Source organism: Pagrus major, chromosome 22 (genome assembly GCF_040436345.1).
Source record: "Pagrus major chromosome 22, Pma_NU_1.0".
Lineage (NCBI taxonomy): Eukaryota > Metazoa > Chordata > Actinopteri > Spariformes > Sparidae > Pagrus > Pagrus major.
Window position 1 is genome coordinate 1,125,063 of NC_133236.1, and position 288,358 is coordinate 1,413,420.

The following is a 288,358-nucleotide window of genomic DNA, read 5'->3' on the forward strand; positions in this document are numbered from 1 at the left end:
TATAAAGCACTGGTCCCTGTGTATCTATAAAGCACTGGTACACGTGTATCTATAAAGCACTGGTACCCGTGTATCTATAAAGCACTGGTACACGTGTATCTATAAAGCACTGGTCCCTGTGCATCTATAAAGCACTGGTCCCTGTGTATCTATAAAGCACTGGTACACGTGTATCTATAAAGCACTGGTACACGTGTATCTATAAAGCACTGGTCCACGTGTATCTATAAAGCACTGGTCCCTGTGTATCTATAAAGCACTGGTCCCTGTGTATCTATAAAGCACTGGTACACGTGTATCTATAAAGCACTGGTCCACGTGTATCTATAAAGCACTGGTCCCTGTGTATCTATAAAGCACTGGTCCACGTGTATCTATAAAGCACTGGTCCCTGTGTATCTATAAAGCACTGGTCCCTGTGTATCTATAAAGCACTGGTCCCTGTGTATCTATAAAGCACTGGTCCCTGTGTATCTATAAAGCACTGGTACACGTGTATCTATAAAGCACTGGTCCCTGTGTATCTATAAAGCACTGGTACCCGTGTATCTATAAAGCACTGGTACCCGTGTATCTATAAAGCACTGGTCCCTGTGTATCTATAAAGCACTGGTACCCGTGTATCTATAAAGCACTGGTCCCTGTGTATCTATAAAGCACTGGTCCCTGTGTATCTATAAAGCACTGGTCCCTGTGTATCTATAAAGCACTGGTACACGTGTATCTATAAAGCACTGGTCCCTGTGTATCTATAAAGCACTGGTACCCGTGTATCTATAAAGCACTGGTACACGTGTATCTATAAAGCACTGGTACATGTGTATCTATAAAGCACTGGTCCCTGTGTATCTATAAAGCACTGGTACACGTGTATCTATAAAGCACTGGTCCCTGTGTATCTATAAAGCACTGGTCCCTGTGTATCTATAAAGCACTGGTCCCTGTGTATCTATAAAGCACTGGTCCCTGTGTATCTATAAAACACTGGTCCCTGTGTACCTATAAAACACTGGTCCCTGTGTATCTATAAAGCCCTAGATGGAAAACTACCGTCATAAATCACATCTGTGTTGCATTGGAACTCTGGTCCACTTTAACTTGTTGAGTGACTGGCTAGTTTTTCAAGCCCCTTGTGCCAGAACTGATCTTGGAAAGATTGCTTTAAGTATTAGTGCAGCAGTCTCATGGAATCACTTTACAATTGTTAAAAACTGAAAAACTCTTCCACCTCTACACTTTAGACACATCCTTAGGAACTGTCCATCTTGTAATTGCTTCAAATGAGTTTGTTGATGTGATTTGATGGTTACATGTGATAACACATGATGACTATTTTCACTGAATCGGTTTGATTATATGTATATTTGTGGGTTTTTTTTTACCATGGTATAGTGTAGTGTTGGTTAACACTAGCTAACATTAGCTATGATGAGCTACCAGACCAAGTAAGGCTGGAAACTTGGTTTCACAGTGGCCCTAAGACTGAGGCAAAAGACTTCAGTGTACTGAATTCAGCAAGGGTGTGTTTAATTGCTTTTAAATCAACCTGCCATGTTAGTCTTGCTTGACTGATGGTGAGATCATCAATATATCCACTGTTTGGATAAAAGTACTATAAAGAAAAAGTAGGCTAGTATTGAGTCTTCAAAAGAAAACCATTCTTTGTAAAGGGTTCCCAATGTGGCAGTAACATACATTTGGCTTACCATGGCTTTCATAAAACATTTAGTGCTTCTTTGTCCTGATATTCTTACCTCTTTCCGGATCATTAATGTTTTGCTCCTCAGCAAAATCAGAAAAGAGGGAAATGGTCTGGTTCTGGCAGACAAAATAAAAAAATGTTTTTTTATAAAGTGTTTAATGTATTAAACACCTGGAAGTATATGAAATTCCCAGACCAGCACTGGGAACCATGTTTAAAGATATCTGAACCTGAACTATATGTTGTCAGAATGATCAATATCCTAGCAGGTAAACTTGAGCTGGTGGATTTCTCACGTTTTTTAACAGAAACTGCTATAATCCGGAGCCTGACATGTGACTGCACCATGTGCTGTGTGGAGGCAGACACACTGTCTGCATCCTGGCAGAAGAAGAGGCTGGCGAGGAGAAAATGCATGCGTGAGGTCATCATACACACAAGCACATGCTCCACATTGCCATGGAAACAAGCATCTCCTTGCAGAGAGCTGGATTTTTCTTTGTTTTTGCTTTCTGTTTTCCACTGAGGCCTTTGGCAAGTGAGAGATATCAAATGAGGAATTTCATTCTAAAAGGACAGATTAAAAACAGAACCTCCTACTCTCAGAATATGATTCATACCAAACCATACCATACAAAACACTGATGTCAAATTTAAACCCCACCAATCCCTTAAGACTACAGAAAAATACACTCACGGATACCATACATATTTCCATTTTACTTTTACAAAGTAGCATATGCATACATAGTGCATGCAGTGTTATAATCTGTACTTAATCAAAGACAGCTGTATCTCAATAGACCCTCCAAATATTATCAAACCATACATGTGAAGCTAATATGTCTTTAGTTACTTAGTGTTACATAATGTTTTTTTTGCCATTTAAAAAAAATGTATCTCCATAGTGGGCAGGTGTCCTTGGCTGTAGCTAGCTGCTTTTAGCTAATTAGTTCATGGCACATTTAGTCATGGAACCAGTGGCTGCAAAGTTTGCCGGGGCTAAGAGCTTGGATCACTGGGGAGAGAGCACAGCCTGAGAGTGAACATGTATGGATACCGAACTGGAACTGAACGCAGCCTCTGAGGTCAGTTTGAAGACAGGTATGGAGGTGATTTACAGGCTGTGATTAGAACTATGACTATGAGAAGACACGTCAGGCAGGGACAGGAGAGGCATGAAGAGGCAGAGGAGAGAGACAGTCGGACATCAGCAGCGGTCCGAAATATTTCAATTTTTTTACTCTTTGCAAGGTCATAACTTCTTTCACAAACAACCCGTCAGTATATCGGTTTAAGGGACAGTCCACCCAAATTAAAAAAAGGTTTAAAAGTAAATCAATGATTTTTGCATTGACCACAATACAGTGGAGAGTAATGGAATCTCGTTTACTTGTATTGCTCACACCAATGAAAAATGACATGATGAACCAATTAACCAAAGAAAGATGGTATTTTTTGTATTAAAAAAAATGCATATTAATCTCATTTGACATTCATTTAAAATTAATTAATTAATAGCCACAGCCAAAATAATCTTGAATCAAGGTCAACTTAAATAGCTTCATCAAGAGCCTTCAACCTGTCAGTCCGCTCCTAGGATCTGAGGGTTGTAATGATATGTATAGGTTGAGAGTCGACGGCAGAAAAATGGCAAAACACATTATGTTTGCAAATAACCTGGCCAAGAGGCGGCATCAACATAAAAAAGTAGAAGGGGACAAAAAACAGAGCCTTGAGGGACACCACAAGTCAGCTGAGCTGTTGAAGAAGTAGAGTTTCCTAGGGCGACAGAGGGTGATTCCTGTTGGAGAGATAGAAGCATAATATATCATACTTATATATATCGACCTGTGCCTATAGAATACAGAATACACCAGACTGGTACTTTAGATCCCCAACATGCAAATATTCAAATACAAAATGGAAACATAAAAATCAGATGCAATCCAGGTATTCCAAATATAAGATAATGTATTAAACAAGGTACAAAATATTAAAACACAAACAAACAATGTTGTTTGGAGCCCTGATAAAGACCTGGTGGTTGAAACATGTTGGCTTTTTAATGATTGGTCTTTAAATGCTTTATCCACAATAATAAAGGATTTTCAATATTTCCCTCCTCATTAGATACATATTCTTATATTTGGGGTGCCTGCATTGCCTCTGGTTTATGAAGTACTTGTTTTTCAACAGCACCTTATACATCTACATTGTATTACATAGAGCAACTATTCATTTCCTTTTCCTAAAATACCATTAGGGGAGAACTGTAGTTTAGTGGACTACTTGAGTAAATCCATAATTAATAAATTCCATAATTTGAATATTTCACTAGGGCAACAAGACAATACCTCTTTAAACTGAAAGTATGTATACTCAAAGGCATCTACATTTCATGGAGTAAGGACACGAGCCCACACAGATGATTTAAGATTCGCAGAAGATACACTCAGCGTTACCCAGAAATCCATGTGCTTGTAGAACAGCACCTTCACATTACGATGGTGTGAAAGCAACAATCAGCTGCTTTTTTTGAGACATCGCAGCCTCAGAAAACAGCACACTTACCTCCTGTTAAAGTGGTTGAAGTGGCTGTGAGATGACGGGAAAAAGAAACATGGCTGTTAGTCTCAAGATGTCAACAGTGTAGTTTCCTGTGAAATCAGTTCCCTTCATTTAACTTGAATGGGATGAAAATATATGAAATATTTTAATATGTAATATATGTGTCCATTAGAAAACTGTTGGTTGGTTGTTGGTTAGTTGGTTGGTTAGTTGGTTGGTTGGTTGGTTGGTTGGTCAGCAGGATTACACAAAATTACAGAACATATTTCCATGAAACTTGGATGGAGGATGGGTCTTGGCCCAGAATAGACCCCATGTACTTCTGGTGTGGGTCCAGATAAAGGGAGGGATTCATGAATTTTTTTCTCACTTTCTTTAACATTGCGAGAGAGCGTGCTCTCCACTGAGTGCAATTCTAGTTTTAATTGTGGAGCTCCTGTCTGTTACTATTCAACCACTGGCCCAACAAAATCCAACCCCTATGGAGGCTACTAAATGCTAAAATGTAATATTATTATTTTTTTAACTATAAATCACTCAGCATTTTATATTTTATTTTGATATATTTGATAAGCATGTATTAAAATACTGTCAAAATGACCGGAGAAGTGGTTGATAGTGATGTAATAAATCACTGTTATGGTCCTGGTCATACATTTTATTGATCATTTGCTTTCCTCTGAAGCCAGAAAGTTAAAATTAATTTAAATTAAATTAACAGAACAATGGAGAAAACTTTTGGTTGAGATGGGCGGGGATTTGTTCATGCTCCAAATCAACAATCATGGACTGTAAAACTGAGATGTACTCAAATGAAACAATAGCAGAGTGATGCACACACAAGTGCCTCTTTAGGTTTATCTTCTGTCCTCAGGTGAACATCACTTCATCCACCGTCACCATGCATCCTCCTGAGACATCTGCAAGTTCCTGTTGCTTAGTAATAGTCTTCAGTGCTATGATTAAAGTGAGCTTCAAAGCTCTGGGCACGCTCATTACTCACTGCTGGCTGCATAATGAATCCCAGGGAGGATGCTGATTAAGAACGCCATCTTTCATTATCACACGTCTGGAGTGAATCAAACTCATCTCGTCTCAGTGCTCATTGGAAGGGTCTGTAACTGACCAGCTGCAAAGGGCCACAGAGGTCACTGGAGGTCTCGCTGGTCTCATATCTGCTTGAGAAACAACCTGCAGACCTTTGGGGGGCGGGCGGTGTTTTCCACAGCTACGAGCTGCCAGCAACCTCATTTGCTCCGCTTTCATGTCTCAGTCCACACAGATTAACTTCTCTTTGATGTGTCTCTTGGACTGACATTAAAGGTGGGCAGCTTTGAAAGGCATTCTGTTTCAAATTAAATATTGACTTACAATCGTTTTCATTACGCAAGCAACAGGAGATGGGCAGGTAGTTGTGCTCCCATAGTTTAAATTTAGCTGTTAAAGGAACAGTTCACCCACAAATTTTGAGTCCACAAAAAATGTCTTGAGCTTCACAGCAAAACAATGTTGCAGCATTCTCCAAAACAACTAAAGTAGATGGGAACTTGTTTTTAAATGTAAAAAAACAATCGAAATACAATGAACGTAAAATGGCTCCATACAGCTCATCTGGCATAATCCAAGTCTCTGGAAGCCCCAAGAAAAGAAACTGATTCTAATAAATGTTATTCACACCCTTTTTTAATGCAAAATCTTTACTGTAGCCGCTAAGTGTTCATTTAAGAGTTCTCCTCCCAACTTTTTGCCTGTTTCTTGAATCTGGTTCTTGGACCAACTGGAGCTTTGTAGGTGAGATAAAAAAAATGGCTGTGTTGGTGGGCGTTGGGGTCCTGCCCAGACATTTGCACAGAGAGCACACGCCCCTTCAGTCAGGTTGTGGGTTGCCAGGTTGCGGTGACAGATGTAGGCCTATGTATGTGGACAAACATACAAAACTTAAAGATTGATGCCTATTCTTGTCATCAAATGGCAACTCACCTCATGCATCACATTGCTTACGGTGTACCAAGACAATAGCTCAATTCCACTATTGAAGTACCTGCCAAGTTGGGGAAAAATGTTGCACCATGCTAAAGGCTGGTGTCAACAGTAGTCATGAACATTAGATATGTAAGTTGTGTTGGCATTTCTCATGATCAAGTTGCAAATGCATGGACATTTTATTCCCAAATGTGTTGCAGTTATGGAATGACATAGCAGAGATTTGGTTGAACTGCATTTCATTAATCCCTGACAGACAAATTGTATATTACACTTGCAGCCAAATACTAGTCTCAATACACATTAATATACTGAGACAGTGTTGTTCTGTTTTTCTAGAAATATCAGTGTATACAGGTTATCATATTTGCCTCCTGAACCTTTCTAACGGATTGGAGGTTTGCTAATTAAAATGCTCTTCTCATAAAAATAAAAATTAGAGTGTGGTTTAACAGACAGATTCATCACAACCTGGTCAAATAAACCATCTGCATTGTTGGATACCAAGAGGGGTATGTGACTGTTTTATTTTTCATGATTACAAGGGAATTCCCGTTTAAATCTTGCTGAATTGATTTTGAAGAACTGGGGACTCATTTATAAAACTGACAATAAATCAATAAAGCTGCATATTTGGCTTTGTTTGTCAAGCCACTATTTAGTCTACCGAAAATGACATATTATACCATTGGTGTGAGCTTGTCTTCCCAAAGAGAAAAACCCATTGGTGCTGGCATTATACACTGCCCAATAAAAGAGAAAAAAACAGAAAAGATTTTGTTGGACCACCTTCAGCTTTGATTGCAGTGTATAAGGGGACATCACAAGGCAGGTGTCTTCAATTTAAGTTGTTTTGAGATTTACAGATCACAGCTACGTAAGTTACAAATTGTTTCTAAGAACCTGCTTAAGCAAGGTATTTTATGGTCAGCATCTTTAATGAATCAAATAGAATATAAGCACACCGTTGGAAATGATCTTAAAACAAAGTTCAAGTATTAATCTAAGAACATTTTTTAGAAATGACGCCCCAGACACTGAAACCCATCGAGTTCCACAAGCAGAATTTGAATTATGGTACTTCGGGTTTATTTCATTTTATTTTGTGTATTCTAACTCGATCTGAATTATTTAAATAAAATACAGACATTCAGAGACTGCTGTAACATATGAGCATTTTCATATAGTGAAAAATTACACAGCCCATCTACTTACCGGCCCAATATACACTTAACTATTTCATAAATGTATTATCTATTATCTATTATCTACTTCTTAAGCAAACTTAAGAAGGTTTCATTCCGGGGCCAAGTTCTCATCATCTTTTTCAGAGGAGTATTAAAAAGCATTCCGACTGGAAACATTACAAACTGGTATGGTTTGTGCATGTCCCAGGACAGGAAGGCTCTGCACCGACTGGTTAAAACCGCCAAGAACATCATTGGTACCCATCTCTCGAGCATCAGTGATATTATTGAAGTGAGGGGCCTGCACAGAGCCCAAATGATACTAAAAGACAACACCTTTCTCCTCTCTTTGTTATTTTATATTTTCAAGGCAAGTTGGGCAAAGTGAGCAACTGCCCATGGGCCCTAGACCTCCTGCCCCCTGCAGAAAATGCAAAGTACACATTCACTTTGCTCAAACTCTAACTTGACATCTGTGGTGTAAGCAACTGTAAGCAGAAATCCGAGCTAACGCTTTCTTGACAACAAACAGCTGTGAGACTGCAAACAGACTCGTGGCTGGTTATCAGGCACGGCAGCTAATACAGCTCCCTGGCACTTCTATTATCAGCTGCACAACACGCAGTCGACTCAACTGTGAAACGTATGACAAGCAGATCTGGTCAAAGTCAAAGCAGGCTTAGGGAAAATCATCATGTGGAGGAGTGATGCATGAATGCACAGAGGGTATATGTCGCCCTCGCGAAAGCACTCAGCAGAGACGATGACAGGAAGTGGAGTCCCTGGGTGGAAAGAGGAGACACAGGTGATGCATTGGGAATAGGATAATTAACGCAGAGCTTGCACGGAGGCATCACACTGGGCTCCCAAACATGACACCTTACATATGAAACATAATGTACTGTATGTATTTACATGCACATTTGCTATTATACCCCAAACACAAATAAATCATAAGTTTGATTCAGAGTTAATGGATTACATTGGATACAAGATTACTTGGGAACTTAAACTCATCATACATATAATATGGATCCAACAGCCTTTTGACTACTGCACTTACACATTAGTGCCTGAAGTTTGAGGTGTAACACAAATATGAATCATAAACAGGATGAAATGTTTACATGCCTTAGTATCCCAGCGTATAGGAGCAGGAGTTTACCCTCATATTTCGGTATCCTGAACAATGAGATCTTTACATTCAGGTAAGCATGTTGCCATTTGCCAGTAGCATGGGTCTACAGGTTCTAATACTAACTGCAAGTAGACATTCTTAGCTATATAATTCACCCAAACAGCCAACACTTCACTCTTGTAAGCTTTAATAGAAAAACAAAAAGCCTCTTTCACAACATAAACTAGGAGAGAAAAAACATCAGTATATATAATTTCATACATATTATCACATTTTTCTGGAGATGCACCTTTTTCCCAATAGACAAATAATATAATGATCAAATGAATGATGGCTGAATTCCATTTAGCTGCTTCAGTTTCAGGGTCCTTTCATATACCAAAGCCATTGTTAATGCAGTAACACGTGTGATTTTCGTACTATTACAGATCAAAATCTTTGCTATGAAAAATACCTATTCAAAACTGTTGAAAGATATAAAAAAAAAACATGTTAAATTGTCTGTGTTTGCCTAGTGCAGTGAATTAAATGCCTGAAAGGATCAGATTGCAAAAATTGCACCCAAAAACCTATATTTCTTTAGGTATTGAGTTATCTGTGCCTTTGTAAATCCTGTCTGAGTGAAAACATGAATAGTGACTAAACTGTTGGGTTAGGGTTAGGGTTAGGGTTAGGGTTAGGGTTAGGGTTAGTAAATGAGAAGGAGGTGGAAGATGATGCTTTTATTATTATTAAAGCTTAATTAAGAGAAATACTGTGCAGGATTTGTAGGTCGACGTTTATCTAAATACTATTAGAAGTTGGCACCTAATCCCCACCTCAGCGACGGAGACAGGGAGAGAGACAGATCAGCAGTGGCTGAGCGAGCTACAGAGTGAATGAAGAGAGTAAGCGGCAGTATCGCCAAGACGCAGTTAATAAGAGAAATTAAACGTTATTTTCTGATTACATTGTCCAAAGTCCAGTTAGAAAGGTAAAATGAATAAAATTAAAAAGATTATTATTTTACGACACAACTAGGAAGAATCAGGTCAGAAAAATATTTAAAAAGAAAAAGTAATAAAATGATAATCATAAGTAAAATTTAAAATGCAAAGGTTGAAAAGGAAATGCTCAAACTGAAAGTATTTGTAAAGATGAAATTGGAAATGGTAATGGAAACAAGGGCAATCAAATGTGTAACTCAGAATGGGGATTGGTAACTACACATAAAATATACATATACAATACATATTGTTTCTGCTACAGCTGTCTTAATCATGAGTAAAATATAGGCTACATTAAAAAGAAATCTATGAATGTAACTTGAGAATGTAGTTAGAACTCAACTCATTCCTACCTAAGGAACATTCTGCCGTTATTTTGCACGAGCATTTCATATCTTAGAGTTCACATTGTATTGTACTTGACTACCCCAGTAAGGGGTTGGCCACATTTTCGCCCCTTAACCAGACACGGTCCGGCCATATACTAGGTTTTGACCAAGTCTTGTTTTTGTGTGTGAAAATGTTGTTTTCTTAATATATTTTAGAATATTGTGACCTTTTTGTTGCTACCTATGAGCCGGTTTGTAACAATATGGATAGTAAACCTCACAAAAATGTGATCAAAGGTACCCATGTATGAGAATTTGAATTAATGTAGCGAGTGGAACAGCAGCTTGCCCAGAGGTGACATTTGAACACAAGCAAAAAAAAGTCCATTGAACATAGTTTAACAAGGTAAGAAATGCCTATTTCTTTATTTTATTCAACAGTACAATACACTGAAATTGCACATTTTCACCAGATATAGCAGCATTCTGACTGGCAAATAGACTAATCAATAGGCACATCCAAAACATTTAAATAGAAATACACACCTTCAAATGTTGTGGCCGCTTTCCGACCACATTCAAATTCCATTTAAGCTGTTAATTTACATGCCTCATAAAACAAATTCTACGCAGCTAAAACACACTATCCTTTCCCCACAACTTGTGATTCCAGTGGCAAGAAAAGACATATGGTCAAGTCAAACCCAGCAGCGCCTTCTTAGTACAATATAGAAGGAAAAATTGACCCGTTATATGCTCTCACACAATATGTGCCATTCAGTGCATTCCAAGAGTTATAAAGTGTTGATTTTCTTTTATAGTTTCCTTCAGCCAACTACTTCACTTAAAAGGTTTATATTACCCAGAATCACATTGTATCACCCTCAGAGAACTATAAACAGCACTTTTATTCAATGGTTGTACTCTTTGCAGGAAATGTCTTGTTGCTGCACTGCATTCTGGTATACCGATTAGAGCTAGGTATCAAATTTAAAAACCTGTTGTACTAAAAATCAATGTGTTGAAAGTATTAAAAACTGTAAAGTAGGGTTGATCCAAAGGTTGATGCCAACATTTAATGCCTTTGGCTGACAGTCATCGACTACGGAGCTCTGTACCACTGTAAAATCGGAATTTATAAGGCCCCCCAGCAGAAAGCACAACAAATTAATGTGTTACCTCAGAGTGGCTGTAAGGCAGTAGTTGTTGGTGTTTGTGACATGTGGGAGAGAAAGAGAACATTTGTGGTGGCTCAATGCACTAAAGTTTCATCTCCATGTCCCATTTATCATTTTTCTTATGAAACCTGCCAAGTTAGGAGAACCCAAGACACCTGGTTACATTAGTGGCAGAGGTGTGTCTTTTCTGCAGACCGCTGTTAGCGTTTCTCAGAATCATGCCCTTGTTATTTGCCTTTTCTGAGCTTGGCTTCCTCAGTATAGCTAGCCAGCTAACTTTGTTTTCAAGCTTCTGAGGCTGGACACAGCTAAGTTACGGACATGTGGTGCAGACACAAACACTCTGGCACAGGGATGCATGTAGGATGCTCGCCAGGCAGGCATGTGTGAGTTGATCTAACTGTCTTCACTGGTGAGGGGGAACAGTTTTTTTTCTGCTGGGTGAGACAGTTGGAGGTTGCAGTCAAAGCGACAGTGGGAAACAATGGTGTGCAAATGAGCAACTCCAGCCTTATGACAACTCTGAAGAACAAACTACCCTCAATTCATAATCCAGTGCAACGTTTCACTGTGGACATCATCATATGACAATTCAGTAGACATTGCCCAACCCTACTGTTAAGTATCAAAGGCTGGCATCAAATATGTGGACTGTTTTGTTGTCTAGTTGACCATGACAAAACCATGCCCTCACAAAAAAAAGTCACGTGATTTTGACATGTGGTTTTCATGCTGGTTGTCCCACATGTGAACTGCCAGTACATGTGATTATTTCACATGTGAACACAATAAAACCCCACATGTATAAAATATATTTGATATTTTTTTCTCTCCAAATGTTATTTATATGTTTTTCTCACATCTGTTTTCCACATGAGAAAAGGCTAATTCTACATGTTCTACACGAAATTTTCATAAAAGTGACTTAAACAATAATTCTGCCAATTTGACTGTATTTATGTAAAACTCTTGTATAGTTGCTCGTCTTAGACAACAAATAACATGGGAGAACTTTGGTACTGGGAAGAAAAAGAAAAAAATGCTGGTATAGGTACCAAGACTCAGGTAATGTATCAGCACTGGTATCAACAGTTTTTAAACGATACTTGGTTCCTCTACTGAAACTGCTGCCAGTGGAGTGTCTTCACTTCTTCTATAAAGGATAATCCCCGGTACGGTTGTTTATATACACAAACTAAATCAGAGACGTAGAGATGTACCTGTTGTTTTGTCTGCTATTCCAGAAACTTCTTAATAAACCATGACCTGAATGAAATAATCTTCACAGACTTGTTAAGGGGTTTCAAAGCAAAGGGCTTCAGCAAGGAAATGCAAGGTTACCCTGCTAAAAGATTTACTTTTGCCACAATGCAGCATCATCAAGCAAATAACTGGCCTATCAAAAAATGTAGCACACACTGGTGGATTATTCTGTGATGAAAACAGCTCAGTTCTACTGTGTACATCGCAATGGTCAAGACAGAGGAGAAAATGACTGCTGTGATAACTTTCCAGAGTAGAGCTGGGGATCAATACCCTTAGGTGCTGACTTTATCGTTTCTGTAGCACCATTATTAAGATCTGTCAAGTACCAGAAGCTGACCTCAAAGGTCTGGTCAGATCCATATTGTTGTTTACTAATTCTTTGATCAAATAGTAGCATCAGTATGGAGATTACATATTGTGATATAGCATTCTAAACTCAAGGTTACCTTACTAGCTATTTCTTGACCTTTCGCTTGTATTCCAAAGCCTGAACAGTAACAGGGGTACCAATCTCACTATATACAACCACTTGTTATATGACAGAGGTTTCATGTATAGCTCACACCTGAGCAAGTTCCATTCTTAAAGACCATGGCATACTGTCAAAAACCCAAAAAGAAATCTAGTAAATGGACCTTGAGTTTAGAATATTTTATCACCAACATATAGTATTTGTTTTATACAAAAATATGGCTAGTTTTATGATGCATTTTATTTAGGCAAAGTTCTTGAATTGTGGGTTGTATTTAAACAAGTTTGGCTTCTTTTGTGAAATCAAACAAAGGTTTTGTAGAAAATAGTGTTTATTCTATGACTACTTTTTTTGCCATTGAAACTTAGGTATAGTATCAGAACTTGTATCAAAAACTTTCAGACAATACCCAGCTCCATTCCAAAGTTGAAAATCTTGGTAAATGGTATTATAACCCATGGTATGCAGCCTTAGAATTCATTAATGTTTGACAAAAATTGAACTTCCTGGATTGTATTTCATTTTCTCACTGGTACCTGCAGCAACATACCCCCATGAATGCAGCCTCCAGCCTTTATAATGTAGTGCTGATTTATTTTCAACATATGCTAAGAGTAGTATACCACTAAACAGCAAAACAGGCCCGGAACAGTAGGATACATTATATAAAGATGTTTTTTTTGACAGTGTTGTTAAAGTGATAGAGGGTGGATTTTTTCTTTATACCACAGAGCGATGTTCACCACACACATACACTGCGCTCGGCTGTATGCGCCTCTTGGTGTTGCCTGGCAGCTGAGGAAGAAACTTGAAGTACTTGGGCATCAGATCAAGGCAGGCGTCGCGGAACTTCTTGATCCGCCAGTAGTATATAAGAGGGTTGAGGGCTGACTTGAGGTAGCACAACCACAGGACCCATGTGCTGATTTGAAAAAAGCTGTCTTTATGGTAGAAGCCATCACTGAAGGTGGCTACCAAACTATAGGCAGTGAATGGTGCCCAGCACACTGTAAACACGGAGAAGAGGATGAGGATGGTGGTGAAGGCACGGGTCTTGAAGCTCATGTCTATGTTCATTTGGAAGGGCCTCTGGAGACTAAGCAGGCCCAGTTTGCTGGCCTGGCTCAGACAGATGCTGTCTGGGTGGCTGTGGATGCGGATGGCGTTGTGGCGGATAGTGTTCAGGATCCCCATAAATGTGTACAGCATGACCATGAAAGGTATGAAGAAGAAGACGAGCATTAGTATCAATACATAGGCATGGTAACCAGGCTTTACGCTGTAGCCAAATACACATTGGGGGGCTCTTGGAGGGATCTGTAGGGGAGGGGAGCCAACAGCTAAGGGGAAAGAGAAAATTAAACTGAGTCCCCATGTGACCACTATGAGCACTTTAGCTCTCTGTGGGCTCAGCTTATCTTGCTTCTGGACAATAATAAGAAAACGATCTATGCTTATTATAAGCAGTATAGCCACTCCTTCCATCACAAAGAACCAAAAGAGCATGGCTGAAACTCGACAGAAAATGTCTCCGAAAATCCACTTGGTGGTCACGACAGTAACCAGAGCAAAGGGCATGTTCAGGATGGCCAGCATCATGTCTGCAAATGCCAGGCTCGCCAAGAGGATGTTGATGGCCGAGCGCATGGCAGATCTCTGGTACACCATAAGGCACACCACTACGTTTCCCAACAGAGCCAAAATCAGGATGGCGACCATGATGAAGCAGAAGAAAACCTGCAGAGGTAGGCTGACACCTGGCAAGCTCTCAAACGCCTCCGCTGTTGGTGTGACCGGCTCTGGAGGCACCCGGGAGCCCAGGGAAACGTTCGCCATGGAGATGTTCTCCATCGACTGCCTCTTGGAAAGGTTCAGCAGCACCGTAACGAGGCAGCAGAGACTGGTGTTAATGTCCCCTGCCTTTGGAAGGGGAACAGTAGTTGAGTGAACCATTCTTCCCCAGGGTGAGCAGGCATCGTTGCTGGTAAGCTCACGCTTAACATGGCGCCGTACATGAAGATATTCCAACTTCAATGCAATATGGCTGCGTCTTCATGGCTGCAAGATCCTAAGATGTACATAAAAAAGTAGTGAGTGCCAAGTAAATCAAAAGGGGCATGTGAAAGAGCATTATGAAACCAGATTAAACAAGCATCATTTCCATCAAATTTCCCTGTGGAGCTGTGTTACTGAGTTACTTGACAGTGACAGTGGGTCTGGAACCCACTCAGGGATGTGCCTGCATTTCTCCAATAAATTAACACCTCCATTATCTCTCTCAAACCTGCAGTCTATCAGAATGTGACTAATTATTAGTACTGACACCAAGAAGTCTTTGGTCTGCAGTCCTTAGATGTTAAAATGGTTTCAAAGTGTGTGAACTTGCACTGCAGACATTTCAAATTTATTAAACATGCAAAATACTTCCTTTCCTTTAGCAGACTCATAATTTGTTCAAGTTGGAGCTACAATCAAAGCATGACAGATTCAATTTCAGCATTATGGTTGCAAGCCATGACAGAGTCAGCTGGCAATGTTTTCATCATGTGGGTGTGTTTGTGTCATCATGATAAAATGTGCTTCTGGAGACAGCTTTTGTAGGGGGAACTAACAGAGAAGCAGTTTTGAGTATCAAAGAAGGCCAAGTTCAAATATGGTTGTGGTTTAATGCAATAATGTTTTAATGACTTCTGAGTTGAAGGGCGTAGTGGCTGTTGTGATCCCATCGCAAGATGGTCTCTATTTACACATTTCAACAGATCATCCACTGGCTTGTTTAGGCAACAGAATGAGACAGGGAAGGTTTCAATTTTCACGTCGTGTTACAATCTGCTCACATATGGTAAGAAGTGATAAATACATGTAAATCGATACAAATTTGAAGGTTGCCAGGTTTAGCGGTGCTTCCATTGCATGGCACGGTACGTCTCCTCTTGACTCGACCTGCTTTTAGTACCGGGCACCAGAGATGCTCACAAGTCCCAAGTCTCTGAGCATGAGTCCAAGTCAAGTCTCAAGTCTCTTATGGTTGTAATGAGCGTTCTATCATCTGCTGCATGGCATCCGGTCTGCATAGTTATATCTTAGGAATTCAAAGCATGTCCTGTATTATCATTGCTCCTTTATCTATAAGCATAGAGTATTATCAGCACTGACTTTTATTCCTGAAATGTTTGTGTTTTGTAATTAAACTCATCAAAACCACACTTTTCTCTAAGATTTTTTGCTTGCCATCAGTTCTAGGTTTACATGAAAGTAGCACACTGTACTAAACGTGTGTAGCAGACGCTGGGGTAACTTTCACCTTACCAAGTGACTGACCTATCCTGGTGTGTTTTCAGGTGCCTGATTAAGTTTGATGTGGTTGATCCAGCAACCTTTATATTCATTCTGCAAACATTGCATTTGCCGATTCTTTTGTTTGCACCTTGTGTGTAATTCCTACAGGCAAACCTCCTGTCAAACGAGTCACAAGTCCCAAATCTTGAGTCCAAGCCGAGTCTCAAGTCTTTTGAGGGAGAGTCCCAAGTCAAGTCTCAAGTCACTGAGTGGACTCGACTTAAGTGCGAGTCAAGTCCAAGTCGCAAACTCGAGTTCCCATCTCTGCCAGGCCCCCCATCTTTATTTCGTTATCCACTGCAGCTGGTACCCTCACAATAAAGACAGGATTCTATCGCTGGTCATAGGGTTTTAAATTGTATCATTTTTTAGGAGAGTAGAGAGTAATTTTCTTCATCACAGAGGTCGGTTAAGTTCAGACCTGCAAAACCTTTTTTACTACAAATAAAGCCTTATTGAAGATGAAATAATAGATAACTCCAGCATGTGTGCACTGTAGAATGTCCGGGTGCCACAATGCCTCATGGTTCTGCACTTCACCTTTTAGTATCGCACCTACCACAGGTTAGAAAGAACATGTTGTCGTTTTTACAGTCTGATTCATGTAAGGATTTAACAAACAAGATACAACAGGTTTATTAGTGAGCTTTGGAGTTTTGTTGGTAGACATACTTTTGAACTTTGGACAGAGCCAGGCCTTCCTCCAGTCTCCAGGCAAAGCTAGGCTAGTCTTATCCTGGCAACAGCTCAGTACTTAATACACAGATCTTTTTATTTCATCTCAGGAATAAAAATAAGTATACTTCTCAAAACCCTACATTTACAATATAAATGAAAGAATACAACCATGCCCGCAACTGGAAAACATTTGTAAAACATTTTTTTTTTTTTTTAAAATCTCTTCTGTTTGCCTAAAATGTGATAAGAAATCCTGTTAAAGTGCTTTTCCTAATCACAGCCAGTAACCAACAGCCAGTGTTCAACTGGGTACAAGTCAAATACTGCAATAAAAACCCTTATCACATGTGTAAACACTGGACACTGTTATTTTAGACTGCCTGGTATCCTTTACAATGGCTAAGCAGCAAAGGTCAAATAATAAATGTGCTTTGAAAAGAGTCCATCTGTAAGTACTTAAAATGATTAATTTTCACATAAATGAAGCCATTTCATTATTTTTTTGTCCGGTGTGGGTGTAAAAATCAAGCAAATATAATTATAGGCAATTATTATGAGAACCGGTGCATGTAAGCCTTTTATGTGTCCATGTTAAAACACAGGCTGGATGCTGCTTTGATACCTGCATACAGTATGTAACCATTCGACAGATAGTGTTATCACACATCACCGAGGCAGTCAAGAGAGAAAAGGCTGTTGTAAGGAGATAAACAGACTGGCCGCAGTGAAGCTGGGAAGACTTTGCTTTATTCATATAATGATGACAAGCGTATTGTCTGCTGCAATTACCCACTGCTTCATCACAATGGAGACCTGCTGAATGAGAGCAAATAAGAAACTGGTTTAATCTTGGCCTACTTCCTGCTCCATTCACTTTACACTCATACACTACATTTTCTAAGGACATGGGCTTTGTGGATCACAAAACTGAACCTACTGGGAAAGGTAATGCTACATCTCTTTTCCTTCCTTTAGGGGCGGTGTGACCTCAAATGTTAAAATAGCAACTTTAGCCTCCAAATAAACCTGCAGTAAAAATGGATGAACGGGTACTTAAGTGTTTGAAAAGACTGGGAATTGTTCAAATACGCTTTGTCACAACACAATTATGCAACAGAGAAAATGCAGAGAGCTTTTGAGCCAAATCTTGTAACCTTGAATCCTTAGGAAGTATACTTAAGAGACAAAAGGTGTGCTGGAAACCTATCTAGAACCTTCAAAATGATGAGATTTACTAGTTTATGGCAACAACAACCTGTCAGAGTGTACCTTATTTATGTCAGGTGCTATTATTAAACACTGGTGATGTGTCTGTGAGAGAAATACCCCACATATTAGGGTAAGTTAAGATTTGATGGAGATGTAGTAGTTACAGGAGATTCTATAATATAGTATCTGTGGAAATAACAGCATTTGTAAAATGTAACACACAGAAGGTTAAAACTGGATTAGGTTCAGTTTGAATCTACAGAGGTATCGAAGAACCTTGTGAACCTAAAAATGTCTCTGTGTTTAAAGTTTGGAGTATTGTGCAAAATGTGAAAAAAAAACAACATTCTAATAGTGAATTCCAAATTCACAGTTTATAAGTGCAACATGGGATGGGTTGTGAGAGGTGTCCCTGTTACCTTTTCAGTACACTAGCTTATTGTTGTTCTCTTTGCTAATGCAAAATGAACAAATCTAAAAGCTGCGCTGAACGAATAATCGTAAGTCTGGTGACTCTTTAAAAAGTCTTAAAGCCTGGGTCTCACACAGGGGGTCCATGACCATTGGGGGTCCTCAGAGGTGCTGCAGGGGGCCACCAAGTTATTATCTGATGTATATATTATTAACATGATATTGTTTAAATAATGATAATGCCATTATGAAAGTTTTTGTTTTTCAAAAATGCAAATGTGTATGTAAACACACATTAACACAAATTTATTTTTTTACTTTGGCCCTCCGAGCTAAATTTCAGCATTTTAGTGACTTGTAGGTGTATTCTAAACCTCACCAATTGCTTAGTTTTCACTGGACTGGGTGGAAATTTGTCCTGAACATCCAAGAGACCCTAAGGAAACTTGGCACCATGTATTCATTTAAATAGAAGTCTTTTTTCCATCTTTTTAACCAAAATGAAGAATCTGTCATTTTTTAAAAATAATTTCTCCACTAGTTTTTATTTTCTTGCAACCAAATTTTGGTTCTGTGGAGTATTAATGTCATTCTATCACATACATTTCAAACTCTCTGAGCTAATTTCCGACATAACCAAGTTGCACTGAAACAATACAGCAAGTCTGCAATAATCCCACCTGAATCAGGTTTGGGTGGATTACTGCTAAATGGATTGCAATATAACCAGAATTATTAAGTGCAATCATAATTTATTCCAAGACAGCCTATGGAGAAGTAGATTTTTTTAAAGTTTGGCTGAGTTGTTGATGTCAGAAATTAGCTCAGAGAGTTTGAAATTGTGAAATAATATACAGTTGCAATCAAAATTATTCAACCCCCATTGCATTTTAGGTTCACTGGCAAAATTTAAATTTTTTCAGGTGTTTGCAATAAACAAAGTACACAAGAACAGTTTAAATAGTTAAATAAAACTAATATTACAAGGATTTTATCCAAATTCAACACTAAATCCTACTTTCAATGACTACTGCAGTCTCAAAAATATTCAACCCCCTGAATAGAATTCCTCATGAGAGCACACATTTGCAAATCAGGTGTGGTCTCAAGCACACCTGATGCAACCAATCAAGGGCTTCATTAGTTGCATCAGGTGGGCTTGAGATGGAACACCTCAAATACCTGGACTGTTGACGGTGACGTTTCATTGCATGTTAGAAATATGGCTAAGTCAAGAGAATTGTCCAAAACGTTCAGAGAAGAGATCACTGCCTTGCACAAACAAGGAAAAGGATACAAAAAGCTAGCAAAGGCACTGAATGTTCCTAGAGATACAGTTGGAAGCATAGTTCGCAAGTTTAAAGTTAAAGGAACAGTGGCTACACTACCTGGACGTGGAAGAAAGAGGAAGCTATCAACAGCTGCCACCAGAGTCCTGAGGAGGCAGGTGGTCAAAAACCGTTGACTGACTGCAAAAGACCTGCAGCAAGAGTTGGTGGCAGCAGGCACTGAGGTTTCAGTTTCCACAGTACGGCGCATACTAAACACTGAAGGGCTCCATGCCCGAACTCCAAGACATACACCACTACTGACCCAAAAGCACAAGAAAAGTCGGCTCCAATTTGCTCAAAACTATATAAATAAGCCAAAGAGGTTTTTGGATTCTGTTCTGTGGAGCGATGAAACAAAACTGGTAACTTTTCGGGCCTATGGATCAGCAGTATGTCTGGAGGAGGAAGAATGAAGAATGAAGCATAAGCTGAAAAGAACACCCTGCCTACAGTGAAGCATGGCAGTGGCTCAGTGATGCTCTGGGGCTGCTTCGCTTCCTCTGGCACTGGAAACCTGCAGCGTGTGGAGGGCAAGATGGATTCAATCAAGTATCAGGAAATCCTGGGAGAAAATGTCATGCCGTCTGTGAGGAAGCTGAAGCTTGGGCGTCATTGGACCTTCCAACAGGACAATGATCCCAAGCATACCTCAAAGTCCACCAAGGCTTGGTTTCAGAAGAAGTCCTGGATGATACTAGAGTGGCCGTCACAGTCGCCTGACTTGAACCCATTTGAAAATCTCTGGTGGGATTTGAAAAAGGCGGTTGCAGCACGCAAACCCAAGAATATTAGTGAACTGAAGGCCTTTGCCCATGAGGAATGGGCTAAGATTCCTCAGGAACGCTGCCAGAAGCTGGTGTCTGGCTATGCATCACGTTTGCAGCAGGTCATAACAGCAAAAGGGTGCTCTACTAAGTACTAAAGATGCTTGTCATGAAGGGGTTGAATAATTTTGAGTAGTCATTAAAAGTGGCATTTTGTGTTGAATTTGGAGAAACCACTTGTAATATCAGTTGTGTTGAGCGATTTAAATTGTTCTTGTTTGATTTGTTTATTGCAAACAGCTGCTAGTTTGTACATTTTGCCAATAAACCTAATTTGTAGTGGGGGTTGAATAATTTTGGTTGCAACTGTATGTGTATTGAAAATACACTTCCATCTTCCAATTGGTCAGCTCACACAGGCCTGAGTCAGCACCACCCACCCTGTCTCTGGTCAGCTCTGTCGTGTTTTCAGCTTACAGTTAGCTTCACTTCTACCGTGAATAAAGGTGTAATTTAGTGACATAGCGTTTTGTCAAGAAGTCACAGAATTAAAGGTGGGACTGCTGATGAGGCATTTCAGTTACAGTTTTGTGGATTGGAGAAGCTCCCGTTTTGGCCTTTTTAACTTTCAAGATCTTTAAAATGCAATGCAAGAACCTATATAGCACACTGAAGGAAAGGAAAAAAAACGAAAAACCATAACAGATCTCCTTTTAGAAAAAGGGGCAATTACAAGTCTGGCCATAGTGAGAGTTAGTCAGTTTGTGAGCTAGCTAATACATATATAGGACTCTACAAGGTTTTAGTTATGAGTTTTAGTGAGTGGTAAACGAGATGATGTCACTTACGTGACTGTTGGTTGTGTGGTCTTTCTAATTACATTATTTCCCAGTCTTATACTTGAATAGCTTTTGACAAACTGCAACTATCTCAAGTTGAAAAATGATCTTTGAAAATTGACAAACACCATATGTGTAATGCATGGCACAGTTCAAACAGTATCAAAAAAGAATTGTCTTTTGGCATTCACTACCCTACATATTACAAATAATCACGTTCTGGGTTTCCCAAATTGAGAAAAACTGATGCTTTGGGATGTAGGACAGGTCGGCCGGCCATTTTTGACGAGTTGGGATTGAGACTCAAAAATCAACTTTTCTTACAAATAGCACCTTTAATGGAGGATTTTTAGATCCAACATTTCAATTTCAGTAACTGAAGCATTGAATTGTGGGCCTGCTTCAAGTACTTATAATCATGATTTTGAAATTGCAACTTACCTTAAATGTCAAAGAGAATAACCCAAACCACACAGGCCTACAATTTGTTTTTTCAAAGTAGAAAATGTCAATGCTATGGATTCAGTGGCAAATGAATCTCAGCATTTAGCATTCAGAGATTTAATTAGATTTTCAGTTGCACATCAGAGCACTTCAACAAGAGATGATCCATCTGTGAGAGGAGCTTTGAGGTGTCCTGAAAATTGACCCACATGTAAATAAAATCAGTGGGTAATAGAATTACACCTCATTCACACTTTCACTCCATCGCCCTCAATTAAGAGCAATTCAGGCCAATTCCAGCAGTTCACTGGCTGCCGTTTAGTATGAAAGTGAAATAGGTTGATCTGAAACGATCCACTGATTCTACATCCTGGACTGTAGCGCTGATATGTCACCAAAATGGTTGAGACGACAAACAGAGTGATTCATGGAGAGTTACATCTCTGTAGACGACGAGAGCAGTGGGTGTTAGTAACAGGGAGCCTACATTTACGCCTTCGTTTCGGTATTCAGCCAACATACACTGGAAATAATATATGAATTGTCTTGTTCAGACGGTTTCCACTGATATTACCTGCTTCATTCTCCCATGTTGAAGCTCAGGGGCGGCTGAGCTGCTGAGGCTCACTCCTCCAAATGGTGCATCTCGCCGCCCAAAACGCTTTCTCGTCCTCGGTGTAGTCGAAACAGTTCTTCCACCAAACAAGTAGGCCAGTGATGCTTTTTCAGAAAGCTTTCAGGCCCTCTGCAGGGTCATTTTAATCAACAGTACAACATCCGGTGATGCCAGTACCTACACAACTGGACCCGTGGATGAAGTAAAATCCGCATTTTGTAAGTGTCGTTGTGTTCCCAGAGGAGAGCAGAGAGGCCGGCGCTGCTTCTCTCTGTTCTCTCGTGTTTCACCGCTGTGCTTCATACAGCTGGGAGCTGTGAGCTGTGAGCGGCCGTCCTCCAGCACCAGGTCTACCAGGATCGTTCTGTATGTATGTGGCCCAAATTAACACTACACTGTTACAAACTACACTCAGTGTGGGCTGGCCGTGGCAAGGCGGCGACACTAAACAAATACCACTTCCTATCCGGGCTTTCAAAATAAAATCGAGCAAAATTGAGCAGGCGGTAGAAGAAGTACATTTATGTGTGAGATTGCTCTTTTATAAAAACTTACTACACTACGTTAGGCTAAATGGACATTTTAACAACAACAACAACAACATACCTAGTACTAGGGGGACGAAACAGGGCCATAGCTACTGAGACGGGCCAATTTTTAACTGCAAAAATCTCTACTTGAGGGGTAAAAGTTTTAAGATGATACTTCTGACTATACTAGTAATCGTGCAAGTTAAGAGAATAGAATACTAAAGAATTTGTGCGTCAGAAAGGGCTCAATTCCAGCTATTATTTTTAAAAATATATTCCTTTTAACACATACCTACGTTCTTTTTCTATAGCCTAGCTGCAGTGTATTTTTTGTATTAACTGCCATGATTACGCAGAGCACATTAGTATTACTTCAGATTTCTGAACAAAGATCTTCCCTCTATAACGTGGCCGTCTTATTTTGAAGGCAGGACAGCAGCGCCTCAGACAGCACGCTGCTCTCTGCTTATGTGACGCAGCTTTGTCCTCAGTGATAACTGACACCTATAGAAGCCAGTTGCATGAGAAAAAGTGGACTTTTTTGTGGGGTACGCCCCATTTTCACCACCGTCCAATAGAAACGACAGCTCTGCGCAAATGGGCGTGGTCTCGGTTGGAGGAAGTGCTGCTTATGGGCACGTGCGGATGCGTGAGGAAATTATTATTATTATTATGATTATGTTATTGCAGAAGTTATCAAAATATTATTTACTGTGTTTTGGTCTGGTTTGGCTGTAGAAATTATTTTAATATCATTTCAACACAATGTTTTTGTTTACTGGTTACAGTACTGACATACTTACATGTGGGACTCTTGGTTGAGAGTCCCATAAGTTTCTGGTGAAACAGTGCTTGTTCACACAACCCAGAAAAGTACTCTAAATTAAGGAATGCAACGCCCAAAATAACACAAGTCTTATATTTTCAAGTGTGCATATGTTCATTGAATAAGTGCCACAAGATCATTCTTATCATTCACAAGAATATTTCATGTTTCATTTCAAGTTTTCTTCAAACTCCAGCTATTCCAGCTTTTTGAACGCATATGAATAAATGCATAAAATCAAGAAAGAGCTCCACTCACATGAGCTACTTCAGTTGTTTGGAAAAACAGAGGCTCCAAAATGTTTGAAAGAACATTATATTTAACTTTAAAGTAAGAATGAAGACAGAATGATCATGGGTTGATCATAAGCTGAGTGATTAAAGGTGACTGTATTCCTCCTTAGTGGATTTCCCTCTTTGTAAACTGTATGTGCTATGATTCACAATGCTTTTTCACCAGGCTTTTCAATTTATGCAGAAAACAATGTGTTTCACATTTGTTCAATATAAATTACAATGATTGTGCATTGAGGCTGATATAGATATTGATATTTGAGTTTTAAAAAATAATTTAAAGAAAAACGTATATAAAGAGAAGAGGATCAGAGCCACTGTGAATAATTCTTAAAAAGCCAAGAGAAAGTTCAGAAATGATTTTTACAGTGGCCCTCATCCTTTTCCGTATACATGTCCTTCTGATAAGGACCCTTTAAATTTGTTGTGACTAAGATGTGCTGGGCAGGACATTGTACACTTGTCTGTAGGGCTTGGTATCAAACTTTGATACTTTATGGCACACAACCAGCTTGCCTTGATACTACCAAGTATCAAAAAATGTCTTGTCATTCGATACCAAATTTCAATACCTAAGGAGTTAATCTCATCAGCGTCAATGAGCCAATAAGCTTGTTGTGCCAAGATCTAATAGTGCTGGTGATTGGCCATCTCAAGGCATGCAAGACAAACATTAGGTTACACCCAGAGACAGGGTTCACCACGTGTATCTGTAGTGTAATCTTTTGTTAAAATAGGATTGTCCAGGAACCGGTATCGATATCTATATTTTTTGAGATACCCAGCCCTACTTGTTGGCACTCTGTGAGAGAAACTATGCAACAGATTTTTTCCCCCAGATGACATTTTGATATTTCACAGTACGAAAAGCACAGGTTTAAATAATAAAAAGAATGATGGCTGAATTCTGTTAGCTGCTTCAGTTTCAGGGTCCGGAAACTGTTCATGCAGGCTCACTGTCCGGTTTACTGGGTCACTTGATTCTATGCCCCTGTGTCTGAATGGTGCTGTATAAACATGTCTTGCCTTGCCGTAAATAGAACTGAGTCATTGTTAATATTTTGAGCAACACCTGTGATTTTCCTACTAAGTCAAGTCAAAATGTTTGTGTGAGCTTTGTATCTGCTTCACTGTTAGCTTTGGTAGTTTTATGACTAATCATCAAAGTCAAGGAGCCAAATCGTTTTTGCTGGCAGTCTCGATTTCACCCAAAGACCACTATTTACCATCCCCCCCACCACAGTGCCATCTATAACAGAAAAGCAATCATGTCTTTGTTAGCTACAGACCTTACGTTGTTTCTTTATCCAAAACCCAGCACAGAATATCAATCAGAAATCTGCCATTGGAACCCTGAGTGAAGCAACAAAAACATCTTGTTAGCCTCCAAAATATGTCACTGCTAGACTGCTGTGTGAAGAACAGACGACAACTACCTTTCTGAAATATTTCTCTCCTCTGTTGAATGCTAATATTTGCCTTGTGAGCGAGACGTGCCCGGTTTTTAAGCTAACAGCCCTACACACACACAGATGTCAAACAACAATATTAAAATGGAGTGGGAATGTGACAAACCTCTACCACACAAAAAAAGACTGCTCAGTTGACCCGACTGATAAACAGCATGCTAATGCAAACAGCTTTAAACTAAGAATCTTTCACATCATCAAATCATATTGAAAGAAAGAGCTGTGGAGAGTACAACAAGAACAAGAACAGAAGCAGGGAGAGACTGATAGCCTGGTTCTGTCCAAAGTTAATAAATACACCGACCAACACCTCTAAAGCTCACTAATTAACAGCCCTCATTAATTTAATCTGTATACAAACAGGGCTGGGGGGTAAATCATTTGTTGTTTTAGAGGAAGTTACGTGCTGGACTATTTCTTCCTTCCAGTCTTTATGCTAAGCTAGGCTAACCTTATCCTTATTGAAGTGTCATACGTGAATACACGAGACTGGTATGTATCTTTTCAACTCAGTCTCAAAGCTAATAGCTCTCCCAAAATGTTCAACTATTCATTTGAAGCAACATTATGCAACTTTTTTACCTTAAAATAACAGCTTCAAAATAATTTCTGCCCCATCGCTCGTTTCTGCACTGTGTGACTTCAGTGAGAGGGTAGGATCACAGTGTTACATACATGTTTACTTCAAGATACAAGTTTTCAAGACATAACATTGTTATGACATAATGAGTTTTGTTTGTAGTTTGCACCTACGTCTGACAAATTACAGACCTGGGATTTGTATTTACGACAAAAAGTGAATCAGAATCAGAAATACTCAAACTGTGGTGATTTCTGCCAAAAAGCTAATTTCTACATAATGTTGCTTTAAACCAGGGTTTCTCAACCATTCTGGACCATTGGCCACGTTTTAAGAACCCAAAAATGATCATTTGAGTATGTAATACTTTGGTATTCAATTAAATATTATAGGAATCTTCAGTCTATAAAGACACAATTCTTAAGATTAATATCTGAACTGATTTATTCATTTCAATTTTTCAATACATTAAGATTAATGATATCCCATGATTCCATCTACATAAACAGCCCCACATAAGGTCCAAACCCCAGGCTTGAGAAACTCTGCCTTATAAGTTCCATCTGGTCACTCTCCAAATGCATTTTATTGACATACATGAATACATTAGGTCATATTTTGTCTATCGTCTATCATTTTCCAACAAACCAGTCCTAAGAAGCCTTGATCTGCTTGGCATTTTCAGTCTTGGGTGGTATGATCTGAATCTGGAAGGGGACGAAGAACTCCAGAAGAGCTTTTGTGTCTTTCAAGTCCAGAGAATAATCCTGAGCGATCTTTTCTGGCGTCCACGTCTGAGGCTGCTGCTGGTGACTGCTCAGGGCCTTCAGAGCCTCAGTGATGGTCAGTTTGCCTTTAGGAACGTCTGTGAGCTCCACCAGGCCATACCGGTCCAATGGTAAACTATATTTCAACGGCCGTCGCTCCATTTCTTTACTCACCATCACTATCTTTGATGCCTGTTGGAAGATTAAGCAGAAGGAATAAAGACTGAGAAAACCCTACTGTTTTGTAATATTCACACTTGGCTGTGTGTCATAATGACTAAGTGGTAAAAGGGAAGTATTAGAACAAGTAGAACAGTCTAGTAAGTTCAAAAAATGATATAATTTTACTGTAATGCAGCCAGGGAAAGACTAAAGTTATATCAAACATAATAATATCCAAAAAAGACCACATGTAGTCTCCTATCACAATAATGATATAATAGTGATATATTGTCTTATTGTTATAAGCTGAAGAGACACATATTTTCCATGGGGTTGGTGGAGCCCCAACAGAGCTAAAAGGAGAAAGAATATTGGACTTTGATTCATCTGGTGTAAGTTAGTAAATGTTTTAAAACCCTTAACCTGTCTACATTGATCCGTAGTGTCTGTCCTTTAGTCAGTTATTCGTTTGTTGGACAGGCAAACTGACAAAAGTTTGGAGAGGAGGAACTTTTGGAACTGATAAACTTCATCCATCAGTAAACTTGTTGTTCCTGCAAACACAAGATTAGGGCCCGGCTACATTACAGGTTTCAATTTTAAAAACAAACTTTTCAGACAGAAATACCTTTCATCTGTGCTCTCTGTTTTGTGATGGATCAATGTAGCCCCCTGTTGGCTGATTAACTGAAATAAGGTCAGAGACACTGGAGTACATAGGAGTTTTTAGAATATTTCATGTTATAGTAAGAGATAATCTTAAGTGAATTATTAACTAAATAGAAACTAGAGCAATATCTGTTCTGTTAAAATATATATAACATTTCCCTTTCATTTTCAGTGCATGGCTCAGGCTGCATTCCCAATGTACATTTATTTTTGATTTATTTTTTTAAATTCAAATCCAAATTCATAAATCGCTTTATTGGCATGATGTAACACATACATATTCCCAAAGCAAGCGCATAAATAATGAGTACTAGTCTTTACTGCTGTAAAGACTAGTACTGTCATCAAATATAACATATAACAACTCTCAGGTGACTGTCCCTCAGTTTGTGGCAAGCAGTACATAGACTGCTACTAGATCACAGCTCTTTGGGTTCTCCCCTAGTTAATTTTTCTTCTTCTTCCTTCGTAATTCTTTTTATCCGATTTGTCATAAAAATAATCAACCAATTAATCGATTATGAAAATAGTCGTTAGTTGCAGCACTACATATATGTACTGTGTACATTATTAAAAAGTTGTGTTGAAAACAAGATAAGGTGTATCAAGTTGACACAAGTTCAACAAAAAGGCTATGGAAATATATGTCATTATCCTATCTATACATGTATTTACTAGAACTTAGTTATCCTCATTAGGATATGACTAAAATATGGTGAATCAACATTTTAAGTTGTTTCAGTATAAATAAGGTGTGGTATTAAGTACAGTTACATGGTAAAAACAGTACACTCAGGTCTTCTTGGCAGGGAGGAAGAGAGACAAGTGAAGAAAAAGCTAAAAGACAAAGCACAAGGCTAGTTTGTGCTGTGTATTTGTCTACAGGTTCACAAAGTTATATTTTATTTTTGATAATGTACTGTATCCTGTTACAAGGGGCTATTTTAGGACCAGGATGAATGAACTATTTAGGGATTATTGCTTCCCATGATGGCACTCAAAAGATTTGAGGCATTGAACTGGGAACAGATTTCCAAAATTTGGGATATACAGAATTTAATATTCTCTAACATATCTGTCATTCTATAGCTGCTTTTTCCTACACCATTGCTGCCTCTCAACAGTGTAACCTTGTTACCCCATTTGAAACAGCAGCTCTATGCAGCATAACAGCAGTGACTCAGCTACAAACTCAATACTCTCTTGTTTCACTCTGCTGTTAGTCCGGGGCAAATGTGCCAAATTTGTGGTGAATCGCAAAAACTCCTCATGGCGTCCAAGGCAGCCCCTTTACTTTCTGCCATAGCCTAACTGAACTATGTACCCGTTGAACGCATGTAAAAGGTACAGTCATTAATGCTAATCCATACACTTCTTGTCGAGAGGTCTCCCTCACCTGTTGTGTGTATTCTCTTCATGTCTGTGACATATTCTACATTCAAGTACTGACTACTCAGTCATCATGATTGCTTTTCACCCGGATTTCGTGGGAAATATGAACAGCCTTCACAATGCGACTATAGCCTATTAACAACCATATAACGCGATTAATCTCTAATTGGAGTCGAAATGTTGCACCATCATCAGACTCATTGATGCAGATGGACTCAGTCCGTGTCCCAGACTGACCTCTGCTGCTGCCGCTGCTGCTGCCGCTGCTGGGTCTGTAGACTCCACGTACACAGACTGGAGGTTTGTCAGCAGAGGGACGTTCTTCTGGTTCACTGTCTCCCCTTCTGAAACACACAACGTGCTCGTTAACAGGGAGACTGTGTCCAAGTTTCACTGAAAACTTCACTCGTAGCCCTGAGGCAGATGAATCGCTCTGACATGACCCTCGAGGAGACAGTTACACAAGTTAGCAGGTTTACATTCTCTCACCTTCAGAGCTGCTGCCGGCGGACGGCAGAGCGGTGGCCGCGTGTCGGGGTGCTGCTCGGGGCTTCTCCTTGGAGATTTCTCGGTGTACTCTGTTTTCTAGGTTGAAATTTCTGAACAGACGTGCAACCCGTGCCCCCATGTTCGAAAGGATAGCAAGTACTACTGACAATAAAGTTTATTCAAATTGTCGACGGTGAGCGAGCAGGTTCATTCCGCAGTAAAAAGGCGAATATAAAATTAGCAGCGACACCATGTGGTTGGAAGAATGAACATTCCTCAATTCTTTGCTTTAATAATACACGATCACAGAACAACCTGTTTCTGTTTGTCTCTGATGGAAACACATTTCATTTATGGAAACAAATTATGAGGAAACTAGTTACTATTGATTAGTTCCTTTATGAGAAGTGTCATCATTTTATGGGCACTTTACTTAATAAAATATAATTTATGCCATAAATCTAAATTAATAACTTGTAGTTCTATCTATCTATCTATCTATCTATCTATCTATCTATCTATCTATCTATCTATCAGTAAGGCCTTCTATATACAGTAGGTGTAATCAGATGTCCTGTTTTTTTTAGTTGCTTTGTTTTTTGTTTTATTTTGCATGTATTATGAATGTAATAATAATGATAATATTTTGTCATTACAAATGATATATCATCTTAACAATTTGAGTGACTGTCTTTCCTTGACAGCATGCGCAAACTGTAACCCTAAACCCCTGGTGTCTAGCCATGATTTGACACTGAGAAAGGCCCTATTTGCTTACAATAATAACAAAAGAAGAACAATAATCTAATAAACTAAATTCTCAAAATTTCAGATTTTTTCCAGGTTTACGTGACAATATTTGAGCTTTTCAATGTAGTCTCAGACTTTTGGACCCCACTGTCCGGATAATAGATGACTCTTTACACAAGTGAAACGCATACATTCTTACAATCTTCAGTGTATGAACAGTCTCATGGCCAGCCAGCAGAGGACAGCATTTTATATCAAATTCAAAAAGGCCTCATCATTAAAAAATGGTTGGCCTCTTTTTGAGGTTCATGTTTTATCAGTGTTGGTTTCATACACAAACGCAAACTGAGCATCCGCCTGTTTGTCACAGTGAGGTTTCTTAATGAGACAACCTCCATGAATTCGTTATCACTCCCATCCATCTTCAAGTGTTTTGACCAGGCCAGACAACAGGTAACTTTTAATATAAGGGAAGCCATATGGAGCACATCTGGAGGTGATTATCTGCTCAATCATAACAAAACAACCCACAGCATTTTTGTGAGGAGAGGAATGGAAAGATCTTCTTCTCATTTCACTCACTCCCTGGTGCACTGACTCTGGAGTGAGGAGCTGGTAAAATTCACAAAGTCAACAAAAGGCCAGAGGTTCTCAGCCAATGATGCTTCTCAGTTACAACAGGACTCTGGACACAGTAGGGCTGCCTCAGTTAAAAAAAACAAACCAAACATAAAAAACCCTCACCAACAAGACCAAACAGTGGTAGACATGAATTATGTTTCTTTCAAATCAAAAGAAAAAGTGAAGAAACAGAAAACACCAAATTGCTGTGAAAATGAATTTATTCTGCTGGTGATAAAATACAGATCCCTGATTGGTTGTTTGCATGGGAGTGTTTTTGATTACTGTTTATGATTTCAATCCAATGTTATTTACTGCCTGGAGAAACACTTAAATAAGACAGCTCCAAGGCACGTTTCTGCATGTGAGGCTTGAAGGGCGAGGGCGAGTCCACTGTCTAGACTGTGTTGACTTGCAGAGTTACAACAGATGTGTATCAACATTGTCATTAAATAAAAAAAAATGTGTTCTGTTCAGGAATCCATCTCTGCTTAGACAGGCTTAATGAATTTCCCAAGAAAATCTGTTTGTCTGCAAACACATTTTGAACATTTGAACAATGTGTTTATTGTAATGCAGCACTGATTCCACCAGTAAGTTGTGTAGGTGTTTAACAAACAAAGTTAGGGGTGTGTTTATAGAGGATGCAACAGTAGTTGAAAGCCAGTATGACTCTAAATGACCTCTGAGCTGTCTTTCATAACCATTAGCTTATGGCTACGTCTTAAAAGTATGGTAGCCACGAGAGCTCAACACACTGCAAAAGACACATTTGGTGATAGTCTATAATTTTCAACAACCACCAATGAATGCATCTACTAACAAATATTGTGCGTGCTTTAAAGCCTGATATAGCCTATCTTCTCCATCTGTGCCACAGAGCTCCATTGTTGTCCAAAACTATTAAAAACACATTAATGAGCCACACTGTTGCACTAGGTGACATTTTCCATCCTTTCCATTTACACACATACTGCAGTTCATTTTGACTTAACCCCACATACGCCATCGTCTTGACAACATCAGTCAACACCTTGAGTTCAGAACAACAGGCCAAAGGTGACCATTTTGTACCTGCCCTGATGAAGGCCTCAATGGCTGAAATGCATAGGCATGTTTTAACTGCTGTTAGGATCAAAGCCATGAGATATAAAAGGCTTTTTCTTGAGTTCCTCAGACCTGTTCATTTATTCAGGAGTAGTAGGATTCCCAAACTGAAGAGCACCAGGGACACCATTTTCATTTTGTTCACCATACTCTTCGCTGTGGCTACTTTTGGCTGTGGCTACTGTTAGCAAGTAGCTCAGTTAACTGTGGAGCTAAGTGGCTCTATTAGCTGACGGGAGTCTGTTGTACCACAACCTCAGATGACAGGGGGAGGGACTCACCACGGGCAACGGGGTCAGGGTCAACTGGGCTCAACCACCTTCCAGTGAACATGGCTGAACACAGCCTCTGAGACTAACAGATGCCAGTTTGAAGACAGAGGATACAGTAGAGAGGTGATTTACAGCAGCTCTGATCAGGACTATGACTCCGGGGATGAGAAGACACAGCAGGTGGAGACAGGAGAGGCAGGAAGTGCGAGCAGGAGTCCAGCACCAGCAGCGGGGGAAGATGGTCTGTAGAGCTGGAATATTTTTACATCTTACTCTGTGAATTGAGGATTTATTTCAGCCAAACCAGAGGTGATTGTGAAAAGACAAACCAGGACTGTTTTAAGGTAAGTTTTACCTCATTTACGTTTGAATTGTGTGTTTTACGATGAGTTAATGCATCACTTGTCTAATTTGGTAAGAGAGAGAAACTTGAATTCAGAGTATGGTTGTATTTTTCTTTTTGATGTGGAAAATAGGTGTAACTATCTCCTTTCTTGACAATTTGTGAGTTTATTTTGTTTACTTATTAGAATAAGTAGCGAACTTGCTGCATTTACATCTCCCAACTGAAACTACTGGGCTATCAGGCTAATAGCTCTTGAGGTACAAAGTAGTATTATGGGACAGGACAGGTATAACGTCAACATTGTTGTTTTCCTCACTCTCTGTTGATAATGTTTGTTCTTTTTTTGAATGTTTGAACTAAAATTATGGTCATATATTACACATAAAGGAGGACAGATGAGCATGCTAGTAATTATGGGGGGACAGCCTTCCATTCTGAAACACCTCCATTGCGAAACCCCTCCATTCCGAAACACCCCCACTCCGAAACACCGCTGTTCCGACCCTCCCCCAAAAACACAGCTGTTCTGACTTTCAAGTTCAAATTACTTCCCAATAGGGTTAGGGTTAGGGTTAGGGTTTCCCCAATAGCCTTTTCGGAATAGCGGGGTCTTTAGAAAAAATGGGAAACCCCGCCATTACGAAGAATGGAAGTCTATTTTCGGAACAGCGGGGTTTCGGTGTAACCTAATTATGGTAAAGGCTAGTGCTAGGTGCTTTTTCACAGCAGACATTTTGACTATTCATAGTAGGAAAGTACTGGTGTAACAGAGTGGCTCTTTTCTCTTCAAGCTGTGACAGTGAGCCAGTACAAACAACATCAGGACCCTCAGACAGAAGCAGGTAAATGGAATACAGCCATCAATCCTAATATTTACAGCTGTCCTTTTGGTCCTGACAAACTTGAAAATGTCTTGTGTGAAAAGGGTCCATGAATTTACAGTATTTGTCAGATACTCCCCCATAATTTTAACCTTGTGTATAACCTAAATGCTGAATGAACTGTATGTGTTGTCGAAGTGGTGAAGATCTCTTCTTAATTTGTTGGTTTTAGTTTAAGTTGCAGTGTGTAGATTTGTCTTGGCCATTGCATTATAAATATATTTTCCTTTATTTTTCAGTTCACACATTCACTTGACACATCACACAATGGATACATATCTATGCATGTAGTAAATTTATTTACAAATGGTAAAAAAAAAGAGACCATAAAAATATATCTTGCTTTCACATATATACATTTAAATGTATTTCTAAGAACTATGTAGACAAGACAAATCTCAAGTACAGATGAGGCAACTGTATTATAGTGGCTAACCTTGAGATCTTTGATACAAGGCATGACCTCTGAAAACTACAAAGAACAAACTTCACACAGACTCAGTTCTCAAGCTCCACAGAAGCTTATTACATCAGAGGAGGTCTGGTTTCATCTCTGCAATTCATCAATTCCTATTTGGAATCAGTTGTTTTTCCTGAACACCCATTAGGATCTTAATAGATATTATGAGTATTAGGGTCACTGTTAGAAAAAAAATCTGATATTTAAAGAATGAAGTCGTAATATAAAAATAGAGAGGCACTCCATCCCCTTCAACTGTGCCCAATGGGACCTTATAGCAGAAAAAAAAAGTACAGTAGTCAATGGATGGAGACATGGACCACTGTACTGTACTGTACATTTTTGATTCCATGTGAATTACACATATGTTTGCCAATTTAAAGATAATGTTGCAAGTCAAGAAAGTCGCTGTCATTGAGTTAATAAAATACCATTTAGTTAAGTGTAAAACCTCTCAGTGAACTACACTGTCTGGCTCAATAAATATATATAATATACGGTAATACCAACACGAACATGGCCACCATCTTAGTACAGAAAAAGTATTGATAAAGGTGAAAATCTGAAAAAGTCTGGCCTTACTGACAGCTGCAGTTATTCAAAAGGAGAGGTAGTCAGTTCTGTGAGCTAGCTAATGTACAGGACCGACTCTACAAGGTTTAGTTATGATTTTTTGTTTTGTGAGTGTCAAATGAAATGATGTCTCATACACGACTGTTGGTCGTGTAGTCTTTATGATTCTGTATTTTCACAGTCTTAAACTTGATTCGTTTTAAGACAAACTGCGACTTTCTGAAGTTGAAAAATTATCTTTTACATTGAAAAACACATTTGTAATTTATTGAACAATTCAAACAGGATCAAAAAATTGTCTGTCTTCATTCACTACCATACATATTTTTTCTGAAGTAAGGTCCCATGGTGATCCACCAGAAGGGGAAAGACTTTGCCTTGATAAAAGACACAATATTATGAGTATTTAGTCATACTGTACTTTCAAGAAAAAGTCAGAATATTAAAATAAAAACTTTCTTAAAAAATACAAAAATTGAGAATATAAAGAAAAATTAATATTATGAAATATAATGAATTCTATTATCAGTAAAGGGCAATAATTTCAGGGAAAAAGTCATAATACTACAGGATAAAATTCAAAATATATAAATATTTACAGAGATTACAATTTTACAGACAACAAAGTATTAAACATTTGAAGAAGCATCTCTAACATTAAGACTTCTTATTGTGAGTTTTTTCTTGTATGATTATGACTTAATCTCCTAACATTTAAACTTCTTTCTGGAAAATGTACAGCTTATTTCTCAAAATATCACAACTTGTGACAACTTTTTCGAAATATCAGATTTTTTTTTCTTCCTAAAAGCAACCCAAATATATTGTCATAAGATCTGGCTCAGACTGAGGTGTGGGGTGCATTTACAACATTAACAACAGCTCATTCGATCTTTAGAGAGACAGCCCCTCACAAGCTCATGATGTTAACACTGTGTGTGAGAGCAGGAGGAGTAGAGGTACAGTAAGATGAAGCAGTCGATCAGAAGGATGGTGTAGAAACACCTCTGCGTATGCAGGCTTCGACCCCTCTGAAAGCGAGTCAGTATCACAGCCAGCAGCAGAAAGAAGGTGGCAGTGTTCAGGAGGAGAAACAGCCTAATGTAGGAGGCTGTGCTAGAGAGACCCTCGCTCCCTGCCGTTGCCACCATGTGAACCTCCTTGAATTTGCGGCCCTTCACAAATGCCCCCTTCCTGTTTTTGCGGCCATCTGTGTAATCTATAAAGGCCCTTGACTCTGCATCTCCCTCCTCTGGACTGTCCTCATATGTACGCTTTGAAGTCCTCTGTCTCTCCTTCTTCTCATTCAGCTCAATCTGTGCAAAAATGTCAGGTAGACTCTCAGAAAGCTTTTCTCCAAGGTTCACTTTCTTCCCCCCTTTACTCTTGCCCTGTTTCTTGGACATAGCAAACATCTTCTCAATGACCTCCTCCGTCTTCTTTTTGTCGGAGAACTGAAGGAGGCGCTCTGCAGTCTTACGGAAGCTGGCATTGTTGAGAACTCGCCCAAGGATGTGTCTCTCCATCTGCTGGAAGACAGGCTTGACGTGTTGGAGGTTATCCTCCATCACGTTGACGTATTCCTCTACTTCCTCAGGCGAGCTGTCCATCACAGCCGCTGCCTTCTCAAAAACAATCTTCTTGTTGTCCAGCAGCACCATGGCAAACAGAGGCTTGCTGGTGGCCTCTCCGGTCAGCAGGTAGATGGTGTAGGTGTGATCCTTGGTGGCCAGATAAATATCCACTCTCGTGTCATCGCCACGCAGGCTGAAGCTCTGTATATCCACGCCTGGTCCAAAGAAAATGTAGGCCACCCTTGTGTGAGGGTATCTCAGTGGCATTGTGACGTTCACATAGTTTGAGCCATTGTACGGGTACCCTCGAGGGTAATTCCAGTAACCTACCAATCCCTTGTTACTGTAGCCTGTGTCATCCATCCAGAACATCTTATACTTATCCTCCCTGTGTGATACAAATGCTCCATGAACACCATCTATCTTTGTACCCTGGAATGGAAGTTCTGTGTTGTGAAAGAAGGCACTCATTGCCCTTGTTGGGCTGTCTGGATCCAGGTGGATGTGGTCCACGAGGAGCAGGAGCTGTGGATGAAGAAGGAGTAAATTTCTTTGGAAGTTCCTGATCTTCAGCTCTGGATTATAAGCCGAATGTCCCTCACCACGGATGAAGACCATTCCCTGTCTCTCCATAGCAGCTTCTACTCTACCCTGGGTATCAGCAGCCAGCCCCACCTTGTATTTCAACCACTTGGAATCACAGGCTTCCGTAACTTGTCCAGCCCATGGTTTAAAGCAACTCCCTGACATGGCCGAGCTAAACAAAACTGCATTATTCAACAAAGTGTACTTGGGTCCGTACAGTGCCTCAGTGATAAATGGGACACCGTTAGGTGCAAAAGTGAAAGTGTTCTGATCAGGGTGCTCATGCCCAGCATTGAAGTTCCTCCACCCTTTGATCCACTCTTTGTACTTGTTCCTGTGAACGATGTCAAAGATGGCGCGTCCCCCCAGCTTCCCTGACTTGAAGGAGAGAAAGGTGTGGTTGGCGCCTGTAGGTAAAGCACTGCCATATGTCACCACGCCCCAGTCCTCAAAGTAGTGGAGTTGGGATGTCCCAAAATCTGATGGAGGCTTGGGAAACAGGCTTGGGTCATACCTGCAGAATACCATAAGAGAACAGATATCGAATGGATTAGATGGTTTTCTTTATTGGTGTTCCCACATTTTAATAACCTGCCCCATTTACATCTAACATAGTTATGTGATTCCTTATGTTTTCCCAGAATGCTTTTTGAAAACCCAGAGAGAGCAGCTGTATCATTGCTACTTTAAAGTTTCAATAGTACAGGTTAAGATCAATACTTCTCTTATGTCTGCAGCACAAGGTAATTTGGCTGATGATATGATATGATGGCCAATGTAGGGGCCATCAGTGAGTCCTAGTTTCTGCCCTGCACCGTTGACACGAGTCTGCCTTTGTGTGCAGCTTTTTGGGAGACTGAGCATGTAGAATCTATGGCGGAGCCAGTCGCTGAGAGAAATCATTCTGATTGGCTGTTCAGCTAAGAAAATCAGTGCACAAGAAGAGAAACGAACAAGGGAAAGCCCTTTCAACCTGTCAGTGTAGTGTCCATGATTGTGTGTGATTGATATGTGTGTTGTTTTTCCACCTCAACCTCTTCACCAGTGCCATTTGAAAGTTTTTAGACATGTTCTTGATTAGAAGTGGCTACATTAGCAAGAGGATAGGGCTGGGCAGTATATAATATATATCTTTATTGTGATATGAGACTATATATTGTCTTAGACTTTGAATATTGTTATATGTTGATTTGACATCAGTGTTGTCTTTTACTGGTTTTAAAGGCTGCATTACAATAAAGTGATGTTTTTTTTCTGAACTTCCTAGACTGTTCTAGTTGTTCTAATACTTGCCTTTACCCACTTAGTCATTATATCCACATTACTGACGATTATTCATCAAAAATATCGTTGTGTTAATATTTCGTTAAAGTACCAATAGTCATCCATACAATATTGTTGCAATATTGACAATGAGGTATTTGGTCAAAAATGTTGTGATATTTGATTTTGTCATGCAGTCCTAGCATTAATGAAGGGCTTTTTGAGGTACAAGTTGTGTATCACGATATAGCCTAAAAATGTTGTAGTATTTTAGGGCAATATTGCCCAGCCCTACAAGAGTGGTGTATAAATGATTGGATAAAAGTGGCTTTATCATAACAGCAGTTTGTGTTTCTTTAGTCCTGCAGACTTTTATCATACCAGCATTTCTATATCCAAGTCTTACAGTTTCCCTTTTTGAATGATGATTACAGACTACCACCACCTGGTGGTATGGACAGTTATTTCCTCTCATACAGGTGCAGAACATTTGAGTTTGTTGGCCGTCAGCTGTAGTCTTTGCAGTGTGTTCAAGTGCAGCTTTTTGGCTGAGACAAAGGTGACATGAGCTGATGCAATAGTCGGGCTTCATTTCTGCTAGATCGTTGATGTTGGTTTGGTGTATCTGGGACCAAAGCCTGGAAGCAAAGGAAAGAGCTACCCTGTCTGCACAAAAACCAAAAGATTAAAACAGCAACTGGCTTCACCACTACATGTCATTTTTCCAGTTTCCATTTTAATTAAACGAACAAGATACGTGTAAATTTGTGAGATTCAGAAAATATTGATAGATGGATTTTTAAAACTTTGAACCAAGTCAGGCTTGCTGTTTCTTTTTGCTTCCAGTCTGTATGCTAAGCTATGCAAATTCCTTGCTGGCTCTATCTTCATATTTACAGATATAAGACTGATATAGACTGATGGTACTTTCCCAAGAGATAGAAAAGCTTTTGGTTATTTCCATTTTTATAACAGCTGTAAACAGAAAAAAAACAAAAACTGTTGTCAGTCATTTCTTATGACACATTATCAAACCAAATTGAGAAGCTCACCAGATGAACTCTGTGTGGAGAGTACACCATCGCTGGCCTTTTCCAGCCTGCCCTGGCCCTTCCATCACCCTGTTTTGATGAATCAGGTCTGCCAGCCAGTTTCCACTGCCATTACGCAACACATAACGGTCCAAAAAGACCAGCTGGCTCTCCGGCCCATAGAACCAGTTGTAGTTGGAATCTGCAATGGCTACAGTGCGCTGAAATCCTGGTGAGACAGTGAAAACACAGAGAGGACAACTTCAGTGGTGATCAGCTGTCATCCAGAAATATCTGAATATTGTAAATAATGGTCACACAAATAAATTGCTCATGTGCTCATGTATTTAACCAATATGTGAATTCTTTGTTAAGTCCTACACAATACCAAATGCCACAAAACGTGGCCCCCACCTACATAAACCTCAGTCCCCTCTGCTGTGACCCAGCTCAGTCCCAAACCATGCGCAAATTGTTCACACTATTCACTCTCGTCTGTAATTATGTAAGAAAACATTTCACTCTGGTGGTGTGAGGGTTCTTAGAAACTACAGTATGCAATTGCAGTCACACATTGGTCAACATTCAAAACTGACAACAGACACACTGGCTAAACAATGAACAAACTCTTCGATAAATTAATTACAGAAAGGAAGGTAATGCTATAGCAGGTTAAGCACAGGTTATTTGCAATGTTGAAAGACAAAATGAGCAGTGCTTCCAACATTCAGTGATGGAATGTAACCAAACACATTTACTCAAGTACTGTACTTAAAGGTCATATTGATAACATTTTTATGTAGACAAACCATTTTTCAAAAATAATACATCTACAGAGCTTGCAGAGTAAAAGTATCTCTTTTCCCAAAATTTTTTTTATGATTGTGAGTCAATAATTTAAAAAATGTGTCTGGTCCAAAATGAAAAAAAAATTTCCGACTTTAAGTATGTGCCCATCATACTGTACTGTACCAGTGACATTCATGTTAGCTAGTATTAGCAACGTTAATGTACATGGCAGAGTTGTGTCACTGCCACGATCAGCAAGAAAATGCAAACTATCACCTGCTGCTGAGAGAAAACTGGTCAGTAGGTCAAGAGTCAACCAAAAACCACCAAAAAGCAAGTCTGCATTGAATTAGAAGCTGCTGGAAGACAAGTGTCAGTGTGCATAGTCAAGTGTGTTTTACATCAACATGAGCTGAGAGGCTGCTGTGCTGATCACATGGACAAATAAAAATCCTCCTGGAGGAAAACTCTGTGGTCAGAGGAAACAAAAATTGAGTTGCTTGACCATAATGAGCAGCAATATGTTTGGAGGAGAGAAGGTGAGGCCTTTAACCCCAACAACACCACACCTACTGTCCAGCATGGTGCTGGTAGTATTATGATGTGGGGCGGCTCTGCTGCCTGTGGATCTGCTGCTCTAAAGAAAGTAAATGGAATAATGAAGAAGGAGGATTATCTCCAAATTCTTCAGGAAAACCTAAAATCATCAGCAGAACATTGGTTCTTGGATGCAGTTGGGTGTTCCAACAGGACAATGATCCAAACACACATCAGAAGTGGTAAAGGAACAGAACAATCAGGCTAGAACTGAGGTTTTGGAATGGCCTTCCCAAAGTCTTGACTTGAACCCCATTGAGAACATGTGGACTGTGCTGAAGAAACAAGTCTGTGCCAGGAAGCAACAAATTTAGTTGAACTTCACTGATTCTGTCATGAGGAGGGGTTAAAAATTCAGCCAGAGGCCTGCCAGGAGCTTGTGGATGGCTATCAAAAGCATTTACTGAGGTTAAAATTGCCAAGGGACATATTAGAATTACTGTATGTACAGTGTTTGACCCAGCAGATTTGGTCACATTTGTATTATTGAAACAAACTTCATTAATGTTTTGTGACAAAGTAGTGTGTGTTCCACTCATTCCATCACAGAAAAATGAGAGTTATAGAAATCATTGGAACTCAAGACAGCATGATATACATTTTCTTTACAAGTTTATGAAAACTTTTGACCATGAAGGTATATATCTGTTAGCGGCATCAGAGCCAAAGCATTTTCAATTGATTAATCTTATTGACAATTGATTCAAAAAACACTGACTTCAACTGACATTGGACCTAACAGCAATTTCTTTCAGCATTCCCAATTCCTACCCCTTTAACACTTTAACTTACACTTGTTACTCACACAGACATTTAAACTTTTTAGTTGTTTCAACTGCAATGTTTTAGCAAAGGAGAGCACACATTATTTTTCTAAAGAAAATGTAATCTTTTCTAGTGTGGCTTATTCTATGATCACCATTTGCTTTCTGTCAACTGTCTGCAATCACAGACAGGGGGGTAGAAAGCTGCTATTGCGGCTCCAGAATCATGGCTCTCCTGGGTGATGTAATTAGAGGTGTTTTCTGAGTGCAGCAGTGCTGCCCAGCCACAATTCAGAACTGTTGGCAGGGGGCTGTGAAATGTCCAAGCCTGACCTCGGGGCCCCTCCTCCACTGCTGCTCTCCCCCTGATCCCCACCCCCTGCAGGTCTCAGCTCAGCTTTGAAAGGCATCCAGGAAGGTAATGACTACACGCATGCATACCCCATATCAGTGCCAATGTGGCAGCCTAAGGTTATTTTCACATCTAATCTAATGTATCCAACTTTTGGACTAGCTGGATGAGTCAGCCATTCATAGTTAAGTAAACACTTATGCACAGATCGTTGACCTGCTCTGTATTTGGCTGCCTAAATACTGTATATCAATGCAGAAAAATGGATCACATAAACTTCACCGCTTCTAAAAAGTGAACATGTGTGTAAGCCACAGCAGATGACGTGATAGTTACCGGGCAGGATCGTCCTGTACAGGAAAGCAAAGTGTTTAAGGAGCCAGGGGTGGTCAAAGTGGCTGATAGCGAAGTGGCGCTGCACCAGGAACATATACTGAAACAGAGAGCGGGTGGTGTAAGTCCCGTAGGCCACTCCTTCATACAGCGAGCCATCAGTCACATCCTGCAGAAGGACCATGGACTTCTCCATGATGGACAAGACCTGCTTGGTCCACAGGTAGGCCTCCTGGAGGTAACCTGCAACACAGGAAGTTGAAATGGTTTCAGTTTGAACACAGTCTGAGATTGGCAGGTCCCAAGTTCTTGTCAACTTTTACAGTGGAGCAGTAGAAAGCATTCTGACTGGTAACATTACAAACTGGCATGGTTAGTTCCAGGACTGGAAGGCTCTATAGTCCATGATTAAAACCGCCCAGAACATCATTGGTACCATCTACAGAGCATCAGTGATATCGGTGAGATGTCTGCACATAGCCCAAGGATGCTAGAACACAACACCCACCCCAGCCACAGTCTATTCACCCTGCTGCCATGGCAACACATACAGAGATATCCGCTGCCGTACCACCAGACAGAGCAGCTTCTTTCCTCAGGCCTGAAACTACATCTTCAACACACCCTGATGGCAGATTCTCACTAATCTAAATAATCAGTATAAGATCCACATTTGTATATAATTTGGTCCAGACAGACCTTTGGTAATATTGTGGAAGTAATACTGAAATATGATTGGCTGACAGATGTCAAAATCCTTACAGATTAAATATCAAATAGCTGAAACGCATCAGACTTTAGGCACATAGTCATGTAAGATTATGATGCTGCCATAGCCCCAATTATAGCAGCATAACTAACTAACAAGGTGGACAAACTCTCGGCCCTGTCAGTGGACAGCATGAGTACTGGGAGTGCAGTATGTTATGCCTGATGGAGACATGGCTGAACACACCAGTTGGGGTAGACAGAGACAAACAGAGTGGTAAGAAGTTGAGTGTGTGTGGGGGATATCTTAGATATCTTGTATTATAATTGTAAGAAAGAGAAGAAAAAACTCTGTCAGTATAGCTATAGTATAGCTTTAATTACAATAGTCATTTACTCTGTTCAAGCCATGGAAAATGTCCATGCTGGAGAGGACATTTTGTGAAAATCAGAAAACTTACAGACAGAAAGTTGTATACAGCACAGTACTGTTTTTCTTTCCAAGCAGGGTCTGTAAAACAGTTGAGCTTATGGAGAATCATTTCGCACCTAAAATGAGAGACCAGAGGACTGTACTATGAAGCAGGTAATTTGTGTTGCAGCTGAAATAATAAGGCTAAACCTGTCATACACACCATCAGAATATATCTAAGCAACATCTTATTTTAATGGAATACACAAATGTAATTATAGTCAGGTCTACTTGTGGCCTTATGATGGGCCAGTTATATTATAAGCCTTTTAATTTATGTATTCACACTGTGATTTTTTTGTCAGTTGTCCTTCCTGCATTTGCCAGCTGTAACTCTGTGTTTTTAGCCTGGATTATGTGTTTGAATGTCATCATCTTTTTGTCTAATAATTTGTTTGCCCTTGTTTTATGACATATTCCACTCTGCTGGCATATGTCCTGATTCCTTTTTTTAAGTGAATGTGTTATGTCACTGATGGAATGAATGAAAAACAGCATCACAGCAAACAAGGTCATCTAAGCCTGTTACCTAAAGAAACCTTCCACACACAACATTTAGCTTTAACTACGGAAAGCATGACACCACTATGGCACACTGCACCATACACCCTCTCTGACACACACACTGGATCGCACACATAGAGTTTACTATGTGAACAAGTGACCACATAAACACTACAGCCACAGTTCTTTGAGGAATCCCGGGACCATCAGTGGTAACTGGCCAGCACCCGCCCAGCTTACAGAGTCCACCCACTGGAGCAGTCCCTAACAGTGTTTGGTTTGGGCTTGGGGGACCACTGGCCTACACAGAGCAGGTATTTACCATCAAACAGGAACTCTCAGCACACACAAAGACCATATTTACACAAACAGAGCTTCACCAGCACTCACTCAGTCCAATACACTTCAGAGCACTACAGGCCTTGAGACTCTTCAGTCATTTCCCTCAAAAGTAAAAACATTTTATGAACTTTTAAATGAATTAAATTACCAAAGCCTGAGAAATGCTCAACAATCTGGTCAAGTAAGTTAAATCATTGATTTACAGCTGTATTTATTAGTTTGTTGTCCACATGCAAACAGATGAACGAGTCTAAATAACAAAATATGGCATTTTATTCTCCCTGTTTCTGGCTAACACTAACTGTGTTAAACTGTAACACTAGCTAGTGATGCTACAAACTGCTCTATTCATTTTAAGCTATACCTTCATTACAATAATAAAGCTACACTACAATGCACATAGAAAAAGTTGCTTAACACACCAACATATTTCACACTAAGAATAAATGCACTCATTAGTATGCATAACTAAATTAATTTATTCTGCTTGTCAGCACTCAGCAGTTGGGTAACAATGTAGCTGTAGGTATGGTAGGCTATTGCTACTAGCAAACGGTTGCCTACTTTTTCCCATCTAGTAAACCAAAACTATCATTAATTTGAAGCCCTAGCCACATTATGAATCTAATTTTAATACTCTTTTATACTATACTTTTATATAAAGCTAAAATACAAATTTTTAGCTTTGTTTGATGCTCCACCAACCTCCAAACATCTAGCTTTTTAGCTATATATTATAAATATTTTGCTTCACTAGCTAGTTGCTAACCTTGTCTGCTGTTTGACAAGTAGTTTAAAGTTGGTTTATAAGATCTTTTTTTTTTTTTTTTAAATTACGTATATTTTTGCTGGGATACATCAGGTACATTGACAATGATTATATTATACATGTTATATTTCCAGTAGTAGCATCAGCAGCTTGTTAGCAACAAAAAAGAACCATTCTATCACCATGAAGGAACAAAGAAAAAGACCAATGTCATCAAAACCCAAGGGATGTGGCGACACAGGGCTGAACATACAATTAGACTACACCAACACAATCACTTTAATACCAAATATGCAACAAAAAAGGGAAACAAAAGGAGAATCATCAGCCACGTCAAAAGGAACACATACCAGACCAACTACATCACATGCATGTAATGTACAGTAACTCTCTAGTTTCAGCTGAGTCTGATAATGTGGCTAGTTTGCTTTTTTCCCTAATAGCATGCAGGCTTAGGCCTTAGGCCCATCTTTGGTCCCATGCTGTTAAGCCAGGGTTTTGGGTCTGAACAACCAGATTCTTCCATCTAAAGAGTTGAGAAGTGAGCCTGTCTTAATCATTAGCGCACCATCACCCTGCAGTTCAGAAAACTGTGAAAGGTCAAGGGATGTGTTTTCTCTAATTACGCTATTTGACTCGCCCATCAGTTTGTCACATCACACATGGTTGGTGAAATTCAACTGCAAGGATCTTGTACATAACTGACCGTGGAGCTGCTAATTATTTTCTAATTTATCTAATTATAAGAGGATCACCAACCTGCTGTCCTACTTACCGTTACATTTAAATAATGAAATTACCATCACTAAATTCTTATGAACCTTTTCACAGTGTCCATGTTTTATTATTGTTTGTCTTGTCAGTTTGAGTTTCCATAGGTCCCCATGGTCTCAAGTGACAATTATAGAATGTCTGTAAATGCTTATAGGTAGAGAGGGGTCACAAAGTCAGCAAAATAAGTTTGGGGTGTCTCTTACGTACCAATAGCCATACCATCACCCATGATCGTGTCCCTAGTAACCTCAGTCAGGAAACTTGCGGAAACTGGTCATAGTTCTTCAGGACATGACAAGGGCGTGTGTCTAACTGTAGCAATGACACTGTTAAATATTGTGTACAGTTAGTAAATCATGAAATTCTTGCTCCAGGAAAGAACAAGGAGCAGCTCTGGCTTCTACCCATATGAGGAAATGACCAGGCCTGCAGAGCTGGAAGATCCTGCTGCATCAAGCTTTGGACCGAGCGACAGTGACTAGTTAAGTCTAAAGTGGCTGAAGATCTCAGTTAGTTGTTACTTTGTAAACTGTGTGCCCTGTGAAAACCATGTGGCTGTCTGATGAACACGTTTCTTATCTACAGTCCATTTTTCCACTATGTGACAATATAAAATCATTAGTTTTGTACACAACTGTTCCTTACTTTCTTCCTGAAAGAGGGCAGATGGTACTGTGATTTATGTATAATGAGTGCTGTCATCATCAGAGTGAAATAATGAATAAATCCTGTTTGTAATATTAAAATTAAAGATTCTACTAATCATATCACACATGTACAGAAGGCTTTACAAAAAATATTCAAAACAATGTGGCATTGTAACATGTTGTAATAAAAACAAGGTGTTGGAACTAAACTAATTGCCCTGCCACATCTTTGTCTTTTTAGGCCTAAAATTCCAGTCCAGCCACCCCCAGTGGTGAATTACCACCCTGCCCTTCATACTCATCTGCAGCTGGTCTCATCAACAAGGCCCCCCCAGTGGGCATTTGTCTCCATACATTACATCAGCTGACATCTTTGACCATCATCCCATGACATATATTCTCTACACTGTGAGCTTTTGCACATCCCATGATGAAGAGGTTTACACAAAACTTTGTTTACAGCTTTGTGAGTCTAATGCAAACATAATTGCTATACTATTTGTTATACTATTGATGTTTTTATTGTAAATGTTATATTTTATATTTATGTTTGTGACTGTTGCAGTAATTAGCCTTTATTTTTCATTCACCAAACAACAAAGCAATGAATGAAAGGCTTTTTGTGTTGACAGTAACTGAAATCAAACATTACAACCTGCTGGGAAGGCTTTTGTGCTGGCTTTACTCAAATGTGGGTTACAAGGGTTGCTTAGTATGCCTGCTTACACAGACCTGTGTTTGTTACACTAATAGGATGAGCTGTCTTAGAATTTAGTATCAATGTTTACCTCCAAAAGTTTTATTTAGTATTTACTGTGTAGCAAAAAAATGCAACTGCAACTGAAGATTGTTGAATATGTAGGTAAATACATACATACCATAGTAGTCATTATTTCAGTCTTTACAATTTTAAACACTTGCAACAATGAATTTGCAAAGAAACAAATGAAAAATGACCTAAACACTGAGACGGGGGGGAAATACTGCCCCCTATTCATTTGAAGCGGTGGCTGGGAATTACAAATAGGTCCTTTAAATGGCTTATTAAATCAAGGATTTAATGAAAAGGAAAATGAGTTTGATTTGGATAGCTGTAGTTAACTAGCTAGTTTTAAGTTTTTGTTAGCTCTGAGAGAAAATAAAATGTAGAGCATTTACTCATGCTATGCATCAACAACTCAAATATAGCTTGCTACTGGAAACATAATTACATAATTTTGGAAGTAGCAATGCTTCAATGCTAATGGAAGGGTAGCTAAACTACTAGTGTTGCTACACGTAGCACTGCATGAGCAAATAGGAGCTTCACCGCTGTTAAACTTTGATATTAAGATATATTCTTAGTCTTAAATTCAATTACAAATGTGGAATGTGGGACTTAAGATTATAGCATCATTACTTGACTTTCCACTTTTCTAAACAGGATGGCGAGCTGTTTCATCACAAGCACCTGAGCCCACAGCATTGACATTGACATTCTTAGTAAGTCATGCATCACTCTGGCAGACATCATACTGTGTGTGGCCAGTGAGAGCGATATGTGACAGACAGAGGAGATGACAGATGTTCACCATAGATGAACTATGCACAGTTCTGTTCAATCAAACATTTAGCCTCAAGGCACCAACAAGCAAACACATGTATCTGGAATTCACTTCTCTAAGCTGCTGCTGCCTTCTTATCTGGCTATCTAAACCATGTCTGTCAGAATGTCCCAGGAGCCAAACTCATATAGATAGTACGCATATTTCTTATTTCAGTGAGTGGCTTGTTCAGAGCATGTTATTATTGGGCACAAAGTAATGAAAAACTAACTACTACTTTGTCGAAAAAATGTCAGCACTGGGCTTCATGTTTGTGTCGATGAAGAAGACAGTGTTTGTTCTTCATTTCTGGCTGTGCTTATTGGAAACTTTCCATTGATCACAGCCATCTTGACAGAATAATATTTGAACGTTATGTCATCCCTTTGCACAGGAAATGAATGACGCATATATGAAAATGGAATGCAGTCAGGCTTCTGCACAGTATAACACGTGACACCCGAGAGAGGCTGCAGCTAAAATGAGAGTGGCTTTTTTATCATTGCAAATACATCATGTGTTAGCAGTCTTTCAAGAGGCTATTTTCTCACTCCAGATAGGTATGGACTATCATCTTGCACAGGGCCGGCTGTAAAGCAGTCTTTAAACAAATACAATCAGTCATAAACAAAGCAACCAAGCAGTGCCTGAGCACAATCTCTTCCCAAGGCAACACGGAGCTGGAGGAAACTCACTTTTCCCTTGGATCAACACAAAATGAAACAAAGCAAAAATAGGTCAGGCTATAACTCTCCAGAATGTTCACAGAGCTTTGTGTCTGTTGTTGTCCTACCAAAAAAACCTCAAATAAAACCACTGTGACTACTTTGGTTCTCTGTAAGCCAGCTGCCATTTAGTTCACATCAGGACTGGATCTTTTGTACCAGAAATCAAATCCCAATCCGAAGCAAAGCAAGCTGTACTGCAGGCTTTTCAAGTTCTGATGGCCTTTCTCTGCTGCTGCACACATTATTTAGTGCAGGATGTTGCAGCTTCAAGAAACTTTATGCAGTGAATAAGGTTTCACAAGGAAAATGCTAGTGAAGATAAGGACCAAACCATAATACAGAATGTGTGTGAGTTATGTGGAGAACTTCATCTGGAGAACAATTACAAAGAGTTTAGAGTAGCAATTAACCTCAGGCAGACTACACTGAAATTCCAATCAAAGTTTCTCTCTTGAGCAAATCTCACCGTGCAAACCAGTTTCAGTCATAAATTAGGGGACAAAACATCAAAATACGTTAAACATAATGTAACAAAAGAAAAAAGAGAAATAAGTAATACACACATTTCTGATACATTAATTTTAACGGAAGGCCAAGATTTAACGTGATTCTGTAGAAAGATTACATTTTCTATAAAACATTATACTAAACTGGAAATTAGTGTTGCAATTAACAACTATTTGCATGATTAATTAATCTGCAGATGTTTCTGGAACTAATTAATAATTTCAACAGGAAATAGTGTCAAATAGCCTGACGGATACCAGAGGAAATTCAGCATCTTTGCATTATATAACAGTCTACAAAATCGTTCCTCTGGGGATGTCCTTTGGTGTCTGGCACTGGGACGTTTGTAGTGAATCCTTTGGGTCCTGTATGTTGCAGGGTGGGGCCTCCATGGATCAAAATTGTTCCAGCATGTCCCACAGATGGTCAATCGGATTGGGATGTGGGGAATTTGGAGGGGCCTTGGGCTCTTTTTCATGTCCCTCCAGCCATTCCTGAGCAGTTTGCAGGGGATGTACTTGGTCCACAACAATGTTTGAATGGGTGGTGTGTGTCAAGGCATCCACACAGATGCCAGGACCCAAGGATTCTCAGAAGAACATGGCATTGTTACGAGATGATCAATGTTATTCACGTCACCTGTCAGTGGTTTTAATGTTGTGGCTGATCGGTGATACATGGTTTAAGGACTTAAATTATTTTCACAAAGTGAAGTCAAACTAACCTTTAGATCTGTTAGTAATCAACAGACAATTAACAAACAACTATTCTGAAAAATGATGAATCATTTTAGTAATTTTTCTTTTTTTAAAAAAAAAAAAAAGAAAAGAAAAATGACTAAAATGATTTTTTCATTTTTTTTTTAAATGAATTTTTCAAGTAAAAATAACAACTATTCACAGGCTCCAGCATCACAATGTTTCATAACATTCTATACTGAAAATCTTTGGGCTGTGGAGTGTTGAACATTGGTTGAAATTTTCTGAAAGAGCCCATTATTGATTTGAAAAAGACAGGAATGTCACTTGGAGCCAGTTCATAGCAGTTACAGGTCCAAAGATCAACTGTACAGACAACTGTTTGCAGGTATAAAGTACATGGTACACTTGTGTCACTGCCACAAAACACAAACATCACCTGCTGCTGAGAGAAAACTGGTCAGGATGTAAAGAGTCAACCAAAAACCACCAAAAAGCAAGTCTGCAATGAATTAGAAGCTGCTGGAAGACAGGTGTCAGTGTCCACAGTCAAGTGTGTTTTACATCACCATGAGCTGAGAGGCTGCTGTGTAAGATTATAATAGAAGTTCAAATATTCAGCTTTCATGATGGCTGGGCTTTGCCGATTGTTCTGCGGGGAGGGCCAGGTGGAGCGAGGAGCAGGGCCATTGTTAAGAGTCGGCCAGTTCTAGAGGAAAGAGTCGGATGCAGAGCCAGAGCTTCTGGAGGAATAAACACCTGGGCTCACACTGGATTCTTCTCTGATCCAGAGCTGTTTTACAACGAGAGTAGTGCTCGGAGATAACTTTTAATATTCTGGGATTAAAAAGTGGATTCATCCTCACTCCTGTTTATCAACCTGACTGCAGTAGCAGTCTGTGGAGTTGGCCTGTCAGGTGTACTGTAATGTTGACTGCGGACTGAAGCTGGAGGGGAAATGTACTCAATGTCAATGAATTTACAGAGGAGAGGGAGAGAAGAAGAGAAAGAACCAGAGCCACTGGTGAGTGCTGAATTCATTGAGAGGCTTGACTGAATTCAAACACACTGACACACACGCCCTCGATGCGCACTGTTGCTCGCTAGCTTAGGGTTAACGTGACTGTTTGGGGTGAACAAAAACTTGCACGAGTACTACAAATAAATGCAAATGATCCTGCAATCAAACTCACGTGAGTAATGCATGGTGAAAATGGCTTTGCATTAAGAGTAAACACACCCCCTGGAAACATCCTGGGGACTATGAATATCTTATCAAATTACATGACAGTCACAGGCTGAGAGATTTCTTGCTCTTGACCAAAGTATTGGACATAAATATTGACCAACATTCTCTTCATCACCACAAGGCCAAAAACATGTACACATTACAAAGACTTGAATCCTTATTTACTAACCTTGGGTCATGTAAACAAGGCTTCCTGTGAGCAGAGCAACACAGTTGGTGGGCTGGTGGTTGTGCAGGTACTGGAACCCCCAGCCTCGGACGTAGGACTTCTCATACATGAGGCGTGACGCATTGCCAATCACCTGGATGAAACGCTCCTGCTGGCCCTTGTCCAAGTACTCATACAGGAAGTCATATGCGGTGGCAAACCCAACTAAAGAGTGTGCCAAAGGGACTTCATCCCAGGGTGCATCTTTGACCAACCTGCAATTCAAACAGCAACACAAAGTTTTATGCAAGGCATCAAACATATGTGGGGTACATGGAAACTAACATTCAATGGTAAGCAGGTGGGACATTTTCACTCTTTAAATGAAGTCCTGGCAAATGGTTTGTCATGAACAAGCCTTTTTCTTTGCCTTTTAATTATCTTTAACACAGCTATAAAACATTAATTCACTTTGAAAGCAAAATAAAGATGCTAAGTAGCATTTTACACCACAATTACAGCTTCACCATTGCTTACCAATAAACTTCAACTTACAGGGAGACATTAAAAGTGTAGTGTGTGCAAATTCTTTGCTGATTTACAGGCGCTAAGATCTGAGAATGCTGATGTCTGTGAATTTAAGGAGTGCAAAGTGTTTGTGTTGTAAAACAGTGAAAGGTGTTCTGTAAATATTCTGCTCACTTTAATGAAAGAGAAACAAGCCTCAGATGTGGTGACGAAACCAAGTGCTGTAGTCTAAACTACTAGTTGCCTCAATGCTGACATATACACACAGATTTAGTTAAAATCTAACAGAGCACTAAAGTCATGATGTCATCTCTAAAAGGTTCAAGTGAAACACGTTGTCAGGGTTCTATCCATGATGGATATTAATTTTAGTATTTGCTTCAGCACTTCATATTAGAGGTTGAAATCTTGATGATCTTAAGCAACGATTCATTTGTTAGCATTCAAAAAACTTCAGCTCCCATAAAAATGAATTTATGCAGCCCACAACTACAATATCCACCCCTGCTCTATACAACTTCTGAGCTGTAATCTCTGCTATAAAAAACACCATTCAGACCCCCCTGTCCATTCGCCTAGCTCACTACTTGACAGTTTGTGTATCTGGTTACTTTTAACTTGCAACAGTCTTAGGCTCATGGGAAATGGTGCTCAATAAAAGCTGCTAAATTGTCCATGGTCTGAAATAGCCACTGATTTCTTGAATGATGATTTAGCAATTACTAAAAATGGTGTGGAGAATACACAGAAGAAGACAATAATGACAGATGTAGGCCTGTGTATTTCAACAAAGGAAAATAAGAAAAAAATGAAAATGTCCTGTTTTAACAACCTTTGTGGCCATTCAATATAAATCTCTGAGTTCACAAATTACACTTAAATTCACCATTAAGTCTCTGTCGGTGCTCACGCGCTTTGCTGTGCCAAGTGATGTAGATTTAAGCTTTTACGTGATGCACCTGAATGTATCATGAAGTTCATTAATGCAGTTTTAGTTATTTTGAATGTGACTGTTGGATAATGCCGTGTTTTGCTCTGACATCCTTTAAACACTTTATCAGTGCCATTTAATTTCATGTTCAATAAATTCAACAGCACACGTTAATATTTCAAAATTGCAAATTATTTTTTTTACTTGATGAATAGTGTGAACAAAAACAAACTATAGAGGATGGCTGTGTTATATGGCTAAATCTTGTAATTTGTGTAATCTTCCAAATGCCACTGTGATTTTTAAATGAGGTTACTCTTACATCTGGTTTGGTTTCACTTCAGCTCTCTATAGACCTTAACTCCTAAAACGCTAAGCTGCTCCATTAACTCGGTCAATCAACGATACATGGATGGGTGGGGAGGGACGGAAGGGTATTTTGTAATAATATAGAACAGAATCCATGCTGACTGACTAAAATGAAATCAATCAAAAATGTTTGGACAGATTCATCTATTTGATGTTGGTAATACATGGTTTCCACATGTAAAGTGGCAGTTAAGGTTTATTTGAAAATCACTTCCTGTCTGGTCATGCAAATGAACACCAGATGGATTAAGAAGCTTCTTTATGTTGTAGTTTGCCCATATGGCAAAAAGGAAGACTGTAGTAAAATGAATTCTGAGTCACTGTTGGCTGTATATTGAACGATGCCAAAGCACACTACATCTCACTACTGTATGTGTGCACAGAGTGTGTAAAAAGGAAAAAAGAACACTCAGGCACCAGTATGCCACAGAGCAGAAGTTCTCCATCGGAACGAGGTTCCTGGAGTTGTCGGAGACATAATTGAAGGTCATGAAAACTGCAGCTGACTGATTCCTGGAGCCACTCTGCACAAACCCTCTGAGGTTCAGTGACCACAATAAAAGTGTGGCCAAGGAGAAAACTCACAGTGTGTTCTTAAGATGTGAAAACACATGCTCAGTGGCTTCACATTTCTGCACTGTGGCTCACATACTGCTATTGTGAAAAACGTCCTGCAAATTACACTAATACCACACAGACTAAACCCCCTAGAAAGTAGCTGCTGGAAAATCCCCTTCCTCCTGTTCAATGGCTGGAGGCAACACAGCAGCCATGCAACAAAATGAGAGGGATTAAGCTGCTTGACCCCCCCTTTACTCCCTCCACATGGAAGATGAAGAAAGAGGGGGGAGTACCTGTAAGAGAGAGCGAATAGTCCCAGAGTTCAGTCAAAACATTTAGTAAATTTGTGATTCACTTCAAGATTAACACACTCATCTGCTGCTGTTACATTCAGTCTAACAGAGGAACAAAGAATCTGTTTGATGACTAGTTAGTTGTTCATACTTTAAGCAAAGTAACATGTCACTCTTGTGTAGAAGTGGACCAATTCAGTCTTTATATTCTGTTTCTCTCATACTATTTTCAGACAGGAGAATACATTGGTAGAAATTCTATTTGATGCCAAAATGATCAAATCTTAAAAAATCTGTCGAAACTTTATTAACATCAACAAAGAAGAAAATGGCTAGACGGGCTAGATTACTGGAAAAGAACAAAGGATACAAAATCGCACTACAAAGGGTGTATGTAGTCAGTGGATAGCCACATTAAATTCTACAGTATTGTGTAAAAAATTAAGGCAATGAAAATGCATTATGGAGTATTGCAACATACAGTACAGGCCAGAACAGGAATGAGCCCAATTCCCCCCATCTTCCATTCATCATTCACAACACAAAAATGCTGTTTATCATTTAAGGAAAGTGACCTCAAGGATGGAAGTAACAAAACACAATTGGCAAAAATAGAAGTGATGAAAATGCAGACAAATTAATGATGAAAGTGATAAATGTATGACAAAGTGATAAACTGTCAACTAATGTGATAAACCACCCAAAATGTCAATCAAACATCCACTGACGAACTGATCAAACTTTTGGCTCTAAACTTGTGGGTCTGGACTGTTTGTGAGCTTTCTTGAAATGGCAGCAGCAAATCGAGAGGAGAAGGTGAAAGAATTGATCCTACATAAACTAAAATTTTGCAGAAAATGCATTGACTGGCGCTTGAGTCCATCACATGGCACTTTGTAGACAGAAAAAGGTGAGCATCGAGCAGTTTACTGAGTGAGCGTGATTTGGAATTTACCAAAAATCGCACGCTGTAAACGATAAATGTCAGTTGGGTGTTGAGAATGATGAATGGTAAACATTAACCCAGCCCAGCTGATTATCAGAGCAACTCTTTTAAATAGAATGTCATCAAGTTTTATCAAATCAATTCACAGTTTATCACTGTTTTTCAATTCAATTCAATTCCCATTTCATCACTTTCCTGATTAATTCACAAGCTTTTTGTTATGTTTTGGTACTTCCATCCTTGAGGCCACTTTCCTTAAATGATAAACTGCATTTTTTTGTTGTGAATGATGAATGATGAATGGAAGATGGGGAAATGATAGCCCTGTTTTCATCATGTCACGACTGTTTGATCAAAAAATGTTAGTCTGCTAACATTACCTAACACTAGCCATGATACAGTACTGGTCATACAAGAACAAGGAAGGCAGAAACAGGTACAACCATTCTCTGAGCATCATTTCCTTTGGTCTTTACAATAAAAGCTGTGGAAGGCCAATGGCTTGTGAAGTCATGAATGGTTCTGATCCACTTCTCAGTCACTTTGCATTTGCCAGGCAGAACTAATGTTCATTGAGCTTAATCAAATTGTTAGGGACATGAGGAAGCACCGTCGATGGCTGATGCCTGCATGATGTTCAGCCATGTTGACCCTGAAAAACCGAGGATTGTCCAAACATGGACTAAATGGATGGATTCAGCTGACTTTATGACTGTGCTTCTGACAGAACAACGTATGGTCAGGATGTTTCCAAAGGATCCAACAGAATCCCATGATTTAATTCGTATATAACTGTGATTAAAATCTACGAGACTGTAGTGCTTCAGGGAATATTATAAAGGGTGGTCCACGCCAAGAACAATCACTAAAACGAGAATTATTTGAGTTTCTTCACTGATCAACAATAACAATTATGTGAGCAGTGGTGCCAAGCATGCACTGCGCACTCCAGCCGTGTTCGTAGCTTAGGAAAATGGATATTACTGATCTATTACTGCTGTACACAGCACAGAGAAACAAGCAAGCAAAACCCCCAGAAAGATGTGGTTTTAGTGAAATTCTTCAAAGATAAGAAGAGTGAGGAGAATCTAGAACTCCATTACTGTAGTTGTCGTCTTTTGAGGATTTTCTTTTTTTCACACTTTTGTTTGAATCAACATCATTCATCTATCAGAACCAAAGACCGTTTGGCAGTATTTCTCAGGTAAAATGATGTTTCTTGTTGTTTAATTTGCAGTCTTATATACAGTTCATGTTTACTAAGTTGTATAAATATCCAAGACTGAGTTATTAGAGTAGACCATCTAAAAGTGTTTCCTAAATGCCATCAATTAGCTTACAAAGAGGAAGTAGGCTACAGTTCAAAACCAATACAAACCAATATTCTAAGCACTCATGCAACATTCACTTGTTGAAAATGTCCCAAAAAACAAATCATTTGACAAATTATTGGCCTGATAATGAAACATTTCTATTAACAGCAATCCGCCAATAACAAAATTACTAGAGCTAAATAGAGCTAATAATATGAAGCCAAAGTGCTTTGATAGATTTAATAACTGTAGGCAAAAATGTGAAATCTATCTTTTGTCCTATCAGAATCAGCCACAGTTATCTGGATCAGCTGAGAAACATCCGTATCATGCATACCTGTAAAATCCAGACATTTTTGAAAATTAGGGCAGAGTGGAGTCAATTCCTGTCTGGTCACCTAGACCCTGAGCTTCAGTCTCAGTTCAGGCCACTGTAGAGAGCTATTCAGCTCACATCTGAATATTTCATTTCCTTTCATCGGGGGGAGGGCAGCAAACAGCTGCTAAACATATTTCCTGGACCACTAACTTATCAGACTACAATGCATCTTTACCAGAGCTCCACCCACAGACAACAATGAGAACACTCTGAGGGTCGGACTGACTAGAAAGCCTAGAAAGGAGGATTTTACATTAATACCTAGGTGATGCACAACGTCTTTAAACTCTGAAGTTATTTCTATTTAGGTTATTTAAGTTATTTAGAACACATAAACACGTACTTCCTTTAGTTATTTAAAACTAGACATAAAGGAAGTCAATCCTCAACCTTTCTTATGTAGAATTTTTCACAATGAGCAGACTATTGCCTTAAAGGAACAGTTCACAAAAAAAAGCCGTCACTATCTACTCACCCCCATGCTGATGGAAAGGCGGGTGAAAATTTGTAGTCTGCAAAATTTCTGGAGCTTCACAACAAAACAGCATTGTAACATTCTCTTAAAAAAATTGAAGTAGATGGGGACTTGCACAAAAACAACTGAAAAAACCCCAAACTAAACATAAAACTGCTCCATACAGCTTGTCCGGTGTAATCCAAGTCGCAGGCGGGTAAATATGGTCTTTTCAAATCAATTTGGGATCTCGAAATTGAACAATCTTTGGTATTAACTTTATCAGAACTGTTGAACTGAACATTAGGGCTCTCTCTCTCTCTGTCCCCCTAGTCCCTCCCACCCTCTCAGTGAAAAGTTACAGTGAAACATTAGTAAAATAGTTAGAGTAACTTCAGTCTTTAATTTGAGGAGTAAAGCTAGCAGTAGCTGTCTGTTTGACATCCAGACACAAGATCTGGAAACATGTGGTTTAGTGGATTACATTGTTAGAATCTGCTCTCTTTACAATGGACGATGAGCTGTTCTGTGGCTGAACCGGCCAGGATTACTTGTGCATATTCCCGGGGTAAGGAGGATCCTAAAGTGTGTGATGAATGGATGGATAGTAACGTGGCTGGATTATTTGGAAGAGAGAACGCCACATTGGTAAGTACAGAATTAAGTAACGTAACGTTAACAGAATGGTTTCTGTTCCTGCCTGGCTGGCTGCCTTCAGTGTCCTGTCCCTATCGGGGACAAGGTGATGGTGTTGCGTTATATATTAAAGACTAGATAAAGTAAAACGGGTCAGATGAGAGCGGTCTGGCTATGCAAGACTAGATATGACTTGAATAAAAACGTTTAATGTTACCCCGGGACCACAAAGATTTAACATCAGCCCACATTTTCTAACCCTGTCGCCAGAGTAATGCGTGGAAGGTATGTCATGGAGTGGAGAATTACTTTATGAAAAAAATATCTCTGATGTAACGTTTCTCTTAGTCTCATGTATAGCTGCTGCATATCTAACGTTAACGTACAGCAGTTACCTGTCTGTGTCAATTTGTCTACTTTAGATTAAGAGGGAGAGGGAGACTGAGAGGATTTAGGTTTTTTCAGCAGAAGTGGCCTTCAAATAATGTCCTCCATGCACAATGGTGACGTACTCCCCCGCGATCGGTGGAGGCTGAGCAGCCATCGGGAACTATCGTAGTCAAGTTCAGCCGATAACGATAGTTTGTAAAATGTCCTTTCAGCGCTGATTAATCAGCCAAACTGATTAATCGGTGGACCTATAGTAGAAAATGACTGACCTTTTCCTTTTATATCTCATTGTGTCAAAATAGATGAAGTAATAAAAAGACAGAAAATGTACCAACTAGGCTGAGCCGCCATTCTCTCCATATAGTCCTTGGCGAGGTCGACAGCCCCGGCCCTGTGTGGGTACAGCAGGCAGAACATGGACAGCACACCCAGGTTGTTTCCATACACCTCGTTCCAGCGGGCGCTGAACTCTGCGGGGCTCCAGGGGGGCAGGTACTCCTCAGGGTGCTCCAGCATGGTTTCACCAGCCTCGCGGATCCTCCTCGCCATGTCCCGATGAGTCCCTGTGGCTGCATACTGCATCTCCTCCACATCCCCCTGACTGAAGTACAGCATGGGATGACCATTGTAGTTGCCTCCCATGAAGGGGATTCCTCTGCTGGGGTCCACTTCCACTGCTGCTGCCACCACCACCGAAGAGACCAGGGGCCACAGCAGACTTAAGAAGAAGACTGTGGGGGCCCCGCGGGTGTGGGTTCTCATGGTCTCATCAAAGAGGGGACTGTGACATAGCCGAAGGAGCTCAGCTGAGAGGGAGAAATGGAGGGAAGAAAAGGATTTGAGAAAGCCAGCCCATATTCTGCACAGCCTTTTCTTACAAAAGCCCTGCATTCCTTGAATAATTAGATACAGCTGTAGTCCTGATGATGCAGGCTTTCCATACTGTTGTAGGTCATTGTTGAACGGCACAGTTACGTCTGATAAGTGATAGGAGTCAGTCCTTTTAAAACTTAGATAATATACAAATTCTCAAAAATGATCTTACCAAGAATATGATGATAAACTTCTCCCAAAAAATCTACACTCACCACTTCCAACTAGCAGCCAAATGTGAAGGTTGTATTACACCTCTGCACGCTGTGTTACCTAACATTCACTCCCCAAGATTTATTTCTGAGTTGCTGTTGTCAGACAAGTCTAGCCACGCACACCCAGATGGCCAGACGAGCAGGCCTGGAGGTCATAAATGGCCCATTACTGCAGTAACATTACTCTGGTCAACTGAAACAGCCTCTAAACCAAACTGCTTTACTCCATAGAACAGCAGGAGTTGGCCCTCCGTCTCTGCTCTGAACATGAGAGTAAATTCCATGACCTTAGTGGAGCTCTTGGCAAAGGCCTGGTGGAAAAGCCTTTGGTAGTGATTTAAACAGCGTCTAGACTGGAGTCCGTTCTTACACAGTGAGCTGTCCTGGGTGTTCATGTGTTTTTGTGTTGTGTTTGACAAACAAGGAAAGCTCAAGTTGGGACATAACAATGAACTTTATTCATATAGCACTTTACTTAATAATGTAAGCTGATAAAATGAGAACAAGACTGAGGGACATGAGCATGACTTTGACCTGTTGAGGAGTCACATTCCTCTGTGGTGAACATGAAGATGGTGGCCAAGACATTACCATCAGGACAGCTCTGGACTAATGTATCACACAAAGTCTTGACCCGTATCAGGAGCTAAGGCTCTGTTTTCAAAGAGAACCCCTGTAAACCAGAATAGGACATAAACACGTACTTCCTTTAGACTTTTTCACTACATTCAACTACAGCTGGACCAATACTGGATGTTTTTGGTTGACGTTAATGATGATATTAGAGAGTAAAAGTTGTCATATTGGCAGATATCAGACATATATGCATACACAGTCAGGACATTCAATGGATGATACTTTTGTAAGGACTTGTAGGTCTGAGCTACTCAAAAGTGATTTTGAAGAAACCTCATGGCACCTTTTAAAATCTGCAATAGTATCACTGTGATGTATTTTTATTGGTACTTACAACCAGGGGGTAGCTAGAGTTTTACAAACACTAACTCCCCCACCCCCGCCCCATTCAGTTAATCAATTGGAAGAACAATTAACAGATTAGTGGAAAACGAAATTCACTGTTAATTTCAGGCCAAAAATGATCTTTCTTCAAATGAAGGTGTAAATGTGTGAGTTTAAAGGTGTCTCCACAACGCCAAAATGAAATGCTAAGTTAGGGCCGAGTGCCAAACCTCAACATTCTCTGTATCTGTAGGGCCTGTAGAGGATCAGAACGTGTAAAGTATCAGAAGTTTTGTTTGTATCCAATACTTTGTCAGAATCCTGTTTACTGATCCTTTGATATGTGTTACAATACCCACCCCGAATTTATTGCTAAACATGTCTCTTGTTAAAAGCCCCAAAAGTCCCTGAAGAAATAGTGGCCATGAGCTCAGGGTCCTGGTGTGCTGTAGACTGCTGCAGTGAGTCTGTCTCAGTCACACTCAGGTTGTGTTACTTGGACTCGTTTGATGCAGTAGGCCTGCGGCAGCAGTCACATTTCTGTTGGGACTACTATTTTGTAAAAAAAATACAACTAAATGCAGTTGTGTGGTCACTGTAAACATACACAAATTTAACGTGCTATTTAAACAGTGTTAATAGTTAACAGAGTGATTCACTGTGTCATAACAGCAGAGGTTGTTCTGGTGTGACCCATAAAAGGCTCCCCTCCCTCAGACACTGATGCCTCTTCTGCTCAATCGGAACATCCTACATTTACTTTTCCAACTTCTTTGCTAACTTTTTGTTGATTCAGTCTTTCGGCTCTATCAGTCTCATATGAGACAGCGTCTGTTTGAGAGGTAGAACTTCCTCTCAGCCAAACATGTAGGTGAACTGTTACAGTACAATCAGTCATCGATGGTATTGATGATCCAGCAGTGCGCACAGAAGTCGCCTTGTTTCTGACGACCACTGAAACACAGGCAGCAGTGAAGGAAAAGGCCGTTACGTTACCTGTCAGAAGCGACGCTCACAAATCCGTATTCCCTTCGTCACAACCGTCATATCTTCCCAACACAGCGGATGAACGGAGACAGATTATCAATAGGGTTGAGAAGTGAGCGGTGGGGACGGAGCAGGCAGAGAGGGGGAAAGAATGTGAGCGGAGCCGCGTCACGCTGCAGGACGAGGAGGGGCAGCAGGCAGAGAGGCTTAAAGGAGAACTAATGGATTAAGTGTGGCCCTCCTCCCGGTGCTGAGCCACAGGTACTGAAGGAAACAGGGCCGAACTAATGCTGACAGGCCGGACACACACTATCTACTGGACTTACATATCACCTCACTTGACTTGTTGATGCCTTCGGGTGCTTCAGAAATCCCCAGCAACAATATTTGGCATACCTATATGTGTGTGTGTATGGTTATACATAAGAATGTGTGATTTCCTCTTCCAAAAAAACTTCTTTAAAAGAAATAAATCAAAATGTCATGGTCATTCTAGAGCAGGGTGTCCAAACCTTTTCCTTTGGGAGGGCCACAGCTGAAACAAAAGCCAGAACCTACAGTACTGTGTTGTGAAAATGCAAAAATGGTTCTATGCAGAAGCTGTGAGGCAGTGAGGAAAGACAATCTGGTGATCCATGTTCATAGTCTGATCTAAATTGTTTTTTCTCCTTTGTTCATGGCTTAAGATCACAGGTAAATGTTTTGCCAGGAAAGTCTTTAGAAGTTATTTTCCTCACTTGTATCTCAGGGCTTCCTTACTACTAGGATCCCAAGTTTAGGATTATGTAACTATTTAATAAGTAGGGATCCTACACATTTGAAGAGCATACCTCACAAAAATAGGAAATCATAAACAGTGATTCATGTTATATATTTTTTGTCAGAACCAACTTGTTGGTCTTTGGACCACAGGTCCCACTCTGGCCAGCCCTATTGGGACAGAAGAGAGACAGGGCTTTAACTCTTTAAGTCTCAGCTTTTCTTTTTTTGAAGACTACCTCTAGGGTAGTCATTTATTTTAAATATAGGAAACATTTTCATTTATGATTGTAGAGACTGGTAGGCCTACCAATAAATTACACATGTATTTGTTTTAACTTTTCCCACTTACACAAATTAGCTCCCATTTCAACCTTTGCAACTGATCTGTGTTACTCAGTGTGTGTAGTCCAAGACTTGCCAATAAAAATGAAAAAAGAGAAAGCCATATATAAGAAAATTGTAGAACATTTTATTTAATTGACATTACTTCAACACTGTAACACAGAATTGAACTGTCCCTGTGTTTTTAAGAACTTAAGACCACAAATGAATCCAACATAAGGCAAATGTGCATGTCAAATTTTCCAGGTCGGATGAAAAAAGAAGAGTACAATCACAACAGCTGTATGCATAAAACACTTGCACACACAGCACAAGAAATAATTCACTTATGATGACCAATCTCACATACATGCTAAAAGTTGTATGCTGCTTATTGTCGAAATATTCTCTCTTCATTTGTGAGATGGTGGTCATCTTAAAGGAACACTTTAACATTTGGGAAATTTAGTTGATGACTTCCTCAGAGTCAGTTCAGAAGATTGAAACCAGTATCATCTTTGTGTGGATAGCATCGAGACAGATCCGGCTTGTTTCGCCCAGCATAACACAAGGACTAAAGTAAACTAGCTAGCAGCTAGCCAAGAAACTAGTCCTGCTCCGTCAAATCTTCCAAAAAACTTGAATCTAGTTTAATTTACATGTTGTATCTTGTTTATGTAAAACTTTAAAAACCAAACAGCTAGGTACAGTGACCTCACACAGTATGGCTGACGCATTTTAGTTGAAATTCAAACTGTAGTTAAGACATGGAATAAAATTAACATTAGGTATGTAATGATTTCTCTCAAACTAGAATTCAAGTTGTGTAAGTGCAAGCTGCCTACCTCGTCCTCCAATGAAAGGCATTTATATTTGTATCCTTTGCCTGCCCCTTAGCGAACTATAGTTCACTAAGGGGCAGCCTATAGGCTATTGCTATTCCCTTAGCTAACAAAAAAATGTAGTAAACTAGCTAACTGTGCTGAACAGATGTGGGACATGGAAGACTTTTGGATTGGAAAAAGTCATGGACGAAGGTAAAGCAGTTTGCTGTCTTTCTTTAAATTATTTCAAACTAAATGCTTGTTAGCTAACCTTTGTTTGAATCTGACATGAGTTGACCATGTAGCATCTCAAATGTCCTCTCCCTGTCTTGTTGCCGTGTTGAGTCACAATCTTAAATTTTAGGCCCAATCCAATGAAATGTTCTCAGTTACTATAGACCAAGCTGACGATGGAAGACCTCCAGTTTGCACAGTCTAGCTACCTCTGCTGTCAATCAAACCCCAAGTTGCTTTCGGAGGTTTTGTTTTGTGACAAACTTGCTAGCTATCAAGATGAAACAGTTTGACTGTGGTCCAGTCTTAGTTCAAAGTGAGGCTAAACACCAGAGATGAACGAGAAATCAATCTTCTGTGACTTGACAGCAACAAACAAATCCACAATTTGTCTATGCACACCGACAAAATAACCATTCAGAAGTCGGCTAAAGCATATCTCAATCTGATACTGCATATGAATGAAGCACAAGTAGTCCACATTTTTACACAATCACTCAAAAAGCACATGTCACTGTTGCACCAAAAATAATACAGAGAACATCTAGCATAGTCTTCATCATTAATTATTATTATTATTATTATTATTATTATTATTATTGTTTCCCAAAGTTGTGTTTTTTGAACAGCCAACACAAAGGACAGCATTGTGCCAGTTCTTTAGCAACAATGACCTGAAGATTAACAGCCTCTACGAAACTCACACAGAAGAAACATTAGACCTTTAACCTCATGTTAACGTTACTAAAATGCATACAGTAAAACTATATTTAAATAGAAAGAAATCACAATAGCTGTGTTATACAGCAATACTGACACAATGATTCAAACAGGTTTTTGGGACAAACAGACCCAGGGTTTCCGCTATCCAGTAATTACTGTGTTATTTACCAGTAAAATCTACGACAAGTACAACATATTTAAATCTCTCCGGTCATACTCTCAAAGCGCAATTTGAATTGTATTAAAGGTAGAGGAAGCAATTCTAGAGAAAGCATATTTTTGAGTCTCATTCCCAGGACATCATATATCAACGCTCTAGGTATCAGTTGTTTCCGGGAATTGTTTTAAAGCTCAATAAATGCAAATAATATTTTACCAGAACATCTCCCATTTGTGCATGACAAAGAAATCTTTCAAGACTCGTGGACTTGCACCAAATTGATTTGACAGAAACCCTGCAGTAACCATCTGGGTAATGCTTCTAGTGGACACGTTCTTGTGGTAATCACTTCAGGGATAAGGGGACGGTAGAATTTTTCGTTTTACTTTGGAAAAGTTAGAAGAAGTCGGAGTTACCATGGAAATGACACATGAAACAATAAAAACACTACATTTCCTATTATTACTGTATGCAGACACGCACGCACACACACACACACTTGTTATGTCATATTTCCACATGTACAGTACAATAAACCACGAAACAACGTTCAAATGTAGGCATTATTACAGAGATACTGTGGTTTACATTCACATGGTTTCTCTGAATGGGTGAGGAGTGTATGCTTCCTGTGCTCCACAGATGGTGGCGGGGTCAGGTGGGAAACTACAGGCAAAAATGGAGGCACATTCCTCTCCTGAGGCAGAGGGGTAAGGGAGGATTTTTTTTCAACTTTTTCCTTTTTTAAAAAATTCTTTACAACAAACTCTCACACCTCTTCAGCAAAGAATCTGGAGGCCTTGGGTAGTAGCCGGTGGTGCAGGGCTTGTCAGGAGAAAACCTGAGGAACTTGTAATCCAGAGGGAGATCTAGAAAGAGTCAAATCAAACAAAAATGTCAATTGCAAGTTATTCACTACATGTGCAGGCCTCCTGTATGTTTAATTCACCACTGCTGCTGAAAAGTAACAACAAATGTTCAAGAATAATAATTCATTCCTCAGTGGAAAAGCACACTTTGTTCTAAACAGCAGGTAGTAATCACTGAGGCCAGAGAATGTTGGACTCGCTTGCGTTTGATCCTTTGCCTCCAAAGAGAAAACAACAATAAATTACAGCCCTGCTAACTCAAGTGGGATGAAAGTGACTACGAGTTAGTTTCAAACATACATGGGCCTTAACATCCACATTGGCTGTTACATATAGACAGAGAAAATGGCAAGGTGCAGTTTAGGATGTGCAGATCCAGGAAGCAAAGGTAATAAATTAATTTTCTTTCTGGCGAGCTAACACATGTCAAGAAGCTACAGATGTGTGGGTTTGAGTAAAAGGTATGACTGTTTTGAAGTATATCAAACGCAGCTAGCTACAATGTCCTGGACTGCACTGTGCAGAGGGTCTCCACCCTGACAATCCTGCCTTTACTGGACAAAGTTAAGGTTAGTTTGATTTTGTGGCTGTAAAAACCTGATTGATGAACTTGGACATCCTGTACACTTGAAATTGCAAAGCATTACTCCTTGAAATTGGCTCAGTGACTTGATAGTATTTTCTGTTTTTTCAATAGCAACCTGCTATGCAACTATCAGTGCTATTACACGTAATTGACAAAGAAGTGTCTGAAATGTCTGAGTAGCTGATTACTCATATCTTTTTCTCCATACAGTTACAACAGGTCTGCCAAACCAAACCTTCCAAAAATGAGAAAATGAAGCCTGGAATGTTTTGTCTTCAATACGGTATTAATAAAAGAAAATGAAAAAGGGGTCTCAAAAGATCTCAACACTTTGACTGCGTTCACACTAAGACTGCAGTCCCAAAACATAAATAAAACTTTGTTCACTTTTGCCGAGGCCAGACCGAGAAACTAAGCCCCTTGAATAAAGGCCTCTGTATGCTTTAAAAGCACTGCATGAGGGATCGTCATACCATTTCTGCAACTTTCCAAAATACAATCTGACAATCAATGCTCACTTCAAGCAGCAATTAGCCTGGATTTGAAATTCCTTCTCAAGTTCTATTTTCTCATTCCTCTTACAATTAACTTTCTTTTGACAATTGAGTTCAACACCATGAATGTCTTCAAGGAAAGTATGCGCACAGTTGATCATGTCAGTACTACAGACATGGAAAAGAGCTCTTGAAAAGAAATCCAGGGGCAGTGAGATTCAGCCAGAAGAAGGTCATAATAGCAGTCTTTTTCGCCCACCTGTGAGTGTGCTATTCAGAACAGGTATGAACACTTTTACAGATATGAACACTCTTTATATGAAGAACTCTGAGCAGTCCTTCCAGAAAAATGCGGAGTTTTTTTGTGATTGTTGCGGGCAAAAATCCTTGATTATGCGGCACGTTTTCTTAAAAAATGCGATGGAATATGCAGGATATTTATGCAATTTTATGCAATGAAATTGCGGGAATTTGCAAAAATTGCGGGAACTTGCAAAAACTGCGATTTGATGAATAAGAAAAAAAAAAAGATTCCCCCAAAACTCTGTTACTAGGCTCACAAGGCTACTACCTTAATGTAAAGAGTCATTTCTAATGACTTCCTATGATAAGCAAGCATACTACATCACAGAAAGTGCTGGGAATAATTAAGTTCTCAGCTTTCCGATGACATCACTTCATAACGTTCCCAAGGCAACAGGAGGAAAATGGCTGCTCTTGTGTGAAGTAAACACAACATTTTTCAACTTTCTGTGAAGATATATGTGACTTTTTTGCAACGAAAATGCAGGGATTATGAAATCATGCAAGCCCCGCATATTTTGCGCGGAAATCGGCGACTTATGCGGCCAAAGTGCGGCGTCTTTGAAAAAATGCGGCCCCCGCATAAATGTGGGGACTTTGGCTGATTATGCGTTGAATTATGCGATCGCATAATCGCGTTTTTCTGGAGGGACTGTCTGAGGTCTTTAAAACCTTCTGAGGGCGCACTCACACTGGGCAATGCCTCAGCACGTTTGAACCCCAAAGTCCAGTTTGTTTGACTAGCGGGAGTGCTCTGCACTGTACTCAAGTACGGTACACTTTCTTGGCCCTGGCACGGTCGGAAGAGGTGTGCTTTGGCAAGGTATGATTGCACGAGCAGAAGCACAGGTGTGCAACGTGGACATGAAGTACAATCATGTGTATTACACCACCTTGCATAATCAAGAAATCCAGGAGTGTGACAGGGCCGTCTATGGCCGTCTGACACAAAGCCACAAAAAAGTCAGTAAAGTCATGTTCTCTGTGTTGTTCTGCAGTGTGCTGCGGCCATGCTACGACTTGATGACGTTTGTACAAGAGGTAACCGTGGTTTGGCCCGGTTTCAGCCGGAGCAATGTGAGTGCAGGCCAGCAGGGACTGGGGAGGAGGGACAGTTGTGCTTCAGCACATTACGGAGCAACTGGGCCAAGTGTGAGTGTGCCCTGACTTGAGTTCCAGTCAAACTGTGGTGTGCTTTTGCAGATCAACATGATTATGGTGAACTGGGACGATTTCATTCAAGCTCACACTCAAATGATCAGTGTGAAAAAAGCCTTAAGCTCATCGTTTTAAAGGAGACTGGTACCATTTTCCGAGGAACTGCTCTGCAGCGGTGGTGGTTGGAGCTTATTCCAAATTTGGCTGCACATCTGCATCTGGTTCAGTGTCTGACTTGATTCTTGTGAATGTTTCTGTGTTGAAATGATGGTGAGAAAGTGTTTGATGTGGAAATGAATATTTTTAACCACTAAAATTTTAACATCAGATTGTTTGCTCCTGTTTCTACATCATGATTTTGATTCTCGGGCATGTTTTGGGGAACATATGGGTGCATTTACAGGAATACACTGGAAAACATTCACATTGCTTGGTTTTAGAAAATAAAACATGAGTTTTGCTTTTGTCACCATGTTTATAAACTGAAGAAAGTTAGTGTAACAGATTTGTTCCTTTATCTACTGAACTGCAGAGAAAAAAACAGGTTGATGTGAGAGTAAAACCTTTATTCCTTATTTCCTGTTTTAGTCTAATAGTAAGAAGCCATCATCTTTTATGATTTGGTCCCAGTTTAAACAGCTTTAGGTTTATTTATACCTATGTATATATTTATAATTTTAAAATTTTGGTTGATGGCCAGTTCAACATTTCTTTGGTGGGCTGTGCTTAGGGAATTATGCATTTCTACATCCTGGCTACCTCCCTGGCACAAATAGGGTGAACCTTGCTTTTAAGTTTAAGTGATTGGAATTATTTAGTGATTGATAACAGTATCTGTGTTAAAAAGATATAACCTGAATGGTGAATAAGACTTGACTCAATCGTTATTTGTTTGTATTAGCCACACTCACATTTATTATTTAAGTTCTGTTTTAACACTGTACTCTGACACTGTCTGGAACAACGTTTTGTCTCCTTCCACATACCTGCTATGTGCTCCACACTAGGGATGGCCATGGTGCTGTATTTATGAATGCAATGGCAGCACCAGGTCAGTTTCTGGCTCTCCTCGTCCCCTCCTCCGCTGTTATGTATGTCAACAAAGTAGGAGCCCCACTGATTGGACACGGCAGAGGGGGCCTTCATGCCCTGATCCTGTTGAGACAGTCGAAACAAAACTATGTAACTGTGTTTCATTTTTGCAAACATGTACAGACCTGATAAGAGGAGAAGGGAATTCTACCCTGAGCATGGGTAATATAGCAAGACTTTAAACTGGCTTTAACCCAAACTGCTTTGAGGGTAAGTGTGACTACAGCTTGAATCATTATTTCCGAGAAATTCCCCGCTGTCGTACTCATAATCGCTCGTAGAACATCAATATATTTTAAACACAGAAACATGTGATGAGCAGCGATCGTTGTGACAACAGGATGTGGTGTAGCAAGACAGAAACCTCCCAAACCAAACTGATACATTTGTGCTTTGCTAATGTATCATATTAGCTAATGTGAGCAAGAACTACTCAGTGATAAGATCAAAATATCTGTGATCATCAAGTTGTCATGGAGAATTGTACCCAATACATTTCTGAAAATAACATTTGGAAGGAACCAAAACACAGAACAAAACAGGACTGCCTGAGGTATTTATAAAGATGGGGTATTAATACACTTCAGCATGCTGATGCAGAACTCTCTCACCTAATTCAACACAGATGACAGGGTTGGAACTCATCACAGTATACTGCTTACTCCTCTGCAGTATTAAGTGCATGCATGGGAATTAGACCACTGCCTTGTCACTGCCATCAGATTGGGTATTTGAGATAATGCTGATAAATGAAAATACGACAAGCCAAAAGAAAAAGGAAGTCATCTTTCTCATGAACATCAAGATTGCAACAGTGTCAGTAATGTTCTCATCTGGCTCGATTTAAAGGAGCTGATCTGTAAGACAACGGCTGTGTTAAACTCAAACAGAATTATTACCACCTGTCATATTGGTGTTACAAATGTTCCTCTGTGCTTATCTAAATAAAACAAAATTTACATACTTACTTTTAAGACATCTCCTCTTTAATACAGCACTAAAACTGCACTCACCAAATTAATTGACCTCTCCCCCAAACAGTGATCATCAAATCATCGTTAAAGATATAATATGTAAGATTTCTACATCAAAAATGTCTAAAAATAACTAGAGCTTTGTTATGTATTTTGTTATGTTGAGTAGAATCCGATGTGTTTATTCCTCCAGAAGTTCTGACTTTGCACCCAACTCTCTGTCCACTGTCCGGCTCTGAACTGAGCAACACTCTGCAAATGTTTTTTGTTTTGTTTTGCTAGAGAGACCCCCAGTGACAGAAATTACATACTGGGCATTTAAGTGACCATAACTACACAAGCGGGTGCGTCTTTGGGTATCTCAACGTGTTGTAGCAGTGTTCCAGTGTTGTACTCACTGCTTAGAGAGATACTCACTAGTGATACACTGGTTTAATACCTGCACCTACCCAGGCCCTTATGAGGGCATATCTGTGCCGCCCAACCCTTTCTCCCCCACTCACAGTAGTGGGAAAATCTTTGCTAAATAAATCGAGTAAATCAAACAAATACATTGTTCCATGCTTATGAATTGTTCCAAATGGCAGTATTTACTGTTGAATGGCAGTGAAAGAAGTTTTGAACAAGTTTAAACACAAACTTACACAAAAAAGAAAAACGCTTCCTTCACATCATAACGGTGAACTGTTACAAAAAAGGTGTCTTCTACTCAGAAGTGTTTTAGCCTAGTGTTTGACTGCACTGTGCAGTAAAAGAAGAGTCCACAGTTCCAGAATTAAACCTATTTCTTAACCCTTAGAGTGCATGGCTAGCTGAGCTAAAAGCACCCTCACTGGATGCACTAGTTGCTGGAATGCACAGCACCGCTTGAGCCAGCATAGAGAGGAGAGGATCTGTTTAACAGCCATTTCTTCAAAAGACAAGGACATCCTCCTGGCACTCATCGACAGTTAAGTGACTCAGATAACGCTGCTTTGCCACTCATTGCCCATACGGCCAAACCCCTGAATATTTTCTTGTAAGCTGACCAAACCACCCAGCCCACGGGCTCAAAAACTGTAACACGAGAGCAAAGGGGTAAGGAATGGATTAATGCTCTAATGAAAGCTGCAGTCATTAGCATGTCTGCCTAACTGCCTACAGTACTAACTTATTTCAAAGGCAAAGAAGCACATCATTAACTGACTTCATTAATATGTGGGCTAACATTTAAAACAAAGCCCTGTTCACAGATGGCACCACTGTATTGTATTTCCCCACTGTGTGAAGTTGGGCTTGGATGCTATCAGAGTTTAGGCTCACATTGTGATGTGTCCTGTTTTTTGTTGGCTTGGGGAAGTTTATACTTCAGCAACTCCAGCAAATCTTGTCCGAGATGTGTTACATTTGCCAAACACATGAGTTATTATAACATTTTTGTTTGAACTTAGTTACTTTCACAAAATATTATATAGAATGTGATGACATCTGTCAGTTCATTCACATTGTTACTAGAAGTAATTGGTATGAATGCCCAAGAATTACATTACTGTAACTGTCTGTTAACTTGTTTTGTTACTTTAACATCGTCTGGTCCAGGAACAACAGATTAGCCTGACAAATCTGCCCAAAGTCCCTCAGGAAATGAAAAAAAAGACAGATAAGAGTTCATAGTTGGGGTGACACATTTGGAAATGTGTTCATTTATTATCTACAAAAATACACAGTGCACCACCCACGGACTTATGTGAGTTCATCCCTGTCAGCTGATATGGGCGTATTTCCTCTTGAAGCCAGCTTTGTTGAATGGTGCTATCAGACTTAACTTTTATTGTCAACTCAAGGCCTCTTCCTCTAAGCTTTACCCTGACTCCTTTGTTCCATCCACAGATCTTTGTTTAAACATGAGCTGTTGTTCTAGAATTCCTGATAAGTTCAGTGCAGCCATCCTGCAGATGTACTTTGCCCCAAAACAAGAACCTGGAGAATTTCATTTTGCTTTTATTTAGCTTGGTGGCAATATAGTAGATTAAGACAGGACAGTCCAGTTATCCCCACTTGGGGGCTGTTACGGAATCTGATTTGCCCCACCTGACTTTGTTGTACCAATACCACATTCAAGGTTGCATTACCAACTAGGTAATGTGGGCAAAGAGGATCTGTTTAATGGCCAAGGGGCCCTAGAAGCCTCATGTTCACTGCTTATCATTTGATTTGGATAATTTGTTTATTTGCAAAGTTGATATGGAATTTGCACCACTATAATACAGTATCAACTAGGGTATTTGTGTTTGATCATCTGTCCAGGGCCCGGTCAGCAGGACAAGCAAGATGGTCCATCTCCAGCAACATCTTCCAGCTCCTCGTGGGGAATCCCACGGCATTCCCAAACCTACTGAGATATAAAGTCTCTCCAGTATGTTCTGTGGTCTACTTTGTATTTTTACAATTCACACCTTTAAAGGGAGCCAAGACACATAAAAACAATGATGCAAAAGAACCTTATAGGGACGCATCAACTAACACCAAGGGAATATGGTGGCACTCCATGGTGGCCAGAGGAAGAGGAAGAAGCTCACAGAGGTGGGGGTGGGGGCTGGGGATTGAAGGGTGGAGGTTAGCGTGCAGGAACTGTTGCTAAATGGAAACAGCTGCTTCAGTGAACTTACCTCAAACTTTCCCTTTTTCTCCAACGGCTCCACTTGGGCCTCATTGGACATTGCGGCGTCACTCTTCGGGACACCCTCCCCCTCCATTTCCTCCACGATCATCACTGTCTCCCACTTCCCAAAGCTACTGGCAGGGAACATGTCCGACCTCATGCTATCTCCAAAGTACACTACCTGCAGGGTTAGCAAAAAAGAAGGTGACAAACAGGACAACTTGTTTAATTTGAAGCGCTACACATTAGTGCTGTGGTCAAGTTGCACTTCAGATGAATTCTTCTCTTAGCAAGAGTCAAAGTAAAATGGCATGTGTTATGGCCCCCCAGGGTGATCTAGACCAGACATGACAAGTCTGCAAAAGTCATCACAACCTCTTTGACCATCACATCTCTTTTGTCCTCTACGTCTGGAAAAAAAGCAGGCTGGGGCAGGCTTTACTGAAGCACATTCCAAAACTGAAGTGCAGGTGCATGTTGCTCAAAGCTTTAAAACCCATTTCCACGAACGCTTATTTTCTATTCCCTTCCCAGTGGCAGAGGAAATGGAGTGAGGAGAGGAGAATGCGGAAGATTAAAATGACAAGAAACAGAAGTCTGCTGACATGCTGAACACAGGGAAAGGGCTTTACAGTAAAAGCAGCTAAAAAGTGAAAAGACAACAGCTTTACTGTCTGGTTAAAGGTGCAGTTGGTAAGTCTTATAAAAGTAACTTTTTGTCATATTTGCTAAAACTGTCACTATGTAAAGACATCATTACATGAAACTAGTAATCTGTAAAAAAAAAAAAACAGGCTCATTTAGCCCCACCTACTGCTCCTACTGCAATTTGCCAGAATCCACCGCGCCCGAACAAAAAGAACCAATCAGAGCCAGGATGGTGTCTGATGGAGTGTCTGACAGCTGTCAATCACTGCTCACGCACACACTGCGGACAGCCCCCTCCCCCTTCCTCCTCAGCTCATGCTAGCTCTCGGTCAAGCTCATATCTCTGAGAGTGGCTTCAGGAGCTCAGAGAAAGTAATGGCACAGCAACAACCATCAGCGAGGAAAAAACTACCGATACCTCCGTCACCAACAACAGCATACACGGCAAAGACGAGTAAAAAGAGGAAGCCAGAGCCGGAGCCACTACTCCGTAGTGCATGTGATGTTACTGTGATGTTGCAGTCGGGCTAACGTTAGCTTGTTTCCGATGCTAGGGCTAACGTTACTGGTTGGCGTTGTTTTATTAGAAAGTAGCAGAAAATATCTTTATGAAGTGACCTGGCAGTCTTATCGGTTTTGTTTTTGTCCTCATAATTATGTTAACGTTTCTGTGCTCTCACAGATAAATGTTGTCATACGTGGTTTACTGGCCATTTAGCAATATTCACGACAGTTTTGGTTATAAAAAAACATCGAAGTAACTTACTGAAATCAGTGTGTGCTGGGTTTTTACTGGATACATATTGCTGTAGATTACTTTTCATGTTGACATGATTTATTTCTGCTCGTTTGTTGGCCAGCAATGTTGACTATTCACAACAGTAATGTCTAACGTCGCGGCCAGCCTCGGAGGCAGGGCAGGAGTGCAGCGGAGAGGGAGGGGGAGGGATCTGAAAGTTGTACTTGTTCAAATTTAATGCTAAGTCCTCTCTCTCCTCAAAGTTACCGACTGCACCTTTAATTGTCACCACTCCATACCAAAGACAATTATTACAGTTAATTAACAAATCCTTTAAACTTTTAATATTTGACACGAGTGCTTTCTAGTCAGTTTTAGATTTTCTGATGCTCTTTCTTTAAACCATTCTTAACCCTTACCCTGACACTAACAATAACCATTGGTTACCATCCATTTCTGTACAGCAAGGAAATAAGACTCCCAGAGGTTTCTTTACTAACTTAACCCATCAAATCAACTGGTGAGCTTGCACTCATTTTAGTTAGTAATTGTGTAGGTTAAAAGTCCTTAAAACAAGAGTCTGCCTACTGACTTGATCATTTCTGTCTACTCGAGCAAATTTCAAGAAAGTGGTAATAGATCTTTATACCAAGCTGATATGAATTGAATTCAGGATTCAGGGGTCCTTGAGGGGGTTCCAGGGAGGTGCTCAGCAAAGAGGGGAATAATTGTTTTCACTGTAATTCAATCCATTAATAACACAATGGCAGACTATATGACTATTTTGTTCATGGGTTTCATACACTTCTTGTAGTAAACATCTACAAGAAAATGTCTAATCAGATGGGGGACAACGAGACAAAATCAGCATGGCAGCATCGACAATTACATTTTTTAATTCGAAGTTCAAGATTGTGACGAAATTTCGATCGATCTCGATTTAAAATCAAAATCGTGACACCCTTAGTAGTGATAAAGTTTGTGATAATGTGCCTGTTAAGAAAGAGGCAAAAGCGGAGGCAGTGCTGTAGGAGGGTTAGGGTTGGTCTGTGTGGCCAATAAATACATTGCAGCATCAGAGTTTTTTACACTTTACCAATGAGAGAAATTGATGACAAATGCATTTCCAGTACTTTCAGATGTCTGTCATTGGTCTAATTTCTTTGCTGTGTCCTATATTTGTCTAGCTTGAACCACTGACAACGCTGCCAACCACAATCTCTGGTGGTGTTGCACGTTCCAAATATAGACCTTCAATGTGATCTCTGGTTGTCAAATTCAGGTCGTAGCTCAAGGCTGAAAATTTTAATATTTCTGTCTGTTTCTCCCCAACCCAAGCCAATATCCAACCTCAATGAAATCTGAAGACCTGAACCTTTCATTTAGCCTCAGTAATGTGAGTAAAACTTACCTATGTGGAAGAGCCATCTAGTAAAAATCATGTTCTTTATCATCATCAGAAATCTTTAGGATGAACCTGATAAAACGGAAAAATGTAAACTGTTTATGGACATCACAAACAGGGATGACACACATGCCCGTTTATGTGTGTGCATGTCTTACTAAATTGACCTCTCTACAGGAGTCAGAAGGCTCTAAAGAGGATGTAAGGCATTTCAGTAGCTGTGTCTCATCCCTCCCCCTCACAGAGTTGTGCTATGTCTCAGGCCAGCCCTCCACATGTAAACAAACAGATGGACTAATCGGGGTGCTGTGGGCCAGGCCTGTGGGGAGGGGGAGCTGCAGGAATCATATTTCTACCAGACTTTCCCAGAAATGCCCACAGCTGGTGTTCGTACCCTGCACCTCTTAATTCTCAGCAGTGCTGCAGCCAGAGTCATGGGATCACTATGATAAATATTTACAGAGGCCAAGGATTGCAGCATGGAGGCGACGTATTATAGAAGAGATTCATTGTGGATAAATACAGTCACACTAGCCTGAACAAGACTGAGCTCTGCATGAGGGAAAGCCCCATGAATGGAATCAGACTGCAGGCTACAGTTAAATCAGCTGGGCAGATGCTGATGACACTGTTCCATATTTGTAAATGCAGCCTTTAGTTGTTGTCTTTTATCCTTAACCCTGAACATGACTATGCTTTCTACAGCACAGCTTATTTTGGTGTAGTGTCAAGTTATCAAACCCTTGCTGAACAGCCCCATGGTAGGACTAACCAATACAAAGAGTGTTATGCATAGACATTTACTGAGTGCTTTAACTGATATGCTGCAAATAATCTATGTTTCTGTGTTCTTAATCTTTAATTACTACTGATGGAGTCAATTTTATTTCTGCTCAATGTTAATTTTCAGCTCTATAGATTTTTCTTGATACTTAGTAATGTATCCTGGATTAGAGTCATTGCACCTCTTTCCAAGATTTCTACATTTGATGTACTTTAGAATTAATTGACTGATTGAGGTTGGTAAAATGGAAAAACCGTCAAGTCCAGACTAGATTTGAAAGTATCCAGCCAGTAAACCCCGCCCCCCGCACTCAGGCCTCTCTCCAAAGCCGCTCCCCCCAAACCACGAACACGCACCGTCTGATGTCTGATGACTGCCAAATAGTGTGTGTATTGGTGCATCGTTTTCATCACAACATCTAACTACAAGCAGCTACCTCGTGTCACATTCACCTGTAAGTAAACACCTCATATTATCATATTGAACGTAAACAACAAACATAGCCATTGCTAGTACTGGTAGCTGTCAAGCTAGCTTTGTTAGCATTCAGAAACTGTTTTGAAAGTGTATTTTGATGTTGTAACTTATTGCTGGTTAGCTAGCAGCAGCTGGCTATGGTAATGTTAGATATGGCAAAGCTAAAACATCAAGATTAGTGGTGGGCCTGCTACACTTTTCTTCTTACCCTCAGTGATTCACAGACGAAAGTGAATATTGTATTGGACTCATGATAATACAATGTTTTGCATGTTAGAGCTTCCATGATGAGAATATCTTTTCTTGTTCCGTTTGGCAGTACAAGCTGCTGTAGGTACAGATGGTAATGAAAAGTGTGGCTGTACTGTCTCTACCATTCTTGTCCTGACTCCAGCAGTGTGCTGCGTAGACTCCGGTCACGCGCAATGAGTGATGGGCGGAGTCAGAGCAGGGTGGGCAGGTAAGGACAGGTTGATAGACAGGTAGGCTGTCCATACAATATCTTTGGGCCGCTAGAATTTAAAATTTATTGAATGAAGTTATTACAGCCCTGTCGCTGTCACAGACCATGGATTTTTCTCCTTTTTTTCCCAAAGCATTTTATATTTTGATTGCTGTCTGTATGTTAAGAGATTTTATACAAATATAATAAAAAATGTTTCTGAACACAATTACCAACCCCAGCTTTAAGTCAAATTATATGAATGGTACAATAGCTTTCTGTAAGTGACAACCAGAGCTGTAGACATGAGGGGTCCAAAAAATGAGGACTTGTCCATTGAGGGATACAGCATGACTGAACTGAGACTGGACCCCCCAAAGACTTTTTAACCTTTAAAAAAAGAGACAAAAACTGAAAGAATAGATAAGTATAGAGTTGGGTATCTATTAGGCCAACACATCGAAAGGACTTCAAGATTCAAGATTTAATCTACTAAGTCATTATGCAAGATTGTTTAATGAAATCTCTGTTGTCATTCCTAAAGCTGCATACACACAAAAAGCAAAAAAATATAGAGACTAGAAAAATAAACTATTCATGGTGTAGTGTTGTGGATGAGTTCAGGAGTCTCAGGAGCCTGAGGAAAGAAGCTGCTCTGAAGTCTGATGGTACAGCAGCAGATACTTCTGTACCGTTTGTCAGACAGCAGCAGGGTAAACAGACTGGCTGGGTGCAGACACCCCACCTCATTAACATCATTGATGCTCAGTAGATGGTACCAATGACGTTCTAGGTTCAGTTATACTGTTTAAACCAGACTACTAATATTGCCTTGTTCAAATTCTGTCATTTTAATAGTCTGTATTCTGAGACCTGAAAGACTTGTGACAGACTGTCTGTCCTTCCTATTTGTGTTGAACAGTCTACTTCCTGTGTCCTCTTGCTATCAGAAACAGCTTATGACAGCTTTAAGATGACAGTGTGGGCCTGAAGGCCCTCGTCTCTTATAAGCTCATCACTCAAAGGAGCAGTTTAGGCTAAAGCCAGGCCCAGGTAAACAGAGCTGGAGGCATGCAGAGGAGCTGGCTGGATTCACACCAAATCTGGCAAAAATGCAGGTCCTCCCATTCATATTAATGAGGGTAGTGCATTTTGGCTGCAGCAGTGCTGACCACAGACTCAACTTTTGGAGTGGCCAATCACATTGCTGCCGATCAAACTGTAGTGGAGTGTAAATGTAATGTGTCATTTGTATTTACTAAGAGCACTGGTTTAAAACGCTTTTTTCTGTGGATGTCGACAATCACTGTCGGACCTAGGCAGAGGCATGACAGCAGATCAGAGGCAGAGTAGAACTAGTCAGTAGCAGGCGTGCTACTTAACATGGCTAAATGCTACAGAGGGAACTCATCTGACACTTCTTTGTGTAGTGCTAAGTTTCGCTTGTGATCACTCGGTTTGGTCTTGTGCCCCAGTTTAAAACACACAGTAATGATATGTCTCACATCTCGGTTGTTTACTTTTATTTTTAATCCATCAGTGTGGACAAAAGCATAACAACATGGTAGCTTGCCTTTCAGCAAACTGATCAGCAGGGGTTCCTAACACTTCACACACACTGGACTGACACTCCCACATCGCTGCACCACCCTGTGGTGTTTAGCTGCAACGCTGGATTTGGTCTGAATGCAGCCTTAACAAGTCCATTATTTGTGCTGCACACTGTGTGGGGCCTGGAGCACAGGTATAGTAGACAGCAGGGCAAAACCCCTATTGTCATTTAGTCTCATTCAGACCCGAATGTTATATTTCTATAAGTCGTCAAACACTACGCAAACAGAATTGTATCATTACAGGTTTTTTTTTTTTTTAATTCAAAAAGGGTATGACTCAGTGGGAGAGTGCAATATCCTGGGCTCCCAAGGTAATAAGAAATCATCTACCTGTTAAACAAAGCCATACCTGCCTCTTCATTGGCTTGCAAAAGGAATATCATAATTCAGTCATCAACTGTCATAGCCCTGAATCCTATCCTACCTTAGAAGGTTCACAACTACCCTTTTCGGGCCTGAATCTCTATGATCATATCCCATCAGCTCCACCTGACCACATCCTGTTTAGCTCTGTGCCAAGAGGGAATTGTAATCTTCCCTGAATGCCTCTATTCAGCTCACCTGCATTAAGTCCTGTCAGGTGAAAGTGGAGAGAAGTGAAAACACAGAGTGCCTCAAGTCACCCCAGAGGAGTGTTTAAAGCAGCTATAAGTGCAGGTTGACATTGAATTCCAGAAGAGCTTTCTCCACGTGGCTTGGAAACAGAGGGGGCATTGAGCAGAGGGTTGGGAGGAGGGGTGGAGGAGCGAGGGATGTGTGATGACGGGTACTGCTGGGTGGACTTGAGGCTGGGCTGCCTCAGCTCTGCCTGAGCCTGACCTGAACAATTAGGGTTTATAAATGTCACGTTTCCTTCTTTGGTTAGTCCTGTGGACTATAATACCCACAAGCTCTACAATTTCACTGTGACCGGGCCCTGCTACAAACCTGTGTATGGTTGATAGCTAGACCAAAGTGAAGTTACATTCACTGGCAACTTTCACTGCATTACCCTTCATTTTCTACTTCAGGGGAAAATGCAGCAAGAAATTGTGGACAACACAGATGAGTTACTGTTAATAATATTAAATGAATTACTAAGCAGTGACAGCAGAAAGAAAGACAAAAGAAAGACATGCTAGGTTGCAGGTAACAAGCTGGCAGTAGCCTGCACACCAAGCTAGCTGGCTTGTCAGCTGCCTGGTGATGAACCACAACGAATATGCTTCACCTCCTCTTCTGACTGCAAACAATGCTGCGCCTTTCCTGTGGAAGATTAGTAAGTCACAAGCACAACACAGCTAATATTTCAGCTTTTGACATTTTGGACTCTCTTGCTCTTAGTTCCCTTTATAGTAAGCAATATAGGGGCAGGTATGTGGGGCAAATCTACATGTTACATTTAAGGTTTACTACGTTACTGTGAGCAAATCTACTGATTGTAGCAGTACAATTGAAATTAACAGATTTTGGTCAAACTTTCACTCTAAACAGGCGCCACATGGCTCAGGGTTTAATACACCTACGAGAAACCGCATGGCACCTGTTCAAATCCAGCCGGGGACCCTTTTGACCCATCACTCTATCTAACAAATGTACAAAATAATCAGTTAATAATCAAAAATCAGTTTCATTATTTTGGTTGACCATTATTCATTTTAAGTCAGGCTGTATTTTGGGGTTAAGGAAAGGCTGCAGGCAGGATTTAAAAGTACAACAAATCAATAGTCACTTTCATATTTACCTCCACCAAAGAAGTTGTGTTTTCACCTGTTTCCTTTTGTTTGTTTGTGTTTTTGTTTGTTTATTTGGTTGGTTTGTCAGCAAGATTACACAGAAACTACTGAGTGGATTTCCACAAAACTAGAATGCAGGATGGGTCTCTGCTCAGAATAGACCCTATTAACTTTGGGTGCATATCAGAATCACCCTCTTTCGACATTTTCATTACATTTCTGAGGGAATAATGCTGAATAGGAAAAAAAACAGGTATATTTAGGTGGCTGGTATCTATGAGTACGTACAATTTGACATTGATCCTAGATCAGAACACATGTTGTTAAAAGGAAGGATACTCCGACTGATCAACCACCATTAATGGTTTCCATTAATGTTCATTCTCAATAGTTTGATCGGTGGACTCTATAATGGCTGATCAGAAAGGTTGATCAGATAAACATGTGTGACAGTTTCTCTTTGTGCCACTAAAATGCCATAGTGTGCTGCAGAACTCTAGACTTACTAACTACTAAGTTAATCAAGCGCCAACTTCAACAGAGCACTTCTGCACATGCTCTCACCATAGTAACTATCACTGGCTTGCAAAACATATAAATATTATTTTATGTTCTGGCCCATAGATGATAATAAAGTAAAGAAACAAGATTTTCATTGGTGACAGTTATCGGCCAATACTGCCTCCAGCATTTGGTGATTGGCCATAAAAACCCTAATCGGGGCACTGTTAGTTAAAAGTGTTTTCATTTCATTTTTTTTATTACTTTTTTCCAGTCTATAAGTACTGTGGCATGTAAACATAAACAAGGTCATGTAGAACTGAGAAGAATGTGAATCTTGCTTTTATCAAGCAAGGTTCTCTACCATGTCTGAGAGGTAAAAAGAGGTCTTTGCTTTGTGTAGAAATTGTCCCTAAGAATGGGCTGCATTGTATGCACAGTATGAAGTATGAGGGGATCTGGCAGCACTATTTTATCAGTAGCCGCCCAGCATGCTGGCACACGGCAGCCCTGTCAAAAAGTTATGCCAAGGGCCACGTTCCTCCTCTCCATCACACCAGTGTGAATCTCCCTGAGCTGATTTATCATGAAGCCCTCATCTCTTTCAGCCTCTGCCAAAAACCAAAGTTGGAGTCAACATCAAAGTGAGCCTGACATGTTGTTCAGCCAGAGGTCTGACTGCTTGCACCAATACACACAGTACAAGGTGGCTGGCTGACCTTGGGCTCTGGTTTTCCTGTCATGGTCTTGAGCAGCTCATGGAGGTGAGGCCAGTTTCCCTGGGAGTACCAGCCAGGTTTGTCCAGCGATGGCAGCCCCTCGCTCTCCTCCACGTCACTGACTGAATGAGAGGAGAGAGAATCAGACACCACAGTTTGACCAAAAAGCGAGCTGTTACATGACCACACAGCCTCGAGTCATCCAGCACCAAACCTTGTCAGCACAACCTCACCACAGCACACACCAGCAGGCCATAAGGAAACAGAGGAGCAAAGGCAGAGTGTGAATTACGTGGACTAAGACTGCTTCCAATTCAGGTTCCTTCCTGGGGCTCCAAAGGGAACTGTCCAAAGGTTGTCATGACTAACAAGATACAGAGCAATACAATATGTTTTTCCAACAAAAAAAAATGTCTTTCTTTGCTTATTTTCAGTGGATTGGGTTGAAATTTGTACTTAACATCCAAGAAACCCTAAGGATACATGAACATGTATGAATTTAAATAGTTGTTGCAGAATTTTCCTTGTATTCAAATGAATAACAACTTTAAGATTTAGGAATGTATTGGAAATAGCAATTTTTTTGCTATTCTTCACTTGTTGTAATATTACAATCAGTGGCTTTACTTTATAGATAGATAATTGTACTGTGTTGACGTTAAGGTTTTCTATCTGTCTGATACCTATTAAGCCTGTTTTTCATTAGGCTCATTAAATTTGTAAGTAGCAACTTGTATTAGCTTGGTTTGTTGAATAGAAAATGTCATCTTGTTCTCTGTATCTGGACAAAATATGAATCTTAGTTCCTTGGTTCAATACACATGTATTATTATTTTCAATATCAAGCTTTTCTGAACTAATGCCTGTGTATGTAGTGACTGATGCCAACGTTGTTACAACAGCAACACTTGCAGATGGAGAAGATGGCAATGTCTGTCAAAAATGTCAAAAATCCGTTCCGAGCACTTGTAAATAATAGAGTGGTTACTCAGTTTTTCAGATCTGATTTGAGAAGCAAATCTGGCTTGCCTGCATTCTGAACAAAGCCCAAATGTGGTTGGATCTGATGTGCAAAAAATGCATTTCAAGTTGTTTTTGCTGTCCAGACTTCCCTAAAATCAATCTGGATACAATCTCGATGTGCCAAAATACAGATTTCAGCCAGCAGTCTGAACAAGGCTTATATGACTAAGGTAGGCTGTCAAATTTCAAATTCTTAATTAACAAACATATGAACTGCTCATTTTAAGCAAAATAGGTGACAAGTCACCTTCGTATATAAGAAAAAAGGCCACTAGGCTGTTCTTGGTGCATTCTCTATTCCAGCAGCTATCACCTCAGCTAAGCAGTGGAGGGGGAAATCAGGCTGTGAGTGAAGGCAGAGTGCTGGTGACTGGTCTTGTCTCAGTACAACTCCAATTATGCATCACGTGTCAGCCAGGAACGCTTCCAAAACCTAATTTTACCCTCCAAAAATGTCATAGTCATGCGTTCAGCCATGAAAAACACTGCCTTTCTGAACTCATGAATAATGACTGAGGATTTTCCACTTGTTGGCTACAAGTTTTATGTTTTCTCATAGGAAAGAGTAATGCAGTTGAATGATTCCAGAAAAGTCCAACTAATGATAAGATTAAAGTTTCTTGTGGTGTTACTGTTTATGGAATTAACAAACAAACAACGATTTAAATAACTACAGTGGTACAAAATTGATACTCTGGTTTGACATGGATTATTAAAGTTCACAACAAAAAAGATCCAAAATCAAAAAGTAAAAAGATGTATAGACAAGACTAAAGGTCTACAGCCATTCTAATGGGAGATAAACACATAAAAAAAAGGCTCGACAAGATTATGAGGTAATTAAACCACCCAGATCATCACCAATACCCATCTCATCTCATTGGCTGTAGCTCATTGTATGGCTCTCTAACCCAACCTGCTTTTGTCGAAAGCTGTTGCCAGCCCTGCTAATTAGCACTAAACAAAAAGTACAGCCTTGGCTGATGACAATGTCATTAGTTTTGCAGGTATTTCAACCTAAATATTGGCCAAAGGGAAAATGTGACTTGCTGGTGGCTAAAGACGAAAAGTCAGTTGATTACCAACATCAGTAAGGGCCTGTGTCCAGGCAGGAGCACTGAAGTCAGGCACTTGTGTGCTGAGATAAAAAAAATGCTGCACGTGCATCTTGTCTCTATGACAATAATATCTTGACAACACGACACTGCCCCTTTGCAGTTTACTGTCGGTTTGGTTTTTATTTGAAATTGGAACCTCAGAGCAAGGAGGATGTTGCATGACATGATACGGAGGAGAAAAAAACATGTTGAATATTATTGCCTACGCCAGGAAAAAGAAAAAGAGTGATGGTGACGTCACCAGCACCTTTCAGAAACGTTTAGAGATTTTAAACTTGAAGTGCTAGGAGTGGACGCACAAAAAAGGTTAGGCGCTTGGAAAAAAGACACTGGGTGCTGTGCCTTTTCTCTTGGTGGTCGCCTGCTGCTGCAGACACTTGCACGTCATTGGGAACTATTAAAAAGAAGACACTGGCACTCAGAAAAAAACGCGATGTGGACATGGGCCCTAAATGTCTGGACCAAATTTCAAGGCAATAATCCATTAAGCCCTGCCTGTAGCTAAAAAATGTTTACCTTAGCTTGGTAAAAATCAAAGCTGCAAGACATGCGAAAGAGCTCACAAAAAGTGATCATTTTAACCCATACAATGATCTTCTCCTTACCCTAACCACTTGTTTATATGCCTAATCCTAAGACATTGTTTTTGTACAACATGCACAATAAAGAAACAATGCGTACACAAAGATTCGCAAATCAACGGCTACTATCTAGCATTGACTGACAGACAGCCCAGTTGACCAAAGCATTTCTTGACAACAGCTCTGCTGTATACATCTATACTGATATGTAAAGTGAACGATCAGAGAAAAAGTTAGTGGGACTTGGTGTCTTTCTAATTTCTCTGTGCCCAAACCCTCACTAAGATGGTTTCTGTTCTTGTGGAAAACCTTGGTTTCCTCATACACACCAAGTCACCAAGAAGGCATTTTAAAATGTACTCTTGGGAGGCTGTTTTAGAAGAGCTCTCTTTTGGGGAAATGAAAACTAAGTTTGAGCCTGAACAGAGGGCTGTCTATACAAATTCCAACAGCTAAGTGAGGATGCACTCATAGCTGAAAACAGCTGTGTGCTGTGAATTGAAAAGAGGTTGATGCAGGTTGTGAGTTTGAACAAAGCAGTAAAGCTGTGGGCAGTAAAACAATGATCTGAAAGATGCAGAAATAAGCTCTGTAGAGCTGGGGGGTTGGTTTGTCTATGACTGACCATTTTTACATTACACATAATTTTAATTATTGTTGATATAAAAGCGAGGACTGCGGCTTTAAACTAAATTATTTCTGTTTATCATTTTTGATAAATTAACAAAAAATATACTCATTTTGGCGATGCATGACTTCAAGAAGCAATACTAGAAAGCACAGAAAAAGTCACAAGTGGTGCATACATTCTAAAGATGTATTACACGAAGAACAGTTTAGTGTAAATTCTCCAGTTCATTGTTGAATGTCAGTCATTAGTGTTGTGTTGATACTATCACTCATCAAGAGCAAACAGAGAAGCTGCTTTTTCCTGCAGGGTGACTTGCACTAACATTAAAAAATGTTTTCCCTTCCATGGCAGGGCACTTAATATGACTTATTACAGCTCCAGACCGGAGTTATACAGTCAAGACTGTATGCACTTAAGGCTGTGCAGAACTATGACTCTATATGGCCTTCTTAAATTCTCAAACCTCTATACAGAGAGCTTAGCTGTGGATTCTCATGATCTCTATAGAAAACAAATAGTCATTTATTATTTGTTGTCTATACCACAGACAACTATCAGGCTGTTATTCAGCTGTTTCTACAGTGGGAATGTTTTTGTTTGTACACACAATCCATTTATAAATGGATTGTGTGCAGAATACTCCAATATTCTGTAAATTAAATGATGACAAAATGTCAAAATCTGTAAAGGCAAATTTATCATAATAATCCAATCAGATTATCATGGTACAACTGGTCTCTTGTGGCTGCACTGCGCTGTAATAAAAAAAAACTTTTAAAGCATTCTATTCTGAGATTTTGTAGTTATTTGCTTGATGTTTTTCTTTTACTTCAAGTCAGTAAAGTCAGTGACTCTGGCAGCCCACCAAAGTCTAATTTATCACGCTATTGTCTCATAATGATCGGAAAATATTTTTCACTTCTCATAAGAGCGCTGAATATCTTTAATGCTTTGTGCTGCTGCTTCAGCAAAGCGTCTTTCACTCCCAGTCAGTCAAGCCCCCCACCCCCTGTTGTACTCACACACGCTCCCTCTCACACACACTCATACTCTGGTCCAAGGCCCCGCAAGTACTACCTTCCCCCCTCATATGAGAGCAAAGTGCCAATAGTGCTTTTCACACAGAGATTCTGCATTATCGCTCTAAAGAAGGCTCGCCTTTACAACACCTTCGTTTGTTCACATTGAACCAAGCAGCACCATCTTAAAGCCGCTCCAGTGTGTCATTTCACACAGCATACCGGCGTTTGTTTTTTTTTTTTTATGTGTTTCCCCCGGTGTCCACCTCTTAATCTAAAGGTATGTATCGGCCGACTGTTTATAATCATATGGATGCTGTTATAATGTGTTGTGATTGAGATCCTGACCCACCGTGCATCTTGGAAAGTGACAAAGTTACATTTTTTAATTTTAATTACATAATTACATAATCACCATCAGTAAGTAGAGGACCCTGTCTGGCTCTCACTTGCGTGAAGGTATGTTGTTTTCTGGAGGAAGGTTCACTGGAGTCTCAGTCAGGAGGGCTTACCGTCGTGGTGATATTTTTCTGTAGAAGTTTCCAGAGACAGTAACTACAACAACACAACAGTGGAAGGTGACAAAGACATGTGAGTTATAGTTTTTTTGCTCTAAATCACGTCACATAATAACTGCCATTCAACTGTGGGAGCCGCCTGGCTCTGCTGCTGGGGACAGATGCTGTTTTTCGAGCAGAAGTGGGATAAAGACTTGGTAGGACAGACAGGATGACAGACACTTATTCACGTATAAATTCAGTATTTTTTTCCTCACATAAGTTGCTGAAGACACGACTTGCTACCACATTACTGTTGCTTGGTCTTGTAACTGTGCTTTGTGGGTTGAAGTGTGTCTTTTATTTGATGAGTGAAAGATCTGTTTAACTGTCAGACTGTGAACGGCATCAGACTGACACAGCCCTGTCCTGCACTGCCGGCAGGACTTTGTTTTATTTGTCAGCCGTCTCCAGCACCATCTTCTGTGTCTGACAATCGTGAGACTAAAATACAACTCACGTGATTTATCATGTTTGATTAATTTCAACAGGAAACAGTGTTTACTGCAGCAAGATAACTGTGTTGCGCATGTACATGCATGCATTTGCGTGTGCATGAAATGAAACTCACATTTTCATAGACGTACATCATCTCAAAACAAAACAATGATGATTGAGTCAAGGCTTAGTTACAACTTTGGACTAATACAAGATTGAAAGCAGTGGAGTGATATTGTCTATTGACTATAGCCTATGTTAACGTTGTATAGCCAAAGCTGTATAGTATTTTGATGACTGGACTAACCAATTTTTTTGATTATCTTACATTTCCTACAATTTCTGATTTATGTTCATGTTATTTATGATATAGCCTTTTAATTTTCTCTCAAAGTGCCCCAGATTGATTTAACTTTTAAAATGTGCAAAATTTTCTTCTGGGGAGCATGGGTGGACCTCAGACCCTCCACCACCCATAGTCTTATAAAATCTTGTGGGAAACACTGAAAATGATGGCAACCAAAACAGAGTCATTTATGAGGCTGGAACAGACATGTCCGTAGACGTTCTTTAATATCTGGATTGGGACAGTCTGGTTTGTGGTGCTGCTTTCAGCTTTAACTAAAGCTTATTTCAAAGGGCAAGTCAAAGAACATAAGATAAGACAAATATGACACAGATACAGTGACCTTTGTAATGCAATTACACATGTAATTACTGTAATTACCATGGAAACTGTAAGCAGAATTTTGGTGCGAGTGCTAAAGTATCACTTGCAAAAATATGGTAGTTCAATCTTGGTCACTACCAAGGCTTCCTATTCAACTGTGTTTGATTACATTTAGAGCTGTGAAGCATAGTTAATTGACCTATGATTAGTGTTTGAAATGTAGTTATGCTGTTATCTAGGAATCATCAGAGCACCCTCTTTGAAGTAGGTAAGTAGTCAGACAGTGTGGACACACGGTGGTTTTTAATTTGACTGACTGGTATTTAAGAACAGCAGGTTAAAGGAAGTCACTCTCACTGTTAAAAAACCATGGTGCTATAGAGTACAGGTCACCACAGGTTCACACTGAGGTCAGATGTGCTATAAATATTGTGACAGGAGAGAGAGAAAGAGCAGGGATGAGCACCTGCACATGTTGATGTGTACACACACACATGCACACACACACTTGTGGTAACAGCTGTAAGGACACTGGACTTGAGAAACGGAGGAATGAGTGGTATGTGGTCTGGAGGAGGTCAAAGAAGTGCCAACTGTGCAGCCCAGATGAGCAGCAGCTCTGATGACGGTCTGTGGCATTTTTCCTGAAATAAAAGATGATGATAATGTGCAACATCTCATGGAGCCTGAGTTTATGGAGTGATTTATGTAACACCTGTCTCTGACTTGTTATTTGCTGATTACAGCACATTAAAGTGACGGTCTTTTGACAGGTTTTGCACAACTATATTTTTAGCCTTAGGCATACCTAAAAAGAAATACCCAAGGGTAGTTTAACCTTCACTCATCAAATAAAAGAGAAATGACCCGCACTTCAACCCACAAAGCAACGTTACAGGACCAATCAACAGCAATGTGGTAGGTAGACACAGGTAGTGTCTTCAGCAACTTATATGAGGAAAAAAATACCAAATTTGTACGTGGATAAGTGGCTGTCATCCTGTCTGTCCTACCAAGTCTTCGCCACACTTGAAACACCGAAAAACCGGGGTCTGTCCCTCTTGCAGTTGACTGCCGGTGATTATGTGACATGATTTAGAGCAAAAAACTTTATCTCACAATGTCTTTGTTGCCTTCCACTGTTGTGTTGTTGTAGTTACTGTCTCTGGAAACTTATATAGAGAAATATGACCAAATTTAATGAGGATAAGTCACAACGACGGTCAGTCCTCCCGACCAAGTCTTCATTGAACTTTCCCCCGGAAAACAGCATCCTTCTCCACGAGTGAGAGTCAGACAGGGTGCTCTATTTACTGTTGGCAATTATGTGATGTAATATAGAGAAAAAAACGTGTCTTTGTCACTTTCCACGATGCATAGTGGGTCAGGATCTCAATCACAACACATTATAACTGTATCCATATGATTATAAACATAAATAACATAGATACATTTTTAGATTTACAGGTGGAAACCGGGTGGACACTAGTAACACATTAAAAAAATGCATATCTCTATCGTAATGATGTGTACTGTCACACCTCTTTTGGTTCCACAAGGCTGGCATGCTGTATGAAATGACACACTGGAGCAGCTTTATGGGTCAGTGTCAACAAAGAAAGGCGGCATAAAGGCGAGCCTTCATTGCTGCGATATTGCGGAAAAGGGCTTGTATCTACATGACTTACATGAGTGCCATTGGCATCAGCTGGGTGCAGACACCTCAATGTTAGCAATAAATTAAATGAAAAAGAGTAGAGTATCTTAACACTGAATGTAGTGCTTCAGTGTATCATCCTCTCCTGCAAGCTGTGAGAGGAAGCATAACATCAAATATATTTACTGTTGTCAACCAAATGCAAAGTAATGGACTTTGAATCTTGCTCGCATAATGTTAGCCGTCTGGCTAATAGCTGAGCCAAAGGGTTCAATGAAGAGATTGGACTAGTTTGCTGAGTCGTATCTAAGGTTGGTCCTACTTAGTGAAGTAGTGAACAACTTGTCCAATGCATAAGACCCTTATGGAATTGTAATGATTGTTCCAGGTACTAGCATTTTTTTTACTTTTCCACAGGTAAGTCTGCATGTCTATACCAGCATGCACTAGCCATGAGGCAGGCTACACCTGGACAGGTTGTATCACTGAGCTAACAAATTCACAGATACAGGCAATTTAAATTGACCTATTCATCTAACCTGCATGTCTTTGGACTGTAGGACTCCTTACTAATTTATGAGCTGATAATCAGAATCAGAATCAGAATCAGAATCAGAAATACTTTATTATCCCCTAGGGGAAATTGTTTGATAATAATAATTGTCTGCATACTGCTTTTCATCTGTACAAATGCTTGGAGAGAGTTTAATCATCTTCTTATAGTGATAAACTCTCACTGTCAAATTCTTACAACTAAACTTTATTAGCTAATAAATAAAAAAGAAAATTTTGAGTGCAGTATAACACATGATGTTTCCAACTTAAACAGAAATGGTCAGTGTGTGTAGAGGCCAGAGGAAGAGCAAATTCTGATGCTTTTTCTGCCAACGTGGCAAAACTCAGGAAGAGTGAGGGGGAGGGAGAAAAGAATATTTCAGAGAGTGGATCATCCTGTCTTCACACATAATGCATCCCCAGTGTTATTGCTGGCAGGAAGACAATCCAGATGAGGGGAGCATTCCAGCAAGCTGCCCCTGCCAGCGCACACCTTCAACATGAGCATCCAGGATCAGATTCCTGGGATAATAAGAGATGGAAGACAGTCCAGGAGGGTCACTGGACTTTTGTGAACTGCTGATCACAAGGATCTGAGCCAATGAAATGCTGGCGGCTGATATAAATCTTACTGACACAACTAACAGATGTTTGAAATCTTACTTTTAAATTGAGAGTGGAAGGAGATTACAGCTGGACTGTCCTATTGTTCCCTATGATATACTCATACTCAAAACAAGTTATGTATGTATGTAGTTACTGCAAATGGGTCCACTATTAAATGTATGGGCCCTTGCAAAATCCTATAGCTGGCCTCCAATTAATAGCTATCACACAAAGATATAAAACCTTGAAGACAACATGGTATGAATATGTACCTATGAAATAAAACCAGTAAATGTGCAATTACGTATTTTGAAAAACATTAAATGATAGAGTAATATAACACATTTTAATTGTTTATATATATATGCAATGAATATCAACACACATCACACAAAGAAAGTTTTCAAGGAAATTTAAATAATCCTTCTTGGAAATATACAGTCAAAATATATCTTGAAAGCTCGAAGCTGCTAAATGCTCTAAAAATTAATTTGAAGAGGTCAACTTGGGCTCTGGGAACATGTGATGTATGTTTTTCACTATTTGTTGACATTTTAAAGACTGAATGATTTATCACATGGCAGATAAAGTACTATGGAGCATGAGAGCAGTGGGCCGGTACTCACCAAGGGTCCTAAAGGGCCTCTGCTGGGGCACCAAGGAGAAGAAACCAGGCTTCAGGGCGTTCGTGATGATGACATCAAACAGCTCTTCAAAATCCTTCCTTTAGCAGCCAGAGAAACAACATAAGCCTCTGTAATAGGCCTCTGGCTAGTATGTGAAGGACAATGCATGGACAGCATCCAATACACTGGGTTAAACAAACACAAACACTGTAGCTCAGTGAAGCTAAACAATCTGTACAGATGATGGAAAACATGGAGCAATAAACAGTGTACACCTACAGTGCTGTGGAGGGACTAATAAAGTAAACACTTTGAGAGGGCAGTGTACCCTCCCATATAGCTACAGTTATGAACTGATAGTGAGCATGTTGAGGACTGGATGGTGTCTCCAAGGAAGCCAACAGCACTGTATGTATACAGTATGTCAGAAGAATCTCTATAGAACCTTCCATATAAGGTGACAAGATTTTTCTCCCACACAAACGACAGTGTTATGAAACAGGAAGGAGCTCTTACTTGGAACTTATAAGCAAGAAAACCAAACATGATGCATGAAAGTGTGTCATATATATTTATCATATGACAGAACAGCTTTCCATACTTACTCAGTATACCTAAAAGAGACTGATATTACAGTTGATTCATGTTTGTTCAGTTGAAAAAGCTCATTTAGAGTTATGTAATTATATTAGAACTTGTATGACTATTATATTTTTACACTAACTAGTATTTAAACAAAAAGTAATTATCTAAATTGTTTCGTGTTGTCCATAGAGTTACATATTTAGCAGCAATTTCTGTAAAAAAAAAAAAGTTCAATGGTGAAACAGAGACTACAGTTCTAACAGGGGGCACAGTCAAAATTCAAAGTATGTTTTTTGCCGTTCAAGGTGTAATTTGTTAAATATGGCCAAAATTCAAAGGTAGCTCCCAAACTATAGGGGGCAGCATAATCACTAACCGCTACTCAATATAATCTTTGCTGGAGCCATCTTTGGCTGTAGATAACTGCTGTGAAGCTATCTAGCAGCAGCTGAAAACAGCATGTAGAGCTGGAATATTTTCACATCTTACTTGGTAAAGTGAGGATTTATTTCAACCAAACCGGAGGTGATTGTGGAGACAAACCAAGACTGTTTTGGTGAGTTTTATTTTGTTAATGAGGCAATTAAGCTCCTCTTAGTTTGGTTAAAGACAGAATTCAGCAGGCGTTGGATTGCATTAGTGAGGAAAATATGTGTAAGAACTAGGGCTGTCAAAATAACACGTTAACTTTGATTAATTAATTACCAAAAATTAATCCCTTAGAAAAATAACAGATTAATCGCGCTCCCTGACACCCCTTGACCTTACGTCACCGAACACGTTCCACAGCAGCTTTGTAAACATGATGGAGTCGGTAACTAAATGCTGCTGAGCATACTGAATGAGAAAGTCCCACTTCAGCCAGTGTTCCCTCCTGTCTTGGCTTTAAAAAAAACTCCCAGATGGAACTGGTGACAGGAGCACCGTTTTGTGCGCCTTGCAGCAAGGAATTTTCAAACCATCGGAGTACTACAAGCTTAAAATATCACCTTTTAAGTTTAGAATGTTCATTTATTAATTTATTTACTCATCTACCAAATTACATTTGCATTGAAATATTTTTAAATGCCGCAGCAAATATTGGCATGTGTGATTAGTTTTGATTAATTAATCACAAAGCATGTAATTAATTTGATAAATTTTTTATCACTTGACAGCTCTAATAAAAATGTCTTCCTTGACATTTTGCAAGTTATTAATTATTATTTATTTATTTTGTTGACTTATTAGACAAAGTAGCAAACTCACCGCTTGCATATATCTTGCAACACTGTTATTTCTTCACATTTAGCTTTTAATGTTCGTCCATCAATGAATGTTTTAAACCAAAACTCATGCCATAGCTTACATATTGCCATTTAATAGAGACAGACTACCAGACACTGAACTCAAACCAGAAACATTATTGTTATATGGTCAGTGCTTTATATCCCTGGTGTTTCAGTGTTTGGGGCAAAAATCCCAGTAGTTTATCCGAATGCCATTTTCTGTTATTCTCCATCTCTGCTGCTCTCCTGCAGATGCTGGAACCTTGCTAAGCTGACGTTAAGCTAGGAGCCCAAACAGCTCCAGGTGCTTCCGTGTTAAGGAACCAACTTTGAACCACAACACCCTGATTCACATCTAGATGGAGATCTGTTGCAATAAAATTAAGAAGATATTACACATACACAGGATATCTTGAAGTGCAGTAATGATGAGTCACAACTGAAGCTCAGATATGCTGAAACTGAGTCGTTAGTAAAGTCAAAAGTCAATTTAAACAATGCATGTCTTAAAAGGACTGGTTGGAAGGACTTTACTAGTTAGATCTTTAGATCCAAGACAATATTTGTGACATAATTATACTATAGATTAAAAGGTATTTTGACTAGTAAAAATGTGTTAGTCCATATTTTGACTCATCAGTCTTACTGAGCCAATTGTTACTGCAGTTGAAGATAATTTTACACAGTTGGAGGAGATCCGTGGCTCTGTCTGGACTGTTATCACTTCATTTAGGCCAGAATAGAAGTTCAACACATCAGAGGACCTAACAACAACTAACAAATCAATAAACTATGTAGTAAGCCGTTAACAGCAGCTTCTCTGGACAGCTTGTTGGGTTTCGGCCAGTACCTCCTGTCAGACAGCTCTGGCCTTGTTGTGCTACTTCTGACAGTTGACTGTCACTGGCCTCCAGCCGGTGCAACTCCACTAAAGGGCTGGAGGCCAGTGACGGTTTTCTCTGGAAAAAGAGCTGCTGTGTAGTGACACACCATAGCTGTCTTTCACAACAAAGTGCTTTCTCAACACTGAAGTGCTGACACGATCTTTTTGGTCCTGTGCTGCCTTAATTTAAAGTGTCTCCATAAAGAAAGAGGGAGGTACTCAAACAGAACAGCAGAAAAGCAGAAATAGTCAAAAGCAAAATTCTCCACATAAAATCTCTGGTAAGATGAAGCTGGCCTAACTTCCTCTCATAGCTATCACAACATAAATCTGCATCCCCTGACCTCGTAAAGCAGTGACTTGAACACAATGTTGAACACACACTCTGACACACAGCTGGGGCTCTGGCTGCTCTCCTTGGGAGGTGACACATGCTGCGGTTCTGGAGGTCAAAGACACAGGATGGGAGGGGGAGCCAGTGAAACAGCAGGCAAGCAGTGGAAAGGGGTGAGGAACAACAGGAATGACCAGGCTGCGTGCTGCTTAACAGGAAATGGCAAGAGGGGTTGGGGTGGGGTGGGGGGAGCTCTGGGCCACAGAGGCCCCATGAGACAAACTGGCATCCAGAGCAAAACAGTTTTACCCTGACCAGCTTTTTGCCTCTGCTGGACCACAGACAACAATCATCTCTGAGTATGAAAAGTTAAAAAGACCACCTAACCAGACAAGAGCTGTGTAAGATAACAACACCTTACAAAGCACAAGAAGGGCTTATGTGAGTGAAAGCACAGCAGCAACAAGAACAATGTGTTTTTTCAAGGCTCTCTTGCTGCTTGATCGAGTGTATAACAGGGCTTAGACTGCAAAAATAAGGCTAAACCACACAGTGTGCAGTGCAAACAGAGGACGGTTAGTAATGCACAAAGCCAGTGTTAAACTACAGCAAGCTTGAAAAGACAATAAGCTCTTTTGCTGCACTATAAATAAAGTGTTAGGTGTTAATGTGACATGATTACTTGATTGCAATATGGTTTAAGTATGTATGTGAATATTGAATAACTATGTGTGTACGTATATGTTAGCATTTTTATGTGGGACTCCAGTTGGATTAGAGACTTTAGAAAGGCATTTTAAGTGAAAAAGAAAAACAGAAAAGGACAAGAGAAAGAAAAAGGCATTTTTCTTATCTTTAATTACTGAAGTTTTGTAGTTCACAAAACATTTCTGGAGCTTCACAGCAAAACAGTTTTGAAGCATTCCCTCCTAAACAACTGAAGTAGCTGGAGACTTGTTTTAAATTGAGATGGGGGTGAGTAGATAATAACTGAAATTTCATTTTTTCTTTAAACTGTTGGAGGTGTGGCCTCTTTCTGCTTTTTTTTCTCCATTTGACTGATAAATGAAGCCTTGTGGGTGAGGAATACATAGGCTTCTTCAAAGGAAAAAAGGAAGAGTTTAATGTTCAGTGCAGCCCACTGAGGGCTGCTGGGTTATATAAGTGTAGCATATGTACAGTATGTGATGACGATGGTAACTCAAGGCGGACATGTGAGCCAGTATTGGTTTAAGGAATGAGTAATGGCATGTGAGAGCTGTAAGGAATGTTGTGAGTTGAGGGAAAACCAAAAACTGCTAGCTTGGACTGGGCAGAGACATTCAGGTTATAAATCCTTTGGGGGATATTATGGTAAGCTCTGTAGACCAGGTCCTGGTCTTGTTAAAGAGGGGTGCAGTCTGTTGCTGTGTGGGCAGTCTTACCCCAGGATGTGTTCACAAATAAGCCTGCAGTAGTCACTGTGGGAGCTGGTTATGAGGAGGAGGACCTTTCCAGCGTTCTTCATGCTGCGCAGCCAGGTCTTGACGGAGTCAGAGCAGGGCTGCAGGTAGCGGGCTGGGTCCCTCTTCACACTGGGGAAGTACGTCCCTGCATCCTCTGTACAAAGACACAAACACAGTTAGACATTGATCCCAAAGACACAATATGGGACTATCATGCTCTGTAACATGTATAACATGTGTTGTCTTTGGAGTCATGGGATCTCAACCCTGATGTACTCCAGGAGATCCTGTACAAATGTGTGACGCTCTCCACCACCATCAACAAAACACCAATTGAGGGAATACATTTTATAAGAATTACTGAGACAAGGTTGCTTCACACAGTATTAAGTTACATTTAAAATAACATTTATTTGTCAAATAAAGACAGCATTTGCATCTGTAACAGGGGACACATCAGAACACAAAATAAACACAACAAACATTCTGATATCTTTAACAAATGCACATTTTGGAACTTAAGATGAGTCTTAAGATGGATGAAAAATAAACCCCATAACAATGGTTTAGCTTCTTCAAAGAACCCCACAAAACTCAACAGACTAAACAATGACTCATCTTTTTTTTTTTAGCAGTCAGTCATCAAAGTATGTATATTTTTCTTTCAACAACAAACTAAACACTTATAGATTGAGTCAAATATTTAAAGCCTTTTTGTGGGAGCTGCTGGGTTTATATGCTGAACAGGTCTCAGTCTCGTGTCTCTACAAGCTAGGATCAAGAGTATAGCTAATGTTTTAATGTTTTCATTTGTTGTGCTGAATCCTCTACATTCGTATTCACAGAGGAAAAAGAGGAGCTCAGGTTCATGTTCCTAACTTCTGAGGCACCATCATTGGGGCTTTCCTCACTTTGAAACCCCCAGCTGCCCCTCAGTACATCCTGTCAGCATACTGTACAGAGCTAAATATGGCAGTGCTATGATCTGTGTTACACAATCCCAGTTCATCACAGAATATAACTCTGGACTTATGATTCTCAGAAAAGCCTCATGAATAAAAAAGAAAACCCATGAATAAAACATCATGTATTAGGAATAGAAGCACTTGATGCTGATTGGCAACATGCACAAAACAATGGTGGCATGATGCCACTCCAGTGAGTGATCTGGGTTGCATGCCAGTGTGAAGAGCTCCTGAAGCTTGTTGTCTCCCTGATTTGCAGACATTTATGGCTGTTGTTCGTCTTCTTTGAGTTAGCTGCTAACTGCTCTTAGCTGCTTTTTAAATCCCCCAGTGGTGGGTCCCACACATAACATGTTATCAATGTTCTGCCCCCTGTCCTGTCCTGCCAGCACACCAGCTCACTCTTTTGACACAGACATTGATTTGGCGCTGCTCATATCTCTGCTGTCGGCTCAGAGGTGAAACAACATTAACCTCCATTCTACCTTTGTATCTTATATAGGGAACAGTGAGGCAGATAATAGTGTGTCAGTCCTGCCTCAAACAGGCTGCGTAAAAAGGGGCTACGACACATTCAAAGACTCTGTTTCCACTTTATGTTATAGTGGGTTTTTTGCCTGGCACAAAACACAGTTCTGATGGTTGCCTATCAGTGTGAACAGCAAAAAGCTCTACTGAGTTGCATTTTTGTGGCAAAGCGAGAATACAGATCTGAGAACAACACAGTGAAGGCCAAAACTTACTGAACATGATTTTTGATGCACCACATTTGGCCAGCACTTCAGATTTAGCAGTATTTAGGGAAAATGTTACTATTCATACAGTTGCGTACAAGGACCCCCCCAATACAGAGAGCTTAGTTAATCTACTTAAAGAAACAATGTTTCTCAGAGTTTGTCAGTCATTTGAAGAGTTGAGAGTAACCACTTAGCCAAACGTCATGTGGGACAATTTGAACTTGACCTGAAAGATTTGGATCTTGAGGGAGAGGTGAGCCTAGAATAGAATAGACTATAGTAGTTAGTTTGAGATTTTTTGGGGTTTGTCCATTCGTGGGATTGTATGTTATGTCACCTCGACTGTACTTTAAGTTTCAGTCTTTGTCGTGGCTTCTTGATCCTAAAGTAAATAAAAAGGCCTGAGGTGTTAACACAGCATCGAGATAGGGCTGCAACTAATAATTATTTTCATAGATAATTCATCTGTTTTTATTTTCTCGATTGATCGAGATTTGTTGTTTGGTTTATAAAATGTCAGAAAATGGTGAAAAATGTCGATCAGGGTTTCTCAAAGCACAAGATGATGTCCTCAGATGTCTTGGTTTGTCCACAACCCAAAGAAATTCAGTTTACTATCATAGAGTAGGGGAGAAACCAGAAAATATTCATATTTAAAAAGCTGGAATCAGGGAATTTGTACTTTTTTTCTTCAAAAATGATTAAAAGATAGTTGGCAGTTAATTTAATAGTTAACAACTAATCAATTAATCATTGCAGCTCTTCATAGTGAAACAGAAGAGGCTGACTATGTGTTTTCTACTTTCTGGAGCTGAGCACAATGCCCTCAAATCCACAAGAGAAACTGGAAACTTCAGGCACCCCCTATTTCGTTATAGAATTTGCAAAAAATAACAACTTATCGGTTCTTGTGTTTGGACTTAAAATGTGGATGATTGATTCAAACAGTTCCTGAAAGTCCTGCACTGAGAGTTAGAAACATTTGGCCATGCTGCCCTCCTGTGGTGAAACAAAGGACTAGCTTGCAAAAGGAAAAAGCGTTTAGGTTCTGAGAAGGCAGGAGAGGGTTCTAACCAGAAGATGACGGCAAACACAAACAAGCAAAAGCTAAGATCCCAATACGGAGAACCCAAAATTCACACCTTTGAAAATGTCCCAGATGTAAACATCTGGTTCTGACTTTCAAAATACTCTTCAGAAGTTTTAATTGTACCCACAGACCATTTCACTTTCAGTCAAACAAAAACAGCAGTTTGGCACATCAACATTTGACCCTCAGTTCGTGGGCCAGTTCCTCCTCTGGGAGCTTACAGCAGAGCGCCTGTCTTGCCTCATTACCCACAGCCAGGGAGGTCAGTGGAGGGGGGTTAGCTCCCCTGCTAGCAAAATCCCATGTCGTACTTATGTGTGTGAAAGAATAAACAACAACTGACCTCGCCACCATCCTTTTTGTTACGTTTGATGCTGTGAGAGATCAGATGCTAAAATATGCCACCCAAGTACACAGCTGAAACAAGGGCCTGGAAAAGTACGCAAATCTCATTGTGAAAGTACCAATAGTCATTTCTACAACACTATTATGTCAAAAATATTGTGATATTTGCTTTTGTCACACAGCCCAAGCATTTATGAAACGCTTTTGAAGAGATTCCAAAATATTGACATATATTGTGAATCGGTATACGGCCTAAAAGTATTGCAATGCTATTACAAGGCTATATCACTCAGCCCTCACATATTTATTTATTTATCTGTTTATTTGACAGGGACAACACATGTAGGCATTGTTCCATCTAATTAAAGAGCAACCGATGCAATGTATATAGGACTTTTAGCCATGGCTAATTTGCAGTCCTTGTCCCTTCTCAGGCTTTTGGGGAATTAAGCATTTAAGCAGCAACAGACAAGCATCCACATAGATACATAAAAGGTAACAGTAAAACAAACATAGCAGATTGATTGTAATGAGTAGGAACAACAATTAAGAATAATGACTGAAAGAAACAAACAAAAGAGAAAAAAGGTCAAATATGCTATGCTATGCTATGCCATATAAAACATGTAATTTAGTATTGACAGATTTGCCTTTGTTTAAGCCATATTTTTGCCTTATTTTTAAAAGCTTTAATATTAGATAATGTTTTTATTTCTGATGGTAGGGTATTCCAAATCTGTGGGCCTTTAACTGTTTGCTGGTTTACAGTCTCTACTAACTGCACCCCTTGTGGTCGCTCCTTAACTAGAGTATTTTAGAAATTATTCGACTGACTAGTTCTGGGGCAAGGTCACTCACACACAAAAATCAGTTATACAAATGAGAGATTTATTAAATTATGAAAGCTTAATATATTACATATTTCATTGGCTTCTGATGCAATATTTTCAGGACTTGTTTGTGTAATGACATCTATAGTTTTCATTGCTGATTGGGTGGCCTTGCCCCAGAAAGTGTGATTAAATCATGGTGTGCATAAATTGTCAGACAGCCTTAATTGGTAAACAAGATCTTATAAGTAAAAAGCAATTCAGATTACTCTTGATGATCTTTTTGGGAGACAAAACAACCTCTCCATAAACAAATGGCACAACACAGGAGGGCCAACTCCTCAGGTCAAGACTCTGCTGTCCACTTACATCTGAAGGAGGAAAATCATTCCTTTGAGGACAACAATGTAAACATCTTGTCCAGAGAAGACAGATGGTTTGAAAGAGGAGTGAAAGAATCCATCTATGTCAAACTGGAACGACCGTCTTTGAAAAGAGGAGGTGGCCTACGACATTACTTATCACCCACCTACAATGCGGTACTGAGTTCCCTCCCCAGACAGCTTAACAACCACTCACACCTGGGCTCACCTAGCCTTAGCGACCCACATGAAGGCCGGTTGGGTCAACGACCCACAAGTGGCCCTAATGACTCTGAAACTCAGAGCTCACACGTGTCCTTAACGACTCTGTAAGGACACTCCCACACAGAGTTTAAAAGCCTGCAACTCTCCTCCAGTTAGTTAGAACTGAAGAAGTCCAGTTGCCTACGATACAGCACTTACAATTACCATGACCTGGATGACCGAGAACCTTCATCAACATGGTCTTGGACACTTTCCTGATATGTGCTCCAAATTTTAATTGGGAGTCCAAGACAACACCTAGATATTTTAACTCATTTATTTTCTCTACTTTCTTCTGATCAACAATTATTGTAAAATCATCACATATTTTGCCTTATAGAAAAGCACATGGAAACAGTTTTTGCACAGTTAAGAGTTAAGAGGTTATCTTGTAGCCACTGTGAGACACCAACCAATTGCCGATTCAATAACTCTACAGTCTGTTGTGGGGCTTTTAACGATGCATAGATGATTGCATCATCAGCATACATCTGGCAACAACTGTCTTTATAGCTGTCTTGTAGCTAGTTAATGTATAGGCAAAAGAGCAGCTGTCCATTAATGAAGCCTTGTGGTACGCTCAAATTTTGAAGGGATGATATTGAACTATTAATTTTAACGCATTGCTCATGAGATTCCAGGTATGATTTAAACCAGCTCAGGGCTTGTTTGGAAAAAATTGCTTTATGAGTTTATTTAAAGGTAAGTCATGATTTACAGTATCAAAGACCTTTTTCAGGTCCAAAAATAATGCTCCTACAACTTTACCACCATCTAATTTCTTAATGATTTCTGATCATTATGTCCATGATAAAAGGACATACTGCAAGGAGGAGGTGAAAGGACAATATTTAAGATTAGACATTCAAGATTACCCATATCCAGAGAAATTTCAAAGCATTTAAGGGTTTCTCTAATATAAATCCTGACTCCCCCTCCTTTTCTGGATCGTCTCGCTTTACTATAACAAGCATACCAAACATTAATCATAGTTGTTGGAATATTACTGTTCAACCAGGTTTTGCTCAAAGCCAGGAGGTCCAAATTAGAGTCTGTCAGGAGATTATAGTACCTGATCTCCCTTAGATAGCCTACAGTACTCTGAATATTAAAATGACCTCCACAAATTTTCTTTTCGATTTAGACTTTAGAAGTTACAAATCATCTTTGCATGGTTTATAGTTTGGAAATACCTAAGTTCCTTTTGTTTGCATGCAGCATGATCAATATCTGCCTTGCATCTCTACCGGTGAAAGTTGGTGCTCAGAGGTTGATGTTCAGAGGACATCATGTCTTTGATTGTATCCACAGAAAACAGAGTTGCGTTATTTCTCTTTTCTGCCAGGCCAGGAATAATTTCCAACATCCCAGGCAGAGCGATGTAGAGTCCTGCATTGAAGCTGTATGCCTATCCACCTCCACAGTCTAACAATGTTTACTGCCGGTCAGAGCACAACAGAAGTAGAAGTAAGAATATTAATCTCCTTTGTTATACTGCCTCCACACCATGCCCCTTGCCCCTTGCGCCTTGCCACTTTTCTGTATGCCAATAAGTGGGGTAAAGTGCAAGGTATCTGCGGCCAAAAAAGTTTAATTGTACTCTGTCCGGCAAGAGTAGCATTTTGGCAGAGGTATTTGGTGCTTCTTACGAGTGTAACAAACAAGAGCCAAAAACAAAGCAGCCATAAGCAGGCATGGCCCTTTTGCCCTTTGTCTGAGGCTTTTTCCATGATAGCTGAATGGATGATTTAAGTTTTCCTTTGAGTCGGCATGAGATGGTTTAAAGACACTCATCAACACACAAACCAAGCGAGACAAAAGTTGCAAGAATGGAATGAAAAGGTAATATATGAAACGTGCGTAGTCTAACAAAACACATTGGCTGTCAGCAGCTATCTTGCCCCCCATGCATCAGGTGGCCTTTGTTAAAAATGCTTTCAGTACATGTCGTGGTATCGCAGATACTAATTTAGATCGAAAACTGCAGGAATAAGATTAATGTATGAAAACCCCAATGGCCAATTGTACTGAGTTACAGAATCTAGTGAAACAGCAATAGACAGGAAGTCAGGACTTTTGCTCTCAATGGCCTCAATTCAGATTTTCTGGATCCAGTGACTCCTTGGGGAGGAAATTCTAATCTGTTGATGCTAGGGTCTGGCCTCCTCTATGTAATTAATTCCTTCCTGCATAATTGTCCAACATCTATGAAAGATGAGTCTACTAAGATTTTTTTGCTTGTGACCCCAAACCAAGTGTTAACCATGTTTCACTCCTGTTGAAATTGTCATTTCTTTTGGTTTGGGTAACTCCAGACCTGACATGGCCTCCATATGACATCTTCCAGTTTGCATAAACGCTGTTCTTTTAACTTATTATTTTTTAGCCCTCCATCTAGCATTAGGTCAGCAGTAGAAAGAACAGGTAAATATCATGATGGATTTTGGGACACAACAACATGTGATCAATCTAGTCCCGGAGAGAAGAGCATATTTAAACTTTGTGCAGGCCATCACCAGGGCCAGTTTCATACAGTGTGTGTGCGGTCAAGTAAAATCTGCCTCTGCTTTTGCTTTGGCTGTGAATGTAGGTCTGAAGAGCCCTGAGGGCCTGTAGGCCTGTGGCTGGGCACCGTGCCATGCAGGCCGGGCGCCGGGCCTGGACAGCTGGAGAGCTGCCCAGTGCCAGAGGAAGAACCGCGACCGGCAGTAGCTTAGTCTTTCTCACACATCAAAGAGATCTGACAGGATACACAAATCAACTGTTGCAGTGTAAATTAGAGCCAAGCACAGGAGCGTTTCACAAACAGCCATACCAACTCTGATGAGTGGACAAAATCTAGAAGTTCATTTGTTTTCTTTATCGCCCAGTTAATGAGCAGGGAAGACACAGGCTATCACAACACCCATGAAAAAGATACATTTATCTATTTTCTCATTATACTTATTGAGCATCAAGCTCAGTGTATATGAAAGGCACATGGAGAGGACCTCTAAAGGGAAGCTATAATCTCAAGTATTTTCTCTTCAAAAAGCCTCCAGACAAACAGTGTTTTCCGGCACCTGTTGGAACCACGTGGAAAACACTGGCCGGGTCATTTTGTCTGTGGACTTTCCATTTTTAGCAGACTGACCGCAAATTGCTGCATCATGTCCCTCATGGTGCACACATTTTTTGTTTTTTTTTATGCCTTTGGTCTGTGACAGAGGAGAAGAATCTGGAAATGATAACAAAAAATGCAATAAAACTAAAAATAAACCCTTGGCCACAGGAGAGTTCTAAGTTTATGAAAACGTCACCCTATGATATCAGAATATTTACAATGTATTACACTTTTATGTTCAAAATGCGTAATAAACAATATGTAAATCTATTTATCTCTTTAAAGCTAGTAGGTAAGTTATTCAAGAGGCATTATAAGTTATATTTGTACAAAGTCTCTTAACATCCTGACATCAATCAATAAATCAAATGTTCTCACAAAAAAAAGAAAAAAAATCCATTATTTTTATTCAGCCTGTATGAAAACATTGGACAGGCCACCTGTTTGTCTACCTATTTACCTGCCTGCCTGCACACACTCTGCCCATGCACTACTCGGGACTCGAGGATTATGTAGCCTTTTTGCATTGAGATATGTTCGTAATGGCTACTTTGGTCCTCCAAATGGAGGTTTTCAGACACACACTTCAAACTGTAGGTTATGAGATCTCTCTGTTGTTTTAATGTATTATGGTCCTTTTCTAAGCATAAAACAATCGCTACTAGTTTGGTCATATCTCTATAGGTAACTAGCTGGCTAGCTAACGTTACATTGTTATTGCTGATTTGTGTGTGTTAGTCCTTTTGAGGTATTTCAATGTTTTATCCCTCTCTTTGCTGGCATGTGATGCCCAAAGTTTAACTTTAGTCCAGCAGTGAAGTTAGGAGTACAGGTTACTAATGTTAGCCTATAAAGCATTGCTAGTGGCCAGGTAAAGGAGCAGTGTTCTTTTTTATTTGATGACTTGATTGATAGCATGAAGTTGTGAATGAATTGCGAGCATCCATGCTTTTATCTCCATCAGATATATGGCAAATGGCATTGTGATAATACCAGGATTGCCACAGTAACAAAACATAAATCACCACAGATAAAGACGGCATATTGTAAATGACCGGAAGAGTCTGTTCACGTAAACGCCACCAGCAACTTATGATGACGTATAGGGTCTTGAAAGGTTGTGTCATAGGGGGTGATTTCAACCACTACACCTTGTAACTCTGTTCTGAGGGGCATGGGGGCACTGGAAAACAAGGGGTAGAGGTAAAAATTGGAAATGGGATTGAGCCATTATTCACCAAAGCAACTCAATCAGTCTGGTTGCGCTGTTGTAAAGTGTTTGGAGTCCTATCATGATATGTGACTGGGACTCTTGATAAGTGACTTGAAGCACGGTTTTCTAAAAATAATTTCTTATTCCAAAGGTTTTCCCACCATGTGAAGAAATGCTACTGAAGCAGAGAGAAAAGGCGACACAAAGAACAATGGCAGCAGAGAAAAGAAGGGGATGGTGGTTTTTAGACACCCATGTGCAGATCACTGTGGGGGACAGTGACGCCAGTTGCACAGTCACTCAAACGTGAGGGATACTGCAATCTGTCATTATACCAAACCAGAGCTATATTTAGCTGGAGCTATCTTAAGAAAACTGTGAAGATTCATACATCAAGGTTTGACCTCAGGATCGTATCTTTGAGTATAAAACCTTTCATAACATTGAATATTCACTTCTGCACCTTAAAACGTTGGAAAAACATCCAAAACACACCGAAAAGAGTTTAATACAGAAGTTAAATCACCCTTCACCTTAAATGTATTTATGTGTATCCACCTTGGCTGAATCTTGCTGATTCAATGAAAAACTATAAAGAAAGCAGAGAAAGCAAAATGTGTAAAAATCCTGAGCAAGTCAGGCCAGGTTCGTTTTAATCATAGGGGCTTTATGGCATTTCAGTGATGAATGATCCTCCCATCTCAGGGTGCAATCTCCATAAACAATAGCTTACAATGGGGCCACAAAAAAGCATGCTGGGAGTCATCTTCATTCAGGACTCTTAGGAGACATTGCAGGAAGCAAGGAATTTCATATTTCTGCTTCCTGACAGTGCTGTTTTTTTGATTTTAGTGAAGCCATGTATGGAACCTCATTAGTATGTAATCCCACCTCCATGCCAATCAAATAATCTAATTTTATCCAATACATTTTACAATGTGATCTGTTATAACTGTTATAACTTTCATCATTTAGAAGTTTTATTTCAAGAATTACTGCCTTATTTATTTAGTCCTTTTCATATCTACTTATTTTAAGTTGTGTGGGTTAAGATAGTTTTGGGAGAAATGGCTGATTCAAAATTCAAAATATCCCAACAAACACACCATATCAAGTCCAGATGTACAGTTTATAGCCCTGTTACGGTCACAGTGACCATGTGTCTTTGTGTGACATAGTACACTCCTGCAGACTAGGATGAGGGTGGAGGCAGTGCTCTCACTCATGGAGTGACTTATAATAACCCTGGAGAGCCTTAGTGATGGTAGTGAAAATGGTGATCTGCGACAGCAAAGACAAACAGCTTTTATTAAGCCTTTGCTATATTGCAGCTGTCCAAACCAAACACAAATTAGAAACAATATTATTGTCCCAATCCTGATCTGAATCCTTTAAGATTGAGTATCTGTCAATATTAGGGGTGTCACATTTCTAAAAAATCCCTGATTCAGTTTGAATGATTATTTTTATTATAGGGTCACGATTCGGTTTGATTTTTAATTTAAACATTTACTTCAGTATTGACAGCTATGCCATTGTTAGATCAAGATCAACTGATAATTGGTTTTATGCCTTGACAACTGTTATTTATGTTTTCAAGTTCTTCTTTAAAAAGATAGGGGTATTACAACAATAGTTTGAATCAATCCTGGTGGCTTTTTGGAGGTTAGGGTTAGATAAGTTAAAGTAATATTCACCAAGAATAAATATTCCAGAGTTCAACAAAAAATACCACCCTTCAGCGATTCAACAATAAACAAAACAAAGGACAAAAAAACAAAAGACAGAAATTCGGACTGTTACAAAGTTGGAGTTAAGCTGTGTCATCTTTGAAGTGCTGTTTTGTTTGTTTTTTTGTTGCAGGCAAGTAGGCATGGGTGAAGAGAAAAAATGGGAAAATCATTGATCCTGCTTTTGATTTCTATGATTGAAACTGAAAGCTCATTACCATTGGTTTTAGATCTAGAATCAAATTTAGGACACCCCAGTCTATACAGAGTTGATGCAATACTAATATTTATCCGTCTGTTCAAAGTTAGTGTCAAGACAAATTATAATTGGTCAACCACACAAGATAGTATGTTGAAGTCAAAGTTGAACTCTCTGCAAGCGATTAACTGATTGCACTGATGGTACTCAGTAGAGCACATACCTCCACCAAGGCCCAACAGTCCCCTTTAATTCAATCGAGCCAAATCCAATATCATAACTGCTTAACCATAATTTAAGCTCACTAGATCTGTACCAGCCAACCACTAGGACAACAAAACAATGCAGATGGAATCATAATCTCCATTATATTGTGGAGGAATAATAGATTTTTATTAGGAACTGCATCAAGTTGTACTCACTCATAGATTCCAGCCACCTGCATCATTATCTGAGAAATTTACATAAATGTCAAAAAACGCCTTGCAATGTTAAAGAAAGTAAGAAAAACATATCAGATCCTGGATCTGTCCCTTTATCTAAATCTGAAGCAAAAGTTAATGAGGTCTAATCTGGGCCATCACCCATTCTCCATCCAAGTTTAATGGAAATCTGTTCAGTAGTTTTTGTGTAATCCTGCTGACAAACCAAACCACAAATGGACATGAACAAAAACACAACCTCCTTGGAAGAGGTAATAAATCGATTTTGTCTTGAAATTTCTTGACTGTATAAATCCTGGTGTGATAGCCTTTAGTTGACATTCACAAGTGGAGAAAGGGAAAAAAGACAAGAACAATCTGGATCAGGGGCCACAAGCCAATGCTTTGAATTACTTGAGAATATTCACTTACTTGCTCTTGTTGGCCTGAATTTATGTGCATCCTTACAGTGACATATTCTTTTATGTTGCCATGACCTAGTTTAACATGGTAGCTACTCCACAAATGTATTGTGTTGTTCACAACCACAAAAACAGTAAGACAGGCTATTAAAGGCTAATTAAACTGACTACAACTACTGTCTACTCAGAAAATAAGCACATTAAATAAGGTCTTTGTTGTTACCAGCTTTCAGCAGACTCCAAAAGTTTCTGCAGAGTTCAGTCGTAGACGTGTTGATGGCTGTTTTCATGACTCTCTTACAGGGATTCACTCTATTGTTGTCTTAGGGAAACATTGTCAAGTGAAAAGGATTTGGTTAGTTCTGCCATCAATAGGGCTTTCCATACACGTGTTGGCATGGTTTGACTCAGTTTGACTTGGCACATCAGCCCGGCTCAGTAGGGATTTGCATTTCTGTCAAAACAGGGCTACCTGCTTGAATTTGTGTCTTGAATAGCGGTCAAAGGAGCGGCTGTTAATACTCTTTCTCCCCACATTATAAGTATACTGCTAACAAAGCTCTGCTAGTTGGACTATAAACACATGTCATTTCCTATAAAGTCTTCACAATAAAAGTCCCCCGTTATTCGGTTATTTGAAAGCTTTTACTATTAGGCAATAAAATCAGGAATTGTTGACTTTTCATCAGCAGTAACTTGACATGACTCCCAAAACGGGTGAGAACACAATGTGACAGTCAAATAAAGCAGTTGTCTGAAAGTACATAGAAGAATGCAGGAGAAAAACTAAACTTCAGAGCACAGAGATTCAGTTAGAAGCTACAAAACTACTGAGAGCTAAACACAGAGACTAATAAAAAAGTCTTTCTACATGAGTTGAGCCTCGCAACACACGCTTGTTTGAGGGGGTGACTGGGGGTCCTCAGGGTTGGCCGCAGTCACAGGACATAACTGCAGCTCGCTTAGAGGTGCGGCCGGAACAATTTGATCCCAATCTGGAGAAAGTCGATCCCCATCATGACACAGCATAGCGTCGCACAGCTCAAGTGGCTTGGTAACACTTGCAAATGCAAATCATAGCGGCAAGGTTTGATTTTGCGCAGCCAAAAGTGCCAGTGGGAAACAAAAATGGCAAATTACATTATTTCAAGAGCTGTAAACTATTTTTAAAAAAAATGCATTTATTTAGGGCATTTAGCAGACGCTTTTGTCCAAAGCGACTTACAATAAGTACATTTGTCACAAGAAAGAAACCACAACATATCACCGTCGATAAAGTAAGAATGAAAAAATAGAAACAATTTTCAAGCCCTCATCTGAGCAAAGTAGCTGCTATTTATCAAGGATACTTTAGAGAACACAATGTGACAGTCAAATAAAGCAGTTGTCTGAAAACTATAATGTTATTGATTATAATGTTATTGACTCCTGTGCACTGAATTCTATAATCAATCGCTAACATCCAACCATATAACTAATTAAGCTTGTATATCATTAAGCAATATAGCAGTACCATCCATCCTCCAGAGGGTAAACCTGATGTAACCCTGCCGACCAGTTCATTAGGAATGTATTGTTTATTGTATACTTGATGTTTGTCCGAATATGCTCCAACTGTTATTGTTGCATGCAAAACAGAAATTGATCTTATCTGAAAGCAAACATGGGTCAGATCAAAGCACAGGCGTTGCTAAGACATCATTTAGCAAGTCAGACAGAACAGTGTATACATCCCCACCCTGAACTGTAACGTCATGGAGCATATGTAGACAATTGTTACAAAGGGACTCAAATTTGATATATGAAAATAGGTTGCCACTGATTCTAACAGAAGACTACTGCCATTTAAATGTCAGTTGTGGATTTGTGGTGTTTACATGTTGCCCTGTCCTCAGAGACAGAAGGCAGAGACAGGAATGATGAAGGTAAATATTTCCTTTCCTGAACACACATAGAGCACATTTGGAGCAGCGCATTGTAAACAGAAAAACATCTAGCTCCATCATGTCTCACCCGTCATCAAAGAGATGGATTGCAGGCAAAGCCAGACTGATCAAGTTGCACTACTTGTTTTACATGTCTCACTTGTCTAAGAAGCTTTAAGATGATTCACCCAAATTATAGAAAATGGACAGTTCAGTTATCTTTTCCATTCAGTAACAAACATTGTGAAGACATTGTCGCAGTGAATTAGAAAATAAAAAGATAGAGCTATGTTGTTTCACAGTCCCACAAAGTAAATGAAAAGGAATAAAAGCACAGAAACTGTAGGGTATATTCTTAAAGCACAATATTGCACAATCTGTCTGTCTGATGTTGCTGTGGTGCTCTCAGTGGGTGAAATCTGATGCTAACCTATGAGTCAAAATCTATACCATACATATCAATGACAGGACTGCTACTTATCCCATGCAGCCGGCTTTAACAGGGACAGTGTTTTTTTATTCATTTATTTGGGCTTTAATGTCTATTAGCTGAAGAGTGACATGAAACAGGGCTAGAGAGAGGGGGGATTTTGCAAGTCAAGAATAAACTTTCAACATTAGTTTTTAAGCCAACTAGGGCTGATACAAATAGTCCATTAATCATTTAGTTGACTGACTGAAATAATTGGCAACTATTTTGATGAGGAATGGTTTGTTAAAATAGGTGCCATTTATTCGTCAATAAAAATTACCGAGCTTTCCCTTTTTTGGTCAAGTCATTTGAGAGAATTCACTGCTTTCTTTGAACACAGAAAGAAATCAGCAAATCTTCACAAATATGCAAGTATATTTGCATCATAACCTTGATCTTCAGGACATTTTGGATGGGCATTTTTTCACTATTTTCTGGCATTTTATGGAGCAAAATTTATAGTAGTAATAGTTAATCAAGCAAATACTCCTCAGAATAATCTATAATGAAAACTAGGATGGTACTCAACAGAGCACATACCTCTGACAAGGCCCACCAGTCCCTGTTAATTCAATCAAGCCTAGTCCAATTTCAATAGCCACATATCACACTGTGAATCTATTGATTAATATATGCCAAAAAAAGAAAAAAGAAAAATTGATGTCTTTGTATTTTAATTTCAAAATCAAGTGGCACATAGCTAAGATTTCATGACAGAAACAGCAACCGATTGAAATTTCTTTCAGTTTGGGCCTGTTTATTATTAATATTATTGAAGTGTTCATATAAAGCAATTTCATTCTGTCTGGGCTTTTAAACCATTTCCTATTGGAAAATTAGGCTCCACAGCTAGTGTTTTCTGGTTTTCCCTCCAATGTCCTCCAGCTGCTCTGCCTGAACTTTTGGTGATTTACAAAGTTTCCTGATGAACAGGAAACCATTTCCTGATGGTTTTACTTGTTGCTAAAGTAACTGCTAACTGCAGCTAACTACACCAGGCTCCAAGTGAGCATGGCCAGTGTCAGGACTGAACACAAACTCAGAGACCAACTGTGGCCAGTTTGTTGACAGGTAATCCAGGTCAGAGTTAGTTTACACAGTTTAGTTGCTGTTAGACAGTTACTGCTAGTCATGCAGCTTACAGTAGCAGGCCTATAAGCTGACTAATTAGTCTGGCCCCGGGTTGCCAGAAGCCAAACCACCTTGGTACTGTATTCCGTCAAATTAGCAGCCATCGGTCTAAGATGTTGCCATGTGTGGCCATATTTGACAAGCCCTCTTATTACTTAATTGGCTGTGACCACTGGGAGCTAGAAGTTGGGCAGGTTCGCTACTTTGACATGTAGCTGCATGGTCAGGGGCGTAATTTATTCATCATATCCTCAAATATATAGTAATATAGAAATATGCAGAAGCAAATAACACTCAGTTTCTGTTTTATGTGGGCTTTGAATGACGAAAAAGAGAAAAACTTCCTGGATCCATCCACCCCCCATGGGGTCTAATCCAGGGTGATTAGACCCCATTACTTTGTGGAAATCTGTTTAGTAGTTTTTGTGTATTCCTGCCAACAAACCAACCCACCAACCAACGGACACCTTAAAACATAACCTCCTTGGCGGAGGTAATAATCATTAGTTGCAGCCCTACAGCCAAAATCCTTTGAAAGTTCATAAAAAATTGTATTTAAACATCTATGATTCCATGACAACTGTGCAATCTGAAAACTCTAGAGCGACTTCTGGGTCAACCTTGAGATGAGATTATTTTATCGACTAATTTGTTGATAAAATGCTGTGAGCATCACTGGAGTAGAGGCAGAAACCTCAGAGACCAATATCTCAAAACATAAACAAATAAAATAAAACAAATCTGCAAGGATAGATACCAGTTTCAGTGTCCTTTCTGGAATTTGAGTGAATTTCTTTGTTTAGCAGATTTGATAAAAAGAGCCAATGATCATTTTCAGTCACTCACTGTCAAACAAGTATGGCAATGAAAGACAGTATATGGAAAGTGTGTGACAAAGATTGAGTACATTAGCTTGACTTGGGCGGCCCATCCAGGTAAATTAAGACACTCTCAAGTAGATCAAATCCAAATTCAAACTTTTTTTTGTCAACGAAGATGTGCAAGTGTCATTTCATAATGCGAGCAGGGCTGTGGATCTTCATCAAAGTTGTCAAATTAAACATGTACTGATGAATTCACATCAACTCATGCACTGAGTGTTGCCTTGACGTATTCTCTGGTTGGCTGCATACACGGAGATTAAGTGTTTTATCAGGGCTGGGTAACTCTGTAGTGAGAGGACCTGCTGCTGCTAACGGTAAAAATGTAACGCAGAAGAAACAGTCAAAACATGATATAAATGTTGTCAAACCATACTGTAAGTAGCCTGTACTTTGCTGAAAGCTCATAGAAAAGTGTGTGTGAGAGAGGCTGAACTCCTGATTTGTTGAGTCGTGGTGAAATAAATACATAAATGATGCAACAAGAGGTGCTAGGCTAAAGCTAAAATTAGCATTGTGTGATTAACAGTGCAATCAGCCAACTGTTGAGTAGAGCCATGTTTAAGTAAAGCTTTGTGTCAACTTAACTGGAAAGAATAGAAAAAGGTGACTTGTTCAGTAGAGTGCTTAACTGATCAATATTTTTGCTGGTTGGAAAGCTTCTGGACTGTTTAATACTGAAACAATAGAAGTTATGTTTTTAAGGTATTTGATTTCATTGGCAGAGTTAATCTGATTTTAAAGGAACAGCTTCAAGTTTACGGTGTAAAGTTTACAATCCATGTAACAATTAACAATATGTTGTTTCATTTTAAAAGTAAATATAATGTTAAGTTAAAATAGAAATTAAGTATCACTTAACTCAGAAATTGATTTACTGTAGAGGTTATTCAAAAATATGTTGATTGTACAACACTGTCAACCTTACCCTCCCCTCCTATAATGGCGGTAGGATTAAAAAACTGTACAAGGCCAGCACCTCATAGGCCAAAAAGAGTTATTCATAAACCTTTGTTTGACTAGTTCACTATGAACTCCCCTGTCACATGTTCCATATCACACACCGTGCTGTCAAACGGCGTGGCACCCGCCACCACCACGAGTACATTCTAAACACGGCACACATATTATATATAGCATATATAACACATGGCAATCATTCATACCTCATGAAGAGAATGTTTGTCTTATTTCAAAGCCACTGGTGCGGGCACATTTAACTGCAAACAAAGACATCAAATTAACTCAACTTGCCACTTTCCACGCTAATTTAAGCCGAAGGGCTTGTGGCATGGATGACTTCATCGTCTTACTTAACTCTTTATGAAGCTGTAAAAACATAGACACAGTTGCTATGTCAACACACTAGTGCCACATGTAAAGTAACAAAGTTGAGTCACAATATATAGAAAATGCAGACTGCTGGTTGATAAGCTGTCTCTAGAAAAGTGTGCTGCCTTTAAGACAGAGATTTGGGGAAATTGGGACAAAACTGTAAAGGGATTTTGTTGTGAAGGAGGAGAATCAAACATCAGACCACAGCTTTATGGTTAAAGGAGCCTTGTTGCATCCAGAAAGCAGCAGGCTATCAGACAGCTCAGGACATGTGGAGCTACACAAATTCAGCAGTCAATTTAGCAGTGGACGCTGAGGTGAATGAGTGGTTGGAGACGTGGTGGATTTGATGAGAGCATTTTGGTATTTTTGCAGCTTAATACCATGTTTGAAATGAAAGTGCTGACTTTAAAGCCATCTTATTTTGGATTTGCTGGATTACCATAAAAACAGTGCACATGTCCCTTCAGCAAGGCTGTCCCCTCGTTTACTGAGAAAATTAGCCGTTATTTTTCCTTAGTTGCTCCACCTATGCTCGGAGACATTCGCTAGCTTCGACCTAACAGCTGAATCACACATGTGCATATTGCAAATACAACGCTCATATACTTTTGATGTCATGTAACACCAAATCCAGTTGTTCAGGGTGAAATTATTTTCACTACTCCCATCACTCTAAGTAGCAGCTACTTAGTCTTTCCCTTCAAGCGTGCATCACATTAACTGTGTGTTGTCCACATGGCTTACCCCTGTATGATACAGGGGACTGAGTCAAATCTTTCATGGGACTGACTGGCTATTCGAGAAATGGTGCAGGAGTGTAAGGTCTCAGACAGGGGCACTCTTCATGAAGTAAAACCTTGTGTATTTCACATTCAGCTTTTTTAAGAGTTGAATTCTAGACCAGCTGAGAATTGCACAGGTTCTTCCTCATTTCCTTGATATCATTGACAGCAGTAACATTAAAAAGAAAGCAAAGGTAAAGCTGCAAATTGTTCCCTTCTAACGATAGCTTGCATTTGAATGCACAGATATTGTGCGGAAACACCACTGCAGTAATGGTGGTAGAATGGATGTCTGCTACTTCCCATGATTCTTGTATAGGTGTTAGTTAAATGACCTTCACATTAATTAAGAAAGTTTAAAAGACTGACAACGTATGTATCATGTCCTCGTCACACACCAGCATGTCCTCTCAAAACAGGTTTAGCTTGAAGCTTAATAGCACACTCATAATATTCTGCTGGCTAGTTGGTTATGTTTTGCGCACTGATATTTTTCAAGAGAACTCACCTAATACAAATGCAGTCATGTACTGTTGGAAAGAATTTCGGGAGTCAAATATATGTCGAAAAGTAAAAGAAAACTATACTACGCAAATGCTGAAATTACTTTTCTAATATGTAATTTTTTTATAAATGTGTTGGCTAACATGGGTGAATCTCACTCTGCCTTGGGCCCATGTCCGTATTGTTTTATTTTAACAGTAAAATGAAGGCAGTGAGCAGAGGAGCTTTTTTTTTTATCTTGTGCATCTGCACAAGATAAAAAAAAATAAAAAAGCAAAGCTTAACGTGAGCTTTAGTTGACATTAGTTAGGTAGCTAACATAATGCTACGTTAACACAGCGTTGACTTTTCAGCTAACAACAGGCATACAACTTGTAAGGTGATAAAGATAACATTAACGAGCAACATTCAGTGTCATGCCAATCTGCTGGTAGTTGTACTGGCAATTCATAAACCTTTGTACGCAGTGTATAGGTTCCTTATTATTTTTAATAAGGTACCTATAGGTACCTGAAATTCAAATAGGGAAGACTGGCAGCATTACAATGTATGCAAGTCCAAATAAAATAGACCTTAATCATAATAGTACAATGAGCATTAACCAGACAGACAACTGGTAAAACCTAAAAGATGCTTCAGGTCTCAGTTGTGCACCTTAAGTACCAGTTAACACAAGCTGTTACACTAATGGTGTAGGGAGCCACACTTAAGTGCATCCACTCCATCAGGCCAATGTAAGCATAACAACTGAAAAGTTCTGTGTAGACAGGGGTTCTAGCTAGTTAGCTAGATAGCTAACAGCAACATCATTTCAAAGTTTTTATTCAAGGTACTATCTGTACTGGAAATCATGCCACTTTTCTATGATTTTAACAGTATACTCAAGTGGATGTTTACAAGTTTCAGGACATAACCAGATTGCTGCAACACAGCTAATATGACAAAATAATGGCTTCCTCCATTTTGCACTTCATCTCAAAGGTCAGCACTTTCAAGATGGCTTGCCATTTTTCAGCAATGTGAATTTCCATGTCAAAGTTCACCAAAATGTGACTCTACCTGAAAGCTTTGTGCTGATTTAATTCACCTTAGCGGACAAATCCGCAAACTACAGTGATATTTATTTTTTATAAATAATTGTGTAACTGGCTAGGGTTGGTTAGTGAGTAAGTTATAAGTTATATTTGTATATATTTGTATTTGTGTAATGAAATGCTCTGACAAAAAGATGAGAGATGACTAAAAAATCCAGTATCCGCGGCTGTTGCAGGTCTCTAACCAGCCAATCCAATTGGCTCATCCGGCCTGTATTAAATGACTGGACAGGCTACCTGCCTGTCTACTTACATACCTACCTGCCTGCACATGCCCTGCCCATGCTCTCATTGTGCATGAATGGAGTTTTCAAAGGCTTTGCAGATTTATAGCCAAAGCTATAAACAAGGTAGTTACACAAGAATGAAAGTGCAGGCAAAATTTCCCAATACTAACATGGTAGCTTGACAGCAGCGAGTATTAACGATAGTTGTTGACATTCTTCATGATAATGTTAGGTATGAGACATGAGGCAATGTAACTTGGAAATGGTTAGTGATGACAACAATGTGCTGCACTCACAGTACACAGCCCCTGTGTATTTACATGACTGTGGTATTTAACAGAGTTGTTTATCTATATATTCATTGAATTAAAAAAGCTAAGAGAGCGTAGACAATAGCCAGTACCACATTTCTTCCAAGCTGGCCAGGGAGAGCTGCAGGGCAGTCAGTGAAGTCAGGTGGTGTGCATTTATGTGTTTTGAAAGGGGTGGCTCTGGAGGGAGGCCTGAAGAGGGGAGGTGGGATTTTTTCAGTTGGATACTTAGCTCGCTCTTGCTATTTTCTACAATCTTACCAACCCCATCTTTAAAATGGAGTGCATCTATACCTGCCCACAGGGTGTATGGAGGTTAGGACCTAAGCCAGGATTTGAACTTTTAACTTTCAGAAGCTCTTTCTTATTCTTCACATCACTACTTCAGTCACTTTTCAAGTCAACCAAAACCTTGTACAAAACTGTGAATGCCTTTGAAGACTGTCTGACGAGTGTTTGCCCTTATCTCCATCTATAAAATGCATTGCACTGAGACTACCAAGATGTGACACAGAGTTATTGGAAAAAGATTGGAACCAGAAGAAAGCTATAATGACAAGCTATTCACCCCGCCTTTAAATGTGGCAATTCAGGATTGGTATACCCTTACCTTTACACGTGGTCAGACGTCACCTCATACAAGCTAGTTCATCTCAAGCATACTAAAGCCTTAGTCTTTAGCTTTTGTCTTAGTTCCAGAGCTTAAAAAGTGAGTGCAAACTGTTTTTCGCCTGTTTTTTGCCAGTCTTGCCTGTTTGATCTTTGTTCCATTTCCACTGTTTTCCACAAAAGTGCAGCAGACAGAAGAGAATTTAGGCACAATTCCATGCAAATTAAGTGTTGGTGTCAACAGCATCAATTCTCAAGGCCATAAAGCTGTCCAGCAGTAACTTTTGGGAGCCCCCATTTTAGGAAGAGCAGGAACCTTCAGACTGTGTTTACATGTCTCAGCCCAGCTAAAAGACTGCACTGCCTGAGCTTTCTATCATTCTTTCACAGCCTCACTGTTTTTTTTAATAGTCTAACTGACTGCAGCCAAAAGCTACAGAGGGAGTGTGGAACTATTTTAAATATTTCACAACAGCTCTGATAAAAAAGATTTAGTTCTGTGATGCAGGACCTTAAATAACAAGACAAACACTACTCAGCAAATTTTGAATATTTACCCTCAGAGTACATATTAAGTCTTATTTCAGCCACTTTAATGGATTTAATAGCTTTTACTACATCCAAATTCATGTCCATTTGTAGTATCTATTCATCAGCTGTGGTAAAAATCAAACCAGAGATATTTATACTGCTCGTGAGATAAATGCTATTCGTGACTTGCTCCTTATTCATTTCCACTGAGGGATGCTGGGTTTTCTTTGGATTGGAGGGGAAAAAAGAGCTAAGGGCTACTGAGCTTCCTTACACATTCTTCCCACCATACTAAGAATGGTTCTCGGGGATCCTTCCCAGCCCAACACCTAAAATAAAATCTAGACCGACAAAAACAACAACAGACCTGAGCAAGAAGAGAAGCCTGGCGAAGAAAATCCACAGAGATTCCAGTATAGTTAGGACACAGGCCACCGGGGCTGATAAGCACTGGTTTCACAATACCATAAAGATGTATTGAAGCACATATTTGTACACCAAGGCCTGAGTTCAATGTTAGTATGTTCGTCAAAAACAAACAGACAACAAGCGAAGGGTTCAAGTGAGACTATTTATGGCTATGAGAAGGTTCAGTCCTATATTAAAAAAAAAAAAAATCCTTGCTGCACTAATAAATGTCAGGTCAATTTTATTTATATAGCCAAAAATCACAAATGTGTCAAATCAGTGGCCATTTTATCCGATGATGCTTCTTCACCTTCTTTGCAAGACAGTCAGCACATTTGACACAACTGCAGCAGCTGTGGTTCTATGCATGGATAAAAGTTGATAAAAAGAAGACTGGCAGGCATGAACATAAGCCATGAACTAGGGTTGAGCCGATGGATGATGATGTCTGACAGTCACTGACTACTGAGCCCTGTATGATCATAATATTGTGATTTATAAGGCGTCCCAACAGAGAGCACAAAAAAGTAGTGTGTCCCCTCAGAGATGCCATAAGGCAGGAGTTGTTGTTCGTGAGGGAAAGAGAAAATGAAAAGAAGTTTGTTGTTGTCCCATTTATTATTTTCTTATTAGAACTGCCAGTTAGGAGAGCCCAGGATGCTCGGTTACATTGATTTTGTCTTTTCTTTGGGCCACTGTGGCCACTGTTTCTCTCAATCGTGTTGTGTTACATGTGCTTTCTTAGCCAAGCTTCCACAGCGTAGGTAGTGGACTAACTTTGAGCTTAGCTTCCTCAGCATAGGCAGTGGACTAACTTTGATTCAAGCGTCTGAGGCTGAATTGAGCTAAGTTACAGACATGTGGTGGAGAGCCTTTTAACCCGACACAGGGATGTACACTACCAGTCAAACATTTGGACACACCTTCTCATTCAATGGTTTTTCTTTATTTTTATTATTTTCTACATTGTAGAGCAATACTGAAGACATCCAAACTATGATGGAACACATATGGAATTATGCAGTAAACATCTTCTTTAAAGTAACCACCTTTTGCTTTAATGACAGCTTTGCACACTTCTGGCATTCTCTCAATCAGATTCATGACAGATTCGTCACCTGGAATGGTTTTCCAACAGTCTTGAAGGAGTTCCCAGAGGTGCTGAGCACTTGTCAGCTGCGTTGCCTTCACTCTGCGCTCCAACTCATCCCAAACCATCTCAATTGGGTTTAGGTTGGGTGATTGTGGAACCCAGGTCATCTGACGCAGCACTCCATCACTCTCGTCAGATAGCCCTTACAAAGCCTGGAGGTGTGTCATTGTCCAGTTGAAAAACAAATGATGATCCCACTAAGTGCAAACCAGATGGGATGGCATGTCACTGCAGAATGCTGTGGTAGCCATGCTGGTTAAGTGTGCCTTGAATTTTTAATAAATCACCAACAGTGTCATCAGCAAAGCACCCCCACACCATCACACCTCCTCCTCCATGCTTCATCCGCTCACCTTTTCTGCGTCACACAAAGACACGGCGGGTGGAACCAAAAATCTCAGACCAACGTACAGATTTCCACTGGTCTAATGTCCATTCCTTGTGTTTCTTGGCCCAAGCACTTCTCTTCTTCTTCTTGTTCTTCCTCAGTAGTGACTTCTTTGCAGCAATTCGACCATGACGGCCTGATTCACTCCTCTGAACAGCTGATGTTGAGATGTGTCTGCTAGAGTCTGGTAACTCTCATGAACTTATCCTCTGCAGCAGAGGTAACTCTTGGTCTTCCTTTCTTGGGGTGGCACTCATGAGAGCCAGTTTCATCATGTGTTTGATGGTTTTCGCTACTGCACTTGAGGTTACATTCAAAGTTCTTGATATTTTCCAGACTAACTTACCTTCATGTCATAAAGAAATGATGGACTGTCGTTTCTCTTTACTTAGCTGAGTGGTTCTTTCCATAATATGGATTAGAACAGTAGTCGAATAGCGCTATTCACTGTATTGAACTGTGTACCAATCCTAACTCTGCACAACACAACTGATGGTCTCAAACACATTAAGAAGGCAAGAAATTCCACCAAGTAACTCTTGACAAGGCACACCTGTTATTGAAAACACTCCAGGTGACTACCTCATGAATCTGAATGAGAGAATGCCAGAAGTGTGCAAAGCTGCCATCAAAGCAAAAGGTGGCTACTTTGAAGAATATAAAATATTAATCATATTCTGGTTTGTTTAACACTTTTTTGTTTACTACATAATTCCATATGTGTTCTTTCTTAGTTTGGATGTCTTCAGTATTAATCTAGAATGTAGAAAATAATTTAAAAAAATAAAGTAAAACCATTGAATAAGAAGGTGTGTCCAAACTTTTGACTGGTAGTGTATGTTGGTGGTGACGGGAGGCAGTTTTCTCAGCTGGGTGAGACAGTTAGAGGTAGTGTATGGCGACAGCAAGTAACAAGAATATCATTGCCCATCAGGTTGTTTCACAATAAAAATTGTCAACTGCCAGTTTCGGTAGACATTGCCTTACCCTAAGCTGAATGGATGGAATCGCCACTTCAAATGAAATTAAAGTGTATCAGTTCCTTATAGGGGGGTAACTCAGCATGTATTCATCCCGAACCATCATGGTATGGACATCACGGTTTGGAGCATGTGGTCATATAAAGGATACAGTGCCTATAAAAAGCATATACCCCCCTGGATGTTTTCCCCTTTTATTGCTTTTATAAATGGAATCATGGTCAATATAATTGAGCTTTTTTGAGAAGAATTTACAAAAAAGAAAGTAATAAATAAAAAATATATCATGTAAAATAACTGACTGTATAAGTATTCCCCCCCTCAAGTCAGTATTTAGCAGATGCACCTTTGGCCGCGATCACTCTGGTCATTAGTGATTATCTTTGTGGATAGGTCTCAATCAGGCTTGCACATCTAGACTGCAATTTTACTCCATTCTTCTTTGCAAAACTGCTCAAGCTCTGTCAGGTTGCACGGGGATCGGGCGTGAACAGCCCTTTTCAAGTCCAGTGACAAATTCTCTATTGGATTGAGGTCTGGGCTTTGACTTGGCCACTCCAGGACATTCACCTTGTCTTTAAACCATTTCTGTGTAGTGTTCGCTGTTTGCTTCAGGTCATTGTCTTGCTGGAAAACAAATCTTCTCCCAAGTCCTAGAGTCTCTTGCAGACTGAATCAGGTTGTCCTCCAGGGTTTCCATATTTTCTGCTGCATTCATTTTACCCTCTACCTGCCTGCTGCCGAGAAGCATCCCCACAGCATGATGCTACCACCACCATGCTTCATGTTGGGGATGGTGTGTTTGTGGTGATCCGCCAAACATAGTGTCTTCAGTTGACCTTGGAGTCTCCCACATGTCTTTAGTTGAGATTTAATGAGCTTTCTTCAACAGTTGCTTTCTCTTTGCCACTCTCCCATAAAGCTTTGACTGATGAAAAACCAGGGCAAAAGTTGTTGTATGCAGAGTCTCTCCCATCTCAGCTGCTGAAGCTTTTAACTCCTTCAGAGTAGTCATAGATGTCTTGGTGCCCTCCCTCACTAGTCTACTTCTTGCATGGTCACTCAGTTTGTGAGGACAGCCTGCTCTAGGCAGATTTACACATGTGCTATATTCCTTCCATTTCTTAATGATGGATTTAACTGAACTCTAGGGGATGTTCAGTGACTTGGAAATGTTTTTTTATCCATCCCCTGACTTATACTTTTCAAAAAAACCTTTTCACAGAGGTGCCAGGAGTAGTGATCAACCAGTGACTGGACCTAGCAGACACAGGTGTCTTTGTACTACAATCACTTGAGACACATTCACTGCACTCAGATGATCTCCATTTCACTAATTGTGAGACTACTAGCACCAATTGGCTGGACCTCTCTTGAATTAGGTCAGTCACTTTAAAGGGGGTGAATATTTATGCAATCATTTATTTTCGATTATATATTTTTTAAAGTAATTGACATTACTTTGTAGAAATCTGTATTCACTTTGAAATTAAAGTTATTTTTTGTAAATTCTTGTCAAAAAAGCCAAATAATATTGACCATGATTCCATTTACAAAAGCATTAAAAGGGGAAAACATCCAAGGGGGTGAATATTTTTTATAGGCACCATACCTCTGAAAGTCAACGTACAAAGTAAGAAAGTATGTAAGTAAGTAAGAGGCAGGAATGCATCTAAAAGTGGCTTTTCAACTGCCATTAAACAACAAGAGTTTAAGAAGTTTTGAAGTTGATATCTTAACTCTGAATATGGTGAATGATACTGTTGGAAACCGATAAAGAACAAGATATCCCTGTCTGTTTATTCTGCTTTCATTAAAATGTTTGTGCTTTAAATGATCAGTTCTCAACCTTTCCAACACGATGAATGCTTCCACTACAAAATCAACAAACATTTACTGGCAATTCTTTTCGAAGAGGTTTATGATAGTAACATTTGAGGATACACACAGCAGTGGCTTGTGGTTGCTTGTTTTAGTCTTTGGCCATGCAATCACAATGTAGGCTGTGCCTGAACACACTCAAGAACACTGTGGACAACACAAGCCTGGTTCATATGTCAATGTTGCATGTATGCACAAGTTGCAAGGAAATATTCATGGCAACAACTACACCTGCTTTGCTTTAGGTAGGTTTGGTTCGTATAAGAAGAGTGCATAAAATTGTCTGAACTTTCACTGTCTATGTTTTGATTTCAGTTGATGATGAATTTCACAAAAAGCAAAATGTAAATGTAAAGTCAATTTTGAACTTACTTTTTCCTAATCTGTTGACTATTGCTTTAATTAATACAACTTTGCCATGAGCTTTGTGGATGATATACTTGTAAACAGTATATATGTCCATTTACATTTATTTATAATTGATTTTAGTGAGGATTGTATATGGTACAGGACTCATGATCCATCTGCTCTCCTAACTCAGAGCAAACCGTGAACGTTTGTCATCTTAGATTTAGTTGACAGAATCGAGTCTAAATGTAGGTGTAAGATTATAATTATATCTCAAAACCATGAGTATTATTATGGTGTTAATAAAAGTTATTATACAGACTACTGTTAATCTTTCTCTCTCCGATATGACCTCATAGTTTAATTAATTGTAATTTAAGTAAAGCATTAGCAAAATCTGAATGCGTTCCTCATCATCTCAGCAAAGTTAAAACATTTCTCCTTAGTATCTGTGGGGGAGTTTATTGCAAGACAATTCACAATTGAATATGACTAAGAGTATAATTGTCCTGTCCTGCTTAGTTACTGTTGCCATGTCAGATGAGCCTGAAAATAACATGGCAACGCTGGTCCCGTTGAGCCGGGCGCTCAAACGAACAATGTTAAGTTTAATAACAAGGTTGTCTTTGGTTTTGGGAACAGAATAAACAACGCCTTCCACATAGATACAGCAACATCTTTAAACCGTGTTAAGTTGTTTTTCTTTTCAATATAGACAAACTTGGCACATAGCATATGTAAGTTTAACAGGAAACATGAAAGTTAAGGTTCATCTGGGTACCAAGCTTGCTTAACTGTTATTGGACCACAGAGCGAAAATGGGCGGGACTTTGGAAGGGTCAATTAGTTGCATGATACATATGTATTTACGTTTTCATAGCAATACCTTGTGATGTTATAATTGTACCGGTTATCTAATGAAACTGCTGTCCCTGAGTGCTCCATGACAACTGTTTTCTATAATAAGTTTCAGCAACTGCATATGTAGGCTACCCCATAGGACACCTGGTTCCAGTTAGGGTTGGACAATGTCAATGTAATCACCTGTGTGAGTGTGTTGAACAATATAATACCTACCAAAACTGGTAAGTCTTTCCACTGTTCCAACAATCAACAACTCTGGTGTGGTCAAAATAAACCTTTCAACAGTAAGATGTGAAAATGTTCTGGCTTTACACCCTGTTATTCCCAGCTGCCTCTCGGCCAATGCTGCCAGTGCTCTCTCTTGCTCCTCAGCTCAGTGGGTGTGTACTGTGCTACTTGGTGAAGTCGCTGAACCATAATCGTCACTGAGCAGCTCCCAATGCCAAATACCCTATCTCACAATGTTAATGAGTGAAAAATAACTTTTGCATCTGCCCCAGTGATTCGGATCGACTCCATAGATTGGTGCGGTTCTTACTTGGCGGATTCTACCCTTTCACCAAGTTTCATGAAAATTGGGCCAGTATATATTCTGTTATCCTGCTGACAAAAAGAAATACAAACCGAGCTGAAGTCATAACCTCCTTGGCGGAGGTGATAAAAAAATGCAAATGGCTCTTAAATATGTTTTCCTATGGTGTCTGCAGGAGCTGCTCTCTCCATTTTTGGATTTTAGCACCATAATTATTTTGAGCTCTCCGCAATTTGGTAAACACTGGTGAGCCTTTCAGAAAAACATAAACATAATGGCATCAGAGCTGTTTTAAGATGTTGGGTTTGGCCTTTAACACCTTTTTTCACCACTAACACCACCTCCACAGTCTCAGTCATTAGGCAGGACTGAGTCCTCTGTGAGACACTGGAGGACCACGTGAAGGAACGCGAGGGGGACATACCGTACAACAACAAATGTCTGATGCAACAGACACAACAGGAGTGTAAGAGAGTATGAAGTTTTCTGTGTAGAAACCAAAGAAGTAGATGGTAAAAGGTGTATGTCAACCGTTTATGGAAGGAGTGGGATCTAGAATCTAGAATATAATACATCTAGAATACAGTGTTACATAGATTTATTACCAATCGTGGAGCAGGCCAACTTGGATTCACAGCATACATTTAATAATTTTTCTGTTCTACTTTACCCCCACAACATTTCCTTTTCCTCACCACATCCATTTATTGAAATTCATTCAGCATTAATAAAACTACATGATGATGTGCAGGTATTTGTAATCATTCATATGCTATTGTAGCTAAAGCATTTTAGCTTGCAAGCTAACAAAGGCAATGTTAGCTATCCAACCCTAATTAGAAGTTCACTGACACCATGAGTTTACTTACACCATGACTGTCTGAAATCTCTTCTTTGTTCACATTCACTACTCTATATACAGTATAATGTAAACTCAACAGTTTTCTTGATAGTAAATTAAGATTTCTGACATTTGAAATTGTGTTTCGTTTGGAGTCTTTTGTTCCTATGAAACAGCTCGTGGAGTGCCATTTAATTCAGCATAGTTACATGTTTCCTGTAATAACAGGCAGTTAAGGAGCACCTTGAGGCTGAGTCAGTAAATAGGATGAACTTAGCTGCATGGCTGAACAAGCCAACGGCCTAACGGTATTTACATGTAGCGGCAGTTAGTTAGCAGTTACTTTAGTAACAAAGCTACTGGTATTTGTCCACCAGGAAACTCCATGAATCACATACTGTATATGGCCTCTGTTGTTCTTTAAGGATGCATATTGCCCTGTTCCCAGTGTTGTTGGTAGGCTGTTGGTTAGCTATAGTTAGCAGTTACTTTAGTAACAAAGCTACTGGTATTTGTCCACCAGGAAACTCCATGAATCACATACTGTATATGGCCTCTGTTGTTCTTTAAGGATGCATATTGCCCTGTTCCCAGTGTTGTTGGTAGGCTGTTGGTTAGCTATAGTTAGCAGTTACTTTTGCAAAGTAAAGCTATTTGTCCAGAGTTGATGCAGAGCAGCTGGAGGACAGATGAGGAATGACCAGAAAACATTGTCTTCATAAAATATGATCCAGTTTCATCCAAATCAGTGAATTAAGTCATCAAGTTGTGTTTTTGTACAGTAATTTATGTTTTCCAGGAAATTACTAAACCTACCGTACCACAACTTTTTTGCCATTGCCTTTTTATTCACCACAGGCGACATAGAATATATGTGCAATATATCATAATATTTCAAAGACCAAAATATGCAATTGTGTAATAGCATTAAAAATCTTCCTTCCTCAGGTGCTGGGATAGACAGATTGCAACACCATCCTTGTAAAAGCTGCTGATTATAAGCTGGTCTGCAAGATACAGTAAAAAAAAGAAAGTACGGGTCATTATAGCACTTACTCAGCTTTGATTAAAATAATTGGTTTCAAAGTAACCCATTACCTGCTCCTAAAATAAATCCTAAAATGAGAGTACAATCTGATTTGGTAACCAAGAAATTTACCGTCTCTGGCTTTAATTCCTCTTTGACATGAGATCTGCCTTTCCATAATTCCATAATGACTTGGGCAAGATTCTGTCAAGATTAAAAAAAGAAAAGAAAATCCAGAGGGAAGCAGTGAAGGCTTTGGTTGTTATTCTGAATTACAGCTAGCCTCCAACCATGATTTTTGTCTTTAGGTCTCTGTAATTGCAGCTAACACTCAGCCAGGAGGTCCAGCTTCAGTCCTTCCATTCATAAAGCTCTAAGTGCCTCTTAGTGGCACATTTGGTTTATTAAAACGTTAAATCTGAGCCACCGTCACTTCCCAGCTTAAACACTCTATCTTTAACTCCTGCTTTCCACTCTTCCATGCTGGCGGAGGCACATCAGCCTGCAATTATTTCCTCTTTTCTCTCAGGCACCATAGCCCTTAAATATCAGGGACCAAATGGAGACAAGACAGTCCAACAGCAGAAAAATATAGAGCAAGGTGTAAAAAACACAGAGAATAAAATCTGTATTGTAAATCCAAACCAGAAACAAGTATTGGAATTATGTGGTCATCAAGACGCACATAAAAACAATTCATGCATGGATTCCTGTAGCTGACGTTACTGCCAAACAGCAGTAGGTGCATTCAGTCGGGTCAGATTAAACATTGGCAAAATCAGAGCAAGCTCACAGACACGGCTATGGAATGGACAAGACGTTTTTACCAATGTGCATGTTAACTGATTGACTAACCTGTTCCGTTCAGACTCTTCATCCTTACACCATGAGTAATAAATTATTCTAGAGATTAAGAGGTGTTGGAGTTTAACTAATAACTTGAGCTGGCTGACACTGATCCCCTGTGTTTTTTGTGTAGTCTCTAAATGAGCTACAATGGTCATAAACCCAAGTGGACTGAGTATTTTGTTGTTTGTTAGATTATGGGGCGTACATTCATCAGGTGAACACAAATGCCACTCCAAATAAATACTGATGTTTCTCTTAATTGACTAGAGCAAAACTGAGCACTTTATGGTTTGCTAAAACGTTAACCATATCAACTTTATATTATGCTAACAGTATTACAGTTTTGTATTTACAGCCTGCTACATTGCCTCATAAGTGGCCCAAAATAAATTCCTGCAGGTTTAAGCAATCCTAACCAAATGGAAAATTATGTAAACAACAATGTCCTTACCTTCATACCATAAAAAAAAAATAGCGTGGCCACCTGGGTGTTGTGTTTCCATCACCCATCATCAACCCATGACTACTGCAGGATCATTTGATGTGGGAGTGAATGCTGATTGTACACATTTACATTAAAGAAATATTTCAGATGCAAGTGTGTAAAGGCCCAGACACAAAAGGCAAACGGTCGGCTGTTGAGCATCTTTCAGGGCCATCAGTGAGTGTCTGTGGCTCTAGTTGGTGCAGTGTGTCCCACATCATTGGAACTACACAGCCCTTGTCGGAGGCTTTTTTGGCCAATTCAGCATGTAGAATCATCGGTGGCTTGTTGGTGAGTGAAATCATTCTGATTGGATGTTCAGGTAAGAGGATCAGTGCACGAAAAGAGTGATGGAAAAAAAAGGGAAAGCCCCTTAACAGCCTGTCACTGTAGTAGCTGTGATTTTGCCAAATTTAGCATGGTTTCTCCTTATATTTCTCCCCTGCCTGCCAGTGCCAATTGCAACTTTAAATCTGACATATTCTTAATTAGAAGCAGCTATATCAGCAAAAATTGTGTCAAAAGATGCTGTTAAATCAAACAACGGTTTGTATGTCCGCACAGGGGTATTTCCTTTCACACAGGCGCAGAACGTAGTGCAGTGCAGCTTTTTGGATGAGAAACAGGAGAAGTGAGGCAATGCAGCAGTTGACCTTCATCACAGCTAGTTCTTTGATGTTATATTAGTGCGTCAGGGCCTTTAGTGGATTTTTTTTCCTGTGTGAAAGTAGTAAAGGGAGCTTCTGAAAAATTATTGTTTTGGTATTTGTTCCAAAATTCTGGTATAAAAAAAAACTACTAACCTAAGTAAAAGAAAAACAAAATTATCAGTATTATTCAAGTTGAAAATACAGCTCAGTTCAGAAAAACAAAGATCATGCTTGATCTCGTCTCCACAGATGACCAGCATACAAAATACACACAAATGTGACTTAAGCACATTGTTTGAAGATAATGAGGAAAACAGAGGCTGTGTATGTAGGGGGACAATCCCTGTCAATTACAGAGTTAATTAAAGCCACTGCAGGAGCATTAAGTCACGTCTGGAGTGCAGCAGCAGCAAGTTAAGATGTTTGGAGGGGCAAAACAATGGTTACAGCAGACCCTTCCCAGAAATACCACCCACCTTGCCACGTGTCTGAAAACTCTGAGCAGAGCTCAATATCATGCTCTGTCTGTACTGCATTCCATACAGTACATCTCCCATCCCAATTACATGTTATGCACTGTGAGTATTTATTGCCATACAGAGCTTACCCAGAATCTAAGTATCCCTTACATTAAACCTCACAGTGGACTGATTTAGATGGGAGGCATTAATTCTGACACGCCAAAACAAAACGAAAAAAAAAATCCATATGAATTGAAAAGCAGCCTGCCTCTCTGCGGTCACAGCCACTTTCATGGTGAGATGCAGTGGCATATCTGCAGCTTACAAAGTTGTTAAATGCCGACTCCACCCACACACTACTCTGTCATTTCATTCAAAGAGTTTACCAAAGATGCCCATGGCTCTCTGAACACTCAGCTGTGGCCACTGTGACGCTGGCAGTTTAAATGATATGGGAGAAGGAAGGAAAAGCTTTTGCAAAACCAGAGATATATTATACAGTGGCTTGGCCAAGCAGGGCTGTTATATACTGGTGATGTGAGGTTGGTGACAATCACAATGTTAAATCCTTCTTGCAATGCAATAAACATCTGATCTCACATTCAGACGTCAAGACTTACTCTCAAGAATTATTCTGTTTTGTTAATATCATTCATGTTTAACAGTTATTTTATCTGTCTCTTGCTCCTAGTCTGTTTCTTTTGTTGCTGTGATGTGGATGTCTCTCCTGTAGATCACTACAGTGTCATCTTATTTTGAGATGTTTATCTGCATAAGAAACAGTAGTCTCATCATATAAATAGATTTCTTTTGACCCATTATAACATAAAAATATCCCCAGTGTCTGGAGATACGTTTGACTGAATGTGGGTACTGCAGAATAAATATCACGTTTTTTAAAAATCTATGCTATCCAAGGTAATGTGTCCAGCATTGAATATGGTACATATTGAATGTTGGAGGTAACACATTACTGTAATCACATTACATTTGTCTATAAGGCAGCTGCTGTTCCTAACTGCAGTAATCACATTACAGTTACTAATCAAACAAATATGTTGTTACTTTTGATACATAAATTCAACAATTATCTGCATATTGGACAGATCATCAAAAAAATCATCAAACATTGTGCAATGAATGCCTGACCTCTCCTGATTTCCAGCAACAGCAACGCTGTCAGTGCGCCCATGAAGACGCTCTTCAGCCTGGCCAGTGCTGACTTAGGAGGATCAGATGATTTAAGAGACTCTTCCTCATGAGATAACCACTATTCTAGTGTTAAACATGTCAAATAAGATGGATTGGTCAACTATAAAGTCATGGTTTGGTGAGCAAGCTACTCGAGTGAGGCAATTAATGTTTGTCCTAGGCTGTTAGGAAGCCACCCTCTGTTATGATGTTTTATATATTGATATTGTTTTATTTTGAGGCCATTACTGCACACAACATTTTTATTAGTTATTACAGAGCATTAAAGAAACTCTGTATGTCCTTATTAGAATAGGGCTGATATGTAGGCATATGTATGTTTAACAAATTCTTAACGGTAATTACGTGACAGTGCATCTCAGTTGATGTTGTGGAGTAACACAAAAGTAAATTAATGAGAAGTGTAACAAGTTACATTCTACAGAAAGTAAATAAGTAAAGAAATGCATTTCTTTTTATAAAAGTAATGACTAATGTCTAATCTATTCCTTTTTTTGAGTGACTCAACACTGCCCATATTTTATGTATTTGTACTTATTTTACCATTTCAGATGAACATCTGAAACATAGACAACAGTACATGTACAGCAATATAAGAACAACTTCATTGTAATATTGATACATATCTTTCTACAAATTAACAATATCACAATCAATCAAAATCATTATTTTAGTACGATATATGATTTTAGTGAAAGGCGATACACTCCTACATCTCTGAATGCCAGAGTAATGTTTCTGTCAAATGTTAACACAGTACTACATTACCTGTTACTTTAGAGCTACTATGATTATTTGAGTGTATAAAACCCCTTGATGAGAGGATGACATGTATGCACACATTTACAACTGTAAGCCCTCCAGTCCAACTATGGCTTTGTTCCAAGTTCCTCTACTACTGCAACTCAGTGAATCTCAGCTGCAGACTCAGAGGATGAAGCAGGTAGCAACTTAGAACCAAAACTCACTCCTGCCTCCTGGTGTCTTAAAACTGCACTGTGGATCACTGTGGCACACCACACACCAGTTTGTAAAAATCACAGAGACAATACAGAGACATAAACCTGCCAACTACATGATAGGCTTTATTGTGTGAAATTTCAATCTGAACATAAATCAAGGTGGTGGTAATAATGAACACTACCCGCTCTCTTTCAAACCCAAAAAATCCCCAACTTTCCAGCATCCATTAAAAGCTTGGTGGTATTTCATTTTTAACTGAAACTGTCAGAAAATAGCTCTCTGGTGCATGAACTGTATCACAGTCTTACCAGTACAGAGTCTTCAGACTGGAGTAAAATATTGTCAGACTTACACAGTCTTTAATTTTCCAGAAAAACATCCTGTCACTGGCCACTTAGTCAATAACCTGATGTTTTTAGCTGTGTTTGTGCAGTTACTAATGCAAATCCAGGCTAAAAATGGGCACCAGGGCAGACTGTTACAATCCTGAGTCATCTGTCAGAAAGTGCAAACACACTTCATAAGGATGTTAACTTCAAGAGCTGCTGTACCACGTGCCACAAATGTAGATCACCCACGCAAGATCAATCAAGAAACTATCTAATAAAAATGTCACCCAGAGGGAATTGACAGGAATCCCCTCGCTGCTGCTCCACACAGACAGAGAGAACCAGATGAAGAGAGAGGAGACAGGGAGGACCGTCACCCTGAAGTGACGGCCCTCCTGAGGACATGGCACCCATCATTAAAGATGACATCAGAGCAGGGAGGGCCTTCCATGCGAGGTAGATCCTCCACGATGCTGGAGCCGTTCTGGGTATAAATACCTTGAGCCCAGTGCCCTGGGAAGCAGCAGCTGCCACTCAGACAGGCAGACTCCGCGACTAAGGATATAACAGTACAGCACCAGGACAGCAGCCTCCAGACCCCCCCACCCACTGTTTCTTGGAGCGTAAACCTTCCCGGTAAGATGTCATTTTTTCTGATTTCAGGATAGTGCACAGAGGATTCCCTGCTGCAGCCTGCCTCTCACTGATGGGAGGATTGCTGGTGGAGCACTGACGGCTGCTGGCATTACAAGTGTAATGAGCCATGTGCTTTGACTAGGTTTACACTTGGAGGGACTTTGTGCCTTTGAGTTTAAAGATTAAGATGTAGAGAGAGAAGAGGCTTGAATTCATTGTCAAAACTTTAGGGGGGAAATGCAACAAGTTTTTGATTTCATAGTAATAAAAATCCTCAGTCAGAGGTGTTACAGGTGAATACTTTTTGCAGCAGTTGCTCACTTCAAGAGACCAAAACTGATACAGACTGACTGATTTTAAAAAAAAAAAAGTTATATATGTATGTTATATGTATAATCTTGCTGATTTAGAAATGGTAGATTCAGATTTTTTTTTGCAGCTTTCTCCTCACTCTTATTGTTAGATTAGCTAATGCACCAACCTTCACTTTCACTGTCATGCATAAGTGAAGTGCAACAGCACAGGTGCCATGAGATTATCTCATTTGGTCTTTTGGTTGCTGATTGTCACTGGAGAAAAAGACAGCAACAATGCTTCCTCTCATGAATGGATTCTGTCTCTGCAGGTTTAGCTTCACAAGATGGACCTGAGGGTAACAAGTGTTCTCCTGGTCCTCCTCGCTTTGGCTGAGGCCACCCCTGAGAGGTACTACCATGTGCCAAAAGTGAGCAAGACTCCCTACCCTGTCAAGAGTCATGGTGAGTCACAAAAACAATCATGACCATTCTTGTGATGAGGGCATAAGCAGCAATTAACTCAAATACAGATGGTTCAAAATCATCTGGGGGAAATAACTAGGAATAGCAAAGATTCCTGCATCAATTTGTTTAGTATAATAATTCAACTACAACCAAGCCCATTGTTCAGTTTAAATCACTGCAGGCTGCACAGCAAAATGCTATCAGACTGTATCAGTTCCATAAGCCATCTGCTTTAGCTCAACAATTGAAACAAATTTAGACAAATTAAACTGCAAAATAGCACCAGATGACGCACCACGTTGCACTTCTGGTGAAATTTATAGGACATACGCTTCCAGATTTCTAATTAGAACACATGGAAGGGAGCAGGCACACACCAAAGATGTATTAACATTAAGCCATCAATGAACTACAGTTACAGCCTACAATTTCATATAACTGAGTCATATGACACACTGCTCCTGAAACAACTGGACAATTCGACCAATGTCAAATAAAATTAAGATCATAACTTTTATATACCAATCTAAAAATCATGATCACCTGTGAATCCTGAAAATATGATTGCGTTATTAAAGCCCCTGACAAAAATGCACATTTGGTAATCAACAATGAGATATGACAATTCTCCAATCATAATCGCAAATTGGCAGAGTCAACCACAACCATAAATAACACAGTCCTCCAGCATCAACTGCCATCAAGGTGTACAATCCCGCAGGCCTGGCACAATTTCTCATTGGCTTAGTATAGAAGGTTGCGGTCAGACCAGCAGAACTACTGTGAATGTGTATAGCTGTATATAACTGTGAAGTGGGGTATAGCTGTAGAAGAGCACTTGTGCTCTGGGTAGATGAAGGTTACAGAAAGAATCAAAGTAAATCAAAAGTCATTTTTTCATGTGTCATAGAATAACCCTAAGCAGCAGTCATGATGTCACTGCAGTGATGTAAAACACTATATTTATATCCCAACTATCATTCAAATTTTTTGTTTGACAGTTGAGAATATATTTCTCCAGTTTTGTTTTTGAAGTGGTTCTGATGTGGTTTGACTATGTGCCTCCACATAAAAATAGAAGAGAGTCTACAAGAGCTCAAATCTGACAAATCTCCAAAACAGATGTTACCACGTAGCAGGCATGCCCTGACAAACTGTATTGTGGGATTAAAATCACACCACACGATTAGAATGAAATTGAAAACAAAACAAAGACTACACAGAAACACTCTCAGGAGTTCAAACAGTAAATCTAACAAACAACCCACTGCAAATTTACTGGATCTTAACTCTGTAGCTGAGATAATGAAGTCGGTATTTTTCACGATAGAGGACCACGAGTAAGAGAAGAATTACAGATAAAGACTGCAACTGAGAGGATGTTTATTGAAGGCGAGTTGAGAATGGAGGAATAAAATGAATAAAGGTACTACACAGAATATACGCAGAATACTACTTTGCAGTGTTAACATGTCACATGTGGTTCCGGTCCTGGGTCAGCTACTGCGGCCAGTATCATCACCTCCACTTTGTGGTGTTTCTGGCTGCCAAAGAGTCCAGTTCTGGCACAAATATCCCTTGTGGGGTTTCAGGCATGGCTCCATGTGGCTTGAAAATGACAGCCCTGTCAAAACATTTTCTCCTCAAAACACAACAAGTGTTCAAAAAGAGAGGCCAACACTATTGGATTTGATTCTTTGACAGGTCATACTTCTCTTTTGGCAATGATGCATCCAGAATTATGGAATGCAATGGAAAGCAATGTGATAGCAATCTTATCAAAGATGCTCTAACCCTAACAGTTCAAAGATTACTATAATTCCTGAACTCAACTGTTCATTGCTTTTTAAAGTTAAAGCCCTGGTAGATCAGAGTTTTTTGTTGCCATTTATTATTTTAGTTTTTATTCATTTTATCACTATTCCTATATTCTTAATACAATTACTGATTTATCATATATAGGTAAATTTGAAAATATAATATCCAAGATATCCATCTTTCCCCATGACTTTACACAGAAATAGACACATTTAATGTCACATTTGCACAATGCAAATCAGATTTAACTTCTGGCCAAGGCTAGGCACTGAGTTCCTTGGACACTGGCATAAGTGTTGTTTTTAATTACTTTGACCCCTCATATCCTGTCATCTATCTAATGTAAAACATCAATAAAGACATTTAAAAACAGTAATAATAACAAATTTAGAGAAAAAACAATGTCTCCATTGCCATATGTTGGCTTTATAGGGTAGAATTATTCTCCTTTAAAATAAAAAATAAAAACTGATATTATACACCAGTTTAGCGCATTTGTATGCACTAATTAAACCCATAAAACTCTATGCTATATGGCAGGAAATGCAATGAGGTGACGTTGACAACATGCAGACCACTAAATATACATGCAGGGCCATGTCCAATGCAGGAAATTGAAGGGTGCAGTATAGTGCGGGCAAATGAAACTGAAATGCACCAGAGCTGGTGTGTTTGTCCAAAGCCAACAGACATAAGCTTGGTGAGAACATCACCTCAGACCAGTCGTGCTGTGAAGACTAACCTGGGAAAAAAGGAGTGCTGTCCCCACAACCCACTCTACAATCATAGGGTGTAGTCTTTTAAGTTAGGTTGTGGTCTTATAGAGGATACCAAAACTTGGGTTATCCAAGGACAAAGGAGAAGGCACAAGGAGATCAAGAATATGGAACAAAATGTTTCAAATTGATGGAATTTCTTGCCCATATACACTCCATTTCCGTTTGTCATTTCCTAAGGGAGAACTAAGGATACTCATGTCTGTATCAATTGTATACTTATATGTATATGTTCTATATCCATCTACAAGACCATGAGGAATACTGTGCAGTACCCTTTTTAAATTAAACCTCATTGTTCAGTACAACACATAGTTAACTTGTAACGACTATAAACATTTAACTGAATAAATTTGATCCGAGGACAAATACCTGTGACATTGTGATATGTGCTTCGGATTGCCTAAATAACACCTTAAAACCTGTGTCTGCATTTATGTATTCCCTAGCTGTTAAAGGCCAAGACGGTCCTCCAGGTCCTCCAGGTCCTCCAGGTGAGCCAGGAGCAATGGGACCAGCTGGACCTCCTGGAAAGAGTGGTACAGGACATCCTGGAGCAAAGGGCCCACCAGGACCTCCTGGGCCCCCCGGCTACTCTCAAGCAGGTAAACCTGGTTCCCCAGGTGGCCCTGGAAAACCAGGTAGCCCTGGTCTCCCAGGTGAGAGAGGTGCACCTGGCGCAACTGGACCAATGGGTGCCAGAGGTGCACCTGGTGCACATGGAACACCTGGACCTGCTGGAATTTCTTCTGTTGGAAAACCTGGACCATCTGGCATCCCTGGGGCAATGGGACCAAGAGGAGAACCTGGTTTGAAGGGACATCCTGGTGTTCCTGGTATTCCAGGCACCAAAGGAGAGAGAGGTATTGGAGTTCCTGGGGTTCAAGGACCAGCAGGCCAAGTTGGACCAATGGGCCCATCTGGTATGCCTGGCAAACCTGGAGTTGGTAAACCTGGTGCCACTGGCTATCCTGGAGAACCAGGAAAGTCTGGCATGCCAGGAAGAGATGGCAGTCCCGGGCCAATGGGTATGCAAGGGCCAAAGGGTCATACAGGGGCTCCAGGCACAGGAGCATCAGGGAAACCAGGCCAGAATGGTACCCCAGGTATGCCTGGACCTATGGGGGCTAAAGGTCCACAAGGCCCTGCAGGTCAGCCAGGCTCCCCGGGCATGCCAGGTGTTGGCAAAACAGGTGAACCTGGAATTCCAGGTAGTAGAGGATCCCCCGGTACTCCAGGAACCACTGGTCAGAAAGGAGAGCCAGGCCCAACTGGTTTTACTGGTCAGCCAGGTGCTGCTGGTCCTATTGGACCAGCTGGTCCACAGGGTGCAAGAGGATTCCAGGGTGAGGCAGGCCCACAAGGACCCAAAGGCGACATTGGTATGGTAGGTGCACCAGGCCCAAGGGGAACCAAAGGTGAGCAGGGAGCTCAGGGTTTCACTGGAAAACCAGGTACCCCTGGAGCAGTAGGTCCATCAGGAATTCCAGGTCATAATGGTGCTCAGGGTCCAAAGGGTTCACAGGGCCATGCTGGGTCCCCAGGATCCCCAGGTGCAAATGGTGCCCCAGGATTAAAAGGTCACACAGGCCCCTCAGGAGCTCCTGGAAAAAGTGGTGAGACTGGAAGGCCAGGACCCATGGGACCAAGTGGGCCCCCTGGTCCAGCAGGTCCCCAAGGATTTAAGGGCCATCCAGGTCTTCCAGGCCCACCTGGCCCAGCTGGCTTGACGGCTAAGGGAATTTCAGGTCCTCATGGTCCACCTGGAATTCCAGGTGCCAGAGGTCAAGATGGTCTTCCAGGTCCAGCAGGTCCTCCTGGTCAGCCTGGCCCACCAGGAGAGGTGATTTACCACCATGAGAAGAGTATGCCAATCAAGTCCCACGAGGTTGTGATGTCTCATGAGATGATGAAGGCTCCCATGTCCGCCTTCAGCGCTGTGCTGACCAGGGCCTACCCTCCAGCTGCAACCCCTATCCAGTTCAACCAGGTTCTGTACAATGGAGAGCAGCATTACGACGAACACACTGGTGTGTTTACCTGCCAGATTCCAGGCCTCTACTATTTCAGCTATCATATGCATGTCAATGGAGCCAATGCCCTGGTGGCCCTCTACAGAAATGAGGAACCAGTTGTTTTCACCTATGATGAATACAACAAGGGCTTCCTGGATCAAATGTCAGGCAGCACTGTTCTTATGCTGCACGCTGGTGACAGAGTCTATGTCCAGGTCCCTGATGAGGAGAGTAATGGTGTATTTGCAGCAGATAATGTTCACTGCTCTTTCTCTGGGTTCTTGATTGCCTCAACGTGATTTCACAAATCCAAATAAACCTCAAAACCTTACAAAACATTGAACTACTCAGAGAAATAGATAAATGAAAACTCCAAATTGAGATTGTAGATGAAATAAAGAATGGTTGTATTTTTTGTAAGTTTAACTGCCTCATTCTAATCTTTACAACAAGAAAGCCTTCAATTTGCCAACAAATTATTTGACTGACACACATATAAATGTGTCACACAATTTTAAAATTCATGGTTCAAACTAATCCCTTCCCCCAGTTCACCATGTGTGTGCCTTTGGAATTTTAAGAAACATGAAACTATATTGGAAGATATTTTAAGTGGTGCTTTACAACTGCCTGTAACATTTACAGCATGTCTTTTATTTGTGTTTGTTTTTATTAATGTCTGTTGTTTAACAATTTTCCTGTAATATACATACAAAAGACACACAAAACTGTTGTACTGTTATTAGGAATCTGCACATTCTCACAAGCACTGTGATCAGAAAAACACAGAATGAGAAATTCAAACTGCATTTTCTTTTTCAAAACAACTATGTCCCATTGATTATGTTAAGTTATGTACCACTTTCTGACCAAAACACAGAATAAAAGTTCTAGTTTGAAAAGGAAAAATATCTTCTGTGTACTGTGTGTGCGTTTTGTTCTTCTTTAAGGTATGGATCCTTGACAAGAAGATTGAAAATTGGATTAAAAGGCCTACCTTTGAATGCAGATGTGTTGTAATTGTGGTCGATGGCAGCAACCATGTCTTTCCAAAAATCGGAATTCACCTCATTTCCTCGCTATTCACAAAAACATAAAGTTACATTTTACTATGTGATTGTTAAAATCTCAACCACTAATATGATACCATATCTTATCAAATATTACCTTATGCAACATGTCCACAACTCTTCCACAGAGGAGAGCCCCAGGTAGATCAAAGTAGTTGTCATAGAAATAATATTTTGCTGCAAAGACCAGAAAAATCCAAGATAATACACATTAGCCTACATGAGAGAAAATAGCATCGGTGGCAAAGAGGACTATATTATATATATACATTTTTCATGAGCTGAACTCAAAGATATAAAACTTTTTCTATATACACAAAAGATCCATTTCTCTCAAATATTGTTCACAAATCTGTCTAAATCTGTGTTAGTGAGCACTTCTCCTTTGCCGAGATAATCCATCCCACCTAACAGGTGTGGCATATCAAGATGCTGATTAGACAGCATGAATATTGCACAGGTGTGCCTTAGGCTGGCCACAATAAAAGGCCACTCTGAAATGTGCAGTTTTGCTTTATTGGGGGGGTCTGGGAGGGTCAGAAAATCAGTCAGTATCTGGTGTGACCACCATTTGCCTCATATCTCCTTCGCATAGAGTTGATCAGGTTGTTGATTGTTGCCTGTGGAATGTTGGTCCACTCCTCTTCAATGGCTGTGCGAAGTTGCTGGATATTGGCAGGAACTGGAACACGCTGTCGTATACGTATTGTATACGTGTCGTATCCAGAGACAATAAAAGGCCACTCTAAAATGTTCAGTTTTATCACACAGCACAATGCCACAGATGTCGCAAGTTTTGAGGGAGCGTGCAATTGGCATGCTGACTGCAGGAATGTCCACCAGAGCTGTTGCCCGTGAATTGAATGTTCATTTCTCTACCGTAAGCCATCTCCAATAAAGCAAAACTGCACATTTCAGATTGGCCTTTTATTGTGGCCAGCCTAAGGCACACTTGTGCCTAACCCTAACCCAACAATCAACAACCTGATCAACTCTATGCGAAGGAGATGTGAGGCAAATGGTGGTCACACCAGATACTGACTGATTTTCTGACCCCCCCAGACCCCCCCAATAAAGCAAACCTGCACATTTCAGAGTGGTCTTTTATTGTGGCCAGCCTAAGGCACATCTGTGCAATATTCATGCTGTCTAATCAGCATCTTGATATGCCACACCTGTTAGGTGGGATGGATTATCTCGGCAAAGGAGAAGTGCTCATTAACACAGATTTAGACAGATTTGTGAATAATATTTGAGAGAAATGGATCTTTTGTGTATATAGAAAAAGTTTTAGATCTTTGAGATCAGCTCATGAAAAATGGGAGCAAAAACAAGTGTTGCGTTTATATTTTTGTTCAGTGTATATATATATATATATATATATATATATATATATATATATATATATATATATATATATATATATATATATATATATATATATATACATATATACATACACATATATACACACACACACACACACACACACACACACATATATATATATATATATAATACCAGATCTTGTGAAGGAAGTATTGAGGCTGTTGAAGTGCTTCCACTCCCTTTTTGGACCATAATGTTTGATGATCTCCTCTGTGCTGAGGTCATTGGTTCCATGCGTCGCTCTAATCAAGCAAGAAAAAAAACTTTTTTGATAATACCAGTATAAAAGTTCTGTGTAAACAATAAAAAAATTGACAAAGGAACTGAAGACATGTTTTGGGACACAGATCAAATACATTTCATGCAGCAAGAGCATACCGCAAGACAGTTCCATCTTCAGCCAGCTTCACAAGGTTTCCATCTTCCAGATCCACCACTAGCCCTTTAAAGCTGGACACAGAATATTATACATACACATATTTTAGCTGACATAAAATGTTAAAATCAGATAAACATTTTTGGCAAAGCACTGATTTGCCACCAAACTAAAATTTTGTTAAATTTAGAGTATCTCAATTGTATGACAGTGTGTTCAGTTGAGACAGACCATAAAATACGTCAGGGATATGTTTAATTTAGTTTCACTTAGCGCAGAAACTGTAAGCAGAAGGAAACTAGCAGCCTACCCTAGCTCCAATAGAACTGAATAAATAAGCCTTTCAAACAACTCCAGAGCTATTTGAACAAGTTTTTCTTTTATGTTACTTTGCCAGGTGATTTAAGCTGTGTGTGGACACATGCAGAACTTCACAGGGTTTGGCAGCGTATGTTTCACTTAAATTAGGATTAACTTAAATATATAACATAAAGGGATAGTAAAATGACAAAGACAGACTTCAGCAATGCTTGCATTCTTTCAGATCCTGATAGAGTGACACTGCAGTGTAATGTTTATGTTTTTTTTATTTTGTTGATTGTCCTTTCAGTAACTCTTTTTGTCTTTGGCAACTGTCAAGCATTTGTATTCGGGTTGGGTAAATTGCTCAACTACAATAGTCAACAAAGGAAAGAAGGAAGCATGTTTATTGTGATACAGTGCAGGTTTGTACACTGTCATTCCAAGGCTGGGTTTTAAACCATAAGTATTGGATGAATATAGTCTTAATATCACTGAAGGATAACTAGGTATTCATTTGACCTCTAGCCTGGGGCAACTGCTGCTGCTGACTCACCAGAAATCCCAAGTAGCGGGGGTTAGGTCCAGTAGGTCCTTGTCATAGCCTTTATGCTCCACCAAGTACCTGGCAAAGCTCTCATAGATCAGCTGCAAAACAACAGAGATAACATCACTTACTGCAATGAGCAGCACAATCATGATGCAAAGGACAAATACCATGTGGCATTGAAAGCCAAGAATACAGGATTTTCTTCCAATTAGACAATGCCGGGGTCTGACTTTCCCGCTCATTTCCTAATTCGCTAGTTAGGTGTGATGATCGTTGACATGATGTTTTGATATTTGGAGGCAGCAGAACAAGCAGTTCAAAAAAAAAATATTGACATATTAAGGGAACAGTTCACACAAACTGAAAATTCAGATATGATCTACTCACCGCCATGTCAATTAAAAGATCTTCACAGCATAACAGTGTTGCATTCTCAAATTAAAACTACTGTGCAACTTTCTGACATTGAACAGTATGCAGTAAATCATTTACATGGCAGGAGACAACTGTCCATATTTTATAACATGCTCTCAACAGGTTTAAAAGAATACTCAGGCTCTTATTTATCTGCCTGGAAGAATGACCTTCAGATCACGGTTGAAGAGTGGGAGAAGGCATGCCTCTTGGCTCAAACTCAAACCATAAACACTAGATGCAGATTGTTACAATATAAATGGCTGTTTAGGACATACATTACACCTGTCAAACTGCACCATTTCAACCACAATATTCCCAACAGTTGTATTAAATGTAGTAACGGAACTGGCACCTTATTTCACTGTATGTGGGAGTGTCAAAAGCTCCAAATATACTGGAGAGAAGTTCTTGACCTGATCTCTAAATTGACAGACGTTGCTGTTCCTATAAAAGCTGAACTGTGTCAACTACATATATACCCTGAAGACTGCCACATAAATGCAAAGAAACGGAAACTAATCAATTTTTGTCTTTTACAAGCCAAACGAGTAATAGCTTTAAGATGGAAGGATTGTGAGAGACCAAACTCTAAACAATGGATCAAAGAAATGTCCTGCACTCTGGCATTAGAAAAACTAACATTCATAGTAAAAGACAAAGCTGAAGAGTTCTATGAGATGTGGACACCTTTCTACAATTACCTTAGTAAAGTACCTTGACTGCAAATTCATGAGTTAAGACAATGACACCTGCCACTAATACATCCTCTTCAAATTAGGTTATGTATTCTTCTTCTGTATCCGGTTATTACAGCTAGAGCAAGTTTCTATTTTGGGACTAGTGAATAGCAAGATCCCCCCCCCCTTTTTTTTTTTTTAAACTGAACTGATAATTTATTAGTACAATGATAAACATTATTGTCTATTTCTCTCCCTGTTATCATTACTATTGTTATTATTGTTATTTATTTATTTATTTATTTTTTGGACTTATTCTTTTTTCTTATTGCTGAGATTGTTGGGCATAATGCAATTCTCTGGAAGACCCCAGATGCCAAACTGATTTGAAAAGACGTTATTTACACCCTTTTTTAAGCTAAAATCTGCTAAACTAAAAGACCCAATGCACGAGTGGGTGCATGAGGTCGACCATGCACCGAGGGTGTTAATAACGTCTTTTCAAATCAATCTGGGATCTCAGGACTTCTGGAGACTTGGATTACACCAAATGAGTTGTATGGAGCCATTTGTTTTTGTCTGTTTTAAAACTGGTCCCCATGTACTTCCGTTGGTTAGGAGAATGCTGCAACGCTGTTTTGCTGAATCTCCAGAAATGTTTTGTGAACTACAGAAGTTCACTCGATTTCCCATCCGAATGGGGGTGAGTAGATACTGACTGAAATTTCTTTTTTGAGTGAACTTGTCCTTTAACGTTTTGCCGAAAATATTTGCTAAAAACTGTCAATTCACACATCCAACAGACACACGGGAATATTAACATTCATTTGGAGGCATGTTTGCATACAACAACTAATTATAGGTCCTGTTCTCACTTTTTTTTATAGCTCTTTTTCACTCGTCTTTAACTTCTGAGAAGACCATAGTTGGCAACTTTGTCTGTCTGCTGACCATTTAGCGCTGGGCAGGCAGTTTACAGTGGGCTTATCAGAACTTTGTCACTGAAAACAGCTGCCTAATGTGGCTGAAAATAGAACCGATGAGAACCTATGAGCCGGAAAACGAAAACATTGAGCTAAACCTAGGAGTTCCATAGGGCTGAGATTAAATACAGAGCAACAAATGAGTGTAAAGTAATCAAATCTTCTACAGTATCTAGGTCTTGAACACATATTGGCTTGTAAGAGAAATCATTTGCGTGTGTGCATCTGCATTGGGATAGGTTTAAACAGGTTTACAGGGCAACTGTTTTGTGGGTCCCCTTCCAAGGCTAAGTACTGACTGGATTAGTAGACATACATGTGACATGCATGGGACAAAAGAGAGTATACATGAACTCCAGGCCTGACAAAGCCATAATGATTTGCTGGGATTCAAAGTCAATCTTTTTTTGTCACTCAGTGCAGGGCCGGCCACTGGCATAGGCAGTTTAGTCAAATGCTATCCATCCATAGGGCGGCACAAATTAGGGAAGAAAGAAAAGCATCAAATTATTAACTTTTACTATTTTTTACAATACTATTTTAATACTGTTATTTATAAAACTTCACAAAAAAAAGTCCACAACAACATAACTACGTAACCCCTTAAATACGCCCTATTTTCTAACTTTACCGCAGAATCAAACGGCGCATCACCCTCCTCTTAATTGGACTTGCCCAGCGCCGTCAACACACTGGAGTTACCTGTGACTGAAACGTGACAACAGACCAGATCCCTCTGGTGCGAGGGGAGAAAAGAAAGAAGAGGAGGAAAACGGGGAAAGAAGGAGGTAATGTGATGAACTACATGTAGTTACTGTTGGAGCAGAGTGTTTCTAGCTTACATTAGTGAATTTAAAACACAGCTAGAGTTATAGTCAGTTGCTCCCACCTTATATGCATTTGGGCATGTTGGAAAGACTATTCAGGTATTTGGGGAATAACCCACTAAATAATTTTGAGAAACACACTTTGACATGCATGAACCATTCACTGTCTGTCTCAAGAAATCAGGCATACATTTTAACTGACATCTTAGTCAAGATAGCCAATGTTAGCTTGCTTGTAATACGTTAGTCAATTAAAAGGCTCACCATTTGTTTTGTTTTGTAAATAATAGCTTCAAACTCTTCCATTTGTTTATTGATTACATGTTTTGTTCAAGATGGAGGTGGAAATATAGGTTATAATCAGTGGTGGAAATATACTCCTCTTCTCTCTTCAAATGTACTTCTTACATATTTTGTTCCCACGCCTGCAGATCCTCGGACACCTGCCGACATCTCCACCTCAGCAGCTTCCAGCAATGCAGTAAGTGCTCCTGTCCCCTCCATGTCAGCACAGCTAGGCTCAAACTCATTCAAACCTACCTGAGATCTTCTATAGGGCAAGAACATCTCAGCGGACTTTCCATCATTACAGTAAATCATGTGGTCTCTCAACAGATGTCTACATTATGCATATTGCACTGAGGTTTCTGTAATATAGTTTTTTGTGCAATAGTCTTATTTATATTTGTAAATCTGTACTGATTTCTTTGATTTTATATTGTTGTGCAATACCTCACTTATGTATTCTATTTAATTACAAGCAATTGTTTCTTTAATACTGTGTTATTTCTACAGTACAGAAAATTGAAATAAAGCAATGCGGTGTCTTTGTGAGTGTATGAACGTAATTGGTGTGTGTGATGGAAATTGTCTTAACATGATGGGGCACCAGCTAAAATCTTGCCTAGGGCACCAAATTGGTCAGGGCCGGCTCTGATTCGGTGTCACAGATCCCAGCTGTACACTGAGTCTGCGGTGAATTTTGCTCCTAATAAAGCGGATGCATTCTGATGTGAGAAGATGCTGTTGCCAATTGGCCTCGAAGAGCATTTACAGACATGTATGACGATCACCGCCGACGTTCAACCTGTGAGTCACGCAGTGACTGCAGCATCAGGAGCATCGCATCATCTCACACACTCTCTCTATGTAAGCAACACCCACTCTGTTAGGCGTTTTCACCAGCATTTATTCATACAAGCGAGACACAATTGACGAGTGATTGTGGAGCGTATTGACGGCTCGGTGCTATTTTTAATCCAGATGTGTTGCGGATCGAAGCGTCGCGGCCACCGTATGATTATGTATTGGAGCTAGCTGCACGCGCTACACATACTCACCCTGGAGGTCTCCTTCAGATGGTAGCGGCAGAGCGTGTGGTCCAGGTCGAAGCCGATAATATCACAGTCGGACAGGCTGAAGTATTCGCTCATTGTGGCTGAAGCCGGGGGGGACAGCAAGGAAAGCGCGCCGGAGCCGACCGTCACTGTCCACACATTAACTTGTGCACGGCAGCACAACACTACAGATATGTCAATGTCACTGTGTGACGGCGAGGATGGGGCTGCTGTCTGCACACGCGCTGCTCGGTCTTCACGAATGGCACCGTAAAAATAATTCACCGAGCCTGGCGTCCTTCACCCAAATCAATTTTTACTGAACGGTTAACAATAAGTTACCCATGTGGAGGGAGAAGTTAAACTCCCGTGTGCCAGAAGAAGGCGGCAGAGAGGCGAGTGCGGGAGCGTGCAGTGCTTCCGGGTGTGGGACCGAAACCGTAATACCTCGTGTATATGAGTAAAATGAATTAGGAAGGCGCATTCAAATAAGCAAGGCCAGGAGATCACAAAACCTTTGAGAGCAACCATTTGTTACAACTCAGCCTCATCACTGACTAGTTTATGGTACCAACATTCAGAAGGCAGACTAGACAACAGGCCTAGATGTACAACAAGCACTATAGATTCAGAGGATGGGTACTGGCAACTGCATTTTCCCACAGCTAGCGTTCAATTATTTTTTTACTCCAGAAATGTTTTTGGAACTACGACACTTTTCCCAACTTCCCATCAGTTATTGTTAAATGACACCAAATCAACTGAATTACCCTTACATTAGCCAGTGCTGGGTTACCTTGTAAATCTGGCCTGGTTTAAAGCCTGCAGGATGTGAAGTATGTTATTTTTTAAAGCTTTATTCAAGTTTTTCCATCTAAGAGGATGACGTCTGCTGCCATCCCTCCTTATATCAACCCCTGACCAGCTCAAATATTGCACCAAAACAACAGAACATTCAAAGTGTTAACAATTTTAATGTAATACAATGCAGGTTTAAAAATGCATGTACAGTTATTTCAGTCTTACCAAGTCCATCAGATATGCCTGCTATGAGAGATGCATGAAGGAACATGGTCACAATACATTGAAGTTGAAAACAATACTGAAAATGAATAGAAAACAATATCTGTTTGTGATTAAGTTTCTCCTCTTAGTCTGTAGAGAGAAGGGGACAATTCGCCTTTAGGCTAGCCATCTAGTCAGTCACCCCATCAATAATGCCTCCTGTTAGAGACGTAAGATCCTTTTTTTAAGAGGGAACAGGCTTGTAACACTTAGGAATTAAGTTCATGGGGTAGTAAGACAAATGGTATGTAGAAAGTAAGTATGTATCACCATACTGGATATACAGTAATTGAATAATGAAGTAATACACCTTGGCATTTTCAGGGTTATACATGTATAAGTATCTGGTCTGCAAACCAACACATTAAGGTGAAAAATGGAAGCATTCCTTATGTTCTTTCTGTGAGGACCCAACCATTTATTAAAAGATTACTGAAGGTAAAGATGGTTTTGCTGTCACCAAGTGACTAGTCTGTGAACACTGTGCCTATGTCCCCATTCCCACGCTACAGTTGAGGAAGATGCCAGCAGAAAGTCTTCATTACCCTTTTGTTGTGAAAAGAGATGACATTCATCCAGCTTTATCAGTCTAAGTTACTACAGGCCATCCATGATCCTCATACGTGACCCTGAACCATGTTAGTGCGGCACTCAATTTGTATTGTGCATTTTTTTAGACAATATATAGGCTACATGATACTAAATGAAATATTTCTGTCTATTAAATGTTTTTCATTCTACTTGTGCTTCTTGTAAAAGTTAATAATGCTAAAAAATCTTTGTTTTTCACTACACAGAATATTTTGCAGTGTAGTGCTGAACTTTCTTCAAACAAAAAAGTATATCTGACTGTATCGCCTAAAAGCCAGATGTTTAAGCTAAAGTCGCTGCTGCACATATGGGTTTTAAATGATTCGAGATTTCCACTGATCCCTGATCAGATCTGTACATTTCAATGTTAATATGTCACCACGGTCTTTTGAGCAAACACTAAGCGTGAACCAAATGTATGTAATTATGTAAAATTTCACATCTGCCAGAGAGATGGATGTTGATTATGACAAACTGAAGAGGTTATTTTATGCCAACCCTGGAAGGTATGTGGTTTTACTAGTTTGTCAGTACAGTAGGCAGTTGAGCCACTTGTTCAGTCAATTTAAGCCTGAAATCACATAAACAAAACAAAATAATCATAACTGTAATCATGGAACCAGATTTCTAATTTCAAGAAAATATTTTGTGTGTTGCAAAAGCATTTTCTCGCTCTTACAAGAAACACAATCCAAGAATTCTTTTTGACACTAAACTTATACAAAAGCAGACACCGTCCTGTATCAGATACTGTATGTTAGAATATAGAGTAATGAGATGACAATGCAAGCCTTCCATAGCTGCACACTTGAGAAAGGTTTTCTTTTCTACTCCAGCCACCAGCCAGAAGTATACGTCCGTTTCTCCACTTGTTCTTATGCCAAATGCAAAGGATTGTGTTCCATGAGAAAAGAGGGAATGATGTGTTTTTATTGCACTTCATCAAGTAATGTATTATGTTTTGGCAGCACATAATTGATAGCATTACCTATTCTCTGCTGTTCAGCTCTTTTTACCAGTACTGTTTTACGTACCCACTGCCTACTAAATACTGTAGTGTAATTTATTTCTTCATTCCACTCAACTTCACAATTGTTACTCCCACGTTTGGCTAATATCACTGCCCTAAAATATGAGAAAAAGAACAGAAGGAATAATGTTAACATTAGATAAAGGTAATAAACCAACATTATTAGATATTAAGTTAAACTGCCTTGTTGTGTTGATGCTGCATACTTTTTTAACATTAGGACAGTTCACAAGAGTCATGTTTAACCTACTGTAACTCATTCTAACCGTATGTGTAAATATCTAGGCTATTTGTGAGGTCATGAATTTAATTGGAACAGGGATTTATTTATCCATATTACATTTGAAACAAACTCATATCATGGATTTTTTTTATTTATTCTTTTAAAATTCCACACAAATAATTTATACGGTTCACACAGATTCGACACCCACAGTGTAAATGACAATGTATTTAAGTAGGCTATCGGGAACCAGTATTTTATATGTAGACCTGATTAAAATCACGCCATGGATTCACCTGTCAGAAAATTGGCTTCAAATAGATCTCAAGGAAAAAATAGGCTTACAGCCAATTTCTATCAATTCTTTTGGAAAGATTTAAGAAACTTATCATTGAAAACCTTAATGGAATGTGTAGAAAAGAAGGGTTGATCACCCTGATCCCTAAATCTGGGAAAGACAAACGAATGTTAGATAATTTGAGGCCAATTACTTTGCTTGACACTGATTATAAAATATTTTCCAGGGTTATTGCTGCTAGACTAAAGACGGGTATTTCATCCATAATTGCCAAGACACAATCAGGATTCTAAAAAGGAAGGTTCTTTCATAACAACATACGATTTGTATCAGATTTACTTGATTATAGTGATAGGATTCAAGAAAGTGGGTTTATTTTATTTTTAGATTTAGAAGTATTTGATTCTGTTGTACACCCTTTTATGTTGAAAACTTTGCGACACTTTGGTTTTGGAGAGAAATGTCTAAATGTAATTAAGATTCTATATAATGGAATTAATAGCTCTGTTGCTCTGGACATGGCACTTGTTCAAGACTTGAGATCAAGAGGGGTATTCCGCAGGGCTGCAGCAGCTCACCTCTTCTGTTTATAATGGTTTCAGAGATAATATCTATATTGATCAAAATCAGCTGTATTGAAGGTTTAAATGTGATGGGGAGACAAATAATAATAAGTCAATTAGCAGATGACAAGACTTTATTCTTATAAAATGGGAATCAGATTCTCTTAGTCGATCTTATCTATTTTCTAAGGCATGAGGTGAAAGAAGACATTCTGTATTGAAAATCTCCCCTGGTCTAAGACAGGTCTGTTTAGAAGGAATCGATGTGCGTGACAGTAAATGCACTTAACAAGGTTATTAGGAATATTCTGGTACGAGAATGTTTCCCTAACCCAACCGGAAGACATTATGTTCTCAAGGAATTGAGAGCTGATGAGGTTAAGATTATAAGGAGGAGATACATTTCATTCCCTTTCCCTCCTAAGGTGAAAGAGGTGAACTTCAAAATCTTAAATGAGATTTATCCAACAAACGAATTCCTGAGACCGAGGTTTAACTTTGATGTGAATAACTGTTTTTTGTGAAAATGCAATTGAAAGTTTGGAACATATGTTGTCTCATTGTGAACCAGTGCAACTGGAGTGACATGCAGGGCTGGCCACAGTCCAAGGGGATTAAGCTATCACCACTGACAGAGAAAACAGTCAAATTTGGAATTTCTGCGAGAAATCGGGATTTGCATTTTGTTATCAATACTTTTCTGTTATTAAGTAAATTCTTTACACACAAATGCAGACACTTCAAAGCTTAAACCTGTCTGATGAACATGAAGAAAGAGTTAAAATTGCAAAGTAAATCTCTGTTGATTATGAATGATAAAAAAGCTGTACTCTCTTTATCCATTCTGTACAAATTAATTTCTTTTATTCTTTATTTTATTTATTAATTCTGATTATTATTCTGATTATTATTATTAATAATCTTTTTATCTTTTGTTTTATTTATTTATTTAATGTTTATTTAACAGGGACGATACATACAACATTGCCACAGAAAATGGGAAAATGTGATGCATATAAGACGTTTAGCTTCAGCTAATTTGCAGTCTTTGTCCCTGGTCAGGCTTTAGAATAATTTAGAATTTATCTGTGTTTTGTTTTACTTGGCTCTGAACGAGTTGTATTTCATTTCATAGCTACACTTGGAACCTTTTCTCTGTCTCTGTTGCTCAACCATGACGACCTATGATGGTTGAAAGTGCCTTTTTATGTTACATTTGCCTTGTTGAATAATAATAATAATAATAATAATAATAATAATAATAATAATAATAATAATAATAATAATAATAATAATAACTTGCTGTGAGAGTTTCTTTCTTACTATCCCATAACTTTTACTTAACTTTTTACTTACTCTTACTTACGTGTAGGCACAGGTCATTTATGCACCACCTCGTTTTATTTTGTCAGTCCTTATAGCCTACAGTACTTTCAATATGTCTTGCAGAAACCAGCATCTATAGAAAATCACTGACAAATGTAAGATGAGGGGAAATCATGACTCGCTCTTCCAAACCCCGCTCAGTGTACTCAGCTGCTCACAGGTGCAGTCCTCCTTTTTTTTTTTTTTTTTTTTTTTTTAACAATTTTATTGAACAATTTGAGTGTACAAAACTGCAAGGTGCACAATAACAGACAGCACATTGGTGACATAGACAATAAATAAAACAAAGATAGAGTACAAATATAAAAAAATAAATAAAAATAAATAAATACATAGTTCAAGCAGGGGCTTCAGGGAAAAACTTTTCATAATGACTCAGTAAGGTATTACTTTTTTTGTTATTTATCAAAATTAGAGATTTGAGCAAAGAGCTCAGTTCCAGGAGAAAAGGAGCAAATTTAGGTAACGATTTTGCAAATTTTTGTTTGTGAATAAAAAATTTTACATATAGGATAACAAAGTTCATCAAGTGTTCAAGAGCATTATCTTCTGGGTTAACATAGTAGCAAATAACATCCTTGAGGGTAAGAGAGTAGACAGAGTTAGCAGCATCAAAAAAATGAGATTCAAGATCACTCCAAAACCCTTTAGACATATCACAATAAGAAAACAGATGTGAAATTGTTTTTGTATTATGATTACAAAAAGTACAGGAATCATCAACATCTATAAACTTAGCAATAATACTACTAACTGGGTATATCTTATGCAGTATTTAAAATGTACTTCTTTAGCCTTGTTAGATATGCAATATTTGTGGGGTAGAAGCCAAGCTCTTCTCCAGTTTATGTCCTCTATTTGGGACCTCCAGTAAAACTTGGCTCTAGGTACAACTCTATTCATTCTTTGAAAACACTGACGAATATGTTTATTATTACACTTTCTATCTGTTAGTTCAGTTCCACTCAGCATCAGTACAGGTTGACTTGTTTTATATTCACTGTAACTCAAGTGGCTTTTTATAAGTTGAATTAACTCTATTGGGATAGCACGAGTTCCAGATATAAATTCTCTGGAGGGAACAGGAAAACTGTGTACAGACATAAAACGTTCATAAGACAACATATTACCAGCATTATCAAAAAGATCGAGGATATGGATGATACCTCTTTCAAACCATTTTGGCAAGAATAAGGATTTGTTTCTTATAAGAATATTGCTATTATTCCAGAGGAAAGCTTTGTGGGGTGAGAAATTGTGGACAAAAGCCAGCTTCCATGCTCGGAGGGATTGTTGATGACATTTTGATAGTTTGAATGGTAATCTATTAGGTAAAAAATTACATTTCAAAAGAAAGGAAAGACCTCCAATTTTATTAAAGATGTGGTTTGGGATGAAAAACCAGATAGAGTCAAGGTTTCTGAGACACTTTCTCAACCAGTTAACCTTAAAGGTATTGACAGTGTCGCTAAAATCTAGGACTTCAAGACCTCCTTCTGCCTTACTGTTGGAGATTGCACATTTCTTGAGTTTATGCGATTTATTTTTCCAGATGAAGTCTAAGAAAATTTTATTGACTTGTGTGGTTGTTGGTTCACTTACAAATAGGGACAATGCTGGATATACGAAGTGAGACAAGCCTTCTGCTTAAGAGAGAAGAACTCTACCTAGAACAGACAAGTCCCTTTGAAGCCAAATGTTAAAAATAGATTTGGTCCTTTTTAGTCTGTTTGAGAAATTTAAATGTTGCCTAGCTGTAAGATCTTTTGTTATGAATATTCCCAAATATTTAACAGAAGTCTTTACTGGGATATTTTCAATTGTAGAATCACTGGAATTATGCAAAGACAAAATTTCACATTTGGACATATTAAGTTTTAGACCTGAGGCGTTAGAAAATTGGTTAATTAGAGTAATAGCATTAGAGAATTGATTCTTGTCTTTTAAAAAAAGTGTAGTGTCATCTGCCAGTTGGGAGATTTTTAATTCTCTGCCAAAAATTGAGATACCCTCAAATTTCTCATTGTTTACTATATTGATTGACAATAACTCAGTGACTAAAAGAAATAAAAAGGGAGATATAGGGCAGCCTTGTCGGACACCTCTGTTAATTTGAAATCTTTTAGATGTGTTCAAATTGATTATCACAGAGCTGTTAATGTCTTTATAAAACATACTGACAATATCAACAAAGTTATTCCCAAAACCGAATACTTTGAGGGACTGAAAAAGAAAGTTGTGCTCAATCGTATCAAAGGCCTTATAAAAGTCTAAGAACAAAATAAGAGCCTCAGTGTTAACTTCATTAGCATAGTCTAATAAATCTAAAATGAGTCTAATGTTACTGCTAATATGTCGATTTTTCATAAAACCTGTTTGAGTTTCTGCAATAATCATGTCTAGCCCTACTTTTAACCTGTTGGCATACACTAAGGCCAATATTTTATAATCAATTGTTAGGAGAGTAATAGGACGCCAATTCTCTATTATTAGGGGGTCTTTATCCGGTTTGGGAATAAGAGATATAATACCCTGCTTCATTGTAGCCGTCATCTCTCCTTGACTGATGCATTCATTGTACATAAATAATAGTGAGTTTTGAATAGATTCCCAAAAGTGAGTATAGAATTCGACAGATAAGCTGTCAGTACCTGGTGACTTTCCTTTCTTCATTGAGAATAATGCATTTTTGAGTTCAATAATTGACAGGTCAGAGTCACATATAGATTTGAAATTTTCAGTAATTAAGGGAATATTAGTCTGAATTTTTCTTAGAAAACATGCACAATCCTTTGCATTAAAGTTAGAATTATACAGTTTTCCGTAAAAATCAGAAACAAACTCATTTATCAAATTCGGATCTTTCGAGGGTACTCCATTGAGATTAAGGGCAGTTAATGATTTTCTTTTCACATTTCTTTTTTCTAGAGCAAAAAAGTAATTAGTATTCCTTTCTCCTTCCTCCAGCCATTTGGCCCTCGATCTAACAAATGCACCTTTTGCCAAATCTAGATCAAATTGATCCAGTTGTAACTGGATGTTCTTTACTTCGAGCTCTTCTTCCAAAGAAATGTGTTCTTTATTGAGTAAAAGGCTAAGATTGTACATCAGATCTGTTTCTAGCTTGTGTTTTTCATTTTTTAATTCTTCACTTCTTTTGATAGCAATATACCTAACTTTATATTTGAAGAACTCCCATTTTTTCCTATAATTATCATTAAGGCCATCACTAAGAATATCTTGTAGGCTACAAGTTTTTTAACGGTATTATTGAAAGACACATCTTTTAGAAGAGAATTATTGAATTTCCAATAACCTCGCATACCAAAGGTTTCCTGATTAGAAGCTGGCTTCAGAATGATTTGCTTATGATCCGATAAGGACAGGTGCAGTCCTCCAATATGGCCTCCTGAGGGCACATGACGTCACTGACGTGAGCCGGGCCGCTCCCCATTCCTCAGCAGGTGGAGAACATTGGCACACGGGGACAAGGACCGTGAACTCCCCACCAACTTTCCACTAGGAAACTTCTCGTTGAAGTTGCAGTCAGTCGCTTCCCTCAGTGTGTTCTGTTAGCTAGGTGTGTGCTGAGTTCAAAGACCGCTGCTGAGTGAGCCTGGGGTTGTTCAGACTCTTTACTTCATGGAGCGCGGATCATGAGCGAGGAGAAGGGATTTCCTCAAACTATTTCCGTCTGTATTCCTGGCACAGAATGACTTGCTGTGATTGACAACTATATCATGGAGATCCAACAGAGGTTTGCGGAGTGTTGGCAGAGTTTTCTGGCATGTTTTAAAAAGCCGAACCAACCTGGGGATGAGAGCAGGCGCGCGGACAAAGCTGACACTGTGATTGAAAATCGCGGTGCTGACAGAAGTTCAGAGCCAGACTTTCATTCTCAAAGATGTTTGCCGCCGCAGCCCGCGGCCAAAGCCGGGCTCTACATCGCCCAGTACGACTACTCTGCGCGCACTGAGGAGGACCTGAGCTTTAATGCTGGGGACACTTTAGAGGCTCTGGATAAAAGTACTGGTGACTGGTGGTTGGCGAAAGCCCTCACCGGGGTTTCGGCCCGCAAACAGGGATACATCCCCGCTAACTATGTGGCCCCTGTGGAGAGTATTGATGCAGAGCCGTAAGTAAACTCTGACCATCATCCCTGCTCGTGTGTGTGTAGCATTGTCTGAAATAACGATTCCCTTTTCAAATTCCCGTCTGTGATTTTGTTTCTGATGATATTGTCTGAGGTCTTTCACGCTTGTGGAATGCCTAATGACAGAGCCGATACAGTCCTGTAAAGACCACCGATATGATGTTCAGGGGGAACCGTGCTGAACACTGTCTGCGGACTGAAGTCTTGAGTTAAACTAGTTAATGATTGGCTGTGAGCAGGAAATGTAAGCTAACAAGTTAATCATCTCCATGAAGGAAACACAAGGAACATCAACAGTGCATTAAAATGCCTTTGCTGGCATTTCATGGACAGTTGTATGTAGGCTACTGTTTAACTTGACTACATCATTCTGGTTAGCTAGAATTTCGTTTAGCAAAGTTTCAGATTGCTACTTCAATACACCATGAAAGGCCTCGACATGTTCATATACTTGACTATGTGTAACTTATGCAGATTTTTCACTAAAAAATGTAATTAAAAAAAAGCTTGATGTATTCATAACCTACTTGGCGTCACATCTCAGTGAAACCAGTTTCTTACAGCTGTACTCTGGTTTTTCCTGTTTAGTTGAGATGACAATAGCTTTGATTCCCTTGATCAGTCTTATGTCATAGTTTCACTAAATGACAAACCTGATGGGCATGATGTGAGACTAGTTTGTTGCATACTTTGTTGTCACTCTAGTGTGGGACTCTAAAGGTGAGGGCATTCAGCTTTGTTAATGAATATTTGGGTTTTTACCTTTCTATTTCCCCTCTTCTTGTAAGTGTAACACTGACCATTTCCTCATACATCTGCGCATCATATTTCCATTCTTGTGCTGACTCAACTCTGATAAGTTTGATCAAAGTAATTTTCAGTTCAAGATTCTGGAAATGTAGTTTAATCAAGGCCACATTAACCAGCTAGGGGGACCAGAGGTGGGCCCACATCTTTTCATTGGTTTATTTAACTGGGACTGTGCACAAAGAAAAGTTCACCCAAAAATGAAAATACAGTCATTATCTACTCACCGCAATGCCAATAAAAAGTCAGGTAGAATTTTGTAGTCCACAGCACATTTCTGAAGAAGCAGCATTCTCCTCAACGACTGAAGTAGATGGGGACTTTTGTCTGGCTTAATCTAAATCTCCAGAAACTCCAAGATCACAAATTGATTTTTAAAAGATGCTATTTACACCCTTGACACGAGGCTGAGCTTGATCACCCACTGCAGACGAGGTGTGTGCTAATGCTTTTAGATTAGCAGCAACAGTGAAGATTTAATTTCTAAAAAAGTTTGTAAATAATGTCTTTTCAAATGAATTTGGGATCGAGGGGCTTTCAAAGACTTGGTTAAAGCTGTATGGACCCATTTTATGTTTGCTTTTTCAGTTGTTTTTCACATTTGATGTCCTCATCTACTTCAGTTGTTTAGGAGAATGCTGCAAAGCTGCTTTGCTGCGAAGCTCCAGAAATGTTTTGTGGACATAAGTAATACTAATACACCATAACCCTAACCCACTAATACAGTTGCACACTATTTATGATATATTATTTTTACATAAGTTACATCTCCACTTACCCATCAACGACCTTAGATCTCGTCCACTTAACGTCTCTCCACAACCATCTCCTGCTCTAAAATCCAGTTTCTGTTGTTTAGTCATTTCCAGCACTGGTGATTTAAAATTTTTTTTTTTTACTAGTTTCACGTCGCTGTCTTGCCATATCACATGCTTCACTAATTTACATGTTGTATTTTTAGCGATTGAAAGCGTTTTGCTGCTTGCAACAGTGAGACAAAAGCATACCTCTCTCCCTCATTCTCCATCCTTTTGGCTAGTGGCCAACATGACCTATTGCACAGACACGTCATTGTAAGACAGTCTCACTAGGACAAAAAAACAAATCATGTTCTGGCAACACAGTAATGCTGTGTAACTTAATCGAGTAACTGTTACATGATTACTGATTTTGAAATTGTAATGCCTTACAATAACATATTATTGAGTAATGTGTTAGTGCCCAACAATGTTGAGTACCTCTTAATGTCTTTGTTAGTTAGTGGTAAGTTTATGGTAATTTGATTAATCAATAAGACCACCATAAACTGAAATAGTAAAGGCGTTATTGATTAATCAAATTACCATAATTCATCCATCTTTCCCTTTCCGACCTGCCTAGCCTCTTTCTGACAGCCCCAAGCCCATTGGTTCCTAACAGACGTAAATCTTTAAATGGGTCATGGATTTAATTTTTTCAAATAGGGTAAAGTGTTTCTTTAAACAGCTGTGTTTTGTAGTTTTAACAAATGTTGTTGAAACAGGAGGATGAGAACAACAGCTAACAATACTTGTTATAAAGCTATCACCAGACTGTCTTTAACATTAGGTTTTGATAAAAATGTTTGATTGGGTAAAAATTATGATGTTTTGCGGTGTATTAACAAACAGTCAATCAAATTAGCAGTTAACACGGTGGACCTCTTTTGCCCCTGACAATTGATGGTATTTTAGATTACTGTTTATATCCAGACATTTTTGTAATGTTTGACCAGCTCTACTTCCTTTGCTTTAATTCTGATTTGCAGATGGTATTTTCCTGACACCAAGAGGCTGGATGCAGAGAAGATGCTGATGGCAGGAGGGAACCAGCATGGCGCCTTCCTCATCAGAAACTGTGAAAGTCAGAAAGGGGAGCTCTCCCTTTCAGGTAAGTTAAGCTCAGAATTTACAGTGACAACTTAAGTTTTGAATAAGTCCTCCTCTTAACCCAACATTCATTCATGTGAATTTTAGTTTTTTTTGGTTGTTTCTTTTTTTAGAAGGAGAAGTACACATTAATAGTGGCATCAAAGTGGAATTATGTAAATTTTGAAACAAATGAAAATCTTTTTTCAGGTAGTTAAATTCAGAAGGCATAAAACACATGCTTGTTAAATCCATCTGCTAAACCTAGGGGTTTTGATGGTCAGTATTGACCGTAAGTGATATAACTGATTCAATTTGCTTACTGGAGGTGTGTTGGAATGGGGTATCCCTCCCATAGAATCTCAAAATGGGTTCAAGGTTCAACCATTGACTATAAAAATATGGACAGAGCGTCGGGGTCTGAAGGCATTGTGAAACTGCTTTAAACCTACATTCTTTCTGATGGCCAGCAGTGATTGACTTCATTGGTTTCCAAAAGATCTGATTGTATGTAAGCTTACGAGAAAGTTTAAGTTGTGTTATGGTCTCAATCACTAGTTTCCAAGTCTACTTCAATACAGCATGATGTTTTTTGGGTTTTTTTTGTTTGTTTTTTTGTAAATTATTGGCCCATTCAAAGGAAAATAGACAATAAAGAAGTGTATGCTTTAGGCCATGGCTAGCTTGTGATTGACAAGTTGCTACCACAGCATTTCTACGGCAGAGGCGATGTGTGCTGAAAACCGTTCTCCGAAGTGCCAAAAAGTGCAGTTCCTCAAATGGCCACTTGAGTCTGACTCCAAGCATCTGTGCTATCTTGTAGCTAACGTAGAGTAAGGTATTGTGGCTGTCACAGGTGGATAAACAGCTGTAAAACGAGTAACAATAACTTACATAAACACAAATGATGCTGCAATCAAACTCAGGAGAAAATTGCTTCTCTTTACATGTGACCACAACTAGCTTGTTTGCCTTATCTAGGTAGCTCCCAGCTAGCTGGGCCTTGTTAAGTTACTAGGTATCATTTGGCTCCCCTCAGCTCCTACTATGCTGTCCAATTTTTGATTATCCAGGAGTTGGGCAGAGTCAGGCATTGCCAAGATGGCTATGATCAGCACCACATACTTTGCACTGCCTCTTCAGAAACCTATGGGTGATGTCTATGGCTCTGATATCCTCCCTAGGCCACAGTGCCAGTTTCCACTTAGTTTCAGCTAAGTAATGAGGGAACAGTCCTTACATCCAGACAGACATCCATTCTTTCAACATTAAACTATGGCTATGTAACTTTTGTAGAATAAATGACATGTTCTTTTTTTATTCTGGAAGAGTCAGTTCTCTGACTTTGACTCTTCTCTACTTGCGATACTGTTTGACTATATATTAGCATTTGCCATTATTTCAGAATTGCCACAATTGTGGCTTGGCTTTTGGGCACTGTTTATCAAAGGTCAGCTACATAATCTTGATTAAACATTAATGCCATTTAAACATAGTAATTATTCCAGTGTTTGCTAACCAGCTCATTTTTACAGTCGGTAGTTACGGCTAATAGCAGAACTAAAGAAACAAAGAACATTGTGGTTTTATGTACCAGGATAATTAGAAAACCAAAAATGATTAAACAACCTGTTCAGCGCTGTAATGTCTTGATAACATTACTAAAGTGGTGAGACTAACATTATATTTACATTTTACTAGTGTATTATTGCACTTGATCAATATTATTTTCTCAAATGAAGTAAAACTAGTCAGCTAGTTAGCATTCTGTTATCTATGTATTTCACTGCCACAAAACACACATTTCCAAACACCCCTGCATTGTTCAGTGAGTCACTCGTTCCCTTGATTGAACGATGAATGAGCTGATGAATGGTTTCAAGGTCATCAAGTTAAATAAATAAAGCTCTCTGCTACCATAAAACCGGTGAGATAACTTTATCCCTCTCTCTCTCTCCTCTAATCAGTCTTTCCACTCTGGCTCTTTCCATTATGACTAAATTCTTTCCATTGTCATCCTTTAAACCTTGTTGATGACATAATTCATTTCACAGTTAAAGTAAATTCAAAGCTGTTGTTGAAACGTTTGGGGTCGGGCTTGATGCCCCCCAAATTTGTCAATTTTATGACCTTAAAATACCCCTGCCTGAGAGTAAAAGTGGCAAAAACTCATTATAGTTCTTTATTTCTTTATTTACACTGACTTTCAGCATATAAAATGGTCAAGTGTTTAGGTGGAAAAACAGCCTATTAGAAGAGCAAAATGCATAAAACTACATATAAACTTGCATAATTTCCAAGTTTATGGCTTTAAAAACTGTAGTAAACTTTGTATTACTGGATTTGAAATGTCATTGACTACATGATGCATCAGTTTGCAAAAATTTGTACGTGCTAGTTTGTTAGCTTATTTGTTTGTCGGTTTGTTGATTGTACCTTGCTGGTGTGATTTTATATTGAAGTAGTTTGCATGAATAGAATCAGGAGAATCAAACAATGTATGGCATGACTATAAGAAATACTGAAGCATTTGCCTATTCTCTTAGCTGTGTTTGTAAAGTTTGGCAAACTCGCCAGACTGTTTACAGGTTCAATTTTCCGAAAACAATATACAATACTGTGCAAAAGTTTTAAGCAAGTGTGAAAAAATGCTGTAAAGAATGCTTTCAAAAATATAAATAATAATTGTTTATTTTTATCAATTTACAAAAGGCAAAGTGAGCGAACAAAAGAAAAATCTAAATCAAATCAATATTTGGTGTTACTACCCTTTGCCTTCAAACCAGCATCAATTCTTATAGGTACACTTGCACAAAGTCAGGGATTTTGGAGGATTATAGTCAGGTGTTTGATCAACCAGTTATACCAAACAGGTGCTAATGATCATCAATTTTACATGTAGTTTGAAACAGTCATTAACTGAAACAGAAACAGCTGTGTAGGAGGCTTAAAACTGGGTGAGAAACAGCCAAACTCTGCTACCAAGGTGAGGTTCTGGAAGACAGTTTCATCTCACAGGTCATACACCATGGCAAGACTGAGCACAGCAACAAGACACAAGGTAGTTATACTGCATCAGCAAGGTCTCTCCCAGACTAAGATTTCAAAGCAGACTGGGGTTTCAAGATGTGCTGTTCAAGCTCTTTTGAAGAAGCACAAATATACGGGCAACGTTGAGGATTGTAGACGCAGTGGAGTAAGTGCAGCAGATGAAAAACACATCAAGCTTATTTCCCTTTGAAATCAGAAGATGTCCAGAAGTGCCATCAGCTCAGAACTGGCAGAAACACCCATCTACTGTCCAGGGAAGTCTGGCCAGAAGTGGTCTTCATGGAAGAGTTGCAGCCAAAAAGCCATACCTCTGACATGGAAACAAGGCCAAGCGACTGAACTATGCATGAACACACAGGAACTGGGGTGCAGAAAAATGGCAGCAGGTGCTCTGGACTGGACTGATGAGTCAAAATTTGAAATATTTGGCTGTAGCAGAAGGCAGTTTGTTCGCCGAAGGGCTGGAGAGCGGTACAATAATGAGTGTCTGCAGGCAACAGTGAAGCATGGTGGAGGTTCCTTGCAAGTTTGGGGCTGCATTTCTGCAAATGGAGTTGGAGAATTGGTGGATTAATGGTCCTCAATGCTGAGAAATACAGGCAGATACTTATCCATCATGCAATACCATCAGGGAGGTGTATGATTGGCCCCAAATTTATTCTGCAGCAGGACAACATGTTGGAGGTCAACATACAGCCAATGTCATTAAGAACTATCTGAAGCGTAAAGAAGAACAAGAAGTCCTGGAAGTGATGGTATGGCCCCCACAGAGCCCTGATCTCAACATCATCGAGTCTGTCTGGGATTACATGAAGAGACAGAAGGATTTGAGGAAGCCTACATCCACAGAAGATCTGTGGTTAGTTCTCCAAGATGTTTGGAACAACCTATCAGCCTAGTTCCTTCAAAAACTGTGTGCAAGTGTACCTATAAGAATTGATGCTGTTTTGAAGGCAAAGGGTGGTCACACCAAATATTGATTATAGAGAACTCTGTTGTTTAAATGTATTATGGTTCTTTTCTTTATAAAAAGCATTTAACAATTGCTACTAGTTTGCTTATGTCTTGGTAGCTAACTAGCTAGCAAGCTAAGATTACATTGTTATTGCTGATTTGTACATGACAGTCCAGCATTTTGACGTATTTGTTGCATTTCCCCCCATTTCTTTGACACCCAAAAATGTAACTAAAGTCTAACAGTGGCTGTGCTTGGTACCGCTCCTTTAATATCAAGAGCATGGGTTGCTAATGTTAGTCTATGTAGCACTGCTAGGGGCCCGGTAATTGAGCAGTGTTCTTTTTTATTTGATGACTTGATTGACAGCGTGAAGTTGTGAATGAATTACAAGCATCCATGTGCTTTAATAATCATCAAATAAATGTCAAATGTCATTGTGATAATACCAGGAATGACTTTGACGGCTACCGATGACGTATGAGGGTCTTGAAGGGTTTTCCTATTTCATAAGGGGGGTTTCAACCACCATCCTCGAGGGACAAGTGGGCACTCAAAAAGAAGGCATAAAATTGGAAGTGAGATTGAGCCAAAGTTAGCAACTAGCTTGTGCGGTGGAGCAAAGCCGTGTTTAGTTTACTTTGTGTTGCGTTGCACCAAACTGGCCAAAAAAATCAATCAAGGCTGCTTTAAACCAGAGTTTACTCTCAATACAAACACATTTCTATCATGACGCCTATAATGAAAACAAGTCAAAGGAATAATAAAAATATACATTTTATTTTTTAACTCATGAAAAATAAATGGAAACATTTATGCACATTAAGACTGTTAAAATTTCCTAATGCTGGTCATGGAAGACGATGAGAAACTTAGCTTAACATAGCTTGATTTGATTAAAAACTTTAGGCCTACTGTACAACGAGGAAATCATACTTATACAGTTCTTGACTTTTGAGTAAATCACTGAATACTGACTTGTCTTTCAGTGCTGGACAATGGGAGGGTGAAGCATTACAAGCTGAAAAAACAAGATAATGGTCACTACTTCGTGTCAAGGAACAGATCCTTTCAAACACTGAATGAGTTGGTGGAACATTACTGCAAACAGGCCGACGGTCTCTGTGTGCGTCTGGTTGAACCATGCAAAAAGGTAAAACACAGTAAACGGAACAGCAACTGGACACATCCTGTTTGTTTTCTACATCCCATTGTTGTCTTGTTTTCAATCAGTAGGTTCAACCTTCTATAAAGCATAGTTCCATTGTCATATCAGTGACAAACATATCATTATAAACAGTGACTCTTCCTGTTGGTGTAGATGGAGGCTCCACAGACTTATGGACTGTCATACAACACTGTGGACCAATGGGAGATTGACCGCAAATCCATCAAGCTGCTGAGGAAGCTGGGAGCCGGTCAGTTTGGAGAAGTGTTCGAGGGCCTGTGGAACGATACCACAGCAGTCGCAGTGAAGACCCTCAAACCTGGTACACTAATGTATCCTTCTTTTCTCACTGAAGTTGTTTAACCAGAGACAATGTAGAAAAAAATAAATAAATAAGGATAGACCTGTTATCGTTCTGGACAATTTTCAGGGCAGATATTCAGCATTTTTCCGATTATCAGTATCTGTGATTTTTGTGGCAGATTACCGATAAAATTTAAAAATGCTCTACTTTGGCTCTGATGGAGCATCCTCTCTCTGTCTGTAGTCTCACTCAATGTCACACCCACAACACTATATGATTGCTTATACGTTACAGGCAATAGCCTATCAACACTGAGTTATCTGAATCAGCAAAGTAACTAGTTACTAAAGATATCAAATAAATGTAGTGGGGTGGAAATATGAATAAGAGTGCTCCAATCAGGATTTTTAGGGCCAATCACCGATTACTGGAAGCAGTATCAGCCGATACTGATACTTTACTTTTTTGTCATATAGTTGTTAGTTATTAGTGGCATCGTAAAATCCCCATTAAAATGTTGAGAAAATAAATTATTTATTTATTTTACATCAATTTAAAGGTCCAATGTGTAGTATTTATAGTATTTAGCAGCATCAAGCGGTGAGGTTCTTGAAGTTTCTGAAGACGTTGGAGAAGCTCCAGGAGCTCCAGTGGCCCTCAGAGACAAGAAATTAATTTGGATCATACAAAGAAATATTGGAACACTGTGAAAAATATTCACAGAATTTATTAACTCAGTGATGAGCAGACTTCTCCTTAGTTTATCTGTCACACTAAGTCATTACTTTGACAGTCTTTGATACACTCCCAGCCCTAAATATCTTAGTTAGTTATCGCTCCATGTGTTGTCTTACTGCAACAGACAAGGAATGAATCTAAATAAATCTGATGTTTATTCTTGCATTATGCTGTCGCTTGTCCTGATTTTGTTTAGCGTCTTGGAGTTTTCGTTTCTTCGACAACGATTCACGCTCCTGTGATTTTTCGTGTACAAAATAAGTATGATCCGTCATCCTTTATCAGATTGTGGTTTCAAACTTAGTTTCAAACTTCTCACAATACAAATTGCTTGGCAGGAAACAGGAGCCACACGCCCTTCTTCTTCTTCGTCTTCCATCTGGTGCATTTCCGGCGGTCACCCACAAATTCTAAAAATAAATGAAAAAATAAATTATCGTCCCAATAATGGAAAACTTACATTATTGGCAGATAAAGAAATTATAGCCGATAAATCTAGCCGATAATACAAAGCCAAATTGCTTTCGCTCGTAGCACTGAACTGCTGCACCTGTGTAGAGCAATGTAATGTAGACATGAGCCACACATGTCGTCACTGGTGTGGACGTATTTTTTACAAGAACACAACACGATGTAAAAAGTCTTATCACAGCTATGGAATATCAAATAAACCATCTTTGCTCACTACATCTTAGCCTTTCTTACACTCGGGTGTGCTGAACTACAGGATAGCAATTTATTTTTAAAATATGAAAATGTTAGTTGCTATTGTCAGGTATTTTATCGGTCATGAGAGTCTGGTAATTATCAGTTAACGTATTGGCTGAAAAAAATCCATATCATGCATCCCTATTATATTTCGTTTCTGCTAAGTCTGTTCTGCTAGATGCCACTACGTTGTACACGCTGTACTGTTAAAGAAATAGGTTTAAAACAAAATTAAAATGTATCTTTAAACTGTAAAACAAAGATTAAAGAAAAATTAAATAAGAATTTGGGAAGAATTCTGTGTCTCAGTCTAAGTTGTGTCAGTCTTTGCACTGAGGTCTTTGTGCCCCGAAGCCACTACTCCACCACCTGGTCACTGCTTATGCCTGGTTACTGTCATCTCTGACATAAGTTTGATAAAATGTACACTGATGAAGTGTCTGTAACTCCGAACTCAAAATACTTGTACCTCCAAACTGTACTCAGTTAAAGTACTTCAGTACATTTGTTTAATGTAAGCTATTAGTTTGTAAGCTGTTAGCTCTCATGCTTTAGGGCTCGAAACAGCGGCTCTCCACAGCGCTGTGTCAGCGCTAGTTGCAAACACTTGCTGGGTACTCAGTGCGAGATCTAACGTTAGAAGTATTGTTTCATGGTACCAGTCCACCTCTCCCCTCAGTCACAAGTGGCTGGCTAGCAGGACCTTGCAAAAATGTTGTACTGGTGAAAGCAAGAGGGCACTTAAAACCCATATTGATATTGACTGGAAGAGAACTAGTGAACTCTTGCATAATGACAATTAAATGAATCTTGAATCAACAGAATGTCTGTGTAGGAGCCAGTGTACAAACACTATACTACATACTGTGTATCACAAAAGACATCGCTGATCACTCCAAAACAATGCCATGTCAAAGAGTCACTCCTAATATACCATCACTGAACACCTCTGGCAGGTACCATGGACCCTGAGGACTTCCTGAGAGAGGCTCAGATCATGAAGAGGCTGCGACATGCCAAGCTAATCCAGCTGTACGCTGTGTGCACCATGGAGGAGCCCATCTACATCATCACAGAGCTGATGACGAACGGCAGCCTGCTGGAATATCTCCAGAGTAAGACAACCTCACCTGAACATGTTTTTATGATCTACTGCTGCTTTATGACAGGGTCAGAGTCCAATGCTTCTTCCCACTTGTTGCAACTTTCCAGAAGAGGCTTATAAATCAATTTCTTATGCCGTAAGTTTCCTTACAGTTTCCAGGGTCTGCACTTCCCCTTTGAGTTCATCTGAAAGTTTTTGTATTTTTTCAGATTGGATGGAATACTTATAAAGGTTACATTATGCAAAAGATAGCATGTTGAAAAAAGAGAGGCTCTAGTGATGTTTTTTTTCAGACATGCAGTTTGGCTTCCTGGCTAATTTAGAGTCCAGAATTTGCTCATGCTGCTCTGCTGTCAAAAGACAAAGACACATACTAATGTTTACCCAGTTTATCTGTTGGCACCAATCCTGACATGACAGGTAAAGATCATGTTGAGGAAGAGAACAGGTTCACTGGTTTCATTTATCGCCATCTTAGGTAGTGTGTGTGTGTGTGTGTGTGTGTGTGTGTGTGCGTGTGTTTGATCATTAACTTCAAGCCTCATGAATATACTTTGCACTTTACATGTTTATATTACTACACAAATCCCAGTTTAAATGTAATTACTGCTTTTAAAACATAGTTTTTCTTTTCCTTTAGATTTTTTTAAATTTTTTTCTCGAGGTTCCTCGTTCTTGCCTTAGAATCAGAATCTTCAGGATGAATGTAATCCACTAGTTTAGCTCATTTGTATAATCGTGCCAGTTTGCCAAAATGTAAAAGCATATAGGCAAAAAAACAGAGCTCATGCTGTAGCCCACAGCATGGAAGTTACAGAATCCAACATAGTGCTTTCTGTTAACATCTCCCAGTGTATTAATGGAAATGTAGGTCCATAACTTAGGAACATGATTGTCCCCCAGAAGAAACAGAAGTAAGACAAAGAATAACTAGAGACCATCTTCACCAGCGTGAGACTCGTCTACATGTTCATGTTTTGACTGATGAGTACTCAGCAGTCATTACTACATTATTACACGAGTACTCAGCAGTCATTACTACATTACCATACTCAGCAGTCATTACTACATTATTACACAAGTACTCGGCAGTCATTACTACATTATTACACGAGTACTCAGCAGTCATTACTACATTATTACACAAGTACTCAGCAGTCATTACTACATTATTACACGAGTACTCAGCAGTCATTACTACATTATTAGATACTCAGCAGTCATTACTACATTATTACATGAGTACTCAGCAGTCATTATTACATTATTACACGAGTACTCAGCAGTCATTACTACATTACCATACTCAGCAGTCATTACTACATTATTACACAAGTACTCGGCAGTCATTACTACATTATTACACGAGTACTCAGCAGTCATTACTACATTATTACACAAGTACTCAGCAGTCATTACTACATTATTACATGAGTACTCAGCAGTCATTATTACATTATTACACGAGTACTCAGCACTCATTACTACATTACTAAACACACTCAGCAGTCATTATTACATTATTACAGCTACTCAGCAGTCATTATTACATTATTACAGCTACTCAGCAGTCATTACTACATTATTATACAAGTACTCAGCAGTCATTACTACATTATTACAAGGGTACTCAGCAGTCATTACTACATTATTACATGAGTACTCAGCACTCATTACTACATTATTATACAAGTACTCAGCAGTCATTACTACATTATTACAAGGGTACTCAGCAGTCATTACTACATTATTACATGAGTACTCAGCAGTCATTATTACATTATTACACAAGTACTCAGCAGTCATTACTACATTACTAAACATACTCAGCAGTCATTATTACATTATTACAGATACTCAGCAGTCATTACTACATTATTGCAGATACTCAGCAGTCATTACTACATTATTACACGAGTACTCAGCAGTCATTACTACATTATTACATGAGTACTCAGCAGTCATTATTACATTATTACACAAGTACTCAGCAGTCATTACTACATTATTACAGATACTCAGCAGTCATTACTACATTATTACACGAGTACTCAGCAGTCATTACTACATTATTACATGAGTACTCAGCAGTCATTATTACATTATTACACAAGTACTCAGCAGTCATTACTACATTACTAAACATACTCAGCAGTCATTACTACATTATTACAGATACTCAGCAGTCATTACTACATTATTACAAGGGTACTCAGCAGTCATTACTACATTATTACATGAGTACTCAGCAGTCATTATTACATTATTACACAAGTACTCAGCAGTCATTACTACATTATTACACAGGTACTCAGCAGTCATTACTACATTATTACACGAGTACTCAGCAGTCATTACTACATTATTATACAAGTACTCAGCAGTCATTACTACATTATTACAAGGGTACTCAGCAGTCATTACTACATTTTTACATGAGTACTCAGCAGTCATTATTACATTATTACACAAGTAATCAGCAGTCATTACTACATTACTAAACATACTCAGCAGTCATTATTACATTATTACAGATACTCAGCAGTCATTACTACATTATTACACGAGTACTCAGCAGTCATTACTACATTATTACATGAGTACTCAGCAGTCATTATTACATTATTACACAAGTACTCAGCAGTCATTACTACATTACTAAACATACTCAGCAGTCATTATTACATTATTACAGATACTCAGCAGTCATTACTACATTATTACAGATACTCAGCAGTCATTACTACATTATTACACGAGTACTCAGCAGTCATTACTACATTATTACATGAGTACTCAGCAGTCATTATTACATTATTACACAAGTACTCAGCAGTCATTACTACATTATTACAGATACTCAGCAGTCATTACTACATTATTACACGAGTACTCAGCAGTCATTACTACATTATTACATGAGTACTCAGCAGTCATTATTACATTATTACACAAGTACTCAGCAGTCATTACTACATTACTAAACATACTCAGCAGTCATTACTACATTATTACAGATACTCAGCAGTCATTACTACATTATTACAAGGGTACTCAGCAGTCATTAGTACATTATTACATGAGTACTCAGCAGTCATTATTACATTATTACACAAGTACTCAGCAGTCATTACTACATTATTACACAGGTACTCAGCAGTCATTACTACATTATTACACGAGTACTCAGCAGTCATTATTACATTATTACACGGGTACTCAGCAGTCATTACTACATTATTACACGGGTACTCAGCAGTCATTACTACATTATTACACGAGTACTCAGCAGTCATTACTACATTATAACACGGGTACTCAGCAGTCATTACCACATTATTACACGGGTACTCAGCAGTCATTACCGCATTATTACACGAGTACTCAGCAGTCATTACCGCATTATTACACGAGTACTCAGCAGTCATTACCGCATTATTACGGAAAATAATCCGCTTTCAGTGAAAACTGTGTGTGTTGCGGAGCTTTGCCGAGTGTTGTGTTGAGAGAGCCTGGCAGAGAGAGTCAGGTGCAGAGCCACACCTAGAGGAATAGACACCTGTAGTCAATCGTATTCACCTCTGATCCGGAGCCGTTTACGAATGGGACAAGAGCTCAGAGATTACTTTGTAACTTTTGGAATTTAAACGTGGATTATCTTCACTGTCATTCATCAAACCAACTGTAGCAGCAATCTACAGAGTTGAACTCCAGTGTCAGATGTTTATGTACTTTAATGTCTGCTGTACATTATTACACGAATACTCAGCAGTCATTACTGCATTATTACACGAGTACTCAGCAGTCATTACCGCATTATTACACGAGTACTCAGCAGTCATTACCATATTATTACATGAGTACTCAGCAGTCATTACTACATTGTGCCCCACGGTTATTAAAGACTCATTGGAATCTGGCATTGTTCCCCCCAGCTACTTTTAAAAAGCTGGAGGACCAGTTGGAGGAAAGAGCAGTTGCTGCCCAACTCCATCAGCACATGTCCTACCATGAGCTCTACAAACCCCTCCAATCTGGATTCAGACCAAGCACAGAGACTGCCCTTATCGAAATCACCAATGACCTCTTCATCGCAACAGACTCCGGCGATGTCAGCATCCTCATTCCCTGGACATCTCTGCATCATTTAATAGTCTCCCACACCATCCATCTAAATCGCCTATCTAAACACCTTGGCCTCACCACTACAGCCCCCTCCTGGTTTCAATCACAACTCTCCAACAGAAAACAGTTTGTCACCATCAGTAACTCCAGCTCCACCCAAGCCTCAGTCATCAAAGGCACAACAAGGATCTGTACTCTGGCCCCTCCTCTTCACCATATATATGCTCCCCTTTGGTCAAATCATCCGCCGACACAGTCTTAGTTTCCACTCATATGCCAATGACACACAGCTCTATCTCAGCACCGACTCATCCACCCAGTTCCCCCCTCAGTCCCTCGGAAACTGCCTGCACGCCATAAAAACCTGGATGTCATTCATCTCAAACTCAACAGTGATAAAAAGCTGAGCACATGGTTGTGGCCCCCAAGGCGCTGCTCCCGAATGTTGGAGATTTCTCTGACATGGAAGGCTGCTCCACCCCACCCTCTCCCGAGGTCCCCGACCTGGACGTTATCCTGGATTCTTCCCTCTCCTTTCAGGCCCATATCAAATCCATCATCAAATCCACTTTTTACCATCTAAAAAAACATCTCTAGACTCGGGCCATCACTCTCCGACTCCGTGGCAGAAACCCTTGCCCATTGATTCATTACCTCTTGTCTCGACTACCTAGCCTGTCTGAAAGCTACAGCTCGCCCGTATGAGTTGGTGTTTTTTAGTGATGCACGATATGAAAAATTTAAACCGATACGATAACCGATAATTTCCTGCTTCTCATGGCCGATACCGATAACCGATATGTTCATATTTTTATATTTAATATAATCTTCATATAATCTGCAGTTTGTGCAGGATGCAGTGATGAAAAACTGATATTTTAGTAGCTCTGGCCTACCTAACCCTAACCCTTGACATATCATTGTCCCTGTATGTGACCCGGGGCACTCCTGTGCGTGCAGCATTGCTTTTTGCATGTTAAAATCTTGATCCAACCACTGAGCCGTTAAGCTTAGCATGCTGACCGAACATCTGACGTCCATATGTCTGTGGTAAAACTTACGTGTAGTCCGTTTTTGTCGATCAAGTTGTGGATGTGTGTGGCAACGATATCATAGAGGGCAGGGAGGGACACATCCGAGAAGAAGCGACGGCTTGGGAGGGTGTATCGTGGCTCCAAATGTGCTATTAACTTACGAAAACCCGGGTTCTCGACGACAGAAAAAGGCTGGTCGTCGAGTGCTATGAATTCCATCACTTTGTCGTTAATGGCTTTAGCCTTTTCACTGTCTCTTGAAAAGCTTTTACAGTTTTCAAACGCCTGCTGAATGGAGACATCCGCACTCTGTGTTGTTGTTTTAGCCTTAGCACCGCTAGCTGCTACCGCGGCTGCTTCATATTCTTTCAATACTGCTTCGCCGCGATGACTACTTTTAAGGTGAGCTATAAGATTTGTTGTATTAAAACTTGAGGTCTTCTTTCCTCCTCTCGAAATCCTCGCTGAACAAGTTTTGCAAACAGCAATGCTGTTGTCATCTTCTGCCACTGAGAAAAACGACCACAATGGTGAAGACATGTTCATTATTAGTCAGGCAGTGACGGGGCCAGGCTTGGGTCCTTCTAGTAAGGCGCGAATAGATGACGTAACTAGCGCGTCATGGCCTGTTTTGGGGCTACTCGGCCTGCAAACAATTTCCCCAATTTCATTAATTCATCGGATCTTTTTATCAGTTAAAATGTACATATCGGATCGATAAAAAATGACGTAATAATCCCCCAAATCGGCCGATATTTTATCGGTCCGATAATTATCGTGCATCCCTAGTGTTTTTACATGATATATGTAATGTAAGCCGATAATAACTCAGGAACTAAGATGAATAGTTTGTCCAGACATACAGAACAGGATGACATCACCTACATGCAACAAACCAAGCCATTTCAAGCTGTAACTGGCACATTTCCAGAACCCAATGAAAAACAGGCTCAATAGGTATCAGGCAGATAGAAAACCTTGAAGTTAACACAGTACAAATGTCTACTGATGAAATTAAACACTGTAAGATAACAGAGAGCGAAAAGTGCGGAAAAAATACTACACAGAACCAACATTTGGTTGCAAGAAAGTGAAAACTACTACTACTGCTACGAATTTTGGAAAATGACAGATTCTTCGTTCTGGGATCTAGGATTTTACAATGTCCCATGTATTTAAAGGAACTTGGGGCAGGATCAAGAAATAAGACTCAATAGTGACACGACGGCCGTTGCGGCCATTAGAGTAACTGCAGCCATCAGCCAAGCCGGTGCAGGAACGCGCATGAACTCTTCACAGCAGTACAGCTGATGCCTTATCCCCTACACACATGAAGCAGCCTGGAAGCCGGCTCGCTGTGTGTAGCAACACACAAGCGCGGCGATTTACCGTTACGGTTGATGCAGTCTGAAGGCACAGGCGAAAGCAAAGACGGCATATTGGGGGACAGAAATATCGTCTCTGATACGGGATTGCTGTGTGTAAGCGGCTAATGTTGCTACACAGACACAAACAAACCGTTAGCCTGTGGCTACATCCAGCTGCTAACGTCACCTCCCGGATAACAGGTTGGGCTTTAGGTCCCATATATAAAGGGACATATTTCTAACTATTCGGTTTCAGACTAAAGGACCGTGGAAAATGCGCAGTCTGTAACTATTCAGTGTTACACAGTGGTGGACTAAGTTACATGTTTGCAGCTAACGCTACTTTGCACGTTAGGTCACTCCGAGTCCTCGTGATCTCATATGATTTTCAGATCAAGCTCTAAACATGACCTGTAATGTTTTCTTACCTGGTTACTAGGAAATGAGCCATGTCAGCATCTGTTTTCAGTCCCAATTCAAGTTGAAGCTGCCTCCATGAGTCGAACGCGTATCCGATGTGTATTCGGGCGCCAGCCCGGCTTTGGTCGTAATTTAGTTTCGACTCACGACATGCTGCTGATAAAACCTTTGTTTTCTTCTTAGTATGACTTTTTAGTGGACTTTGTGTGGTGGTGGGTCGTTTGCTGGCCGTAGCAGAATCCATTACTACCCAAACACTAGTTTGGGTCCACTGCGCTTGTCTTCTTCCCGTATCCAAGGATGCGCATTCAGCGTCATCTGACGTCACATCCGCAAGACTGCGAGGGAAATTCGGACCACGAATTGCAGTACATTATGCAGCACACAGCCTGTTCAAGGCAATAGAGAGATACGTGGGTGGGCTCATTCTTTTTGGTTTTGAATGCTTCATCACCCATTAGCATTAAAAAACTTAAAATGCATGTTTATTTTTTCACAAATCCTGCCCCAACTTTAATAGAAGTTTCAACATGATTTTCTTTTAAAGAAAATCTGTGACATGAACTGAGACATGCAAAGAAACCCTTACATGACAACAGTTTTGCCAAAAATGTAAACGTTTTTCCTTTGCATTTTAAAAAAGTTACGTGTTCATAAGACAACGTTGAGAAAACGATCTTTGTGCACATGGATCTGCAAAAAATATTTAAAAATGTAGTATGCATGCCAATAGGTGGTTGTGTAACTTTGCAAATAAACACCACATAATAACACAAATGCTTTCTTCTACAGAGCATTGAGCCATCACATTATAGTAATGTTGCAGCAAATTTACACTTTGCTGGAGGATTGTTTATAAACTCAGTAGAGTTAGCAGCACAAACAAAACAAATACAATTTCTCCAGATTTAAATTGATAGGCTGAATAATTTTCTCCTTGAGAAAACCTTTAATCAACTTTCTTTCTCTACCACTAATAATACCTCAAACTGTGTGGTGGTGGGACTGCGACTGATGCTGTGCCTCTCTACCTTGATTACAGAGGATAAAGGTACCACACTACGGATTTCTGACCAGATTGAGATGGCTGCCCAGGTGGCGTCAGGAATGGCTTTCCTGGAGCTACAGAACTACATCCACAGAGACCTGGCAGCCAGGAATGTCCTGGTGGGTGAGAACAACATCTGCAAGGTGGCTGACTTTGGCCTCGCCAGGGTCTTCATGGTGGGTTTGACATTTAAAGTAGTATTGTAATAAATGTAAACTACTGTAAAAAACTCTTTCCATTCCCGCAGGCACCCATGTGGTTAGGTGGCAGTGTTAGTTCCTCCTCTGTTCTCTTTTGTGCACTTTACAATGCTCACACCATTCTCACCCCCAACACAGACCCTATACTACTGACACCACTGATGTACACGTCCCGTGTCATTTGTTGTTCTGCTTGTGCATAACTTAGTTACTCCTGTTCCATGGTTTCATCTAAAACAGTGTGTCTCCCATTTGATTATGACTTTAAGAGCTAGGTTGTGACACATTATAGAGCCTAATGGTTAGTTCCCACAGAAAGCAAAGCAAATTTTTCGAATATACATACAAATTCAGTAGTCATGAATCAAATGGGTTTGCCAACTCTCCGTGAGAGGTGAAAATAATCCACTTTCAGTGAAAAATGTGTGTGTTGCGGAGCTTTGCCGAGTGTTGTGTTGAGAGAGCCTGGCAGAGAGAGTCAGGTGCAGAGCCACACCTAGAGGAATAAACACCTGTAGTCAACCGTATTCACCTCTGATCCGGAGCCGTTTACGAATGGGACAAGAGCTCAGAGACTACTTTGTAACTTTTGGAATTTAAAAGTGGATTATCTTCACTGTCATTTATCAAACCAACTGTAGCAGCAATCTACAGAGTTGAACTCCAGTGTGGGATGTTTATGTACTTTAATGTCTGCTGGCTGTAGCTGGAGGGGAAGTGTACTTTATATTACGAATGTACAGAGGAGAGAGGAAAAAGAAGAGAGAGAATGAGAGTCTCTGGTGACTGCAGAGTTCAGTGAGAGGCTCAACTGAATTAAAAAACACATACACACTGGCTGTTTTTTGGTGGATAAAGAATCACACGACTAAACAAAAATGATCCAACAATCAAATTCGCTTTGGGTTTGGTGTGAACACACCATAATAAATACTCCACAATTCAAGCCACAAAGTCTGTCTCATTTTAGGTATTATCAACAATGTTGAGATACAGATGTATCTCTAAAATCCACTTTTGTCTGGCCATGTTGCAAAAGTCTGAATCTTAATACTAAAGCTGATGGACTGAAGGTAAAAAGTCTTGTGTACCTCATTTTGTTTCTAGAAAGAGAGTGAAAACGTGTATGAGGCCAAAGAAGGAACTAAATTCCCAGTGAAGTGGACTGCTCCTGAGGCCATCCACGACAACAAGTTTAGTATCAAATCTGATGTTTGGTCCTTTGGAATTTTGTTGTATGAGATCATGACATTTGGACAGATGCCGTACCAAGGTAAGCCTTTCATCAAATTTGTGATAAATCTTGAATAAATGTTTCTCTGACATAGAAATTTACAAAAATGGATGTTATGTATTCAGAGTTTTCTGAAAAGTCAAAGTGCCATTCTTTATGGCTATCGAAAGTCTCAAAACTTTCCAGGTAAAAATGTAATGCAAAATAATTGTCTGTTGCAAAATAAGCTATTGTATAATGTCTTTTGAACGATTTTTCCAGCCATGACCAACTACCAAGTGGTTCAGAGGGTTCCCCAGGGCTACAGGATGCCGCGCCCCCCCAACTGCCCCAAAGTCATGTACGACATCATGACGGACTGCTGGAAGGAGAACGAACAGGAACGGCCCACATTCGAGACCCTGCAGTGGAAGCTGGAGGACTACTTCGACCTGGATGTGACCTCCTACGACGACGCCGGCCATTATTAACACATTGTCCAGGCTGTGACACGTGGAAAGAAAGGAACAAAGAAATGTATTCTCCCTGCAGTGACACAAAATCAGAATCAGCTGAATCCAAACATGAACACACATTGATGTTTTTATGAAGTAAGATGAAAATGTAATTTGAAATACCATTCATTGCAGCCCAATGAAGGAACTGAAATGTTTGAACTGACATGCAGTGAGGAAGCTTTTACTATAGCGACAGTTGGTTGCAACACATCTGGGCTTGCCTTGTTTGACAGCTGACTACACTTGACAGGTTGTGTACTTGTCTAGCCAAACTCTTTGAGCGTACTTGACTGGGAGAAAGACGGAAAGCTGCTATCTGTGCATCTTGATTAACCAGTTCTTCTTGAACCTAACATAGCACAGATTTTTTCCACTTGCTACCAAGCTATTTATGAGTCATGTTTACTTGCAAGCTCAGTCTGTTTGGCTTTGTGTTGACTTAGAGAGTGAAACATCTGAGCTTACTATTGATGGCACATGTAGTGACCAGAAGTGATTTAACATTATTCAAGGTAGGTGACTGTCTTTTGCCCCCACATCTAGAGGAGCCCAGCTCCTTATTATACAAGCTACAACTGCTTTATTTACATCAAAACTATTTCACTTTAAGGTCAAGTCCACGCCTTCCATTATATAATCAAATTGTTCAAGGATATTCTCTTCTGCCACTGATAAAAACTGCCACTAGGAAGCTTAAAAGAAAAGAGCATGGTCAGATATGAACAGCGTCCTGCGGGTGCCATGAAAGGGGGAAAAAAAATAATGCACACAAAGTTTAAAACTTGTGTTCTCAAATTACAAAATCTGTGGTTGAAAATGAAGAATTCGTTCACACAAGTGATTTGAGCGTAACACTAACATTTTAGCAAATATTTCAAGCTGCATTCATGTATTTTTTAAAAATATTTTTTTGTATTGTTTGGCACCTTACCTGGCTATGTCTTCACCACACAGTCTGATATCCCCCGTTGATGTTGCTCCTGGAAAATTATGATGACGAAGTGTTGCTCCAGGACCATCATAGCAACTGACCAATCATGTTTTTATAATGTCATAGCTTTGTGCCTTCTGTAAAAAAATATGTAAAAACATATGCACACGGTAAAAAAAATGTATTTCAACCGGGTGCATAATACTGTGAAAGAGTCTTATTGAATCCACGCTAAGGATTTTTGTTCCCTAAACCTAACAAAATATTTTCAATCCTTACACGTAACCAAAGATTTTTGATCGCTACACCTAACCAAGTACTTTTTTTGGCTAAACCTAACCAAATGTTTTTGTTCCCAAACCTAATCAAACAGAAACAGAAAGCTAATAAGAATGGAAAAGGTGAACTGCATAATAATGTTACAAAGGAAACCCCAGTCTCCTGACTGAGAGTCCTATACTTAACATATTCAGCCATGATGGCTTGCACCAAAGAGTTTGTCACTTTCTTGTAAGTTGAAATGATGGTCCTGGCGCAACATTAATTATGATGTTTTAGAAACAACACCAACACAGCGATATCAGACAGACGTCTTCTCCAGTCGGGTAGGGAGCAGCACAGGTAGCAGGGGTACCAACATGTTAGCAGTTGTGTTTTGCTATTAAGGTGCCTACAAAAAACAAATTCCTTCATATTACCATTGTTAGGTTATCATGTTCAATACGTGTCTCCTTGTGCTCTCAATATTTTATTTTGATATTACATCGTGTGTCATTTTAGCATTAGCCTATTGATAGCTTTGATAGATAGCGTTGCACACACTTTGTCAGCCAGTGGTGAAAGCTGTCATGTGGGACTTAGAGTATAATGGTTCAATGACTGAAAAATGTGACACTGGATTTACTTCCTCCTTTTTAATGCAGAGCTGCTCTCAGATCTATGGCCACATTCTTTGTGACCATGAGTAGCCACAATATTGAAGACACGACACGCCTAATCGGATGCTTGACACAAATACAGTGTGGTTAACCCTGTTGGATCATCTCATGCTCTGATGATTTTTGTAATTGTTTTTATTGTCATGAACAAATCCTTATTAATTGTACATTATAGCCATGGCAGTGTTTATATATGTAATCTTACTGTATTTTAACATAAATTCATTTATGAATAATTAATTAAATGCCTTATATTTACTATGATGTTGGTTGGGTTATTGGTTCTAATTTAAAATTGTTTGAATTAAGATCAACAGATCGACATCAAGATCAATCAGAAGACAGAGAAAGCTAGTGACTGTACAGGGTTAATACATTAGAAGAGATAGATAGATAGATAGATAGATAGATAGATAGATAGATAGATAGATAGATACTTTATTTGTCCCGAGGGAAATTCAAGTGTCCAGTAGCATACAAAATACAGAACATACATTACACATATATAATGTATAAAATTCAAATTAACAGTAGCTACAGTAAACAGTGCAAACAGTAGAAGTGCAAATAGAGGTAGATAAATTGTCCATTGTCTATTATCTGTTGTCCTCCCTGCCTTTACTGAGAGCTGTTGTACAGTCTGATGGCCAGGGGGACGAAAGAGTTTTTGAGTCTGTTGGTGGAGCTGGACTGGGACAGCAGTCTGCCACTGAACACACTCCTCTGCCTGGTGAAGGTGTTGTGCAGAGGGTGGTGGGTGTTGTCCAATATGGACAGCAGTTTGTCCAGGGTCCTTCTTTCTGCCACTGTCACCAGAGTCCAGCTCTGTGCCCACTACTGAGCCAGCTCTCCTCGCCAGTCTGTCCAGTCGACCGGCGTCTCTCTTCTTGCTGCTTCCTCCCCAGCAAACCACAGCATAGAAGAGGACGCTGGCCACCAAGGGTTAGGGTTAGATGAAGAGGATATAAATTATATTCAATGTATATGTAAAATAAGTCCACAGGCTGCAGAGCTTTCTCATATTATGTTCCCTTTCTATGGCACTGTCTCACTGCTGATATCTCTCTGATGAGTCATTTAAACATACTCATAATTTACCATCACCCTTGCGTTGGATTGGTGTCACTCTCAATGTCTAAGGCCTCAGGGTCATTCCATACCAACTCACCTTGGCCCTCCTAGTTTGTGTCACCGAAAAACACGTAAAAACCTCTATTAAATTCATCCAACCTTGCAAAATCCTAAAGCTCTACACCAAATACTTTCTCAGGATTTGGCCTTCTGAGCTAAATGTACTGATTTTTGTGATTCAGTGTATGTGTATTGTAAGTCTCACCAATTTCTTATTTTTCAGTAGATTGGTTTCAAATCTGACTTAAACGTCCAAGAAACCCGAAGGCATTCATGTAAATGGTTGTTGCAAAATGATGAAATTAAGCTCTTTTCAATAAACATTTAAAGAAAATCCATGACATGAACTAGGAGGGCCTAGGTGAGTTGATATGGAATGACTAAAATAAGTGATCAACATTGCAGGATATGTTTTCTTATGATAAATAAAATCACAAGCATGGTTTCTATGGATTTCTATTTTCATTGAAATATTTTAAAAAGCTTAATTTTAATTTCATTTCTTTTTTATTTCAACCCCTTTTCAAATACACCAAATTTCAATGCAGCTTAGAGGTGTTTTATTTTATGATTCAAAGTTTTAATTTGTTTCCTTTTTTATGTTTGACTTCACAAATTTCATATAAGATACCATTAGTTTTATTTAAATATGCTGGCTTTCTTAAAAGAATAAAATAACACGCTACTGTACCTGTAGTCTGACTGTCAAACAGTTTTCATGTAATTTCCTGATTTGGCCACACGGTGGTGCTGACATCCTCCTGCTTACATTCATGCTTGACGTCCTCTAAAATCTCACTGTAGCCAGCACATTCAGTTAGCTTTCCTTAAAGCAAAACCAGTCATGTGTGACACTTTAACCTCCTGTCTTTTGTGACAGCCTAAATATTGTATTTTTAGTGTCTGCGCTAAAGATATGTTTCCTTCTGCCCATCTCTGTCAGAGAGGAGAGTGTGAGCTGAATTATATCAGTTCACAAATCACAGAAGGCTGTGACTCTGGTGACCTTAGGGATATTTCATATGAATATCTTGGTTACATTTACATTTAGGGCATTGGTAAAGAGGTTGTATCTTCACTGCAATGGACCAGGGTTCTAATCTGACCTGTGGCCCTTTGCTGCATGTCGTACCCCTCTCTCTCATCCTGTCACTCTACAAGCTGTTTTATCTAATAAAGGTCAGAAAATAATGATAATTAAAAAAAAGAATAGTATTTTTTTAATTTAAAACAGTTTTGTTTTTGGTGTGTAGGCTTTTAGGTGTTCGAGCCTTGTGGTGAATGACTACAGTATACACAAAATAATACCACAGTTGATAACGTTCAGCGGGAGCCTAACCCATCTGTAGACAGATCTGAACGGGCATCTTTTGTACATTTGACATATTTGGATCTTGAATTAGCATGTAATTTCAGATTATATTGATAGTTAAGACATATGATATGCTATTTAAATAGAAATAGTGACAGTGTACCTATTTTTAATCACAGACTCAATCATTAGACTCAATAACCAACTATCTTACACATTAGACCTTTTAGGCGCGAGACTGAAGTGCCAACATTTACGTCAGCTTTTATTCAGGCTTTAAATATTTTTGAGTCCCTTTGGCAGATACATACAATATTTACTGGGGCTGTTTTCCAGATTGGTTGGCTAAATTGAGATACCATCTTGACAGAATTGCTACACTTCCATCAAGAAACTGGAGCCTCTTCAGTGTTTGTGTAGCACTCAAGTATGGCATGTCTACACTCAACCGAATCAGCAGAATAAATGTTAGCAATGTACATTATTGCAAACCACAGATATGTTGAAAGATTACATTTCTTTTCGTTGTAACTTAACGTTTCTTTAGGTTAAATTTTCAACTCTATGTTGTGACAATGCTGTGCTTATGGTCTGGTTAGGTTTTGGCACAAAAACCACTTGGTTAGGAAAATGTCATGTTTTGGCTTAAAACACCTGGTGAGTCACCACAAACATGACTGGAAAATGTTCCAACATCACATCTAATATCCAGTGGTTTCACGCTTACAAGTGTTGAAAAGTCTTCTCCAACACTGGTCTCTGGCTTGGCAGCTGCTCACCTGGCTGTAATACCACTGCGATCTCTTCTACCTCTGAAGATGAAAGTCAGGTCCTACACATGTAATGTGAACGTGATATGAGACGTTTTGTAGAAATGTCGATATAAAACTTACAGTGAATGCACTATTTGTATACAAATATAAACATATATGGGGTTTTCAGTAATAGAAAATTACAACATTCTTTTCTGGTGACTGGGCTGATGGACGTGTGCTGTCTGAAATTTAAGCAGTTTAGTGAAAGAGCAAAAGTCACTCATAGTGCACAGACCAGCATTTTATTGCCAGGATTTTGCACAAAAAATGTCTGGGCCTTTTTCACTTTACACAAAACATGGAAATTAAAAAACAGTCCTTTTCAATCTCAGTACGTTTATGAGATAAAAATAGAGTTGACTCACACAAAGTATTATTTTGTGTATACTGTAGTCATTCACCACAAGGCTCGAACACCTAAAAGCCTACACACCAAAAACAAAACTGTTGTGCAAATTAAAAAAATACTATTCTTTAATTATCATTATTTTCTGACCTTTATTAGATATAACAGCTTGTAGAGTGACAGGATGAGAGAGAGGGGTATGACATGCAGCAAAGGGCCACAGGTCAGATTAGAACCCTGGTCCATGCAGTGAAGATACAACCTCTTTGCCAATTGAGCTATAGGGCTGAGCTTCATGTGAGGTAGTTTCAGGTGTCGTCCAAACAAGGCTAAAGTTATCATACCTGTTCTAAATGGCCAACCTTAAAGGAACTTGGGGCAGGATCAAGAAATAAGACTCAATAGTGACACGACGGCCTTTGCGGCCATTAGGGTAACTGCAGCCATCAGCCAAGCCGGCGCGGGAGACACAAGTGTGGTGATTTACCGTTACGGTTGATGCAGTCTGAAGGCACAGGTGAAAGCAAAGACGGCATATTGGGGGACAGAAATATCGTCTCTGATACGGGATTGCTGTGTGTAAGCGGCTAATGTTGCTACACAGACACAAACAAACCGTTAGCCTGTGGCTACAGCCAGCTGCTAACGTCACCTCCCGGATAACAGGTTGGGCTCTCGGTCCCATATATAAAGGGACATATTTCTAACTATTCGGTTTCAGACTAAAGGACTGTGGAAAATGCGCAGTCTGTAACCTTTCAGTGTTACACAGCGGTGGACTAAGTTACACGTTTGCAGCTAACGCTACTTTGCACGTTAGGTCACTCGAGTCCTCGGTGATCTCATATGATTTTCAGATCAAGCTCTAAACATGACCTGTAATGTTTTCTTACCTGGTTACTAGGAAATGAGCCATGTCAGCATCTGTTTTCAGTCCCGAATCAAGTTGAAGCTGCCTCCATGAGTCGAACGCGTATCCGATGTGTATTCAGGTGCCAGCCCGGCTTTGGTTGTAATTTCGTTTTGACTCACGACATGCTGCTGATAAAACCTTCGTTTTCTTCTAAGTGTGACTTTTTAGTGGACTTTGTGTGATGGTGGGTCGTTTGGTGGCCGTAGCAGAATCCATTACTACCCAAACACTAGGGCCCGAATTGCAGTACATTATGCAGCACACAGCCTGTTCAAGGCAATGGAGAGATACGTGAGTGGGCTCCTTCTTTTTGGTTTTGAACGTTTCATCACCCATTAGCATTAAAAATCTTAAAATGCATGTTTATTTTTTCACAAATCCTGCCCCAAGTTCCTTTAAAGTGAATCGAAGGGAAAAGCCTGCTGTCATAGAGAGGGATGTGGTTCGATTAAATAAATGTATGTATTGTGTTTAGTATGAATGGGGATAACATGCAAACATGTAGCACATCATTTGTACAGTGTAAGCACAGCTGTCCTTGTCATCCTCTGTTGTACACTGACCTTATTCCTAAACATTAACATGCAAAAATGCAAATGTAAATGTCTCAAAATGCTAATGTTCAATGCATTTGTCAACAGACCGTTCAGATTACACACAAAGAGTACCACAGCCAACATCATGGTAATATTTGAGTGGAATCCTCAGAAAACTGGAAAACTGCTGGAAGACAGGACAAACAATATGTAAGGGACTTGCCAGCAGTCGGGCTAGAAATCTTTGTTTGTCCTGATGGTGATGGAGGAGAGAGGTCAACAGAAGGTCAGCAAAAGAGTTACTGTATTTTTCTTCATAGTGTTCAGAGTGTTTTATCCAATCTAAAACCTGGAAAATTCAGGCTTTTTATCAAATTGTCAATTCTATACTACCATAAATCCATCCTGCTCATACAAGTTCATATGTATAGTACATACATACTATGTACTACGTACTATGTATGTATGTATGTACTGAATGTATACAGATTCAAAATTGCCTCTAATCGTCTAAAATAACTGTATGTGTTAAAGGGAATGCTACATCAGTACTATAATGGCAAACCCTCAGTATCATAACAGACCTGTAGACAAATCAAGAGGTTCATCTGTTTATTAATAACACTTTAAAAAAGTGTCCTTATGAGAATAATATTGCTGTCACACCTGATATCAAAATTATGACCAATACACAGCATTAATCTGCTATGCAGATTATTAATTTGTTAATAGCAAGTAAGCAGGTTCATTTATTCAAACCAAAATAAGGTATTGTAAGAGTCAATGGTAAATGTGTGTGTAGCTGATATCTGTGTGCAAGAAATAGCTAATTCCATTGCTTCAGGTCGATCACTGGAATTGCACTTGCATTAGACTGGGATCAGCTGCTTTCTTAATGCTTCTCCATAGCCCAGTTTGTGCATTAATATATGCTCACTAATATCATGGTTATGATCAAGTTTTTGGAATATCCTGGTTATGTATTATGTCCATTTAAATAAAGGTCGAAGGTTACTTGTCACACGGTCAGATCAGTATCTTATACTGTCATACATCCAACATTTTAAACCTTTCAAAACCCTGGACAGTTCTGACAGGAAGAGAGAGACTTTATTAGGCCATCGCTGCCTCTAATATGAAGAGAAAAAACAATTATGCAAAATAATAGGCATGGAAGAGGTGGATATCACACTAATACACAGGATTACAAAGAAAGGGGAGGGGGTTCAAACATTACACATTAAACTTGCATTTGTTCAGGTGCTCTGGTGGGATGAGCTGATGGCGTCACGTCTCAGCAGTCTGGATCAAGCATGCGCAGTAGTAGTAACCTGTAGAAAAAAAACAGTTTTAAACCTTATTTTGGGGCAAAGGCACAAAGCTGTTTAAGCTTTTTTTTTTAGATTTGACTATATACATGCACATTTTATGCCCCAGTGACCATTGAAAGTTAAGTTCTGGCTCTCTCCCCGTTCATTTTGATAGGGCCTGGTCTGTCAGCCAAAAATAACTGCCTGGGGGTCAATATGGCTGTTGAGTGGCAAGACTTGGTTTAAAGCACTTTACTATTAGTCAGTTAGTTAAGTTTAATTTATTCAGAAGACCTCACTTAAATCAAGATCTCACTTTACAAGAGAGATTTGGGAAAAAATAGCATGTGCATCCGAACAAGACAATCAGTCACACAAAGCAGTCACCACACTTACACACACCAATTAAAACATTTCCCCGTATTATTATGATTATCTACAAGCACAACTTTGAAGTCCTTTTGAAGGGTACTTTGGGAATATGGGGGACCGAGTTCGATGCTAGTCATCCTGTCCTTATATAACTTCTGCATATTGGGCTTAGCCAGGGTTGTCACAGATCCTGATATTCACAGACAGGATCTCAAGGCGGAGCTGGGGGTAGAGTGTCCGTTTTGGCACCTCCAAGTCTGAGGCCATGGTTGCCTGCCAGAAAATGTTGGACTGCTCTCTCTGGGATTGAGTTGCTGCACCAAGTGAAGGAGTTTGTGTTAGGTCAAGTAATATTCTAGTACCTTGGGGTCTTGTTCAAGAGTTAGGGTCTAATGGAATGTGAGATCGACAGGCGTCAGCAATATTGCAGGCGTTTTACCAGACCCTTGAATGAGACTGTGTATACTAGCAGCTGAAATGAGCTTCCTCTGCAGGTAACCTGGGCTCAGCCTTAGAGATAGAGAAAGGAGCTTGGACATCCAGAGGCAGCTAGTAGCAGAGCCACTGCTCCTTCATGTCAAAGGAGCCAGATGATTTGACTTGGCATGAGACCCTGGGGTAGGCCCAGAACGTGCTTGAGAGACATATATCTCATCGTGCTCGGGGATGCTTTTGGATCCCCCAGAAGGAACTGGAACACGTTGCTAGGAGAGAGCGTCTGGACTACCCTAACTTGCTTGGCCTGCGACCAAGACACAGCCCTCGATAACTGGAATACTATACTTGAATTTGCCATGAATTCTGAGGTGCACAGCGTTTCACATACTGTATCATTATCATCATCATATAGAAATCCATTTTCCCCACTTGGTAGGTGGTATGATGAACTGCCAGTAAGTCAGACAGCAAGGCCTTATGAATGTAAGATATAATATGTAAAAATTGATCAGACTTTTGTTATATTATATTGAATTGTGTACTTACATTATCCCAAATTTTGCCAACAATGTTTAAACCAGAGAAATTGATGTGAAATTACATTGTGTGCTTTTAAAACATCATAAGAGGTATGACGATGAATTCTACATGTCAGTTATGACATCTTTACTGATATGTTCATGCCAACTCCCTCCACTATCCCCAACTTCATCTTAGTGCTAAGGTTTTGATATTGTTGACTGGGCTAAGATCTAAGGATCTTGTATGTGTTCTTTAAGGATGAAATAGTTCTTTCAGCAGCAAAAATAAATGGTGAATTCTTCACCTAGATGTCTGAAAATCGCATTCATTTCTGAGAGCTTTCAATGATCACCTGTTAAAGAAAAACAAACAAACAAAGCTGTAAGAAAATGTTCCCCTCAGATAAAAGGGACACTTACAAGTGTCTCCAGTCACTGGCTGAGAGAGCAGATAACTACAACTAAAATAAAGAACAAGCTCTCACTCAAACATGTTAAAAGTGATTGTTATAGGCCTTATTATTTTGCAAGGCTAAGCACAGGCAGCACTGTAAGCTCACTAACTTGATAATTAAGTTGTTCAGAGAGCCATGGTACAACAAACCTGATCCTTCATGCTTAATTCATTGGAGAGGCTCTGCTGGAATGTTCAAAAGCTTTTTAAAAACATTTCAAAATGATAAACTATTTGCATAATTTGGATAATGAATAAGTAGAAGTGCAAACTAATTCATCTTCTGCTTAGTGTCTCAGGAACACATAAGGCCAAGGATCTACCTTGGAATGCACCTGTCTTTTTCTATTAAAAAGCATATTTCTCCCTATTTACCGTAATGTTTCACAATAACATGAGTGTGCTCTAATGCAACCCTGTAAAACCACAGCAGATTTGACGTGGTCATAAATTACAAGCAGACAACGGGTGATTGCCTCTCAAAGGGAAACAAGTGGATGAGACAGGTTTAGTGAGAATTATTCAAATGAATTGCTCTTGTTTGCATAGAGAAAGGGGGATTTTGAAAAGACGGGCTGTCTGGAATGGGATGGGTAATTCTTTCTGCAGCCAACATATTTATGAGCACAGAGTTAATTCCCTTATTCACAGAGACATGTCAAAACTCTGGATGTGCTTCTCCTCCTCTCTCATGTCTGCAGGCATCTATGTGTGATTGACTGTGACTAAATTCCAGTGTATATGGAGAATGTAGAGTGTGTTTGGATCCCTGTTGAATACACTGTTTAATTCAAACAGTGTGATTTACATGTTGTGGGTGAGCATTATGACACCTTTATATCACACAAGCTATTTCAGAGACAATATAACTGCACTGAAGTCAAGATTCCCTTTAATTGCATATATTTTATACTATTTACGGACAGATTTTTTCAGCAATAGCCAATTGACATTATTTAATTACCTCTCTATATATTATTACATAATGCATTCTCTATGGGCCCCTCCCTGCATCCATGGCTTCTCATTCTAGTATCATTGTGGGCCCCCCTCACGAGGGTCTGTATACTCAGTCCTGTTTTTCTCCCCAGAACATCCCTGCCTACCTGTACATGATTGATTAACAGAAAACTATGTTGCATGTAATCCAGCATTATTGTTTGTAATGATCAAATTGTCTATACTAGGCAGTGCTGACAAACTATAAAACTATACAGAGACCTGCACAGACAAATGGTGCTGTCAGACAGAAGGACAAAATAACTAAACCCAAAACCAGCCTGAAGCTTTATGCCATTTTTTAAAAATCTATTTATTTTACTTATGTTTTTATTGTGGTTATTTAACATTTTAATGTACCTGTTGTTTATCTGCCTGTTTACCCTGTGTATTTTGATGTCTGCCTGTGAAGCACCTTGTAACTCTGGTTTTGAAAGGTGCTTTATAAATAAAGTTTATTATTATTATTATTATTATTATTATTATTATTATAAAACGACTCAAACGCATCCTGAAATACAATACTTAGTTATGACCTGTTGGATTTAGGTTGCAGAACTCTATTCCTCTACCACTCAACTGTAAAGCAGAATTTGTACATAAAAATCACAATCATTGCTGTAGACCAAGCTTAACTGAGCAAAACCTGAGCATGCAGAGCACTCTAAGTATAGTTGTCAGCCAACATAATCTTTCAAATCACTCAATCAATCAGCCACAGGAAGAGAAACAATCATTCTGCAACTAAAAGGCTGTTTCTTCATGCTCTTTGTCAACAATGCACACCTGAAAGCAACTGTAGCATATTAAAAGGAAGTGATGTGACAAGTAATGTAATAGTCTCTCTATGACGTTGTGTCCACGTGCTTATGTCTGCACTTGCTGTACATGCTGTTTTGTCTGTGTTCAAATGCTTATGTGTTTTAATGTGCTTAGTTTGTGCTTATATGCTTATGGCCTTTATCAATACCTATATGCTACATGAAAAATTGCTCTCGTATGTGTTATGTTTTCATATGCCATCAATCTGCCAGGGACTGCAGTTGAAAATTAACTAAATCTGGCACATTTACATGATAGGCTTAATTATAAAAAAAAATGTTAAACATGAAATGTAAAACTTACACTGGTTGAAATAGCTAGCTAGAACTGACAGATTGTTAGCTGAAATATATTGCTAATGTATAAGTAAAGGTAACATTGGCACCAACTTGGGTTAAACATTGAAGGGGGCAAAGAAATGTAGGTAAGGTTAAATGATGTCATGTTGTGAGGAGACTCTCTGCATGCTCCAACCAATGTTTGGTGCAGCTTTGCCCTGTAGCTCTGATTTTAGGCTATTTTAATTTACTTTAGCCTGGCTTGTAGCTAGACACCACAGTAACATTTCATAAACATGGACTTTTTATTTCTTTTCTGACCACGAACACAACACACAGCCTTTCAGTAACTATGCTGCAACCTGAGTTTATCCAGACACTGCAAAGATGAAAGTTAACTAACTACCCATGACAGAACTTTTCCGTGGCTGCGGTAATGTGCTATTACTTCTCTCACAAACACTCAGTCCGTCACTTTCCACAATAAATGCGCTAGGCGTCTCCGCGCAAGTTACCCAACCGTCATTGGGGGGAGGTTCGGCCAGTCACACATAGGCCTAATTGTTAGTGCAATAAAGTCACCCCCTATGCCTCATCATGTAGCCTATATGATATTAGATAGTAGTAATAGATGGCACCTATGAAAGGTAATACATTAATGGTTGGGAAAGTAATAGGTAAATGGTTAATATAGAAAAGTGAAAAGTAGCCTGTTGGAAGTTGAATGTTGGTAAACGGTAAATAAAAGTAATGGCTAAACTCTTGAAATACATAGACTAACTAAAAGTAATACACAACTAGCTGAAAGAGTTAGTTAAAAGTAGCAGGTTAATCCCCCATGGTGTAAGTTGGAGCTGCATTCATGTGTTTCATCTTCCTTATCAGCTCGGTATAGGAGAGTTCCTATACCAATCTGGTACCAATTCAGAAGGCATTTCAAATTTATTTCAGAGTCTATCTTGGCTCCTTTATTGAGAAATCACTTATTTCAACCTGCCTTGTCAGATTCAACATTTTCCAAATGGCATGACAAAGGCCTAAAAACTTTTTGGAAGTTTTGCAGATCTTTCAAATGAATTTCAGCTCTCACCCGCCCATCCTTTTCAGTAATTTAAAGTTAGACATTGAATTAAATCCTTGTTCCCAACTTTTCGCTCTTCACCTCTGAGTCGTCTGTGGGATGAGTTTCTCAGTTCACACCCCTTTCAAAAGTCGCTCATCTCAAAAGTTTATAACAAGCTCCAGACCAATGACAGTTCACCAACCTCAAAGGCTGCCTGGGAGAGTGAGCTTGGGTTGAGCTTGAGGGATAACTGGTGGGCTGTTGCCCTTAATAAAATTCACAACTTGTGCTAGTTGTGCTCATCTCAAACTTATACAGTCCAAAGTATTGTTTAGTATGATTTTCTCCAAGACACATTTGTTACAGATTTATCCCTCAATCACTGATAGCTGTGATAAATGTCAGGCTTTATTTTGCCACCTAACACATATGTTCTGTTCTTGTCCATCACTATCACGCTTTTGGTAAACCTACTTTGACACTATGTCAAAAATACTTTCATAAATGTGAACATCACTCCCCATATTGCCATTTTTGGGTGTCCAGAAGACTATAAAATATACTGTATACCTCCAAGCAATTAGAAATTCTAGCTTTTACTTATTTACTTGCAAGGCGCCATCTTCTTCTCAACTGGATGTCAACTAAAGCTCCTCAGGCATGCAATGGCTCAGTGACGTCATGTCTTTTTTAAAGCTAGAAAAGATGAAATACTCACTAAAAGCTGATCCCAATAAATTCTACAACAAGTGGCAGTCCTTTTTAAACTTCTTTAATTCTCTTCAGTCTCGGTCTTCTGATTGAAGGAAACCACTTCCTCTCTTCTTCTTCTTCTTCTTCTTTTGATTATGTAATTCACTTAAAACGTATGGCCTTTTCTTCTTGAGCCATTGAGACATACAGTGCTCTGATAACAATATTATTCTCTAATTTAACTAGTGTTCTCAGTGCTGAATGAATAATGTTTTGTCTTCCTTGTGCCATATTCTTTAATAAAAATATTAAACAAACAAACAAACAAAAAAGTGGCAGGTAAATGGTTAATAAAGAGAGCAAAAAGTAGCTTATTGGATGAATGGTTCATAAAGATCAGCCTGTCCTCATCAGAAAAGCAACCATAAAGGTCAATAGTGAAACCAGCTTATTACGACCCATATTTACATTTCTTGTTTCTTGTCTCTCGGAATTATTACAACAGCAAAGGAGGAAGTCAGGCTAAGTAGTAAAATGAGAGACCAAGTCGGCATGAGGTGGAGGACAAGTTGGATGGTTGACAGGACTTTCACCCAGGAGACTGCTGTTCATGTCCGGTGTAAAGTCAAAAGTCATCAATGAGTTATTTTAACTTACCAAATAAAGTGATGTCACGCACATAACGTAACTGAAGTTATGTTTGATACCTAGGTATGTTTGTAAGTGAAATTACGTACATAAGTAACGTACATATTTTAACTAAAACTGTGTTATTTTCCAAAACCTAATCATGTAGTTTTCATGCCTAAACCCGCCCAAACTGTGAGTGTATGATGAAGGTCTGGTACGCCATACACTGTAACAGTCATGTTGTTTTGGACACAGTGATATATGTTGATTTGGGAGTCACTGGCCATCCACCTATTCAGTTGTTTAGGTATGTAGATGATAGCTTAAAGCAGTGGATACATGATTGAGCCATCCAGCTTCTACATCAGACAGAGAAGCTGAGGAACCACTGATCTGACAGAACTTTTCAAACATTGAAGATGACCATTGAGTACAGCCAACTGTATGCAGAACATTTCAAGTCTTTAGTTCTCCTTCTTTTGTCCTTGTGGACTGAACCCGTGAGCATGCTCTAAGCCCTGCTGGCTGGGAGATGAGGATGTCCCTAGGGTCAGTTTAGTGTAAGGAGGCTGAAACAGACTGTAATTATATTTGTGGTGTGGGGTTAGGTGAGGTTCAGGAAGCAAGCTCTGTTGGGGTTGGAGCATGCTGCTGTGTGGGTGACATGATGGATGGACTCCTCCCTGGCTGCTCACATTGATCCCTCAAACTCTAATGGCCCAGGGAGAGAGGCCAGTATGGGAGCATCTTCTCAGAGATGAATGACCTGTACCTGGAGTTCTGAGCCCTCTCTTTCCAGGCCTGGACTATCCTATCTTCATCATGTATCGATTTGCAGTGGCAATAAATGGCGTGGTGCGGCGGCTGGCTGATGAGCATGGAAAACAGAGCAGGCTCCTTTCTAGCAGCATGAACCTGGAATTCATTAGCAAAGCCACAGGAGTTCTGACCTGACATATGTATCTCTTTATTTAATTATCTCCACTTTGTTGGGGTGCAGAATTGGCTAAATTATGTGCTGCATTTTGTTATTGTAAAACCAGAAACACAGGACAAGCCAGAGCCTGTTATGATCAAAAGGTACAAATTAAGACTGCTGCTTGTCTGTGTTCTGATGTCCTGGACTGAACACTCAGTGGTGGAGGAAGAACTAAACTTTAGCTTTACCATCATGCAGAATGGCTCCTTTATGAATACTATATCATATGTTTATGCAAATATTGTATTATTATTACTGATGCGTTTAAGCACCAATAGCAGCATTTGATATTGTCCACAACTGCAGTGGATTATTAATATATTGTATTTTTTGTGTATTTTCAGACATGGTATCATAAATTAAAAATGGCGGAGGGAAGAGAGATGCACCAAATATGTCAGGAATAACGGCTAAATCCTGTTATTGCACCAAAAGGTATATTGTACTTATTTAGATTCTTTCTAACTATATATCTTTTATTTAAAATTATAATATAATTCATACTTGAATAGTTTAATTAAACAGCAATATTAAATAGTCTTCAGATTTTTTTTTTTCAGTCAGAAAAAAATGTACAAGAGAAAATGTTAAAATTTGGATAAAAGTATTTCTAATATTGCTTTTAGTTGCAAAAAATGCATTTTCCCACTCTGGTTCTCTAATAATGAAAGGATTTAACTGTTATTCCTGAATTATTTTTGATACTGTGTCCACTGCAGTGGACACTTTCCCTTCAAAGTAACATATTGAATAAAAGTTATTGGCATGATTTTTCCCTCGTTTAAAAGTAATACCAAACATTAAAAAAATATTTTTTGATTTAATAATTAATGCATGGAAGCGCTATGTGTACAAATTCAAATAAATAATAAAAAAACAGTAACCTGTCTGCTCACCTGCAACTTATTCCACTTCACATCAGCCACTGCAAGTACAGTATATGCCTGTCATAGCCACAGCAGTGCAACAGCTGTTATTGTTTGCCTGCCTGCCTGTGTTTGTTTTTTGCCTATCTGCCTGCTCCTCTTTTGGATGTCTTTGCCTAGCTGCTTTCTGCTCGCCTGTTGCTGACCTCTGATGTCTGATGTGAAAATTGTACATACATACAGAACTTAAGTAAATGTACTCATGTAATTACTTTCCACTTCTGAACACTGTGACACTTTCTCCCTCTGCCATGCTTTGTAATTTCAGCACAGCTTTAAAGATTCATGCTCCATGAATGTAGATATAGAAGCAGGGCCGTAGCTACTATTGAGGACACTGAGGTCATGTCCTCGGTATTTTTTCTGGATCTTTGATATCTTGATACATATATATATATATATATATTTGGTAAGACTTTATAATATCTGTTGTATCATTAAAATAAACAATTCTATATGATTAATAACAGCATATTTATAGTTAATTAAACTTTATTTAACAGTTATTTTACTGTTAACAAGCAATAAAATGCTTTATAAACTACTTATTAGCAACTGTTTATCGGAAAGTTGTGATTAATGTTCATAATACTTTGTAAGTGGTTACTAAATACTGTGTAGTTAATTTACAAACATTATTTGGATGGCCATTAGAGAGTTGCAGCTTTATAACCTTTACAATTACCTAACTAAATATAATTATCTATAAATTTACTATTTATTAATGATGATTATTATAAAATGTTACCCATGTTATAAAGTTATTTTTAACATAGAAATAAGTTTAATAAATTTAAGTCAAAATTGGCCTTATATTATTACTCATCGTCTTCTTCTTCTGTCGGAATTTGAGTCCAATTTTCATCTATTGGCACTGATTTTATTTATTAATGATTGGGTGGGGCAGGGGGGCATGATCTCAGTATTTCTAAAATCCTGGCTACGGCCTTGTACAGAAGTAATAAGTATGTTCCCTCTCTATTTAAACATTTGGAGCATCCGTTCCTTTCAATCATGTCCTCAATTAAAGATCAAAATCTTTGCATTTTAATTGGAATTATATTAACCCATTTAATCCCTCGTGTCATTGAAGTTTAATCAATACAAAATAGGATTCTTTTTTGTGAAAATGTCTCCAGATGACACTCTGGTTAAATGGCGTTGATGACCATGGGGGTTGAGTAGTGAAGTGTAATTTGTCCAGACCTGGTGACACTGACCCAGGTCCTGAGAGCCTCAGTGTGGGAGAGTGGCCACCTGCTCCATCCAAGGACCACTGAACTTCATACGTTTCGAGAATCGTGACTTCATCCTGTCTCTGCTTTTGGTTTTTAATCAAATCAAATTAATTTAGTTTGTGAATGTGTGTTGCAATCTGAATAAATTCATGAAAAGCAACTTTATTTTAATCATAATTGGTTTGCTGGCTGTGTCTATATCTTGATGACAATGATGAGTCAGCTGACCATGGGAATTGGAAAGTGCCAAGACCGGTTGTAGACTGCAGAAACATACAAACACATAACAGAGAAACAAAAAGCAGTGAAGCAGCAAAACGGAGAGTTAAAAGAGAAAAGGATAGCAGAGAGGGCTCTCTGGTAAAGAGCTAAAGCTGGATGACGCAGAAAATACATCCCTTGAGCCCAACACCAAAGTTGAGGAACAGCCCGATACCGAAGTGGATGGCAGACAGCCAGTATGACAGCCCCACAATGTATCTTTTACTTTTTACCTATCTATTTCAAACACACTTTTTAGGTAACTATTTCAACCATTCAGGCCAGGCACCAGGACTAAGTGATTGCTTTTTGTTTAACCAGAAACAGCTGCCAAATTGCCAGCAGGCTCCATTTACAGAACGGGTAACAATATTTTGTTTCACTCATGATATTTACACATCTAACGTGGTGAATTTAGGGTTTAATTTCAACCCAGTCTCACATGAAAATGTATAATAGCTACGTTGGTCCACAGGGCAAAATGTAATAGTTTCACAATAAAGCCTCTTAAATTGTGAGATGTCTACAATTTTTTGACGGTTGATGGTCTTCGCAAAAAACAGTGTGTATGTGCATGCACACTTGTGGTGGGCCAGGGGACCTCCAAGAATATGTGCCTCTGTATTGTTAATCTGTGCCTGTGGCAGTCTGTGAAATATGGCCAGAATGTTTGTCAAAAGCATTGAAAAACATTAAAAGAACGTGAAGAAATGGTGTTGAAGTCTATGTATTGCGTTGCAGAGATATCTACTGAAGTTAGCATGCTAACTAGCTAGCCAAGAAATGTCAAGAAATTGATCTTTTTTCTTTCCCGAACAGAGAAATACAACCGTACACCCTCTGAATTCAAGTTTCTCTCTTTTACAAATCGCAAAACACACCTCATTCAAACTCAACATAAACTAAATAAACTCAGACAGTCTTGGTTTCTTTCCACAGTTACCTCTGGTTTGGTAGAAAAAAATTGCACGTGGTGTCCAAGGTCGTGATCTGGGCAAACTCTATGACTAGGACCATGAGCGAATTAGCTAATGGTAGCTTGCTACAGCCAAGGGTAGCTAGCAAAGAGAAGCAGTTGTCAGTTACTTTGTGATATGGTGCCCCCTATATTTTTCGAACTACCTTTGAAAAATACCTACCTGTTCTTGTAAGTACTTACCTTCAAGTAAAGGGAGAGAGAGAGAAAAGGGAGGAATCTGATGCTAAATTTGTTCATTAACAGCTTATTATGCCTTTATTATTGGACTGCAAACATTTATAACAAAACCCACATTGTTAATAGTTTATAACTGATGTATTTAGAATCCACTGATCGGGCAGTAATTTCATACTTACCTTGTGCAAAAGGACCACAAAGGATTCAAAATCAATTTACACTGCTCAAAAAAATTAAGGTAACCTTTAATCGTCACAGTATAACACCAAGTCAGTTAAACTTCTGGATATCAATCTGTCCACTTAGGAAGCACAAGTGATTATGAATTAATTTCACCTGCTTTGGTGCAAATGAAAGTGACAACAGGTGCAATGGAGAGGCAAAAGCAAGACAATCCCCAAAAGGGAATGGTTTTGTATGTGGTGGCCACAGACAATTGCTCTCTCCTGAATCTTCCTGACTGATTCTTCTCTAGTTGTGTGTTCTGCTAGTGTCTTTGTCACCACTGGGAGCATGAGGCTGTACCTGCAGCTCAATCAGGTTGCACAGGTAGACCAGCAGTAATATTAAGACTGTTCCAATGCGCGTACATGTGGACTGTGTGCGTGTGTGTGAGAAAAATGTGTGTGCGTCAGGAAAAAATGTGTGTGCGTGTGTGTGTGTGTGTGTTTATGACCCATAGCATTCTCGTGTGTTTGGGTGTGTGTGTGTGTGTGTCTTTGGTTTTATCTGACATAGGTCAGATACTGATCAAGCGCATCCCTGCCGTTGTCATGGGGGGGATAAGCAGATTCTCTGTTTCACATGTAGGTGTGAAACCCACCAAAAAAAAATCCTTATCTTAAAAACACTTCAAACAGTCACTCTGTCTGCAAAGATGTAGTCTGCAGAGATGAGTTGAAGAATGTTGGTTAAATATTTATATATTAAACTGGTGTTTCTTAGTATTTTGTTACATCCAGCCTGAATACTATTCAAGCGCACCCGCCACTGATGTGAGGGGTCAAAATCAGGTAGTTGTGGGTTTGCTTATACTTTTAGAGGTCTCTAAGGGGAACATGGTGTATTAGTCTGTGCCAGTTGTCATGGAGGGATAAGCAGATTCTCTGTTTCACATGTAGGTGTGAAATCCACCAAAAAAAATCCTTATCTAAAAACACTTCAAACAGTCACTCTGTCTGCAAAGATGTAGTCTGCAGAGATGAGTTGAAGAATGTTGGTTAAATATTTATATATTAAACTGGTGTTTCTTAGTATTTTGTTACATCCAGCCTGAATACTATTCAAGCGCAAAGACAGATAGTTGGCGGGAATGCTAACACAGAACTCTACACCAAACCAGTAGTGAAGGAATCGGCGGTGTACTCATTAGGCAAATGTGCTAGCTGTGTGTGTGTGGTTGGGAGATTCAGAAAAAATTAATGTCTGAATGAGTGATAATGGTGTAAAGACTTGTTTATATTCTTTTGGTGATTTGTTTTATCCGACATAGGACATTTTTACTTTTGAGTTAAAGAATGGTGATTAAATATATTTTCCACATGTGGTTCCCTGTTACCATTCAGCTCATGTCTAGGTGTGAAGACCTGAGAGTTCAAGGGGGATATAAGTATATGTGATTATTATTATTATTATTAGAAGCTATCGATGAGTGGTCTCGTTGCGAAGCTTTTTTAATATACGCTTGTTTTCTTTTCTCATTGTTTTATTCAACATATATTGTGTATAGTTATGTGTTAAAGAGTTATGGTTAGATTTTTTAGGTTACGCCTATCACGGTGACATGTGATACCGCCCCTGGTGGAGGCGTGATTATTTGAGAGTGTATATAAGTTAACTGTAAAGTGTTGGTCTTTCTCTCTCACTTTTTGCGCTCTCGACAGGCCGTGGCTCGTACTTTCTGGAAAGACATTTTAAAATTTTTTCTGGTGTGTCGATACGATGGATCTTCTGAATGGTGAGTTTTATTTATTCATTTTGTTTGTTATTATCTCGTTCCTAATAGATTTGTTTATCTAGTGTTATTAATACGGTGATAGCATAGTAAACATTGTATGTATCCTGTTTTTAAAGGTTTTACGTAATAGGTAGCCTTTGGGGTCTTGATGTGTTGGATGTTAATCCAGATACTGAGGCTGGTAACAAAGGTTGGTGTTTTTATTTTTATCTTTTCAGAAGTGATTGTATCAATGTATGAAATCAGGAGTAGCGATCTTTTTTCTTTAGGATAGTTTACTAGTGGTATAAAAACTCCTCAACAGTATAGGGATGTTTTTGCAGTCGCTAAACTGGTGTTCAAATGCTGTGTTTTTTTTTTTGTTTGTTTTTATTGTTAATTTTAATTTTATGTTGTACAGATTTCCAAGAAGAAGAAACACAGCAGCCCAGAGTTAATAGCCTAACTCTTAAAGCCCGCTGGGCAGAGTGGTATGTAGTGAATTTTTATTTGGTCTGTGTTTGAATATATCGTCAGATACTACTTTATTTATGTATTTATTGTTAGATTTTTATTAACACACATAATCATAAGACAGTGTGTGTGTGTGTGTGTGTGTGTGTGTGTGTGGCTATGGTCTTTACGTCAGGACATTCACAGAATGTATTATATTCCCTCAGTGACAAGGCGTGGAGAGTGATTGGCGTGGACCGAGAGGACGCAGACGGTAAAACTTATTTATCTACTCTATTTACTTGACTAGTAGTCATCAATAGCGGTTAATTATAACCATATGAGATAACTATTTTGTGTGTTTGTATAGATTTTCAAGAAGAAACATGTCGACCCAGAGTGAACAGACTATCTCTTAAAGCCCGCAGAGCAGAGCGGTATGTAGTGCAATTTTATTTAGTATTGTATTTTGTTTGTGTTTGAATATATCGAGATGTATACTGCTTTATTTATGTATTTATTGTTAGATTTTTTTATTAACACACATAGTCATAAGACAGTGTGCGGTTCTGTTGCTTACGTCAGGACATTCACAGAATGGTGAGTAGTCAATAATAGCGGTTAATTATAGCCATACGAGTTAACTATTTTGTGTGTTTGTATAGATTTCCGAGCTCCAAACAAGAAACCCAGCAGGACAGGTCATCCTAAAGTCGTTAGAACCAATGCGATATTGTCCAAAAAGTGCAAGAGGCAGAAGGCCATACAACCTGTTCCCTTCTTCTGTCTTACCAACCGTGTCAGATAGCCCCGAACTATTGGATATAAGTGGGTTTTGTGAATACTATTTAGGCCCAAATGCTTTTGATCGTGTCGAACTACTAAACACAGAGAATGATAAGTTTGACATAGTGAATAACAAACTAGAGAAATTGGAAAGCTCTATGATTAAAAAAATAGCAGTGTTAAAAAGACAAAACCAAAACTTGTTAAAAATAGTCCGACGGCAAAGACGTGCTTATACACTATACAGACGCCAAACCACAGAGGCATTAGGCGATCTGGGTGTAAGGTTCGCAGCAATTTTGTCCACAATTGGCCACACGGGGCAAAAACATAAAAAGGATAAATAAATAAAAAATAATAATAATAAAACTTGCATCACTCGGTGTGTCATTAGCGTTGTTTACTAGTTATTAAAATGGCCCCTCCCAGAAAAAAATTTAGACGTAAAAACGATACCTGGTATGTTGTAGATACCGGTGACAGCGATGAATGGAATACTGATGATGATGAGCAAACAACATCTCACAGTATTGACGGGGCTCGGGCTGCATATATTCGTTTTGCGCAAAAGAACAATTTGCCTTATGGTAACGTTAATGATGATGCCAAAACAGTGCCTAGATGGGTTAGGACTCAGTACAAACGATTCAAAAGACGTATGTCAAACATGATTTCTACCCAAGAGTCTTCTACTCCTGCGGCTGTTGCTGCGGCTACTGCTAGTGCTGATGATAACATTGCTGGTGATGTTGACATTGGTGGATTTGCTGCAGCTGCTGCTGATGATAACATTGTTGGTGATGAGAATATTAATAATGACGCTGTTGCTGTTGATGTTGCCGCTGTCAATAATCCTGTTGATATTAGTATTGGCGATGTTGGTATGGGGACTGCTGCTGCTGTTGACAATGGAGATGTAGACAATGCCATTCAGACTGGATCTGCATCGGTACCAAGGCATGTAGAACACCGTAGTGTTGTTGTTGTTGTTGATGAGCCTTGTTCTGTAAATCAAATAGGCGGTGGTAGTGGCCTGAGAAATGTAACTCATGGCTCCCTGAAAAAGATATCGTAGATGTGTGATAAAAGGGAGTGTATTAACTCCTTACAGAGTCACTTTTGAATATTGGCTCGTGCGTATCAGAACTATGGAGAAAAACGGGTTTTATGTCACACTACCTAGTAATGCTTCACTACATGTATATCCAAATAACAAGATATGGCAATATAGGACTAAATTAGCTAAACCAATAGTCCTGAACGAACCATATGAAGTCGGAGTTATCGAAGTCCAATATCCCAGCGTATGGAATAGTTTCCCAGCAGCGGACGCTGATGTGGATATCTATGACTATAAAACACAGAAGACATATACCGTATCTCTAGCAGTGGGCTTTTATGAGACTTTACCTAGAATACTGAAAGAATTTAATTCAAAATGCATAGTAACCCCACCGATATCCCGCTTAAGTCTGGTGTACAACAATATTACGAATTTTGTTAATTTTTTCGGGGGCTGAAGGATATACTTTAACATTTAAAGGTCGTTTAGCAGAGCTACTAGGTTTCAATCCAGGGGAGCCGGTCAAAATACCTATCACCCAGTTCAGTACCGGTTTGTTTTGTAAAGACACTAGCACGCATATGAACGATGCGTCCATAGACGGTGACAATGCAGGGTTGTCGGCTAGAGGAGAATACACTGGAGACAGCAGAATCGTGGAGTTAATCGCACCGATACACTCTGATTTGTTTTTTCAAGAAAAACTATTGCTAAATGGTGTCGATATTTCTCTGAAATTTATACGGTCTAAGGATGAATTTTCTCTTATGACGCCGGGAAATGTACAATTCCGAGTTAAGATTATGTCAGCCAGTGTATTTGTGAAAAAGGTATCTGTTGCTCCAACTGTACTTCTGGCCCATAGCAGGGCTCTACAGCATACTAATGCTAAATACGCTATAGACAGAGTGGCTTTGAAAACTTTCTCCATACCTGCAGGAACCAGGGTGTGCAACCAAGAAAATCTCTATATTGGACAGATCCCTAAATTTGTTATTGTCGCTTTTGTTGATAACGAGGGATATACAGGAAGTTATGCGCGCAATCCATTTAATTTTGAGAACTTCGATACAGAGTTTATAAGTCTATACGCCGACGGTCAGTCTTTTCCCGCAAAACCCTTTCAACCGCTCTTTCAGAGAGGCCAGTACACAAGAGAGTATTATCAGCTGATTCAGACCACCGGACGTCATCTAAAAGACAGATCGTTGGCCATATCACGTCAAGATTTCGGAGCCAGTTACACATTATTCTGTTTCAATTTGGAACCCGATGAAGGGTGTGCAGGGAATGTGTCACTAATTAAAACAGGCAACGTGAGGCTGCAAGCTCGTTTCAGAGTTCCTCTACCACGCACTGTTAATCTTATTTGTTATTTGTTTGTTCTGTTTTCGATTCAGTTATCGAGATATCAAACAGGAGACAAGTATTGATGGATTACTACTAAAAAAAACAAAACATAATGAATACGATAGAATTAACTAGTATTGTTAGGAAAAGAATTATTAGGGGTACAGATTTTCTGGGGGTCCGAGCATGCGATCAGCTCCCTAAACATGGTGTTTATAAATATCCAGCTATGTTGATTGTAAACACGCAGCCCTCTAACATGCCTGGTGAACACTGGCTGGCTATTTATATTACAAAACATAAACAAGGATATTTCTTTGACAGTTTTGGTCACCCGCCTGACAAATTTCCAACGATGATAAATAATTTTCTGATAAAAAACTGTACGGGTGTATTTTATTCTAGAAAACAGGTTCAAAATAATCTCGCAACAACATGTGGCCCCCACTGTGTCTTTTTTCTATGTCATGTACAAAAAGGGATACCGTATTCACGGTTTTTAAATATGTATGGACCCAATCTTGTTTGTAATGATGCAATGGTATGTCAATTTGTTAACAAAATACAATCTGATGTATGTCATGGATATGATTTTACGTGTGTACAATGTGGATAACAAATGTGTAATCTAATGTTAAATGGTGTTTAAACTGTGTTAACATCAAATAAATATAGAACACAATCTTGTTTTAAGGTATCGTTTTTTTTATTCATGTTTAAAAAATAATAATAATAATCATTGCATATAAGTATATATACAAAAAAAAAGAAGGAAAAAAAAGAAACAACTGTTTATTAAAATGGAACAACAGTAAATAAAATTAATATTAATAATAATAATAGAAAAAAATTAGAAAAACATACACATATACATGAAAATACTTTAACAACAATGTGCCATTGGCAGTGAGAAAAGAAAGAAAGAAAAAAATCTGGAAATTACAGGTAAATTGTCCCTGAAACATTTATGCAGCAAACCGTGGTATTTAAACAATAAATTTCAATTCAATCTATACATAAAATGATATGTCAAAATCAAAAATTTAACCAGCTGGTGTCCCAACTACGTGATTTCAAACCCCTCACCCTCGGGGCCCTAAGAGGGGCACGGTATCTGGGTGTACTACTAGGACTCAGCCTTTTTCTCTCTCGATACGTGTCTTGGGGTATAAAACTCGCATCACTTGGTGTGTCTGCGATTCCTTTATATTCAGCAATAGTCCGTCGCACCATAGTGTTTGGGATAGCTGATAAAGGAATATTTAAACGTGCCATAGTTTTTAAAAACAGGTCCCACCCTATAGGTCTTGAAACATCTGAAACATTATGTGTAGCAGTAACGCTTTTTACCAAATCGTATAGGTGTGAGCCTCGGACAGTGTGTTTGTTGACGATGATCTCACCCTGATCTGTCCATGAAATCATATCTTTTGATCGGGTTATCGCGTCCAAAATGTATTCAACGTTTTTTCTGCTTCTTTTAGGTACGTGCTTTAATACCTCTTCTGTGATTAAATCTTTTTTGTCAACATCGTCAGTACGCGGTGTGATATTGAGGCCGGGGCCGTTTGTATCATGACCTTCACTGACTGGCAGTGATAGCGTCAAGACGTTTTTTTCACTCGAATTCTGTTTTTCTAATACCAGGTATCGTTGTAGAATACAGGCATATTTTTTGGCCTTCTCATAAACGTTCGTGTCCGGTAGTTTTAGCACGTCGATCATGGCTTTATCTAAGTCATTTTGCGCAATTTGCCTTATGGAACCAGTGTTCTGCTCCTGCTGTTGTTTTAAGGCGTCCAATTGATGCTGAGGGACCAGGAACATTTTTTGTGTGTGCTCCATTTCAACCTCTGTTAAAAAGACCGGCTATAAAGGGTATAGCTGCTCCTAGCAGGGGTAATAAAAAACCTCCAGTCTGATTGATAGTCTTTTTCTTTTTTAAAAGTTTGACTTTTTTATCAGCTACTAGTCTGATGATGGTTTTCTTTTTTTTTAGCTGTTTGTACTGTTTGTCCGTCAAAGGGATGTTGCCGCTTATTACATTGAGAGCTATTTCACACAGAGCATTCACAAAGTCAGTGCTTGCATGCCCCACAATGACCCTTCGTACACTCGGTGGCGATTTATATAACAACTCCAACAGAGCCAAATTCCTCTGCATACGTAACGACATTGTCACACCTTCTGCTTTTTAGAGATGTACACAACTGGACGATCTGATAGCACTGCAGTTCTGAGTCTTAGATAATCTGGTGTCTTGGCTTTATAATCAATAAGAAGATAGCCATATGCCGTGTTGGTGGCATCATTAAAAGCCTCTAAAAAAAATTTGGTATTGCCTGGAAACATTTGTCGTCCTATTAATGTGATTTGGTATTTATCTCTAGGGTTTTTAAACAAAACAAGGTAGTTGGTATTCAAACTAATAGTACGACTAGCCTTGCCTTGAATAAATAGATTTTGTACTAAATATATACAACTAAGATTCCTATGGTGAACGTATTTGGTAAAAACATTTTGTACTTCTATATTATTGCAGGCGTCATTCATTAAATCATCTATAATAAGCAGATTGTTTTTGTCTAGGGGTAACAATACATCATCACACAGAGATTCGGGTAGACCATTCACAAAGTTAATGTCTAAATAAAGGTTGCCAACACGAATATATGTATACAACATTATCAATAGGGTGTGCAATAACCCTCGATGCATTTTCAACAACACTCTTGACAAAATATGTCTTCCCACAGTTTGAAGGACCGCTCACCACCAGACTAAATGGATGTTGTAGTCTGTCATCAAACCCGCGATCTGATCTAATATCCATAAGGAAGTGTAGTATAATCAGCCAACACCCTACGTTTGTTGTACACAACCTGAACCTTCTTTGTAACTGTGTCATTCTTGAGATGGAACCTCTTTTTGTCTCGTGTGATTGTTTCAGAAACAGTCACCATGTGCGCATCTGTATTCTGATTGGTCACAAAAGATTGTACTAGACCCAGCAGAGACTCAGGGGTGACCACTGCAGCATTTTTAGCATTTAACGTCATCCCCTTACATTTGACCTGCGTTTTGCCATGTGCTGTGTGATAGGCATAGCACTTTGGACCCCCCGATACAAATTCGGTGATATAATCTTCTTCAGGGCGTCCGCACACATTACCATCATTCAGCTCATCAGTCAAATCACCCAGGTATTCACCTATGGGTGGGTTCCACTTCCCCGGCCGTGAAGTAAAAACAATGCTGTCAGTATCACAGTAAAGAACACGTTGTTGTAACTTATCCAATACGTCATAGAGCATGAGTCGTGTGTGGGCTGTGGTCACGGCTCCTATAAAGATATTTACATCTTTAGTTCTGGAGGCCCTGACGTCGGCATGACACCACTGCACCATAGCCACCTCATTTGAGATGAAACAAAACTGCCGCACATCATAATGATCGCTAAACATCAGCTGTGTAAATCTGGCTGGTTCTGTTATCAACTCACAATTCGGCAGGTTATTCCTCATGCTAAATCGACCCCACAATGAGTTCAGAAGAAGCTTGTTGCAACTCCTCACCGCCTGGTTTACGCAGATTTTATCTGCATCTAGCTGGATGCCCTCTTTTTGGAGATAGTCATTGATGTATCTTTCTTTCTCCTCAGGCGTCTTGACATGTCCCGGATAACCAGAAGCCTCTTGCTTGCATTTTAGAAATGTCTTGACATAATCCCTGAACAAGGTGTCGGTCTTGTTGGGGAAATGCCACACTTCATCAATACGCACTACCTGGTATCCCTTCTCAACCGCTTTTTGAAGCTCAAACGAGACCCACACACCCGACAACCGTCTGTCGTCGTCATTGTGTGTGCAGTCACTCGTCTGGTTCATCGCCTCAGCACATGTACGGCATAGCGGGAACATGAGTTTATTGTGACACCTATAGGGCAGAACAGGATGGTACAAACCTCTCGGCGGGAGCACAACACACTTCACAAACCCGAAATAGTTATCAAGGGAATCAAAATCCCTAAAGATAATCTGGGGGTGACCTATTGGATATTGTTTTTGTGCGTTCACAGCCGGGTACAAACTGGTGAAGTTGTAATATCTTACCTTCTCACCATCTGACACCTTATGATACAGTTTCCTGGCATTTGTACGCCCTCCAAACAGAGCCTGTCGGGGGTCCAAACGTTCTGGTTTCTGGTAATCTTTCAGAAACGTCTGGTGACTAGGGCTAGTCTTTTTAAGCCTGAGCCATTCACACTCCCACATCACTACGACTTTTTTACCATAGACATCCTTCAAAGCTTTAATCTTTGTAGAGAATGCACAGGAGAGCTCGCCAAAGGTGTTTCCGGTGACTGGATTCATAGCAGACTGGACGTGGCATTTGAGACACCCATGGTAGAAACAACCTGCAAATTCATAGCATGTATTTGTATCAGGGTGATAGCCATCCACATAGTATGATCACCAATCTTTGTGTCATACATTTCCTTGATTTTATCCGTGATCTTCTCCGCTGATTTCAGCTCGTGTAGAATAGCTTCTACAGCCCCCTGGGTTCTGGCTTCGTGGACATAGATGCGTTTTGAAGTCAAAAAGCGCTGAATGCCTGGGATAAAACGGTCAGTCCACAGTCTCTCTGTAAGCTGGTCAAACCGGCTCTCACAGAAATAGTCAGGGATCCCCAACACACACTCATGATGCTTCTGACTGGGGTGGTTGATCTGACAGCCATAACAGAGCTCCTCCCAATACCTGTATACAACAATGTTGAGGAGGTGTAGGACAATGGTTTTAACCCCATCAATGAACACGATAGATAGCACACCGTTGTTTTGGATACTAGCCACATCTTGTGTGTCACAAATCACATCTTGTGAGTCAGAGGGAGAAGGTGAAGGGGTCCGCACCAGCAGAGATGGAGTGGAGGGAGATGAAGGGGGCGTCTGCAACGCCGGATATGGATCAGCTGGAGTAGATGAAAATGTAGGAGATGAAGGTGTAGATGCCGAAGGTGACCACGGCTGTGACCAAAACAGTGCAGCTTAAGAGGAGATGTAGGAGGTGATTGGAAGAGGCTTGGAGATGCAGGGCTGTGCTCTGATAAAACAAACAAAAAAATCATATTTAGATATAGAGTAGAAATAAACATTGACATATAAGTATGATTGCAAACAAAAATTATACATAATATGCCTACCATTTGTTCTCAGTAGTCGGTGTGTCTGATGATTTTCGGCCTAACCCCTTGACGCCTGAATTTATATGCAATTATGTTAAAAAATGAATTATTTGTGTTTTTGCTTTCAAGCAGAGACTAAATTAAGTGGAGATTATTAATTTGATTGTAGCACATAGAATAGTTATAAATTTGGGTATGATGCAGATTAGCGACAACAGGCATTAATGGATAAAAGTAGTAATAAAGTAGTAATTAAAACACATTTCCCATCTGAGGCATGAAATTGGTTTTATTAATGCCAACATGCTATTTAAATTTAAATTGTAATCTGGTTTCATGACAGAAATTCAAAACTTCATCATGACAATGATAACAAAACAACAATAAAAAAAAATATGTGCGTGTATGTGTGTGTAGTTCAGTGCAGGACCTGACATGACTTGCAGGCCTGGTTGAGCCGACGTCAACCACTTGTTTCTGACTGTCTGTGTGTGTATGTCCTCAATGACAGCTCAGATGCAGCATACAGTATGTGTGTGTGGCTAGATGCAAAAAGAAACATTTCATGTTTGACGGGAACCATCAACAAAACAGCAACTATGAAATCACCTCAAAACCACATGAACCTTGTCTGAGAAAAGTGTGTAGGACTGTCTAATAGAGTGAGTGAGTGAGTGTGTGTGTGAGTGTATGAGTGAGTGTGTGAGTGAGTGTGTGTGAGTGAGTGAGTGTGTGAGTGTATGAGTGAGTGTGTGAGTGTGTGAGTGAGTGTGTGTGAGTGAGTGAGTGTGTGAGTGAGTGAGTGTGTGAGTGAGTGAGAGTGTGTGTGTGTGTGTGTGTGTGTGTGAGAGTGTGTGTGTGAGAGTGTGAGTGTGTGAGTGAGTGTGTGTGTGAGAGTGAGAGTGAGTGTGTGTGTGTGAGTGTGTGAGTGTGTGAGTGTGTGTGTGATTGTGTGAGTGTGAGTGAGTGAGTGTGTGAGTGAGTGAGTGTGTGTGTGAGTGTGTGAGTGTGTGAGTGAGTGAGTGTGTGAGTGAGTGAGTGTGTGAGTGAGTGAGTGTGTGTGTGAGTGTGTGAGTGAGTGAGTGTGTGAGTGTGTGAGTGTGTGAGTGTGTGTGTGATTGTGTGAGTGTGAGTGAGTGAGTGTGTGAGTGAGTGAGTGTGTGTGTGAGTGTGTGAGTGTGTGAGTGTGAGTGAGTGAGTGTGTGAGTGAGTGAGTGTGTGAGTGAGTGAGTGAGTGTGTGTGTGAGTGTGTGAGTGTGTGAGTGAGTGAGTGTGTGAGTGAGTGAGTGTGTGTGTGAGTGTGTGAGTGTGTGAGTGAGTGAGTGTGTGAGTGTGTGAGTGTGTGAGTGAGTGAGTGAGTGAGTGAGTGTGTGAGTGTGTGAGTGTATGAGTGAGACAGCATGAGAAACACTGACAGTGAACAGAGGATGTGCTGAGCTGTCGTCCTCATGGAGATGGCATGACATGTCAAACAGACATTCAAAACTGAATGACATCATTAAAACAATAACAACAACAACAAAACAGCTGAGCTGTCTCACTCATGGGGTGTCTTACTCATGGAACTCCCTGAAGGAGTAGTTATTTTTGTTGAGTGCACTTTGAACACTTGAACACAGTCTGTCCCCTACAGTTTGGGAGTTTGCAGCGCTGCCGTGAACTTTCAACCACTGGCCAGTGACCCACAGCATCTCCACGGACTTCCTGTGGTGGTATGGCCTTGGCTGGGCCTCGGTGTCTTTTCTTCTCGAACTCTCTTTCCATATCTGCTGAAGGACGTCCCCTCTTCTTCTTGGACAAGTCCTTGCCCTGCATGCAGAGGGCTTGTGCAACAGATGTTCTGAAGGACAGCAAATCCCTCTGCTTCTTCTTCGGGATATTCAGTGTTTCACAATCATGCCGATACAACAGCCAGCAGTTTGCAATGACCATATCCACAAAGTGAAAAAATAACCTGTGGTAGTACTTTTTGGACCTAATGTGGATGCGATAATAGGCAATCAGTGCATCAAGAGCATCAACGCCGCCCATGAATTTGTTGTACAGGCTGATGATGCTTGGGCACTCAGCCATTTTCTTTTTCAGCTTTCTGTCCCATCTTTCCACAGTGGAAACAGGCTGGGCACTGGCAAAAGTGCTGGCGACGATCACCCCTCTGTTGTCAAACCATTTCACAGCTCTAAATTGTCCACAACAGTCTGTTTCTCTTCGAATGTACCTCTGCCCTTCTTCATTTCTCCGTCCGCACTGAAACTGCAGCCTTGCAGGCGGTTTTGCTGCACTGTACCAAGAGCAGGCATCCCATTGTTTGCGAGGGTAACGAACAGCTGCAATGAGGAAAACCAGTTGTCAAAATATAGCAGGTGATTGAGTGCACCCGGAATGACTTGTGCAAGCTTCAGTACGATGTTCCCGCTTGCACCAATGTCTGGCCCTCCTGGTGCAGGGTCAGTTTTCCCTGCAAAGATGTCAAAGGAATGCACCAGCCCTTTTGTGTCACAAAGCACAAAGATTTTGTATCCCCATTTGTGTGGCTTCTTGGGGATATATTGTTTCAAACTTGATTTGCCTTTGAAAGGCACCATTTGCTCGTCGACACAGAGCATTTGATCTTGCGGAAGAGCCTGGAATTTGGGGAGAAGTGCATCAATCAGTGGCCTGATTTTGAAAAGTCTGTCATTGTTGTTTGGTGCCATGTTGTCATTGAAATGGATGTAATGTTTAATTTCCTCCCATCTGTCACGGAGCATCACATCAGCCACATGTGGTAGTCGGCATGCACTGGACCAGTGCATTCGTGAGCGAGTGCAAAACACTCATGTAAATTACTGTGCCAATGAACTGTTCCAGTTCATTACGATCCAATTGTAGCGCACAGATTTTTTTGTATGCAGTATAGATTGCTCTGTTCCACAATACTGTTTAGAAGCTCGATGTCAAAGAAATCTCTAAAGTACTGAATGGGCAGTTTTATTGCATCTGCCTCAGGAAGAGCAGCTTTCCACACTGGGACTTCTTTTGCAGGGTTTGGTTTCACTGACTTCCACTCTACCCTCTGTCTTTTCGTTCTGATAGCAGCTGCTCTTGCAGGAGTAGCTGCGCTAGGAAGTGCGTCATCCTCTCCTTCAGTGCTGCTGTCATCACTGCTGCTGCTGCTGCTGTAGTCACCTGGTGTTTAAAAAAAAAAAACACTATTGAAAAGTGCAGACATTTTTATTTACATATACACAACATGCTCTCAAGGTGACATCCACAAATATGTGGCTAACAACACAAAAGCTGAAAGTCTGTACAATATTATAGCATTATTACTGCTATTTTCATCACCTTGTGCAGGTATGTACTCGTCATCACTGTCTCCACTCTCACTAAGACAGCTTTCATCACTATCTGCTGGTGGAACCCTGGTTTGTACTCCAGGAGTTTGCTTTCCATAGAACATGGATGCATTCATATTCTCCTGAATGCATCCTGCATGCATGCAATCCTGAGTAAAAATAAAGGGCAAAAATTGCATTCATATAACAACATGCTAATTCTATAATGATTAAAGAGAGTTACAAGAATTGTATTTGCTATAGAAATTGTGTGTGACTGCTGAAAGCCATCTAAATATAGTATTGTTTACATGTAGCCGCTATGGCTAATTTAGCCAATATGGCCGAACGTTGCAAATTCGCGACGAACGGAAAACTTCAAATATCTTCAAAAATATCGGTCAAAAGTACTCTATTTTGCTTTTGCTAGCTATATAGACAAACAATAAGCAGACATGTATTTTTATTTTATTATACCTTACCTCAAATAAGACAATCCATCCGCGTTTGCACACAGTCGTGTGTATGGCACACAGTAGTGTGTATGGCTCAGCAGAGTCACATTATAATAAAATTCACGCAAGTTGGATCAGCCAGCAATGTTATACTTTGATTTTCCGTGTGATTTTGAATCCAGCCCTCAATGGGTTGATGATTTTAGTTGCCCAAATGGAGGAATGACGTTGTTATGTCATTTTGTTCTCAACAAATGATTCAATTATACAATGTACATCAGTAAAAAAATTCAACTTGAATAATTTGTTCATCAAGATCTAATGTGCGATTAAAGTATTCCCTTAATTTTTTTCAGCAATGTATTTGCAATTTATACATACTTGGGCATTTAACCAACATTCATAACTAGATAATTACCATTCAATAATTAGTGCCATCCAATGGGATTTCTCACAACCTGGCAACCAAAGATTTGTTCTTATTAATTGTTTATAACCAATTATCAAGTCTTAATAAACAATTTAACATAGTAAAGCATTATTAAAGAGTTCATGGGGTAAGCTTTATAAGTGTAAATAAATGGCTTGTAATTATATTTAAATACAAACCATTTATTAAGTGGTACTCACAAGAGAAGTATTGATCTTGGCATAGGTTCATGAGAAACATGCAAGTGTGTGTACAGGTGTCCACAGTATTGTCAGTCTCAGCTGGTTTTGGAGGTGACAATGTCCATCAATGATGGCCATGTTCATAGCCCATATTTGAGTCAAGCCCAGCTTCCTCACCTCTTCTGTCAAGGCTTCATTCTCATGCAGAGGAGTCGTTATGAAAAGGGGCTAAATTACCCAGAATTCAACAGTGTTACCATATGCTTCACCCATTTTGTCAGAGGCTCACGCTGAGAAGTCTGCTGCTAACTGTCTGAGATCAAAGGCAAAAGTCCTGCAGATAGAACTCGATTAGTGTAGAGAAAGAGACAGATGATGTCTGTGCTTTGTTTTGTCAGAAGCCCAGAAGTGGAGAAAATTATGTGAAACAATTCTATTTCCTACCCACCTTCTACTTCAAAGTCAGCATTCTCTCTCTTCTGTCTGATTAACATCAAAGTAATTATTAACATTACTGAAACAAATCTTGGCTTAAATCTTGACAGAGCATCCCTGCATCCCCATGGAGCTGCGAGGGCTCCAGCTCTCTATAAAGTGCTAATCGGTAGAAACTCATTCCACCGATATGAAAAATGAGCTTGACAACAGATGCTTGTGTTTCTCCGAGAAATTAAATGCCTGAACAACAGCCAGAAATGTCCCTTCTCACCTCTGGACAATAAAGTATCTGCCTTGCCAAGTACTCTTTGACATTGGTCCAGATGTCCAAGTCTATCAAATGGTGTTTGAGGACTGCCACGACCATTGGCAAAGCTGGCCAAGAAAGCACTCGGATTTTCTAATCTGCCACGGGTCTTTGTGACTTTGAATTTATAGAGCTTGCCCTTCAACTAGTATGTTCTCTTCTTCTTTTTCTTTGGAACATGACATTGTCAGAAGCAGGGGTGGATGCTTTTAACAGACCTGCTACTGTTTCATATCATTCGGTTGTGCTATGATGTAAAATTAATAAACCAGTGACAGTCTGTTTGTCAGAAAGAGTGGCGATTTTTGCATCAGCATGCACTGTAGGGACAAAAGCTCACCCGATCAAAGATAAAATCAAATCAAATATTGCAGCTTTATAACTTGTTTGGATTTTGAGTGAGATATAACACAGTATTTCCAAGCTGAAAGCTTGTTTATGACAACAAACCCTCTGCATATGAAAAGATTAAACAAGTCAGTTCAAATAATCCTCACCCCAAGTGTGTTAAAAAAAAGCATTCAACAATCTGTATCTGTTTTTCAGAGCCGCCACCTCTCCCAGAGTGCAGAGAGAAAAATGATCGATTACCTTATGCAGCGGACCTTTGTCTTTCTAGCTCCTAAGAATGAAGATCAGCAATCGTCCATCAGACCAGCACCAGTGACTGCTTCCCAGGGCCTGAATATATGATTACATTGCTTTGATTTATTTTATCTGCATACCTCCTATTCAGTAGTGTGGACTGGAGTGTGCTACTCCACCCCAAAAAAACTACAGCCCAGAAAATTCCTCTCAAGCTGTCCTAAATCCTCTTAATGCTATCAATCCTGCTTTTGCTCATTCCACTTCATTGTCTCTTTATTTCGGCACTTTCCTGCATGGGAAAGCTTGATTGATTTGGTTTTCAAGGATGGGTGACAGGAAAGTTGGGGGGCTAGGCAAAGTGTTTGGGAGCATTGCATAAACTCTGACACAGACAAATAGCTCGGACTGGATTGGATGAATTATTTGACTTTCGGAATATTGTAGCTTCTTTCTTTCAGAAGAGTGGCCTCTTCATGCCTTTTCTCCTGCTTCATAATATGGTGACAAGCGCACCTGTTTTTCTTTGGTCCATATCACCTAGCTGGAGCAAATGATGAGTACACCCACAGGCAGATTTAACATGTCCTGGAGAAGTGCTAATGTAAACTTCTTGGGACATTCCCTGGATAATAAATGCTGCCTGTTATTGATAGATTGATTGTATTATAAATAGAGAGCCACAGGGATGACTTATTTTTGTAAGTTAGCATTGCACCGGTTCTCTCGAAAAAAGCCGAATGGATTTTTCAATTGGATTTGGATTATTGCAGGAAATAAATAAGAAATCATCTTTACAAGTTAAACAAACGCCACTTGAGTTCTTATCTGAAGCATAAATGCAATCAGCAGAAGTAAAAAGCTAGTGTTAGGCTATAAAGGAAATACAATGAGGTCATATGACTTCGTCACCACCAGTAAACTTCCCTCTACACTATACTGTGTCCACACTTTATGAACTGATCAATGTACAAGTTGTATAGTTAGTTGCAAAGTGAAAAATAGTTTTCAACTAAAGTCCGCCTGTAAAGATTGACTAGTGAGTTGAGTCTCTGTGTTTGCCCTGTTGACATTTCCTGTCATGGACAACCTCTGTAGTCTCATTTAGCCAGCTGCAACCGCCTTCCTACATTTAAATGCTTTATTAATTAGCGGGGTATTTACTGGCATTTGTAATGTCTTAGAACAAAGCACCACTCTATGGGTAGCCTTGTCTAACATTTGTGGAAATTGAACTGCTAGGATAGCATAACATTCTAGGTTTTAAATGCTGTAGATGTTAAAAAAACTCTTAGCAGACAGAATAAAGCAGGTGGACTGTTGGCATAACTCCATGAAAAGTGAAACAATATGTCTTCCAAGATCTCCAAACTAAATAACACCTTGTTTTTTTGATAAATACTTGTAGAAAGAGACATTGTGTTATTATAAGTAGTTAGCCTGGCTAATAGTGGTTTGCAAATTGCAACATTGTAATTGTACAAACTCCAGGTTTTATATATATCGGTGACCATACATGTAGTGCTGTTGGAGCGAACCGAGCGCCACTCTGCCACCTCTTTTGTGTCTAAGTGACAGAATTAAATGTTCACATTTTGCATAATCTGGTTGAAAATCATGTTAAGTACTTGAAGAGCCAATCATAATTAAAGTATCTTTCATGCAAGAGAGCAAAAAGATCAACAATGGAATGGTCATGAGGTGTGCTGATTGATTCATGACATCAAGTAATACTTTGAGTGACATGCATAGGTGTCGTGCTGCCGGAGCGCACCAGAGCGCCGCTTAGGTCATACAGTTTGTATAATCCAGTTGAATGTTAAAATATTAAAGTGATGAATTGCTAAAACAACTGAGTTGTATGGTATGTTTGAACAAAGGTTGGCATCTTCTCGTCAGCAAAACTGAACAGCTCAGTGTGCGCAACTTGGGGCGAACTGGGCACGTAAGGTATCATCCTGTCATTCACTCTATGTAAAAGTTACAGCTAACTCGGCCCCCTGGAGGCCTAGCAGGAGGCGAAGGTGGAAACCCTCTGGAGGCCTAGCAGGAGGCGAAGGTGGAAACCCTCTGGAGGCTTAGCGGGAAGCTGAGAACCACTGGCAGATATTGGCCGGGCCACCGATGGAGAACCATCTGCAGATATTGCTGGGCTGCCGACAGAGAAATGCTGGTAGATGTCGGCCGGACCGCCGGAGCTGGGGCACTGGGCTGCAGCAAAGACGAGCACCTGGGCAGCGGTGAAGGTTTCCTGGGGGAGGCACCTTGTAGGCTAGGTGGGCTCCCCAGAAAGGAGACACTTGGGGCTTGTTTGGGGTGTCTGGGTGTGGTTGGGGACATTACTTTCTTGAGTGGCACCTTGTGGGCTAGTGGGGTTCCCCAGAAAGGAGACGCTTGGGGCCTGTCGAAGGTGTTAACATTCTTTGGCTGGGGACTAGCAGGCCCTGGAGCTGATGGGAGGCTAGCCAGCTGACCGCTAGCAAACACTGGAGCTGATGGCTGAGGCTTCAGGCTGACAGACTCTTTAATACCTGTATAAGTGGGACTCACCCACTTGTCCTGAAACCATACTAAATTCTGAATAAACTCTAGTATTTTGTCTGCTGGGTCCATTATTGGTTAGTTCTGTTCTGTGAAAAGGTGAGGACCCAAACGCAGAAACACACAGGAGGCAGGCAGGATTAAAAAAACAAAAGCCAAGCTTATTAACTAAAGCTGAAATAATAAAAAAAAACAAAAAAACCCCAAGAAAACCAAAAGGTGCAAAACGCCAAGACACAAAGTACAAACCAAGAGCAAAGTACAAATCAATTCATGCAATATGATTAATTTGTTTTACACTCCAGTTACAAGCGCAACTTTAAACTTGAACATTTGAATGCACTTTAAGACACCTTCTGCTGGGTTGTACATTATATTGGGCCATTTATACATTTTTAAAGTTTTAGGTAGGTATAGTTTCTACTAACTAATCTTGGCCAGGACATAAGTTGCCTACTGGATGCACAAAGATGAAATTGATGTAGATCTTCCAATCTGCCTCTGATTAAGAATTAAAAGCAAGTACATTTCCCAAAATATAGAACTGCTGTTTGTAGTACCAAAACAACACTGGATGTTCTTAATTTAGGTTTCTCACTAACTAAATTTAACAAGTGTTCCTTTGGCTACAGCAAATATGCATCCGCTGACATTCAGCTTGTGAATGAAGGAATGGAGTGTATGTAAAATCCTCTTTGCAAACATAGTTACAGACTTTGCCTTGTTATGGTAATCGCAGTGGCATGGATTAACACCATGTGTAGATTAGTCAGACAGAGCTGAGCGCCACACTGCGGGACAGGGACTTTGGGGTAATTAACAGCATTGACACCATTTTGTGTGTTGATCCTGAGCAGCAGGGTTTTCATAGAGAAGTCCCACTAGTGCCAAGCAGCTCTCCCTCACTAAACCTCTGCAAGATCTCCATTTTTAATGAACTTCATTTATTTTTGTTACAACCATTTAAACATTTCAACAGGGTTTTTTGTTCTTGTCCATTGGACAGGGCTCAACTTGATGTATTTCAAATAATTGATGGAAAAGGGGCTCAGCCAAAATAAGCATGAAATCATTCCTTACCCCATCTAGAAATGAGGCAGCGAGTGGATTCAGAGGCAGACAAGTATGAAATGAAGACATTGCCCAGCTGAATTCTTTGTACATTCTAATGTCTGTCTCTATGGCCATCTTTACACCTGTCTTTTCAATGCCATCTGAACCTGTTTGAACCATATTGACAGATATGTTCAGCTTCTCCATGATTGGATTTTAATTAAATGATGACCCAAGCTACATGAGAACAAGTGCAAGAAGTTGGAATGAGAGATATTACAACCAGAACTAAACTGCAAGTAAAAGCAATAGCTCTTTTCCCACACTTTTTGCTACCCTTTGCACAAAATGTATTTGAAAAAAAACAACAACTCTCAAATCACCCCTATTTTAATGGTGGTATGTGTCAAGTGGTACAGGTGGTGGGTCTGTGGGTTATCTAATTAATGCTTTGATTATCAGAAATATGTAACAATAGAGTAGAGTGGAAGGGACACTCATTACCAAAGCTGATCCTTTGGAAGCAAGTATTATCTAACCTCTGCTTTGTGATTAATTCATTTGGTACTCCTGCTCATTGAGACCTTACTGACACTCTTTGAATGAGTAATTCTACCTGCATTAAAAGCATACATGTGTCATTTAAAGGGAAAGTGGTAGCCTACTTTTTTATATTACTTACTTATTATCATTTTATTAAATGCTTCTGTACCTTTTTTTGTTGCACCCTGTGCTTGTTTTTAGGACTATATCTATAGTATATCTGGTGTGTACCTCTGGCAGTTTCAGTCATGCTTTGAAAATCATAAAAGTGATGTTCCTTTGTGAAGCTTTAAATAAATACAACAAATCCATTTGAAAAGGCACATCGGCTTTTTGACAAGAGAATCAGGGCAATGCTAATTTCCGGTTCGGCCCAAAATAATACCTCATCCCTGCAGCACTCTACTGATAGTGAAAATCTGGAGAGTCCATATGTCCATGCCTTGACAGCACAAGGAGGACAATATTTACAATATCAGGCAGGTGGTTTTAATGTTGTAGTTGATTGTTGTGTTTTACATGGTAAGAAAGACTGGGCAGCAGAGCCTGTGGTTGATATCTCAGCCATGCTACAAATATATGATGATCTTACAGAACATGATGCATTGCTATAAATTAAACTTTCCATCAGTAATAAAAAAAGTTCAAATAAGCTCTCTTTTAACCACTTACAGTCAGTACAAAATTGTATCAGTCGGCCTACTCATTGTCAGTTAACATGGTCAAAATACACAAAACAGTCATTGTCCCTCTTTTTTTATCACATACAGTTACAGCCCCCTCAATTTTCCTCTCCAATCCGACTGCCTTTCGGCTGCCAGCCGACTGCCAGCCGGTTCCCAGCCACTGGGAGTCCCCCCCTTCCTGGGGGTATGCATTAGAGCTTGGATCAGGTCCAAAAAATCAAGCCTGCCTACCCGAGCCCGTGCACGTTGTGTCCGACACATTAACTGTAATTATGAGCCCGAGCCCGATTTAAACCTGACAATTTTTAATACGTGGTGTAACAGTCAGAGTTATTCAATGTAGCGCCACTAGGTGGCGCCTCCTTTTGTTTAGTGGGTAATGTAACCTGTACGATGAAGAAGAGCAGGTATACTTCCGCTCCCCATGAGAAAGGATACTGCCGACAGAGCGAAGACTTCCCTTTTTATTTTGTCTTTATTTTGTCTGTTGGTGCAAGAACCTCGGCCTGTGTTCGTTTGCATGTATGCCTTTAACATCTAGTGCCGTAGAGACCTGGCATGGCATGGTCAGTAGTATGAATAAAACTGCTGTGCTGCCTGCCGTCTCTTGAGTAACCGGAGTTACCCGCACTAAAGTGGACCACCTTGGATCACCTTCCCCTTCACCAGCCCACGTTACAGTGGGCTGTTGTAACTGACATTCTCAACTACAACTCTGTTTAGAATTATCTTAATGAATAATGCAACAAGGACGAAGCATGTAAACTGCGTTGTTTGTTTATTCAGAATGGAATGGATCGCAAATGAATAAATTAATGATTAAAAAAAACAAAAAAACAACACAAATGCTTGATCAAGGGCCCGGCCCGGCCCGGCCCGAGGATAGTGGCGGGAAATATTGACGGTCAAGTCCGGGCTCGGGCTTGGGCAGAAAATCTAAACTCTTGTATGCATAGATTCCACTGTAAATACACCCATTCATTCAATAGCTGGGTATCACCATGATTAGGCGCTTCCCTCACAAAAAACAAGCTTTCGTTAGTTTAGTTAGCATTAGCCCTATTGGTTACTTTGCTTAACTTACTTTATGTATATTTTATATCAAAAATCTAAAGTTGTAGCTAGGTTATATAATTATAGGTTAAATGAACTTGGGGCAGGATTTGTGAAAAAATAAACATGCATTTTAAGTTTTTTAATGCTAATGGCTGATGAAGCGTTCAAAACCAAAAAGAATGAGCCCACCCACGTATCTCTCCACTGCCTTGAACATTCGACCCTCACACAACCCTCACCTATTGAGTCTCATTTCTTGATCCTGCCCCAAGTTCCTTTAAGCCACCCAGCAGTATAGTTATTAAAATTAGTTCATCCTTTACCTGCAGCAGCCCTAAAGTTATGAACACATTAATGCATCAATAGTTATAATTTGAGAATATACTATACATATATTATTCTGAAATGGACCATTTGTTTTAATTGTTTGTGTCATGAACACAAAGACTGTGTGTTTATTTAGTTTGTTTAGATCATGAATCATGAAATCAGTCAACGAAGATCTTTCGCTTCCGTTTAAAATGTCTTGCCCCCGGGGCACCCCAATACCTCAGTTGGTAGAGCTTGTGAACATTTACAGGGACCCTGCAGAGGCCCAGGTTTCAAGCCCGACCTGCGGGGGGCAGCAGGGCAGCAGAGCAGCAGAGAGCTGCTGTGCTCTTTGTGTCTGTGGATGATCTCTGACAAAATGCGGGACAAAATTCTTGTGGTTGATTCAACAGCCCTGCAGCCGCCAGATGAGTGTGGGGGGCTGGGAGACCTGTTGGGATGGCCACTGAATAAGAACAAAGAGATGCACTGTAATGCTAATGATGTGTTTGGTCTCTGTCACCTCCCAAGATAAGCAGAGGATGTTTGTGAACACACTTTTATAAACTGATTGCATCTCTTTTACCACTGCGTGAGGAACTTCTGATAAAAATATCAGAAAAATTATACAGCACAATGACAATCATTTCTGTGTCACCTAAGCATAATAGTTCATGCATCTTGTAACCACCAGTGAAATATTCAAACCAAATACAAAAAAATTTAAATAAAAATATGATCACAGACCGAGCTTATTTAACAGTTATCTACCATATCATGAGGTCATCAATATTATGCTTCAGCTTTTGTTTTTCAACAGTACTGCATGGAAGTGAAAGTAATATGGCTGGGGAATTGATGATTTAACAACAATGGGACAAACTATTATAGTACAAGTGTTTGTTATTGTAGTCATATAAATGTAATTTCTCATGCTGTTTGATTACTCTTAGACCACGCCGTCAGGTGCATGTGGAAATCTGAGAGCAAACTTTTTTTTTGCCACAATGAAACAGTTGTTTTTGTGATTAAACACATATTGAAACAGAGTATTTCATAAGGTAAAGACATTTTGGAAAAAATTACATTGATATGTTTTCCATACATTTCAGCTTTTGGAATTGTTAACACTATGAAGTTACTTCACATGAAATAGTAACATAATATAGATATGTAGTAGCCTACCTAAATCCGTCTCTGGAAAATATTATTCCTCAGCAGGTATTTCAGTTATAACAACCTTGAGATAGCTAAGCATTTCCATTTTTATATGTGCAGTACTTATTCAGTTATGGAAATCCCACGATCCCTGGAGCATTCAAGGCAGCCTCAACAGGGACTAGATATCATCGCTTCACCAAAAATTGCTCTAATGTGCCTGCCACATTTGCGGAAATACGGAAAAAATGAGCAAATGTTTTTGATTTTGTTTTGTTTTGTTTTGTGTAGGATTGCTTCTGACTTGTGTAATCCGAACATTTCTAAAAAATTCAGAGCACTTGAAAAGTCAAAAAGTCAAAATATATTGTTTTGACTTTCTGTTTCAATCCATATTTGTTGGCATTCAGCCTTTCAAAAATAACATTTTCACTCTGGCAAAAAAAATGTTTGCTCTTGGATTTCCGCACGCACCTGACGGCGTGGTTTAACAGTAATCTAACAGCATGAAAAATTACATTTATATAACTACACTAACAAACAAGAAAACGGCTCTTACAGTATAATAGTTTTTCCCGGTACCACTGCAGACACTGTTAGCACAGTCAACTGCTCAGACGAGTGCTGCACACGCAGTTATTTCCTTCCTGTTAAATCATTCCCCAGCCATATTACTTTCACTTTCATGCAGTACTGTTGAAAAACAAAAAGCAGAAGCATAATGTTGATCACCTCATGATATGGTAGCCTACTAATCAATAAATATGCTCTGACACGCTCACACATGTCAAATACTGTATGCTCATGATACAGTAAGAACAGCTGATTTCAGCAGTAATGCTTCAGCTTCCATCGTCACTGCCCCTCCTGGTGGATAGATAAACCATTGCAACTTGTTTCCACACAAGGGGAATTACGATTTGGCCCTGCGTTCACTACATCACGGCGAGGGATGATATATTGACTGCCGAACTGGAAATGTCCCCTGTTCTCAGAAATCTGGTCACTTTAGTCTTATAAAATGGATGCCATGTGAATATTTCTGTTTATTGGCCTAAGTTCTTCAAGTCTCCTCTTGTTGCCTGGCAACTGGCCCCTGGCTATCGTTTTCCCTATTAACAGTGCTTGGATTTCCTAAAATGTCCAACTATTCCTTTAAGGCATTAACAGGCTCACATGTTGTAATCTGGCTTATTCTTGCACGTTAACTGATGATTGTGCCCTTTTCATTCTTTAATATTGTGGTAACATTGATGTTACATTTAAAGCCCTATGTTTTACGTTATCCTAAAAATGATTTTGACCTGAGTTTTTGCTTGTGTGACCAATTGTGTTATTATAATGTACTGGAGTTGCTCTGTTGTCAAAATGTCCAACGTCCACACATATGTGCTTTAAATATTAGAGACATTTTACAGAATTAAAATAATTTGCAGCTGTGTTTCAGCTGCATTTTAAAACAGAAGGGATAATATGATTGATTGGTTGCCTTGGTTGTCTAGTCCTCTAACTTTCTAAACCACCCAGCACTCAAAAATCTTCTACCTTCACCTCTTCATCCGTAGTCTCTCTTTTGTTCTCCTTCCATTGTCCCTGGACAATATGGCCTCATTAGTCAACTGGTGACCCTCCTAATTTGTGTTTTGCTGCTACAGTCTGCAAGCAAAGAGCACCCTGAGGCCCCTTGCAGCTGGCCAGATCATTAGTGAGAAGCTCCTGCCTTCCTGCCCGTACACATCAAAACATCTCCGCCTCTGTCCTTGAGGAAGGCGAGACAAGGGGAACATAAGGTTCAATAAATATTGCATTGCACTGTAGGCCTACCTTGAAACAGAAACACATTGGAGCACCCGTGGTGGTTAACAGATGTTAGTACATCTTTAAAGCTGTACTTCAGACACAGGAAACAAGAAAAAAATGCAATTGATTTGTTTGTGTTAAGATGCCAAGATTTATTTCTACTGCAAAAATCATATTTAGAGTAAACCCTCAAGTTTTTTGGGATGATTTCTTTGGTGCAATGAATTTCTGTTCTGTTCAAACAGTGCAGTAAGAACTGCTGCTACTCCTTCAATTCACATTGCTTTGGCCACAGTGACGGTATTGACACCTTTATTCTGAATAAACTATGTTTTTGTGTCCAAAACAGAAAATGCCACACCTCTATTTTTACTTTGTTGAAGAAACAGCAGATCAGACATGAGCTTTATGCTAAACTTTTCTCTACTGAGACCTATTAAGTTCTCATGTAGAAAAGAATGTGTACCAACCATCATGAGACCTTTTGCGAAAAATGTATTGTGCTTCTTGCATAATGGTGTTTTGCCCACACGAAGGGGTGTGGTTTTGTTGATGTAATAGAGGCAGAACAGTATTCCAAGGAATTTCATTCACAGTGGAACTTTCATGCATTGGCAACATTCAGTGCTAATACTTCAAGTAGTGTGCCTCTTATAGCTAAGTGCAGTGTGGAAACCAGGGTGATGCTCCAGTATGTAACGCATACATTTCATGCTGGAGATCAAAGTTTCCATCCCATCGCAATCAAATAACCCAAAACAATTAACCCTTGTTTTTAACTACTAGTTGTTAATTTAACCTTCACAAAAACAGATCAGGGTAACCATATTTGCCATTTGCAAAAGAAATACTTGCAGTGGTTGTTTTGCTGCTGGCATTTCTCCAGAGCTGACATTTTATTACTATGAAGCTCTGGTAGCTTTGACTAACTGACAGACAGAGTATACAGGTCTTTATTTTCTAGATTATTTCCATGCACATGCATCTTTTGCTTTCCTACAGAGCATTATAATTTTTTTTTTTAAACCATAAAATCAGCTCAGGGAAGGTAGGCTGTTGTGATATGACATGCTACGGGCAGATTTGCTAGATCTTTTTTTTTTCTTTTTAAACCCCAAACATGTCCCCTGCTTGTGATGTTTATAATTTCACTATTTAGCGGCACTTTCCTTCTAGGCTTCTATCCTTTTAATACACTCCCTCTCAGCTCTTTACCATTTCTCTTTCTGTCATATTCTGTCTTTCTTCACCTCACTGCAGCCAGTCACACTCCATGCATTGACTGGATGTAGTGTTGATGTGTACTGCATGCAAGTGCAACTGATCACAAGTGATAATAACCATGATGATGTAATCAGGGTCATCTTGGATTAGTCTCAAGACTTCAGATTTTCAAGGGGAAACAATACATGGTGTGGAGTTTGTGTGAGGGTCGAATAAAAGAGGGCAGTGGAGTTGCCTTCAAAGTCATTATAAATGAAAAATGCAGAGCAATCCTGCTCCAGCTTGTTGAATGCAATGATTTGTTAGATCATTGTAAATTCAACATCATTTGGTCAGACAAAAAAGGCAAATTGGGTTCACTCTGGTCTGTGGGAAATTCTGAGCATTTTCACTTTTTTTCTGACATTTTATAGACTAGATTAACGGATAGCTAAGAAATGAATTATAAGGATAATGAAAAGAATTAGCTGCAGCCCTAAAAAAAGAAATGCATTGTGGTGTTTGCCAGTCACATTTTATCTTAAATACTTCCAAAAGCCGGACACAATCTTTTCAAATATCTGTAGGTACATTAGTCATTTGTTTGCTGGGGCAAAATAAGTTCCTTGTAGATATGATGAAACTATGAAATCATTAAAATTGTTTATCTTTCAGTTGCCCAATATCCTGACACTGAAGGCTGTCCAGTCCTACACCAGCTGCAGCAGGGACAATGCTGCATCACTGTCAGTCTCAAATGAGAGCAAAAGTAATTGAGCCTGATTAACCTGGCCTTTTGCCACATCATTAGATTGATAGATGGAAGTGGCAGATCAGACAGGAGAAGGCGGGAAGCACTTAAGTCATAAAGCAAGGTCGTTCCTACCATGTGACTGACTCATTTGCAGTGTTTGTTTCCACTTGCCTTGGCGCAGTGCTCACAATGTCAATTGCATGAACGAGGGCCAGATATTTCACTTTCCAGGGTGACCATCTACTTGACGGCTGCATTGTAAATGCAAATTGAAAACAGGAGAGCATGAATCAGTATGCATATATATTCATGCTGTATGGATGGCTGCAGTCACTATCTGCTTCAGTGCCAAGAAAGCTGCCATGTCAATCATTTTATCACATTTATTCTGTGCTATCTGATGACCAAACCATTCAAACAAGTCAAATTTATTTGTATCTACTTGCATTATTTGTTCTTATTTTCCTAGATAAGACATCCCAGCTGTTGTCTCCGACAGTGAAGCCATTGTCCTTGTCATTTTTATCCATATGCTTACTAATATTAGTACTATGAACGATTTAGATATCTTCCAAGGTACTGTAGATGTTATATTCTGTTGAGGCTTTCATACAGAAGTAGACGTGGTTTCCTCTCAAGAAAGTTGGAAAGAAATCCACAAAAGCAGAGTGCTTCCTCTAATGAAATTGGTCAGTGGGCTAATCAGTAATCAACTCAGGCGTAAAAATAGGATCAAAATTTGTGTTTGTAACTAAAGGTTGTAGCTTGGAATACACAACTTTGTTTGTCCATCTATCTTTCTACAAACCACTCATACATTCCCATTTGTACGTGTCATATGTACCATATTGATTGAAAGTGTGTTTTCATGTTTGTGTTAAAAAAAAGACTTTTGAACCTACATGCCATCTATTTAATGTTGTACAAGAGACTCAAGGACTATGAAATCCTTTGACCATTACTAGCTGGTATGGTAATTTTGGTTGTGGTTTTTAAGTTAATTATCAATCAGAGTTACAAATTGACAGTTTAGTAACTTTTATGAGACTGAATTATTGAATTGGCTGTGATTTCCCTTCTTCAAGAGTGGTGCTACTGAGTGGTCTTATTTAAATTAGATCTTATTATTTATCATAATTAATAATTGTCCCTGATAATCATTGATTATTATTGATAGCTAAATTTAACCCACATGTAATATTGCATAAAACCACAGTGTAAATGGTGCCCCTTGTGAGGCAGTGTACTGTCGGCAATCATTCATAATTGTGCAATATTATTTCAGCATAATTTGGCCAGTGCTAAAATTTGAGATTCACATCTTGAACTCTTTAGCCAAAAGTCTTTACACATAACCCCACTAGTCTACTACAGGAGTAGACGTTGATTTGTACTTACAAACAGTTGCATTGTGGTGAGAACTGATTTATCTATCAAATTTATAAACCATTTGATTAACCAAAATCTTTTAGGTTATTAACTACCACTTTGAGCCCTTTGCTGTTGCTCTCGTTTCAAGTTTAAAGTGCTCTGTAGAAATCGTAAGAATTTAAGTTCAGCATTTGAAAACCCCATATTCAATGCATTCTAGTACAGCGGTCAGAATTTGATGATAATTTAGGTGCTCCTCTTTTTAATCACAGTGTGCCAACGGCCCTGTGAAACAAAATAAGTTTTATACCTGGCTGTTACTGCCTTGCATTTCAGCCTGAGTGAGGAATAGAGCTGGAGATAGAGCCACAGAAATGAAATGATATGAAATGATACAATACAACAAATTCATTTTGCATCCTAAGGAGTACAAGAGTACATCAAACAACAGCCTGCCAGATAGCGTCTGAGTTTTTTTGTTTGTTTGTTTTCTATCACAGCCACAGTGAAGCATACTATTTTAATATGTTAAAATATTTATGATGGTAATGACAGTATTGCAAAATCCGATGAACGTGACACCGGTGACGGTCATGACACTGGAACATGTCAATCACGTATGCAATATAAACATACTGTATCTCTCAAATATTATACTCTCATATTGGCAAACAGAGTCTACACTCTGCTAGCGGTTCTGTGTGGCTGCACTTTAGCATTCTAGTACTTTAAGCTAAATACTGTCAGCATGCTAACATGCTCAGAGAGACCATGTTACTATGATGATAGCAGGTGTAATGTTTACTAGTAGTGGGGCGGCTTAACAGCATAATTCCAAAGAATCGTGCACTTTGTGATAAAAGCGTGAAATTTGGTACACTTAAAACCAAAGACAGTCCAAAAAAAAAAATAGATATCGGGCCATCGAGAATTTTCAATATGGTGGCCGTGGCAGCCATTTTTCAAAATGGCCGCCATTGACTACCATTTCCATGTGAATTTTCTTTTGTGTGTTGATTATAATATGATATTGATCATATAGTTAGCTAAATTTATTCACCTCTTAGGAGTTTGTACAAATACATTTCAACATGGCTGTTATTTTTCAAGATAGCCGCCATGACTGGTTTGAAAATCGTTACTGCCTTAATTCCTGTGATATGAATGATATTGGGGTCAAATCACACATTTTTATGATTAGGAATTCAGGTGGCAACTTTTTGTATTTAGCCTATTTGGAAGCTCACAATGCAAGATAGGCCTAACTGACGATAGTAACTGTCCAAACATGGGGTCAATCGTGGAAGACTCTCAGCAATCCCCTTCACAGTAACAGAGAGCTGTGCAGTCTAAGGCAGCTTTTTTTGCACTTACACTGCTTAACACAACCCTTCTTACATTTACAGGAGATAAGTTCATAGCTGGACTGGCCTGCATCAGGCAGGCATGTCCAAAATGCAAAATGGTTCATAATGACCCTCAGATGCCTTTGACCAGCCCCATCTACAAAGAGAAGGAAGCTCTGGTGTTGACACCAGCATCTGACCCCATACATGGCCTCCTTGATAGAGTGCCCTCTTAACATGCTCCTTTAGGGCAGCCTTTGTTGGAGGGATTGACTGCACATTGTGCCTCTTTGCAAATAACTTCCTCCTAGCTTGGTCTATGTCTGTGGATGTGCTGGTTCGATCATAGAGCAGGATAAACCTTTCAATAGTTGCCATTACCTCCTGTAGAATGTCATGTGGGGCAGAAGACAATTCTAATAGGGCATTTGTAAGCTCTAGAAAGACAGCCCACACAGCCCATGCAGTCTTTTTCCCATGCCCAGCAAAGCTTGATACTGTGTCACAGCCAGTCGTGGGCTGCTAGGTATCGAAAACTTTTTCCAGTACCAAATGCCAACCAAAGCTCATCCCCTGCCTTTAGACCTTGAGCTGCTGCCACAGCTAGAACCACAACATCGGTATCAACAGTTTGGATCATAATTTTCTGGTGACCATTTCGTACTGCATGGGCCAATAACATGCGAGTATCAGCTTCCTCATGTGTGCATGGAGAAATTGAGGACAGATCAGCAAGGGGTGGCTTGCTGAGGACTTCCACATAATTAGTGATGACAAGCTGTTTATCCTCGTGCACAAACTCAAACCATCTGAGCAGAGCCTCTAAGAGGAAGGTGAACAACTCAGTCTTATTGCTGTCTACTCTGAGAAAATTTTGCCAATTCCTGGGAATGGCTGCAGTGCCTACAACACGTCTCTATCCCTTTCCCACGCTTTGCTCTTGTTGCTGCCTTCAAAGAGTCAGACAAGTAGCAGTCCCACACCAGATCAAGCCTGGTCACATTTTTTAGTTTTCTGGACAGATGTGGAATGAAGATGTCATGGGCATATTCATTTAATAGAATAGAATAGAATAGATATACTTTATTGATCCCAAGCTGGGAAATTAAGGTGTAGCAGCAGCATTACACACAGAGACGAATGACAACACAGTGAAATAAAAAGAACAACCTAGACATATTTACATAGCAATATAAAATGTAATATAAAAATGTATATATAGAAAAAATATGTATAAAAATGTATAAATGAGCAGTGTTGATATATACACAAGCAGTATTAATTGTAGTGCAAAATAAAATATAAGGTGCAGTGAACAGATGAGGTGCAGAACAGTGTAAAAACATATAAAGTGCGTAGAGACTGTATGTTATGACCAGAGTTTTAGCTGTTATTATACAGTGTGATGGCATGTGGCAGGAAAGATTTCCTGTATCTGTCCCTTCGACAGCGGAGCTGAAGCAGCCTGTGAGAGAAGGTACTCCGCTGTCTGTCTAATGTGTGTGATGGAGAGGGTGCTGATCATTGTCCATGATGGATAAAAGTTTCTTCAGCGTTCTCCTCTCCACCACGGTCTCAAAAGAGTCCAACCTGAGACCAAGTACGGAGCCAGCCTTCTTGATGATTTTATCAAGTCTGTTAGTGTCGCTGGCTCTGATGCTGCTGCCCCAACACACAGCAGCAAAGAAAATTGCTCCGGCAACAACAGACTGGTAGAAGATCTCCAACATCTTGCTGCACACGTTGAAGGCTCTCAGCTTCCTCAGGAAATAGAGTCTGCTCATCCCCTTCTTGTACACAGCCTCGGTATTAGTTTTCCAGTCCAGTCTGTTGTCAATCACCACTCTTTACAGCACTTGGCTTTAGCATCTGGGCGGTGGCTGCCCCATATATAATTGTGCAGGTATGCACAATTATGCAGTATGCAGTATGCACTACAAACAACTTCAAGACATGAGAGAAGATCACTCTTCGCACCCTGGCGGAGACCAAGCCCATCAGACAGTGCTGGGGGACAAGCCTTGTTCTCATGTCGTAAAAACTCATCAAGATTCCCATCTCTGCTCTGGCAAGCAATGAACAACCTTGAAAAGAGCTGCATATCTTGTTTCAGAGAGACCAATTGCTGCTTGGTTTTTGATACTCTCCTCACAGTTGCATTACCAAATACAATCACTTTGTTCCATGCAATTGGACTATCCACTGGCTTTGTTTGTTTGATAAGGCATTCTATACTGAAAGCTTCAAATTGTTTCTCTCCTGTCTGCTTCACCTTCCTGACTGCTTCAACTGCTGAAGGACCAGCGATTTCTTTTGAGTGGAGTACAATTAGGTCCTTACTCTCCTCTTCAAAGGGGTTTCCAAGCTCTTCCATCACATTGACCAGAGAGCAGACATCCTTGATGAACGAGACCTGAACACTTGTTGTTTGGTCATAATGTGTCATCCAGTCTTCTATAAGAATAAGCCTCAAACTCTTGAACAAATTAGGCAACTTCTGGTCCTGCTACCATCCATCGAAGCAATGCAGAGGGGTTGTCTGTCAGGCCCACAGCACCACCATCTCCTTTGATGAATGCATTTATTTGTTCATGGGCCAGGTCAATGGCTATAGAGGAAAACACCCGCTTACTCTTCTCGACAGTAAAGTTACCTGCATGGCCTTAACTGTACCAAATTTCATGCTTTTAGCACAAAGTACACGATTTTTCAGCTAAGCCGCCCCATTATAGCACCAAACACAAAGTACAGCTGAGTATGGGAATGCCATTATTTTTGCAGGCACTTGGTTATAAACCAAAGAATTGGGCAAATTAAATTTCGGCCCTTCTAAAAAGTCAGTAATTTTTCAAATCCTCAGGGTTTATTCTTTGGGAACCAGTCTGTACCAAATTTAATGGCAATCCACCCATCAGAAATATTTCAGTCTGGACCAAATTGGATGTACCAACCAATAACAGACCAATATCGCCATCCCTTGAGCCATGCCACTAGCAAGGATAAAAACAAAATGGTGATCTGTGAGAAAGCAGCTTTTTGTTTTTGATAACTTCACACTGAGGAGAGGAGATTATTTTTTACTTACAAAATTCTGAAAATCTGAAATGATCATTTTCAGAAAGCTGCATTTTCTGTCAAAAAGGCTGGAAGTACATGGCCCATTGGTTAAAAAAATAGGAAAAAATTTATGTCACTGAGAATTTTTGTTCAGTTAGGACTGATCTCTATCCTGAGACACTTGATAAATATGGGCCCAGCCTGACAAACCTTTTTGCCTGTCATCTCCCCTTCTTTTTAACTGCAAATCTCCACTAAATCGACAATCGGTTCCTTTCTCATTGCTATCAATGCCTGTTTTTCATATGATGTTTTGATAGTTAATAATGTAGAACATGAAGCTACATTAAAGCTTGCTGAGATCTCATTTGTACATGGATTTGTGTGCAGTACTCAAACTCAAGAGGGTGCTTTGGGATGCAGTAAGCAGACTGAGTCTGGAGGTCTGAGTAGAGAATTTAAATTAAAATGCATATGGAGACATCAGATAATTGGTCTGTGCACATCTCCAGCAGTTGAGAATACTCTGTGTCTGCTCTTCCTTCATTTAGGGAGAGAGCTTTGTCCAGGGAGTACGCCATTACCGCTGTTTATGATGTGCTGGGGGGCCGGGGGCCACGCTGTTCACTGCTTATGGTTTTCGTGTGGAAACATTTTTGGGAGAAGGAGATTACACTGATCTAATTAATTACCATCATAAAAACAGCAAACATCATTAAAGTGTAATTCCATTAGAGCTTCTCATTCCACCAGTATTCATTAACAGACAAGAGTGGGAAACAGGAGACGCAGAGGGAGACAACGTGCATGCATCCATGCCCACACACACACGCACATGCGCGTGCGCACACACACACACACACATACTCTAAAATGTGGCTGGGAGCGTAGTGTGGAATTCAAATCAGTGTTCTGCTATTATAATCAGAGATGGAGACAGAAGAAACTGAAAAATCACAGGCGTTGTAGAAGTTTTATAACAGACATGTATCAATGTTACATAAGGATTCCTATAAGATATTTGTAGAGGCTATGCCAGCATACAATAGATGACAGGCAGGGAAATATGCTGTGCAGGTAACCGGTTGGTTCATAGCGCTACTATATTTTTTCATGGATAATGTGCCCCAACTTGTTGCATTCAGTTGTGGATTAGATCTGTTAGGTCAAGGGTGAAATGGTGCTAGCAGAAGTAGAACAGGAGTTTTAAATCAAGAAAAGTGACATGTGCTCAAAATGCAACATGTATTATTGCTCCATCCAATTATTATCCCATATAGAAGGATTTTGGTGAACTCTAGTTTAAGTTTTATTTAATGAGCTTTCTTCAACAGTGGCTTTCTCTCACACAACAGTTGTTGTATGCAGAGTCTCTCCCATCTCAGCTGCTGAAGTTTTTAACTCCTTCAAAGTAGTCATAGGTGTCTTGGCGGCCTCTCTCACTAGTCTACTTCTTGCATGGTCACTCAGTTTGTGAGGACGGCCTGCTCTAAGCAGATTTACACATGTGCCATATTCCTCCCATTTCTTAATGATGGATTTAACTGAACTCTGGGGGGTGTTCAGTGACTTGGAAATGTTTTTGTATCCATCCCCTGACTTATACTTTTCAACAACCTTTTTACAGAGTTGCTTGGAGTGTTCCTTTGTCTTCATGGTGTAATTGTAGCCAGGAGTAGTGATCAACCAGTGACTGGACCTTCCAGACACAGGTGTCTTTCGGTGATCTCCATTTTCTTAATTGTGAGACTACTAGCACCAATTGGCATGACCTCTGTTTAATTATTATTTTAAAGCTATAGTTGGTAATGTTGGAGAGCTAGCAAGATTTGAAAGTGGCACCTCCTCTAAGCTCCATCCCCTTCTCCCCCTCCCGTCAGTGCTCCGTCCAAAGCCACACCCCCACAAACTTGAACACGCATCTGACAGTAGGGTCAGCAGGGCAGAGGAGAGCCAAGTGTCCAGCATGAGATGCGTCGAGTACTAACGCTCAATGCTCCGTGCAGGAAGCACAGATCCTATAAGTTAGATAAGCAGTATGTACCGACGACCTGTAACGTTACTGGCTTACACCGACAGAGAAGCTAATGTTAGCATTGGTCTAATACAAGCTACAAAAGTAGCTAAATTGGCTAACGTTACATATTTCATGAAAATAACAAATCCCCCTGAAGCAAAACAAATAATTACCTGTCCAACAGAAAGACAGCAACCTCTGCATCACTTCTTAGGCCCTTCAGCTCCCTCAGCTGTCTCCACCGTTCAAAAGCTGAACCGATGTTGACCCTGCTTTTCCCTCTGGTTTTATCCAAAGCCTTCTTCGTTGCAGCCTTTTCTGCCTCCGGCTTTCTTTTCTTAGCCCGTTTAGCGGGGCGAGCCGTTACAAGTAACGCTGGCAGTGCTACTTTTGGCTGCATTTTCTCTGCCATTGTTCTCTCCTGCTAACTCGGTATGGAGTGTGCTGAATATTTCCGGCAACAGTGACACTTGATGAGTGTACGCAGGGGAGAAACAGAGGGGGGCGTGGGCAAGACGAGACATGAAGGCATCTGATTGGTTCTTTCCACTCGGACCGAATGGCAGGGATTGGTCAGAGTTCTTACAGGCCTGCAGCTGCCACAGAGGTCTGATTTTTTTTGTTCCTTTTTCTGAACACATTATGTATTGACTACTCTCAGGATGGAAGGACCATTTCACCCAGTATAACAAAAAGTGTTTCTGAACAGGATTACCAACTATAGCTTTAAAGGGGGTGAATATTCATGCAATCATTTATTTTCGATTATACATTTTTTATTAATTGACATTACTTTATAGAAATCTTTTTTCACTTTGACATTAAAGAGTTTTTTTTGTAATTTTTTTGTTTTGCATATTTTTTGTATATTGGCCATGATTACATTCATAAAAGCAATAACAGGGGAAAACATCCAGGGGGGTGACTCCTTTTTGTAGGCACTGTGATAAGTGATATTTGCCCCTTGTTATCGCTTTTTTTTTCTTGTTGTGACAGTTTGACAACAAAGTAATAAAAACTTTTCACTCTGTTTGATTAGTTGGTACAGCTGGACATTCATCTAATGGACCTGCAGTCAGACCTTGTCGTTGGTAAGCTGTTTGGTGCAAAGTGAATGTTTCTAACCCAACCAGGATGATCTTCACATTACAAATAAAGATAAGCTGATGTGCTGAACAGTTTGTGCTGCATTTCGGTACAGCAAACCATCATGTAAAAATGTGCTCTATTTGGCACTCTCAAGCCCCTCATAGAATCAAAAGTCTTATCAGCTGACCTATGAGATTATATAGTTTGGCCACTGATAAACTCAGAGTAGCAGAATATAAGGTCACACTGGATTGCGCCTATTTGTGCACCTGTCTGTCCTCTTGAGAGATTCCGGAAAGGTTGCAAGGAGACAAGGCCTCCATCCCAGGTATATTACTTTGTGTAGTTGACTTCTATCTCATCAGACTTTTATCACTTAATCCATCTACTTGACCTTTGGCGGAGTCTCCAAAACTATTTCTTTTAACAGATTTTGCATTGAACCTCACCAGATCCCCGAGGACAGCGTGAGCCGTTTCTGAATGATTAGTGTCCCGCTTTGTTCTGCCTGAATGGGGCTTGTAAGAAAAGCTTTTTCAGCTGGAGATTGGTGGAGGGGAAAGACACTGACAATGCCACAGGAATAAATAACATTCTCACACCCCATAGTCATATCTCATCGGCTGCTGACAATAAAAAAAGAGAGTCTTTCAGGGTATGATTTATTACTGGAAGAGCGGAATGCAGATTGTCTGCAAGGTACTCTTATTTACTTCAATACAGTGAAGTGCAAAGTAAGTGCCGGCAAGCTGGATTCTTTCCACCTTTGTCCTTCTTTACACATCAGTAAGAGTAATGATCACAAGCCGCACAAGATGTCTCAGATCTGTATGTGTCATAGAAAGCTAAATCACAGAAATTGTATAAAAAGCAGCTACCACGTCTGAATACTAATACCAACATAGGGTGACAATGTCCTCCTTAAAATTCTACCCTTTATCATGGTCCATTATGTATCTAATCTGTAGTGATGGAGCAGAGTGGCCACTCCTCATGTCCATCTGGTCAAGTGTTGATTGTCTGAGGAATAAGACTGTCCAAGTGGCAGCGACCACCCTGTAGTTAATGCCACTAGTGCATGGGAGGAGGAGGGGGAGGCATCGCAGACACTGATACCATGTCTAAGGAGAGGCAGAGGGAAAGGAATCCAGATATGAAGATTTCAATTCTTTACAAGTGTTTCTGCAGTGTTCATGCCAAGACAACACTTCAGCTGAGAGAGACAATAGAATGTAGATGCCTGGCTACAATGCATCCTAATGGAGAAATAAGGTAATCGGGACGTCAAAAAGTGTCTGAAACCCCCTCTCCCCACATCTTTCTGACGTCAGAGGTTGGAGGTCTGCCTCAGACCATCTTTTATGCATTTCTGAAACCGACAATCCAACAACTTCACCCACTTTGCACATAAATTAGCCAGGTGTACAGAACCTGAACCTCTCTTACTTTTTTTCCATTGTGTTTGGTCATGAGTGTTCAAACAAAATTATGCAAACCCACTTAAATTTGCTATAAATTTCCTTTTTCAACCCTGATGAATGTCACCTACATATATATGAGCATAGAATTGATTTAAATTCTATTGGTTATTTTTGTTGTCAAGTTTCAAAAACCCATGATCGTGATTTGACTACACCACCTGACTACACTGACTGGTTTTTAGGCACACAGACAGGAAGTATCACCAATAACTTCATTTGGGCCGATTGATCATTTGAGCCCTGCGATGGCCATACAGTATTGTGCATGTTCACACTTCACAAGGGACTAGTTTGAAGTTCAGTTCACTCAGATTAAAATGAACTAGTTCACGTTTATTTCTTCTGTTATTTTTCCATTGTAAATTAGTTTCTCCTAGCTATTCTTTTTAGATAGAAATAAACCTCCTACCAATCCGCACTATCACAAAACACATTACAACAATGTATCACTTTAAACAGTGAGAAAAAGTAGCCTAATATTTACACATTACTGAAAGGATTTCAGGGAAATGACAACATTTACTATTTCAAGAAATGTGTAACTACCAATCTCCTTGTTGACAATGTCATATACAACATCTCTGGAAAGCTGTATGTTACTGACTTACTCCCCCCCCCCCCCCCCCCCCCCCCCCATATCGGTGTGCTAATTAGGCCTTTGGTGTGATTGTATGCCTTTCTGCAGCTTTGTAATCCAGCCTTGAACTGCGGTGTCTTTTTGGCGTCTTTGTAAAATAAATATATCATGAGGAATCCCACACTAAATGTCTTCTGTGATTATTTATCCAATTTCAGTGTTAAAAACAGTTGTTGTGGTGTTATCAAGATTATTAGCTGTCCACTGGCAGTCCCATGATACCTTGGTGACCAGTCAGAGACTGTGCTTCTGAGCGCATACTGCTGCATTTGTAATGAACTGCATTGAGCTTGAGCTTTATTGCTTTTCAATATGAAACATTAACATCTTCCATTCTTATAATGCCTAGTCAAACTTGTAGTTAACTAGCACTGGATGCTTATGTTCATGTTCATTAGTTGCAAACAGTTAAGTTCAGTTCAGTAAAAATATCAGCGTGTTCTGGCCACAGATACTGTTTGTTTTCTTTGATTTGTCAGAGCATTTAATTTATTGACTGCTGTTAGGATGTTTAGAGATTTTCTACAAATATAACAAAAATGCTTCAAGAATAACTTACCAACAAAGCTTTGAGTGGAAATTTAAATATGAGAAAACTGGTGAATGCAGCACATTCTTAGCAATTTTTTTGGAGGCCCATACTCTTTGGCTAAAAAAAAACCTCTAACACATAACCCTCAAATATCAGACCACCTCCTGTCCCACACTGCACATCTCTGCTGGCAAGCTAGTCAAAGTGCTCTCTCGTTAGTCAGCCAGCTGAGGTGTGCAATATCTTGACCAGGAGGCGTGTGTGGACAGTGAACAGGCTGGAGTGTCTGAGAGTACTGGGCTGCTGCCACTGCTACTGGTTCATTTGGCACAGGCCTGGAGAGTCGATAAGGCATGCTGACTTCACTTCTTCATATTCTGATGTAAATGCCAGGAGGAATTTTTCATATGGTCAAAAATTGATGGCAGCGTGATTGCATACATGAGTGCTAATCCCACTTTAAATATATTATGAGGCTGAATTGACAGTGTGAAGAGTGTAGTGTCTCATTCATTCTGAAACTCTCATGCCAAACAAAGTTTGTACATCTGTCATTCGGCTGTCTGAAAAGCTAAACATGAATCATATAGAGCCTCCTGTTGTTGAATTTGGTTTATGCACTTTTTAAATTTTTTAGTTGCTGTTTATTTCTCAACCTAATCCTGCCTTTTCTTTCTTTGCATTTTGTGTTGGTATGTTCAGTAGCCATGCTGGGAAATGATGAATTCATTCTTACCCAAACCGAATACAATCGTCATATCAATGGCACTTCTCCTACTGCATCAAATATTAAATCAAAGTGTCATTCCTTTATTCAGTTATGTCTCCTTTAGCAAGAATCTTAGCTTTACAAAGTCTGCAAGGACTCAAAAGTCTGTGACTTGTGATCAGATAAAGGCATTAAGCAAAGAGTTTGGTCCATCTTAACGTGATGATTCTGGTTTGCCTGAGATGTATTAAAATGGGTATGTTTCTATAAACAGAAACCCTAAAAGCATAAGTAATTTGTTATATCAGTATCAATGTCTCTGAACTAATCATCCTACCTAATTCAAAGACTTAGGTGCGAATCTTTCTGAGTTGAGCTCAGACATACTGTATTTACAAATATGTCATTTATTATTTTGTTATGTATCTGTTTTGGTGTTTCTGGTCCTGTATTAGGTTGATTTTGAACTTGGCCCTCTTGTACAGATCAGCATTCCCCTAGTGCATAATGGGATGGACATGCTCAGACAGAGAAGATGGACTAATCCCCTTTCTGAATTTTTCCCACTGGTCTCATCACGCCATTGCTTCACATGTTCTTTCTCTCTGTCCCCGAATAGTACTGTAGGTTGTGTGGTGAGTGGATTTTCCACTCAAAAATGTATCTGCAAAGCACAGAAAGAAATGAATGTAATTAGGTAAGATTGATATAAGAATTGAATATAATTAGATTGTCTCCTTCGTTGAATTCTACATGGAAGTGGTGGTTTCTCTGGACAAGCTGAGACATGTCAGTGAGAGAGCATGCTAAAAACCAGAGCTCAACAACTTAATCACCCAAAGGGAATAAAGCCATCATTAGTATTATGTGCTTTAATGCTTTGACACGTCAAAATGTCTGCCATGAAAAGGGACTGTACACTTGGTTGAAGTGTGGGAGTGGGAGAGCAGGATTTTGAGTAAATCTTGTGGTTCAAGTCAGCATTGGTTATTGCAAATCCCTGATATACCTGCAAACTGAACCTAAAGAAATGTAAAGTTGCAACAAGAATCAATGCATAGTTTCAACATATCCATGGTTTGCAGAAACATACATTGCCAACATGTGGTCAAAGGATTGGATGGATGAATTGCCATGAAATGTTGTAAAGACACTCATGGTCCAAAGAGTCTATTGAATTTGGTTATCCCCTGACTTTTCATGAGTGCCGCCATGTGAGTGATATTACTGGTTTTAGGTAAAATGTGTGAAGAACTATTGGATGTCCATACAATTTGGCACAGATGTATATTGTGATCAGACAAAGAATCCCAAGTCAATACAATAGTCTGTTTGCACTTTCAATATCTGCAAAATCAATGCTCTTAACATGCTAAACCTAGATGCATGCCATGGCAGTGGCAGCTGGCCAATAGAGGAAGAATCACATGGACCTTCATTGAATAAGACTAAGAAATGACTTGATATATGTTTTAAATATATAAGCAAGTTAAACATTATATAGTTAGTCAGATGTCTAAGTTAGTGTTATGTCATGTAGTTCTGGCCCAGGGTGCAAAAATCCCCTTCCCCTATTGACTCCTTTTATAATGTGTACAATGCGTAGTTTGCTCTTCCTCAATACAAGAGATAAGAGGTAGGCCTCTTTTTTCCAATGTCAAAACCGTATTAAGCCTAGTGCTCACGTTGTGTATCTGTAGGTGCCATAGACCAACAAGAACCTAGTCTGGGGCGCCACAGTAGCTCAGTTGGTAGAGCGTATTGCCCATGTACAGAGGCTGTACCCTAGCCACAGCGGCCCAGGGCTTGAGTCCGACCCGTGGCCATCATCCCTCGTCCTGTTTTCTGTCATCTCTCAGCTGTCCTATCAAATGAAGCAATTAAAAGGCCTAAAAAAATGGCATGTTATTCAGATTGTAAGATGGGCCTACATAGGCATGTGTAAGACACGTACACTCTGCTTAGAGAGGCTACTTTCATTTGAAAGTTTCCATGTGCGCAGTAATGTCACTGAGGCAAATATCGTGGAACATTTAAGCAGCAAAACTAAAAGCTGTAGTTATAAACTTGAAAGGACAGAGACAACTTTGCAGAGGAAACAGAATTGATCTTTTAGCTTATGAAATAAATATTTTTAGACAGCTCTATTGAAGCTCAGGATTTATCAGGAAGATTTGCTTTACTCCAAGCAATGTTTCTGTACAAACCTACTGTGCATGTGACATGATGCATTGAAACAAGAATAAAAATTGTAGTTGTCTTTTCCCAGATGGAAATCTCTGATGAAAGAGAAATGTTTGCAGACTGACACCGAAGTGTCCTGCATTCTGCTTGACAGGTAAGACTAACGTTAAAGATTACAACTGACCATAATATATATTTACCCCCACTGCTAATGATACAAAACCTAGATAATGTACAATGTTTGTTAGCAGTGCATTAGTCTCACTGAAAAGAAATACCTGCACGTATAACATTAAATATTAGCACACTGTAGCCTCAGTTTGTGCCTTGTTATGTTCACACTGTTATCTATGTTATGTCAGGGAAGAACACTGGCATTTTGGTTTCTAAAACATATTTGGTACTTGATGAGGATCAGAGTTACCAACATATTGACAACATCTTGTACGTGCCAGCTCCTGAGTAAGTGACACATCTGACCTAGCTTTCACCTTACAGTGCTCAGGCTTGATTGAGAGAGTTTCCAACCAATAAAGGGCGCAGGTGTTTCTTCTCTTCATTTTTGGTCTGGTTGTTGCAATGTGGATTTCTTATCTGGTAGAGAAACACTGTAATCTACTACATGTGGAGAACAGATGTGTGGAAAATCCATCCTGACAGAGCCATATGTTAATGGTAACTGCTGTAATTAGGCCACTGGGGGGCAGGGTGGGATTCTAAGTATACTGAAAGCAAGGTTTTCTGCCTTAATATTTGGGTTTGATTGACACACTGGAACCAGTAGGGAGGTACTGCTGAGCTGGGCAAGTGGAAGTAGCAGATGGGTAGAGAGTGTATCCACTGGTATGTTCCTGTTCAGTTCATTGTCACCTGATTATAAAACAGTCCAGACGTGACTAAGCAGCCTAATCATATCTTTTTCTTTTCCCATGTACCCCTGGGAAAGGGAACAGAATCGTCCATGCTTAGACCATGATGAGGATTCTTCCTGAACTAATTAATCCCATGGTCTGACTGTGAGACAATGGACTGCTGGACACAGACATGTAAGGCCCCAAACCCTTCTACAAGACCCCTAGAGTAGCATGTCTTTGTGGTTGTTTGGTCTCTCTGTAGTAATTTTGCAGCAATTTGTAGTAATTTTCTGTCTCCTTGTAGTCGTTTTTAGTCTATTTGTGATTATTTTGTCTGTTTGTGGTAATTATGGATATTTTGTGGCCATTGTTGTCCCTTGTAGTTGTGTTGATTGACTTAAGTTTTAATTTTTATGTAGTCATTTAAGCATCTCTGTGGTTGTTTTGGTTCTTTGCAGTAAGTTTCGACTGCTTCATAGTTGTATTGTCTCTTTGTAGCAATTTCGCATTTCTTTGTGGTTGTTTACTTGTCATTATTTTCCATCTCTCTATGTTTTTTTTTTTAAATTTATTTTTTGGGGTTGTTTTTTGTTTCTTTTTGTAGGAATTTTGCATCTCTTGTGTCCATTCTGTCTCATCTTGTAGTGTTTGCGTCTTTTTATGGTTTTGTCTCTTTGTGGTAATTTTGTGTCTCGTAGTAATTCTGCATCTTTGTTTTTGTTCCTAGTAGTGGTGTTGAGAGTCTTAAGTTTTTGTTTTTATGTAGTCTTTTAGTGTCTCTGTGCATCGAGTTTTCATTTCTTTGTGGTCGTTTTGACTGTGGTTGTATCTTCTCTTTGTAGTAATTTTGCATCTCATTTGAGTCTGTTTTTGGCTCCTTGTATCTCTGTACTCAATTTTTTCCTCTTTGCCGTAATAGCGTGTCTCTTTGTGGTCATTTTATGTCTTTGTAGTTCTCTTGCATGTTTTGTGGTTGTTTTTCTTATTTTTGTGGTCGATCAGGCAATCCTTACTTTTAACTGAGCTCTCTGACTTGAAAAGAAATGTTAAGTCACTTCAAACAGAAGCTCTGGCCCAGGATTCCCCTGCCCTCTGGGCCCCTGGGCCTGTGCCCAGTAGGCCCTTTCAGTAATCCATCCATGATTATTTCATTCTATCTGCCAACCTTTGGTCTGTATGTCCTGATGAGTTAAATGTCAGGGAAGGAGGAGAATTGTATGGCGAGTTATGTCACTGTACTTACAACAAACAGTCACCTATTAGTCCTCCCCATGCTCATATGAGAGTTTTTGAGCCCACCATGCAAAAAGGACACAATGCAGACATATTATGAACTCTGCCAGACAATATGGAGGAGAGCATTTGATTGTGACAGTGCCCCCCCAATCCCCTCAGGGAAACTGTTCGCCCTCCTATTCTGAGTTTATTCAGTTTATGCTTTGAAATGACACATAAGTCAGGCCGGGGAAGAAATAAATTCAGCTCATTGACACAGAAAGGCATAGATAGGTTCTACTCTCAATCACAGCAGCTGGCAGGACCATGCATCTCACCGACATTTCAGAAATATGTGAAAAAAACCATTGTCTCTCCCAGAGCCACGGGGTCATGTCTGTCAGCTCCATCTTTCTCATGTCCAACCTTGGGGGAGGCCTCGACCTACTGTCCCAAAGGGCAGACACAGACTGACAGACACAGAGGAGACAGACAGAGAGGCAGACCCACAGAGGAACCTGTCGCTATGCTAATGCAGCGATCAGGCGCCACAGTGACACTTCCCGCCCTGCCCGGCTCAGTGCGCTCAGGGGACAGCCAGAGTATTTTTCTCACTTCCACAGGCAGCCTTCATTTTCCACACTAGTGGAAAGTGGACACTGTCATCTGTTATTGAGTTTCTGGGCTGCAGAGCCTATCTCTGTATGGGAAATTGAATGCAGTGCTTTCTGTTATGAGCAGGATTACAGTGGTCTGTGATGGGCCAGTGAGTCACACCTGAGGATAGGCTGTTAGCAAATGAAAGCCCTCATATATCCTTTTCTATTCCCTGTGTTGTTGGAGGGGAAAGCAGTCTACAAAGGTCTACAGTTCATATAAAAACTGATTCCACTGCTTTGGAAATGTTCATGTTTATATGTTACGCATCCCTAAAATGCAATCAACATTAATTACAAATATTAAATAATTGTATTTAGTATTGCCCAAAGGCATTGTGTACCTTTGGCAGCAGTTAAAGCCTTGAGCCTACGTGGACAGTTCCCCCAATTACTGTGTAACCCACTCTTCTCTGCAGAACTGCTACAGTTCTGACTCTTCAAGTCCAGTCTCAAATTTGCTATTGGACAGGGTTCTGGACTACTACAAAAATGTAATTGTTGTTTTATAAAAAAAATATATTGTTGTTCTGCCATTCAGCTTAATGTCCAACATTTTATTGGGCTCATGGTCTTGTGGGCAGAGGTGGACAGTAACAAGTTACTTTTTCTACATTACACAGAATACTTTTACTTTAACTTGAGGAGATTTTTTTGAGAAAAATCATTACTTTCTTACTTTTACTTCTACTTTCTTTAAGAGAGAGGTGGTGAACTGGTCCCAGGTCTGCTGGTGCTCTTATCCTATCACAACCATGCCTCTGCATGATAACGGCAGGAGTATGGCTTTCAAATAGTGCTAATACTTACAAATGAATTAACCCGCACAGTGCAATTGTATGAGAAGCAAGCTGATTATGAGCTGACAGAGCGCAGTGTCTGTTGTGGCAATAACAATAAGTTTCATACGCACACACAGTATTTCATGCTTCAAAGCTGCTACTGCTCCTGCTTTTTGCCTTAATATAAATATTAAAGGTAACGATTTGCAAGCAATTTGCATGTTAACTAGTTATACTTCTTGTAGCATGGTCAAGGGAGACAAAGAAGTAAAAACCAAATTAGTCACACATAAAAAAGACAAACTACTTGTTATGTTATGTGTTTCAACCACAGATGGTCTTTAGGTCAAAGTAAAGAAGGGAACATACCTACAATTTATGAACAATTCATGACGAAATGTGGCTGTCTGTGATGGGAACTGCGACTTGGGACAACTGCAACTATCAAACAGAGCTGCCAAGTCTCACACATTGACCGTGAGAGTCACGCAACTGAGCATCTTCACACGGTCACATGTCAATCCTCCTATTTCACATGGTGAGAATCATAAATTGCCCCTTCTTATTTTTTCCCCTCTAATATATATCCTCACTTGCTGCTTGTCATACTTGGGGCCCTATTCTGCCTCTGATTGGCTTACCCAGATATTAACCCTAACCAATAATCAGTCCTCATGCCTAGATCTAACCACCCCAACGAAAGGCAACGAGTACCAACCAATCAGAGGCAGAGTAGGGTGGGTCATTCCATCACCATCTCAGGAGAAGAAAACAAACTTTGGCGCTGTAACGTGGGCTGGTGAAGGGGAAGGTTATCGTCGGCTTTAGTGCCGGTAGCTCCGGTTAGCTCAAGGACACGGTAGGCAACATGTGGGGTTTTCCGCACGGCACTTTTAGTACAGTATACTGACCATACCATGCCAGGTCTCTACGGCACTATTTATCTTATGTATACATGCACAGACGAACACAGGCCGAGGATCCTACACCAAACACATTACAAAATAAAATAAAATAACATAAAGGGGAGCCTTCACTCCGTGGACTGTATCGTTACTCGTGGTGGAGCGGAAGTGCACCTGCTCTTCTTCTTGGTACAGGTTACATTCCCCACTAAACAAAAGGAGGCACCACCTAGTGGCGCTACATTCAATAACTCTGACTGTTACAGTGCGACGGGCTTGCAAAAAATATTGTGAGCTGAATAATGCCCTGACCGTCTTTCAACTGAAGCAAAGGTCAAACAGTAGGTAACCACCTCATGTTGATATTAATTATGTTATTTTTCTAGATTAATAAAATGCATTCTGAAAGTCAGTCCAAGCAGGAGAAACCTTTACAGGCTGGTGAACAGTGTTGACTTAGCGAACAGGTTGCTAAATGTGGTGGGTTTAACAAACAGCCGTGACTAAAAGGGTTAGGTATTTTTCATTTTAGTGTCAGATTGGATTTAAAAACAGAAATCACTCAATTGCTTCTGAGCTAACTGATACTATGAGCTAAGGGGATTTATAGGATAGCAGCTAGTTTTTGAGACTGTGTGGGTCATTCCTTCACAACACACTAGACTTACTTCCTTTTTTTTTATCTGTTACAAAGAGGGTCAGCTACTCCCTGCCAAAAAACTTGCCAGGTCAGAGGGGTCAGAGGAAACAGAGGAGGAGACCGTGAATTTGATAGGGCAATTAACTTCATTTGTCCGAATCTTTCTTGTTTTATCAGACTTTACAATTATTCTTAATAATTTCTACTTATGCTGGTCCATTATGAACAATATGTAAAATTGCAGGAAGCTGGTTTTTGGAGAGGGGCGACCTGAATAATGACAGAATAAGGCTGAATAATGACAACACAACAGTTTAATCTTGTTGAATGTGTATGAACATTCTTTCTAGTCACTAATTTACTGATAATATTTCTTGCATGTTCACTGGTATATTCAGAGTAAAGACAGAGAGGGAGAGAACACGAGGAGGCCAGCAGGTCAGGGACAGTAGCTGGCATCGAGGTGAGTGAGAAAATGAGCAAATATTGATGGTTAAGACCAAATAATGACATCACAACAGTCTAATCCTAATGTTGATTTAAATTGAGATATTACTCTAAATCTGGCTTCAAACGGCCCCATTCTTTTGCCAGTGATCAATCACTGATTGAATGAATAGAAAAGAGGCACTATTTTCAGTCTTTGTGCCAGTTTATTTGAAAAGTTTGAAACAAAAGCATTAATGAATGAATGAATGAATGAATTTGAAAGCATGCATGTGTGCTCTTAGATAATAAAATAAGCGGGTGTGTTCTGCTGTGTCCAGCAGTGAGAGCAGCCTCTCTGCTGCACTGCTACTATGGCTGTTACCACAGCATTTGTTTAACGTGTTGAATGCTGCAGTGTGTGTTTGTTAGCTTAGTATGGCTTGTCAGCTAGTCTTGTTTGATGCTGCTGACCCCCGCCCTGCTCCATTTACATTACGTCGTCACATCTCTTGACTGCATAAAAAGTATTGTGGTCTGCTTAATGTTCATCTTGCAAAAGTAATTATCCACTCATTAAATAAAGAGACAGTTGCATCCGCTTTGTCTGAAGATGAACTTCAACGTAACTTTAGCGTGTGCGCGCTGTAAACTGTCCGGGAGCTGCACAACCCTCACAGTTCAGTTCCGCCTTTTTTCGTTCCATCAACACCCCAATTAACATTTAGAAAATCGTTTTTTGCCATTTGTGAACAGATTCTGAATAGTGGGAGACAAGAATCGTGATTCTTATGTGAATCTTTTCTTTTTGCCCACCTCTACTGTAACACATTGACACTCTTTATATTTATTTTTTGACACAATGGACATGGTCTATAATGCACATGATTTGCTGATTTATTTGCCAAGTCATGATATAATATAGGGGACAACAAGCAAAGAATGTAATTAAAAAAAATCTTTATTACATTTTGTGATCACACTTGAGAGACACAGACTGGGAACATTGTCCTGGTCTGTATGTGGTAGGTTATCTAATCAGGAGGTAATGGCTTGTCATTTTATCATAAATAAATACAGGTGTATGTTCACTTCTTTACCTTTACCAAAGCAGGAACACCTGTGGTTAATAATTCCAGCTGATCATTAGTAATCAAATTGTCCATGATGGAGCATTATAAAAAGAAACCTTGACAGACAGTTTCAGATCCGGTGGGTGAATCAACATAATAAAAGAGCAAGACATCCATCATCCACCTAATTACCTCTCAGGCCAAATTAGAGGATGTCGACTGAAAGGTCAAGGTTGCTTTTGCTCTGGTGTTCATCCTCACTAAAATGAAGCAGGACGTTCACCTTTTCTGATGCTTTGTTTTCCTCATGCTTTTCCTTTAGTGGTGGGACCTCACACATTCAGTGCTGTCAAAGATGCCTGGAATGCCTTTAAATCATAACCTAAATAACCCTTCCTGTGACAGCCTTCACAATATGCGAGGGAATAAATATGCCATGCTACCCAGGTCCTATTTAATATTACTCAAGGGACTGCATCTTGGCAAGCAGTGATTGTGTTCTGCATAAATAGTAAATGTCACACTATATACAAGTGTGCTAAATCAACAGTAAACCTTTGCTTGCCAGGAATAGGACACACTAACCCATCAAGATTAAAAGCTGTAGCTCAATGATTAGCATTACCTGTGCATCATCAAGTTTGGACTATCAATAATTCTTAATTTTGTCAAATTTAGGTCCTTAACGTGTCCCTAGCGTCCCTACCCAATTCTACGCCCTTGAGCGCATGGCACTCCTAAAGGTGCATGCACAAACTGTATACCGCACATCAGAGTCCTGCAACGGGTCAGGTACCCGACGGGTTACCCGCAAAAACAGTTTCTGACGGTTAAAAAATATATTCCTATAAATTAACGGGTACGGGCACGGGCGGAACTGAACTAACACGGGCGTGGCGGCGGGTAACTATTTTCATCATTTTATTGTGAAAAGCAGTGACTTGACACTTGCGTGACGCTTGACTAGTTTCGGCTAAATAAACAATGTCACGGCCACTGTCACTGAGCCGCCCACGCCGGTTAGCTGCTGAGCGAAATGGAGGACATAAAATTGAAGTTGGCGAGTGGAGAATATGAAATTGTGGACAATACATCATCAAGGGCCAAGTCGGACGTCTGGGAAAAGTTTGGTTTGCTTCAAGACCAAGAAAATAACGTAGTTAGTGGCTACGCCGTCTGCAAGACGTGCAAAAAAGTTTTAGCTTTCGAGCCCCGCAAGCTAGGTACTTCGTCGCTGAGAAAACACGCAGAGACTTGTTGTGGGAAAGCCGCTGCTGGGTCAATTGAGAGATTCATTTCCAAAAGCAAAAATAAGGTCTGGCTGTGGTATGTTTTTCTTTTTTCCTTTTGCACAACGCACTTGTACGGACTGATGTATGATTTTATTTTGAAGATTCAAAACGGAAGATGTTTATATGCAATGCCGCTGAATTGATGTTGTCTGTAGCCTTTATCACAAAGGTAAACATAAAGCGGTTAAAATTGAGTGAATTGTGTCTGTGCTGTTTATGTAATGACGGATAACGGGTTGGGTAACGGGTGTCTTTATTGACGGGCGGGGCGGGTGCGGGTTTCCAAAATTGGACCCGTGCAGGACTCTGCCGCTCATGCCTCACATGTTCTCAAGCCTTTGCCACCTTTGTCTCAAAAAAATCCAGGGAAAACCCTGTAGGATTTACTGTTTGCAACACAATCACCAGAATAAATGTTGACAATGTACATTTCTGCAAACCAGAGATATGTTGAAACTTTACATTTTTTTCTGATGCAAATTTACATTTCCTTAGGATAAGTTTACAATTTTATGTTGTGTCAACACTGTGTATATGGTCTGGTTAGGTTCAGGCACAATAAACACTTAGGAAAATACCATGATTCAGCTTAAAATACCTGTTTTGGTCATCACAAGAATAGCAGGATATGTCCCGTGGTCTCATTAAAAATACACGGTTTTATTGGCATGAACAAGACAGATGTCCTTGCTTCTCATCAAAAATATCCATTTTTTGTTGCCAAAAACATGGCTGGAAATTATCCAGTGGTTTCATACTTACAAATGTTGAAATGCAATCTTGTACTGAGGTCACTGGCTAGGCAGCCTTGTCACTAACTCCACTCCAATATTTATGCAATGTGAAACATTAACTGACTCTCTCTCAACTCTCTCTTTTGATGATGAAGAGTACATGTAGAGACAGAAAATATAATATATTTTACAAGTCAAACTAATTAACACCAAGCATTTACAGTAAACCATGTGAAAAAAACTGCTCAGAAGGAGAAGTTGTTTCAAAGTCAACAAAATCTCACCAGCAAAGCTAATTTTGCCAATAACAGCCTTCTTTGTGTGTTCCACCTTCATTAATAAACTATATGCTGCATGCAGAGATGACAGACTCTTGATCAGTCTCTCACATCACACACATCTGGAGCTTCTTTCTCCCTGCTTGTTTTTGCACAATCCAATGGTATGGAGAGCAGAGGGCTGATAAACAGGTAGCAGAGTCAAGTGTAGAAGTCTGGCCAGGAGCGAAGCAGACAGATGGCAAAACGTCAGGAGAGGATATGATGAGGGAAGGAAGAAGGGGAAGAGAAAAGGAAAGAGGAAATCTCGCCTTGATGATATTATGTTGTGAGACAGAGAAAGTGGCTGCCATAGCTTTCTTCTCCTCAACATCTTTTCTCTGAATAGGTGGCTCAGCAGAGTGGAAATTCAAGTGGCTCTCATTCTGCTTTTACAAAAGCTATTGTGAACAGAGAACCATCTACACCCACAGTGGAGATACAAACAATGGTTGTTTCACATAGAAAAGAAACCAGAGTTCACTCTGTTACAGTCAACTAGAATCTGTATCAACAAGCTGATGGTAAAGTATACAGTACACACAACACCATTCACCACAGTATAACTATAGACTGTAGATAGACTAGCAACCTTGCAGTGATGATGGCAGCTTTAGGAGGCTGTGAAACGAAAAGGATAATTCCAGTTTATAACAAATTGGGTCCTATTTTCATAAATCAGGCCATCATTTATATCAGTTATATTATGATGTCAAGCATGTACTAGGAAATTGATGCATGTTAAAAGTGGACAGTCTAGGTTATACACTGAACAAAAATATAAATGCAACACTTTTGTTTTTGCTCCCATTTTTCATGAGCTGAACTCAAAGATATAAAACTTTTTTTATATACACAAAAGATCCATTTCTCTCAAATATTGTTCACAAATCTGTCTAAATCTGTGTTAGTGAGCACTTCTCCTTTGCCGAGATAATCCATCCCACCTCACAGGTGTGGCATATCAAGATGCTGATTAGACAGCATGAATATTGCACAGGTGTGCCTTAGGCTGGCCACAATAAAAGGCCACTCTGAAATGTGCAGTTTTGCTTTATTGGGGGGGTCTGGGGGGGTCAGAAAACCAGTCAGTATCTGGTGTGACCACTATTTGCCCACCAGAGCTGGCCATTTATTCAAGGTTTTATTACTGGACACAGTGTTGGTTCATTCCTATGAAAGCTGCTCAGTGGTGTTTTGAAGCCGAAAAAGCTCGTCCTGGCTGTGAAAATACCTGGATTACCGACCAAGCCAGCTAACTTCTGGTTTGGTAACTTGGATTGGGATAAAATAATTTAGTTGTGCAGCTCTTCTAGACTTTCCAAATGTTATTGGACTGAATAGCTCAAATTATGACAGTGAAACAAGTCATTTTGCGGTGGTGACGCTCAAAATAATTTATCCACCGTTTTACAGATGCTTCTTTCACAATAGCTCGTTTGTTTTCTCTTCTGTTACAACTGTTTCTGGCACATTAGTAACGTGAAACATGACGTCAGTCAGAGAGGAGCTGCTTTGCCTGCGGGAAGTGGGAATGGTGTCAATACGCGATTTTTAGCGGGTGTACCTGCATTTTAAAAAGCCTGTGTAGACCCGCTAATGTTGGTGGAAAAGTGGCATAACTCCCTCCCTCTCTTTTTCTCCACGCTGCTTTCCACACCTGTGGTGCTGAAAGACGCACAACGACCTGGCCGTACAGCAGCTGATTGAGATTCCGAACACACAAAACCACGAAAAACTAGTTTTTAATTCATCGAGCAAATGCCATAGAATAAGTGGGCTACAGTTACCAAAATCAGTCACAGTGCAAATAAGATAAGGTGACATAAAAATCATCTTACCTTTACGCAGAATCAGCGTCTTTCCATTAACTTGAACAATGTTGAAAACTTGAAGAACTTTTTATAGTCACTGGAAGCCAGGTCAGCTGGCTAATACATGGATGAATCAAACCTCCCCAACAACTGTCGGGGAAGTCTGTAAGTGGCGGACGTCAATCCGTTTCTGCTCAGGCCAGAGCACACATCCATGAGGCTGGAAAGGAGCCGTAATCCCATGCGATTTCTGGTGTCATCCTTTAGCAGCGTCACCTGGGAAAACGCTCTCTCAACGTGGGCATTTGATATTGGCAGAGTGAGCAATCTGATGACACCCAGTGCTAAATCTTTGAAACACTGGTTTCCTCCAGCATCTTGCTCCGCAAACTGGAGCTTTTTTGTCCGAAGCTGGTGATGTCAACAATAAATAGGCCAGGAGTAAAAGACTTGTCCGCTGAGTTTTTCTCTTGTTCGGTGGACACCTTGGAGAGCCAGTGGAGAAACATTGCATCAGCCGGCTTCTCAAGTGATCAGGCCATTGACACCTTTTGGCTGGAAGTTGAGGCATTTCATTTCCATTGATGCAGGAAGACGCATTTGATACTGGACCAGCACTTCTTTTATAAAATCAAAACAGCGCGCGGAAATCCTATCTTTCAGCTCCGGCGCTAATGTGCTGGCTTCCAGCTTCTGTTGGAATGAGGAGCCCAGGTCCGCGTCCTGGTGTGAGAGGTAGAGGCTGGATGATTTAAGGTCAAGTTCCCTGAGACAACTGTCGTTGTTCATGCGCAGTACGCTGGGCTTCACAACTCTCCTCAATGTCGACATGTACAGCCTGTCAAGATCCCTAAAAACACCCAGCGTATCTCCCGTTTCTAGCTGGAAATATTTGTTCACAGTTTTGATTTCCATCAACACGGGCCGGAGGAAGTGCATGTACAGACTGTTTGATTTGTCACTGTACATTTCATTCAAAAGCCTGGCTGCATAGCAGTGTTCGGCACTTGAAACCAAACTGAAGTGCAGCTTGAGGGCATCTTCCTGCTCTAAAATTCTTTCGATACAGTCTGAGATCACCAACCAACGGGTTGAGCTGGGGGATATGAATTTCAGAGGACAGCCACCATCATTGATGGCCTTGTAGACACTGTTATAGTCACTCTGGCGTTTTGCTGAGTGTGCGAACCAGTTGTAGGTTTCTCTTATCATATATTCCAGATAGCTTGGAAGAAGTTGCATTGCTTTATGAGCCACTATATCCAGTGAGTGGCAAACGCAGCGAATAAGCTGCAAACTAGGCTGCTTCTGTTTGAGCAGTGTGAAAACGGAGTGATTTTTTCCGACCATAACACTTGCGCCGTCTGTAGCAATCCCCACCATATGTTTGATGTCCAGGCCACATTCACTCAGGAAAGAAACAATTGCGTCTGATATGCCTTGAGCATCAGCGCTGAGAAGATCAACAAGCCCCAGGTAAGTACTGACAAACTTGTTGTGTTTCTGTGATCGGTACTTCACACGTATGCAGAGGAGCTTGTTAACTGATATATCGGTAGTTTCATCCAGATAGAGAGAATATGGAGACTCACCAACATCTTCCTTTAACTCCTCTCTGAAATGTGGTGCCAGAACAGCTGTGATAACAGCTGTACACTTTGTCCTGTGCATTTTGAACGCTCCCATCTCCTCTTGGAGTATATCTGACAAGTCCTGAACAGCATTGATGGAAGTGTGGCAGGCAACTAAGGTTGCAATCCTAAGTTCACGATGTTTTTGGTTGTCTTTGACTGTGCCTTGTCCTACGCCAGATCCCATTGGTACAGCAAAAGATTTCACACTCGGCACACAGCAGGACTTGTGTTTTTTTGTGGCGCCATGTTCTTTCAGATCGTTAAGGTGAGCTCTTAGTTCTGTGTTACAATACTTGCAACGGGCTTTAGAGTCGTCTCCTGGGACAGGCGCGATCCAGGTTTTTAGTTCAGGGTCGGTCTCCCATTCCTTCCTGTAGGATTTCTTGTATTTTCCCCACTAACTTAGCTAGGCCACCCGCTTCAAATTCAGCTCAGCTACAGTGCGTTTGCTGTCTGCTAAACTGACGTCACGGTTAAGTTGCCAAATGAAATGCATCCATCCATCCATCCATTATCTTCCGCTTATCCGGGGCCGGGTCGCGGGGGCAGCTGCCTGAGCAGGGATACCCAGACTTTCCTCTCCCCGGACACTTCCTCCAGCTCCTCCGGGAGGATCCCAAGGCGTTCCCAGGTCAGCCGGGTGACATAGTCACTCCAGCGTGTCCTGGGTTTTCCTCGGGGTCTCTTCCTCCCGGTGGGGCATGCCTGGAACACCTCCCGAGGGAGGCGTCCAGGGGGCATCCGATACAGATGCCCGAGCCACCTCAGCTGACTCCTCTCGATGTGGAGGAGCAGCGGTTCTACTCCGAGCTCCTCCCGCGTGACAGAGCTCCTCACCCTATCTCTAAGGGAGCGCCCTGCCACCCTGCGGAGGAAACTCATTTCGGCCGCTTGTATCCGGGATCTTATTCTTTCGGTCATGACCCAAAGTTCATGACCATAGGTGAGGGTAGGAACGTAGACTGACCGGTAAATCGAGAGCTTCGCCTTTCGGCTCAGCTCTCTCTTCACCACGACAGACCGATACAACGACCGCATTACTGCGGCCGCCGCACCGATCCACCTGTCAATCTCACGCTCCATCCTTCAAATGAAATGCAGTGATTTTTTTTTTTTTTTTTTTTTTTTTTTTTTTCAATGAAATGCAGTGATTGAAAAAAAAAAGATGCCAATTGAATACAACTCATGTCATTTGTTTACTTATTTATTTATTTAGGCTATTTATTTATTTAAAAAGAGAGACAGACAGAGAGAGAGAGCTGTTTTCACAATATTAAAAACTCGCCAAATGTGGACAAAATTTTATTCACCCGCCCAATGTATTTTTTTCCCGCCTGACGTAAACAAAAGTAGCCCAATTGGGCGGAAAACCGCAACACCGCACACAATCTGGCAACACTGGTTGCTGTCCTGAGGATAGGTTGGCTGCTTTGGAGTCGAAAAAGTGTGTGGAAGAGACTAACTCTAAGAAGAGAAGACAGGTGCACAATCCCAAGATTGCGGTAAGAATATGTTCGGTGACTGCTAGCTAAGCTAAAAGTAGCCTAGTAGCCTTGTAAAAGAACAAGTGAGCAGAACCAGTGTAAGTTGTTTTATAAAAGTGTATGTTTTTGGTCTTGTAATTTACAGGAAGCAGTACGCCGTCTTCACAACTCGGAGACAAATTGTAGGCGCTACGAACCGGAGCAAGGGTAAGAAAAAGAATATGTTTTCATTCTGCTGTATAAGGAAACAGATACGTTAATAGATACCGATCTTAACCGTTCATTTTGTTTTCACAGACTAACCTCGCCTCATAACGAGGCCGTGACCTCCTATTTGCTCGGAGCTATGTCCGCAAGTCCAGATTTACATGACGCTGATAGTGACGCCATTGTGTGTAAGTAACTTTTACTGTTTTGTTCCTGTTCATTCCTTGTTTAATTTACTGTGACTTACATTGTTTTATTAATACTACTCTCATCGTTCTTTCATAGCCAGGAGCTCATCGAGCTCTGTGCCTCACTACAGTCGAGATTAGAGGCAATTCCCAAGTACAGGGCAACGCACCACAGATGTCTGCAAAATGGACCAAATTCGGACAGATTGCCGCCAGTTACCTACAGCTCCGAGGCAGCAGACTGACACTTCACGGTGCTGTAGGATTTTGGCCTTCTCCTGAGCTTCCCGTTTGTTGTGTGGGCAGATTTGTACATAGTTGTGTGTTTGTGTTTCTGCTAATAAAGCTCTGTCTTTGAATAAGCACGTTCCTGGCAAATTTTCCTATGACAACTTGGAACTCTGGCTTTTCCGACCTCCTACTTTAAAAAGTGCACCGACCAAATGTCGGAAATTCAGAGACTTCTTGGAGAATCAGTTGTCTGACATCACACAACAATGTCTAATGTCAATGTCTGGAACGCTTTGAAGACAGAAATGGGAGTTTTCAATGGGGAAAGCCAGCGTTCCGAGTTGTCATGAACGCAGCATTAGCGCGCACCGGAACTCAGTCGAACTGCCCTGGACAGTACTTTTAACAGGATAGCCCAACATTATATCCATCCACCTAGCTGCACGTTTCATTTTAGGAGCACAGCATGCGTGGGTTAAAGTGGGCAACCAGTTGAGAGAGCTGACAGAAGGCAAAAAAAAAAAAACACAACGAAACACCTCAAACTAATGGAATGGCTCCAAAGGAAGGTCAGAAACAAACGGTGTCACCATAAAATGAAACTGAAGAAAAAGATAGCCTCCGTGGACCGATTTGAATGGTAGGTAACTTTAGCTAACATTGTGGGACAACTTTTTTGGTCAGTGTTATTATTCAGTATTATATCAGTATTATTATTATTATTATTATTATTATTATTATTATTATTACATATTGCATTTGAGTAGAACATGCAAACAAGCAGAATGCGGAAACTGCTGTTAACAAAGTATTTGGGTAGTAAAACTGGCATTTTTATTGTATCCAAGCCTCCTGTATCATAGCTACATGTGTGAAGTTTTTAAACACATCAAACTGATTGGAAATCGGTCGAAGATTAAGCGAATAATTGTTTTCTTGATATTGCTTAGTGCCTCTTACCCAGTGTTGGGGCTAGTTACTTTAAAAAGTAATATATTACAGATTACATAATACTCTCAAAAATAGTAATGCCTTACACTACTATATTACTCCCTGGAGAAAGTAACTAGTTATATTACTAGTTATATTACTAGTTACTTTTTTTCTACTTACTCTAAAATTGCCTGAGATGCATAAGATGGAAAGAGAGCAGACAAAGGAGGAGTCTTCTTGAAGGTCTTTATTAACCCAACAACAGACTGGCCTACATGCTGTTTAACTTCCTCAATTAACATTGTCTAGTGCAAATACAAACAAGTGTACTTGTGCAATCAAATACAAAGAAATATTAACTAATATTGAAAATAGTGGTTGAATTTCCAGCCGTCGAACGAGGTTTTTTGCAGAGCGGTGCCTTCTTCAGGACACGAGCTAGCAGAAGCAGCAGCAGCAACATGCTCCGGACTTGTTGACTCTTCCATTTTTTACCCATCTGCCCTGGCGGGTGCCGCTGGCGACCAATCGGTGATGGTAAATGATACCTCGTGTCAAACCCCAACCAATCACTGATCCATTCACGCCCCCCCCCTCCCTCCGTGCTGTTTTGTGTGATGCGTGTGTGGTGAAGTAGCTGGTAGCTACTAGCAAATGTAACGCAAGTAACGAGCCCGGAAAATTGTAATATTATTACTATTTTCAGTAGAGTAATGCCTTACACTACTAGTTACTTGAAAAAGTAATCTGATTACAGTAACGCGTTACAAAGTAACGCGTTACACCCAACACTGCTCTTACCCATACCTGTACATGCACTGACGGCTCTGCTGGGCCTGTTCAAAAATGGCGGCTCTTTAGGCGTCTATGTATATTATGTCTATGGCTGCCCCCACCAGTTTGTCATATAGTATTGACAGTCTTGTACCAAGGCTAGTGGTGCCTGAACCCAGCACAGAATGTGTTAGCTATGCTAATTTATACCTCTGTCATTATTTTATTTTCCAGGAGGTGTCAGCGACGCAACTGCAAGCGCAAGAAGTCTATTCGACACAAGTCGATTTTCACAAGATCGAAGGTGTCTCTGTTTGACTGGATGAAATTTGTGTACAGGTTTGACTAATAATACATTTATTTTGTTTGGTGTTTGGATGTGTGTAGCCCACTAAGCTTGTGTTGTCACAATACTGAGATTTCTAACTTTGGCAATATTTGTCTATATTTCGAATGTTGTTGACAATACTACACTAAATCAGTGGCAGGTTACCTTTAAGTAAGCCTAAATTAATTTATGGCTTTTACTGTACATTAGTCAGTGGGTTTTGACTGAAATTATTTCATACTTTTTCAAGGTTTTCTCAAGGAAAGTTTTATTCTGTTTTAAATAAAATGTGTAAAATTCTTTATATGTGATTGTTTCAACTACATTTCAACTAATAGTGGTTAATTAATGCTTGTGTGTTACCTAAGGGATACATGTGTTACACTTTACAATAAGGGTCCAAAAAGCATTCACTAATGGTTAACTATGGTTAAGTAATGCTTATGAGGTAGTTTAGCATTTATATAGACTATTACTACAGTGTTCATATTGTAAATATTTTGTATATACGAGTCAATTCTATTTCTTATCTTCTTATTATATTGTTTATTTTTTCACTTTTTATTATTGTTTATTGTAATTACTGTCCTTTGGCTGCTGTGACAAAGAAATTTCCCCATTTGCAGGACAAATAAAGGAATTCTGATTCTGATTCTGATTAATGTGTTACCTAAGGGATACATGTGTTACACTTTACAATAAGGGTCCAGAAAGCATTCACTAATGGTTAACTATGGTTAAGTAATGCTTATGAGGCACTCCTATATATTAATTAAGGTTTATGTCAGGTTACTAATGTTAAGTAATACCTTACTTAAGGTTAGGTAAGGGCTACCTGATGACATACACAGCACAGCATTAGTTAATGATTACTTAAGACTCTAAATAATTGTTTATTAATGCCCATCCAGGTAACATGTACACCATTAGTAAATGATTATTAGAGACATTATTAATGTTTTACTAATATATTAAGTAATGTATTAATTAATACTAAGTAATGCATACATAAGGATAACTAATTACATTATGTAACCTTTATTAATGCTTAATAATGTATTAATTAACTCTGAGCAGTAGACATTAATTAACTGCTTATTAATGCAGTTACTAATATGTTAATTAATGCTTAATAATGCATTAACTACGTTAATTAAGGGACCCTTATTGTAAAGTGTTACCAATATTTCAATGATATATGGACCGCTGAACTGGAAATGTCCCCCATTTTAATTTCAGAAATCTGATCACCTTACGCTGACGGCGGCTAACTGTACTGGCCTCGGTGAACGGTGTTGGGACAGAACACAAACTCTGCGTCCAGTTTGACAACAGAGAATCCAGTTCCGAGTTTGTTAACAAAGTTTAGCTGCTTTTAGACAGTTACAGATTACTTGTGTAGCCATGCAGCTAACATACAGTATATGGTTGATTTGACCATGAGGGGTTCTATAGCTCAAACCACCTTGATACTGTTCCCTGTTGTCCAACTGGCATCCATTGGCCTTGGCTGCTGTGTATGGGCCTGCTCGAGCTTTGTTTATTGAGCCCTTTTTTTGCTTAATCACCTGTGCTCACTTCGAGCTACTGGTTAGGCAGAGTCAGCTACTTTGACTTCTGGCTGCATGGAGAGAATAAACCCATGTTGTTTTCCCAGTAAAACAAAGGCAGTTATTGCAGTCTACTATCACCTCCCACAGTGAGAGTAAAGAAGACGTGGTATGTCAATCATAGAGATGAAAATTAAGAAGGAAGAATGTGAGTGGAGTGAGAGAGGAGGACATCTGGGCTATGCTTTGACCATGGCACCTAGCACTGTGAGTGCATTCCCTTGTCCAACACCTTGGATTACAGAACTCTGGATCATTAGCAGAGCTACTGCGGGAGTGTTTGAATTGGAAATCTATTCATCTGCTTTTCTCATATTGATCTGTAGTGGCTGTCTACTCATCTTCTCTTTCAGCAGAAGAATACTGTTACTGATCAGTAACAGTACAGGATGTAACCTGGCATGCCTCAACAGTGCTTTGTAAGCCCCTTTAACTCTCATAAACTACCTTTATTTCTCCACTTGTGTGGTGACGAAACTTCACACAGGGAGTGAACAAAGCAATGTCATTCGTCTGCGTCAACACATCTCGGTGCTGGCAGTCGGCTGCTCCACCACGCTTCAGTGCACAGTGAGTGTAGAGAGACTGGGAGCCATTTTCAGCCATCTCTGGGAGCGTAACTGAGACTCACTCTCAGTAATGAGACTATAAATGGGGCTGCCTTGCCTCTCTTCCCCACTGCATTCACCTCCTCTTAAACACAGTTCTTCTGTAATATCTAGGGATGATGATAGTAGCACTCTGCTGTCTACCAGCTGTACAGTATTAAAGGCTCATTCAGGGGCTGATGCAGTGAAAACACTGCTGCTTTTTGACCTGATGTGTTTACTGATAGGTAAGGTACCATCACATGACATTGTCTTCCCCAACAATATTGGTTATTATTTCTATCTCTTATAAAACTTAGATAGATTAACCCCTTCATCATACAAAATCCTCAGTAACTCTGTAGACTACAGGTCGGAAGCGATGCAAAGTTAGACAGTACAGTTTTTGCTGGCAGCTCAATCACATTTTCTTCTGAGGTTGTTAAGGACATTGCATTTTCCAGAGTTCATAGACTGGGCAAACCAAGTGAGGGTAAGAACCGGCCAATTATAGTTCGTTTTGAACACTACAAGCAGAAAGAAATGGTCAAGAGTCATGGAAGGGAACTGAGGGGGACCTCCTTCTGGCTAAATGACCACTTCCCTGCAGAGATCAATGCCAGGAGAAAAGTTCTGGTGCCTATCATGAAAGAAAAAAGGGCTCAAAAATGTAAAGTGGCACTGACTGTTGACAAGCTTTATATTAATGGTCAGCTATTTCGAGACTCAAAAATAACTCCCTGGCTCTTTTAACATGGTTTAGCATGGTTTTTTCTTGTTTTTACTAGTCCATATGACTCATTCTTTCAATGTTATTCCTGACACTAAACTGGGTCTTGAAAAGGGGCTAGTCTTAGCTCATGTTAATGTATGCAGCTTGCGTAATAAGGTTGAGGAATTACAAGGTATTGTTAGCAGTAATAGCATTAATATTCTTGCCATTTCTGAGACTCATCTGTATGATTCTTTGACTGACATAGATGTAACTATTGAGGGGTTCTCTATTTTTAGGAAAGATAGGAATCAATTTGGAGGAGGTGTGGCCATTTATGTACAGAATATTTTTCCTGCCAAAGTACGTGATGATTTAATGAAAGATGGAATTGAAGCTCTTTGTGTACAAGTCTATCTACCTCATCTTAAGCCCATTTTAGTATGCTGCTTCTATCGTCCTCCTAGTGCTGATGCTCTATATCTTAATGACCTGTGTAATATATTTGATACGTTATCTGACATGAATAATGAAATCTACTTACTAGGTGATATGAACATAGATTGGTTGGGTAGACCTGGTACAAACAAGAACAAGGTCCTTTCTATTTTGAATGCTTGTAACCTGTATCAGATTGTCACTCTACCCACAAGAAATAGTATGGATAGTGATGGTATCACCTTGAATACATGTATCGATCACATTTATACTAATGTTCCTAACCTATGTTCTAAAGTTGTCTCTGTGCCAATTGGTTTTAGTGACCATAACATAATTGCTGTTACCAGAAAGACTAAGCTTCAGAAAGTCAGAGCAAATGTTATTTACACTCGTTCATATAAAAAATTTCATAAAGAATGCTTTATCGAAGATATATCAAGTATAAATTGGAGTGATGTATATAGCGAGGAGGACCCTGAGGCTGCACTTAGTTTATTTATGTCCAAATACATGAAGGTTGTAGACGAGCATGCTCCTTTAAAAAAGTTTACAGTCAAGCACAAAAGAGCCCCATGGATTGATAACACTTTAATGAATTTAATGACAGAGAGAAACGCTGCTAAAAAGGTTGCTATAATGTCTGGATTAATTGAAGATAGACGCAAGTATTGCTCTTTGCGTAATCAAGTTACAAAATTAAACAAATTGAAAAAGAAGGATTACTATAAACAAAGATTAAATACTGCTAAATATGATGGAAAAAATCTCTGGAGTGTTTTTAATGAAATGATGGGTCGCAAAACTACGGTTTGTCCTCCCTTTGTTGAATCAAATGGTTTTGCTCTCACTAAGCCGAACGACATTGCTAATCATTTCAACAATTTTTTTATAAAAAAGGTATCTCAACTCAGAGAAAGCATGAATACCCCAGACAACCATAAATCAAAAGATATAATCACGAATATTATAATGAGTGACAAAGTATGTACTTTTGAATTTCACCAGGTTGAAGTCAAAGAGGTGGAAAGGCTTCTCTGTGCTCTTCCTGACAATAAATTAGCTGGTGTAGATAATCTGGACAGTAAACTGTTAAGGATTACTGCCAGCTGTATTGCATCTCCAGTTAGTTATATTATTAATAGATGTTTATGTCTCAGCAAAACTCCCTTGTTGTGGAAGACAGCTAAAATTGTCCCTATACCCAAAGATAAGAAAGTAATCTTTAATGCGAGCAACTCCAGACCAATTAGCATTATTCCAGTCTTGAGCAAAATAATGGAAAAAGTTGTATATATACAAATTCATGATTATTTTTTCTTGAATAATTTGATAACTATGAGTCAGCATGCCTATAGAACAAGCCACTCCACGTCCACCGCCTTGATAAAAATGACTGATGACTGGTTTAGAGCTATTGACAATTCTTTAATGGTGGGGGCTGTGCTGTTAGATTTAACTGCTGCTTTTGATTTGCTTGATCACTCTCTCTTGATAAAAAAACTTGAATGTTATGGTTTTGGTCCATTGGCATTAACGTGGATTAATAACTATCTGTCCTCCAGATCACAACAGGTGCATTTAAATGGTGGTATATCAAATAGAGGGGATCTAGTATGTGGTGTACCTCAGGGCAGTTGCCTCGGACCGTTACTGTTCACTGTGTTTATTAATGATCTTGCTTGGGCTACTGAAAGAGCAAAAATTGTGTTTTATGCCGATGACTCTACCTTGTATTATGCTGCGCCTTCATACAGTGAGTTGAATGATGTCCTTAATAAGGAACTGCAAATTCTACATGACTGGATTTCTTGTAATAAGTTAGTCCTTAATGTTCTTAAAACAAAAAGTATTTTAATAGGTTCAAGACATAAGTTATCTGGTAGACCAAGGTTGGAATTAAAGTTAAATAATGTAACTGTGGAACAAGTAGAAACTGTTAAACTTCTGGGTGTAATGTTGGATTCCAGGCTTTCCTTCAGTAATCACATTAATCAAATTATCTTAAAAATGGGAAGAGCTGTTGGTATCTCAAGGAAATGTGCTTCCTTTGTTGCTCGACCCTTAATGTGTCAGATAGTACAGAGTTTGGTGTTGTGCCACTTAGATTATTGTTCTGTGGTCTGGGCATCTGCTGCCAAAACTGATCTCAAAAAGCTGCAGATTGCCCAAAATAAAGCTGCACGGTTGGTATTGGGCTGCTCTACTCGATCAAATGTTAACTGCATGCATGATTCTCTCTCATGGATGATGGTTGATAACAGGTTAGCATCAAGCACTGCCGCAATGTTTCAGTCAGTCTTGATCAGTAAAGCGCCTGACTTTTTATTTACTCAAATTGTTTTTAGAAACACTGTGCACAATTATAGCACTAGAGGGTCCAGCAATGGCCAGCTAGAAGTGCCTCACTCGAGAACTAAGGCCTCATCACGATCTTTTATATATAGAGCAATAACTTTGTGGAACAATTTGCCTCATTACCTATGTTGTACCGAAAGTAAACAGGTATTTAAAAAGAAATTGAAATCTTATTTTTCACGAGCTGTACATGAGTATGAGTGACTCCATTTTGCTGTCTAAGATAAATTCTGTTTAAGACTTGCAAATATCTTCAAATGTTTGGTTTAACTTTTTAACATTAGATATATTATGACAGATTGTACTTGTAAATGTATGATATGTTGAGTATGTGACGTTCTTGTGTATATTCTGTGTTGTTCCCTGTGGACCCCAGGAAGACTAGCTGGTTACTAAGGTATCAGCTAATGGGGATCCTTAATAAACAATAAACAAACAATAAACAATAAACATAAAGCAGAAAACAACTTTACGGGCTGCTGAAGAGGTTGATGTGGATAATGGGGGAACTACAGCTCACAATCTGCTGTATCAGCTCCTCCACTGGCTGTTTGTTTTACAAACCAACTGCAAGAAAAACAGAGACACAATCCATTATTCAGAATCAGAATCAGAATCAGAAAGAGTTTTATTGCCAAATAGGTTTTCACATACAAGGAATTTGTTTTGTTCTCGAAGGTGCGTGTGCCATACAGTAAACAATGAACAATAAACAATAAATAGACAACAAATAGAGACAGGCAAGACAGACAGAACCATAAATGACAACAAAGTGAGAGAGATATGTAGTCACATGTATCTCATTAGTGCAACGTGACTGTATGGTGTAAGGGGTAGGAGTCATTTTTTTCAGTGTCAGTGTCAGTGGGGGACCCGGGCATTGTTTGTGAGACCAGCTGCAGTCAGGAAGAAACTGAGTTTGTTCCTTGAGGTTTTGGTCCTGATGGACCGCAGCCTTCTGCTGGAGGGGAGTGGTTCAAAGAGCTTATATCCAGGGTGGGAGGGGTCGGCCACAATCCTACCTGCCCGCCCCAGGGCCCTGGAGGCATGCAGGTCGTGGAGGGATGGTAGACAGCAGCCAATCACCCTCTCAGCGGAGCGAATGATATGCTGCAGTCTGCTCTCATCCTTGGCAGAGGCAGCAGCGTACCAGATGTGATGGAAGAGGTGAGGATGGACTCAATGATGGAGGTGTAGAAGAGCACCATCATTGGCTTTGGCAGGTTGAACTTCTTCAGCTGTTGCAGGAAGTACATCCTCTGCTGTGCCTTTTTGAGGAGGGCGCTGGTGTTCAGCTCCCACTTGAGGTCCTGGGTGATGATGATGCCCAGGAAGCGGAAGGACTCCACAGAGTCCACAGGGGAGCCACATAGGGTGATAACACCAGCTAACCACTAAGGAAATAGCACACTACCTCACATACTTGAATCATTTGTGGTGTGATTAAACAGTACATACATTGGAGCCCACTGACCTTCCTCCCTTCCTCTGGTTGTCCATTAGAATTCCAGGGCACCCAGTGGTGCGTGGACACAGGAGGACAGCCAAGAACAGGAACATGGACATGGGCACGGACCCCACCAGCCACCCACCCTCTTGTCCAGTAGACTACCAGGGCTACGAAAATCGTCAGTATTTTTCAATGTTTTTTTTTTGATGATAAGAATGTGCCTATCAGTTGAACTTCACTACTTTATTCGCCTTCTTCCATCTTGATGGATGTATTTAGTACAGACCACGTCATACAAAAATGAAAGACGAAAGTCAATCAGAGGCAGAGTAGGGAAAGTCTTGCAAGAAAAGCAGTGGGATCCATAATAAAGCATAGTTGGTGGTGTGTAACCTTGTGTCATAAATGTTGCATAGTGACATGAAGCATTATGCACTTCTTGTGGGAGATCAAACCCCCTTACAACTCCAAAAAAGTGCAAATATAAACAAACAAATGCAACCATTTACAAATGAACTGTGTTTACTGACAACAGTTTTATGAAGTATTCCTGAGCCCTTGTAGTAATATACTTCATACAATCATGTGTTTGACAAGGTGGTGAACCTTGCCACATTCTTGCTTGTGAATGACAGAGCCTTTCAAGGATGCCCCTTTCATACCCAATCACGATACTAGCACCAGTTACTAATAAACCTGTTCACCAGTGGAAGGTTCCAAACAGGTGTTTTTGGATCATTCCACAACTTTCCCAGTCTCTTGTCACCCCTATCCTAACTTGTTTGAAAAAGTGTTGCTGACATCAAATTCACAATAAGCATATATTTACAAAAAATTATGAAGTTGATGAGGTCAAACAATAAATATATTGGCTTTGTACTGTTTTCAATTCAGTGGTATGTCCAAAAGGATAAGCAAGTTATCACATTCTGTCCTATTAATGTTTCATGGAGTGTCTCAACTTTTTTGGAACAAGGGTTGGAAAGACAGTATACGAGATTCAGTTCTTAAAGTAATCACAGAAAGGAGGTTATGAGATGTTTACAGATAAGATCAGAGAAGTGCTGATCATTATGTTCAGTGGAGCTGCATAATTTCCTTCCTTTCAATAATTTGTTTGTTGTTCTTTATTCTTGATTTACATGTTTAAATTTTGTATTAGACATTTGTTGCCATTATGGCTCATAACAAATGCTGCTGTTGTCATTATAGTGCTTTTAACCTCCCCTATCCCTGCCCATTATGATCAAACTGGTAATGATACATCATCATTCAGAGAGAAACTAATAGCAATTTTATGCTGCTGTATTTTGTTCTAATTGCTGCTCTTTGCTCCTGATTCCACTGACAAATAAAATTGGCCAGATATGATAATGTTCATGGTATATTTATTTGTGCAGTTAAAGGAAGTTTTGGGAGAATCAGTGGGTGAAATAATTACCAGCTGCATGGCAGTTGCCCTGCTGCTTCTGGCAGATGAAACTCAATTCAGCCTGAGTGTGATTCTGTGCAGAAGTCCTGTCGTGATGCGTCCTGCTGATGATGATAATGGGACGTTGGGTCCTTATTGGCCTGTCAGCTGTTACAGATGTGCTGCTCTCTCCTGTAGGTCACCCCTAGGCTGCAGCAGCTGCCTCCGTCTGCACCTCACCCACCTTCCCCTGTCAGCCCACGATGGTGGCACTGAATGCCAGCCAAACAAGCTAGGCCCTCCCGGTCAGTTGCTCCCACATCCACCCCTTGCCTCGGGCAGGAGACACATGCTCATTTACAACAGTCACACATCATGGGGAAGCATCACCACTGCAAAGCGTTTGCTAATCAAAATCCCATTACTGTTTTTTGCCTTTGATTTCCCCAAAGTCTCTCTCGGGCTGGATGTTTTCAGTAGCCAAGACTGATAGGGTGTGGCAGGAGGCTGCTGGCAGCAGGTGATGAATCAAGGGGATGTACAGACCAGTGTGAGCTGTAATTTTATTAACTGCAGCCTGTGATGGATCATCCTCCCTTCACTATGCCCCCCAAAATAAATGTCTGCTGCATAAACAAATCTTTAAAAAAACACAGGAGCAAGGTGATTTGGTTGTTAACATTGTACTGAATTCCCCTCAGTGTAATGAGCAAACAACAGTGATGTGGTCCATTTCCACAAGCCCCGGCCTTGATTTCCAGGGGAATTATGGGCCTTGGTAGGACCCTGGGGAGAGTGTGAACTGAAACTAAAGCTTCAGCTTCCTCTGTATTCCACTCTCACTCTCCTCTTATGTACCTCTTCATACATTCTACTTGTCAGTGTATGCAGACCTGTCCACTCCTCTCTCCAAAATGTAAAGCATTATTCCATCATCTAGAAGTGCATTGCGATATTACAGCCATAAGTATTCCATCAAGGTACAGCACTGATACAGTGACAGCAGGAAGTTTTCATCTGCCCTTTCTTTCTTTATTTTACAAGATTTAACTTATTTTTCATGCATTTAAATGTCTGTATACTTGTATACTACTGTTCTCCAGTGACCTAAAATCTGTCTTCCTGACAAGTGCAAATGTCATATACACATACATATACTGGCATCTTGCTACAAGTACAGGTATGATTACTTTCTCTGAAATCACACCAAAATGGAAGTGAAAGTACGTTTAGTAAGTTTGGTCACTGCAGCAATTCACAGGACAATAGTGTCGGTCAAGAAATATCTTAGTATGGTTACTATGGTGCAAACGGAGAAGGAAAAAAAACTCAACCATACACTGCTAACATGTGTGCAAGTGCAACATGGCACTCAGCAAGGCCATTATTTTCAATGGAAAGTGGGGCTGGGCTCTCCAGTGCAGCTGACAGAGCCAGAGCTGCATGCACTGCCCTGATTTTCCACCAAATTTTCAGCCAAAGTTAATCTAAATCCAGTTTAGATGCCCAGATTTACTGACCTGACATTGTGGCACTGACAAGAGAGGATAGTTAGCACAGAAAAAAAATGGAGGAGGAATTTATTTTGTGTGTTTGACCTCACCAACTCTTCATCCTACTGGGACTATGGTAAAAAATGTAAAACTTGACAGGGCTATCAGGTTAGAAAATTAATTTATATTCTGAGCTAGTCCGTAGACCCCTCATTAGCTGCTTTTTAGGAATACTTTACGTAATGCTAGGAACACATAGAACACAAACTGTAAACACTTGCACGTTTGCAGTAGGTACATTTTTCAGAAGAGGAATGACCCATTTGTTTCATTTACCTGCAACAAGTGAACTGACTCTTTTGGTTCTTTTGGTCCAGCCATCTTTTGGGGCTAGAGAGTGTAGCTTGCAGAAACCTCAGTCAGATAAAGGATCAATGAGTCAGACTAGACTAACATATTCAACTAAACAGCCCCCTTCTGTCCCTGCACTTTTTCTGCTACTAGATAATAGAGAAGAGAGTCAGAAGGTTTTTTTTATGCTAACTGCACGTTTGTCATCAAACAGACATTAGCATGATTTTGGTTTTCCACAGTGACCTGTTTGTCTATACTGTTTTGGTTCAATCTCACTGCTCTCATCACTCATGTTTCCAGTTGCAGCAGGCAGCTGTTGTTGTTGCAAATGCCCTGATAAACACACTGTACACTACCTGCCCAGCAACCAGCAGACAGTTAGAGACTAGCTGATGAACAATGTGGAGCATTTAGCTGCTAAAGAGACAGATATTTTTGGAGTTGGTGGAGAACAAAAGAGAGTTAGAAGGAGCCGGAACACACCCTTAAATGAAGGCTAATTTTGCTCTGTGTCTGCTGGATGTGAAAACAATTGTTTACTGACATGTTCACCATATTAATTCAACCAAAAATGAAAATGCAGTCATCTGCTCAACCCCCATGGAAAGTCAGATGAAGAAACGTTATGTAGACCACAAAATATTTCTGGATCTTCACAGCAAAACAGTGTTGCAACATTTTCTTAAACAACTGAAGTAAATGGGGATGTAATAATGGCTCCATACAGCTTGCCTGGTGTAATCCAAGTCTCTGGAAGCCCCAACATCCCAAATCTACATGAAAATACATTATTTACACCCTCTATGCACGGTTGAGCTCGTGCACCAACTTCAGATGTGGCGCAAGCTCTTACTTTTAGCTTAGCACCTACAGTGAGGATTTTGGCTAAAAAAAAAGGGTTTAAATAACAGGATTTAAATCGGCATGAGGGTGAGTAGATAATGTAGTAGTAGTAGTAGTTTTATTTTTGGGTGAACTTATGTTTTAAGGTTCAGGAAAGATTCTAGTCTTGGCTAAATACTGATAAAGTTGACTTGAAAGACAAAATTTTTCAAAAAAATATATATATTTTTTTTTTAGCAAAATCAGTATTTATTATAGTATCAGTAGGGAAATATTGCTTTCCTAGACGAAAAGAGCAAAGTCAGTCTCATGTCTGTATAGAAACTAGTTAGCCTAGCTAAGTGAAAGATAAAACAGGCATATATACACAGATCCATCTAGTGTATAAAGTATTTCTACTTTGTTTATTTGAGTATATTTTTTATCTTGCACTGCTACTTTTTTGTATTGTTTGCACACTGTTCCCCTTTGGCTCTGTGCCAAATTGAATTTCTCCTACAGGGGATCAATTAAAAGTACTTCTTACCTTTATTATCTTATCATAAAAAATACAAAGACCAGCACCTGTACAGCTCAACAATTAACATGTTCCATCCTTTTTGTTAATCCATACAAAATAGAAATGTTACAATAAAAATTGTGGCTTTACAGATAGTTGCATTCTGAACTATTTCTTGATGACCATCACTACAGCATTTTCTCTTGAGGTATCACACTTGCTGGATTGGAAAAAAATCCTTATCAGTGAAGATAATTGCAGCAGCAATTATGTCTCCTCCAAAATGTCTCAGGGGCTTTCCCAGTCATATCAAACCTCATATACTAGGTTTCTTATATGGTTGTATATTTCTTACATATCATATGCCACATGACATCATATATATACTGTATCATATAGCAGACTACAATAAGTCTGCTCTTAAGTCCAGTTGCAGAGTATTTATGATGCGTTGGTCTGATTACTGGACAGGGCAGCAGAGGAACAGATGATAAATGGCTTACTGGCCTCCCTGTGTTGATCAACATTTACAGTAAAGTTAATTTCCAAAACTGCTTCTGAATTAATGACAAATATTGACAGATATCCATGCAGTATTACTACATGCACAGTAAATCCTCCAGTGCAACAGATTTGAGGGTATAAACCTGTCGCGCATCCTGTAGTCTGACAAATGATACTAAATCATCATCTGAGCATGGGTAATTTTTCTGTTCCTTTAGTGTGTCACCACTGTAGGTATCCATTTCATCAGCAGAACTTTATCTTTTATTATCTTTGCTGCAGGTCTACAGTATCTACTGCAATCAATAGAAAAGCTCTGTGTCTATTGTTTCTCTCTTTTTTCTTTCCATGTTGCATCCTGCACACCTCTCCAGCCCTGTGACTGATGCAGTTGGGATGGGGTGCAGAGGCTGTAGGGGAGTTGTTAAAAGCTTTCACCAGAGGTCGTTGAATTACGACTGCAGTCGAGAATGTGGCAGAGAAGAAGGAGAGCCATCACTTTATCTCTCCTGGGCTGGGGTCACAGGAGTCACGGGGCTATCATGCATGCCAGGAGCTCTAGCCTTTAATCACAGAGGAGACACTCTCCTACTTTTTCTTCAGCCGCCTCATCGCTTACCCCCAGATCAACCAGCCAATCTGCCAGCTTCCTGTCCAAGCAGCAGCTGAGTCAGCTAACAAATGGGTGTCTGAAGATTTGCCTGCTGGACCCTCTGTGATTACACAAGTGCCACTGCCAGGCCTGCTGCTGCACACTTGTGAGGTATCGGCCCAAATTTACAGTAGGAATGGTTGACAGAGATGAGTGAGAGGTTCATGGGGCTGAATTAGTCATCTTTGTGGCTTCTATGTGTTTAAAGTCTTAATGTATGGATAGTTAATTAACACCAGTTTATATGATCATTCTTAATCTTAAAAATGGTAGTTTGACAAAAACTCAGAAAACTCCATCCACTGATGAAGGTCCCAGAGAGTGTCTTAGGAGCTTCCCCTAAAATTTCCCCAAGAAAATTGAAAACTTAACCTAAAGAAACATTGCAACATAAAGAAAAGCAGAAGAAAAGAAGTTTCAACAAATCCGTGGGTTGCGCAAACATACATTGCCAGCATGTGCTCTGGTGACTGGGCTGTGGTTAACACTATGTGAGGAAATTATGCTCTTGACCAGGAAGAAGAGAAGTCGTTGGAGAGATGGTTGTTCTGTGTTGTGCTCACATCACATGAGGCACCATAATGTAGTGCTTCATGCAACAGTAATAGGGAGTTTTGGGTTAAATTTGGCTATCAATAATAATTAATGATTATCAGGGATAATTATCAATTAATAATTAATAATAAGATCCAATTTACATTAGATTACCTCGGGGCACCACCCTTGAAGAAGGGAAAAGATAGCCAATTCACCAAATCAGTCTCAGAAAAGGTACTAAACTGTAACTCTGATTAATAATTAATTTAATAACTACAACCAGTATTACCAAAACAGCTAGTAATGGTTGAAGGATTTTGGAATTCTTGACAGAGTAGAGGTTGGCAACATTCACTCTTGTACAATATTAAATAGGCAGCTTGAAGGTTCAAAGTCTTTTGGAGAGGAGCTCTTGAGGATAAGAAGTCAAAGGAGTGGAGGGCATTGACTTGAAGAGAAGAGAGACTTGAGGAGAAGAGAGAGAACAAAGGAAGGCGCTGGAGTTTTGACTATCTGATCAGAGGGGGGGTCTGTCACCCTGACCAATAGTAGCTCAAAGCTGAATTTTGCACCTAGGTGCGAAGAATGGGGAATTCTGGGACACTGAGTTCTGTTCTGAGTCCATCTTGAAATCAACAATGAATGACTTCATCTGTGGGTCCCAACATCTGAGTACACTATCATTTGTTATATACTGTACCTATAAAAAGGAGTCACCCCCTCAGATGTTTTCCCCTTTTATTGCTTTTATAAATTGAATCATGGTCAATATACAAAAAATATACAAAACAAATTTACCCAAAAAGTACAGTCTACAAAGTAATGTCAATTAACTAAAAATATATAAAAATAACTGACTGCATAAGTATTCACCCCCTTCAAGTCAGTATTTCTGTGTGGATAGGTCTTAATCAGGCTTGCTCATCTGGACACTGCAATTTTACACAATTCATTGCAAAACTGCTAAAGCTCTGTCAGGTTGAACGGGGATCGGGTAGGAACAGCCCTTTTCAAGTACAGCCACAAATTCTCTATTGGATTGAGGTTTGGGCTTTGACTTGGCCCCTCCAGAACATTCACCTTGTTGTCTTTAAACTAGTGGTGGGACTTGATTAAAAAAATGAATCTAATTAATTAGAGGCTCTGTAGTTAATTAATCTCAATTAATCGCATGTCAATATTTGACACGAGAAGCAACATTTTTCAATTTAAATGGATTTTGGTATATGACTGAATCAATGAATAGACACATAAATGAGCTTACGCTTGCTTTTCAGTGCCATAAAGCTGATGAATTTTGTTTGAAATTGTCTTTCTGCATGGCAGTTCATAAGTTGGGTCAGACGACGCTATCTGTAGCACCACTTCTAGCCCCTGATCTTCTACCACCGAGAGTGGCCGACAGTCCACTGCAATCCACTTCGCCAGTGCGTTTGTTAATTTGTCAGTCGTGGACTTACTCATTTTGGCTCTGAACCCTGTCATCTTGTCGAGTGTGGATTGGCGACACTGCCTGCTCGAACTAGGAGCGTTGTCTGTGCTAGCTGCAACATGTTTGGCATTGAGGTGGTAGCGGAGGCTGGAAGTGCTCCGCTGATAGGCAAATTCTTTTTTGCACAATTTGCACACAACTGTGCTTTTATCCAGGTTTCCACCCGGTAGTTTTTTTAAACTAAAATTTCCGCCCACCGAACCCAGCAACGACTTCTCATCGGTTTCCATTTCTCGTGTTGAGTCCTGTGCATCAGTATTACGGGTTTGCCAGGAACTCGTGCAACAAGCAACGTTCCGCACTGTTTGGAGCGCAAAAATAAATTGCGATTAAATGCGTTATTTTTTCTGTAATTAATTAATCGTAATTAACGCAATAAAGTCCCAGCCCTACTTTAAACCATTTCTGTGTAGCAGAAATGGTTTAAAGTAGTAATGGTTTCGGGTCATTGTCTTGCTGGAAAATAAAACCTCTCCCAAGTTGTAGTTGTCTTGCAGACTGAATCAGGTTGTCCTCCAGGGTTTCCATATTTTCTGCTGCATTTATTTTACCCTCTACCTGCCTGCTGCCGAGAAGCATCCCCACAGCATGATGCTACCACCATGCTTCACGGTGGGGATGGTGTGTTTGTGGTGATGTGCAGTGTTTGGTGTCCACCAAACATAGTGTCTGGTCTGACGGCCAAAAAAGCTCCATTTTGGTCTCATCAGACCAAAGAACCTTCTTTCAGTTGACATTGGAATCTCACACATGCCTTTGGGTGAACTATAGTGGAGATTTAATGAGCTTTCTTCAAATGTGTGCCACTCTCCCATAAAGCTTTGACTGATGAAGAACCAGGGCAAAAGTTGTTGTATGCAGAGTCTCTCCCATCTCAGCTGCTGAAGCTTTTAACTCCTTCAGAGTAGTCATAGATGTCTTGGTGGCCTCCCTCACTAGTCTACTCCTTGCATGGTCACTCAGTTTGTGAGGACAGCCTGCTCTAGGCAGATTTACACATGTGCTATATTCCTTCCATTTCTTAATGATGGATTTAACTGAACTCATAGCCAGGAGTAGTGATCAACCAGTGACTGGACCTTCCAGACACAGGTGTCTTTGTACTACAATCACTTGAGACACATTCACTGCACTCAGGTGATCTCCATTTCACTAATTGTGAGACTACTAGCACCAATTGGCTGGACCTCTGTTGAATTAAATAAAGCAGGTGAATACTTATCCAATCACTTATTTTACATAATATAGTTTTAGTTCAATTTCAAATTTTTTTTGTTTGGTATATTTTTTGTATATTGACCATGATATGATTTTAAAAAAGCAATAAAAGGGAAAACATATCCAAGGGGGTGAATACTTTTACAGGCACTGTATCGGAGACAGTTCCCCATTACCTAGATCTTAAATGTTTCCAAGTTTTAAGCTTGGTAACTGAATGCTAAGTATGTAATTTCTGCCTAGAACTCTCAATCAAAAGATGTTGTTTAATGACGTTAAAAGTAGCAAGTTGTTGCCTTCATCGTTAAACAACCACCAGTGTCAAAGACATTCTATCTTCTCAGAAGCTCTAAATATACCTGTGCTTCCGAGCCTCTTCATCCATATTTTCTGTGCCCCTGACGACTTTAATTTCCAAGGAGAGCATTAGAATTGCTTTTGCCTCTTGTAGCTCACAGCTGCATTTTACTTCATTTAAAGGATCAAAAGCCTCTATCTTCTAGACTTGATGTCCTCTCAATACAAAATTAAGTACAGTATTAGTGGTTGCTCCGATAATTTTAACAGAACTTGGGATCTTATTCTCTCCTTCAAGTGTGTACTGACCTCTGGCCTTTTTTCCTTGATTTCTCTCATGAACCTTTTAACTATAATACGCTATCTGCATTTCTGTGAAGAAATCTCTCCACAACATTCAAACAGGGAAACTGGCATGGCATCCTCTCCTTGCACTCTCCTCTTTTTGTTTAAAGATGTATACAGGCAGAAGTAGCAGCCTGGCTTCCTTCCAGTTTGCTGCCTTCTGTGATATATTAATCATGTTTCATAAGACCCAAAAGCAGTTAAATAAAAGGGAAAATTAATAAAAGAAAGAATGCTCCAGGGTGAACTGGGAGCTCCACCTTCCCACTGTACAGATATCCATATCACTACGCTCTGAGTCTTGGCTGTAATTGTTTTCAGGTGTTGCTCTGCACGGCTCATTTATTTCCTGAATAAATCACACACACAGTCTTGAAGTATTTTAATTGTACACCACAGTCTGGGGCCTACAGATTTGATGGATTTCTCTCATGCCAGGCAATGTGAACAATGAGACAGTGGTGCCTCTGAGGGAGGAGATAATGCCATCTCACTCTTTAAGGATGCTCATTAGGAGCATTTAAATGTACAATGCAGGACATTTGAAAACCGGAGGCGGCATTTAACGATGAGCTTCTCCTTGACCAGGCCTGATCCGACCATGCTTGCCTGCTGTTAAGACTAATCTCTATCATCAACCCCATCCAACCCATTACACCTCCGGGTCTCATTCAGCACCAAAATGCCAATTTATGCATTAGTCAAAGATGAGCACTCAGGGTAAAGGTGTTTAATTTCACATTATTGCATTAATTGTGTAAGACTGGTTCTCACAGAGCTGAAAGAGTGAAGGCTGATGTGAAGGACAAATTAAGAGGGATTTCTCTGCACTCTGTTGTTTTTGGACCAGGCTATGTCTTGATTTATTCATTGGAACATAGTGTAATAATGTGTGTGAGTCACTTTCCCGATGACTGGAGTGCTATTTCACTTACATTCACTCACACACACTTTCTCTCTCTGTTTCAGTCCTCCTCTCTCTTCTTCAGTCTGCACTCCAGTGAGGATTACAGGTGCATTAAATCAACTACAAGGCCAAACAGCAAAAGGTGGAGGCAAGATGAAATCATGGCAGGCAAAGTGGCCCCTCTTAACTCAAATGAATAGGAATTAATCACGCACACAGTGGTGGTATCTGTTTGATCTCTTTGCAATGACTGCTCTGTGGTCATCTCTTTGCAATGACTGCTCTGTGGTCATAGTCTTGATAACTGTACAGAATGTATATACCGTTAAAGTTCAAATAATGTATGAACACAAGTAACCTTCTAATAAATGAAACAGATAATGCAGTTGTAACCATTATTTAAAGCTGCACTGATCAACATTTTTATATTAATATTTAGATATCATTTGTAAGAAATGGCCAAAATTCGAAGGTAGGCCAAAAACGATAGGAGACAGCATAGCCTCTTACTGCTGCTCAATATACTGTTTGCTGTAGCTGCCGTTAGCAAGTAGCTCAGTTAGCTATGGATCTTTGTGGCTCTATTAGCTGAGTCTGCCCACACCACAATTTTTGATGACAAGGGCAAAACGCATAAACCCACTGTACACTACAAGAGTTTTGGTATGCTGCAACGATCTTGTTGTTTTGGAAACAGTGATATATTAATGCTTTAAAGCAATTCTAACTATCTTTAGCCACTATTTTTGCCACCCAACCTATCAAATACTTCAAAGCCAGAGAGGAGAAATTAATACAGCTACCAATAAGTTTGTCAATTTACACATGGTATTTGAGTGTTGTATTTCAATAGACTTAAAAATGTGAAACCTGTTCGTTAAACCCTCATGAAGGCCATTTGATGACATGCTTTGGTGAATAACATAAAAACATGCACCCATCAGGCCATCTTTTTGTCACAGAGGTACCTAGTTGACAGGTGAGGAATCAGCAGTACACTCTTCTTTCAAAGGTTGAAAAGTTCTTTTTTTCAGCCTGTAAAAAGTAAGGAATGTGAGTGACTATAGAATAGAACAGAACGATAATGACATGGTCTGTTAAAGCCTCTGGGACAAATTGAAAAGTGAAGCCACGGAATGAAAACATGTAAATCTCATCAGAGTGACAGCAGCAGCCACAACGATGTTTTATTCTCATATTATCTGACAGCAGATGCAGCACTGAGCTAACTTTAGAACAAAAACATTTTCATTTTAGATGCCTCAATCAGTAGCACGCTTGTGGTCTGTTTGAGTGGTACACAAGTGAGATAAGTCAGTTGTCTTGCTCTTATCTGGATTTCTAGATTTCTTTTAATATCTTTGCCACACCAAGATGTCTTTTAATGCAGATGAATTGGGACATATTTACTCATGGTGCTTAATCTGTTTTGGCAAGATTAGTTTCACAGCGCTCACATTTTCTAAGGTGGTTCTGACAGCGTTTTTCTTTTTTTCTTTTTTTTTAGCTGTGGTATGAGTTTTAATATGGGAAACACACCACAGGATTTGCTGTCATTACTGCAGCCTCATTCTAAGATGTGGATTAGTGCTACATTGTCACCTCAAAGAGGGTGCAGATGTTCCGGCGCACATGAGGAATATCTGCTGTAGCTTAAAGGAGATAGCGTGCGCGCCATTTTAGCACTCTGACCTAAATTAATCATTCAGTGCCTGTGCTTCAAAATGCACCTCTTGCACTTAAGCTATTGCTAGTGTGCGGCAATGGGCCGTTTAGAGGAAAGTACCTGCTCTTCAGATTGCATTGTCTGCACTGTAAAGGTCTGGGAAGCAGAGGCTGTTGGATCTCATTTCGGTGCTTGTGATGAAATGGCCATGCATGGCTTGCTGGGTGGTGAGGAGGAGGACCATGGTTCACTTATACCACATTTGGAGCCGCTGAGCACTGCAAATATTTGAAATGTCAATCCATTTGATAATGTCAGTAGGCCTGAGAAAGCAGACTCTGCACTACAGGCAAGTCACACCACTGAACATTAGCAGCTCTCCTCCTTCTTTCCCATCTCCTCTCTTTTCCCTGTTTACTAATCCCTCTCTGCAGCTGCTTCAGTCCAGATTAGCCGCAGAGCTCAGGGAGCAGACCAGGCAGGCATCAGATGGCTGCTCAGCCCGCTGTAGCCTACAGTGAGGCAGGTAATGGAGGTTTTAATAAGCCACAGCAGGACATTTACCTTAAAATACAATGATGATGTATTAACAGGTCCACGCAGAGAAGGTAATTGTTAGATTAAAGGAATCTCATTAAGATGGGTGCAAAGGTGTCACATGAGAAAATTCAATAATGTGTCCCACTGGTGGCCTCAGATGTCTGGATGCATGTAATGGTTAGTGTGTGTTACACTATACACTATACACATACACTATATGTGGATTAGAGTTGGGGATGTTGTCATTCTTTGGATGGGGAGGGGTGGCTGTGTTATTTTTGTTCATCTGCTTTCTTGACAAAACGGTACTGTATCTAACCATAAAAAGCACATCTGTTTTAAAGTTCCTCTATTCACGTTCTATTGTGTTGCTGAACACAGCTCCATTTACACCTGGTCCAACCCCCAGACCTCTTTGTCTTTGTGTAATGTCTTGTTGCCATAGTCTTGTAGTATAATAATTGTTTGACTATAAAGTCGTTGTTTGTGGTTTCTTTATATTTTAGTTTGGTCAGTGAACACATTCCGATTTTGCCAATGCTTTACAGAAATTATAATTCATTATTTCCCCTGAATTAATATGTGTGTTAATAGACCCACTCTTACCTGATCAGGAAGAGGTTTCACTGTTTGTTCTGTTTCAAATAAGATATGATAAAAGCATTATTATTATTTTTTTAAGTAATTCTTAACTGTTTTTTATATTACGTTGTGGTCACTTTATGAGTAACCGGGACTAGTCACAGATATGACCTGTGACCTGGAACAGGAAGTTGTCATGTGAACAGTAAGCAGGAAGTAAGTGAGCATGGCTCTAAAAGCTGACACTATATTGCAATTAAACAATCCACAGCGCATCTGCATACATCTTGACCCTTCGGTATCATCATTGTTATGTCTTGATTGTTTTCACGGCTAGCTAAGATCATTATTTCAGAGCAATATTACATTCTGTAAAGTTTGACAATAGAAATCTCCTACTTAAGTTACTACTATCGAAAGTTCTTAGAAAGACATAAATGATGAACAGACATGTTAAAATACGAGGCCATGTATTACATTTAGTTAATAAATACATAGAATACAAACAATTACAGTAAAATAAGGGGATTTTATTCACATTTGAGTCAATATATTTACACTGTGGATAGGTGTCCATGTTATAAGCAAGCATAGTGAAGTATGCCTTTTGTATGTTTCAGTTTCAAACAATCAATAAACCTGTGGACAAAGCAACAGAGTCTTCAGAGTCTTTGATGTTAGGAAGGAGTTTATCTGGCTGTCAAGTTATATACAGCACATATACCGAGGACCGCAGAGTGAAACCACGGCTTTCTAGCAGGCGAGATAACAGTGCAAGCTGGCAGATAATAATAATGTCATCACACGCAGCCAGTGGAGTCCACAGCATATAAAGAGAGATACACCACCAGACTGTGCCATCGCAACAGAAGCATCCTCATTAAAGACACACTCCTACACTTCAAGCTGTTCAGGACCATCAAGTGCATCTTCAGCTGGGTCAGCTGCAGCCAAGGCAAGGGCTAGAGCAGAAGTGGCAAAAGCATGACTTTCCTATGCTCAAGAGGAAACACAGCTAATGCTAGAAAAAGCTAAGCTGGAAGCTCTATAATGTTAAAGGAATATGGTATATATTAAATAGTATTATTAAATGGTTCTAGACAAATAAGTTCTCCTCAGTACTTTACTGATAATGACAATGAAAATAATAATATGGATGATGTGGTAAGTGTTGGACCAAACTTGGCGGAAAAAAATACATGATCCACCGGTGACATCTGAAGAAATGAATGACAATTATATAGAAAGGAATCTCAGATCTATGTTTGCAGTGGATGAAAAAGAAATTATAGATATTGTTAATAAATGTAAAAACAAGACGTCCACTGACTTGAATAAAATAGACATGACAGTAGTGAAAAGGGTTATTGATGGGATTTCAAAACCACTAACATACATCTGCAGCTTGTCATTCCAAACAAGTACATTTCCAAACAAAATGAAAATAGCTAAAGTCATACCGCTGTACAAAACTGGGGAGACACCACTTCACAAATTACAGACCTGTTTCTTTACTTCCACAATTCTCCAAAATTCTGGAAAATAGTTTTTAATGACAGACTGGACAAATGTATTGATAAATGCAAATTACTTACCGACAGTCAAAACAGATTCAGACCAAACAATTCAACATCATTGGCATTAATGGAATCAATTGAGGATATCACAAACTCCATAGATCATAAAAAAAACATGCTGTTGGGGTATTTCTGGACCTTTAATAAAGCATTTGACTCAATCAATCATGAAACACTGATTAATAAACTGGAACGATATGGCATCAGGGACAAAGTATTGAATTGTGTAAGAACTTATCTAAGTGGCAGTAAACAATTTGTGAAGTCCTAAACTGTTTATTCTGTACATCAATGACATATGTAAAGTATCCAATATATTGAAGCTCGTATTTTTTGCTGATGATACAGATATTTTTTGTTTGGGTGAGAATCTACAACAGTTATTAGAGGTGATCACTACAGAAATGGAAAAATCAAAAAAGTGGTTTGATAGAAATAAATTATCATTAAATTTGAATAAAACAAAAATCATTTTTTTCAGTAATTATAAAGCAAATACTCAAGTACAGATACAAGTAGATGGTGTCAACATTGAAAGAGTTAATGAGTACAAACTCCTTGGGGTGACAATAGATGACAGAATCAGTTGGAAAGCTCACGTAAATCATGAACAATCCAAACTGTCAAGAAGCATTTCAGTACTGAGTAAAGCCAAGCATGTTCTGGATCACGAATCTCTCCATATTCTCTTCTGTTCACTGGTTTTACCGTATTGGGTTAGTATTAATGTATTACATTATTGTATGGAGGTTTGGGGCAACACATATAAAAGCTCACTGGAATCGATCTCTATACTCCAGAAAAGAGCCATAATGTTAGTTCATAATGTTGGATATCGGGATCACACTAACTCATTATTCTTAAAGTCAAAAACATTACAATTCACTGATCTTGTAGAATTTCAAACAGCACAAATACTGTACAGGGCAAAAAACAATCGACTACCAGGAAATATTCAAAAACTATTCTTTGACAGAGAGGGGGGTTATGAGTTGAAGCAGTGTCCAAACACAAATTGGTTTTAAAAAATGTAGAAAAACATGACAAGGTACAAGATACAGAGATGCAGAAGGGCTTTAAGATTCACTAGGGGATTATGATGGTATTTGTATTCGTTGTTTATTTATTTATTATTTTCCTATTTATTTATTTATTTATTTATTTATTTAGTTAGTTAGTTTTGTTTACAGAAAGCAAATTGGGTATATATATGCTTATATATGTTTGTAAATCTGTAGATATGTATGGTGAGTGGTGAGTGGATGCTGGTGAATACATACTTAAATCATTATAACATATTTAACTAATCATGGGAAAAGTGCATGTTTATAGAAGACATCATTGCATAAGCTATAATACATAAGATAATGGTTGATAAATTAATTTATATTTTGCAGGACATATTTGGTTATAAATTATATATTTTTGTATGTTTGTGTATATATATTTTTGTATGTTTGTGTGTGTATATATATATGTGTATATATATATATATATATATATATATATATATATATATATGTGTGTGTGTGTGTGTGTGTGTACAGTTGCAATCAAAATTATTCAACTCCCACTACAAATTAGATTTATTGGCAAAATGTACAAACTAGCAGCTGTTTGCAATAAACAAATCAAACAAGAACAATTTAAATAGCTCAACACAACTAATATAACAAGTGGTTTCTCCAAATTCAACACAAAATGCCACTTTTAATGACTACTGCAAATGTGATGCATAGCCAGACACCAGCTTCTGGCAGCGTTCCTGAGGAATCTTAGCCCATTCCTCATGGGCAAAGGCCTTCAGTTCACTAATATTCTTGGGTTTGCGTGCTGCAACCGCCTTTTTCAAATCCCACCAGAGATTTTCAATGGGGTTCAAGTCAGGCGACAGTGATGGCCACTCTAGTATCATCCAGGACTTCCTCTGAAACCAAGCCTTGGTGGACTTTGAGGTATGCTTGGAATCATTGTCCTGTTGGAAGGTCCAATGACGCCCAAGCTTCAGCTTCCTCACAGACGGCATGACATTTTCTCCCAGGATTTCCTGATACTTGATTGAATCCATCTTGCCCTCCACACGCTGCAGGTTTCCAGTGCCAGAGGAAGCGAAGCAACCCCAGAGCATCACTGAGCCACCGCCATGCTTCACTGTAGGCAGGGTGTTCTTTTCAGCGTATGCTTCATTCTTCATTCTTCCTCCTCCAGACATACTGCTGATCCATAGGCCCGAAAAGTTACCAGTTTTGTTTCATCGCTCCACAGAACAGAATCCCAAAACCTCTTTGGCTTATTTATATAGTTTTGAGCAAATTGGAGCCGACTTTTCTTGTGCTTTTGGGTCAGTAGTGGTGTACGTCTTGGAGTTCGGGCATGGAGCCCTTCAGCGTTTAGTATACGCCTTACTGTGGAAACTGAAACCTCAGTGCCTGCTGCCACCAAGTCTTGCTGCAGGTCTTTTGGAGTCAGTCGAGGGTTTTTGACCACCTGCCTCCTCAGGACTCTGGTGGCAGCCGTTGATAGCTTCCTCTTTCTGCCACGTCCAGGTAGTGTAGCCACTGTTCCTTTAACTTTAAACTCGCGAACTATGCTTCCAGCTGTATCTCTAGGAACATTCAGTGCCTTTGCTATCTTTTTGTATCCTTTTCCTTGTTTGTGCAAGGCAGTGATCTCTTCTCTGAACGTTTTGGACAATTTTCTTGACTTAGCCATATTTCTAACATGCAATGAAACGTCACCGTCAACAGTACAGGTATTTGAGGTGTTCTATCTCAAGCACACCTGATGCACCTAATGAAGCCCTTGCCAATGAACCTAAAATGCAATGGGGGACTTCTGGTTATGACAACATGGTGACTGTGGGTAATAGAGACATAACATTATTCCAGCATAACAATAGCAATTCATTTTGGTTCACTACTTACTACTAACTAATGTTCAAAATATACCACTAACACTTTGGCCACAGGACTAACTCTCTTAGTGCTGCATGCTGTTCCTCCTATGATGGCTGTTCGGGTGGACCAGTGCAGCTCCATGATTGGGCTCGGTTTTGAGCCGCTTTGGATGTGTGTACTCTGGAGTGGGTGGGTGTATTTCAGTTCGGGAAGTACACTCTGTTCCGTTTCCGATGCCCCTTTGGCATTGTGGGGAGATTTGTTTACTTATTTGATTTTCAGTTTTTCAGTTTACAGCTACTTTGTATGTATCAGTCAAAATAAATCTAGTTAATATATATGGGACAAATACTGATAATCCAACCTTCTTCAGACAATTTTTCTTAAGGCTAGCTGCTTTGCCTGGCCAATTTATCATAGGTGGAGACTTCAATTGTACACTTCAGCCAGAATTGGATAGATCCACCGGGGTTGACACCTCTCACTCCCTGACTAGAAAAGAACTACTCCAGTGCATACAAGATTTTAATTTGGTGGATGTATGGAGAAGTAAACACTCTAACCAGCGAACATTTTCCTGCTACTCCGGGACCTATCAGAGTTTTTCTACAATTGATAATTACTTGGTCTCAGCCAGTTTGATGCCAAAAATTTCAAAATGCTGGTATGATAGCATCCTAATCTCAGATCACGCTTCAACCTCGCTTCTTATTAAATTTTCAAATTTGGCAATGTATCCCCCTAGATGGCGCTTGCAATCAATATGGCTTAAGGACCCAAGCTTTATAGAGTATATTGGAAGACAAATAGATTTGTAATTTGAAAACAACACTGACCAGACATGTGCATCTGTGAGGTGGGAAGCCTTCAAAGCTGTTTTGAGAGGCCAAATGATAAGTTTCACAAGCTTTAAAAATAAATCTCATAGATTAGAAATGGATAAACTTGAAAAATCAATTAAAGAAACTGGGGCGAAAGTTTTTCAAAATCCCTGTCCACCACTTATTGGGGAACTCTGCAAACTGAAAGCAAAATATAATGTTTTGTCCACAAAGAAGGCAACGAAAAGGCTGATGAGATTGAGACAATCGTATTATGAACAGGGGGAGAGGGCTGGTAAACTGTTGGCCTGGCGCATTAAGCAGATTGAGGCAGAGAGGGCAATTAACTCCAGACCCAAAAGAAATAAATGATACTTTTCAATGTTTCTACCAGAACTTATATGGCTCTGAATACTTAGATTCAGCCCCAAATGTGCAAAAAAGTTTCCTGGACACATTAGATTTTGACCCCGTAGAAAAAGAATTCCTAGACCCACTAGACCGTAATCTTAAAACTGAGGAAATATCTGAGGCTATATCCAGCTGGGGGGGAGGTAAAGCACCCGGGCCAGATGCAATTCCAATTGAAATATAAAAATGTTTAAATCCAAATTAATATTGCCAGTGCTGGATGTGTACAAAGAATCATTTGATAGGGGATCCCTCCCTCCTTCGCTAAACACAACAATAATCTCACTGTTACTGAAACCTGGAAGGGTGCCAACCCACTGTGGATCTTATAGACCAATCTCACTTCTAAATAATGACCTCAAAATTTTATGCAAAGCGTTGGCGAGGAGATTGGAACCGGTCTTACCTCAGATGGTTCATTTAGACCAGAATGGATTTGTGCAGGGAAGACTAGGTTTCCACAATATAAGGAAGTTGCTTAATATTGTCTTTGATAAATCTGGCCTCCCTGACCACTCTGTCCTGTCTCTGGACGCTGAGAAGGCCTTCAACAGGATAGAGTGGCAGTATCTATTTTATGTCCTGCAGAGGTTCGGTATGGGTGGGAATTTTCTCAGATGGGTTCAGCTTCTGTACTCCAACCCACAAGCTGAAATACTAACCAATGGACTTGTGTCAGCGTCCTTTGGACTTAACCGAGGTACGAGGCAGGGCTGCCCCCTCTCTCCCCTACTGTTCGTCCTGGCTATTGAACCACTTGCAATGGCAATTCACAAGCATACTGACATAACGGGAATTAAAGTAGGAGACATAGAACATCAAATTTCTTTGTACGCGGACGACATTATTTTATTTTGCTCCAAGAGAAAACATTACCTAGCCTGCTATAAGATAAACATCAATAAATCAGTGATAATGTTCTTGATGAAAAATGAGAGGCGTAATCCCCCTATCTCTACGCCATTTACTGTGTCAAAACAAGGATTTACTTGACGTGTCAAAATTACCCCTACTATCGACGAAATTATTTCAGCTATAACCCCCTGGTGGATACAGTTACACAGTTAATAAATAGATGGGCCAAACTACCCATATCCTTAATTGGACGCATCAATATCCTAAATTTTTTTTATACCTCATCCAATCAATTCCACTCTCTCCAGCTCCTTCCTTCTTTAAATTACTTGACAAAACGTTCACAAACTTCATTTGGAATAACAAACGTCCTAGACTCAGACTATCCTTGTTGTATTTACCATATGACAGAGGTGGGCTGCAATTTCCGAATCTCTTATGGTACTTCTGGGCAGCACAAATTAGGGCAGGTATGTTTTATTTTGAGAGTGACCGTACATTACTCCAGTCAGGCTGCACCACTTTAACCCCCGATACATGCATTAAATGTAATCATCAAAGGGGGTCACTGTTTCATTGTATGTGGGACTGTCCGCTAGTTGTTCACTTCTGGAGGGAGGTACTAACCTTATTGGCTGTATTATTGGCAAGGTGGTGCCTTTGGATCCTAAGTTGTGTATCCTAAATATTTACCCTGTCAATTTTGCGCTCTCAAATGATAAAAAAAATCTCTACTTGGTGTTTGCCTTTTGGAGGCTAAAAGGTGTATTGCTAGGTCATGGAAAAAGCTGACGGTCTGTGGCATTTCTGAATGGCTGAACAGAATGACTTCCTATCTGGCACTGGAAAAGATAAGTTATTTCCCAAAAAACAAGCTTGACAAGTTTTGGGTTATTTGAAAGGTCTTATATGATTTCCTGGAAAAGGAAAACATATGAAGTGATGGATGGACTGATCAACTGATCTGATGAGTTATGTGGCTGTTTTTTTGTTTTTTTGTTTTGTCATTATTATTTATCTTTTATTTTTCTTCTTTTATTGATTGATTTTTATTTTTTCTCTTCCCATTATTAACTTGCTTTAAGGATTTGTCTATGTTCAGAAGATAGTTTCATGTTTAAGAATTTATTCATTGTGCAATTTGTTTTGTTGTTGTTGTATATGTGTATGCATAAGAACAATCTCTAATAAAAATATTGTTTAAAATGCAATGGGGGTTGAATAATTTTGATTGCAACTGTATGTATATATATATACATATATATATAACCTATTTATTCATTTATTTATTCATGTATTCATTAGTAATGATTAAATAGGTAAACCTATGCTTAATTATTAGCTAAAGATTAATAGAGAGGGGGTGGGATTAGATACATTTACACTTCTTCCCACTCCTTTTCGAACTTGTCATTAGAATTGCCTGTTTCAATCAATCAATCAATCAATCAATCAATCAATCAATCAATCTCGCTGGTCGAGTGACTAACAATAGTCTGCATAATAACCTTTATTAATGCCATGGTTAGCTGAACAAATATGTTGCTGCCGTGGCAGCTCTGCTCTTTGGCTTTGTAGAAGACTCAAGTCATGCACAATGAGTGCACAGGCAGAATGTGTGCCGGCAGGCAGGATTGTAGGTAGACAGACAGACAGGTAGCCTGTCCAACCTTTTCACAGGCCAAATGAAATGATTGGATGGGCTTATTAGAGGCTTGCAACAGCCACCGATACTGAATTTTATTTCTTTTACTTAATTTATTGATTGTTGATGGCATTTTAAGAGCTTTTCTACAGCTATAACAAAGATGCTTTGATAATAACTTACCAACCCTAGCTTTAAGGTGATTGCAACACTGCTTTAACTAAGAGCATTAAGAACATACCTATGTCAGTGTTGGCTTTGTTCACTAAGACAACAGTGGTAGCCACTATGCTCGCTTTTGCAAACACACCACCAGATATTACAGCCTTTCCTCCAGACCGAGTGTGAAAGACACCAGAATGTGATGGCGTGTGAGACCACCAGACTGCTGACTCCAGCAGCCTGTGGTGTGATTGCCTTTATGGAAATAACACTGTATGTTTTTAGAAACAGTACAAATGTTAATGTGTGCCACCTTGCATTCAAACAGCAGAGCAATCCATCACTGTGTCTGCCTGGCCCAAGACAAACTGGATTCAGAAAGTTGATTTTATCCCCCCGCTCCAGTATAAGCAGGAAGGAGTCAGAGACTGCATTAATCGCCTTAACCACTTTCTCCTGTGGTGTGCACAGAAACAGACACAGTACTACATAATGATCAGGTTTCTTCATATTTGCAGCATAAAATAAATCTATATGACATTTGGGTTGAAAAATGGTTCAGTAAGAAGTGTTTATGTTCTGGGAAAAATGCTTAAGTGTGTGTATGTGTGTGTGTGTGTGTGTGTGTGTGTGCGCGCGTGTGCGTGTGTTTGTGCGTGACGTGTTCCGATGAGCCCCATTGCCTTTTAGCTGAACATTTTTTTAACTGCAGCTACAGAGACAAATGGTATTTATTGTCATCTTTGCAAACGTCACTATCACTGCTTCGAATTCCCTGCTGTTAGCACACAAAGTCAGACTCGCGCTCTGTTTGTTTTATCATCGTCTTGAGAAAAGAAAAAAAAAGAAAACTCAACCTAATGTGCAGAAAAAGATGAACCAGGCCACAACCAGCAATCCCATTCCCTCTAACACAGTTAATGATAATGATGACAGACATATTAGTCTCTCAATTGTTGGATGCAAATGCACCCGAGGCATCCACAGATCAAAGAGAAATATTGGGCTCGGTCCTCATTTGGTGCATCTCATCTAGTCTCTGACAGTGATATGAACAACTGAGGCCCAATAAGTTTCCCTCAGGCCTGTTTTCCTTTTTCATTCATCTCCTTAATAGAGGCAATAACAGCACATTCACAGTGACAACAAATACAGCAAGATTAAAAAGCCCAGCAATTGCTTTGTACAAATGTTAGACATGCCATACCCAGACCTGGAGATAACACACAAATAAACACACAGCAGCAGAATAAATGAGCAGAGATCCCTGTATTGTTTAGGATTATTATCTTTACGACTGACAGAATTTAAACATATCCCCAAGAAATCAAAGATAATGCTCAGGAAGTGAATACTATGTACCTTCTACTGTTGTTGCTTTTCTGTGTCAAGCATGAACTGTAGAAAAGCATGGATGTCGTACTCCCACATGATGGTATAGAAATTTTGATACGATGTGAAATAAACCCAGTGGGTTTCCTCTGGGTACTCTGGTCTCCCCCACCATGCCCCCACCAAAACATGCACATTACGGTTGATTCTCCAGCCACTGTTGTGTGTTCCCTTGACCGAAGGCACTGGCTAAGATCTGGAGTTGGTCCATGGGCACGTACACACTGCCCACTGTTCCCCTCAAGATAGGTTAAATGCAGAGTACAAGTTTCAATATGTTGTACATTCTATGATATGTGATCAAATTAAGATTTTTCCATTCTTCTTCCAAAAGAAAGGAACAAACCAAAGGGCAGAGTACAAACCAGGAATATGCTTGGAATCAGGAACCAAATGCCAGAAACACACAACGGGAAGATGAGACACAGACACAGGAACATAAGAAAAAGCAGAACAGAAGTACTGACAAAGAGAGAAGGGAAGACAAGGACTTAAATACATAAGGGGTGATTAACTAACACAGGTGAGGAGTGAAAAGGGAGGAAGTGAAAAGCAAATGAGGAAAGAACTTCAAAATAAAACAGGAAATAACAAAACCAAAAACTCAAATGACAGGAGGTACCAGAAAAAGTAGGCTAATTCAACAGTCCCTCCTTTCATAGGAAAAGCAAGGATATACACATAGAAAGTAGTCCTAGAGTAGGTTCAAGTTGAACCAGGAAGTTTGTCTATAAACAGTGATGGATATTTACAATGGACAGTTTAAGTAATTATTTCCTATTGTCTTCTGTTTTTTTCAATAACTTAGACAAACTTTTTTTAGTTTTAGTAGAAAGAAATCAGCTTACCAGACCCCTGTAGACTGTGCTCATCTCTGCTTTAGGTTATAGGATAGAGGCTACATTAGCCACTACTAGCATAACATGCCTGAATCTCTGACCAAACTGTTGGAAGTTGAGTTGCATTGAAGATAACAATTTTGTTTTGACAAGGAATAAGAATGGAAATAAAAGATAATATCTCTGGTGCTGCATTTATGGAAAATTGGTTAGGCTGGGGGTAGGATAGCTATTTTTTAAGGCCTCAAACAAGTAAGTTTTTCATTTTATTTATAATTTTGATCCTTTTACTTTAACTGTCTACCGTGAGTCCGACAATGTTGTAGGTCAATTGGCAGAGCACTCCTGAAGAGCACCCACTGCAACTTGTTTTCACATGTCACAAAGAGAACACATACTTGAACAAGTGACTGAGCTCCTTCTGCTGTAGAGGTGGATATTATAAAATACAATTTATATTCCTTATAATAAAAGGAACAGAATTAAAATCGTTGTAATGCTCAGAACCACATGCAGCGACACTATGAGGTTTACCATGATGAGTGCTATAGCAAAATGGCAGTGTGTCACTTTGTGTCAGCTTTGGGAGGAGGCTGGCAGCAGAAGGCTGGGATGGATCCGCATTACATTCATGTGGACAGAGAAGCCAGCAGCAGTCAGTCTCCTGGGCAGCTGGTGTTTGCATGGAGCACACACAGACGGCTGCCGTGATTGGATTCAGATCAGGTGTCTCAGAGAGGCTGAGCTCCATGGCAATGAGGGCTTCCTCAGAGACTGCAGCCGTGTGGATCCATCTCTTCTTGCAGCCACTGAAGTTTACACAGCAGCAGGGCAGACAGAGCGGCTGTCTCTGTGGTGAGCCACTGACCCCAGAGGTTTATATCATGCCATCAGAGTCACCTCTTTGTTTAACGCTGACATTTTAAGAAGCTGCACAATATTACATCTATACATCAGACTTAAATAATAGTGACAATACACTAGCTGTATCTGAAAAGAGCAGAAGTTGAAATCTTCATATTCTTCTTGTTCTGAAGCACTCGCTGTGGTGTTTCTGCACTCAACCTCCCAAGATTAGCCGGCAGTCAAACAGGGTTCATGCTGGAACATCTTACTCCTTTGACTCATCTGTTGATGAAGTTTAAGAGTGTGTACGGGGTTTTCCTTGTCTGTCTAGCTAGCCACAGTCATATTGGTATAGCCAGTGATCTTACATGGTCTTAATAAACAACTATTGCTGTTGGAAACATAAAAGATTTGCTATTAAAATGATGTGTTTATGTCCGTATAATGGTGGGTATTGCTCATCCCTTCAATCTGCATCTTTAGAAATTACAAGTGTCTGGTGTCAAGTGTTGAGACGATCAAGAGATGACAAAGTGATGGTTGATCAACTAACATTAACACAGTACTAATATCAGTCCAAACCATAATCTTTCCCAAACGGTGTCCACACAGGAGGCATAGCATTAGCGGTAGCAGAGCAGAGCAGCAGCTTCAGTGCCCTGTCTGTATCTGCACAGGATGCATTAAGGCACAGTATTTTAGCGTAGGTCACAGATGTTTTGTCAGCACTCAGAACCATACTTACCAACACTAGGCTGTGAAAAAAAAAAGATTTTCTGGGTTATTGGCCTACCCTCAATGCCCCGCATTTGGAATTGTATTTCTTCTACTTGGGACATTTTTCATCAATTTTAAGAGGCAAACCAAGCAGAGCAGGGGGCTTGAGCAAGTGCAGTGATGAGTGACACACGTCAGGCTGGGTTGTTTGCATGTGCTCACTTCCACCTCTCAGTTAGGTTGCTAGGTAATATGACACACATCCCACAGAAACAGAAACGCCTTGTATCACTATGAAACCAGAAGATTAACAGGATAAATTGCCAACCTGGAGCCCAGCAGGAGAAAGGGTTAAATAGGTAGACTCCTGGGAAAATTGTGTGTTGGCAGATATGCTCAGAGCCCAATACGCAGTCACTGTAGTTACGTGGGTAAAATTTAAGAAAAATGTGCAGTATGTCGTGTTTAAACACGCTGTAACTCTACACAAGTGTTTGTGTGTAAATCGAGTCAAACCTTAACCATGGCATTGTCACATTGTAAACATATAATGTTTTTCAACACTGATTTGTAACAGTTGTGGATGGCATAGGCAGACTATATCATCCTGATGTCAACATTTGCAGAGGAGCAAAAGAAAGCATTCTGACTGGAAACATCACAAACTGGCATGGTATGTGCATGGCAGGACAGGTTCTACAATAAAAAAAGTCATACTTGGATTTAAGTGACTACGTTCACTCACGTCACTTATGTAATCTATGTTATGTAATTTAACATAGGTTAATTCATGTAATATAACTTAAAAAGAAATCAATCTTGACACTTGATCACACACACAGGACAATAGACCCTGTCTCTGGGGGGAAAGTCCATCCAACCATCCAACCACCGACCAACCCCCATTCCAGACTTTTCTTACTCTTTATACTACTGCACTGGAGGGGCACTGTTGTTACCGGGGTCACAACAGCATCAAACTTGACCAGGCTTCTGTATTTGATGCATTCGAGGGTGAAAACTGACTGTGATTTCACCTGTGCCTGGCTCTAGAAAGCCAAACTGTACATGTAAGGTGTGCACATTCTCACTGCACTTTCTGTCTTTACAAAAAAGTTTATGTGAGGGCAAAGGCAGATTCTTATTTTTCATGCAATATATGATGATAATGATACATGATAATATATTGTACATCCGACCCAAAGAATTCTGCTTCCATGTGTTATTGTTCTTTGCACAAGCACTGATTCTTGGTGGTGTCTCAAACCCTGAATACATTTGGCTTATTTGTCCCTGTTTCACTCTCTGCACCAGCTGTTTACCTGCACGCCCATGTTGTGAGTCCCACACTCAGCCATGATTCATCTGCGCTATCTGCCCTTCAAACATACAACAGCATGCTCTTAATGGTTGCCATGTTGCTTGCCTACAGATGCTTGTAATTTGTATCGGTTAATTACATAAAAGTTGTGCTACATCAGCTGATAATACAGAACAGCATAAAAATGCTATATTTTTAAGAATGCAAAACCATAAAAAGAATATTCACTTATCTTGAAAGCAAACAAAGTTTTGCTTTGAATTACAAACTGCCATATAATTTACAGTAGTCACTGCTCTTCATTCTGTGTAAAAGCAAAGCTACGCACGGAAGGAACTGTAGGCTTTTATGTATCTGCCTGAAAGAGATTCCACCTTTCAAACTGATTTCAATGGGCACACACTGTGGAAGTATGACTTCAAGTTTTCCCTTATTCATGAGTTCCAGCTAACTCAAAACTATCTAAAATTCATGAAACCTTTCCAAAAATGTCTGTGTACTATTCTTGTTTTAATTTATTTCTGTAAAGGGACACAAACATTAGACTCAATACTCTGATCATTACCAATGTTGTTGTCCAATTAGAACAATCTTTAGGAGCTGAATCTGTAAGTCTTCTCCTCTGCCCTTTAATTAATCCAGCCTGTGGTAGATTGGACTCAATTAACCTCTTCTGTTCCATCGTTATCATTGATTCTCATTTTCTAGCTAATCCATTCTTTTATTCTCTTGCATCCATTCATTCGTTGATAACTGTAATGCACTAAGTAAGAAAAGATACGGAGAATTGGTTCGCAGGTCGATGTGTGTTTCAAAAATGAAGACTTCAAACTGTGCATTGTCTATATTTCTCTGTATTGGAGAGTTTTTGTATTTTGGGTCTGAATTTTCTGGAAGATAATGATATATGATATATGATATATGATATATATATATATATATATATATATATATATATATATATATATATAAAAACCCCTAACACCCATCCTCAGGTTTACTACAAATGGAGACTGACCTCTCCATAAGAACAACAGCATCAGTAGTTTCCCCTAAACACATATATCATAATACTTTGTCCTATTTCACGTACCTTTTGTTGTTTGTTGATTAATGGTTAACAGAATTATTTATTTTAAGCTATAAGACCTTTCACTGATTGGCCACAGGAAGTGAAAACATCATTTCCTGCAACAATATTTTGGTTTGTTTGGACGTTACACCAGAGTGGTTAAGATGTGCCTTAACCAAACAACACATTTAGTATCACACTAATTAGTTTCAACATATAGTTTAATGTGGACTTCACACAGAACTTACGCATAGCTGGTGTAACAGGCAGCTAGAGTGGAGTATCTCAATTCTGGAGATATTCTTTTCTATTTCTATGTTCGAATAGAATAGAATAGAATAGAATAGAATAGAATAGAATTTAATCTTCTATGACTGAAATACATCATCCTAGATTAGAACATTCCATTCCAAACTAGAACATTCAAATGCAGAAAAATCTATTCTAGAATCTTGTATTTTTGAGGTTTAATCTAGATATTCTATTTCTATGTTCAACAATAAACTCATTGATAATCACTATAATTGTAACATTCCTTTCTATAATAGAACATTCCATTGCAAAACCATCTATTCTTTAATGTTCTAGAATGGAACCACTAGAAAACAACATGCCTCAAGATTTGTTGCCTGTAGTGACTACTGTTTACAGCAGGCAAAAATTAATTTCCCCAAAAAGATAATGTCTTACAAATCAAGTGTATTTTTAATTAATTAATTAATTAATTAATTGTTTCTTTGCAGACACAGTCTATAGTGGTCTTAATCAGAATACTATATTCCTTTGTAAAATAGATCATTCTGTTCTAGAATTGAATATTTTGGAATAGTACCTGTGGGAGAAAAATATGATTCTCCCAGGTCATTCTGTCCTCATACGATAGGAGGTCAGACGTATCCTGTACAGACGTTAAAGTCTGGATAAGGATAGTGAAGACTGCTCTATGAGTTTATATCTCATGGTCTCTGCAACCTGGTCAGTCAAAGCTACTGTAGATATGTCTACAGTACAGATGTCTGATGAACCAAGCCAAGGCAAAGCTGACTGTTTGCGTAAAACTTGTAAGAAGGCCTTCGATCTATCTATGTTAGCAGACTTAGTGTCTGTGACCCATTTACCTCCTACTCCTCTGGCTGGAGGTGAGAACTCTGCATTCACCCCCCTTGCTATGTTGTTAAACAGATAACCATGTATGGGAGGGATGCTCCCTGAAGCTGCAGATATAATGTGATCATTTGGGAAGACTTGTTAAGGATTATCATGGCATCATTCTGTGCAGACAGACGTGCTGTTATTTTGCTCCTCCATGGCCATGTTTTATAAATTATCTCAACGTAAGTAAAGTATTTCTGATTCTGATTCTGATTTACAACACTTTACAAATAGATCCTTCAATTGGAGAATTTAATTTTTGTATTTTGGAATAGGATCTAGATATTATATTCTATTTCAAAATTATAAAAAAGAATAATTTATCAGAAAGTAACACTCATTCTAGCACATTCTAATTTGAATCTATATATGTTCTATTGTATTTCTTGTTCTTGAATAGAACCTATTTGAAAATAAACCATTCTAGATTAGTCCTTATTATTCCTTTCTGAATTAGAAAAATCTATTGTTGAACATTTTTAAAATAGTGCAGAGTGTCACACCGCGGTGAGGTTTGTCTCGTCTTGGGTTTTTTGTCTCGTTACTTCCTGTTTTATTTTGAAAATCTAATTCTCCTCTCGTTTCAGGTCACTTGCCCTTCCTCATGTGTCACCGGTCTGATTGTCTCACCTGATCCCTAATCGTTTCCACCTGTTCCCCATTTCCCTCATGTGTATTTAGTCGGCGTCTTCCCTTTGTCTTGTGCCGAAGTGTTTCATTTGTTCGTTCACCTAAGCCCCTGTTCCTTGTCATAGTCCGCTAAAGTATTCACTGAGAGAGTT

The 288,358-nt window shown here is 39.6% G+C and overlaps 6 protein-coding genes across 8 annotated transcripts; 2 read left to right on the forward strand and 4 right to left on the reverse strand.

Annotated features, from left to right (window-relative positions):
- Positions 1–13,384: 13,384 nt before the first annotated feature.
- gpr63 (G protein-coupled receptor 63) lies at positions 13,385–22,766 on the reverse strand. Its single transcript, XM_073492271.1, has 2 exons — positions 22,402–22,766; positions 13,385–14,880 (listed from the first exon to the last, which is right to left on the reverse strand). The coding sequence occupies exon 2, from the start codon at positions 14,763–14,765 to the stop codon at positions 13,533–13,535; it is 1,233 nt and encodes a 410-aa protein (XP_073348372.1). The 5' UTR covers positions 14,766–14,880; positions 22,402–22,766; the 3' UTR covers positions 13,385–13,532.
- Positions 22,767–26,220: 3,454 nt separating this feature from the next.
- ndufaf4 (NADH:ubiquinone oxidoreductase complex assembly factor 4) lies at positions 26,221–29,775 on the reverse strand. Of its 2 annotated transcripts, none has more exons than XM_073492300.1 (3): positions 29,621–29,775; positions 29,369–29,475; positions 26,221–27,100 (listed from the first exon to the last, which is right to left on the reverse strand). In XM_073492300.1, exons 1-3 carry the CDS (start codon positions 29,757–29,759, stop codon positions 26,795–26,797), a joined length of 552 nt encoding a protein of 183 aa, XP_073348401.1. In that variant the 5' UTR covers positions 29,760–29,775; the 3' UTR covers positions 26,221–26,794. The 2 variants fall into 2 exon arrangements, with proteins under 2 accessions (XP_073348401.1, XP_073348402.1); XM_073492301.1 differs by having other exon boundaries at positions 29,369–29,472; positions 29,621–29,774.
- A 4,102-nt stretch (positions 29,776–33,877) lies between these two features.
- On the reverse strand, positions 33,878–60,977 carry dse (dermatan sulfate epimerase). 2 transcript variants are annotated; one of them, XM_073492744.1, is made up of 6 exons: positions 60,892–60,977; positions 58,179–58,653; positions 51,069–51,322; positions 41,922–42,161; positions 39,105–39,312; positions 33,878–37,303 (listed from the first exon to the last, which is right to left on the reverse strand). In XM_073492744.1, the coding sequence occupies exons 2-6, from the start codon at positions 58,607–58,609 to the stop codon at positions 35,557–35,559; spliced, it is 2,880 nt and encodes a 959-aa protein (XP_073348845.1). In that variant the 5' UTR covers positions 58,610–58,653; positions 60,892–60,977; the 3' UTR covers positions 33,878–35,556. The 2 variants fall into 2 exon arrangements, with proteins under 2 accessions (XP_073348845.1, XP_073348846.1); XM_073492745.1 differs by lacking the exons at positions 58,179–58,653; positions 60,892–60,977 and adding an exon at positions 56,326–56,653.
- Positions 60,978–62,093: 1,116 nt separating this feature from the next.
- Positions 62,094–144,170, reverse strand: nt5dc1 (5'-nucleotidase domain containing 1). Its single transcript, XM_073492282.1, has 12 exons — positions 143,855–144,170; positions 139,617–139,708; positions 138,763–138,834; positions 138,517–138,626; positions 137,093–137,172; positions 136,923–137,004; positions 95,042–95,216; positions 90,548–90,645; positions 81,067–81,188; positions 72,031–72,204; positions 68,303–68,471; positions 62,094–64,775 (listed from the first exon to the last, which is right to left on the reverse strand). The coding sequence occupies exons 1-12, from the start codon at positions 143,945–143,947 to the stop codon at positions 64,663–64,665; spliced, it is 1,380 nt and encodes a 459-aa protein (XP_073348383.1). The 5' UTR covers positions 143,948–144,170; the 3' UTR covers positions 62,094–64,662.
- col10a1b (collagen, type X, alpha 1b) lies at positions 131,196–136,224 on the forward strand. The gene is made up of 2 exons (XM_073492281.1): positions 131,196–131,313; positions 134,360–136,224. The coding sequence occupies exons 1-2, from the start codon at positions 131,196–131,198 to the stop codon at positions 136,222–136,224; spliced, it is 1,983 nt and encodes a 660-aa protein (XP_073348382.1).
- An 8,340-nt stretch (positions 144,171–152,510) lies between the features above and the next one.
- frk (fyn-related Src family tyrosine kinase) lies at positions 152,511–175,935 on the forward strand. The gene is made up of 8 exons (XM_073493037.1): positions 152,511–153,142; positions 155,754–155,875; positions 160,849–161,012; positions 161,181–161,349; positions 163,734–163,892; positions 171,871–172,052; positions 173,184–173,349; positions 173,572–175,935. The coding sequence occupies exons 1-8, from the start codon at positions 152,748–152,750 to the stop codon at positions 173,778–173,780; spliced, it is 1,566 nt and encodes a 521-aa protein (XP_073349138.1). The 5' UTR covers positions 152,511–152,747; the 3' UTR covers positions 173,781–175,935.
- The last annotated feature ends 112,423 nt before the right edge of the window (positions 175,936–288,358 follow it).

Bases quoted from the DNA above. Each gene is read 5' to 3' on its own strand.
- gpr63 (XM_073492271.1), bottom strand. From the start codon at position 14,765: ATGGTTCACTCAACTACTGTTCCCCTTCCAAAGGCAGGGGACATTAAC.
- ndufaf4 (XM_073492300.1), bottom strand. From the start codon at position 29,759: ATGGGGGCACGGGTTGCACGTCTGTTCAGAAATTTCAACCTAGAAAAC. The intron at 29,476-29,620 runs GTGAGAGAATGT...TGTGTGTTTCAG, and splicing joins CGCCGGCAGCAGCTCTGAAG to AAGGGGAGACAGTGAACCAG. The intron at 27,101-29,368 runs GTCAGTCTGGGA...ATCTTCCAACAG, and splicing joins CAGCAGCGGCAGCAGCAGAG to GCATCAAAGATAGTGATGGT.
- dse (XM_073492744.1), bottom strand. From the start codon at position 58,609: ATGAGAACCCACACCCGCGGGGCCCCCACAGTCTTCTTCTTAAGTCTG. The intron at 51,323-58,178 runs GTACATTTTCTG...TTTGAATTGCAG, and splicing joins ATGGCGGCTCAGCCTAGTTG to GTTGGTCAAAGATGCACCCT. The intron at 39,313-41,921 runs GTAACTATCACG...CTGTCTCACCAG, and splicing joins GTACAGGACGATCCTGCCCG to GATTTCAGCGCACTGTAGCC.
- col10a1b (XM_073492281.1), top strand. From the start codon at position 131,196: ATGGACCTGAGGGTAACAAGTGTTCTCCTGGTCCTCCTCGCTTTGGCT. The intron at 131,314-134,359 runs GTGAGTCACAAA...TGTATTCCCTAG, and splicing joins CTACCCTGTCAAGAGTCATG to CTGTTAAAGGCCAAGACGGT.
- nt5dc1 (XM_073492282.1), bottom strand. From the start codon at position 143,947: ATGAGCGAATACTTCAGCCTGTCCGACTGTGATATTATCGGCTTCGAC. The intron at 138,835-139,616 runs GTGAGTCAGCAG...TTCTGTGTCCAG, and splicing joins CCCGCTACTTGGGATTTCTG to CTTTAAAGGGCTAGTGGTGG. The intron at 137,173-138,516 runs GTATTATATATA...TGGTCTTTGCAG, and splicing joins TACTTCCTTCACAAGATCTG to CAAAATATTATTTCTATGAC.
- frk (XM_073493037.1), top strand. From the start codon at position 152,748: ATGGAGATCCAACAGAGGTTTGCGGAGTGTTGGCAGAGTTTTCTGGCA. The intron at 161,350-163,733 runs GTACACTAATGT...CACCTCTGGCAG, and splicing joins AGTGAAGACCCTCAAACCTG to GTACCATGGACCCTGAGGAC. The intron at 173,350-173,571 runs GTAAGCCTTTCA...CGATTTTTCCAG, and splicing joins TGGACAGATGCCGTACCAAG to CCATGACCAACTACCAAGTG.